This window comes from Vulpes vulpes, chromosome 14, assembly GCF_048418805.1.
Source record: "Vulpes vulpes isolate BD-2025 chromosome 14, VulVul3, whole genome shotgun sequence".
In the NCBI taxonomy this organism is placed as follows: domain Eukaryota; kingdom Metazoa; phylum Chordata; class Mammalia; order Carnivora; family Canidae; genus Vulpes; species Vulpes vulpes.
In genome coordinates this window covers 76,006,678-76,295,035 of record NC_132793.1, presented here as the reverse complement: position 1 = coordinate 76,295,035, position 288,358 = coordinate 76,006,678, and the positions used below count along the sequence as shown (strand labels likewise).

Sequence of the window (288,358 nt, the reverse complement as noted above, 5' to 3'; positions counted from 1 at the left end):
CATTTTTTTTGATGGCTGAGTAATATTCCATTGTATATATGCACCACAACTTCTTTATCCATTAATCAGTCAGTGAACATTTGGGCACTTCCTTTCTCTTGGCTGTTGTTGAAAATGCTGATATAAACATTGGCATGCATATGTTCCTTGCAATCAATATTTTTGGATCCTTTATATAAATAACTAGTAGTGTAATTGCTTGGTTATAGGGTAGTTCTATTTTTAACCTTTTTTTTTTTTTAAGATTTATTTATTTATTTATTCTTGAGAGACACACAGAGAAAAGCAGAGACATAGAGGGAGAAACAGGCTCCCTGCAGGGAGACTGATGCAGGACTGGATCCTGGATCCCAGGATCACTTCCTGAGCTGAAGGCAGACATTCAACCGCTGAGCCACTCAAGCGTCGTCCCTATTTTCAACTTTTTGAGGAAGCCCCATACTGTTTTCCACAGTTGGCTGCACCAGTTTGCATTCCCACCAGCAGTGCAAGAGCGTTCCACTTTCTCCATATCCTCTCCAACATTTGTTGTTTCCTGTGTTGTTTAATTTTAGCCATTCTGCCTGGTGTGAGGTAATCAATCCCTTATTGTAATTTTGATTTGTATTACTCTGATGATGAGTGATGTCGAGTATCTTTTCATGTATCTGTCAGTCATCTGGATGTGTTCTTTGGAGAAATGTCTATTCATGTCTTCTTCCCGTTTCTTGACTGGATTATTATTATTATTATTATTTTTGGTGTTTTATGAGTTCTTTATAGATTTTGGACACTAACTCTTTATATAAGGTATGTCATTTGCAAATATCTTCTCCCATTCTGAAGGTTGCCTTTTAGTTTTGTTGACTGTTTACTTTGCTGTACAGAAGCTTTTTATGTGGATGACCTTCTTCCCTGGTACAGAAGCTTTTTATCTTGGTAAGTCCTAATAGTTCATTTTTGCTTTTGTTTCTCTTGCCTCTAGAGATGTATCTGATAAGAAGTTGTCAAAGAGATTCCTGCATGTGTGAATGTTGGCTGAGAAAGTCAGTCAGAGAAATACAAATACTATATAATTTCACTCATATGTAGAATTAGGATTTTGATGGTTCATGTCTCACATTTAGGTCTTTCATCTATTTGGAATTTATTTTTGTGTATGGTGTAAGAAAGTGGTCCAGATTCATTATTTGGTTTGTAGCTGTCCAGTTTTCCCAACATCATTTGCTGAAGAGATTGTGTTCCACTGGATCTTGTTTTGTGCTTTGTCAACTAGTTGATCATATAGTTGTAGGTCCATTTTTCTATTCTGTTCCATTCATCTATGTGTCTATTTTTCTGGCAATGCTGTAGTGTCTTGATCACTACAGCTTTGTTCTATAACTCGGAGTCCAGAATTCTGATGACTTTCAGTTTTGCTTTTCTTTTTTAAGATTGCTTTGGCTATTAGGGGTCATTTGTGGTGGTTCCATACGAATTTTGGGTTTATTTGTTTTAGCTCTGTGGAAAATGCTGGTGGTATTTTAATAGGGATTGCGTTAAATGTGTAGATTTCTCTGGGTAGCATAGGCATTTTAAAAGTAGTTCTTCCAATCTATAAGTTTGGGATGTTTTCCGATTTTTTGTGTCTTCAATTTCCTTCAGAAGTACTCCATAGTTTTCGGAGTACAGACCTCTTATCTCTTTGGTTAGATTTATTCTTAGGTATTTTAGGGTTTTTGGTGTAGTTGTACATGGGACTGATTCCTTGATTTCTCTTTTTGCTGCTTCATTATTGGTATGTAGAAATGCCACAGATTTCTGTAAGTTGGTTTTGTCTCTTGCAACTTTACTGAATTTGTGTTTCACTTATAGCAATCTTTTTGGTAGCATCCTTTGGGTTTTCTACATAGAGTGTCATGTCTTTTGTTAATAGTGAAAATTTGACTTTTTCCTTGCTGATTTGGATGCATTTTCTTTCCTTTTGTCTGATTGCTGAGGCTAGGACTTCCAGTACTATGTTAAATAATAGTGGTAAGAGCGGATATCCTTGTCTTCTTCCTGACCATAGAGGAAAAGCTGTCTTTCCCCACTGAGCATGATATTTTGCTGTGGGTCTTTTGTGTGTGGCCTTTATGATGTTGAGGCATATTCCATCTATCCCTACTTTGTTGAGAGTTTTTATTAGGAAAGGATGCTATATTTTGTCAAATGTTTTTTCTGCATCTATTGACAGAATCATATAGTTATTACTCTTTCTTTTATTATTGCAATGTATCACATTGATTGATTTGCAAATATCAAACCACCCTTGCAGCCCAGTAATAAATCCCACTTGATTGTGATAAATGATAAATTGTTGGATTCAATTTGTTGAGAATTTTTGCATTCATGTTCATCAATGATATTGGCAAATAATTTTTATTAGTGGGGTTGTTGTCTGGTTTTAGAATCAAGGTAGTGCTGGCCTTGTAGAATGAGTTTGGAAGTTTTCTTTCCATTTGTATTACTGGGAAGAATTTGAGAAAAATAGGTATCAACTCTTCTTTAAATATTTGGTAGAATTCCCCTGGGAAACTCTCTGGTCCTGGACTTTTGTTTTTTGGAGATTTTGATTACTGATTCAATTTTTTAAAAAGATTTTACTCATTTATTCATGAGGGACACACACACACACAGAGAGAGGGAGATCTCGAGAGAGAGAGAGAGAGGCAGAGACACAGAGACACAGACACAGGTAGAGGGAGGAGTAGGCTCCATGCAGGGAGCCTGATGTGGGACTCCATCCTGGGTCTCCAGGATCTGGCCCTGGGCTGAAGACGGTGCTAAACTGCTGAGCCACCCGGGCTGCCCTGATTCAATTTTTTTTTTTTTTTTTTTTTTTGCTGGTTATCGGTCTGTTTAATTTTTGTATTTCTTCCTGGCTCAGTTTATATGCTTCTAGGAATTTATCCATTTCTTCTAGTTCACCCAAGTTGTTGGCATATTATTTTTCATAATATTTTCTTGTAAATTTCTGTGGTGGTGTTTGTGACCTCTCTCATTTGTGGTTTTATATTTTTTAAGATTTTATTTATTTTAGAGAAAGAGATTGGGAGCACAAGCAGGGGTAGATGCAGAGGGAGAAGGAGAGAGAGAGAATCTCAAGTAGACTCTACTCTGAGTATGGACACAGGGCTTGATTCCATGACCCTGAGTTCATGAACTGAGCCGAAATTAAGTGACTGAGCCACCCAGGCACCCCATTGAGATTTTATTTATTTGGGTCGTTTTTTCTTTTTGATAAGTCTGCCTAGGGGTTTATCACTTTTATTAATTCTTCCTAAGAATCAGCTCCTGGTTACATTGATCTGTTTGTTTCTATATCATTTATTTCTGCTCTAATCTTTATTTCCCTTCTGCTGGCTTTAGGCTTCATCTGTTGTTCTTTTTCTAGCTCTTGTAGGGGTATTATGCTATATATTTGAGATTTTTCTTGCTTCTTGAGCTAGACCTGTATCGCTATATAATTCCCTCTTATGACTGCTTTTGCTGCATCTCAAAGGTTTTGGACTATCATGATTTCATTTTCATTTGTTGACATGTATTTTTTTTTCTTCAATTTCCTGGCTAACCCATTCATTCTTTAGTAGGATGTTCTTTAACTTCCATTTATTGGTGGTCTTTCCAAATCTTTTTCTTGCGGTTGGCTTCAAATTTCATAGCATTGTGGTTGGAAAATATGCATGGTATGATCTCATTCTTTCTGTACTTGTTGAAGCCTGATTTGTGACCCAGTGTGTGATCTCTTCTGGAAGATGTCCCATGTGTATTTTGAATCGGTATACTGCTTTAGGATGAAGTGTTCCGAATATATCTGTTAGGATCATCTGGTCCAGTGTATCATTCAATGCCATTGGTTTTCTGCTTAGATTATCTGTTCATTGGGTAAGTGGGATGTTAAAAAAAATCCCGTTATTATTCTATTATCAATGAGTTCCTTCATATTTGTTCATTGTTTTATGTATTTGAGTGTTCTCAAATTATGGATATAAATATTTATAATTATTAGATCTTGTTGGATAGACCCCTTTATTATGATATGGTACCCTTCTTCATCTCTTGTTACAGTCTTTGTTTTAAAACCTAGTTTGTGTGATAGAAGGATGGCTACTCCAGCTTTCTTTTGACATCATTAGCATGATAAATGTTTCTCCCTCAACTCAGTTTCAATGTGCAGGTGTCTTTAGGTCTAAAATGAGTCTCTTGTGGACAGCATATAATTGGGCCTTGTTTTTTATCCATTCTGATACTCTATGTCTTTTGGACCATTTAGTCCATTTACATTCCGAGTGATTATTGATATTAATTTAGTACCATTGTGTTTCTTGTTAAGTTGTTTCTGGAGATTTTCTCTGTTCCTTTCTAGTCTGTTGTTTTTGGTCTTTGTCTCCCACTCAAAGAGTCCCTTTTAATTTTTCTCACAGGACTGGTTTAGTGGTCACAAACTCCTTTAGTTTTTGTTTGTCTGGGTAACACTTTATCTCTCTTATTCTGAATGACAGCCTTGCTGGATAGAGTATTTTGGCTGCATATTTTTCCCATGTAGCATGTCAAATATATCATGCCACTCTATTCTAGCCTGCCAAGTTTCTGTGGAGAGATCTGCTGCTAACCTTAATCTGTCTTCCCTTGCAAGTTAGAGATTTCTTTTCTCTTGCTGCTTTTAGGATTTTTTTCTTCCTTATTTCTCTATTTTGCAAATTTAACCCATTTGTCGTGGTGTTGACCTGCTTATGTTGAACTTGATGGGAGTTCTCTCTACCTCCTGGATTTGGATGCCTGTTTCCTTTCCCCGATTAGGGAAATTTTCGGGTATAATTTCTTCAAACCTTCTGCCTGATGGAAGAAGATATTTGCAAATGTCTTATCAGATAAAGGGTTAGTATCCAAAACTATAAAGAACTTATCAAATTCAACACCCAAAGAACAAATAATCCAATCAAGATATGGACAGAAGACATGAGTGGATATTTCTCCAGAGAAGACATACAAATGGCCAATAGACACATGAAAAAATGTTCCACATCACTTGGCATCAGGGAAATACAAATCAAAACCACCAGTCAAAATGGCTAAAATTAACAAGTCAGGAAAGGACAGATGTTGGCAAGGATGCAGTGAAAGGGGAACCCTCTTGCACTGTTGGTGGGAATGCAAGCTGGTGCAGCCACTCTGGAAAACAGTATGGAGATTACTCAAAAAGTTGAAAATAGAACTACCCTATGATCCAGCAATTGCACTACTGGGTATTTACCCCAAAGACACAAATGTAGTGATCCAAAGGGGCAACTGCAACCCAATGTTTATAGTGGCAATGTCCAGAATAGCCAAACTATGGAAAGAGCCCAGGTGTCCATCGACAGATGAATGGATAAAGAAGATGTGGGGTGTATATCTATATATCTATATATAGATATACATACATATACATATATGTATACATATATGATAGAATACTACTGAGCCATCAAAAAATAAAATCTTCCATTTGCAATGACATGGATGGAACTAGAGGGTATCATGCTAAGTAAAATAAATCAGAATAAGACAATTATATGATCTTACTCATATGTGGAATTTAAGAGAACAGAGGATCATAGGTGAAGAGAGGAAAAAAATAAGATGAAATCAGAGAGAGATATAAACCATAAACGACTCTTAGTCATGGAAAACAAACTGAGGGTTGCTGGAGGGGAGGGGAGTTGGGGGATGGGGTAACTGGGTGATGGACATTAAGGAGGACACCTGATGTAGTGAGTACTGGGTATCATATAAGACTACTGACCTCTATCTCTGAAACCAATAATACATTAAATGTTAATTAATTGAATTTACTTATTTATTTTTTAAAGATTTTATTTATTTATTCATGAGAGACAGAGAGGCAGAGACCTAGGCAGAGGGAGAAGCAGGCTTCTTGTGGGGAGCCAGATGTGGGACTCAATCCCAGGACTCTGGGATCTTGCCCTGAGCCAAAGGCAGATGCTCAACCCCTGAACCACCCAGGTGTCCCTAATTAATTGAATTTCAATTAAAAAAGCCCTTCTGCCACGTTTTTCCTCTCTTTTTCTGGGAATCCTATGATATGAATGCTACTGTGCTTTATGGAGTCACTGAGTTGCCTAAGTCTGCACTTGTGATCCAATATTTTTCTTTCCTTCTTTTTAGCTTCATTATTTTACATTATATATCACTTATTCATTTTCCTGCTTCTTCCATCCTCTGCATCCTTCCATCCATTACACTCACTTGGTATCTTGGTTATAGTGTTTTTTAGTTAAGCCTGACTAGTTTTTAGGCCTTTTGTCTCTGCAGTAAGGGACTCCCTGGTGTCTTCTATGCTTTTCTCAAGCCCAGCTAGTATCCTTATGATTGTTGCTTTAAATTCTGGATCAAGGGGTTCCTCAGTGGCTCAGTCATTTAAGCGTCTGACTTTCGCTCAGGTCGTGATCTCGGAGTCCTGGATCAAGCCTCATATTGGGCTCTGCGCTCAGCATGTGTGTGTATGTGTGTGTGTGTGTTTGTGTGTGTCTGTGTGGTCTGTTTTCCCCCTCCCCTCCCCCCCTCCGAGCTCGCTTGCTCTCTCTCTCAAATAAAATCTTTTAAAAAAATTCTGGATTAAGCTTTTTACTTACGTCTGTTTTGTTAGATCCCTGGCTGTGACCTTTTCTTGTTTTTTTTTTCAGGATGAATTCTTCTGTCTTGGCATTTTGTCTAGGTTTCTGTCTTCTGTGTGTTAGGAAAGCCTGTTATATATCCTGTTACTGAGAGTATCAGCTTTATAAAGAAGAGGTCGTATACTGTGCAGGACCTGGCATTTCAGGGAAGTGTCTGGTGTATGGTGTGTGCACTCTGCTGCTGTGTTTTGCCTGCTGTTTCCTTCTGGTCAGTCCTCTGCAGAGTATCTTCTTGCCTGAAGTGGGGAGTGTTTGGATGTTGGCCAGAATGTGGCAAGTTTTAACTAGTTGTGCTCTGGTCTGCCTGTTAAGAGAGACCTGATGTTACTTCCACTCAAGCTGAAGCTTTGCAGAATTCTATGGTCTGTAGATGTGGTGTGTTATGTGTTTTGAGGAGTGGGATTGGGGGTAGGCTGTGCTAGCCCCTGGTGGAGAGGCCCACTGTGTTGGTTCACAGGCACATATACCCGAAAAAAGCAGCACGGGAGCAGAGCTTGATATAAGTGGTTTATGCCACTCTTGGCACTCATTGTGCTCATTGAAGTTAGTTTATGGTAGGGGGAGAGTAATGGCACCTGCCAGCTTGTTGGCAGACAACTGCCAGCCTGTTGGCCAGAGAGACATGCCACTTCTTTTACACGAACTCCAAGAAGTGTGTGTGTGTGGGATCATCTCTCCCCGTGTCTCCTAGGGTATCCTCAGATTATACTGTCTGCCCTGGCCTATCTGCCTTCCTTCTTTCAGCAGGAGCACTGAAACACCTGCTGGGCTCCACACCCGCCATGCTGTGGACCTCTAAAATTCTAGTGTTTATTCCCTGTGGTTGTAAAAACTCACAAAAATCAGTCCCTCTCGTTTTCCCAGTCAGTGGCTTTGGGGAAATGTCTTCCTTGTGTGATCCCCTGTGTGCTCCTCTCTCTGTCTTTCTCCTCTCTCTCACCTTTCTCCATGACCTGGCTGCCTTCCCTCTGCGAAACCATGATCCTCTTCTCCCCCAAATCATGTCTCTCTATCTCTACCTTCCATGATGTGGCCTCTTATGTCTCTCTATTTGTGTAGTTTGTTCTGATCTCAGAATGGTTTCTGATTTGTTACATGGCTGAGTTCAAGGACCAGGTGAGCTCAGGATCCACGTAACTACTCTGCTGTTTTAGAATGACCAGATTATCAGTTCATTATAAAGGCTACAATTCAGGAATGGCCCAACGGAGGAGATGCCTAGGGCAAGGTGTGAGGAGCCAGTGTCCGGACATGCCTGCCTTGTAATGCCTCCACAGGTTCAAGCAGGGGCGCTTCAAACCCCATCTCATAGCATAGGCAGAATGAAGGAAATGATCAAAAATTATTTGATTCTATTGCTTTTTAAGTTCTTCAGCATTTTTTCCCCTTTGCTTTTATGTTAGGAGTGCTTTTGCCAGCATCTTCATTTGAACTGTCATGAAAATAATTTCTGAGAATGATCTTCTTAGATAATGGAACTGTAATGGCTTACTTGATTTTATTAGCTGTTGTAAAATTATTTGCTGGATTCATTTTTTTTGAGCCCCTGCTTGATTCTAGTGGTTGTGATAGACTCAGTGAAAGAGTTTATGGAATTTGAATAGTTTTTATTGTGCATCAAAAAACTTGGAGTAACTGAAAATATGTAGTGATCTGAAAAATAGAATATTATGTAGATGTTTTTGAGAATCCCCTCGAATTGTTATAATGTGGCTTTACAGCTAGGGAGGAAAAATTAGTTTCCACATTGTCAATGTGTATTAATTATCTTATGCCCCTGTTCTGTTCAGTTACTCATTTATTCAGTAGATATTGAAGAAATATATATCCTTAAGGTTACTAATCTCACATGTAGACAGAAATACAGTAAGATAAAAATAAAATAAAACCATCAGAAATTAGTAATATAATAGGGCTCTTATAAGTCAGGGTAAGAGTATGAATAAGTGCCAGAATGAGTGCAGTTTATTCAAACGAGAGAAGAATTAGTAAGTGATAAGAAAACCTTCATACTTCTTGATATGCTGTAGCATATTAATATGTTTATTGATTGGACTGGAAAATTCATTTTGGAAATAACATTTTATGTAGTGTTTAAAAATAGAATCAAACTTTCATAGCTTTGGAAAGGAAAATCTTATAATGGATTTATTCAGATCTCATTCTTTTTTTTTTCTTTAAAGATTTATTTATTTATGATAGACATAGAGAGGCAGAGACACAGGAGGAAAGAGAAGCAGACTCCATGCTGGGAACCCGACGTGGGACTCAATCCTGGGACTCGATCCTAGGACTCCAGGATCGCGCCCTAGGCCAAAGGCAGGCGCCAAACCGCTGAGCCACCCAGGGATCCCCTCAGATCTCATTCTATGAATGAAAAAAAGCCCAGAGATAGGATGATTGCCAAATGTGAAATATCTTAATTTCTTCTTGATTAAAAACTATTTAATTTTCATTGCTGACTTGCTCATTATCTTATATACAGGTGTTGGTGGTACAGAATTGGTACTAGAATTTAAATCTTATTCCTGGTCTGTTGCTGATGACACTCTGTTTGCTTGTTGATTGCATTTCTGACACCAAATTCTTGTTTTGTTTTGAGACTTTAGACTTGAGGTCCTCAGACAGGTTTCTGCTCAAGAGTTTAAAAAAAAAACCCTGCATTTGATCCTGGCTTTGTCAGTAATAGCTGTAAGATTTTGGAATGTTACTTAGCTTCTCCATACATCTGTTTACTATTCTGTAAAATAGGATTATAGGACCTTCTCCATAGGGTTGTTAATTGGATTAGATGAACATATACTTAGCTTGTAATAAGTACTCAATGCATGGTGGCTTTAATTAGATTATAAGCAGTATTAATAGTAATTTAAGAAATTGCATTTAATTACAGTTAACTATATTCTTAGCTTATTAATTTCGTGAAGTTCATTTTTTTTAATCGATGTAGAGTCGACATACAATGTTAACATTAGTTTCAGGTGTACAACATAGTGATTCCACAAGTCTGTGTGTTGTACTATGCTCATTGCAAGTGTAGCTATCATCTGTCACCATGCAACACTATTATAATATGATCGATTACATTCCCTATGCTGTTTTCCCCAAGACTTACTCATTGAATAAAAGTTCATGTAGTATGTGTTTGGCAGGTCATAGTTGAGAAATCAAGGCCAAACAAGTGGTTTGCCCTATGTCACCCTGCTAGACCTGACCCAGCTTGTCTGAATTCTAGTGCTTTGACACTACAAAGGCTTCCTCCTTAATAAACTAACTATTCTTTTATTTTGGGCCTCAAAAATCCTACTCTTTTAGAATAATCTCTAAAAATGGGCTACAATTCACCATTCTTATTTATGATATTTAAGTTACATTAATACCAGTGGTATCCTAAGAGTTTAGTTGGAGTTAGAGATTGAAAACCTCATCATTAAAAAATTACCTATAATTCAAGGATGTTATCTATTTTGTTTTCTTCTAGTTAGTTGATGTCACTCCTCCCTTATCCATTTAGCATTTGTGCCTGGAGATTGGATAGCACTAGGAAAGAAACTTGAGGATTTCTTCTGTGATAGTCTAACATTGCAAACTTTCCTTCAGCATTTGTCTGGGACATAGTAGTAGTAACTGGTGGTCTTTGGTGTTTTATGGTCATGTCAACTGTGTAAGTTCATACTCTGTTTTCCCCAAGTTGATATTTTTAAAAAGCATGTATTGAGCTGCTGATTATATTTCATCAAATTAAGATTTGTTATTTTAATTTATCATAGTCTCAGTTCCCTGTTGCTGTGTAACAAACAGTCCCAAAAGTTAGTAGCTTAAAACAACAGTTATTTGCTCACTATTCTGTTATTTGATCTGGCCTAAGTTGGGTAGTTTGTTTTTGGATGCTATTGCCTGGAATCACTTCTGTCTCTTCAGTTTTCTGGCAGCTTGACTGGACTGGATGGTTTAAGATGTCCTCAACTCAAGTATCTGGCAATTATCTGGGGCTGTCATAGAGCAGCAACAATTGCCTCTCTTCCACGTGGGCTTTCTTCTAGGAATAACTTGGGCTTTTTACATAGTCACAGTAGTGTTCCAAGAGGTCAAGAGGGGAAGTTAATGGCTTCTTGAGTCATTTCTTTTTGGCTGCATTCTTAGTCAAAACACAAAGCCAGACCTAACTCAAAAAGGAGTGGGAAGGGGAATCCCTGGGTGTGGATCAAGTCCCACATCAGGCTCCCTGCATGGAGCCTGCTTCTCCCTCTGCCTGTGTCTCTCATGAATAAATAAATAAAATCTTAAAAAAAAAAAAAAAAAAGGAGTGGGAAGGATTAGAGTCTATCACTTGTTAGGAGGAGCTATGTTTCTCTTGATGCAGATCTACAAGCTTAAAAGATACACCCAGCATAAGATGGTGAGACAAGTACAATATAACCCCAATAGACATTTCTATTCAAATAGGGGAGGAAAGGGAGAGGAGTAGCAGTTGCTGGTCTGTATCAAGTCTGAAATCCAGTCAGGCCCATTTGTCAGGGTCCCTAATTGGGGCAATGGGTGTTCCTTGAGTAGGCCCAGCTGCTACCTGGAAGTCTTTCCCAAATCTATTACTTTCTTTTGGTTTTGGTTCTTCCCTCTGAGAAGTCCTTTTTTTCTGTAAGCAATGTTTGCAGCGGAGTAACATTTTCAGCCGGCTTCCTAGCCACTGAAAGTTGGGAGCCCAGAAACCTCTTTTCATGTTGAAATATTCTCTGTTCCTTTTAGTCCAGGCTAGTCCAATTCTCTTAAATTTTTTTTTTTTTTGTTGTTGTTGTTAATTTTACCAGAGTTCAAACTATCCCTTAAAATGCATCTGTAATTCACTTTGAGACCATGTGTTTTACCTAAGATAGAGTTCCAGGGTGCTCCGGATCAGTACTATTAAGATATGTAGGGGATCCCTGGGTGGCTCAGCAGTTTAGCACCTGCCTTTGGCCCAGGGTGTGATCCTGGAGTCCCAGGATCGAGTCCCACATCAGGCTCCCTGCATAGAGCCTGCTTCTCCCTCTGTCTGTGTCTCTGCCTCTCACTCTCTCTCTCTCTCTCTCTCTCATGAATAAATAAATCTTAAAAAAAAAAAAAGATATGTAGAAAACTTTTTGTCTAGCTTGAGCATCTCCTGTGGCTACCTTTGAAAGCTCTCAGTCAAGTACAGTGGGAGGCTGTTAGTGTGGTGGAGTACCTCTTACAGATGCTACATGACAGAACTAGTATTTGGTTTTATTTTGGTATCATGACTTTAACAATAATCATAATTGAGATGATGGTGAAAAATTTGAAAGTAAACTATTCTTTTGCTGATATTGCTGCCAAAAAATCTTTTTTTTTAAAAAAAATAATATTTAGTAGTGCTGAATGCAGATCCAGGAAATTTCTGGGATATTTAATATGAATCACTAGAGTGATATAGTTCTTGAAAAATATATATTGGATTAATGAAATTAGTGGCGATTTCCTAAAGAAGAATCTATAATATTCTGTTCTTGTCCAACCCACTGGTACTGTCTTCAGTTCCAAGTGTGTATTTAAAGAGTGGTTTGAACAAAACAAGATGTGCCCAAAGAAGTCAGAATGGCTGTGGGTCTGGAATCAAGCCTTAGAAAGAATGATTTAAGTTCTTCAATGGGTTAATAATCTACAGGAGGCTAAGGAGAAGTGAGATATTCACATAGTTGAAGGCTTCTTGCTGGAGTGAATAAACCTGTTTTTGTTTCAGAAAAAAAAAAAAAAGGCTAATTGACAGTTTACATGAAAATAGATTTTGTCCTAACACAAAGACTTTTTATTTTTTTATTTTTTATTTTAGATTTTATTTACTTATTCATGAGAGACAGAGACAGGGGGGTGGGGGCAAACACAGGCAAAGGGAGAAGCAGGCTCCATGCAGGGACCCTGATGCAGGACTCCATCCTGTGACTTCAGGATTACACCCTGGGCCGACGGCAGGCTCTAAACCGCTGAACCAAAATAAATAAATAAATAAACCGCTGAGCCACCCAGGGATTGTGGAGGCCGAGAAAAATCAAGGCCATTCCACCTCAAGTTTAGCATTAGCACAAGTGCAGCCATCTTAGGCCCCTGTGAATAAGAGCTGAACTTTATAGGAAAAACTGCAGAATGTCCTCAATGTCCTCAGCAGGTAATCCCATATCCGAAAGACAACAGAGCCCACACCTGTGATAGAAAGTCCCATATTAGAATGAGAACAGAGCTCAATGCCCTTGAAAGCCCCATATCAAAATGTAAACAGAACTTGAGAAATTCCTCCATCCCTTCTGAAAATCCCCTAGACCAGCCTGTAAAAAACTCAGCTGTAACCCACTTCCGGGTCCAAGTGCCTGTTCCGCTGTGTCGGGTATACTTGGACCCGAGCTCGAGCTTGTAAATAAACCCTCATGTGTTTGCATTGGTGTCGGCTCCTTGGTGGTTTCTTGGATTTGCAATCTTGGACACAACAGAATCCCCCACAAAGTCTTTTTATTTATTTTTTATTTTTTAAAGATTTTATTTATTCACGAGAGACCCAGAGAGAGAGAGAGAGGCAGAGACACAGGCAGAGGGAGAAGCAGGCTCCATGCACAGAGCCTGATGGGGGACTCAATCCCGGGTCTCCAGGATCACGCCCTGGGCTGAAGGCAGCACTAAATTTTTTTTTTTTTAATGATTACATTTAAAAAATTTTATTTATTTATTTATGATAGTCACAGAGAGAGAGAGGCAGAGACATAGGCAGAGGGAGAAGCAGGCTCCATGCACCGGGAGCCCGACATGGGATTCGATCCCGGGTCTCCAGGATCGTGCCCTGGGCCAAAGGCAGGTGCCAAACCGCTGCACCACCCAGGGATCCCCTGCCCAAGACTTTGTAAAAAAATATTTTATTTACTTGAGAGAGAGAAAAAGGGAGAAGGGGGAGGGGCAGAGGGGGAGGGAGAAGCCAACTCCCCCCAACCCTAACACCCCCCCTCTCCCGCCCCCCAGCAGGACCTTAGCAGAAGACAGATGCTTAGCTGAGCCACCCAGGTGCACCTAACCTAAAGATTTTTAAAGATCTGTTAGGAGAGCCTGACAATGCCTCCTTTTTTTTTTTTTTTTTTGGTATGGAGTTCCCCAGCAGTTGAAGGACTTAAAGCAGAATTAGAGTGATATCCCAGAGATGCTAAGATAGAGACTTTTGTCCCAGGTTTTTTTTTTCTTTTTTCCTACTTTTAAACTGTGTAATTGTTGCTTTTTTCTTTTTCTTTTTTACCTGTATGACCATTTTGTGAGTGCATAAATTCTATCCTGTTGTAATCTATTAGGTATTGGGATTGCATCTGATCATATAAGCTAGAGAGGAGGCTTTGTATTTTGGGAGCCTGCTATGCTGAGCCTCAAAGTCTGCTGAGGGTGTCCTGAGTGGTTGCTTATGTGATAGATGATCATCGCCTCTTTTGTGTGACCCTAACCATGCTGTCCCCATTTGACTCTTATCAAAGTTACCTAGTCCAAGGAAAGCCATTCTCTGAGATGAGCAGGAGCAGATAAGATTGTTTGGTGCAAAATTTTGCTCCAGTAGTAACAGTGATAGTTAAGTGAGCTATCTTTCTCAGGACCATAAACTGAAAGCACAGAGAAAAAGTCCTGTAGTTACAGTGGGAATACCATGGAAAGACAAGGGGAAAGAGCCAAATTATCTAATCACAAAGCCCTGGAGTAGTAATTATTTGACCAGAGCTTCTGAGGGTCATTTTCTGTAATGCCTGTTTCTTAACAGAGCTGCTCTTGAACTACAAGGTATGTTGTCACATTTTGAAGAATGCTAGTTTTTGAAACCTGGCATCCTTCTTTCTGTATGTATCTTTAAAATATTTTCCCTTCCCCCAGCATTTGAGGTGACTTGAGTCTTTCGTTCAGCTGGAATTGCCAAAAGGTAATTGCAAAGTTACATTTTCTTGACAAAACCATGATAGAATTAAACCTGTATTTAGATCAATTATAGATCTAAATGAAAGAATACAAGTCTGCATGATATAATTAAACCTGTGCTTAGTTTTTTGTGATAGGGTAATGAAAATCCAAACACAAGGAGATGTTTTTAAATCACAACAGGGAAATTTTCCAGCTTTCAGTAGGTGAGGAAACTAAAAGATGATGTGTAGAGATTGATTGGATTTGACTTTGTACCAAGCCCACTATCACTTTTACTCCGTTTCATTTGTTCCTCCTGAAACAGCCTTACTGCCCTATAGCTTTTGCCTTCACATTGTAGACAAGTGTTGGAGCCCTGTGTTTCCTTCCTTTGTGTAAGAACTGCCACAAGAACTCTTTGTAAACCTGCATGAAGAGAGCAATGCAGTAATCTCCCTGGCATTTGGCTTTGAGTGCTTTTAAGAATTAGTATTGCCCAGTTCATTATTTGATGGGTATTTGGGTAGTTGCCACTTTTGACTATTATAAATAATGCTGCTGTAAACATTGGAGTACAAGTTTTTGTTTGACACTTGTTTTAAATTCTCTTGTGTATATACCTAGGGGCAGAATTGCTGGGTCATTATGGTAACTATGTTGAATTATTTGAAGAACTGCCAGACTGTTTTCCAAAGCTGGTGCACCATTTTATATTTGAACCAGCAGCATATGAGGGTTCTGCTTTATCTACATTCTCATCAATACTTATTACCTATTTATGATTCTGGGCATCCTAATATGAAATATTGTGGTTTTGATTTTCATTCCTCTGATGGCTGTATGGTGTTGAGCATATTTTTATGTGCTTATTGGTCATTTGTATAGCTTCCTTGGAGAAGATATGTTCATATATAAATTCAGATATATATATATATTCAGATATACATATATACATATACATACATACATATATTCAGATCCTTTGCCTATTTTTAAATTGGGTTGTCTTTTTTAATTGAACTGTAAGATTTTTATATATTTTGGATATAAGTCTTTTATCCAAGTACAGTTGATTCTTGAAGAACATGTTTGAACTACATAGGTTCACTTATCTTCAATAAATACAGTATATTACTGTAAATGTGTTTGCTCGTCCGTATGATTTTCATAATATTTTCTTTTTTCTAGCTTTATTGTCAGAATATAGTTTATAACACATATAACATGCACAATGTGTATTAGTTGACTGTTACCAAGTATGGCTTCTATACTGGTGGGCTATTAGTTTTTGGGGTGTCAAAAGTTCTATGCTGATTTTCTATTGCCCCTGGGGGGGGGGGGTGTCTGTCCTCCCTTAACCCCTGCATTGCTCAAGTGTCAAGTGTATCTGATTTATAGATACTTTCTCATATTTTGTCAATTACCTTCTTTCTTGTTAATGTCCACCCAAGCACAAAAGTTACAAATTTTGATTAAGTCCAAATTTTCTTTATTTTGTGGTTTGTGTTTTGATATTGTCTAAGAATCCTTTGCAAATCTGAGGTAATGAAGATTTACCCTTATGTTTTTTTCTATGGGTTTTACAGTTTTAGCTCTTAAATTTAGGTTTGTGATGCATTTTGAGTTAATTCTTATATATTGTGTGAAGTAAGGTTGAACTTCATTGTTTTTAATGTATCATCCAGTTCTAATACCATTTGCTGAACAGATTATTCTTTTCCCATGGAATGATCTTGGCACCCTCTTCAAAATTTTTTGTATTCTTTTTTTTAATCTTTTGTTTTTGCAAAAGAAATACTTTTATCTAAAAAAAGCCTTGGGACACCTGGGTGGCTCAAGTGGTTGAGTATCACCTTTGGCTTAGGTCGTGATCCTGGAGTTCCTGATCCTGGAGTTCCAGGATCGAGTTCCTCATCAGGGAGCCTGCTTCTCCTCCGCCTGCCTATGTCTCTGCCTCTCTCTGTGTCTCTCATGAATAAATAAATAAAATCTTTAATAAGTAAATAAATAAGCCTTCATATTTCATGGAAAATGGCTCCCAAGTACCTGAGTGTCCCTAAAGTATATTAACTTGCCTGCCTTCCAAAGTTGCCAGAGCTGGTGTTACATTTGCTTGTAAATCTGTGCTTGCATCAATATATTTTTATCAAAGTTTAATAATGAGTTTTATACTTTTTAGAATGCAATTATGAACACATTATCAATATTACCAACTTGATACTTTTCCTTTTCTTACATTTATTTTACAGAATATAGATGAATTATTGAATATATTTTTGCAGATAAGCAAAAATATTTGAAGTTCTTTAATAAAGCAGGGAATGTATGTGATATAATGCATTTTGAGTATTGGTGAGATTAAATTAGGAAGAAAGGATTTGTGATGGTTATACAATGATAATTTTAACTGATAATAGAAGAAAAAATCAGACATTTGAATGCAAGTGAATTAGTTTATTTAATTATTAAAAGTTTTTGCTTCACAATTAGTCAAAAGAATGCATACTGTAGAAACAATATATACAAAATAAATATTGGAAGTTTCTACTTTCTCAGAGATACAAGCAGTGGTGGAATTGTATGCGTGCTATTGGTAGCCATTTTACCTATCTCTTCTTTTTTTTAAAGATATATTTATTTATTTTAGAGCAAGAGGGAGCTCGAATGGGGGAGGGGCAGAGGGAGAGAATGTTCAAGCAAACTTCACGCTAAGTGGGGCTCCTTCCATGACCTATGAGATCATGACCTGAGCCAAACCAGTAGTCAGACCCTTAAACTATGGAGCCACCCATGTGCCCATTCTTATGGCTGTCTTCTAATGGTGTTTAGAATCCTTGTGTGATGATTTGGAATACATATGGAAAGTGGTGAGAAATGAAAGTAGGAGGTGATAGGAAAAGAGCACCAGGACTATTGGCCAGAGATGGCCAGGGGCTTGTTTCCTAGTCTAATTTTACCACCATTTAACAATTTTCCTAAAGCTATTGAGGCTTGTCTTAGGTTGATTTAGTCAGTCTTGTGGTTTTATTTATGGTGTAGCATGCTTAATTTTTGGCATCTCAAATAGTCATAAATTTTAGTGAATTGCTTATAAGTCAGTGGTGTATTGTAAAAATGCAAATTAATGTATTCCCCAAGGTTAAAAGACATGTACTGTATACTTTTTCTATATGATTAAAAAATTTTTCTTATGGAGATGTTTGTATTTGAGTCTCAAGGGAACTTAATTACCATTTAGCATTAAGTTCATAAGAAAATGTTCTGTGAAGTATGTATATTACAGACAGGCATTTCTGTGTTCTTAGCCTGATATTAGGGGGATTAGAGGAAGGGGTAAATGAAGTTTGCAGAGGTTTATCCTCACTTGTAATGGGGAGTAGGTAAAAGGGTGTCTCTGGAACCAGGCTGTCTAGGTTTCCTTCTCTACTTCTTTACTTGAGTGACCTTAGGCAAGTTACTGAATTTTTCTGCCTTCATTATTTGTTGTTTTCTTACATTTCTTATAGGAATATTTTTTGAATCAAGGTAAAGATGGGAAGCTCTTAAAATAACAGAGAACTAATGGTGCGAGATTATCTTTGGTTAGAGCATGTGATCATTCTCCTTTTATTTTATCCCTAAATTGCCTCTATTTTATCAGACTGTAATTTTTACTATTAATTTTTTTGGTTTTAACAGAAATAGTAACAAAAAGAAAACATACAAATTGCTGGTTGTCTTACAAAGCTTGGGTATTTTAGAAGCTGTTATAGATCAGAATGAGAGTAATAAGGATAGGTCATTGTATTTTTATGATGTAAGTTTTGTTTAAATGTTGGAAGGATGTACATTTGGTCATTTAAATGTTGATGGTTTTTGGAAAGGACCTCTGGTTTTTAAAAATTATTATTACATTATAGCCTAATAGTTTAGAAAGTTTATGATTACTTTTCAAAGTCATGGAAAGCTAGGAGGAGATGAATCCCTGTTGTCACAATTGGAATTCTGAACATTTTCCCCCTGATGGGTATATATTGTTGTACAGAATGCCTGGCTTTGGTGGTGCTTTTGATTTTAAGTACTGGCCTGGGGATTTTAACTACCAAGTTAGCAAGAGTAGTCCATTTAGCCAGATTTTGTTTCATAAGAAAATGTTGTATTAAGTATATATACATTTATTCTCAGATGTAAAAACTACATTTAAAAGTTCACTGTTAAAAAAAAATAAAAAAAATAAAAGTTCACTGTTCATGACAAAAAAAAGACTTTTTAAAATTTGTTCATAGGTCTTTGTCATGTTTAATAGTAAATTGTTCTGGTAATTTCAGTATTAATATATTTTTTTAAAGATTTATTTATTTATTCATGAGAGATACAGAGAGAGAGAGAGAGAAAGAAAGAGGCAGAGACACAGGCAGAGGGAGAAGCAGGCTCCTTGCTGGGAGCCTGACATGGGACTTGATTCCAGGTCTCCAGGATCATGCCCTGGGCTGAAGGCGGTAGTAAACCTCTGAGCCACCTAGGCTGCCCCTCAGTATTAATATGTTAAAGGAGAAAGATAAAAAAGTAATTAATCTTGGTGAAGAACTACTTTGTATGATAAAACAACCTTTTCTATACAAAAATTTCCTAACAGTTCACTAAAAATGAGTGGTATTTACGTGGGAAGACTTGCTGTTATCTGATTCCTAGGATATCATTTCAGCGGTTTGTTTATTCAATAGTGGTCAAAAGTGATTGAACTTGCAGGTCATTGACAGACATATGACCAATTATTTTCCTGTTCTTCATGATTACTCTTTTTCTTCTTATGTCTTTAGATTTCATTGTGTTAGTACTGGGGCATGTAGTTGTATTCGCTATCCAGTTTCTCAAATCCCAAAAAGAAATTTTGGTGATTGAGTATATAGGAAGTTTTGGTGTCATCATGATCTTTGATAGCTAATACCCTGCCCCCTGTGTCCTTACTTCTTGCCTAATGAGTATGTCTCTTTAATGACTAAGGCGGTATTTAGATTTTGAAGACTTAGAGATGTATAGCTGGTTGGCAACATATATTCCAAGAAATACTACATCAGATTTTCTTTTTTAAAAACAGCTTTGAGGGGATCCCTGGGTGGCTTAGCAGTTTAGTGCCTGCCTTTGGCCCGGGGCGTGATCCTGGAGACCTGGGATTGAGTCCTACATCTGGCTCCTGCATGGAGCCTGCTTCTCCCTCTGCCTGTGTCTCTGCCTCTCTCTCTGTCTCTCTGTTTCTCATGAATAAATAAATAAAATCTTTAAAAAAGCTTTGAGATATAATAAACAGACTGCACAGTTCACCCATTTAAAGTGTACAACTTAGTGGTTTTTAGTATATTTGCAGTTGTGTATTCATCACTATCAACTTTAGAAACATTTCATCACTCCCAAAAGAAACCCTGTTAGCAGCAGTCATTCCCCATTTTCCCCAGTTCCTCCAGCTCTAGGCAGCCCCTAATACACTTTCTGGGCATTTCATGTAAATGGAGTCATGCAGTATGTAGTCTTTGATGGTTGGCAGCTTTCCAGAGCATAATGTATTCAAGGTTTATGAATGTTGTAGCATGTATCAGGACTTCATTTCTTTTTATTGCCAAATAACAATTTTATGGTATGGATATACATTTTATTTGTCGGTTGATATAAATTTGGGTATTTTCACTTTTTGACTGTTAGGAATAGTGTTACTATGAATATTTGCATACAAATTATTGTGTGGGACATGCCTTCATTCCCTTGGATATATACCTAGGAATTGGACTGTTAAGTAATTTGGTAACTTCCAAAATGACTACCATTTTACATTCTCACCAGCAGATTAGTTTGTTCATATGCTTGCTAACGGTTGTCTCTGTCTTCTTATTTGTAGCCATTCTAGTAGGTGTGAAGTGGTTTCTCATTAAATCTGCTTGGGTGTGATTGCTTTAGTTTTAATTTACTAAGAACTGATTTGGGTTCACAAAAATTAGTCTGTGAGTTGCTTTTAGGTTTTAGTAAGGCTGTCATGACTTATAATGAAAATGAAAACCGGTTTTAAAAAAAATATTTAATTTATTGACGAGAAACACGGGGGGAGAGAGAGAGAGAGGCAGAGACAAAGCAGAGGGAGAAGCATGCTTCCCCCAGGGAGCCTAGAGTGGGACTCTGATCCAGGACGGTGGGATTATTCCCTGAGCCAAAGGCAGACGCTCAACCACTGAGCCACCCAGGTGTCCCTGAAAACCAGTGTTTAAAAGTCACGATTTACTGAATAATTTCTAGTGTTAAGCACTTCTTTCAATCTATTATAAAAGGTTTGCTAAATACATGTTGTTTTAGAGTCTTGCTGAGATTTTTAATGGCTTCTCATAGTTCCTTTGGTTTTTTAAAAATAATTGGGGCATTTAGAAATGAGTAATTCTCCAGGTAAGTGAAATTCTCAGTATTTATTAAATTCCTGTGATTATAGTAGCTCTAAGAGGTATAAAAGTAGAGGAAAAATTTAACTCTCTGACGGTAGGGCCTCTCATAGCCTCTAGCCAGCGACTTTTTCTTTTTTAATCAAGTTGCCTAGTCTAGTGTGTAATATTGATTGGATTAAGTAGAGCTACTGAAGAGTATTTTAATTAAGTTTTGTGGAGCAATGCCTTGTTTAATTCAGCCTTTTTCTTTTGAGGAGATATTGTTTTAAACATAAATTTGGTTTCTTTATTATATTTTCTTATAAGAACTCAGTCTTAGGGATCAGATTTGAATTTGCATCCTACCACGTAACTTACTCTATATGACTTTGGGCAAATTACTTTAAACATGTGGGAGGTAATCTCAGCAGTGAAAGAAAGGGTAAAGAATTTAAGTCATATGGTTGTTGTGAGGATTACAAGACATAATTAAATAGTATTGTGCTAAAATAGATGAATTCTCTTTCTCTTCTTGAATCTGTCTTTGCTTTAGCTTTCAGTTTCTCACAGGCATGCTTCATAGAACTAAACATGCCTTTTCTAGTAAATGTTTTTATTTTTATTTTTATTTAAAAATTTTTTTTATTGGAGTTCAATTTGCCAACATTTAGCGTAACACCCGGTGCTCATCCTGCCAAGTGTCCCCCTCAGTAGTAAATGTTTTTAATACTCAAGTTATTGTCTTCTAGTATCTCATGTAAAAAGGTATGAGGTAAGTGAAAAAGTATAGTAAATGTCTGCTACTGTGTTATATGAAGACAATGGGTTGAGAAGCTTCTGATTGGATCTCTTGTCATCTTTTGCAATTTTGAAAAACTAGAGGAAATTCAGCTTTAAGTCTTAATTTGTTGTTTTCCCTTTGGCTAATACAATTGAATTTGTCCAAATGAGTGAAAGTGAAATTATAAGCCAGTCTTGAATAAATTGCACTGCTGCAAACAGAACTATCTGGTGAGGTGTCTGGATGGCTCAGTACGTTAAGCATCTGACTCCTGATTCTGGCTCAGGTTATGATCTTAGGGTCTTGAAAGAGCATCCTACATCATGCTCCCCACTCAGCAGGGAGTCTGTTTCTCTCCCACTGCCCCTCCCTGCACTGGCACACATTCTAGTGCTCTAGGAAAAAAACTGTCCAGTGGAAGTATAATTTGTGTCATGGGTGTAATTTAAAATTACTTAGTAGCTATATGGAAAGAACCCAGGTAAACTAATTTTAATAATATGTTTTATCTTACCCGATATATACAAAATATCTTTTCAGCATATAATCATCAAATAAGTCATTAATGAGATATTGTACATTGTTTTGTGCTAAATCTTTAAAATCAGAAACATGGTGTGTTTTATACTTCCAACATATTTAATTTGGACTAGTTACATTTCAAGAGCCATGTATACTAGCAATCAGTAAATGTTCATATGTAAAAAATCTTTCTTTTACAGCAGGTTTTATTTAAATATAATAGCAGTAAACTGTCTTTCCATAGTTTTAATGAACGTGAAATAGCAAAGAACACTGATTCCACCTATTCCTGTTTTATTACTTTTAAAATTTATTTTATTATTTTTTAAAGATTTTATTTATCTATTTATTCATGAGAAAGAGAGAGGCAGAGACACAGGCAGAAGGAGAAGCAGGCTCCATGCAGGGAGCCCGACGTGGGACCCGATCCCGGGACTCTAGGATCACATCCTGGGCCAAAGGCAAGCGCTAAACCGCTGAGCCACCCAGGTGTCCCAAGGGGTATTTAAATTCTTTTAAAAATTTTTATTTTTTTGGGGGTGGTATTTCCCTTGTTAGAAATGCACATTCTCAGATACAAGGTACATTTATTTATTTATTTATTTTTACAAGGTACATTTAGAGTGGAGTTCAGTAACCTGGGTTTTCATAAGCCCTTCAGGTGATTCCAGTGTCTGAGTTTGAGAACCACTTGCATAGAAGTAACCAAGTTAGCACCTGAAACAGTTTCATTTTGTTGTGTTGAGAAGAAAGTACAGTATTTTCCTGCCAAAGCTTTGGAATCATTAATAAACAATTAGCTCAACTAATGTCTTTTTTTCTTTCTATTTTTTTTTTTTTCCCTAGGTAGGGAAGAGAAAGGCAGGGAGAGGGGTACAGGGAGAGAGAATCTTAAGCAGGCTCCAAGCCGAGTTAGAAGTCTGACCTGTGGCTTAATTTCACAATCCTGAGATCATGACCTGAACTGAAATCAAGAGTCAGACGCCCACTGAACCACCTAAGCACTGCGACCAATGTCTTTTCTTGATAAAGTTGTGCTTGTGGTAAATTCTATTTTTAGTATATCTGATGGAAAGAATATATATAGGCAATGGAAAGTTGTTGCTTTATATTTTGTTTCAAACACACACAAATTGTCCTTCAGGAAGTTTCTTGACCTTTTTCAAGGCCATAGATTCTTTGTCTGAAAAATAGAATAATACCATCCATCAGGGAGGATTATAGCAAGGATTGGAAGTTATCTAAGTGCTAGATGGTTAATAGGCTTTAAAAGATTATTCGTTTTGGGGCACCTGGGGAACTCGGTTGAGTGTCCAACTCTTGGTTTGGAGTAATAATGAAATAAATCTTAAAAAGATTATTAAATCTTAAACTTTGTTTTCTTTCAGTTTAGAGACTACAATTTCCTCAATACTATTTGCTTATTAAAACTGATTTGAAATGTTAATTATGTAATAATTCAGAAATAGCAATTCTTTATCTTCCTAAATCATTGTTGGCAAATCCTGTACATATAGTTCACTGCTTTGTCACCTAATACTTCGTTAAGGAGAAATTCCAGAACAGCTAGAAGTGAACTCAGTTAACTTGATACAATGATTTTGTTAAACTGCCAGTTAACTCTCAGGCTGTATTAAACCCTTTTAGAATCTAGAAGGAAACCAAGTACATTTCTGTTATTGTAGTTAAAAGTGGAAAATTGGAAGAATGATTTCATTCTGTATCTCTTTGGAGCTATTATACCTTATGTAGAACTTTAAAAAAGTTTAATGTGAATTTAAGGACACTTGATAATTTGCTATGAATATTATATATTAATACAGTGAGAATTGGGACTCATTGGACTCGTACATCACTAGCATTGAAAGAAGACATTGATGGCATGAATGTTGGCTAAACATGATCCATCTTTCTCATTCTACATTTTACTTCCCTTTGTAAAAAACTATATAATATTTTCATGGTTCCAAAGTAAAAGTTAAAACAAGGTATGTTCAGCAGTCCATCTTCCACCCCTGTGTTCTCTTATCACTATTCTCTTCATCTCCCCATAGGTAATCATTCTTACTAGCTTTTGGATTTTTTTTTAAGTTACTTCATTTTTTATTAAAATTTTTTTTTTTTTTAATTTTACTTAAGTGGGCAGCCCGGGTGGCTCAGTGGTTTGGCGCTGCCTTCAGCCCAGGGCATGATCCTGGAGACCCGGGATCAAGTCCCACATCGGGCTCCCTGCGTGAAGCCTGTTTCTCCCTCTGCCTGTGTCTCTGCCTCTCTCTCTGTCTCTGTCTCTCATGAATAAATAAATAAAATCTAAAAAAAAAAAAAAAGAAATTTTACTTAAGTAACCTCTACACCCAACACTGGACTCCAGCTTAGAGCCCTGAGATCAAGAGTTGCATGTTCTTCAGACTGGAGCCATCCAGGCACGCCTGGAGTTGTTTTTTTTTTTTATCTTGTTAAACATTTATGTAAGCACATGTTAATTTTTTTCTTTGAATAAGAGGTAACATTTATATTTTGCAGAGTTTTCACTCATTCCCTAGTAGTGTACAGATTTTCTTATAGTATTTTACAACTGCATAATACCCAGCTGTATAGTACTTTATCATGTACATATACCATAGTTTATTCAACTATATTCTATTGATAGACATTTAGGTTTTTTCCAGTCTTCAATTATAAATAGTATTTTGTCAGTACATCATAGGAATAAATTCCTAGAAGTGAGATGTGGGTCAAAGTATAAATGTAGATATGATTTTCCTAGCTATTACCAACTGTCCCTCCATAGAGGTTGTAACAATTTCTCTTCCCATTAGTAATGTTTGAGAACTCTTATTTCCTTACACCTTTGTCACTAGACTATGTTAGACTTGAAGATTTTTGCTAATCCGTTAGGTGGGAAATGGTTGTGTCAGGGTAGTTTTAATTAGTATTTCCCTTATGAGTGAGATCAACATTTTCTCACATAAATTTTTGAATAGCTTCATATTTATGTACTTTTTTTTCAGGAAGTATTTCTTGGTTATTTCTGGTGCTACTATTCTGATGAATTACTTTTTAGGTTTTTTTTTTTTTTCTCTTTGGGAGTGGTAATAATCACTCAAGTAGTATTACCAGGCATGTATGATTAAATAAAAACCACCTGTTTATGTATTTTTTTGTATTTAGAGATGTAACATCCTAATTCGGAAAAGGAACTTGTACGAAGATCATTATGATTCAGTGAAATAAATGCTAAGCTCTGTGGAAGCACTAAGCCTGGGATGTAATGTTTTGGGTATCAAATTTTAATAGCATATGAAGTATTCCTCAGATTGAGTCTTTACGGAAGAGAAGATTGCTAGGCTATCTTGAAGAGTCTCTTTAAAACCAATTTCTTCTTTAAGTTAAATATCTCTGCACCCAACATGGGGCTGAGATCAAGAGTTGCATGTTCCATTGACTGAGCCAGTCACTTCTATGTTAAGATAACTACAGCAGTGCCAACTTGAAAACTTGAATTAAAATATTCATGTTTCTATTGATTTTGTCCTCGAGGCACACATTCCTGCTACTCATTTTTTTTTAAAGATTTTTATTTATATATTTGAGAGAGAGAGCTCCCACTGAGCAGGGAGCTTGATGCAGGGCTCAATCATAGGACCCTGGAATCATGACCTGAGCCAAAGGGCGATGCTTAATGGATTGAGCCACCCAGGTGCCCTTGCTCCTCTCATTTTTGAATAAATTTAGGAAGAGAACCCTGGGAAATAGAAAGGTTTCATTCCCTCCTTTCCTTTTCATTGTTGAGCAAAATTTTTTGCTAAAATTTTTATTTTTTGTCTGTGCTATGCTTTTAATTTAACCTTATCTTTTGCTTTTTGTCAAGTTCAAGGCTCTTATGTAATAGCTTGTTTGACCTGGTAGAGAGTGAAGATCTGGCAAGGGGAAGGTCCTTGTGAGAGAGTTGAATCTGGAAAGGTAGGCAGGGACTAAACTAGATGGTCAGAGTATTTTATCTGACTTTGAGGAATTTGTATTTTGTTTTGGTGGAGAGCCTCTAAAAAATCTGAAATGGATGAGGAACAGAGTGAAGGTATTGGAGAAGGGAAATGAGAAGGTTTTCTTTTCATTTTTGAGAAGTAACTTTGATTAATGTGTCGAGGAAGATGAATTAGAGAAGGTACAGTGTAGGTGAGAGAGCATTGCTTTTCCAACCAGCAGCAGCATCACATGGGAAGTTTTTAGAATTACAGATTCTGTTGCCCCATCCTAGAACCCTGGGGGTGGGTGCAGTAATCTGTATTTTGATTCTAATGCATACCAAAGTTTGGGACTAGGAATATAAAAGTTAACAAGGCTATATTACAGTTTGCAATGCTTTTTTATGTTAATTATGTAGTTGGTTTTTGTTGAGATGTTTATTATGTTTGTGTCTTACATTCATTCACAAGAGAAGTAGATGAACTCTCTGGGATTTTGGGACTTATTTATTTCAAAGCCTAATATGAAGAGATTTGAAAAACTGGGCTACGGTGGTAATATACTTGGAAAAGGGGAAACAGTTCAGGACTAAGTAAACAGTCAAATGAAACTATTGGAGTAGCATACAAGGAAGTGGTGCTTAATCTTGGGTGCTCTAGATGTTGTCTGTACGTGACATGACATTGATTTTTTTTTTAAATTTTTTTTATTTTTATTTATTTATGATAGTCACAGAGAGAGAGAGAGAGAGGCAGAGACACAGGCAGAGGGAGAAGCAGGCTCCATGTACTGGGAGCCCGACGTGGGATTCGATCCCGGGTCTCCAGGATCGTGCCCTGGGCCAAAGGCAGGCGCTAAACTGCTGCGCCACCCAGGGATCCCTATGACATTGATTTGTAATGTGGTACTTGTATCTGCAGTAGGGAAACTGATGGAGGATATTGTAAAAAAAAAAAAAAAAAAAAAAAGAGAGAGAGAGAGAGAGAGAGAGAGAAACAGCAACTTATTGTGGAACCAAAGGAAAGAATGGGTGGGTTTGCCCAAGATTTGCTAAGGTGCTCTTGTGCAGTAGGTTCTACATAGCTGTTTTCATTTTTTAAATAATAGCAGCTGATTTGCATCTAACCTAGTTTTTTCGTTGAGGATGTGAGAGCTGTGGGTATAAATGTCAACTTTGTTGGAATGGGACTGAGTAAATCTGTTAATCTTTATTTTTCTCTGTTAGCTTCACTGGGTGACTAACAGTGCAGATAGAGCAGATGCTTTGTAAATATCAAAACTGTTCTTTAAAGGATAAGTAATCTTTTTTTCCTCTGAATTTTATTCCAGGACCCATCAGTTACACAAGTGACAAGAAATGTTCCACCAGGACTTGATGAATATAATCCATTCTCGGATTCTAGAACAGTAAGATTTTCTTAATTAGACTACTTTTAAATGTTAAAATTGAAGTTAAATAGGAATTATATTTCAGTTATGATTTCTTTTTTATTTTTTTTACTATTTATTTATTTATGTATTTATTTATTTACTTATATTAGAGTTCAGTTTGCCAACATATAGTGTAACACCCAGTGCTCATCCTGCCAAGTGCCCCCCTCAGTCCTTGTCACCCAGCCAACCCAACCCTCTGCCCGCCTCCCTTTCCACTACCCCTTGTTCGTTTCCCAGAGTTAGGTGTCTCTCATGTTTTGTCATCCTCACTGATATTTTCACTCATTTTATCTCCTTTCCCCTTTATTACCTTTCACTATTTTTTATATTCCCCAAATGAATGAGACCATATAATGTTTATCCTTCTCTGATTGACTTATTTCACTCAGCATGATATCCTCCAGTTCCATCTATGTCGAAGCAAATGGTGGGTATTTATCATTTCTAAAGGCTGAGTAATATTCCATTGTATACATAGACCACATCTTCTTTATCCATTCATCTTTCAGTGGACACCGAGGGTCCTTCCAGGTTTGGCTATTGTGGACATTGCTGCTATGAACATCGGGGTGCAGGTGTCCTGCCGTTTCACTGCATCTGTATTTTTGGGGTAAATCCCCAGCAGTGCAATTGCTGGGTCATAGGACAGTTCAATTTTTAACTCTTTGAGGAACCTTCACACAGTTTTCCAGAGTGGCTGTACCAGTTCACATTCCCACCAACAGTGCAAGAGGGTTCCCCTTTCTCCACATCCTCTCCAACAGTTGTGGTTTCCTGTCTTGTTAATTTTCACCCTTCTCACTGGTGTGACGTGGGATCTCACTGTGGTTTTGATTTGTATTTCCCTGATGGCCAGTGATGCGGAGCATTTTCTCATGTGCTTGTTGGCCATGTCTGTGTCTTCCTCTGTGAGATTTCTGTTCATGTCTTCTGCCCATTTCATGATTGGATTGTTTGTTTCTTTGCTGTGGAGTTTAATAAGTTCTTTATAGATCTTGGATACTAGCCCTTTGTCTGATAGGTCATTTGCAAGTATCTTCTCCCATTCTGTAGGTTGTCTTTTAGGTTTGTTGACTGTTTCTTTTGCTGTGCAGAAGCTTTTGATCTTGATGAAGTCCCAATAATTCATTTTTGCTTTTGTTTCCCTTGCCTTCCTGGATGTATCTTACAAGAAGTTGCTGTGGCCAAGGTCAAAAAGGGTGTTGCCTGTGTTCTTCTCTAGGATTTTTTTTTTTTTTTTTTTTATGATAGTCACATAGAGAGAGAGAGAGAGGCAGAGACACAGGCAGAAGGAGAAGCAGGTTCCATGCACCGGGAGCCCGACGTGGGATTCGATCCCCGGTCTCCAGGATCGCGCCCTGGGCCAAAGGCAGGCGCCAAACCGCTGTGCCACCCAGGGATCCCCTTCTCTAGGATTTTGATGGATTCTTGTCTCACATTTAGATCTTTAATCCATTTTGAGTTTATCTTTGTGTGTGGTGTAAGAGAATGGTCTAGTTTCATTCTTCTGCATGTGGCGGTCCAATTTTCCCAGCACCATTTATTGAAGAGACTGACCTTTTTCCAGTGGATAGTCTTTCCTGCTTTGTCGAATATTAGTTGACCATAGAGTTGAGGGTCCATTTCTGGGTTCTCTATTCTGTTCCATTGATCTATGTGTCTGTTTTTGTGCCAGTACCACATTGTCTTGATGACCACGGCTTTGTAGTACAACCTGAAATCTGGCATTGTGCTGCCCCCAGCTATGGTTTTCTTTATTAATACTCCCCTGGCTGTTCGGGGTCTTATCTGGTTCCACACAAATCTTAAGATGATTTGTTCCAACTCTCTGAAGAAAGTCCATGGTATTTTGACAGGGATTGCATTAAATGTGTAAGTTGCCCTAGGTAGCATTGACATTTTCTCAATATTAATTCTTCCACTTCATGAGTATGGAATATTTTTCCATCTCTTTGTGTCTTCCTCCATTTCTTCCAGAAGTGTTCTGTAGTTTTTAGGGTATAGATCCTTTATCTCTTTGGTTAGGTTTATTCCTAGGTATCTTATGCTCTTGGGTGCAATTGTAAATGGGATTGACTCCTTAATTTCTCTTTCTTCAGTCTCATTGTTAGTGTATAGAAATGCCATTGACTTCTGGGCATTGATTTTGTATCCTGCCACACTGCCAAATAGCTGTCTGAGTTCTAGCCATCCTGGGGTGGAATCTTTTGGGTTTTCTAGGTACAGTATCATGTCATCTGTGAAGAGGGGGAGTTTGACTTCTTTGCCAAATGGAATGCCTTTTATTTCTTTTTGTTGCCTGATTGCTGAGGCTAGGACTTCTAGTATTATGTTGAATAGCACTGGTGAGAGTGGACATCCCTGTTGTGTTCCTGATCTTAGGGGAGAGGCTCTCACTGTTTCCCCATTGAGAATGATATTGGCTGTGGGCTTTTCGTAGATGGCTTTTAAGATGCTGAGGAATGTTCCCTCTATCCGTACACTCTGAAGAGTTTTGATCAGGAATGGATGCTGTATTTTGTCAAATGCTTTCTCTGCATCTATTGAGAGGATCATATGGTTCTTGTTTTTTCTCTTGTTGATATGATCAATCACATTGGTTGCTTTATGAGTGTTGAACCAGCTTTGCATCCCGGGGATAAATCCCACTCGGTCATGGTGAATAATCTTCTTAATGTACTGTTGGATCCTATTGGCTAGTATCTTGTTGAGAATTTTTGCATCTGTGTCCATCAGGGATATTGGTCTATAATTCTCCTTTTTGGTGGGGTCTTTGTCTGGTTTTGGAATTAAGGTGATGCTGGCCTCATAGAACGAGTTTGGAATTATTCCATCTCTTTCTATCTTTCCGAACAGCTTTAGTAGAATAGGTATGTTTTCTTCTTTAAACGTTTGATAGACTTCCCCAGGGAAGCCATCTGGCCCTGGACTTTTGTGTCTTGGGAGATTTTTGATGACTGCTTCAGTGTCCTCCCTGGTTATCGTCCTGTTCAAGTTTTCTATTTCTTCCTGTTCCAGTTTTGGTAGTTTGTGGTTTTCCAGAAATGCGTCCATTTCTTCTAGATTGCCTAATTTATTGGCATATAGCTGCTCATAATAATTTTTTGAAATCGTTTGTATTTCCTTGGTATTGGTGTCATCTCTTTTTCATTCATGATTTTATTAATTCGAGTCTTTTCTCTCTTCTTTTTAATAAGGCTGGTTAATGGTTTATCTATCTTATCCTTTCAAAGAACCAACTCCTGGTTTTGTTGATCTGTTCCACAGTTCTTCTGGTCTCTTTTTTATTGAGTTTTGCTCGAATCTTTATTAACTCTCTTCTTCTGCTGGGTGTAGGTTTTATTTGCTGTTCTTTCTCCAGCTCCTTTAGATGCAAGGTTAGGTTTTGTATTTGAGTTCTTTCCAGTTTTTTGATGGATGCTTGTATTGCGATGTATTTCCCCCTCAGGACTGCTTTTGCTGTATCCCAAAGATTTTGAATGGTTGTATCTTAGTTCTCATTAGTTTCCATGAATCTTTTTAATTCTTCTCTAATTTCTGATTTCTTTTTCATTTTTTCTGATTTGTTTTTTTTTCTGATTTCTTTTTTAGTTTATTGGTTAAACTTGTATAAAATAAGCTGTTAGTGTTTTATTTATAATTTGGAAAGTTAAATTTTTTTAAACAGAAAGGATTATCAGTAATAATTGCATATTACCATAATGGTCCTAGTGAAATACTACAGATTTTCTTTTATGTTCTACCTTGCTACTAATTCCTCTAATAAGTATGTCTTAGTACAGTTCTTTGAACAGGAGATGGAAGTGCTTTTCGCTATAAGTGTTGTCTTCATGGTAGTGGAGGGGTGATGGTTTCTTACAAAACAAAACATTCTACTCTCTGGAATTTTGCTTGGCTTAGGGAATATATTCTCCTCAAAATTTAGTCTTTTTTTTTTCATAGATTTTTAAAAAAATTTAAATTCAATTTGCCAACATACAGTACATCATTAGTTTCAGATATGGTTTTCAATAATTCATCAGTTGTGTGTAATACCCAGTGCTCATCATATCACGTGCCCTCCTTAATGCCCATTATCCATTTATCCCATCCTCCCAACCACATCTCCTCAAAATTTAGTCTTGATTTATGTAGGGGTATGAAGAAAAATAAAGCCTTAAGAAACAGGGATTGTCTACCCTGGATGCATATTAGAAGCACCTGCAGAACTTTATTACATATTTCATTAGGGCTCTGCTCTTTTACAATTAGGGCACTTACGGTTTTTGTTGTAGTTCTCTTGGTGATTTTATTCTGAGCCAATTTTGAGAACTATTGAGGTAGGTTCTGTTGAGGATTCTTCCCCCAAATTTCTCTGGCAAATAATTGTTTTTCTTGTGTTTTGAGTCTTATAGTGTAATTTAGAGTAATTCTTACACTCAAGAGGTGTCTTAGTTAAATTAAACACTGTTGGTCTTTGGAATATAAGTCATTCTGGTGAAGATATTGAAGTTCTTCAGTTGTATGCTTGGATTTACAGATCAGTGTAATGATCATTACTCAGTCATCTCTTCCTGGTGTGTTTTTTCTATAAACTCGAAAAATAATTCTCAAAGATATTGTAGGTTTTAGCTTAGAAATTTATTCAAGATGTTTTATATTAACATTTTGGGGTTAGAAAGAGCTGTGTACAAAATTAAAGCATTAAAATAAGAATTAACTTTTACACTTCACTTTTTTCAAAGCCCTTATTGAACAGACTTTGCTTACGTGTAGCAACTATAAACCAGCCTGGGATTATTACTGAGGTGTTCATTGAACAAGTAAATTTCAGATTGAACCATTGAAGATGGCCATAAGTTGATAGTTTTATTTTGACATGTAAAATGGCAATTTCATATGATTCAGTCTTAAAATAAACTAGTGCTAGGAATGTATGTATAAGAGTGCATTTGTTGTTGAAAGGGAGAAGAAGAGCTGGTATATTTTATTCTGCTATATGTAGTTCTTTTAATATGATTTTGGGTGGGGATAGAGATGGGAACAAGTCTCCTTAATATTTGGTGGTGAGGAATGAAGAGATGTTTTCATATAACTTTTTGAAGATTTTACTAGCAAGAAGTATGGTAAACCTTTTAAAAGTAGTTTTAGATGATTCTTATCAGTAGTATTAGACTCTTTACCAAGTTGTCTACTTTGTGTCATGTGCTTTACGTGTCATTACTGAATTCTTACAAAATTCAGAATGGATTTATAAAAAATTGTTTTCTTTTTTAAAAAAGATTTTATTTATTTATTCATGAGAGACAGAGAGAGAGGCAGAGACACAGGCAGAGGGAGATGCAGGCTCCATGCAGGGAGCCTGATGTGGGACTGGATCCTTGGACTCCAGGATCATGCCCTGGGTTGAAGGTGGTGCTAAACCACTGAGACACCCAGGGATCCTCCAAATTTCTGTTTTGTTAATAAAGAATCTGAGACACAGGTTTTCCAGGAAGTGACAGAATTGTTTTAACTAACTCATCTGTTATCTGTAAAGCTTTTGCCTTTTCCATTTTGCTAGTTCTTCTTTAGAGATAGGTGCTTAAGAATAGAAGGTACAGTCCTGGTATATGAAAAATTTCTCACCTAATTGGAAGTTAAAACAGTTATATAAAGAAGATAGATCCAGGAAAAATAAAATGTAAATGTGTAAATTATAGTTTGAAACAGAGTTTTTGCAGTCAAGAATAGATTTTCTGAAAGAGAATAGTCTTATGTAGGTATGTAGGCAATATGGACAAGCCAATTTAAAATGAAACACTTAGGGGGGCCTGGATGGTTCAGTCGGTTAGGCATCTGTCTTCAGCTCAGGTCATGATCATGAGGTCCTGGGATCGAACTCCACATTGGGTTCCCTGCTCAACAGGGAGCCTACTTTTCCTTCTCCCTCTGATGCTCCCACTGCTTGTGCTCTCTCAGTCTGTCAAATAAATAAATAAAATCTTAAAAAAAACCCCAAAACATTTAGATTTGATAGAGTGTCAGAACCAGGGAAAATGCAAATTATTGTAACGTGCATTTTCCACTGTACTTTTTTTACGTAATCGAAATCATAGTTGAAATAATCCAAAAAATAAAAATTCCTTTGTTTTCTCTATGGTATCAGAAACTTTTTTTTTTTTTAATAGTTGTGATTGTTTTCCAAAACAGATTAGGTGCATTTGGATAAATGTTTTAAGTGATATGTTAGAACTCATCTATGTAATGTTTTAGTTGATTGGTGATATTCATACTCATACTTATTTTGGAAATACATTAGTGAAAAAAAAAGAAAAAAAGAAATACATTAATGAAAATGAAGCTTCTGAATTGTTATATAAGGGTATGATGAAATATTTAAGGTCAAGTGAGAAGATCCATCAGCAGAATGAGTGTATAAACTGAGATTTAGAAAAAGTTACTGTTTTTTGTTTCCTACTTAGGTTTCCTTTTATATTTAGTATTATGTTTGAAAGAAAACTAAGGTAATTTAAAAAATGAAGGCAGCAATGAAATTTTTTTTTAATTTTAATTTATTTTTATTTTTTTATTTTTTTTATTTTTATGATAGGCACACAGTGAGAGAGGCAGAGACATAGGCAGAGGGAGAAGCAGGCCCCATGCACCGGGAGCCCGACATGGGATTCGATCCCGGGTCTCCAGGATTGCACCCTGGGCCAAAGGCAGGCGCTAAACTGCTGCGCCACCCAGGGATCCCTGCAATGAAATATTTTAATAATAATTTACATATTCACTTTATATTACAAATATAGAGAAAGGAGTTGTACCAAGACACGTTATAATATAGACTAGGCCAGTGTGTTGACAGTGTAATGAAAGGCTGTTGAGCACTTGAAATGTGGTTAGTCTGAAATGAAAATGCTATAAAAATGGAAGGTAGTCTTGACTTCCAAAATAATTTTTGGTGTGAACTCAAAATTCATTTTCCTGCCGAAAATTGTTAGGCTTGGTGGGTAGGTTCCCTGGCCTACTTTCTCAAATTTAATGAATAAAATACTAGAAAAATTGACTCATCCTTGAGAACTGGTATGTATTGACCAGTTCTCTAATTATTTGCCACATCCTGACACTTTTATCTCCAGGAAATGTGACGTGTCTGTCCTTTTCCTTCCTACTAAACTCTCCTAATTTAAGTACTCAGGTGAAATAGTACTTACCTGTCTCCAGTTTCTCTCCTCTCAGCTTAAATTCCACATTCATTCATTATAGTCATTCCCTTGCCTTCCCTTCTCTCCCTTACTTTGACATAATCTCTAGGCTATAACCCAAGTGCTGGTTATACACAATTTTGTTTACTTCTACTCTCTGCCCCTGCCCCAGCAGCTAAATATGGCTGGAGAAAGCATGTCAGGCCATCTCACTTTCAGTTACTGGCTGGCTCAGTAGAATACTAGAATACTGAATATTCTAGTCATATAATTGTCCACTTTCTTCTTCCTCTCTCCTCTTCTGTAAAGTCTCTTCCCCTGTGCTCACTCTCAGATGATGACCTTGCTTATTTCACTGAGAAAATGGAAGCAGTCAGTAGAGAATGTCCACAGACTCCCATCACTGTATCTACCTATCACTGTTTATACCCATAGTCTCTGCTATCCTGTCATTTGTAGATGAGCTACCTTTTTGTACTTCTGTCTAATGTCATTTCCTCTATTTCTGCACTATATTCTTTGCACTCTCACCCAAGAACTTTGCTTAATTGCCACTTCCTACATCATTAGTTTTTTCCTTCTACTGGATCTTTCATATCTTCATAAAAATATGTGTTTTCTCCCATCTTAGACAAAAAAAAATCTCAAAAATTTATTTACTTTAACAGCTTTATTGAGATAAAATTAATATGTCCATTTAAGGTGTATAATCCACTGTTTTCTGGTGTAGTCAACCATTATCATATTCTAATTTTAGAATGTTTTTGTTTCACCCCTAAAAAGTCAGACCTTTCAGCAGTCACTTCACATATCCCTTCCCTTTCTAGCTGTAGGCAACTACTAATTTACTTTCTGGTTCTCTAGATTGGTCTTTCTGGACATTTCATATAAATAGAACTATGGAATATGTGGTCTTCTGTGACTAATTTCTTTCACTGTGCATAGTATTTTCAAGGTTCGACTGTGGGACTCAATCCCAGGACTCCAGGATCACGCCCTGGGCCAAAGGCAGGTGCTAAACTGCTGAGCCAGCCAGGCTGCCCAGGATTTTGTTTTTAACACTCCACCAAAATGTACTTGTCAGGGTAGCCATTGACTTCTACATTGCTAATTCAGTGGTAAATTTTCAGTCTTAACCTTAATCAGCAGCACTGGTAGTTGATCATTATCTCATTCTTAAATATTTTCTTCATTTGGCTCTTAGAGCAAAGCAGTTTTTCCTTCTCAGTCTCCTTTTTTAGTTTGTCTCTTCCCCCTGCATATTCACCCGCAGTATTGAAGGGCACCTGGAATTAAGCTTTGCTTCTCCACTCCATCTATGCTCACTTAATGGTGATTTCATCCAGTTTTATAGTTTTAACTACTATCTATAGCTTTAAATACATGTGGGTGACTCCCAAATTTACATCTGCAGCACAGACCTCTCTAATGAACACCAGGTTTGTATTTTCAACTGCCTACTAGATATATCTAACTGAGTGTCTTAGAAATTGCAAATTCAGCATCATGAAAACTGAACTGAATCCCTTGCTTATCAACCTACACATTTTCAGTCTTTCTCTTCTCTGTCTTACTAGTTGCTTAGGTCAAAACCTTGGTAGAATTTTGCTATTTGCATTTCCTTGTATATTACATCATTCTTTCAGGAAATCCTGTTGGCTCTCCCTTAAAAATACATCAAAATCTGATTCTTTTTCTCCATAGCCACCACTTGGCTTGATATGTGATCATCCCTTGCCTGGATTACTGCAGTGGTGGTTTCCTAGCTAATCTCTCTCCTTCCACCTTTGCCTCATTTTGGTGCTTTTCAACTCCGTATCATGAGATCCCTTAAAGTTGACTATTTCAGTCTCCTGTTAACTCTTCAGTAGCTTTTATTTTTTATTTTTTTATTTTTTATTTTTTATTTTTTAATTTTTATTTATTTATGATAGTCACAGAGAGAGAGAGAGGCAGAGACACAGGCGGAGGGAGAAGCAGGCTCCATGCACCGGGAGCCTGATATGGGATTCGATCCCGGGTCTCCAGGATCGCGCCCTGGGCCAAAGGCAGGTGCCATACCGCTGCGCCACCCAGGGATCCCTTATTTTTTATTTTTTAAAAAATATTTTATTTATTTATTCATGAGAGACACACAGAGAGAGGGGCAGAGACACAGGCAGAGAGAGAAGCAGGCTCCATGCAGAGAGCCAGATGTGGGACTCGATTCCTGGACTCCAGGATCACACCCTGGGCCGAAGGCAGGCGCTAAACCGCTGAGCCACCTGGGCTGCCCTCTTCAGTAACTTTTAATTTTCTTCCTAGTAAAATCAAGACTCCTTAAAAGAATCTGGTTCCTAACACCTTTCTGTTCTTTATCTCTTTACACTCTTTCCCTCATGTATTCCTATATCCAGAACACTGGTATTGGTCAAATACGTCAGGCATTCTTCTCACTTTGCACTGGCTTATTCATTCCTTCTAAGATGGTCTTCCCCCAGATACCTGCAAGATTGACTTCTTCACTTGCATAAAGTATTTATTTACTCAAATAGTGACTTCCCTGACCACCTTTGTAAAATTAAATCCACTCAACCTTTATTCACAATACCTTTACCTGTTTTTTTGTTATTGTTGTTCCATCAAATGTATTGCTTTTTGAGATACTCTAAAATGTATTTATTATGTATATTGTTTATCTTCCATTGCTAGAATGTAAACTCCATGAGAATAAGATGTCTACTTGTTTTGTTCATTAACGTATCTCAAATGTCTATTAACTGTTGGACATTGTAGTTGATCAATAAATGTTTGATTCATGTATGTATGAATATGTATGATCATGCCTCTTCCATTCATTTATCTTTTTATTTATTTATTTATTTATTTATTTATTTATTTATTTATTTATTTTTCATTTGCCTTTCTTTACTTGGAAACTCCCATTCATGTATATTTCTTCTTTCATCCTATTCGGCACCTCTTCCCCCCAAGTATTCCAATCTTTAAAAGCCTTGTTTTAACATGGTTATCTATTCTGATAAAATTATTGCTATTTGGCTTGATTCTGACATTAATATGTGTAATTTCCACCACCCTTCATAACAAGAGGATCTATGTTAAGCATAGCCACAGTCAGTTCCTGTCTGCTCAGAGACTGAAAAAGTCAATGAAAGTTGCAAAAGTTTTAGGTTTCTTTTGGCAGTCTCTTGAACTTTGTTGCCTTAGAGAGGTGTTCTCAATTTTCAAGGTTTCTAAAACTCCCTCTGGGTAGCTTCTTTTAAAATGTAAACCTTTTCTCCTCATCCCCTTGAGTTTTTGAATCTGTGTGTTCATAGTGGGGACCAGAGTCTGCGTTTTTTAAAAGATTGATATATTATTTATTGCTTGAGAGAGAGAGTGTGAGCAAGCAAGCTGGGGGATGGGGGAAGGGGCAGGGGAGGGAGAGAGAAAATCTCAAGCGGACTCCATTCTGAGCGTGGATCCCTGGCGCGGGACCCTGAGATCATGATCTGAGCTGAAATCAGGAGTCAATTCTTTGTTTTTTTTTTTTTTTTTTTTTTTTAGGAGTCAATTCTTAATCAACAAATCTAGGCGCCCCAGATTTTGCATATTCAATAAGTATCAGGGGTTTATAGATGCAGGGTATCTATAAACACATTAAGAACCATTGCTTTAGACCCTGAGTAAACTTACACTTTATTGGTTCACTGATGGAAGAGAACAGGAAAAACAAGGAGAAATTTTCTTGAATAGGTGTGTTTAGAATACAGAAGAAAATCAGGAAGGAGAACATATATTTGCGCATCAGAAAGATAACTCATGGACCAGAGCCTTGAAGAGATCTTCTGCGTTATTTATTTAATAGTGAAACATCTTTAGAATTTTCAGTGCAGAGAGCTCATTAGGTGATAGAAAAATCTCTATATTACTGTGTTACCATGATTGTTATAATGTTCTTAATTTTATTGAGCCAGAGTGTATTTTGAAATGAAAAATGTTGAACATTTTTTCATGTGTCTGTTGTCCATTTGTATGTCGTCTTTGGAGAAATATCTGTTTGCATCTTCTGCCCATTTCTTGACTGTTTTTTGTTTGTTTTTTGGTGTTGAGTTTGGTGAGTTCTAGATTTTGGATTCTAGCTCTTTATCTGATAAGACATTTGCAAATATCTTCTATTCTCTAGCTTTTTAGTTTTGTTGACTGTTTCCTTTGTTGTACAAAACATTTTTATACTGATGGAATCCCAGTTAAAATGCCAAGTTTTAAAAATTGAGGTTTTTTAAAGTTTTAATTCCAGGATAGTTAATATAGGGTGTTATATTAGTTTCAGATGTGCAATATAATGATTCAGCAGTTCCACACGTTGTTTGGCTCATCGTGGTAAGTGTACCCATCACCTATTGTGAGTATTGTTGTTTTTTTTTTTTTTAATTTTATTTATTTATTCATGAGAGACAGAGAGAGAGAGAGAGAGAGGCAGAGACACAGGCAGAGGGAGAAGTAGGCTCCGTGCAGGGAGCCTGACGTGCAGGGAGCCTGACGTGGGACTGGATCCTGGGTCTCTAGGACCACACCCTGGGCTGAAAGCTGCCCTAAACCGCTGAGCCACCCAGGCTGCCCTATTTTATTGTTTTTGATTCTTCCGTGAATGGTATGACTTTCTTATTCCAGTGTTTCATCATGAATGTAAAGGAATGCAACTGATTTATTTGTGTTGATTTTGTATCCTGTCACTTTATAGAAATCATTGATTCTAACAGTTTTTGACAGACTTTTAGGATTTTATGTAAGATCAATAAAAAATGATAATTATATTTCCTTTCCAATTTTTAAAAAGATTTTATTTATTTATTCATGATAGACACAGAGAGAGAGAGAGACAGAGAGGCAGAGACACAGGCAGAGGGAGAAGCAGGCTCCATGCAGGAAGCCCAATGTGGGACTCCATCTGAGGACCCCGGGATCAGGCCCGGGCTGAAGGTGGCGCTAAACCGCTGAGCCACCTAGGGATCCCCTCTTCCTTTCCAATTTAGATGCCTTTGCAGGAATGGAAGTCTTGAGTGGATAGTTACATTAGTTTTCTTTTTACTGCATGTGCAAAGGTGAAAAGTTGAAGTAGAATTAGAAGCCATTATCAATATAGGTCTTTAAAGATTGTGGCCAGAGCTTTACTTGTTTTGAGGTGGCTAAAATACTGAATCCCAGAACAGGATCTAGCTAACATGTACAGATTTGAAGAAATTATTAGCATAATAGCTATTAGATTAATATAACTGCTCTCAGATATTTGTGTCTCTTCAATCTTTCTCATCATTGCTATTCTACATCTCACATATATCAAGTTATTAGCTCTAATCAAGTCTTCATCTTTATCTTATGAATTGTCTTTAATGCTTCATTTGTTATTTAAAGCAGTAAAGAATTTAAAATAAGTTTTCACCTTGGGTGAATTTTTGGATAATTTCTTATGTGATTTTTCTGCCAGACTAACTTTGCTAGTCGTTTTATATGGTCATTGTTCCGTTGTCTCTACATATTAAACCAAGAGAGTGAGACATAAGGGCCATTATTTTTTTTAAACTGGCTATTTGTGATATTTTAAAAAAACTGGCTATTTGTGAGTCATAGAATATAAATACTTCTATGGCTGTTGCACATAATACTAAATTAAGCTCTAAGATTATTATATAAACTTATTTATACACTCATTATCAATGTATAAGAATACTCATTTTACCACATCTTTTCCAAAACATGATAATTTTATGGTAGTAATGATCAAAAAAATAATTAGATGAAGCTTACATTTTTTGATTACTAATGAGGGGTTAACATTTTTAATATGTTTATTTTTTTATGTATTTTGTAAGCTGCTTGTTAAGGGCTTTTTAAAATGTAGTCTTTCTCAGTAACTTATATACATACAGATCTTACATGCATAAAATGGATATTCATCCATTTTTAAAATTGATTTGTATGCAATGAAATGTTTTAACCAGTTGACCATTACATGTGTTGCTTATTAGATCTTGCCTTTTAATCTTGGTTATGAAATATTCTATATCATCCAACTTCTAAATATTTACTAGATATATTGCCTTTTCATTATGATTTCTTTCCCCTCATCCCTTTAAAATATTTAGGATACCTTTGCTCCAACCCAAGATCAAAAAGTCATCTATATTATATGTACTATGCTATGTTCTGTTTTTATAGTTTAACAAAAAAATATCCACTTGAGATTTATTGTGGTGTGGTACAGAAAACTGATTTTTCCCCAAAAACCATTTATTTAAATAATTGTTTTGGCAACATTTTGATAATCTTTGCTGTTCTCATTGCTTTTGAAATGCTGTCTTGGTTATATGCTTTAATTTTTATATATGCTGTCATTGTATTTATACTGGAATTCCAAATTTTGATATTTTGGACTTGATGTTTTTCAACCTCATTGTTGTGAAATATGTCACTCTTTTTTTCATTTGTTGATTACCAAGTGAGTTTGAACTATTAATATTTTTATTGACCATTCCTGTTTTCTTCTTTGTATTGTCTGTCCCGATCTTATGCTCATTTTTCTATTAATAGTTAATAGTTCTGTGGATTTGTAGCAATTCTTTATGTATTTTGGGTAGCATTATATATACATTATAACCAATTTTCTCTAGTCTGTGATTTGGCTTTTCACTTGTTAAGTTTGAATATACAGGTTTTCCCCACTTTGAAAAGTAGAGCATACCTATGAAACTGTTTGTAAACCAAAATGGCATAAAGTGCTTTCCGAAATTTCATGTTACAGTACTTTTACAAAAGACCTACATTAGTACCTGTTTTCACTAACCTAAAGAAATCTGATTTTCTTCAATTTTATGAAAAAAGCTGTTACTTTATAAGTGATATAAAGGGAACTTACAGAAAGCGGCGGATACTGTAGTTGAACTTGTCCATCTTGTTTGTGTGTTTTTCTAATCTTAATTTAACAGGTACTTAATGAGGATCTGCTGTGTTCCAAGCATTGTTTTAGGCACTTGAGATACATCATAGACAAAATACACAGAGATTTCTAGAGCTCACTTACATTCAAAAGCTCTTATGTACCCTAATTTCATAAAAATATTCACCTATATTTTTTCCTAAACGTGTAAGTTTTGCTTTTTCACTTTTAGATCATCCAGCTGGAGTTTATTTTTGTATGATATGAAATAGGAAATTTAGTTTAACTATTATTTCTGGGTAGCCAGTTTTCCTGGCATCATTTATTGACTACTACGTTATTCCTCCACTGACTTAGAGTGTCCCCTCTGTTGGATATCAAGTTTCTGCATTTGTGTGGGTTTATTTCTGTGTCCCTTCTCTTTATTGGTGGATTTCTGTATCTTTGCCATCTGTACCACCTTCTTAATTACTATCTCCTTATAATAAGCTTTGATATCATAGATCTGCCCTCTTCTTTCTCAAAAATTTTTGGCCTATTTTTAGTCCTTGGCTTTTTCATAGGAATTTAAGAATTAGTTGTATTCTCAGTTATTTCTTCTCTTGTGCCTGGCTTCCTTTTTAGGACTGCTACTTGCTGCGTCAGGATAGTATCCCAGTACATTGTTGGCAGTCTTCTGGCGTTGATATTCTGAACTTTGAGCTTCCCTTTGCAGCTGCTTGCTTGTGTGCTTTCTTTCTCTTTTCCTCCTCCTATGGCCATTTAAAAGAGTACTTTAAAAATAATTTTTTTAATTAAAAAAAAAGTATATTATGAGGGGGGAGGCAAATAATAGAGAAGTATATAAAGCAAAATGTACAAATTCCCCTGATCCCAGTTTGCTGAGAGCTTCCATCTGTTTTTCTGGGTGTGTACAAGTGTGTATTTATAAAAGCAAAAAAAAAAAAAACCCAGTTATATGCATTCTATAGTTCACTTTATTTCATTTATTATTTAAAAGGCAGTCTTCTGTATCTCTAACTCATTCCTTTTGATGACTGCATGGTATATTTATACAGTAAGTTGGCCAATTCCCCTTTGATGGTCTTGTAAATATCTATTTGCTCTTTTATCTTGCAGCTGCTTTCAAATACTACTGGTCCTCATTGGCAAAGTGGAGGTTGTGCAGTTTATTTTCTATCTCCCTAAAGCCCCCTTTCTTAGTCTTTCAAAGGGCATTGATTGAGTTCTGTCAAAAGCACTCCTATTTACTTTTTTGGGATACCATTTTTAAAAAAAATCATGATCAGTGTACTCTTTAATCCCCATCCCCTATTTCACTTATCCTTCTACCTACCTCCTCTGTGATAACCATCAGTTTGTTCTCTATAGTAAAGAGTCTATTTCTTGGTTGACCTTTCTTTTTTTTTTTTTTTTTTAAGATTTTATTTATTTATTCATGACAGAGAGAGAGAGAGAGAGAGAGAGAGAGAGAGAGAAAGAGGCAGAAGGAGAAGCAGGCTCCATTCAGGGAGCCCGACGTGGGACTCCATCCTGGGTCTCCAGGATCACACCCCAGGCTGAAGGCGGCGCTTAAACCGCTGGGCCACCGGGGCTGCCCTCATTTGTTTCTTAAATTCCACATACAACTAAGATCATAATGTATTTGTCTTTTTCTGACTTCTTTCACTCAGCATTATATTCTCTTGATCAATCTATGTTGTTGCAAATGGCAAGATTTCATTCTTTTTCATGGTTGAATAGTATTGCAGTCTATGTATATGTGTATACATCTTTATCTCTTCATCTATGGATGGACACTTGGGTTGCTTCCATAGTTTGGCTATTGAAAATAATGTTGCGGTAAACATAGAGGTGCATGTATCCCTTTGAACTAGTGCTTAGGTATTTTTGGTAAATAACCCAGGAGTGTTAATTCCTGGATTGTAGAGTGGTTATATTTTTAATTTTTTGAGGAACTGCCATACAGTTTTCCACAGTGGAAATTAGCACAAATTTGCATTCCCACCAACAGTGCAAGAGGGTTTCTTTTTCTTCACATTGTTGCCAACATTGTTTCTTGTGTTTTTGAGTTTAGCCATTCTGATCTGTGTGAGGTGGTTTCTTTGTAGTTTTGATTTGCATTTCCCTGGTGAGTGATTTTGAGCACTGTTTCATGTATCTCTTGTCCATTTGGATGTCTTCTTTAGAGAAGTATCTGTTAATGACTTCACCCATTTTAATTGGATTACTTGTTTTTTTGGCGTTGAGATGTATAAATTCTTTATGTATTTGAGGTCATTGCAGATATCTTCTCCCATTGTATAGATTGCCTTTTACATTTGTTGATTGTTTCCCCTTTATTCCCTTTCACTATTTTTTATATTCCACAAATGAATGAGACCATATAATGGTTGTCCTTCTCTGATTGACTTATTTCACTCAGCATAATACCCTCCAGGGGAAAGGAGAGAAAATGAGTGAAAATATCAGTGAGGGTGACAAAACATGGGAGACACCTAACTCTGGGAAATGAACAAGGGGAAGGGGAGGTGGGTGGGGGGTTGAGGTGACTGGGTGACAGGCATTGAGTGGGGGCACTTGGCGGGATGAGCACTAGGTGTTATGCTATATGTTGGCAAATTGAACTCCAATAAAAATTTTTTTTGATTGTTTCCTTCACTGTGCAGAAGTTTATTTTGATGCAGGTATTTTATTTTTGCTTTTATTTCCTTTGCCTCAGGAGACATATCTAGAAAAATATTGTTAGCTGATGTTAGAATAATTACTACCTGTGCTATTTTCTAGGATTTTTACTGTTTCAGGTCTCATATTTAGATCTTTAATCTATCTTAAGTTTAGTTTGTGTATGGTGAAAGAAAGTGATCCAGTTTCAGTCTTTTGCATGTGGCACTCCAGGTTTCCCAACACTATTTATTGGAGAAATTGTCTTCTTCCCATTGTATATATTCATTCCCCTTTGTTAGAGATTAATCAGCCATATAATTGTGGGTTTATTTCTGGATTTTCTGTTCTTTTTATTGATGTATTATATCTGTTTTTATGCCAGTGGATCCTGTTTTAATTACTACCACTTAATAGTATAACTTGAAATCTGGGATTGTAATAACTCCAGTTTTGTTTTTCAAGATTGCTTTGGCTATTTGAGGTCATTGTAGTTCCATACAAGTTTTAGGATTGTTTGTTTTGTGAAAAATGCTATTGGTATTTTGATAGAGATTGCATGAAATGTGTAGATTGCTTTGGGTAGGATAGACATTTTAGCAATAATTGTTCTCCTAATCCATGAGCATGGAATGTCTTTCCATTTCTTTGTGTGCCATCTTCACTTACTTTTATTAGTGTTTTATAGTTTTCAGAGTATAACTCTTTCACCTTTTTGTTTAGGTGAAAAACCTTTGTTTACCTTTCCTAGGTATCTTAGTATCTTTGGTGTATTGTAAATGGGATTGTCTTCTTAATCTTTTTTTCTGCTGCTTCATTATTAGTATATAGAAATGCAACCGGGGCACTGGGTGGCTCAGTTAGTTGAGTGACTGACTCTTGATTTCAGCTCATGTCATGATCTTAGGGTTGTGAGATAATCCCCCGGAGCCCATTTAGGATTCTCTCTCTCCCTTTCCCTCTGCCCTTTCTCCCACTCTCCCTCTCTTAAAAAAAAGGAGTAACGCAACAGATTTCTGTACATTGATACTTGTATCCTGCAACTTTACTGAGTTCGTTTATCAGTTTAAGTAAGTTTTTGGTGGAGTCTTTAGGGTTTTCTATATAGGGTATCATGTCCTCTGCAAATAGTGAAAGTTTTACTGCTTCCTTACCAATTTGGATACCTTTTATTTCCCTTTTTTCCCCTAAAGGTTTTACTTATTTTGAGAAAGAGAGCGCAAGAACACGAACATGGACATGGCCTCATGCATCCGCATGAGACACAGGGTAAGGGAGAGGAATCAGAAGCTGACTCTACACTGAGAACGGAGTGTGACTTGGGGCCTGATCTCACAACCTTGGTTGGTTCATGACCTGAACCAAAATAAGAGTCAGACACTCAACTAACTGAGCCACCCAGGTCCCCCAGCCTTTTATTTCTTTTTATTGTAGGATTGCTGTGGCTAGGACTTCTCATACTATGTTGAATGAAAGTGGTAAGAGTGGACATCCTTTTCTTGTTCCTAACCTGAGGAAGATCTCTCAGTTTTTCCCCATTAGCTGTGGGTTTTTAGTAGAAGGCCTTTATTATGTTGAGGTGTGTTCTTTCTAGATTTACCTTGTTGAGGGTTTTTATCCATGAATAAATATTGTACTTTCTGAAATGCTTTTTTCTGCATCTATTGCAATGATCATATAGTTTCTATCATTTTCTTATTGATGTGATGTATCACACTGATGGATTTGTAATTATTGAACCATGCTTGCATACTGGGAGTAAATCCCACTTGATTATGGTATATTATTTTTTAAAATACATTGTTGGATTTAATTTGTTAATATTTTGTTAAGGATTTTTCCATCTATATTCATCAAAGATACTGGCCTGTAGTTCTCTTTATCTGGTTTTGGCATTGGGGATACCACTCTCATAAAATGAATTTGGAGGTCTTCCTTCCTCTTGTATTTTTTGGGAAAGTTTGAGAAGAATAGGTCTTAACCCATCCTTAAATGTTTGGTAGAATTTTCCTGTGAAGTTGTCTGGTCCTGGACTTAGGTTTTTGGGAGTTTTTTGACTCCTGATTCAATTTCTTTGCTGGAGGTTGGTCTCTTCAAATTTTCTGTTTCTTCCTGCTTTAATTTTGGCATGTTATATATTTCCAGGAATTTATCCATTTTTTTTAAGATGTCCAGTTTTTTGGCATATAGGTTTTCATAATATACTGTTAAAATTGTTTGTATTTCCTTGGTGTTGGTTGTCATTTCTCATCTTTCATTAGTGATTTTGTTTATTTGGGCAGCTCCTCCCCTTTTTTGTAACGAGTCTTTATCAGTTTTGTTGATCTTGTCACAGAACCAGCTCCTAGGGATGCCTGGGTCACTCAGTGGTTAAGCATCTGCCTTGGCTCAGGGCGTGATCCTGGAGTCCCAGGATTGAGTCCCACATCCGGGGCTCCCTGCATGGAGCCTGCTTCTCCCTTTGCCTATGTCTCTGCCTCTCTCTCTCTCTGTATCTCATGGATGCAAGTAGGGTGTTAAAGCTCCCTACTATTGCCATTATTGTATTACTATCAATTAGTTCCTTTGTATTTGTTGTTAACCATTTTATGTATTTGGGTGCTTCTGTGTTGGATGCATAAATACTTAAAATTGTTGTATCTTATTGTTGGATTGTCCTCTTTATTATTACATAGTGTCCTTCTTTGTCTCTTGTGTTCTTTGTTTTGTCCATATAAATATTGTTTACCCTGGCTTTCCTTGGCATCTATTTGCATGATAAATGTTTTTCTGTTCCCTCATTTTCAATCTGCAGGTGCCTTTTGGTCTGAAATGAGTCTCTTGTAGGCAGCATATAGATGGGCCTTATTTGTATATTCACCCTGTCATCCTGTGTCTTTTGATTGGAGCATTTAGTCAGTTTACATTCAAAGTAATTATTGATAGATATGTAATCATTGCCATTTTGTTATTTGTTTTGTGGTTGTTTCTATAGATTTTCTCTGATTCTTGCTGTCTTTCAGGTTCATTGGCTTTCTTTGATGATATGCTTAGATCCCTTTCTCTTTAGTATTTTTATATTTATTACTGAGTTTTGATTTGTGGTTACCATTATCTTTGTATGTAACATCTTCTCCATATAGCAGTCTATATTAAGTTGATGGTTGCTTAAGTTTAAACCCATTCTTTACTCCTCTTCCTCCCACCTTTTAGGTATATAATGTCATATTTCATATCCTTTTATTTTACTAATCTCTTGAATGATTTTTACAGAAATACTTATTTTTACTGCTTTTGTGTTTTTTACTTTTCGTACTTTCACTTACGATCTTTTGTTTCCACTCAAAGAGTCCTCTTTAAAATTTCTTATAGGGCTGGTTTAGTGGTCTGAGGAGCTCTTTGTCTCTCTTTCTATTCTGAATGATAGCCTTACAAGGATAGAGCATTCTGGCTGCAGATTTTTCCCTTTTAGCAGTTTGAATGTATCATGCCACTCCCTTCTGGCCTGCAAAGTTGTTGCTGAAAAATTCGCTTGTAGCCCTATGTGATTTTCCTTGTATGTAATGGTCTTCTTTTCTCTTGCTGATTTAAACATTTTTTTCTTTATCTCTACCTTTTGCCATTTTAATTGCTATGTGTCTTGGTGTGGACCTCCTTGGGTTGAAGTTTTTGGGGTATCTCTGCTTCCTGGATCTGGATATCTGTTACCTTCTCCACATTAGGGAAGTTTTCAGTTACTATTTCTTAGTATAAATTTTCTGCCTCTCTCCTTCTGAGATCCCTGTAATGTGGATGTTGTTATGCTTGATGGAATTGCTGAATTCTCTATTCTCAATTTGCATACTTTCTTCCCTTGTTCAACTTGGTTACTTTTTATTACTCTATCTCCCAGATCATTAATTCATTCTTTGGCTTCATCTAGCCTGCTATTTATTCTTATCAGGTGTATTTTTAATTTCACTCATTGTATTATTGACTTCTAGTTCTTTTTAAATCTCTATGTTAAGGGTCTTACTGAAGTCCTCCACTCTTTTCTCCAGTCCAGTGAATATCTTTATGATCACTATTTTAAATTTTCTATCAGATATCTTATTCATTTTTCTTTGGTCTATTGCTGTGGTTTGGTGTTTTTCTTTGATTTGGAGGATGTTACTCTGTCTTACTTTGACTCTCTGTGTCTGTTTCTGTGTGTTAGAAGTCAGCTACTTATCTTACTCTTAATAATAGCCTTTGAAGAAGAGGTATTATAGTGCCCTGCAGTGCAGTGTCGTTGTTCCCCAGGGTGGTGGTTTAGGGCATGTGTATTGCATGTGCTCTGTTGAGTTTCAGCATCTTTTTCCTTTAGTCCATTTATTTGCTGTTGCTTTCTTTACCTATTGTTTAGTAGCAAGGTGTGCAGTGGTCTACTTGTGAAATGATATCTGCCCCTGCTGGAACTGAGTCCTGCAAAATAAACAGGTCAGGAGATGTGGTTTTGGCTGGGTTTGCACTGGTCTTCTCAGGGAGAGACACCATAGCACCAGGATTTGGGGATTTGGGGGGGGGTGGGGGTGGGGAGCATAACTGGGAAGGGCTGATCTGCCAAAACACATGTGGCTGGGCTTGGTGTAAGCAAGTTAAGTAGCATGTATCCACACAGCTCTTGTTTCCTTAGGTGACTGTTACTTATGCTAGGGGCAGGGGAGGAAAATGTCACCTTTTCAGCTCCTTTGTTCCTGGAGAGATCCTTCCATGATCCCTGTCTCCTCAGGCCATGCTCTGAGATGTGCAAATTATTCTCCTTCTTACCTGCCCATGGCATTTTTCAAACTGCTGGTTCTGTACACTGCATCTGCATAGGCTATTTTTCATGGTGTCTTATTAAGATGAGGGACTCTTGTTTCCTAACATCTTTTGGGCTCTTCCAGAGCTGAGCATGCTGGTTTTTAAAATTCTGGGTTTAGTCTGCTGATTTTAAGAACTCATGAAATTTAAAAGGCAGATATTACAGAGATTCATCCTTCCTGTTAGCAGGCTCCCCAGTGTGAAAGTCTGTTTTCCGCTCTTTTCTGTGCCCCTGGCTCCTTCTTCACCAAGGCTGACTGTGGTCCTTTTTGCTATCAGACTGCATCTTCACCCTTCATACCTTCTTTGATATGGCCTCTTCCTTGCCTTAGCTGTGGAGGTTTTCTTTTTTTTTTTTTTAAGATTTTATTTATTCATGAGAGACACACAGTTACTCAGAGAGAGGGGCAGAGACACAGGCAGAGGGAGAAGCAGGCTCCTCGCAAGGAGCCCGATGCAGGACTTGATCCCAGGACCCTGGGATCACAACCTGAGCCAAAGGCAGACACTCAACTACTGAGCCACCCAGGCATCCCTAGTTGTGGAGTTTGTTGTGCCAGTCCTTGGACTGTTTCTGGATTATTTCTGTTGATGTGGAAATCTAGTTGTATCTGTGGGAGTTGCTGAGCTTAGGTTCCTCCTACTCTGCTATCTTTCTAGCCAGGCATGTACCTTTCTTTAGTGGAAAGAGTTAACCTTAATGTAAATTCTTCAGTTTGGTGTTGTGTTGTACTAAAAAGAAATACCTAAAGATTTTGTTTTGTGTTTTTATGCTCAGCATCCAGCATCCGGGAGGAGAGTTGAAGAATGAATTTGGGAAAATAGAGATAGAGATGGAGAACTGAAGCAGCACTATACCACAAACTAGAGGAGGAAGAGAGGAATTCTTGGCATTTTGCTTTTTGTTGGGGTTAGGCCTTTTTAAAGAAGTTAAAATTGGATCTCTGTGTTACATAATTTGTCCTTTTCTTAATCTTCCTAGCCTCCACCAGGCACTGTGAAAATGCCTAACGTCCCCAGTACACAACCAGCAATAATGAAACCAACGGAGGAACATCCAGCTTATACACAGATTGCAAAGGTTAGTTCATGTTATGTGGGTAGATTTGTATTGGAAATTACAATATAAATAGCATCTTCAAAGAATTCTTTATAAGTTGGCTTGATTTCTTTTCTTTATTTAATTTTTAACTTACTTTTTGAGTTTGGGTTAGCTAGTTTATCAACCCTATAATACAGTTCTCTTTTCAGCTTATAATATTTGCTTCACTGTATTATTAGCAGCTGTTGAATTTTTATATCCTCCTGATGTACAGTTGTTTAGGGAAATCTTTGTTAAACTGGTTTCACTCTTTAATGCATAGTGCTATTATAAAACCAATGATAGGATAATAGAAACTATTAGAAAAGAGTTGTAATGGCTAAGGAAAGGACAGTGGTAAGGAGTAACAGATGGCAAAAATATGAGAATAAAGGAGATGAAGAAGATATCTCGTATTACATAAAGGCAGATGGAGTTACAGACCAGAATTTTTTTTTTCTTCTTTTTTTTTTTTTAAGATTTTATTTATTTATTCATGAGAAACACAGAGAAAGAGGCAGAGACACAGGCAGAGGGAGAAGCAGGCTTCTCAGAGGGAGCCTCATTTGGGACTTGATCCCAGGATCCCAGGATCATGCCCTGAGCCAAAGGCAGACACCCAACTCCTGAGCCACCCAGGCATCCCCAGAATTTCTTAATCATATCCTCCTTTCATCTTCTTGTCTTCTAAAATAGAAGATACTATATATTCTTGCATTGGAAACCTTAGGTACTGTTCAAGCCAATTCTTAAGAGGCAATTCAGTGGTCATTTCTCCATTTGTCTGTTTTGCCGCAGTTGTTCCCTCTGTTCTTCATTCTCATTTATGCACAGAGATCACTTTAATTTTATTTTCCCAATTAGGACTCTGATTACTCTTACTGATAGAATTTTGTCCTGTTCTAATATGCCCAATAGTCTCACTGACAGTTTTCATAACAAAAAAGCCAAAATCAGGGATCCCTGGGTGGCGCAGCGGTTTGGCGCCTGCCTTTGGCCTCGGGCACGATCCTGGAGACCCGGGATCGAATCCCACGTCAGGCTCCTGGTGCATGGAGCCTGCTTCTCTCTCTGCCTATGTCTCTGCCTCTCTCTCTCTCTCTCTCTGTATGACTATCATAAATAAATAATAAAACAATTTAAAAAAAAAGCCAAAATCAGTCAAATATCTCCATATTATCTTCTGAAACTGTAATCTTAAGTGAATTCCTGTATTTTGGAAGAGCATTTGAATTAAGTTTTGGACACTGTATGCCTCTTGATCTTGGGATTGTGAATTCGAGCCCCATAATGGGTGTAGAGATGACTAAAAAATGAATTAACTTAAAAAAAGGTAGATAGTATAGTAGTGTTACAGGATTTTCTACCTCTGACAACCTATTCATGCATTGATATTTTGTTTGTTTGTTTAAGGAACATGCCTTGGCCCAAGCTGAACTTCTTAAGCGCCAAGAAGAGCTAGAAAGAAAAGCAGCAGAATTAGATCGTCGAGAACGAGAAATGCAAAATCTCAGTCAACATGGTAGTATCCAAAGAAATTTGAAATAAAAATAACTTTGAAACACTTTAAATTATGCCTATGCTAGCTCAAAGTCATTTTGGTTTATGGATAAGGCCATGCCCTTTTTTCCTGTTCTAGCAAAATCAGACAGCAGATTTCCAACTTGTTACTCTAGCTCTCTGATCTTGGCTGATTTGCATAGTTTTTTGATTAAAACAATGTTAGCTTTATCAACACAGGAAGTAAATGTGCATATGATAATTTTAGATTTTGGCCCGAAGTCTTTGATCCTGCACTTGGGCCCTCTTTGAATCTATTGAAGCTTTACGAGTACAATGGGAGGGTGCCCTAAATTTGACTCTTACCTTTTGTTTATTCAGCCCAGTTTCTAATTATCTGCCCCTGTCCTCAAAACTATAACATACCTGCCAAATCATGTTAAAGAAAATGTGTGGCGTGACTCTGGGAAGCCTTGGGTTTCTCAGTGATGCCAAAGAAAGAAGTACTGAATTGATCATTTGCTATGAAATCTGTGCGGACTGTGACTACTAAAGGGCACTTCAAGGGAGTATCTTAGAGAAAGGTAGCAGTGTCTGGCCTAGAAGGGATAAAGAGCTAGACAAGTCATTGTTACTATGTCTAAGATAGTGATGGAATGACGGGGCTTAGTCAACAATATACTGAACTATTTCTTCCATATCTTAGACTGTGTAAGCCTAAGTCAGAGAATGAAAAATACCATATGATTTCACTCATATGTGGAATTAAATAAAACTACTGATCATAGGGGGCAAAAAGCGACACAAATCCAGAAACACTGTGGAAAACTATAGAGAATAAACTCTATGATTACCAGAGGGGAGGTGGGTGGGAATAGTGGTTAAGGAGAACCCTTGCTGTGATGAGTATCAGGTGTTGTATGAAAGTGTTGAACCATTATAATGTATACCTAAAAATAATATTACACTGTGTGTTAATTAATAAATTTAAAAACTAAAAATAAAATTTATATATTCAAAGATTATTAAAAAAAAAAAAGCATGTAAGCCTAGGGCCTTCTGAGGACACATTTATCCTTGGCCATTTTGTTGCTTGTGACACTAGAGACAACATCTTAAAAGTAGAAATTAAAGGTTTATTTGAGATCAGTGTTTCTGAAATACCTGTAATAAAACCTGTCCTATGTCCTTAGTATTGACTAATATAAGTTATCTCTATGGGAGATATTTTAGTAAAGATAGTAACACAGTAGGAAATTCAGAGTTAAACTTTGTAATATGTTATACATGTAAGAACTTACTCATTTAATTATTAGTACAGTTCTCTGAAGGGTGGTATAGTTGCTATTCTCTTGTTATTTCTACTCTTAAATTTATGAAGAAACATAAGATTTTACAGATGTCTTCAGATTTTATAGTCTTCAAGAGTTTAAGGTACTCAAAGCCCCCTAGCCAATAAATGGCTAGGCACTTCTGTTTTCAGATCCTACTTCTAACATTACTATTCTTTCCTCCTCTCAAATATTATGAGACTTGTAAGAAAAATGAATATAAAATTTGGAAAGAATTATAAATAGCAGAGACATGTTGGAAAGAATCAGACATAGGTCATTCTTGTTTTCCACTGTAAAATTTTCTTAGTCTATATAAAGTATATAAAATCGAATTTTCAAAAATTGTGGCAAAAATTTCTAAAATGAGAAGTGGCCTTTTTTTTGTTGTGTTTACCTTCTGTTTTTAATGTTTTGACTTCTTGCTTTAATTTTAGTGTTTTTATTGTTCCCATCACTTCCCAATCTCTATTTTCAGTTTCATTTCTTTATGTAGACACATTTTCCCTCCTCACAGTTTGAATTTGTTTTTCCTTAAGATTTTGAAGGTGTTATAATTCCTTAGCTTTCTTCTCCTGACTGTTTCATGTTTTCTCCTAGTTTTATGGCTTTCTTAATGTATATTTTGAATATTATTTTTGTCAGATTTTGAGATTTCCAAATTTGAGTCTTTGGTATTAGTTAATTGTGTTGTTTCTTCATGGAGTTAACAGTAGAAAACTCAGAAGATTTATACGCTGGTCTTCCTTCTTCACATTGACTAGGAATTATATTCAAAGACCTAAGATGCTGAGGAGGAAGTTGTAGATATTTAAGAACTGCATGGCATTCACATGACAGCCAGATGCTTAGGACTTGGAGAAATAGATTTGTTTTTAGGGTAGAGTCACAGGGTATGTCTTTGTGCTTTTTTTTTTGTGTCTGTATATCAGCTGTACATATATTAATGTTTTCTTTTTTTTTTTTTATATTAATGTTTTCTAAAGATGCTCTGGGGAAATTTTTTTTTTAAGATTTTATTTGTAAGTAATCTATACCCAACACGGAGTTTGAACCCACAACTCTAGATCAAGAGTCTCATGCTCTATTGACTGAACCAGCCTGGTGCCCCTACTTTGGGAAAATTTTTAAAAATGCAAAGCTTGGCTTTCAAAGCTATACATATATAGGAATGTAGAGATACAGTATTTGATTTATAAAACATCTATTTAAAGAACAAATAATGTTCTTTGTTATGAAACAAAGAATAAGAATAGCACATATTGGTCCTAATATAATTTTTTTAAAATTTGCAGGCAGAAAAAATAATTGGCCACCTCTTCCTGGCAATTTTCCTGTGGGACCTTGTTTTTACCAGGATTTTTCTGTAGACATTCCTGTAGAATTCCAGAAGACAGTAAAGATTATGTACTACTTGTGGATGTGTGAGTATAAAATGTGTATATTCAACAGAGTTTTTTTATTGTTAAAAACCCTCCTTTTTGGAATTCAGATATCAAGGATAGTATCACAAATGGTCTTTTTGTATAGCTCTTAATTTTCGGAGTGGAACATATTTAGGTACTGCAAAAGTATATTGAATATGACAATCTAAGCTGAGGAAAACATAGGAGAACTGGCATTCTTTTGAGGAAAGGACTTCTCTGTCACATATAATGTATTTTTTGAGGAAAAAGGAATAGTTGTAAAATACTATCTAGGTTATATTTGTTTTGAAAAAATTGCACTATTTTTATACATATGAAGGCTGTTTAAAAAATTCTATTAAAGCATTATGACTTTTTAAAGGGGCTACAAAATATTATCATTTTTCTCAGAGCTTTGAGCATAATTTACTTTTCATTTTCAAGTGGTTGATAAGTACTTTTATTATTGGAAGTACCTAGTTAATGTAGGATATTTTACTAAATAGAACATTAGGACACACATTTAGGCTGTGGTACTTGCCTTGTTTTGTATATAATTACAACTCATGTAATACTAAAATAAAATGTCAAGCTGTTAAGAGTTTATTCTACATACACAGAATTCCCACTTATTCTCTGTTTTACTTTTATTCCAAACAGTAGTCTCAGCACCATTTAATGTTAGTATGTTAGTTAGAGGGTGTAGCTGTCATGACTTCTCACCTGCATAACTGCTGGGCTAATGGATAATTTGTAATATACATTCTTGATGGAGAAATTTATGCATGTTACTATAAAGTTAGGGAGCTGTTTTTTCCCCCTCCTAAATAAATGAGACAATTTTCCTCAAAATCTTTTAGGAGCATTCTTCGTATATATAAAGTTATTTTACAATGTGAGTAGCAATTCCTTATGGATAAGTACATTAACTCTTAGTTTCTCTTTGAGATTTTGTTGTTGACCTAGTATCTTGCTAAATCACCAGTGAAAGTAGTATTATATACTTTTAATATTAAAGGTTTTGATTTTGTATGTGTACATGTAAACAACCTATATATTTTATTTAATCAGCATATATGCATATATGTAATAATTATTTTTTAATGGGAAGAAATTGGTCTGGAATTTTAAGTATATGTTCTTTGATTCAGTGGAAAAACATATTTTGGGTGGGGGAGATAGGAGTTGTAAGAAAATTCTATAAGGAATTTAGTATATAGAGATTGAATGGAAAAGATGGTTAATTTTAACTGAATGGCTACTTGTGCTAATTGTTTCAAAATAGGTCTGTTTTGTTTTATAAATATATAACTTTCTGAGGTGTTTAGAATACAGTTTTTCTTAATTCGGTTGAATTGACAGATCTCTTAATTATATATAAAGAGATCTCAATATTTTAAAAAACAGTACCTGGGGTAAGGTAAGATCTAGTACCAGCTCAGTGATATTTGTAAATTTCATAAAATGGAGATTGTTTTAATAAGTTATTTTCAAGAAGTGTCAACCTCTTAATGATTTCAGAGTTGACAAGTGCTTTCATACTGTAATAATAATTATAATGAAAGAGAACATTTATTGAGGCTTTATTTGTACCAGATATAGTACTAATCACTTTATATACATGATATTATTAACTCCTAACTACCCTGTGAAGTAGGTACTATAATACTTAGTTTTATAGATAAGGAAGCCAAAGCATAGAGAATTGGAGTAATTTGTTCAAGAATACACAACAATTAGGGTTGGAATGGATAGCTTGACTCCAGAACCCAGAGTCTAGATTTCCATGTTATATACGACCTACAAAATACCAAAATGAAGACGTAATTTACATTTTAAACCCAAATAAGATGAAGATATACTTTCAAAGATACCTTACTTGAAATAATTTACTTGATAAAGGAACTGAAGCAATTAGAACTATTACTGTGAAATGAATCTTAACCTCTTTGAGTATATTCTTGAATTTAAAAAAAGAAAAGAAAAGCCATTTAAAGATCAGTTAGTAAAGAAGATAATTATACTGTTTAAAATCTGCATATGAAAAAAAATAAAATCTGCATATGTTAGGTGTCTGTGTTGGAATGCAAAGCTTATCAAGAAGAATATTGTAGGGATAGTTGCAAATTTAGGTTTAGTGATAACAGATTTGAGTGCTTTAATAAAGCAATTGAAATTTTATATGAAGTTGAGTCATTCAACTTACAAATCATGTAAACAAAATGCCCTAAAAATATCTTTAGTGTTGTATGGATAGCTGGAATCCACCAAATGGATTGTAATGGAATTGAAATCAGCAACACAGAACCACAGATTTCACTTGCCTTGCTTTTCTGTATATTTCTTGATCTGTGTATAAGTAGACTGTTTAGTAAGTAGGCCTGAACGTTTTATTTTTTTCTACAAATAAATGACTTATAGTCATGGTTTTTCATTACTATGAAAACATTTAGAAAGAAATTTTAATATATTACACAAAATTAAATTGATATTTTTATCAATAGTTGAAAGAATTTTTAATGAACTTTAAATATACATACCCATATATTCTTTCTTAGGCAAATTAGAAGATAGACCTTTAAAAATTCTCTTAAGGTTGAAATTTGAATCATAATGTTGTGAATATGTAAAACTTTTTTAGGCAATTGGATGCTATTTAGTGTTTAATAATAATACTCTGTTTCACGGTCTTTTGAAATCGTTTTTAAGCCATTGACAGAATTCCTTCTTTTGAGGCAAAAGATCATAAGTAAATTTCTTAGGAAGCTAGTCTTCACTGAGAGTTTGAAATCCTAGTGGTAATAAAGTTAATAAGGAAGAGTCAGTCTTCTTTGTGTAACAGAATGGAATGGAGATTTCAACATGGAATAGCTCCTGTATTTTTATAGCTAAAAAATTGAAATGTAGAGGTTTATTAGTTCAGTGGTTTATCTCTATAACCCAAGTGTTTTCATTTTATTCTTCCTCTGGTGCCCTTTTTCTTATTCTAGAGTTTGTATATTTATTTAGTTTGTAAAGCAAATTTAGAGACATCCTTTAATGTATGTTTTGATCTTGTTTTGTTAATTACTGGTTTTATTTAATAAGTTGAAAAGATTATAAAGTTTTTAATGTAAGTTGGGATTTTTGTGTTTGGATTTACTAAGTTTTGTATTTATTTTTAATTTAGTAGTTGGTATTTTTTGTTGTACTAATAATTTATATTGAATATGATTTAAATCTTTGAAAAAATGTATTTTAATTCAGCCTGTGAATACATTATTAAAAAATCCTTTAAAAAAGTTATTAATTAAAATGGGCAAATGTAGTTCTTTTTTTTTTTTTTTTCAAATGTAGTTCTTTAGGATTAAAGTATCGTTAGATGATACTCAGATTTTTTGTTTTAGGCCTTTCTGGGTATATAATTATTAACAACATATAAAGAGTCATATAAAGAGTTTTCCATTAACTGTGTTGATTAAAAGAAAGGTCTGCCACAGCAGCTGAAATGCATTATTTCCTTTCTTTAAAAGTAAGTTTAATCCTCCACCAAAACACCGTTTTTATTGCAGCATTTAAAAAAAATGTTAACCTTAAGAAGATGAAATCCTTAGAGACTGACTATATATAGTCCCTCAAGTTGCTACTGTTAGTATTTTCAGTTCAGTGATTCTAGTTAATTTTATTGCTTAAAAATGTTATAATGAGATTAAACAGGACATTTCTGCAGTTTTCTCCTCCTTGTATAGTCTACTCTGGGGGGTTTGTAGGTCTAGTCTGCAGAAAGGTAACTCAGAATGTGGGATCTTTTCCCTCCAAGACCTGGTTGTTTTTCCTGGCAGGATCTTGGATCAGGAGACACATTAGGTGTTTTCTTCCCCAGGAAGAATCTCCTAAGGCACCGCTTCTCTGGTAGTTGCCCATTAGGAGAGGGCCAAAAGAATTTTTGCCAAACAGGGCGTGTATTAGGACTCTTTCCTGTATATACTATTTTCAAATCAAACGTGTAAGAAACAGCAATGTTTTGAAAGATACTAACTGGAAATGTGGTAGAGTACTTTGGTTCTTAGGAAGAATTTTTTCATTTACAAATTTTGTTGAATGAATTCATAAATTGAATATAAATGTTTCTTTTCTATTTTGTTCTTTGATTCCACAGTCCACGCTGTAACACTGTTTCTAAATATCTTCGGATGCTTGGCTTGGTTTTGTGTTGATCCTACAAGAGGGGTTGATTTTGGATTGAGTATCCTGTGGTTCTTGCTTTTTACTCCTTGTTCATTTGTCTGTTGGTACAGACCACTTTACGGAGCTTTCAGGTAAAATGTGTGTACTTTAAAATATACTCTTTAAACCTGTGAAGTAAATAATTGGTAATTAACCTTAAAGGGAAAATTGACACATTTTCACAAAATTTTTTATTTTGTATTACATACATTCCAATAAATATGCAACATGTCTATGTAGTGATTAGGTTTTGTAAGTCACAAAATCTCATTCTTTTCTCTCACTTGAGAAGATCAAACATAAAAATAAATGAAGGAGAAATGAGGATAGTCTTATATCTTAATATTTGTAGAATATTCCATGTGATACACTTGACATTAGGGAAAATTTTGCTCCTCATTCCCTTTCAAAAAAAAATCACAAGTGGTGATTTCAGTATAATTCTTTTTAATTTAATTTAATTTAATTTTATTTATTCATGAGAGAGAGAGAGAGAGAGAGAGAAAGAGAGAGGCAGAGACGCAGGCAGAGGGAGAAGCAGGCTCCATGCAGGGAGTCCGACGTGGGACTCGATCCCGGGTCTTCAGGATCAGGCCCTGGGCTGAAGGCGGTGCTAAACCGCTGAGCCACCTGGGCTGTCCGATTTCAGTATAATTCTTAAATGAATCTCGATGAGGTCAGTATACTTGTGATATTTAAAGTAGGTCACTTTAACCTAGCAAGGGTAAATTTCACCTAGCAGGCTAATTATTTTCTCTGTAAATTCATTTTTGCTTTTCAAAAGTTCTCACATTTGAGAACTATTAAGATTATAAGATTAATATTTTGCATGATATATTTTAATCAGTGGTTAGGATTAATATTTCCTAAGTGCATGTTCTGTGAGGTATTAATAGATGTTGCAGAAAAAGGGACTCATTAGCTTAGGTTTGTTTGGGAAAAGCTGGATAATAAAGTTAAATTTCTTCACTTCAAGATTTCTTAGATACTTTTACTAGCCTAGTGTAATTTGTGATTTGACCATGACACCATTATTTTTTTTGTGGAACACCTTGTTGGACTTTGCTTTTAAGAAATAAATTTTGGGAAGTGCCGATTTAGATAATAGTTCTCTATGAGTCCATATATTCAATTATTTATCAATTTATTTTTAGTAAACTCATTTGTTAGTAATGAAACTTTTTAAGCTCTTCTGAGTGAGAGGCAGCAGCATTACTAGGAAATAGGTATGTATTGTGCAAGTGTTATATTGGGGAAATTAGAGGGACACATTTTGTTGTTTCCATTTCAACATAGAATTTATTTGATTAACCAGAGTGTGTTTTTCTGCATTGTGGAATTAGAAACCCAGATATGTAAACAGATGGGGGAAAAAAAACCCAGAAGGAAAAGGGAAAATATGAAGGAATTTGGAGAGAAAAGAAGTCACACAACAGAAAACTAAATTCATTAGAATTGGAATTAAGAGAAGAAAATGGATGGAAGAAAAGGAGGACAGAATCTTTGGCTAGATTAGAGTATGGAGGTTATTTATCAAGGAATGGGGAGAGGTGCCCCCTCTGGATGTGGGTTCGAGAGGAATAAAAAGGACCTTTTACTCTTTCCATAATCTAGGAAGAGAGTTAATGCTGCTCTTTTCCTTGTTATCCTAAGCCTGGCTCACAATGTTTTTTAATTTTTTAACATCTGGCTTTAGCTTCGGCCTGCCTACTTCCATTGTATTACTGATATATTTATAATGATGCTGGTGAGCAGGAATGGGGTTGTCTTTGAGACTTTAAAAGTGACATGAGGGGGCGCCTGGGTGACTTAAGCATCTGCCTTCAGCTGAGGTCATGATCTTGAGATCCTGGGCTATCTTCACCAGGGAATCTGCTTCTCTCTCTGCATCTTACCCTCCCCCTCCTCTTGCATGCTTGTGCTCTCTCCAAATAAATAAAATCTTAAAAAAAAAAAGTGATACAAGGCTAATGACTTTGGATTTTAAACCTTCAATGGCTAATGTAGCTAAAACAAACCACTAGCAGCCAGATTTCTGCCTTTTATTACTTGAAGTCGCTTTTATTTCCTTTCTTTGCCAGTTGAAATAAAATTTTTTTGTGGAACATTTTCTTACTTCTGTCATTATTAATCTGTAGGCTAAGTTTTTAGCTGCATCTCAGTCCTTTAGAGTTTATCCGAAATACGTTAATTATCTGGGTTTCTATGTTCAGAGCAGAACTGAGAGGAATAATATTTAACGGGGAAAGTTGAAATTAAAGTATTTTACATCATTACTATACCTTCTCAGTATGTAACTTTGGCATTTCTTTTATCCACATTGCCAAGTGGTTCTGAGCCACAGTCTTTCCTGTAGTCTCTAGTAGTTTATTAAACCTATATTGATGGTGGCTTTTCCCTTAAATATGAAAATCTCAAACACAGATACATTGGATGTGATTTTTGATATTAAATATAGGACTTTAAATAGACTAATTCATATAAATGCTTTAGTTTAGATCAGTTTTGGTAGGATTTACTGCCTTTGAGAAAGGACAGAGTCAGGATATGGAAGTGTTTTATATTTTATTTCAAGACCAATGATTAAGAAATGAAAACAAGCATCTGAACATAGTAGCTAAAACCTTTTAGGCCAGGTTCACAGGTTTCTTGAGAGAAGTTATTATTGAAAGTATTTAGTTTTTATTAATCAGACTCTGGAGTGAAGCTAATATGCTTTTTAAAATTTTTCAGTTTTTTTTTTTTTTTTAAGATTTAGTTACTTATTTTAGAGTGAGCACAAGCAGAGGGAAAGGCAGAGAAAGGGAGAGAAGGAGCCCCTGGGGCACTGAGGTGTTTTGAAGTTTTACTCTTTTCTGGCTAATGGTCTATTTGCCTCTTCTGCCATAAGATAATTTAATTATTTACTGAATTTTATTTCTCCAGATTTCCCCCTAGATTTGAAGAAAAGACTAGTAAGTAGTAAGGGGTGGCTCAGTCTATTAAGCGTCCAACTTTTGATTTTGGCTCAGATCATGATCTCAGAGTCCTGAGATCCTGAGATGGAGTTCCACGTTGAGCTCACAGCTCATGTCCTAGGCATGAAGCCTGCTTAAGTTTTTTCTCTCCTCCCTCTGCATCCTCCCTCCTTAAAAAAAAGAAAAAAAAAAATGTGTGTGTGTGTGTGTGTGTGTGTGTGTGTGTGTGTGAATGTATATACATATATATAGATAGTAAGCGGTAAGAAAAACATGGCAAGGATTGATGATAGAATGAATTAGTCATTGTAAACATAGAAGTTACAGGGGAGGTACTAGGTTTGAGAAGTTCATCAGATTTTTCTTTTTTAGTTGTGCAGTGAACTTATTTTTTTTTCTTGTAGATGGTGGTAATTCCAAGTCTAGAATAGCTGTTAGCTTTGTGGTGGAGTGCTAAAAATAAATAAAAATATCAGAAGTCTTCATTTCTAGAGTACAATGGAAATTGTTATATCTTAGTCATTTGGAGTTGCATTTTTAATTGCCATATATGGTTTATCTCTTTTGCCTCCCTGTTGACTCACAGACTAAAAGTAAATAAATTCAGTATCTCAAGAAATTCCTTTTTATTTATTTATTTCTATATTTTTAAAAGATTTTATTTACTTATTCATGAGAGACACACAGAGTGAGAGAGGCAGAGGGAGAAACAGGCTCCATGCAGGGAGCCCGATGGGACTCGATCCTGGGCCTCCAGGATCAGGCCCCGGGCGGAAGGCAGGCACTAAACCACTGAGCCACCCAGGGTTCCCAAGAAATTCCTTTTTAAAGGTTAACAGTTAACTTTGTTATCAAGAATTTGTTGTAATTTAGAGCACTGGTGGCTTAGTTGATTAAGCGTCTGCTTTTGATTCAGGTCATGATCTCAGCGTCCTGGGATTGAATTCCACATTGGGCTTCCTGCTCAGCAGGGAGTCTGCTTCTCCCTCTCCCTTTGTCTCTCCTCCCTGTTCCTAATCACTCTGTCTCTCAAATGAATAAAAATATTTAATTAAAAAAAACACACAAAAGAATTTGTTGTAATTTGCTAAATAATATGATGGCTGTGTGAACTTTTTCTATATTAACTAATCTGAGAACAAAAATATAATTGTTTTAACTGAATTCTTAAATGCCTTTAGATCGAATTAAACTATTTGATAATACTTTTGAAGCTCAATGGAAAACTTAAATCTACATTTGAGTGATTATATCCAATAATCATATATAGCACATCATAATGATAAACATAATTTTAAATGTGTTAAAGGTAGACTATTTAGCAATAATCAATTTTTAATTAGTTATTATCCATGAGAAGTTGGTTTTCCAGTGTCATCTGGGTTTCTGTTTCAGTATTTTATTTTTTCTATTTTATTTATTTATTTATTTATTTTTATTATTTTTTTTATTTATTTTTTCTATTTTAAATTTTTTTTAAAGATTTTATTTATTCATGAGATACAGAGAGAGAGAGAGACAGAGACAGAGAGAGAGAGGCAGAGACACAGGCAGAGGGAGAAGCAGGCTCCATGCAGGGAGCCCGACATGGGACTCGATCCCGGGTCTCCAGGATCACACCCTGGGCTAAAGGCGGCGCCAAACCGCTGAGCCACCCGGGCTGCCCTGTTTCAGTATTTTATTTGCATGTTTCGTATTGAATTCACTGAAACCTTTCAGGGAGATAGTAATATTAAGATAAATAACTTATATTTTCCAGCTGCTTTACAATTGTGAAGTATCCCTAAGATTAAATGAATCACTCATTGAACGATGACCATATACTAAGCTGGAGATATAAAGAAGACATGGTACTTGCATGTATAATATAAATGATTTGAAAGTAGGCATCTCTGAGCCTTAGGCTAGTAAAATTTATATACAAAAATTGGGTGATATTTGGATACCCCCAAAATATTTGAATTCCAAAAGAATTTAATATTGGTGATCTATCTTGTGGTGTGTCTCAAGATATAAGATCAATTATCTTTAAATTAGTCTTTTTATGAGGATTTAAGTTTTTATTTTTTATTTTATTAATTATTTATTCATGAGAGATAGAGGCAGAGACATGGTGCAGAACTTGATCCCGGGATCATGACCTGAGCCCCCCAGGTGCTCCCAAGATTTAAGTTTTTTTTTTTTTAATTTTTGTTATTTATTTATGATAGTCACAGAGAGAGAGAGAGAGAGAGGCAGAGACATAGGCAGAGGGAGAAGCAGGCTCCATGCACCGGGAGCCCGATGTGGGATTCGATCCCGGGTCTCCAGGATCGTGCCCTGGGCCAAAGGCAGGCGCCAAACCGCTGCGCCACCCAGGGATCCCCAAGATTTAAGTTTTTAATAAATATTTTTCTCTGAGGTCAGGGGATAAAACTCTGCTTGTATTGGCACCATTGAAATACCAGAATATTCAGGAAAAAGATGGTTTTCAAACCATGTAAAATATAGTTCTACATGATTTATCTTAGTTTTCCACCAAGAAACTGGTTTGCTGTTATACTTTTAGGACTTTATCCTTCATATGGTTACCCCTCCACCTGAATCTGAAGGACAGTGTAGAGAAGTGTCGGGTATATGTGCTTGTATTTTTTTTATTTTTATTTTTTTTGGTATATGTGCTTTTAAAAGTTAAGTTTATTAGCTATCAAAATTAAATCTGGAATTGTTGTTTTGTCCTTTATATATTTTTAAAATATATAAATGTAACTTTGTTCTTAATTTTATGCTTCTGCAAATGACTAAGAATTATGTAAATACTTTAAGATGTTAGGTCATTATTGAGGCAGTGTTTTGTTGAAAAAGCTTGTTTTGTTAAAAAAAATTATTAATTGGAAATAATTTTTCTTTGCTGAAAAAGAGTAAGAATCCTGGCTTCTCTGCTTAAAAGTGTTAAGCTCCTAGGAAAATGTAGTATAAAACTTTAGTGCCTCAGTTTATTGAATGTAAATAGGGGATAATATTTTCAGAGTTGATAAAAGGATTGGAGTTAGTATATGCAAAATACTAGGTTTTATAAGTTGTCAACAAATGGTAGCTGAATTAATGTTTTATTTTCATGTTAAGTTTTGTCATTTCCTTTTGATCCATAAAACTGTTATTTGTTATAAATTATCTTTTTTGCTGCTTTTAGTTTATTGTTCTCTTTGTTCTCAGTCTGAGCTACAGGAAGTCATAATTTATGCTAAGGTGTATGTAGGTCTTTGTGTTGAGAGAGAAAAATAAACTTAAAAAAGTCTAGTATGAAAATCTAGTTTTTTAATTGGAGTTTTTGTGTATATTTAATGTAATTACTGATTTTATATGGATTTATATCTGCCTTCTATTTATAGTACTGCTTACTATATAAAACATCTGTTATATACATTTTTCTTTCTTTGCCTTTTAGATTATTTCTATTTTTTATTATATATATTTTCTCTTTTTTAGGATTTATTAGTGTGTACTTGAGCGAGAATGGGATTGGGTGGAGGGAGGGAGGGGGGGAAGAGAGAGAAAGAGAGAAAGAATGAATTACATTCTTATCTTTAATGTGGGACTTGATTCCACAACCCTGAGATCATGACCTGAGCTGAAATAAGAGTTGGTCACCTAACCAACTAAACAGCCCAAGTGCCCCTGTGGTTCATTTGTTTTTAAATGGGTCTGTTGGCATTGAATTCTCAAATTTTTTTTTGTTTCAAAATATTTCACCTTCATTTTTTAGCTTTATTGAGGTATCATTGGCAAAATTATAATACATTTGAAATGTATAATGTGATGATTTAATAATCATACACATTGTGAGAGAATTCCCACATTTGGGTTAACACCTCCATCTCCTCCATTTGTTTGATGGTTTCTTTTGCTATGTCAAAGCTTTTTATTTGAGGTAGTCCCACTTGTTGATTTTTTTGCTTTTGTTACTTTTGTTTTTAGCATCCTATCTCATTAGTGCCAAGAACAGTGTCAGGGAGGTTACTACCTATGTTTTCTAATATGAGTTTTATGGTTTCAAGTGTTTCATTCAAGTCTTAAATCCATTTTGAGTTAATTTTTGTGTATGGTATAAGATAGTGGTTTAATTTCATTCTTCTGCATGTGGCTGTCAAGTTTTCCCAAAACCATTTATTGAAGAGACTCTTTTCCATTGTATGTATTTGCCTCCTTTGTGTAGTACATTAATTGGCTATGGGTTTGTTTCTGGGCTCTTTATTCCATTAATCTGTGTGTTTGTATGCTATTACCATACTGTTTTGATTACTGTAGTTTTATAAGAATAGTTTGAAATCAGATATGACACCTGTGATACCTTAAAAGGTCTTTTGTGGTTCTATTCAAATTTTAGGATTGTTTTATTTTTGTGGAAAATGCCATTTGAATTTTGATAGGGATTTTATTGAATCTTAAGATTGCTGTAGAGCAAATTAATATTTGACAGCATTAATTTTTCCAATCTACAGGCATGATGTATCTTTCCATTTATTTGTATTTTCAGTTTTATGTGTCTTCAGTTTCTTTAATCATTGTCTTAGAGTTTTCATTGTAAGGGTCTTTCACTTCCTAAGTTAAATTTATTCCTAGATATTTTATTCTTTTTTATGCAGTTGTAAATAAGATCACTTTCTTTCTCTCTTTTTTTAAGATTTTATTTTTTTATTTGACAGAGCACAAGCAGAGGGAGTAGCAGAGAGAGGGAGAAGCAGACTCTCTACTGAGCAGAGAGCCTGACATGGGGCTTGATCTCAGGACCTTGGGATCATAAACTGAGCCAAAGGCAGACACTTAACTGACTGAGCCATCCAGGCGCCCCAGATTGTTATCTTAATTTCTCCCCTTGATAGTTTGTTGTTAATGTAGAGAAACAAGAGATTTTTGTGTATTGATTTTGTATTCTGTAACTTTACTGAATTTATTATTTCTTTTTTTAAAAAATATTTTTTTTATTTATTCATGAGAGACACAGAGAGAAAGAGAGAGGCAGAGACACAGGCAGAGGGAGAAGCAGGCTCCATGCAGGGAGCCTGACATGGGACTTGATCCTGGGTCTCTAGGATCACGCCCTTGGCTAAAGGTGGCGCTAAACACTGAGCCACCCCGGGCTGCCCGAATTTATTATTTCTAACAGTTTTTCAGTGGAGTGTGTAGGGTTTTCTACATATAAAATTATGTGATCTGCAAACAGTGATGGTTTTATTTCTTCCTTCTGTTGTGGATGCTTCGGACTAGGACTTCCAATTCTATGTTGAATAAAAGTGACGACACTGGGGATCCCTTCTTGTTCTTTGTCTTAGAGGGAAAGTTTTCAGCTTTTCACCACTGAATATGTTAACTGTGGGCTTGTCATATGTGACCTTTATTATGTTGAGGTATATTCCTTCTATATCCACCTTGTTGAGAGTTCTTTTTTTAAAGGTTTATTTATTTTTAGGGAGAGAGAGGCAGAGCAATAGGGGCAGAGTGTCCCAAGCAGACTCTAAACAGACTGTGAAGTGGGGCTGATCTCACAACCATGAGATCATGACCTGAGCTGAAACCAAGAGTCAGGTGCTTAACCAGGCACCCCTTTGTTGAGAGTTGTTAATCATAAATGTATGTTGAATTTAGTGAAATGCTATTAAGATAATCATATGATTTTTGTCTTTCATTTTGTTAAAGTGATATATCACTTTGATATGTGGATGTTGAACCATCTTTGCATCCTTGGAATAAATCCCACTTGATTGTGGTGTATGATTATTTTCATGTATAGTTGAATTTGGTTTACTACTTTTTGTTAAGAATTTTTGTCCCTCTGTATCCCAATATCAGGGATATTGTCTATAGTTTTCTTGTAGTATACTTTTATGATTTTGGTATCAGGGTAATTCTGGCCTCATAAAATGCATTTGAAAGTGTTTCTTCTCTTTTTTTGGAAGAGTTTGGTATTTTTTGGAAGGATTGATATCAATTGATTCTTCTTTAAATGTTTGTTAGAATTCACTAGTAGAGCCATGTTGTTCTAGATTTATGTTTATTGGTAGGTTTTTGATTACTGATTCAATCTCCTTATGAGTAATAGGTCTGTTCAGATTTTCTGTATATTCATGATTCAGATTTGGTAGTTGGTATGTTTCTAGGAATTTATTTGTGTTAATTTGTTGGAGTATAAACTCATGTATTGATTCTTAATTTTGTTTTTCTCAATTTTATCATGCATACGTGAACCTTTTAAATATTCCCTAGTGAAATTCTATTCATATGTTTAGGTGCACACTTTGTATCTAGATCACTCTGTGGTTCTGTTTGTAGTGGTTTTTAAGTATATTTATAGAATAGTATAACCATCACCATAATCAGTTTAAAACTTTTTTCATCACCCTAAAAATTTTCCTGAATTTCATTTGCAATCAATCCCCATTCCTACTCCTTAGCTCCAGGTAACCACTGATATGTTGTCTGTCTCTAACATTTCTATTTTCTGGACATTTCATGGAAATGGAATCAGAATATGTAGTCTACTTAGAATAATGGTTTTAAGGTTCATTTTACTTACAAAATGTATAAGGAATTTATTTTTAATTGCCGAATAGTATTCTATTGTATGGCTGTGCCACATTCATTTATCCATTCACCAGTTAGTGGACATTTGTCTTCTTTTCAGTATTTGGCTTTATAAATGATGTTATAAACATTTGTGATGAGTCTTTGTGTGGACTTGTTTTCATTTTTCTTGGGCTGATTCTTAAAGATAGTATTATTGAGTTGTAGCTTTTCCTTAACATGGTTAAGTTTTTAAGACACTATGAAACGTTTTTTTCTTTCTTTTCTTTTTGTTTTTTTGTTTTGATTTTAGAGAGAGCACACGCGTGCACAGGAGGGTGGGGCAGAGGGAGAGGGAGAGAGAGAGAATCTCAAGGAGACTGCGCTGAGCATGGGGCCTGAGATCACAACCTGAGGTGAAACCATGAGTTGGATGTTTAACCAACTGTGCCACCCATATGCCCAAACAATTCTTATTATGTCTTTTTTACTATAGTCATTCTGGTGCATATGTAGTAGTAGTTTATTGTGGTTTTAATTTTGTTTTCCTAGTTATTAATGTTGTTGACCACCTTTTTATCCACTTATTAACTATATATGTGCTGTTTTTGTTGAAATGTCTGTTCAGGTTTATTGCCCTTACTATTAGGTTTCAAAAGTTTCTATTTTGTTAATACTGTTGTAAGAGTTATATATATTATGGATACAAGTCCTTGATACAATTTGCAGATACCTTCTCCTAGTCTGTGGCTTCTTAGTGGTATCTTAGGAAGTACAAAACATTCCATCTTAATATAGTTTTAAAAAACATTTTTATTTATTTGAGAGAGAGAGAGAGAGAGAGAGAGAAAGAGAGACCAACCATGAGTAGAGGGAGAGGCATACTCCCTGCTGAGGAGGAAGCTGGATCCCAGGACCTGGAGATCATGACTTGAACCAAAGGGAGATGCTTTAACTGACTGAGTCACCCAGGCACCCTCATTTTAATGTAGTTTATCACTTTTTTCTGTCTTTTTCTGTTAATGTCTTACCTACAGACTCTTCGCATAATCCAAGATTATAAAGATTTTCTCTTGTATTTTCTTGTAGAGGTTTATAGTTTAAGCTGTTATCTATCTTGAGTTCATTTCTCTGTGTGTGTGTGTGTGTGTGTCTGTGTGTCTGTGTGGTGGAATAAGGGTCTAAATTCATCTTTTTGTGTGTGGATCCTCATCAGAGAAAAGGGTAGAAGAGAGAGTCTTCTTTTTTTTCGAGTCTTAGCACATCTGGAAATGCTTATTTATTACCACATATTCAGCTTATAGTTTGGTTGAATGTAGGCTGGAAATTATAGCCCTCAGAATTTTGAAGCATCATTCCTTTGGCTTTTAGCATCATTTTTCTATAGAGAAATCCAATACCATTTTGATTGTTAATCTTTTCATGTGGCTCATTTTCTTTTTTCCTTTTCTTGGAATTATCAAAGATTTTCTCTTTATCCTTGGTGTGCTGAAACTTAATGAAAATGGGTCTTGGTGTAGATATTTTTTTTTCATTTATTACACTAGTCACTGTCTGAACTCCTTTACTTTGGAGACTTAGATACTTAAATTCTGGGAAAATTTATTGTATTATTTCATTGATTATTTTTTCCTTTGTTTTCTTTGTGTTCTTTTAAATAATATGCTTTGTTAATCAGATTTGGGAACTCTTGAGGAAATGTAATGTTCATATCTTTTTTCTTTGTATTTTCCATCATTTTGTTTTATTCTACTTTCTAGAAAATTTCCTCAACTCATTTTGTAAGAAGGATGACCTTAATCTTTGTAAGAAGATAACCTTAATCTTCTGAAAACTAGAAGACAGTTGTGTAGTACTGTTAATTTGAAGCATCTATCATTTCTAACCTGGAATCATACACTCAAACTATCAAATTGTCAGATAAGACAGACAACAGAATTTCACAAAGTATACCTTTCCTGTATCATTTCTCAGGATTCTACTAGAATAAATGATCCCTGCCAAGATGAGAGGATAAACCATGAACTTCTGGTACAGGAGAGGCCCAGTTTATTCTCAGGATAATGTTGACAAGAGGTCTCAAGATGATAAGTTGGTAGCTGTCCCAGAGCTTTATTAATTCAGATTTGAGATGATTAGAAGATTTTAAGAGAAACATTTTCAAGAAGATAGGATTGATAGAATTCTTAATGAATTTGAATGTGTAAGAGCATATTTTCACAAATTAAGGGAAGATTAGTCATCAATTACTGATATACATGATATATATATATATTAGTATTTGATATATATATCATATGTATATATGAGAGTTGCTAACTCTAGGGAAATCTAGATGGTTATGTGGAGTAGAAATTTCTATTTCTTGTCTCAGCTGTGAATGACATTTACATAGTGATAAAAATTCAACACTACTCATCTGACCAAAATTATAGCTATAGGGCTAGAGTTAGGGAAGAAGGATTTAAAGGAAAGCAAAATCCTTATTTCTGGAATAGTAAATTGCTCTTTAATGTTCAAATGAAAAATCAAGAAGTAGTAATACAAGCATATTGTTCAAGGTTTTGGAGATAAGTATCTAAATCAGTTAAGAATTAAACATGGTTGCATCTCAAGAATGGCAATGGATGGTGGAAGAATTGTGGGGGTGTTGGAATATAACTTGTTTTTTGAAACAACCATGTGGAACTATTTGACTCTTTAAACTATTATAAAAAAAAGTAAAACTTTAAGAAATATGCACTATGAAGTGAATTGGAAGATCTTTGAGTGTGAGTAGGACCTTTGAGTAGCCTTTGTAAAGTAGGATACAGCTGGGCCATTCATTCCATTCATGTGGTGCTGGGTTGGTAGGTGATTTTCTTTTTTCCCCTTCCAGTGATTTATTTTCCTCAGAAACAAATGTTTCAGAGTGATGTTTTTTACTCTTTTAATCTGGCTACTATTGTTACCAGGGTTGTGTGTAAAAGAGACTCTGAGTATTCTCTTCTCATTCAGACTATGAATGTTTACTTGTTGGGATGGATTGCCTATTTCTAACCTGCTTCCAAGTATACTTGTTAAAAGTAAGCTGTCTCTGGGAATTAGGGTTTTTGTTTTATTTTTTTGTCTTGTTTTTCTTTTCTAACATGCTTTCTTTTCTAACATCCATCCCCATGGATACATGGGGATATTACACCTTTTCTGTTGAATTATTTTGCTCATTGTAATTAGAAACTAAATATAATTGAACTATAACACTATTTTAACATCTTGAAAAACATTTTAATAGAGAATGAACCAAAAAGTTTAATATTTTCTCTAAAAAAGATAACTTTATAGTTGATATTAAGTTTAAAAACATATTCAAAGCTCAGGAATTGATATTAGTTATATGCTGTTTAAAGTCTTTCAGTTGAGTTTAATGTAAGTTGAAATGCTGCCTCTTGTAATTAACTTATTCTTTTTCATCCTCTCTATGTAACCAGAAAAAGAGAATTTTTCTTTTTTTTCTACTTATAGAGTATTTATTTTTTAAAATTCTTATTTAAATATCAGTTAACATACAGTGTAATATTAGTTTCAGGTGTACAATATAGTGATTCAACACTTCTACACAATACCTAGTGTTCATCCCAAGTATACTCCTCAATCCCCATCACCTATTTCACCCATCCCCCACCCACCTACCTCCCCTCTGGTAACCATCAGTTTGTTCTCTGTAGTTAAGAGTGTTTCTTGGTTTCTCTCTCTCTCTGTCTCTTTTACCCATTGTTCTTTGTTTCTTAAATTCCACATATTAGTGAAATCATATGGTTTTTGTCTTTCTTTGACTGACTTATTTCACTTACCAATAAACTCTTTAGTTCCATCCATGTCATTGCAAATGGCAATATTTCATTCTTTTTTATGGCTGCAATTCCATTAACTGATGAATGGGTAAGGAAGATGTGATACACACGCGTGCGCGCGCGCGCGCACACACACACACACACACCATCTTTACCCATTTATCAGTAAATGGACACTTGGGCTGTTTCCATAATTTGGCTATTGTAGATCATGCTTCTGTAAACGTTGGGGTGCATATATCCCCTCATTTTGGTATTCATGGAGTAAATACCTAGTAGTGTAATTGCTGGATCATAGTGTAGTTCTATTTTTAACTTTCTGAGGAATCTCTATACTGTTTTCCTGAGTGGCTGCACCAATTTGCGTTCCAACCAAGAGTGCAAGAGCGGTCGGTCCCCTTTCTCCACATCCTTGCAGCCATGTGTTGTTGCTTGTGTTGTTGATTTTAGCCATTCTGACAGATGTGAGGTGATACCTAATTGTAGCTTTGACTTGGATTTCCCTGATAAGTGATGTTGAGCATCTTTTTCATGTGTCTTTGGTCATTTGTATGTCTTCTTTGGAGAATGTCTCTTCATGTCTTCTGCCCATTTTTAAATTGGATTATTCATTTTTGGAGTATTGGGTTTTATAAGTTCTCTATGTATTTTGGATACTCTTTATTAGTTATGTCACTTGCAAATATCTTCTCCCATTCTGTAGGTTGCCTTTTAGTTTTGTTGATTGCTTCTTTCACTGTGCAGAAGGTTTTCTTTCTTTCTTTCTTTCTTTCTTTCTTTCTTTCTTTCTTTCTTTCTCTTTTTTTCTTTCTTTTTTTCTTTCTTTCTTTCTTTCTTTCTTTCTTTCTTTCTTTCTTTTCTTTTCTTTTCTTTTCTTTTCTTTCTTGTGGATATATGTGTTCCACTAAAGCTTTAAAAACAGATGGACATTGAGCTTGGCCCCTGAGTCATAGTTTGCTGATGCCTGGACAATGGGAATAAAAGCCTTTCTCTCTATAAGACCAGTTGAACTGGAATCCTCTGTTTAGAGACACTCAGAAGAATTCTATTGCTGAAAGTAAAGCTATCCTTGAGGGAGAAGGCAGGAATTTGTGGATATCGATGTGCAGAAGATGATGGCTAGAGGGGAGGTCAAGCTTAGGGGGAAGTGTTAGGGCCGCCCTCCAACTTCAGAAGGTTATGCTAGTCTTCAAATAGAAGTAGAGAGCAAACTTGGCTGCCTGACAGTAGCAGTACTGACAAGACAATTGGGAGACATGAACAGTGGGAATGCATAAAAATAGTGGTGGAATCACAGAAGGTGGCAGTGAACAAAGATGGGCTAAAGAGTAGTAAAACAGGATAAAAACAGGACAGGAGCAACAGTTCAATGGCTAAGATAAAAAGATCAGGTAGGAAGAACCCCAGAGACCTATCCTGTCCCATGGAAACAGAAATAGCTGAATTACTTTTTGGGCCAACTTTCAAGCCATAGCAATTTGTAGAGCAAAAGGAGTTGCACAGAAGCTTTTTATTCTGATGAAGTTCCAATAGTTTATTTTTGCTTATGTTTCCCTTCCCTCAGGAGACTTATCTAGAAGGAAATTGCTGTGCCTGATATCGAAGAGGTTACTGCCTGTGTTCTCTGCTAGAATTTTTATGGTTTTAAATCTAATCTCTAGGTCTTAAATTCATTGTGAATTTATTTTTGTGTATGGTGTAAGAAAATGTCCAGTTTCATTCTTTTGCATATTGCTGTCCAGTTTTTTCAATACCATTTGTTGAAGAGATGGTTTTTTCCCCATTGGATATTGTTTTCTGCTTTGTTGAATATTAATTGATCATATAGTTGTGGGTTCATTTCTGGGTTTTCTAGTCTATTGATATTGTCTATTGTCTATTTTTATGCCAATACCATACTGTTTTGATCACTACAGCTTTGTAATATAACTTGAAGTCTGGAATCTTGTTGCCTCCGGCTTTGCTTTTCTTTTTAAAGGTTACTTTGGCTATTCTGGGTCTTTTTTGAAAATTTTTCTTTTTTGGCACCAAAGTAAAGTTTGGCATTAAACTTATCTGATGGAAAGATAATATTCTTTCTGTATCTGCAAGGAGAATCTACTATTTATCATATTTTCTTACGTGTGTATGTGAACATGGTGCTTTAGAGTCTACAAGTAATGTCTAGTACTTGATATTGTTTAATATTTACAAGCTTTTGAATGGGTTGTTGCAAAGATTCTTCACCTAGGCCTTCAGACTAAATAGGACTCATGTATTCCTTTTTTATGCAGCTTTCATAGTAGTTTTTCTAAGTGTCGTGTAAAGACCGTTGGGTCTCTTTCAGGGAGCTTAAGGGTTATCCCTTTCTAACTATATGTATGAAGTTCATTTCCTTAATTTTCAACCAAAATAGCATGTCATGTAACAGATTGAGTGCAGAAGCTACTATGACAACTCATATAGAATATAGCAGTGCTAAGGATTTTAAAACTCTGAAGTGAACACCCCTTTTTGTGTGCACTTGCAAGAATGTGTATTCTACAGATGGGAAGAATGTTGTGTAAATATCAGTGTGGTCATATTGATTGATAGCGTTGTTCTGGTCTTCTATAACCATAATAATTTTTTGTCTGTTAGTTTCTGAGAGTGATAGGTTGAAATTAATTGTGGATTTTTCTGTTTCTTCTTTTAGTTCTATTAGTTTTTGTTTCATGTAGTTTGATACCATCTTGTTAGGTAAAAATATTTATGGTAAGTTTTCTTTGTGCTTTGACTTCTTTATCATTATGTAATGTCCCTCTTTATCCCTGTTAAGAATGCTTTCTCTGTAATCTATTTTATCTGATATTACAACCACCCTAGCTTTCTTTTGATTCATGTTTGCATGTTATATATTTTTTTGTTATTTTATTTTTCTTACAATGTGTTTACATTTAAAGTATCTCTTTTTGGTAGATAACATAGTTGGCTTTGATTTTGCAACCAAGTTGACAGTCTCTCTCTTTTAATTAGTATGCTTGTGTCATTTACATTAATTGATCTGGTTGGATTAAAATCTTTCTTTTTATGAGCTGTCTTCTATTTGTTCCAGCTGTTTGTTGTTTCTGTTTCATTTTTGCCTTCCTCTGCATTAATTATTTTAAAAAGATTTTGTGTTTTCTTTTTTTCATCGTTTCTACCTCTTACATCTTTTTTTTAGTGATGCCTGAGTTCTTATAATATACATCTTTAATTAATCTGAATATGTGCTAAAATATATAATTTATGTGTACTATAAGGACCTCCCAACAGGATACTCTCATTTTCTTATTCGTCCTTTGTACTATTTTTGTTAAATAGTTTATTTTTACATATACTAGGGACATATAGTACATTGCTGTTGTTTTTGCTACAGAGAATTATTTCTCTGTTAGAAGAATTAAAAATGAGGAAAAAAAATTTTGTATTTGCCTTCATTAATGCCATTTTTTTGCTTTTCATTTTTAAAAATTTAGATCTCCATTTCTGTCTCATATCACAGTTATTTTGCCAAAAGAATTCTCTTTAATATTTCTTTTAGTACAGGACTGCTGGTAACCAATTCTCTAGTTATTGTCTGAAAAAAAATCTTTATTTTCCATTCATTTTATTAAAGGCATAGAATTCTTCATAGTTTTGTTTGTTCAGTACTTTAACCACATTTTGTGTTCTGGCTTGTAAATGTTCTACTGTACTTCTTAGTCTTTTTTTTTTTTTTTTTTTAATGTGTCTTATGCTGTATATAATGCCTATTTTTCTCTTACTGCATTTAAGAGTTCTTTAATTCTGGGCATTTTGAATGTGATAGTGTGTGCTGTGCATATGTGTATGTGGTGGTATGTGTTTTGGTTGGTATCCTTACTGTTCTCTAATGTTCTTGGATCTGTGGTTTGGAGTCTCTTGTTAACTTTGGAAAATTCTCAGTTATTATTTTTCAGATAATTGTTTTTTTTTTTCTTCTCTTTCCAGAATTCTTACTACACATGATTTGGACTGTTTGATACTGCCCTACATCTTTTAGGTGCTCTGTTGTTTTTTTTCTCCACTCCTTTTTATCTCTGCATTTCATTTTGTATAATTTCTACAAGTACACCTTCAGCTGTTTGAGTGTGTTGATGAGCTTGTCAAAGGTATTCTTTATGTCTGCTTTCACGTTTCTCTTTTTGCCATATCTATTTGGTTATTTTTTATAGCTTATGTATATGCTGAGATTCTTCTTTTGTTCACTCCTGTTTCTACCTTTTTGATTTTTTGACTTCAGTCCTGAACATATTCATCATAGTTATTTTAAATTCTTTATAGTGCTAACATCTAACTATATCTGAGTTTGTTTCTTTTGATTGCTTTGTCTCATGTCAGTATGTTGGATTTTTTCTTGTTTCTTTTTATGTCTTATAATTTTCTTAGTCAAAGCTGGATATGTTTCAGGGTGCCTGGCTGGCTCAGTCAGACAGAGCTTGTATCTCCTGATTCAGGTCATGAGTTTGAGCCCCATGGATGTAACAATTACTTAAAAAGAGAGAAAAGAAAATTAAAAACTGAATAAGTTTCAAAGACAATAGATAAATAGGGTTTATATATGGAAACGGGCATGTCTTTTCTGTTGGTTGGCTTTTAGTATATATGTATGGGGGGACATTTCAGGCAATTCAGTCAAGAATTGGTTGAAGTTTGGGAATTTTTTTTGTTGGTATGGTTGTCCTTAGATACCTCACAGACTTCGAATTCCTTTGTTACCTTATATCTGGAGTGAGGCTTGGTTTTCCAGAGTCATTTTTTAAACATCTGCTCTTTCACTTTGTCTGAGAAGGTTTTTATTCTACACACTCTTTTTTTCCCCAATGGAGTAAACTATTTCTGGTTGCTAGTCTAGTGGTAGAAGGGTAGGGGTCTAGTTGAAGACCCAGGGATATTCTCTGTTGTTCTGATTCAGCCTCTGTGTTAGACAGGCTTTATCTCTGGGGTGGGGTGGGGCGGTTCAGTTTTACCAATGATGCTTCCCCTCTCTACTCTGTAAGATGTCTGTAATAGTTTGGACTCTGGCATATCCCTCTTTTTCCTTCAGTGTTAGAGGATTTTTTTCCCATGCCCTTTCCTTACGTGCTCTAACTCTACCTGACCTGAGGAAGATGACATTTACTCTCTTTCTTCTTCCTCCACTTAAGTGTTTTGTTTTGAGAAAAGGTAGAGGAATTTACAGGTACTGTTGTTCCTTTCTTTCAGACTTGTACCTGAAGTGAGTCTTGCCTCCAGGCTTTCTTCTGAGCACCTAGGGAAAGTATGGAGCAAGGCTATATAAGTGGATGTGAATTCTTCTGTGTTTTTGGCTCCTAGAGGTTCATTACGTAGGCCAATTTTCACCCTTCAGTAATACATTATAAGCTTTTGCTGAGTTCTTTCCTGATTTTATGTTATTTACTGTCTGCTTCATGTATATAACTGCTGGATTCTTGTCTCTCCTTGAGTTAGATTTCTAACTGGTTGGTTGCCTTTTAATAAGTTGTGGTACAACTATGATTTTGCATGTTATCCAGCTTTGGTTTTATTCTATGGTTGAGAACCATGCTCTTTTCAGTTTTCTATATCCTATATCCTTCTCCATTACATTTTGGTTTTTTGTTTTGTTTTTAAAGATTTTATTTATTTGACAGAGATAGAGCCAGAGAGCGCAAGCAGGGGGAGCGGCAGGCAGAGGGAGAGGGAGAAGCAGGCTCCTCGCTGAGCAGGGAGCCCCACGTGGAATCATGACCTGAGCTGAAGGCAGCTACTTAACCAACTGAGCCACTCAGGTGCCCCTACATTTTGGTTTTGAGAGATATAGGAAAGTTTCTTCTTAGACAGGAAACTTAAGTCTTAGGTGTTTAAATTATTCTTTTAAAAATGTGTTTAAGAAGTTGTTACAGCACTTTAGTTTTTCTTTTCACTGTGTTTTTCTTTTAACATTTTATTGTTACTTCTTTCAATAAGCTAAGTATGTTAAAGGCAAATCTGTTGTGAAGATGTCCTTTTGTGCTGTTTGGCATAATTTGTATGTCACAGTAAATCAGTACAGTTGACCCTTGAACAACCTTGAACTGCTTTGACACTGTGCAGTTTGAAAATCTGTGTATAACTTTTGACTTTGCAAAACTTAGCTACTAATAGCCTACTGTTGACTAGAAACCATACTGATAACATAAACAAATTAACACTTATTTTGCATGTTATGTATGTTATGTAAGCTAGAAAAAAGAAAATGTTATTAAGAAACTTATAAGGAAAATACATTTACAGTACTGTACTGTATTTATTGATATCGTGAGTTTACATTGTCTCTTTTAAGGTGAATCATCTGTCAGTATTTACATCAATATTGATTCACATGATACAAAAACACTCTATAGATGTTTTATATATTACTAATACTAAGTAATCAAAAATGAAAAGGTAATGAAAAGGAAATTCTTATATATTTATAGGTATAATGGTTCATGCATTGATACTGAGGAAGTAGCAGTATGGTTGCTTTATGGTAGCCTAGTCTATGCACTAATGAATGAATCATAAAATCTTTATGAAATACAGTATTATAGTCATAATGCTGTATTAGCATATAATGCTGTATTAAAAAAACACTTATCTGTGGTGGTCAACTGATAAGCAGTTAATTCAGTTATAAGAAAGGCATAATATACAGTGATACAATAATTCTTTGAAAACAAAGTTATAAAACAGTAAAAAAAAAACCCTAACATATTATTAATCTTGTATTAAATATCACTCACCTTAAGCCTGGATAAGAATAGGTTGTCTACTTCCATACAAGTCTTGCCTATGATGTTCTGTATGATTACTATTCCGGCAGTGACGATGATGACACAAAAGTGTCTCACACAGTTTTTGCCATACAGCTACTAGATTTCCACACAAAGACACACACACAACAGATAAGTTTATTAATTGTATGGCATGATTGTTTATAATCATTTGTTAAATGGAGATGCGTCACCATAAAGGTCTTCATCCTCCTTGTCTTCATATTGAGTAAACTGAGGAGGAAGATGATGAGGAGGGTGTCTTGCTATCTCAGGGGTGGTGGAAGTGAAAGGGGAGACCAGAGAGGCAGGCACAGTTAGTGTAACTTTACAGAACTATATTATCATCTCTCTTTTTTTTTTTCTCAAAAATATTTCTATTATGGTACCAGTCTTTCTTCCAGCATTTGCATTAGTTTTAGTGCCAGTATCATAGAAGGGTCTATGTCATGTCATAAAAGAAGTCAAAACCAATCTTAAATAATTGGAACCCTTCTGTCAGGTTTTCCAACATCTATATTTTTTTACCATTTTTTCTGTGTTATCTTCCTTATTATCTGGTATTGGTTTGGAAGTACTCATCTCCATCAGGTTATCTTCTGTTAATTCCTCTGGCGTAATGTCTATCAGCTCTGGAATTCCTCCATGATCCATATCTTGAAATCCTTTCCTTCCCTCCCTGCCTTTTTTTTTGTCCCCATTTCCACAGTCTCTTTAATGATTTCTTTGATTGGCACTGTCGTAAGTCCTGTGAAGTTATGCACAACATCTGGACACAGTCATCTTCTTTTTTTTTTTTTAAGGATTTTGTTTATTTATTCATGAGAGACACAGAGAGAGAGGCAGAGACACAGGCAGAGGGAGAAGCAGGCTCTCCGCAGGGAGCCTGATGTGGGACTCGACCCTAGGACCTGGGATCATGCCCTGAGCCAAAGGCAGATGCTCACCCGCTGAGCCACCCAGGCATCCCTGAACACAGTCTTCTCTAGCAGAAATTTATTGTTTCAGGCTTGATAGCTCTCTTGGCTTTTTCTATACAACAGTGGCACTTTCAAATGGTATAAACCTTATAGACTTCCATGATGTTCTGTCTGTTGGGGTTCTCTTCCATTGCATCAACAATGCTTTTATGATTTTTTAAAAAGATTTTGTTTATTATTTGAGAGAGAGAGCACAAGCAGGGGGAGGGGAAGAAGGAGAGGGAGAAACAGACTGCCTGCTGAGCAGGGAGCCTGATGTGGGACTTGATCCCAGGACACTGGGATCATGACCTGAGCCGAAGGCAGATGCTTAACTGACTGAGCCACCCAGGTGCCCCAAAAAATGCTTTTATAGAATACTATGTGTAATGAGCCTTTACTTTAAAATTTCATCACTCCCTGATTTAGAGGCTGAGTTAGAGACGTTATATTTGGGGGCAAGTAGACCACTTTGACACCTTTGGTATTCAGGTCATGGAATTCTGGGTGGCCAGGGGCATTGTCTAGTGTCAGAGGAACTTTAAAAAGCAGTCCCTTACTGGCAAGATACTTACTTATTTCAGGGACAAAGCATCAATAAAACCAGTTCACAAGAAGAGTTCTCATTGTCTAGGCCTCCTTGTTGTATAGCCAAAGGATTGGCAATTGGTGTTTACCTTTTCCCTTTAAGGCTTCGAGGTTAAAAGTTTTATAGATAAGGGAAGTCTTAATTATAAGCCTGACTGCATTTGCACAAAACAAATGGAGTTAACCTGTCCCTTCCTGCCTTAAATCCTGGTGCTCGCTTCTTTCCTTACTAATAAATGTCTTTTATGGCATTTTTTTTTCCTCTCTTGAATAGAGCACTTTCATCTGCCTTAAACACCTGTTCTGACAAATATCTTTTCCTCTCAATGATTTTAAAAGCATCTGGGATCTCATCTGCTGTCTGTTGGTTGGCAGAAGCTGCTTCTCCTATTTTCTTGACATTTTTTAAGCCAAACCTTTTTCTAAAATTATCAAACCATCCTCTGCTTTAGCTTTAGATCCTTCACCTTCCTTTTGCTTTGAGTTGTCATGTAATAGCCTCACTTCTTGATCATATTAGAGTAGATAGGTAGGCCTTTATTGTAGCATTCTTGCACCCACATAAAAGTTGCATTTTCAGTACAGGATAATAAGGTATTTAGCAAAAAATGTAAGGTCTTCATACCTGCTAGTGTAGCTGCAGTGATGGATTCATGATTTTCCTTTTCATGGAATGGTCCTTACCCTGGATTCATTTATCTTGAAATGGTGGGCAACCACAGCTACAGACCTCAACTTGTGCTACATATCAAGCAATTCAAGTTCTTGAAATGTCATGACTTTTTCTCTGTTCTAGGAAGCACTTCCAGGATTACTAAAGGCAGTTTGTATGAATCCTCTGGTGTTATTCAAGGTTTATTATATCGTACTAAACACAAAGAAAAATATGCAGGAATTACGAGAGATCACTTTTTATTGCAATATGCAACTTAGTAGAGAGATGAACTGTTTACCCAGAGATACTAATGTCACATGGTATTTTAAGTGGATAGTGGAAATACTTGAGCTCACCACAATAGCAACAGGAGGTGGGTATGCAACTATTACAGTAGTACAGTTTGTACTACAGGTAATTATATGCAATTATCATTTAATGCCACATCTTTACATTTGTATATGTGTCTCTTGACTATCAATGATGTCATGCACAGTCTAGGTGTTTGTATGCACAAGTTTTAAAAACTTATTATAATAGATTTATCATTTACTACGGTAAAATACACAAAATAGCTTAGTATCTACATATAGTTGTGTTCATGACATAACTTTTTCTTTTTTTGATATTTCTAGGCTATGTGGTTTGTCTGTTTTCAAATGATGCAAATCTCCAAAAAAAAATTCCAGTACATTTATTGAAAGAAATCCATGTATATGTGGGCCTACACAATTTAAACCTGTGTTGTTCAAGGGTCAAGTGTACTTCCAAGTGTGCCTTTCTTATATACCAACTGAGATGCAGAAGGTGGTGTTAGCTGTAGAGTTTTAAAATCCCTATCACTGTGGCACCTGGGTGGCTCAGTTGGTAGGATGTCTGCCTTCAGCTCAGGTCATGCTCCTGTGGTCCTGGGATTAAGCCCCACGTCGGTCTCCCTGTTTGGCAGGGACCTTGCTTCTCCCTCTTCCTGCCCCCTGCTCCTGCTCTCTCTTACTCTTTCTCTCAAATATGTAAAATCTTTTTTAAAAAAATCCTATGCACTTTACAATAGTTGAGGTTTTCAGTAAATATGGAAGTAATTTAAGGTTGATGAGACAGATGTTTTTAAAATATCTTTTGATCAGTTCTCCATTCTTCTTTAAGCTGGTTATTTTGCATATACCTGATATTAAAAGAAAACACAAATGAGGTGAGTAGCATTGTTCCTTGAATGGCAAAAATAGGAAAGAAACATTTATATATGGTATAATTAAGAGTAGTTTAGGTATAGAACAGAATGATATATGTGCATATATTAATGTATATATAAATATATGTAATATATTTGTAACAAACATTTATATTAAAATAAGTGAAGCCCCTCTAGTAAGAAATTCAAGGTGAATTGATATTGGTAATAAAGTTTTTAATTTATTTAATAAAAAAAGTTATTTGTTTTGGTTAATACTCCATGAGATGTATTATTTTTCTCTATGGAATTTTACTATAAGTAAGAAGCAGTACATACTAACTTGTGATATTAAATTAAAATAGTTGATTTAGAATTTAAATGTATGTGAACACTTAAGGAAATAGTTGGGGTAAAAGGATTTTTCAAAATAGATTAAATAGTTAGGAAACTTGTAGTGTAGAAATAATAGGCCTTATAAAGTAAGGTATTAAGTTGTTTAAATGTTTGACTCCTGGGTGATTTTAGCTGTTTATGCTTTCTAAATTGAATGGCAATTCAGTTGTGAGATCTTAGTTGCTAGGAAAATTTTTGCTTAATCAAGTAAAAGTTTTAATAAATATCAATCCTTATTTTCTGATTAGCTACAAAATAGTATTTTGTCAGTTGTATTCTCCCTGGCTCTCCTTAAAAGGGAATGTTTTAAAGAATATAAATTACTACAAATGAAAAGAAAATGTATAATCTCCCCTTATGTAGAAAACACTACATTGAGTATTTGAAATTAATTTAATTTGGAGAGCAGTATCCTGTTGATAGATAATTGGCTTTCTTGGGCAAAATGGAATTGAAATAATAGCCTAGGGATAGATTTATCCCATGGTTAAAAATATTAGCTTCACAGATACACAGACAAGTCTCAGCATTTCTATTACCCGCTCTACATTTGGATCATTTTATACATCAGTAAAATGGAGTCAGTATTATTGCCTACCTCACAGTGGATGTTGTAAACATAAAATGGATAGTGCATATGTTTGCCATGGTCACTGATACATAATATTCAATAAGTTAGCTATTATTACAAAATATAGGGTCTGTTAAATGTAGAGGATATAGACCTTGAACCCAGGTCTTGGTTTAAAATTTCATTCCATGTGAACCTTTTATTTGCCTCTGCTCTTGGCAGAGCACAGACAGGAGGAAGACAAAACCTAGAGGTCTAGGGATTCTTACGTCCCAGTCCTATGCTTTTTCATTTAGACTAATCTAGTGAGTGGTTTCTTAATGGTTTTTATGGCCCAGACTGCATTATGAATCTAAAATTTTTGAGTCCCCTTTTTAAGAAAAACGCACATATGCAAAATTTTATATACAATTTGGGTGGATTTATGCTGTTTCCTTTTAAAGCTTATCCGTGGAACACCTGTTCTTGGAGAAAGAATTGATTTCAGCACAAAATTATTAGAAGGAAAATGAGGTTGGTTTAGATAGTGTTGCATACCAAAATAACTTAAGGCAAGTAGCTGTACTTTGTAGGTTTCTATTTATTCTAATGCCTTTATATCAGTAAGAATTTCATGTATTACTTTGTTATCTTGGTAGTAATGAAATTACCCAAAATGCTGAAGATCTTGTCAGAGGCCAAATGTCACTTGTGTAACCAGAATATTCTGTGAACAAATCTTTTAGTGTATTATTTTACTAGTGCTGTAGAGGTATCAACAAGTAACATTAATTGGTTACTTACTATGTGCTTGTATATTATCTGCTAAGCCCTTCACATCTTGTTCATCCATATAAAAGTAGATTCCATGTTACTCCCATTTTGTAAATAGAAAAGCTCAGATTTAGACTTAGATTTTGTTTGAAGTTACACAACTTTCAGTGAGAGATTTTGGATTCAAACCTAAGTCTATCTCTAAAGCTACATGCTCTTAACTACTATGTCAAGTTAACGAATATAAAACATTTAGTATTTTAGTTAAGTTATACTGTGCTCCCTTATCATGGGAACTCCCTTATACATTTTACAAATGTATGATTTTTGTTAGCTCTTTGGAAATGATGAAATACCTTTCTTCTCTGCTTCCCCAAACGGTAGTTGTAATTAATATCTCGGATACTGATAGGTAATGTGAAATAAACTTTTAAGATCATATAAATCTATTTTCTTAGAATTTATTCTGGAAATTCGGGGGAGAACATTTTTGTTTAAAGGTGTGTAGTAACAGGGCACCTTGGTGGATCAGTCGGTTAAGCATCTGACTCCTGATTTTGATTCAGGTCATGATCTCAGTGTTACAAGATTGAGCCCCATATGGGGCTCCACTGTGTGTGCAGCCCAAGATTCTCTCTCTCTGGATCCCCCGGGCCTGCAGTCATTTGAGTGTCTGGCTCTTGGTTTCAGCTCAGGTCATGATCTCACGGGTTGTGGGATTGAGCCCAATGGTTGGGCTCTATACTTTGTGGAAGTCTGCTTGGGATTCTCTCTTCCCTCTTTCTTCCCCTCTCCTGCTCATGTGCTCTCTCTTTCTCTCTCAAAGAAATCTTAGAAAAGGTGTGTTGTAAGTTGCTAGTATATTATTTGAAGACATTAAGCCAAAACAAACTGGCTTGAGGTTCAGTTTTCCAGTAGACTTTGATCTGGAAGAGCTAGCATGGCAAGTAGTAGAAAACTTTTATTATTTATTGATTGATTCTGATGAAAAAATAGATGATATAGGTAGGTTTATTATGAATATATATTCACAATACCATAAATACTTGATTATAAACTGAGTCATGTTACAATTTATTTTTTTTTATTTTTATTTTTTTTTTCATGTTACAATTTAAAACTGCTTAGCTTAAATCATTGAGGGTGTTTTTTTTCCCCAAGTATATTTGTACTTTTCCTTCTTTGGCTTAAAATGGCCATATACAAGCAGGGTTATTTATACAGTTTATTTCCTAATCTTTTGCAATATACAAGATCTACCCCTTTTGGTTCTGGATGCCAATAGAAGTCCTACACCCCTGATAATGTCTTTTTCTCCTGGACTTCTTTGGATTTTAGCTCTGGTACAGCCTTTCATCTGGGTGACCTGTCACTTTGAGAGCTCTCTAGCCTTACCTGGCTTTACCCTCAAGCATCTCAAATGAACTTGATATTCATGTGATGATTGTATTGGTCAAGTTTATTAATTAATGCTTTGCAGAGTCTTCCTCTCTTTGGTATATGGGAAGTTATTTATACTTTAATATACTTTTTAACTCTATGATTAGCTCAATTTTTTTCATATAAATTTAATTTTTAGGCTTTTGGCAGGGATTATAACTATCTTAAAACTGTTAAAACTGTTTTCACAGGATAGTCAGATTCACGTGTTTTTATGTCAATTTGATATAAAGAGCTATATTTTCAGTGACTGCTTCTTAAGTTAAAAATGAGGCAATGTGGGGCACCTGGATGGCTCAGTGGTTTGAGTGTCTGCCTCTTTATTTCGGCTCAGGGTTTTGGGATTGAGATCAAGTGCTTAAGCAAACAGATTCTAAAAGGCTAATAAGTTGGAACAGTTTTAGCAACAGAATAATGATAGTGTTTAATTTTAACCTAAAGAATAAAATAAATATCCATGAGTCCATACTGATAGAAACAAGTGATTAATAAACAGAGCTGAAAGGACAAATCTTTCTTATAGCATTTTAAATAATAATTGTGAATTCTACTCTTGCTAAGGAGTAGAGCCTAATTGTCCTCTATTTTAGTGTGGGGTAGACTTAGTGACTCATCTTAAAAGCTGAGTATGTGTTTGCCAAGCAGAAAAGAGGATGGTATTGGGCATTTTATACATAGTATAAAGAAAAGCATTGAGATAGCAAGACATGTTCTTCCAGTTTCTATTATGAAGCGATTTTTTAAAATTAATTTTTATTGGTGTTCAATTTACCAACATACAGAAAAACACCCAGTGCTCATCCTGTCAAGTGTCCACCTCAGTGCCCGTCACCCATTCCCCTCCAACACCCGCCCTCCTCCCCTTCCACCACCCCTAGTTCGTTTCCCCGAGTTAGGAGTCTTTATGTTCTGTCTCCCTTCCTGATATTTCCCAACATTTCTTTTCCCTTCCTTTATATTCCCTTTCACTATTATTTATATTCCCCAAATGAATGAGAACATACACCCTTTGTCCTTCTCCGATTGACTTATTTCACTCAGCATAATACCCTCCAGTTCCATCCACGTTGAAGCAAATGGTGGGTATTTGTCGTATGAAGCGATTTTTATATGCTGGGTTATATTATTTGAACTTCATTCGATTTTCAGTGGGTCAAACATTAGAAGATGTAAGCACCACCTAGGAAGCATTCCTGTAAAGACAATTTTATAGTATGACATGAAGGTATATCTTGAGATAAGAGATGAGAAGCAATGGGGATTAGAGAAGAAACAGAAGTAGAAGTGAGTAATATTATAGAAGTCAAGGTCAAAGAGTGATTAAGAAAGATCTTTAGTGGGATGCTTGGGTGGCTCAGTGGTTGAGCTTCTGCCTTTGGCTCAGGGCGTGATTCTGGAGTCCCAGGATCGAGTCCCACATCGGGCTCCCTGCATGGAGCGTGCTTCTCCGTCTGCCTATGTCTCTGCCTCTCTTTCAGTGTCTCTCATGAATAAATAAAATATTAAAAAAAAAAGATATTTAGTGAGATGACATTAAAAAAATAGAGACTTGAGAAATTTGATTTGGAAATTCATAGATTGCCCATGACTTTGAAGTACCTCTGGAGAAATAGGTGAAGAAACGCCAAGTTACAATGGTTTGAGAAGTGAATAGGAAGAAGGGAAGTGGGGAAAATCAAGACTTCTTATTGATGGGAAGGAGGAAGATCGAGTAGGTGGAAATTTAGCAGGGGAGACAGGATTAAAAGGAGGGCTAGTTGAAGATGAGAATTACGTGTTTATACACGGGGAAGATCCTAGTGGAAGAACTGAAGACAAATTAGGGGAGAAGATAAGTAACTACTGAAGTAGAGTGCTCCAGAGGAACTAGACTGATGGATTGAAGATTTTTATGCAAGTGTTAATTTTGAAATAAGTGATACTGCGTCCTCACAGATAAACAGTAAGTTAGTTTGGTGGTAGGTATAAACTTGGAAAGTCATTGTATGGAGAAGAAAGTTGAGGTTTATTTCTTTGGCTTCTGTTTTCATCTCTGGTTGAAGGAAATAGTTTTATTCTGAGACTGAAAAAGTTGAATGCTGAGCCTTAAAAATGTGTTTTGGGGTTAGAATGGTCACTGTGATGAAAAGAAAATGGAGTAAATTTGGGATGGTTAAAAATCTTGCTAAACAAATCAAATCCAACATATGTCATTATCAAGTAGGTAGAACTTTTCTAAGAATTCAGGGTTGGTTTAACACCTAAAAATTAGCATATTTTACCATATTATAAATAGAAAAACCATATGATTATCTTAATGTAGAAGAAGCATTTGATAAAATACAACACTCAGTCACTCATGATGAAAACACTCACTAAACTTAGAAAGAAGAATTTTAGCAGGGCCACTGGTGGTGCAGTTGGTTTAGTAACTGGCTCTTGGTTTTGGCTAACATCGTGATCTCAAGGTTATGGGATTGAGCCCTGTGTTGGGCTCCACTCTAAGCATAGAGTGTGCTTGAGACTCTCGCTCCCTCTCTTCTGCCCCTCCCAGCTGTGTGCTCTTACTCTTTCTCTAAAATAAATAAATCTTTTTTAAAAAAGAACTTTATCGACTTGATAAAGAATATCTATGAAAAACTGTAACAGCTAACACCATACTTAATGGTGAAAGACTAAATCTTTCTACCTAAGGTTAAGAATAAGATAAAGATGTTCATTCTTTACACTTCCATAAAACATTGTAGTGGAAGTTCTGTCCAATATAAACAGGCAAGAAAAACAAAGAAAAGGCATCCAGATTAGAAAGGAAGAAGTAAAACTGTCTTTTTGTGCAGATTACTTGATCATCTATTTAGAAAATAGAAATGGAGAAATATACCTTGTTAATAGCTGAGAAGACTTGATATTATAGTGATGTGATCTCAAAATATATCTTTAAATGCAATGCAATTTCGATAAAAGTCCCAGCAGATTGTTTTATAGAAGCAAACAAGGTGATTCTAAAAGGCATATAGAAATGTGAAAGCCTAGAATAACCAAAACAACTTTGAAAAAGGGAAGAAATTTGGAGAGCTAATTTCTCCTGGAGATTGGGAGAAAATCCTGCCAAACATGTATTTGATGAACAACTGATATATTCAAACTCACAAAACCTAACAATAAGAGGAAAAAACATGTAAAACCTTGGAAAAGGATTTTAACAGTTCACCATAGAAGATAAACTGATGGCAAAAGGCAATGAAAAAGTGCTCAACCAAACTCAAACCAATTGAGATAGCATTTATATACCTACTAGAATGGCTAAGATGTAAAGAATTGATCATACCAAGTGTTGGTGAGATGTGGAGGAATTGCAATACTTCTACAGTGTCACTGTGACTTTAAAATGAAATAACCCCTTTGGAAAACAGTTTGGCAGTTTCTTAGAAATGAAGGATATACCTATTATGTGATCTAGCCATTCTACTTTTAGGTAGTTAACCAAGAGAAGAGGAAATTTATATTCATGTGAAGACTTATACATGAAAGTTAATATTAATAACACCTTTATTTGTAATAGTGAAAAAACAAGAAATAACCTAAAAAGTTATCTGTAGGTCAATGAATTGACAGACTGTGGTATATATGTACAGTGGAATACTAGTCAGTGAAAAGGAATGGTCTTGATATGTGCAACAACCTGAGTTAATCTCAAAATAATTGTGTTGAAAGAAAGACAAAGTATATACTTTATTGTTCATAAATAAATTATCTCATTTATTTAAAATTCTAAAATATGAAAACTATAGTGACAAAGCAGTGGGTGGGATGAAGAGGGAGGGATTATTGAGGTGCACAAGGAGACTTTTGGGAAATGCTTACTATTTTGATTGAAGTAGATGGATGGGTATGCATATATGTCAGAGTTATCAAAATGTATATGTAAAATACTTGCAGCTTACTGTATGTTAATTAAACTCAATGAAACTATTGAGTAATTTAAAAGAAAACAAAAGCCTTTTTGCCAAGATGTTTGTGATATCATTGAAAATTGAAAGGACAAAATATGAGTTTGGAGTAGTGTCATCATTGAGTATTTGGAAAAAGGGTTCACATATATTATGTTGATACCCTTAAGTAGTTGCCAGTCTTATTTTTTAAAATATTTTTATTTCTCAGTATTTGAATATCAACATGGGAATATAAAGATATTGAGAAAAATGACACTTCCTCTTGTTTCTCTCCCTTCCTTTTTTTTTTTTTCCTTTTCCAAAGGAGTGACAGTTCATTCAGATTCTTTGTATTCTTCTTCGTCTATATTTGTCAGTTTGCTGTTCATGTACTCCAAGCTGCAGGATTTCATAATTGGGGCAACTGGTAAGTCATTTACTTTAATTACTCTAGTTTTAATATGTTTATCTAGTAACTCTGTATTATTTTTGGCTTCCTAAAAATAGTTAACATAGAAAAGGCAGATTAACAAAAGTAAACAAAAATAAAAATAGTAAAAACTGTAGCTTAAAAAAATGTCAAAGGCATAACCTCTGGGCACATCATTCTACTGAAAATTATGTTGCCATTTTTAAAAACAGCATACTATAGCTAGTTTACATTAAATGTGTGTATACCAGACACTAAGAGGAAGAGTGAAAAGGAGACTTGAGGAGTCATCAAATAGCTGGACTAACGATTGTGGAAGGGAGAGAAAAGAACTTCTAGGATTTTAAGGAAAAGGCTATTATGTTTAAAGTGCTATTTTAGCTATACAAACATATATTTCCATACACACACAAATACACACACATGCACATGGGTACTTGTCTTTAAAAAATGGGATCACTGCAATGCTCCCTCTGTGGGAGACCCTCAGAAACAAATTATTTAGACTTTGGCTAGGAGATAATAGCAGATTGGTATCTTTCTTCATATGCTTTGGAGCAAACATTCCTTGAATGAAACAGTAGGTGGAAGAGTACACATCTCTAAAATTATCTCTCCCTCTCTTCTATTATAACTGAGTTGCATTCAGTTGAATTCTTATAAGCAAAAGCATGCACAAGGCCACTTTGTTCCACTGTATACATGAAATAAGTAGGTAACTAGACTATATTGAGGATTTAAATTTAGTATGCTACTTCTGAATCAGAGTGGAGACTGGCAATCAGACGTTTGGTAGCTTTGTGATCCCCTAATGGTCACGTATACATGCAGAGAATTTATATGGATACTTTAAATCAGTTCTACAAAAAAAAAAAAAAAAAAAAAAAAAAAAAGCATACATTATCATTTCAAATAGTGTGTTTAGTCTTTGGCAAATGAGGGAAAAGGAATATTTTAAATGTTCAAAAAACATACTGCTTATGTTAACAGCACAAGTTTTTTCTTGTTAAATTGAAATTTGTTTTCAGCACAAATTTAGAAAAATGTGTTAAAATTGAGCATAACATTGTGTAGTGGCTACATAGCACAGGAGGCTACTAGAGAGGTGGCATACAGAATGACCTGTTTTAAGATACCCCAACCTCTTTTAAAAATTAAAAATTTTTGTTTATGTTTAAAAGTTGCCCTTTTATAGCACATTCACATTCACTTCTGTCCTGCTGTCATTTCTTTCTTAACCCCAGCAGTCACTAATCTGTTCATCATTTCTATTTTCTATTATTTTGTCATTTCAAGAATATTATAAGTGGAATCATAGGGTATGTAACTTTTGTCTTTTTGTGCTCAGCATAGTTCTCTGGAGATTCATCTAGGTCATTGTATCAGTAGTTAATTCATTTTTATTCCAGAATAAAATTGTGGATATACCACAGTTTGTTTAAACATTCACCAGTTGAAGGACTCTGGACTGTTTCTGGTTTTAGGCTATTATAAAATAAAGTCTCTGTAAACCTTAATGAACAAGTTTTGTGTGAACATCCATTTTCACTTCTTTGTGATAAATACCCAAGAGTATAATTGTTGGTTCATCCGAAGTTGCATGTTTAATGATTTTTAAGAACCTAACAGACTTTTTCTGAATGGCTGTATCATTTTACATTCCTACCAACAATGAGTGACTCAGTCTCCACTCGTGACCAGCATTTAGTGTTGTCACTTTTTAAAATTTATCTATTCTGATAGATGTATAGTGATATCTCACTGAGATTTTAAGTTGTATTTCTCCAGTGACTCATGATGTTGAACATCTTTTTATGTGATTATTTGCCTCTTTATATCATCTTGAAGAAACATCTTTTCATGCTTTTTGCCCATTTTCTAAATGAATTTTTTTTCTAACTCTTGAGCTTTGAAAGTTCTTCATATATTCTGGATGCTAATTGTTGGTTGGATATGAAGTTTGCAAATATTTTCTTCCATAATTAAGTAGAATTTAAGTGAATGTAAAGTAATAATGAGCTCATATATTTAAAAACAAAAGTAAAATCTGGTGGTACATACTTAAGGCTTGGTGCTTAGTGTTGGATTTGAATTTAGACTGTCATTTTTTAGATGTGTGACTCTGAGCAAGTTAGTGAATATCTCTGACTCAGAGGATGATGTGCAAAATAGGGATTTAAAATATCATCTCTCTTATGGAACTGTGAGAATTAAATGAGTTAAAGAAGTGAATATTACCTGGCTTTTAAGTGCTGAATGTGTATTGGTTGCTTTGTTATTTTTGAAAAGGCATGCATTCACTTATTTGTCTAATTATACCTTTTTAAAAAATTACTTCTTAGTGGTTGGATTTCATCCCTTACTGGTCTCAACCAAAGTATTCCCGTTGGAATCATGATGATAATCATAGCGGCACTTTTTACAGCATCAGCAGTCATCTCGCTAGTTATGTTTAAAAAGGTAAGTGAATTTTACATCTGTAAATTTATATAATTTTCTGTTTACTTTCCATTTTCCCATTTTGCTCTTGATTCATTATAACCTCCGGCTGTTTTGTTGTTCTTAGGCAAGTATGCTCTCTGAGGATTAAGCTTTTTACAATTAGAAGTTAAGCATAAAGAAAATTTCATCACATTTTTAACTTCTGTAAAAAGGGAATATTTTAAAATCCTGTTAGTTCAGATCTTCTTTGATGAAGAGTCTACCTCATTTAAAATATTTTGGAATTTAAGAAAATATGTATTTGGGACATCTGAGTGGCTCAGTGGTTGAGCCTCTGCCTTCAACTCAGGGTGTGATCCTGGGGTCCAGGAATTGAGTACTGTCATCAGGTTCCCCACAGAGAGCCTGCTTCTTCCTCTGCCTGTGTCTCTGCCTCTCTCTCTGTGTCTTTCATGAATAAATGAAATATTTTAAAAAATATGTTCTTAAATGTTTTTAAAAAATTTCTTTTTTTTAATATAAAGTATATTATCCTGATTAATACATAGAAGTAAAATTGTGTGGAATGTGTGTTTTGCATGTATTTAAAATTGAAAAGCATGAATTACAAGTATAAAGTAAGCTGGTGACAGGTTTGGGCTGGATTATAACATGAATTAATTTTTAGTGACTGCCCAATTATCTTATCTATACTTCTCTCTATAAAATTCCCATGGCTATTTTTATAGCCTTAAAAAAATTATTACATAGAGTGAGAGAGAAATCAGTGGTTTTATTTGTTTATATAAAGTTTTATTGTATCTTGGATACGTATTTTTGATATTCCACATGTGTTCAAACATGTAGATTCTACATGATATAGAAACCCTGGGAATAACCTCTCTGCTTTAAGATGATAAAGATTTTTTGGTGGGTCTCATTTTAAAGAAGATAATTCCTTAGAACAGTTTTCTCTTTGTTTTTTACTGTCTGGTAATTTGAGAATATGTACAAAGAATACTTAGAATAATTTTTTTTTTTACTTAGAATAATTATGCCTTATATTTAAGAACACTTTGCACTCCTGAAATATTTTACTTACACTTTTGTCTTTTATTCTTCTCAAAACTGTGAAGCCTAGGCTGTGTTCTTTCTGCCCATATTTTGCTATTCATTTTCTCTCTTTTAAAAGCTTTTATTTCTTTTCTGAACTACACACACGTACTATCAAAACTCAGCCTCCGAAAGTTACTAAATTCTGTAGCCTTTTGCAATTACCTTTTTTTCTTGAACTCTGCAGTCTTCGATATTACAATTGGCTCCTTTTCCTCAGACTTTGTAATTGTCTTCTGATTCTCCTGCCTTTGAGGCTGTTCTTTCTCCCTCATTTCTTTGTCCAGCTCCTAAGTATAGGTCTTCTAAATGCAATCAACTCTCTGCTTTTTGTGCCATATAATCTTTTTCTTTGGAGATGTTAGTATCTTCCATTTTTTGAGGGTTCCTTCTCTTCTCTGTTGTGGGTAACCTAGAATGTTGGAGTTGGAAGACATAATGCTTTGTATAAAAATCAACTTGCTGGCTTACCTAAGCACCTAAGGTGAGTGTTTAGATCTCCAGTTGATTGGTATCATCATCTCGCAGTAATGCATTAGCGACTCATCAGTTTCTTCTCAAAACTAGCTCTTCTTCCAGAAGTTCTGATTCATAGTCAAGAAACATTAATTAAGACCACATAATACATGATTTCATTTATATGAAGTGTCCAAAACAGGCAAATCTATAGAGATAGAAAGTAGATTGGCGGTTGCCTTCGCCGAGAGGTAGGGCAGAGAAGGATTGCTAATGGTCATAAAATTTCTTTTTGGGGTGACGAAAATTTCTAAAATTAGATTTATACATGATATACTCACAACACTATGAATAAATATTAAACCCCCCTTAATTCTACACTTTAAAAGAGTAAATTGTATATTATGCAAATTTTTATCTCAGGGAAGCTGTTTTTTAAAAAGGAACATTTATTAAGTCCCTACTATAAATTTGGTAATGCTAAGTATTTTCTCATGATTCCGTTTAAATTTATGTCAGCACTTTGACTGCTTTTGATACTTTTTTTTTTTTAAGATTTTATTTATTTATGAGAGACACAGAGAAAAGCAGAGACATAGGCAAAGGGAGAGGCAGGCTCCATGCAGGGAGCCTGATGTGGGACTCGATCCCAGGACTCCAGGATCATGCCCTGGGCTGAAGGCAGATGCTCAACCGCTGATCCACCCAGGCGTCCCAGTTTTGATACTTTTTAAGTCACTTTCCTAGATACTTTTTTGAATCTTTTTCATCTTTTCTTCTTTTTGATTCCCGGCCTTAACTAGCCCAGAAATTTTTTTCAGGTCACTCAGACTCCCAACTTCCTTCAGTTTTATATGTAGTTACTATCTTAATCTAAAAAATAAAAAAAACAAAAAACCAAACCCAACACTGAAGATTTTTGAAGTGGACTGGGTTGGGAATGGGATTTTAGTAGTTGTACGAAATAGGGCTAGTGTTGACCTTTTACTGCTTCTGGATCCAGACTTTTTCCTCTAGTCAAACTGTATTTCTCAGTTTCTTTATATGTATTACATACATTCCTTTGTTCCAGTTTATGTTCATCCTGTGCTTCTTGACTCCTAGGTTGTTTCATCTTTTATGTCAATTGAAGACCTGCTAGTGTTCTTTCAAGATCTAGCTCAAGTCTTCATGTCTCTTTCACAGAATCTTTCTCATTACCCATGTGTTAGGTCATTCTTTTTTTTTTTTTCTTGGGGAATTTATTGTAGGTATTACTCACTGCAGCATTGGGACACAGGCCACTTTATATACCTTACATTCTGGGTACTCAACTTGTTAAAGTTCCTCTGGGTGAACATGACTTTTAGCATTGGAATTAGAAGAGCAAGAACTTTGGAACCATACACTCAGATTGAAATTCTGGCTCCTTGACTTAGAGCTTTGTGAGCTGAGGCAGGCTTTTGTAACCACTCAGGTTCAGTGTCATCACCTATCCTCTAAGCCCCATTAGAGCAGAGACCTAGTCTGCTTTTTTTCGGGTTGTGTTTCTTACATCTGGAACAGTGACTGACAGTGTAGTCACTGTATGTGATAGGCACTCAAAGTATTTGTTGAATGTAGGAAGAAATGGGACTGGTAACTACTTCCATAGTGTTGAGAAGAGGATTAAGTGAAACAGGGAACATGAGTTGCACAGCACAGGGCTTTCTCAATTAAAATTAACTTTTTTTTTTTTTTTTCCTGATCTTCTTGACCCCTTTATCAGTTTATATTGCAGGGTCTGACTTAGTGTCTACTTTTGTTTAGTAAATGCCTGTATCAATCAATGTTGTACCAGGGAAACAGAACAAAGAGATTTATTGACAGGAATTGGCTTATGTGGTTGTGGGGGCTTGCTAGGTTAGTCTGAAATCCATAGGGTAGACAGTCAGGGAAGGTTGGAAAATCTCAACCAGAAGCTGAAGTTCTAGTTGCAGGTGGGAGTTTTCTTCTTCCTCAGAGAAACCTTAGTTCTATTCTTAAGTCTTTCAACTGATCGGATCAGGCCTACCTAGATAACTCAGAACACTTTGATTTTCTTAAAGTCAACTGATTAGTAATCACATGCACAAAATACCATCTCAGCACACCTAGATTAGTGTTTGATTGATAACCGAAGACCATAGCTAGCCAAAGAAACCTGACTGTGACAACATTTCTTTGGACATTGCTTTAATTATTCCCTAAGTTCAGAATACAGTAGAGGGTTTTGTGATATGTTGCAGATTCCATTCATTTGTTAACCATTTATGATGATGAGTTATGTGTCAAGTACTGCACTATGAGTTCAAAGAGCTCACTTTTGGTGTGACGGAGAAACAAGTGATTAGGTACCACAATTTACTGACTTAGTGGCTATTTATAGGGACAAGTATAGAGATCATAGAGGAGGGACACTTAAGTTTTGGAGATCTTGTTAGTAGTGAGGTTTTTAAAAGTATTATCTTAACTCCAGTTCATCATGGTATCTTAGCTATCTAAGTAAAGGAATTGGGAGAAGGGAGAGGGTAAGTAGATACCATGTAGCAGGGGTGCCTTTTTTATATTTAGTTGCAGAAATTAACTATATTCAGGGATTTAAAAGTAGCTCAGTATAGACGGGAAATAAACCTGGTACGTGAATTGGGGGGGGGAATGTGGGGTGTTGTTTGTGGAGGACAGGGAAAGAGGAGGCTGCACACATAAGATATATTCTGCAGGATCTTGTAAGCTGGGAAAACTTGTTAAGAAGTTTGGATCTTCTCCAGAGTGGTGGTGAGCCATAGAAGAAGTTTCAAGAGGAAAGTAATGGAATTGATCAATTCGAGTTTTAGAAAGACTATTTTCTCTCTCTCTCTCTCTCTCTTTTTCTTTGTATATATTTTTATTGGGAGTTCCATTTGTCAACATATAGCATAACACCCAGTGCTCATCTCATCAGTTGCTCCTCTCAGTGCCCGTCACCCAGTCACCCCATCCCCCCGCCTGCCTCGCTTTCCACTACCCCTTGTTTGTTTCCCAGAGTTAGGAGTCTCTCATGTTCTGTCTCCCTCTCTGATATTTCCCACTCATTTTCTCTCCTTTCCCCTTTAATCCCTTTCACTATTTTTTATATTCCCCAAATGAATGAGACCATACAATGTTTGTCCTTCTCCGATTGACTTAACTTCACTCAGCATAATACCCTCCAGGTCCATCCACGTCGAAGCAAATAGTTCGAAGCAAATAGTGGGTGGGTATTTATTGTTTCTGATGGCTGAGTAATATTCCATTGTATACATAGACCACATCTACTTTATCCATTCATCTGTCAGTGGACACCGAGGCTCCTTCCACAGTTTGGCTATTGTGGACATTGCTGCTATAAACATTGGGGTGCGGGTGTCCTGGCATTTCACCGCATCTATATCTTTGGGGTAAATCTCCAGCAGTGCAATTGCTGGGTCGTAGGACAGTTCTATTTTTAACTCCTTGAGGAACCTCCACACAGTTTTCCAGAGTGACTGCACCAGTTCACATTCCCACCAACAGTGCAAGAGGGTTCCCTTTTCTCCACATCCTCTCCAACAGTTGTTTCCTGCCTTGTTAATTTTCACCCTTCTCACTGGTGTGAGGTGGGATCTCATTGTGGTTTTGATTTGTATTTCCCTGATGGCAAGTGATGCGGAGCATTTTCTCATGTGCTTGTTGGCCATGTCTGTGTCTTCCTCTGTGAGATTTCTGTTCATGTCTTCTGCCCATTTCATGATTGGATTGTTTGTTTCTTTGCTGTTGAGTTTAATAAGTTCTTTATAGATCTTGGATACTAGCCCTTTATCTGATAGGTCATTTGCAAGTATCTTCTCCCTTTCTGTAGGTTGTCTTTTAGGTTTGTTGACTGTTTCTTTTGCTGTGCAGAAGCTTTTGATCTTGATGAAGTCCCAGTAATTCATTTTTGCTTTTGTTTCCCTTGCCTTCCTAGATGTATCTTGCAAGAAGTTGCTGTGGCCAAGGTCAAAAAGGGTGTTGCCTGTATTCTCCTCTAGGATTTTGATGGATTCTTGTCTCACATTTAGAGCTTTCATCCATTTTGAGTTTATCTTTGTGTGTGGTGTAAGAGAATGTAAGAGAATGGTCTAGTTCTTCTGCACGTGGCTGTCCAATTTTCCCAGCACCATTTATTGAAAAGACTGACCTTTTTCCAGTGGATAGTCTTTCCTGCTTTGTCGAATATTAGTTGACCATAGAGTTGAGGGTCCATTTCTGGGTTCTCTATTCTGTTCCATTGATCGGTGTGTCTGTTTTTGTGCCAGTACCACACTGTCTTGATGATCACAGCTTTGTAGTACAACTTGAAATCTGGCATTGTGATGCTCCCAGCTCTGGTTTTCTTTATTAATATTCCCCTGGCTATTTGGGGTCTTTTCTGATTCCACACAAATCTTAAGATGATTTGTTCCAACTCTCTGAAGAAAGTCCATGGTATTTCAATAGGGATTGCTTTAAATGTGTAAATTTCCCTGGATAGCATTGACATTTTCACAATATTAATTCTTCCAATCCATGAGCATGGAATATTTTTCCATCTCTTTGTGTCTTCCTCAATTTCTAGAAAGACTATTCTCAAATAGATTGGGCATTTGTGGGGCAGGATATATGGTACTGGAAGAAAAGAAGCCTGGAAGACAAGGTAGGAAGTTGGTGAGTCATGGTGGTGGCCAGAACTAATGAAGTAGCAGTGTGAAGTAACTATAGTCAAGGGAAAATGAGCAGTTAGTGATTGATTGGACCTGGGCCTGTAAGTGTAGGTTGAGGGAAGACTCAAGGAAGACACGAAGGCTTTTTCGATGGTGGGTCATTCAGGAAGAGAGTACAAGAAGAAGGAAAGATATATGGGCATCAGGGCACCTGTCTGATTCAATTGTTAGGGCATGTGACAATAACAGGGTCGTGAGTTCAAGTTCCACATTAGGTGGAAGCCTATATAAATACATAAATATTTTATATATTTAGGAGATATATGGGCATCAATTTCTTTTTTTTTTTAAGATTTTATTTATTCATGAGACACACACACAGAGAGAGAGAGAGAGAGAGAGAGAGAGAGAGGGGCAGAGACACAGGCAGAGGAAGAAGCAGGCTTTATGCAGGGAGCCTGATGCGGGACTCAATTCCAGGTCTCCAGGATCAGGCCCTGGGTGGAAGGCGGCGCTAAACCGCTGAGCCACCCGGGCTGCCCATCAATTTATTTTCAACATTGAATCCAGGAGGTTTAAAATAACATTGGGGCACCAAAGTATAAACACACGGTAAGCTTTGGATGTTTAAGTTGGGGGCAAAGGAAAGAGCTTTAGGTGGGATTTCTAGACTTGGAAAGTAATGACTTCTTGATGTAAATGAAGCCTAGATAGTGGCTAAGGTAGTGAGACCAGGTTAGAACACACTGCACATCTGCTGAGGAAAGAATGTGGAGGGAATTTTAACCAGTGGCGATGGTGGAGTATGTGGCACAGACGATTAATACAGTCTGAGTGTGGAGAAAGTGTTTATTCTGCAGCTGCTATGTGCAGCACTCCAAAGTCTTTGACCTGTAGCTTTGCCCCCAATACTTAATTCTTTAAGATCCAGCCCATTAAAGGAAAATTTTTAGTTGTGCTGATTGTATGCCAGGGCATTCAAAAGAAATACGATTGTTTCCCAAATAAATACATTAATATGGGAATTGTGCTGCATACTCCACTTTGGTTGACATTATTATCATTATTATTTATTATTATTCTTATTTTGCCCCATAATTGAAGAAGTAACCAGTTAACTACTTTTATATGTGTTCACTGTTGATCAATGCAACACAAGTCCCTGAGCTTCTCAGAATCTCATATTCTAGTGAAATAGGAATTTAGATGAGATGATTTTCTGTATAATTTTATGAAGTACAATTCATGGGGATAATATAGGCTCAAATATAATTTTGGCTCACATTTCATACTTGTAGTGTAAAGGATTTCTCTTACTGTGGATAGAAATTGAGATCCAGTAAAAATGTCTAATTTTTAATTTTCTTTTCTACGCTTGCTTAAAACTGGCTTTCCTCTGTGTGTATGTAGCCATAGTTGCTAACCACTAGGGGTCAGGCTCTTCATAAACAGTTAATGCCCTCCAAAAGTTCCCAATGCACATTTCTTGCCTCTAGAATATTGTCACATGTTTTCAGACTATTCTGTCTCCAGCCCAGCTAAACATGCTCGGTGGTATATATTTATTTAAATTATAATGAATACAATTTTTAAGAATTCTTTTGGCATTCTGAAGCCTTGCATAATTGAGTAAGTAATCATTGCTATATAAAGTGCCCAGTAAATGCTATGGTGTATCTCTGTTTCCTCCTAGTGTCACTTTATAAATGAAATTTGGAAAATTGAAATCTAAGAATATCTATTTCTTCACAGATAAGGGAACAGTTCAGCTCTTGCCTTTCACAGATAGATTTCTTAAGCTTTCACTTAGGTTGTTTCTAAAAGTTTTTTTTTTTTTAAGGTCTTCTTTTTATAGTAAACAAATATAATTGAGTAAATTTTGGACTGAGGGGGAAGTATTTTCAATGGATCATACCAGAGGAATCCAAAAATTTCTTTCTTTTAGTTGGTACTGGTATAGGAGTCAGAATAACTTAGTATGGAAGAGATAGATGATATACAATTTGTATTCCTTTTCAGGACTTTCGTTTTTTAAAGATTTTATTCATTTACTCATGACAGAGAGAGAGAGAGAGGCAGGCAGAGACACAGGCAGAGGGAGAAGCGAGCTCCATGCAGGGAGCCCGACGACTATCCCAGGTCTCCAGGGTCAGGCCCTGGGCCGAAGGTGGCGCTAAACTACTGAGTCACCGGGGCTGCCCTAGGACTTACTTTTGAATGATTATTTTTCCCATTAAATTTAAAAACTGTTCATAGACATTTGTGTTCACAGTAATAAAGTAATTAATAACGTAGTTTTTTAAGCATTGCAAGAGAATTTTAGAAGAAAACTTATTTCAGGGGCACCTGGGTGCATCAGTCAGTTAAGCATCTGCTTTCAGCTCTTGTGATCCCAGCTGAGTTGACTTCCTCCTCTGCCCCTGCCCCTACTTGTGCTTTCTCTCTTCACTGTCCCTGTCTCTCTCAATCCCTCTCTCAAATAGATAAATACAGTCTTAAAAAAAAGAAAAAAAAACTGATTTCACTTTTAAAAAAAACAAGTTTCCTTAAATGATTGAAATTTTTTGAAAATGACAGTATATCCATTCTGGAAATACTTTTGTGTGAGAGTACAGAACTTGGGTGTATGAACCAGAATAATGACAAGTCTCATTGATTAGTTAAATTGGTGTTTTGTAGTAAATGCTTTGTGAACGTATCCTCTTATATTTAAGTAATAGTGTTCTTTAGATTGAAAGTGATACTTTCACTTTTTTTGAAAATGCTCTTTCTTTCTTTCTTTCTTTCTTTCTTTCTTTCTTTCTTTCTTTCTTTCTTTCTTTCTTTCTGCTTTATTTGGATCTGGGACAGGATGCTAGTAACTTTTTTTTTTTATAGTCACAAATAGTATGCTTACTTTGTCTCTCGATCTCTTTCTCTGAATCATCCAGCACTACAATTTTCCTGATTATGAATCAATTTCATATGATTCACATTGCCTGCATTAAATGTGGGTCCACATGCTTGTTTTCTTCATTCAGAGGACACACAGTAGGCACAGTAATATTTTTGAGACCCTAGAAAAATTGGCACTCTGAGCAAGTATTTTATACCGTCCTCAAGTGGTATTCTTAGTATGTTCATTTTTTTCTGCCTGCCCCCTACTTTTATTTTGTTATTCTTTTCTGTAAGTACTAAGCTACTTAATACATCCCAAATCAAGATTAATATGTCTAAATTATTGTAAATCATCTTTACTTAGGCATGTTCAAATTTGTTAGCTCTGGTAGTATTTATAATGCCGTACACATTTTTATCTAATCTTTATATGTTCATTTTTGACAACTTATGTTGAGTGATAATCATATGTAATTTATCCATTTTAAGCACGCAGTTCATTGTTTTTGATATTACATTATTTTTTCAAATTGTGGCAAAATATATATAAAATTTGCCATTTTAATCATTTTTAAGTATACAATTCAGTGGCATTAATTATATTCACACTGTTATGTAACTGTAACCATTATTTCCCAAACTTTATCATGTCAAGCAGCACTCTGCAGTCATATAGCAATAGCTCTCCATTTCCCCCTACACCCTGGGTGCTTGGCAAGCTCTAATCTACTTTCTGCCCCCAATGAATTTGCCTATTATAGATATTCCATATAAGTGGAATTTTTGGATATTTTCCTTTTGTGTCTGGATTATTTCACTTAGCATAAAGTTTTTAGGGTTCATCTATGTTGTATGAATCAGAATTTCACTCTTTTTTATAGCTAAATATTCTGCACGTATATATTATATTGCTTTTATTAATCTGTGGATGGTACTTGGGTTGTTTCTACCTTTTGGCTATTGTAAATAATGCTACGCTGAGTATTGGTATACAAGAGCCTGTGCTAGTCCCTTTGCTTTGAATTCTTTTGGGTATATACTTAAGACGAATTGCTTGGTAGTCAAATGGTAATTCTATGTTTAGTTTTTTGAGAAACTACCAAACTTTTCTACAGTGGCCATACTGTTTTGCATCCCAATCAGCAATATAGCAATATTCCATAGTATATGGAAACATATACTATATTTTCCATAGTATATTTCATACCATCCTAGTAGGTGTAAAATATACTATGATCACTTTTAATTTTTAGTTTTTTTCCAAAACTGAAATTACTTCAATATGGTACATATGATTACATAAAAATTCAGTTTTCACAAATAAATTATACTATCTTCTAAACTTACTCATTACAGTTATTTATATCTAATCATCTGTATAAAATCATATATATATTAATATATACTTAAATCATAGAGAGAGCACTCAACATTGAAACTTACAATCAATGAAATAAATATAAATAAGGAGTTAATAAATAAGCATAGTCATATTTTTAAACAGTATGTTGAGGACATTAAAAATTTTTGTTCTAAATACTTTTTACTTTTTATTAACTGAATTATAGTTGACATACAGTATTATATTAGTTTCAGGTGTACAAATAGTGATTTGACATTTGTAAACATTAGGGGGCTCCTGGGTGGCTCAGTTGGTTAAATATTGAACTCTTGATTTTGGCTTAGGTCATGATTTTCAGGGTTGTGAGGTTGAGCCCCCCACACTGGGCTCCGAACTGGATGTGATGCCTACTTAAGATTTCTTCCATGGAGATCCCTGGGTGGCTCAGCAGTTAAGCTCCTGCCTTTGGCCCAGGGCATGATCCTGGAGTCCCCCGTGAGATTGAGTCCTGCATCGGGGTCTCTGCATGGAGCCTGCTTTTCCCTCTGCCTGTGTCTCTGCCTCTCTCTCTCTCCATGTCTCTCATGAATAAATAAATAAAGTCTTTTTTAAAAAAAGGTAAATAAACATTATGAAGTACTTTCCATGATAAGTATCGTTACCCTCTGTCAGCATACAAAGTTACACATACTTATTTTGTGACTGGAAATTTGTACCCTTAATCCCCTTCATGTATTTTGCCCATCCTTTCACTTCTGTACCACCTCTCCCAGGACCCCGGCAACCATCAATTTGTTCTCTGTATTTATGAGTCTCTGTTTTTTTGTTGTTGTTTGCTCATGTATTTTGTTTTTTAGATTCTGCATGTAAGTGAAATCATATGGCATTTGTCTTTCTCTGACTTAATTCACTTAGCATAATACCTTCTGGGTTCATCCATGTTGTTGAAAATGGCAAGATTGCAATCTTCTCTTGGCTGAGTAATACTACATTGTGTGTGTATATATATATATATATATATATATATCTCACATCTTTATTCATTTATCAGCAGATACTTAGATTTCTTTTATATCTTGGCTATTGTAAATAATATGCAACAAACATAGGCATGCATATATATCTTTTCAAATTTTGGGGTAAACAACCAGAAGTGGAATGACTGTCGTATCATACGGTACTTCTATTTTTAGTTTTTTGAGGAATCTCCATACTGTTTTCCGTAGTTGTTATACCAGTTTACATGCCTACCAACAGCGCAGGAAGGTTCCCTTTTCCCCACATTTTTGCCAACGCTTGTTATGTCTTGTCTTTTTGAGGATAGCCATTTTGACTGGTGTGAAGTGGTATCTCATTGTGGTTTTGATTTGCATTTCCCTGATGATTAGTGATATTGAACATTTTTTCACATAGCTGTTGGCTATTTGTATGTTGTTTTTGGGAAAATGTCTATTCAAGTTCTTCCCATTTTTTAATTGTTATTTGTTTTTTTTTTTTAATTTTTATTTATTTATGATAGTCACACAGAGAGAGAGAGAGAGAGAGAGAGAGAGAGAGGCAGAGACATAGGCAGAGGGAGAAGCAGGCTCCATGCACTGGGAGCCCGACGTGGGATTCGATCCCGGGTCTCCAGGATCGCGCCCTGGGCCAAAGGCAGGCACCAAACCGCCGCGCCACCCAGGGATCCCTGTTATTTGGTTTTTTAAGTTGTATTGATTCTTTATATATTTTGGATATTAGGCTCTTATCATTTGTATCACTTGCACATATCTTCTCCCATTCAGTATGTATTACCTTTTCATTTAGTTGATGGTTTCCTTCATTGGCAAAAAGCTTTTTAGTTTGATGTAGTCCCAGTTGTTTATTTTTGCTTTGCTTTTGTTACACTTGTATGAGGAGATATATCCAAAAAAATATAGCTAAGATTAATGTCCAAGAGTTTACTGCCTATGTTTTCTTTTAGGAGTTTTATGGCTTCACGTCTTACATTATGTGTTTAATCTATTTTGAATTTATTTTTATGTATGGTCTAAGAAAGTGGTCCAGTTTCATTCTTATGCATATAGCTGCCCAGTTTTCCCAGTACCATTTATTGAAGAGAAGGTCTTTCCCTCACTGTATATTCTTAACCTCCTTTGTCACCGATTAATTAAGCGTATAAGAATGGGTTTATTTCTAGGCTCTGTATGATGTTCCATTCTGTGTGTCTCTCTTTGTGCCAGTATTGTACTGTTTTGATTACCATAGCTTTGTAGTAGAGCTTGAATCTGGAATTGTGATACTCGGCTTTGTTGTTCTTTGTCAAGATTGCTTTGGCTATTTGGGGTCTTTTGTGGTTCTGTATAAATTTTAGGATTATTCTAGTTTTCTGAAAAATTCTGAGATTGCATTAAATCTGTAAATTACTTTGGAAAGTTTGAGCATTTTAACAATATTCTTTGACTCCATGAGCATGATATATCTTTCCATTAGTTTGTATCATAATCAGTTCATTTCATCAGTGTTTTATAGTTTTCATTATATGGGTCTTTTACTTCCTTGGTTAAGTTTATTCCTAGGTATTTCTTCTTCTTTTTTTTTGATGTATTTGTAAATGGGATTACTTTCATAATTCTCTTTCTTCTAGTTTATTGTTAGTGTATAGATTTCTGTATATTAATTTTCTGTCTTGCAACTTTACCGAATTCAGTTTTTTTTGACGGAATCTTTAGGAATATTATCATGTTATCTGTGAATAGTGACAGAGTTAACTTCTTCCTTACCGATGTGGATGCCTTTTGTTTTTCCTTGTCTGATTTTTGTGACTAAGACTTTCAGTACCATGTTGAATAAAAAAGGCAGGAGTGGACATTCTTGTCTTGTTCCTCATCTTAGAGGAAAAGCTTTCACTTTTTCATCACTGAGTATGTTAGCTGAGGGTTTGTCATATATGGACTTTATCATGTTGAAGTATGCTTTCTCTTTACCCACTTTGTTGAGAGTTTTTATCATGAATGATGCTGAATTTTGTGAAGTGACTTTTCTACCTCTATTGAGATGATGATGTGATTCTTATTCATTTTGCTAATCTGGTGTATCATGTTGATTGATTTGAAGACCTTGAACCATCTTTCATCTCTAGAATAAATCTCACTTGATCATGGTGAATAATCCTTTTAATGTATTGTTGAATTTGGTTTGCTAATTATTTTGAGGATTGTTGCATATGTGTTCATCAGGGATATTGGCCTGGAATTTCTTTCTTTTCTTTTCTTTTCTTTTCTTTTCTTTTCTTTTCTTTTCTTTCTTTTCTTTTCTTTTCTTTCTTTTTTCTTTTCTTTTCTTTCTATCTTCTTTTCTTTCCTTCCTTCCTTCCTTCCTTCTTTCCTTCCTTTCTTCTTTCTTTCCTCCTTCCTTCCTTCCTTCCTTCCTTCCTTCCTTCCTTCTTTCCTATCCTTCTTTCTTTTCTTTTCTTTTCTTTTCTTTTCTTTTCTTTTCTTTTCTTTTCTTTTCTTTTCTTTCTTTTTTTTCTTTTTCTTTTTCTTTTTCTTTTTCTTTTTCTTTTTCTCTTTCTTTCTTTCTTTCTTTCTTTCTTTCTTTCTTTCTTCTTTCTTTGCAGTGTCTTTGTTTGGGATACTAAATGAGTAATGCTGGCCCCATAGAATGAATGTGGAAGCATTTCTTCTCAATATTTTGGACTAGTTTGAGAAGAATAGGTATTAATTAGCTCTTCTTTAAATGTTTGGTAAAACTCACCAGTGAAGCCACCCAGTCCTCAACTTTTGTTCGTTGGGAGTTTTTTGTATTAATGATTCAGTTTCCTTACTAGTAATTAGTTTGTTCAGATTTTCTATTTATTCCTGATTTAGTCTTGGAAGGTTTGTATGTTTTTAAGAATTTATCCATTTCATCTGGGTTGTCCAGGTTGTTGATATATAATTTTTCATAGTAGTCTCTTGTAATCTTTTGTATTTCTATAGTGTTGGATATAATTTGTTCTTTTTTATTTCGGATTTTGAGTCCTCTTTTTTTTTGCTTGATGTATCTGTAAAGATTTATCTATCAATTTTGTTTATCTTTTAAAAGAACTGGTTTTTAGTTTCATTAATTTTTTTTTCTGTTTTTGTCTCTATTTTGTCTATTTCCATTATGATCTTTATTATGTCTTTGCTTCTACTTACAGTGGGTGTTGTTTGGTTAGTTTTTAGTACCTTTAGGTGTAAGGTTAGATTGTTTGAGATTATTCTAGTTTCCTGGAGGTTGCTTGTATTGCTTTAAACTTTTTTCTGAGGTCGTCTTTTGCTTTGTCTCAAGATTTTGAACTGTCGGGTTTCCATTTTCATTTGTCTAAATGTATTTTTTTCCCCCTCTCTGATGCCTTTGTTGACACATTGGTTGTTTGGTAACCTCTTGTTTAGCCTCTTTGTATTTGTGTTTTTGTCTAGTTTTTTCCTTGTAATTGATTTTAGTTTAATACCATTGTGGTCAGGAAAGATACTCGATATAATTTTAGTCTTCTTAAATTTATGGAGTTTTATGGCTTAGTATGTGATCTGTCCTGGACAGTGTTCCATGTGTAGTATTTTATTTTATTTTATTTTATTTTATTTTATTTTATTTTATTTTATTTTAATTTTATTTTATTATTTTATTTTATTATTTTATTTTATTTATTTATTTATTTTATTTTATTATTTTATTTTCCATGTGTAGTTTAAAAGAATGTGTGTTCTGCTGTTTTTGATGTGGTGTTCTGTGTATATCTATTAAGTCCATTTAGCCTAATGTGTCCTTCAAAGCCACTCCTTCCTTGATTGATTGATTTTCTGCCTGAATGATCCTATCTGTTGATGTCAGTTTAAAGTTCCCTGGTTATGTTCACTTTTGAAACAACCTGTAAAGTAATTATAAACTAAGCAATTTACTTTGTTACACAGATACAGTCTGCTAGAGCATTTGGGCCATTTGTTTAATCCCTGCAGCCCGGGTGGCTCAGTGGTTTAGTACCTGCCTTCAGCCTAGGGCATGATCCTGGAGACCTGGGATAGAGTCCCACGTTGGGCTCACTGAATAAAAATATATGTATATATGGAATGGATCCCAAGCAGGGATAAAAAAAAAACTTTTTTTTAAATTTTACTTATTTATTCATGAGAGACACCGAGAGGAAGAAAGGCAGAGATGCAGGCAGAGGGAGAAGCAGGCTCCATGCAGGGAGCCCGACGTCTCCAGGATCACGCCCTGGGCTGAAGGCAGGCGCTAAACCCGCTGAGCCACCCAGGGATCCCAGGGATCCAAAAAAAAAAAAAGAAAAAAATCCCTAATAGATAAACAATTAATTATATAGTGGCTTCTACGACAAGTCACTATGCCCTATTGTTGTTGTTTTAAAGTAAGCTCTACACCCAGTGTGGAGCTTGAACTCATGATCCCAAGATTAAAAGTTGCATGCTCGGGCAGCCCGGGTGGCTCAGCGGTTTAGTGCCACCTTTAGCCCAGGGCCTGACCTGGAGACCCAGGATCGAGTCCTGTGTCGAGCTCCCTGCATGGAGCCTGCTTCTCCCTCTGCCTGTGTCTCTGCCTCTCTATCTGTGTCTCTCATGAATAAATAAATAAAATTAAATTTAAAAAGAGTTAAATATATATATATAAAAAAAGAGTTGCATGCTCTGGGACAGAACAAGACAGGTACCTTAGCAAGTTACTATGTCTATCTAATGGGATATAACAATGAGTGGAAATGTATACCTACAAACCCTACAAATGAAAAAAAGCATGGTATATATCCATAAAAGATGTACAAGGTATTGGAGGTGCTCACAATAGGGAGAGCCACAACTTGGTCAGGCAGAAAGAGGACAGCAGTATATGAGATAGGCCTTGAAAGATGAGTGGGATTTCAATAGTGTGAAACTTGAGTATTAGTCAGGAGGTTACAGAAGAGGTATCTGACCCAGGTCTATAGACAGTTCACAGATGGCTTATAGGAAATGTTTAATTGAAAATGTTAGGCTAAGAGATCCATAAGTTTTTTTTTAAAAAACTCAAAAATCGAAATTTCAAAAATTCATCTTTGTTTTTTTCCCCAGTTTTAAAAAAGTTAAAATAATTTTGGTATAACAGGCATCTTATATTAATAAAAGCATCATTTCTTGAAATTGTATTCTTTAAGCTTTAATGGAAATATATGTTTGGGATTATTTTGTTTAAGTACTGTACCATGGTTCTTTACTTTCCATAGTATATAGTATATAGTTTTTGTGTCATATAACAGCACAGTATACACTGATATATTTTTGAAGATACATTAAGAAAGCAAGATTCCCTCTGGAGCTGTATCTTGGCTGTGACACTTCTACAGTTTTTTAAAAATTAATTTTAATTTTTATTACATTTTACATATTAAATATTTACATAATTCTCATTTGATCCTTAAAAAACTCTGAGAGACAGGGCAACAAATACTTGTTGTAAAGGGGAAGTAAACTTGAGGTTTTTGTTTTTTTTTTTTTTAAGATTTGTTTATTTGAGAGAGAAACAGTGAAAGAGAGAACATGAGAGTGGGGAGGATCAGAGGGAGAAGCAGACTCCTTGGTGAGTGAGGAAACCTGGGGTTTAATCCTGGGACTCTGTGATCATGACCCAAGCCAAAGGCAGATGCCCAACTGACTGAGCCACCCAGGTGTTCTAAACTTGAGGTTTCGAGTGGTGACCAGCTGGGTAGAAAGTAGTGGAGTAAGTAGATACCAAATCTAGTGTTCTTTCTGTGTTGCTCCTAGAACAAAATATTTAGGTTAATGCAGTATTTATAACTGGAAGAGATAGCAAGTATTTAAGCTGTCTACTTTTTAAAAATTGTAATATTTTATCATAAAGCTTTGTCCTTGATTTCATAAGGAATATGAGCTATCAGTAGATACCAATCAAACACAGCAGGGAAATGATGGGCTTTTCAAGATAGTGATACTTAAAATTAGCCTGTCATGTTGGAGCACTGATCAAAGAATCATTCTTTTCACATGGATCTAATGGGTTTCATACAGTATTTGAGCATTATGCACTGAATACATATGTAATCTTTTCCCTCTAGGTGGCTCTCTGAGTCTATATAGATTTGTACTATTGAGTACTGTGTACACACCTACCTTTATTTTGCCTTCCTGCTTTGTGAGACTATGCATTACATTTTAATGTTCAGTTAACCAACATGTGAAAAAGTCATTTTCTCATCATTGTCTCAAAGTATTAAAAGAATTAAATTATGATAGGGCTCTAGTACTAGAAGAATAGAACTTTAGGGTTTACCTAAAGTGTACTTGTTAGCACTCACTTCCTCTCCCTGACCCTTTTACACTTTGTTCCACTATAAAATGGCATTTACTTTCACCACTGTGTTAGAAGAACTCAGGGCTGTTGGAGTATTTTTATCTTCACCCTGGGCAACTCTTCATTCTTTAATGTGGCTTTCTTCCCTAGGCATCTGTGAAAAGTCTCTGGCTTTTTCCGTTTCTCTTTTAATTATTCCTTGTTGTTGTGGGTATCTCTTAAATACTGGTATCTTAACAGTCTTTGGTACTTGACTCTTTTTTTTTCCTCCATGGAAAAAATTTCATTTATGTTAGAGTTGCAGCTACCATTGCTGTGCCATTGCTTTTCAAGTCCGTTTCTTGCCCATTCCTCCGTTGAGCTCCAGACTAAATCTTCAGCTGCCTGCTGTAGCAGGTCTAGAGCAGGTATCCAGTAGACATTTGTGGAATATATGAATATTTAGAACTTAGCATCTCATTTCCCCTCTAAACCAACCTATCTTTTCTATTCTGTCTTCTTGAAACAACTTCCCAGTATCCAAGCTTGACTTAAAAAATCTTTGACACATTCTACTTTTCCTTACTCCATATTTATTCCACAAGTAATCAGTCCTTACCTATAGAGGATTGGGAAGAAGACTGACTTGGGTGCACTGTCCCAATCTTCCAGATCTTCTTTGATTGCATTCAAGGCCGGCTTTATTTAGACCTCATCAAAATGTAGTATAAATTCCCTTTCTATCTCTTCCTCCCTCCCCCTAAGTTTGTAAGCATGTAATAAATAAACATCTAATTTGTTTTATTACTTCTTTTCTCAAATGTGTATTAAATTGGCTGATGTTATGTATTGGTGCACTTCATAGTTTATGCATCTTGAAACTTAGGCTAATAGAGTTATTTTTGAACCTTGCTCTTGCAAACAAATCCCAAAGATTTAAGTGATAAATCAGTGTGGGTGGACAGTTCCCAAAACTTTTCCTTTGTAAATCCTTTAGGACTTGACCATACACAAAAAGTAAAATGGTATATGGAGTGAGAGAGGATAGCAACAGCATCTCTAAGAATATAAATAGTATTTGGTACATTAAATGATAAAATGATAGCATTTGATTATAATAAGGTTAGTGGTTTATATGTAGCCAACATAGAAATAGATAAGGTATTATTCTCTCCGAATTGTCTAAGGTAGTCAATTAATATATCAAAGTCTGAATGTCTCTTCTTATATTTAAACCATTCTCTGTAATAAATAAGTAGGAACAGCAGAAAACATAGCCTTTTGCTTTTGGTTAAGAAGTTTTTACAGTTGGTTTAGCATAAACATAAGTATCTCCTGTGCTTTGGAGATAAAATGGAAGTGTCTTTGTTAGGAAAATATTTAAATACAAAATTGTGTACTGATGTCATGGCTGATGTTCTTGACCTTAGGAATCATGGCTACAGTCTATTTTATCTCTGCGTAAAATTGAGATTAATTGAAGAGTTGCTGAAAATGAATGTATAGATTACCACTTACTTTGTCCCACTTTTTTGTGCCTCCATAGGTACACGGACTATACCGCACAACAGGTGCTAGTTTTGAGAAAGCCCAACAAGAATTTGCAACAGGAGTGATGTCCAACAAAACTGTCCAGACTGCAGCTGCAAATGCAGCTTCAAGTGCAGCAACTAGTGCAGCCCAGAATGCTTTCAAGGGTAACCAGATTTAGAGAACCCTCCAACAATACACTGGTATCTTCTGACTGTACTTTTTCTCCAGTTACTGTATTCTATAAATATTTTTATGTTCAAAACACAGTACACATGGCATGTATATTTCCTGTTCACTTGTGCATGGGCTAAAACCAGAAAAACTTCCTTGTCTTATTATTTACCTAGCAGTTTAATATTTTGGCGCCCCCTGCAGAAAAAAATATCACATGCTAAATAAATATTCTCCATATTTTTTGGGGGATGAATGTTCAGCAAATTATTTCAGTGGTGACACACTGAAATTAATATGATACTTATGATTAAAAATGCATTTAGTACTAGCTGCAGTCTTTCTTTCAAGAATCTTAGACTTAAAGGATTACATATTGGAGCATTAAGATGATACTTCATTCTGTTTTCCACATTTATATTGGAAGAAATAGGCCATCAGGGACTTAGGGGTGTTAAAATTGGCTTGCTTTTTAGCAGTTTTAGTCACCAGTGAAGAGCCTGTGTGCATTTTGTAGTAGATCATGTAAATTTATCCTTTTATTTTTGTTCCTCTTTTTCTTTTTAGAGTAGTTGATATTTTGATATCAATCTCTGATCTTGCATGGGCACCACATTTCTTAAAAGAATTAGTATTTTGGCTTCTGCACTGCTTATGGTTTTAAGATTAGGGAGTTGCTGGTAGAATCAAAGAAGTGGTTTTCTGCAATAGTTTCTTTTACATAAAAATTTATTGGGATGCAATTTGAGAACATAATATGCAGTGCATTATCCAAAAAAGGGTAGATAATCAATGGAATAGAATGTAGTGATGATAATACTGTTGTGTTTTTTTTTTTTAATTTTCAGTATTCGTATCATAGTAGAATATTACTGTATGGAAACTTTGGTATATTCTTGTGGCTACTCATTTTAACTGAATTGAGATTGTGTTTGGCAGCTCTTTTTTGGGGAGTGTGTGTGTAATTTTTAACAGAGGCATTAAAGTCTAGACTAACTCCTTGTCCAAAAAGAACATACAGTATTTCAGGGATTTTTCTTTTAGCCTCTCAGCTGTAGTGGGATTAAAAATAAAAAGACGCTGTTGTTTCACATATACTTGAATCCCTAATGCACTTCAGTCTTTCAATTTTTGAGACAGACTGAATACATTAAAATTTTTCAGCAATAGAAAAAATATTTAACCTGCACCCAGCAAGAAAATACAAATACAGTTAAATGCATTAATTATAAATATAACCACATTAAAATTGTTACTATGCAGCATAGGATTTCATTCTTAAGGTATACTTGGTTTGAAACTTTAAATCATTTTTAATAGTGATTAAATGACCCACAGACATTTGTAAAGTCATTATATACTATGTTTTGGAAGTTGTTAGCTAATTTACGATTGCAGAATAATCAGTGATTTCTTCAAGTTGACTTTAAGTAAGGATAGTCTATTGGATTATATTATTTGAGACTGCAGATCCTTTCTAAAAAGAATCAAATGGGCACATAAATGGTTAAGTCACTTTCATTCTTTTCCCCAAATCTGGAGATAAATGAATTTCATATTGGGGGTGGGATGATGAGTTCTCACTATGAGGGAAGCTTTGGTTCATCTAGATAGTGTTTACATTTGATTTAGTTGGGATTTATTAAAGTAATATACTTGGAAGATATTTCCTTTATTCTGATTAAAATAGGATTTAGAATATGAATTTAAAGCTGTTTTTATGAATATTTCTGATCAGTGATAATCTCCCTACTTTCTCAAACAAATAAGCCAGTTCGTTTTTCAGATTCTATAATCTTACAGAAAATCTGTTTTATCACATTGTGCTTTATGAGTGTGTATTTAACAGACATTCAAAACATTAACCACAAAATACAATACTTATGTTCATCATTAATTTATATTTCAAGTCCATTTCTTTTTTTCTTTCAACTACAAATGAATATAGAGACTTGAAAAATACTGAGATACTTTCCTTCAAGAATAGGAGGGCTTCTCTCTGTCTTGCAGAAATCCCCAAAGGTGGCTTTGTTAAATAGCAAATAATTAAAACCAACAGTACCTTTTTGTGTGTGGGTGGGGAAGATGTTTTAAAATCCAGTTTCTTGGGTTAATACAAGCTTATGAGAGAATTGTTTTTTAAAAACATAAATGTGCATTAAAATGATGGCAATACTAACAGTTTGATAAGGCATAGGGATTTTAAATTCTTAATATTCACTGTTCTTCTAACAATAGTAAATGGTCACATTTTCCAGCAAGAGATTGACATTTGTTAATTTTTTATATTTAATACTAACATGACCCAGTATCACAGTCATGAAATGGTCTTCATTGTTGTAAGCATTCGTGTCCTTTTTCAGTTTGCAATATATTAAGTTGTGGCTGTTTTATTTCAAACTAAAATTTGAACACTGGAAAATGATTGCTCAGTGATTTGTTATTTGGGACTTGGATTATTTATCTAGGGATGTTTGTATATTTTGTCAATGAATAATACTGCGCTGCCATCATAGTGAGCGTCATGGTTCTATATAAATGCTCTCCATCTGTCCCTCTAATGTTGCATGTTTTCAGTGGTTTGGAAGTTTTGTATATTTATTGTATTAACACAGAGTGTCATAAAATAAAATGCTGTTTACTGGATGTTAGTTTGTCTAATTTTAAAAACCTATATTAGCATTTCAGAGTTAGAGATTATGCTGTGGGTTTAATGTATATAGAAATTTCACCTTTGATTTTTAAAGAGTCTGTATAGCTCTATCATGTGCTGAATAAATAAATAATATAAAAGACTTCATTTAAAACTGAGCAGCATAAAATGACATTTTTTTTTTTTTATTAGACCTTTTAGGTGGTGGAACATGAGCTTCCCTCATATATTTTGATCACTTTAAGGTGAAAATATACATACTATCTAGAAGTTTGGGAGGTTCAAACTGGAAACCCTGTTTTGTGGCTCAGGTTTTTCCTTGGGGGTTAAAACGGATGCTCTGTACTAGGATTGTATTGATTAGCTTAGACTTGTGTTCTATTTCTTAACCTAGCTACGTGTCATTGTGTTTTGTGTACCGATGAGAGTACCTATTTGTGTATTGTTGGATTTTTCACTTGGTTATCTAAAGAGGATGTAAAAATCTTAAATGTTCATGGTGAATCTTATTTTAAGAAATACTGTTAAGTTAAATAGGAACAGCATTTAAAATTTTCTGGGTGTTATCTAAAGAGTAAGTAGATTTTAATTGGATATATCTTCTGTAAATCATGTTGAGCTAATATATGATTTACATTTCCAGGGAATCTGTTAAATTGAGTTTGTTAGTTTCTGTAATTTATTTGTACTAGCATAATATTTTTATACTTACTGCTATATCTTTTTCTGAAAATGCTGACATATTAGCATTTAATTTTATGCCTTTATTGGTAAAAATCTATGTTTAGACTGTTCATATGAGAGTTTGTTACAGTTTTGCACATTTTTTCCCCTGTTACAATTACCGTGGCCGTCAGACACCATTTCACTGTATTTCCTTCCATTTTTCCTTTAAGAAAAATGTGTAGAGAGATTTTTTGATTCTATGTGATTGAGACCTTTAGAAGTGAAATAAAAGTAGCTAATGTGAAAATAATTGATGGTTAAGAATTAAAAAAATGCCTTACTTTGATAGATTTTCAAGTACCATAATATACATTTATTTAGAGTAGAATAATATATTGTAAAACATTAAAGTTGTTTTAAATACTTGTTTATTAAACTAAAAAGTTAAATCTCAATGGTTCAATATTTTAGAAAGTGAAGTATTTCCACTAGAATTTTCGGGTACACTTTATAAAACTGCATGCTATTTGTATTGATGATTGTTTGCAAACCTTACTTTAGGGCCTTTTCACAGTACATAGAGAGCTAGAAAGAAATCTATAGAAATTTTCTAAGCCAGACGTTGCCACCAATCTATATTAGGTAATTAGATATCTTTAATTTAAAGATTCTGGGAAAATAGGGAAAGACTCTTCTCTAGTGTTCTTACCCTTCGTGTTGGTTTCATATTTATAGTTTAACTTTGTGGTTTTGGTAAGACAAAGCCTTCAATGTGTAAAATTTTCTTTAGCACTCTTTATGTTTTCAAATGGCAAGGGAGATGGGAGCCACCATGGAGCAGTGCAGTGAGTGTTAAATTTTATGTTTATCTAAATCTTGGTTTGTTTTTCAGCTTACTTTTCTTTAATTTATTTTGTTTTCTTTAATTTTTATTTTTTTATTCAGTGATCACTACAACTCATGTGGGGCTTGAATTTAGGAACCTGAGATTAAGAGTTGCATGCTCTGCAGACTGAGCCAGCCAGGCACCCCATCAGCTATCTTTCTGGGCTTTGTATGGCTAATTGGTGTAGTTAAAACCTTCCTGCCACTGAAACCAATTTTATCTTTTCTCCAATAGGACATCCTCTTCAACCTAGTAAGGTTTCATACACTTGTATAAGATTACCATGAAATTATTTTCTCTACAGTTACAATTTGTAGAATCATAGTATGGAAATTTTATTTTTTAATTCTTTAGTTGTTGATAGCCCTTACATGTAATCCTAGAATTCCTCCAGAACTCATTTAATATTTTGTAGGCCAGTGATTCTCAGGATAAATTCTAGTTGTGAGTAGTTGTTACAGGTGGCAGTTTATAGTATTCTTCAGCTATTTCTTCATCCCCAAATCACTGTGTTTTATCTGGTCATCATAGTATTTCCTGTAGTATGATACTCCGCACAAAAACTCAGCCCACTGGTCATACACATTCCTCAAACTAATTGTTACTAGTTTGCAAGTCACATATACCTGTTAGAGGACGATTGGAAAATAATCAATGAGAAAAAAATAATATGTAATTCTATCATTTAGGGATATCACTGCTAATGTTTTACTGTATTTTACCATCCTTTTTCTATGCATAATTTTTTAGAAATAAGGGATATAAACAGTGTGGATATTTTTGTATATTTTTTTATTGGAGTTCGATTTGTCAACATATAGCATAACACCCAGTGCTCATCCCGCCAAGTAACCCCCTCAGTGCCTGTCACTGAGTCACCCCATTCCCCCGCCCACCTCCCCTTTCACTACCCCTTGTTCATTTCCCAGAGTTAGGTGTCTCTCATGTGCTGTCTCCCTCTCTGATATTTCCCACTCATTTTCACTCCTTTCCCCTTTAATCCCTTTCACTATTTTTTATATTCCCCAAATGAATGAGACCATACAATGTTTGTCCTTCTCCGATTGACTTACTTCACTCAGCATAATACCCTCCAGGTCCATCCACGTCGAAGCAAATGGTGGGTATTTGTTGTTTCTGATGGCTGAGGAATATTCCATTGTATACATAGACCACATCTACTTTATCCATTCATCTGTCGATGGACACCGAGGCTCCTTCCACAGTTTGGCTATTGTGGACATTGCTGCTATAAACATCGGGGTGCAGGTGTCCTGCCATTTCACTGCATCTATATCTTTGGGGTAAATCTCCAGCAGTGCAATTGCTGGGTCGTAGGACAGTTCTATTTTTAACTCCTTGAGGAACCTCCACACAGTATTCCAGAGTGACTGCACCAGTTCACATTCCCACCAACAGTGCAAGAGGGTTCCCCTTTCTCCACATCCTCTCCAACAGTAGTGGTTTCCTGCCTTGTTAATTTTCACCCTTCTCATTGGTGTGAAGTGGGTTCTCATTGTGGTTTTGATTTGTATTTCCCTGATGGCAAGTGATGCAGAGCATTTTCTCATGTGCTTGTTGGCCATGTCTGTGTCTTCCTCTGTGAGATTTCTGTTCATGTCTTCTGCCCATTTCATGATTGGATTGTTTGTTTCTTTGCTGCGGAGTTTAATAAGTTCTTTATAGATCTTGGATACTACCCTTTATCTGATAGGTCATTTGCACGTATCTTCTCCCATTCTGTAGGTTGTCTTTTAGGTTTGTTGACTGTTTCTTTTGCTGTGCAGAAGCTTTTGATCTTGATGAAGTCCCAATAATTCATTTTTGCTTTTGTTTCCCTTGCCTTCCTAGATGTATCTTGCAAGAAGTTGCTGTGGCCAAGGTCAAAAAGGGTGTTGCCTGTGTTCTCCTCTAGGATTTTGATGGATTCTTGTCTCACATTTATTTATTTATTTTTTAAATTAATTTTTATTGGTGTTCAATTTACCAACATACAGAAAAACACCCAGTGCTCATCCCGTCAAGTGTCCGCCTCAGTGCCCGTCACCCATTCCCCTCCAACACCCGCCCTCCTCCCCTTCCACCACCCCTAGTTCATTTCCCAGAGTTAGGAGTCTTTATGTTCAGTCTCCCTTCCTGATATTTCCCAACATTTCTTTTCCCTTCCCTTATATTCCCTTTCACTATTATTTATATTCCCCAAATGAATGAGAACATACACTGTTTGTCCTTCTCCGATTGACTTATTTCACTCAGCATAATACCCTCCAGTTCCATCCACGTTGAAGCAAATGGTGGGTATTTGTCGTTTCTAATTGCTGAGTAATATTCCATTGTATACATAAACCACATCTTCTTTATCCATTCATCTTCCGAAGGACACTGAGGCTCCTTCCACAGTTTGGCTATTGTGGCCATTGCTGCTAGAAACATCGGGGTGGAGGTGTCCTGACGTTTCATTGCATCTGAATCTTTGGGGTAAATCCCCAACAGTGCAATTGCTGGGTCGTAGGGCAGGTCTATTTTTAACTCTTTGAGGAACCTCCACACAGTTTTCCAGAGTGGCTGCACCAGTTCATATTCCCACCAACAGTGTAAGAGGGTTCCCTTTTCTCCGCATCCTCTCCAACATTTGTTGTTTCCTGCCTTGTTAATTTTCCCCATTCTCACTGGTGTGAGGTGGTATCTCATTGTGGTTTTGATTTGTATTTCCCTGATGGCAAGTGATGCAGAGCATTTTCTCATGTGCATGTTGGCCATGTCCATGTCTTCCTCTGTGAGATTTCTCTTCATGTCTTTTGCCCATTTCATGATTGGATTGTTTGTTTCTTTGGTGTTGAGTTTAATAAGTTCTTTATAGATTTTGGAAACTAGCCCTTTATCTGATATGTCATTTGCAAATATCTTCTCCCATTCTGTAGGTTGTCTTTTAGTTTTGTTGACTGTATCCTTTGCTGTGCAAAAGCTTCTTATCTTGATGAAGTCCCAATAGTTCATTTTTGCTTTTGTTTCTTTTGCCTTTGTGGATGTATCTTGCAAGAAGTTACTGTGGCCGAGTTCAAAAAGGGTGTTGCCTGTGTTCTTTTCTATGATTTTGATGGACTCTTGTCTCACATTTAGATCTCTCATCCATTTTGAGTTTATCTTTGTGTATGGTGAAAGAGAGTGGTCCAGTTTCATTCTTCTGCACGTGGATGTCCAATTTTCCCAACACCATTTATTGAAGAGACTGTCTTTCTTCCAATGGATAGTCTTTCCTCCTTTATCGAATATTAGATGACCATACATTTCAGGGTCCACTTCTGGGTTCTCTATTCTGTTCCATTGATCTATGTGTCTGTTTTTGTGCCAGTACCACACTGTCTTGATGATCATGGCTTTGTAGTACAACTTGAAATCTGGCATTGTGATGCCCCCAGCTCTGGTTTTCTTTATGAATATTCCCCTGGCTATTCGGGGTCTTTTCTGATTCCACACAAATCTTAAGATGATTTGTTCCAACTCTCTGAAGAAAGTCCATGGAATTTTGATAGGGATTGCATTAAATGTGTAAATTTCCCTGGGTAGCATTGACATTTTCACAATATTAATTCTTCTAATCCATGAGCATGGAATATTTTTCCATCTCTTTGTGTCTTCCTCAATTTCTTTCAGAAGTGTTCTTTTTTTTTTTTTTGCTTAAAGATTCTATTTATTCATTCATGAGAGACACAGAGAGGCAGAGAACACAACACAGGCAGAGGGAGAAGCAGGATCCATGCAGGGAGCCCGACGCAGGACTTGATCCCGGGACCCCAGGATCATGCCCTGGGTTGAAGGCAGGTGCTCAACCGCCGAGCCACCCAGGCGTCCCAATGTTCTATAGTTTTTAGGGTATAGATCCTTTATCTCTTTGGTTAGGTTTATTCCTAGGTATCTTATGCTTTTGGGTGCAATTGTAAATGGGATTGACTCCTTAATTTCTCCTTCTTCAGTCTCATTGTTAGTGTATACAAATGCCACTGATTTCTGAGCATTGATTTTGTATCCTGCCATACTGCCGAATTGCTGTATGAGTTCTAGCAATCTTGGGGTGGAGTCTTTTGGGTTTACTAGGTACAGTATCATGTCATCTGCGAAGAGGGAGAGATTGACTTCTTTGCCAATTGGAATGCCTTTTATTTCTTTTTGTTGCCTGATTGCTGAGGCTAGGACTTCTAGTATTATGCTGAATAGCACTGGTGAGAGTGGACATCCCTGTCCTGTTCCTGATCTTAGGGGAGAGGCTCTCACTGTTTCCCCATTGAGAATGATATTAGCTGTGGGCTTTTCGTAGATGGCTTTTAAGATGCCGAGGAATGTTCCCTCTATCCCTACACTCTGAAGAGTTTTGATCAGGAATGGATGCTACATTTTGTCAAAAGCTTTCTCTGCATCTATTGAGAGGATCATATCGTTCTTGTTTTTTCTCTTGTTGATATGATCTATCACATTGATTATTTTTTGAGTGTTGAACCAGCCTTACATCCCAGGGATAAATCCCACATGGTCATGGTGAATAATCTTAATGTACTGTTGGATCCTGTTGGTTAGTATCTTGTTGAGAATTTTTGCATCTGTGTCCATCAGGGATATTGGTCTATAGTTCTCCTTTTTGGTGGGGTCCTTGTCTGGTTTTGGAATTAAGGTGATGCTGGCCTCATAGAACGAGTTTGGAAGTATTCCCTCCCTTTCTATCTTTCAGAACAGCTTTAGTAGAATAGGTATTATTTCTTCTTTAAACATTCGGTAGAATTCCCCTGGGAAGCCATCTGGCCCTGGACTTTTGTGTCTTGGGAGATTTTTGATGACCGCTTCAATTTCCTCCCTGGTTATCGGCCTGTTCATGTTTTCTATTTCTCCCTGTTCCAGTTTTGGTAGTTTGTTGTTTTTCCACAAATGCATCCATTTCTTCTAGATTGCCTAATTTATTGGCATATAGCTGCTCATAATATATTTTTAAAATTGTTTGTATTTCCTTGGTATTGGTTGTGATCTGTCCTCTCTCATTCATGATTTTATTAATTAGAGTCTTTTCTCTTTTGTTTTTAATAAGGCTGGCTACCGGTTTATCTGTCTTATGAATTCTTTCAAAGAACCAACTCCTGGTTTTATTGATCTGTTCTGTAGTTCTTTTGGTGTCTATTTCATTGAGTTCTCAAATCTTTATTAACTCTCTTCTTCTGCTTGGTGTAAGCTTTATTTGCTGTTCTTTCTCCATTCCATTAAGTACAAGGTTAGCTTGTGTATTTGAGTTTTTTCCAGTTTCTTGAGGGAGGCTTGTATTGCGATGTATTTCCCTCTCAGGACAGCTTTTGCTGTATCCCAAAGATTTTGAATGGTTGTATCTTCATTTTTCATTCGTTTCCCTGAATCTTTTTAATTCTTCTCTAATTTCCTGGTTGACCCTTTCATCTTTTAGCAGGGTGCTCTTTAACCTCCATGTGTTTGAGTTTCTTCCAAATTTCTTCTTGTGATTGAGTTCAAGTTTCAAAGCATTATGTTCTGAAAATATGCAGGGGAGAATCCCAGTCTTTTGGTAGTCGTTGAGACCTGATTTGTGACCCAATATGTGGTCTATTCTGGAGAAAGTTCATGTGCACTTGAGAAGAATGTGTATTCAGTTGCGTTGGATGTAAAGTTCTGTAGATATCTGTGAAATCCATCTGGTCCAGTGTATCATTTAAAGGTCTTGTTTCTTTGGAGATGTGCTCAGAAGGTCTGTCATTTGCAGAAAGTGCCGTGTTGAAGTTTATTGGTGTAAGTGTATTATTATCTAAGTATGTTTACTTTGGTTATTAATTGATTGATATACTTGGCAGCTCCCACATTAGGGGCATAAATATTCATGATTGTTAGGTCATGTTGTTGGATAGATCCTTTAAGTATGATACAGTGTCCCTCTTTGTCTCTTACTGCAGTCTTTGGGATAAACTTCAATTTATCTGATACGAGGATTGCTACCCCTGCTTTCTTTTGAGGACCATTTGCATGGTAGATGGTTCTCCAACCTTCCATTTTCAGGCTGCAGGTGTCCTTAGGTCTAAAATGAATCTCTTGTAGACAGCAAATAGACGGGTCTTGCTTTTTTTTTTTTTTAAAGATGTTATTTATTTATTCATGAGAGACACAGAGGGAGAGAGGCAGAGACACAGGCAGAGGGAGAAGCGGGCTCCATGCAGGGAGCACGACGTGGGACTCAATCCCAGGTCCCCAGGATCAGGCCCCGGGCTGAAGGTGGCACTAAACCGCTGATCCACCCAGGCTGCCCTGGGTCTTGCCTTTTTATCCAGTCTGAAACCCTGCGTCTTTTGATGGGATCATTTAGCCCATTCATGTTCAGAGTAACTATATGAATTTAGTGTCATCATAATACCTCTTGAGTCCCTGTTTTTGTGGATTATTTCTTTGGACTTCCTTCTTTTACAGGGTCCCCCTTAATATGTCTTGTAGAGCTGGTTTGGTGGTCACATATTCTTTCAGTTTCTGCCTATCTGGGAAGCTCTTTATCTCTCCTTCTATCCTGAATGAGAGCCTTCCTGGATAGAGTATTCTTGGCTGCATGTTCTTCTCATTTAGGACCCAGAATATATCCTGCCAGCCCTTTCTGGCCTGCCAGGTCTCTGTGGAGAGGGCTGCTGTTAATCTAATATTTCTCCCCATAGTAGTTAGGGATCTCTTGTCTCTTGCTGCTTTAAGGATTTTCTCTTTATCTTTGGAATTTGCAAGTTTCAGTATAAATGTCGAGGTGTTGAATGGTTTTTATTGATTTTAGGGGGGGACCTCTCTATCTCCTGGATCTGAATACCAGTTTCCCTCCCAAATTAGGGAAGTTCTCAGCTATGATTTGTTCAAATATGCTTTATGGTCCTCTGTCCCTCTCGGCACCCTCTGGAACTCCAATTATATATAGATTTTTCCTTCTGAGGCTGTCATTTATTTCCCTTAACCTTTCCTCGTGGTGTTTTAATTGTTTTTTTCTCTTTTTGCCTCAGCTTCCTTCTTTGCCATCAACTTGTCTTCTAGGTCACTCATTCTTTCTTTACCTTATTAACCCTTGTTGTTAGGACCTCCATTTTGGATTGCATCTCATTTAATTGATTTTTAATTTCAGCCTGATTAGATCTAAATTCTGCAGTCATGAAGTCTCTTGAATCCTTTACGCTTTTTTCCAGAGCCACCAGTAGCTTTATAATTGTGCTTCTGCATTGGCTTTCTGATATTGAATTGTAATCCATATTCTGTAACTCTGTGGCAGAGAGTACTGTTTCTGCTTCTTTCTTTGTGGTGAATTCTTCCTTTTAGTCATTTTGCTCAGTGCGCACAGTAGCTGTATGAGCGGGCTGAGTCCAGAATATCAACCACGACCTTCTGATGAGGTCAGAGACCAGAAATTGAAAACAAAGATCAGAACGAAATGATACAAAAGGGCCACTAAAATGAAAAACAAAATTTAAAACATAGTAGTAAAAAATAAAAGGCCAGGAATCCTAAAGAAGAAGAGAAAAAAAAAAGAAAAAAGTGTGTGTGGGGGGGGACTGGGAGATGGTGGTGGTGAGGAAGTTGTAGTGGAGGGAGAATGTAGTATACCTGAGGGGTCCTAGATGGTTATCCTCTTGTTTCTCAGTATATTAAGTTCTGTATGTTAGAAGATGCTCAGTCCCAAATTTATATAAACCAGCAATACTTGTAGAGAGCCCCAGCAGTGACCACCAAAACATAAACGAGATAAAAGAGGGGGGCTGAATGGGAATGAGGAATCTCACTGAATGAGCACAGCATACCACTTGGTTCAGAGTGCATGCTGTTCATGTTTAGAAGGTATTAACGTCTGCCATTTTAGAACAAAATGAGGCAGAGAAAACAAAAAAACAACAAAAAATCATATCTTGTATATCTCCCAAAATTAAGTTGAATATGTTGAAGGGAATCTAAAAGTGGAAAATCTATCTAGGACCTGTAATTGTAGAAATATGAAAGTCAAAATGGAAGAATCTTAAAAATGAAGAGGTGGTGAAATATTGTAGTTAAGGTGGGAAAAAGAAAAAATTGGAAATTTACAGTCTGATAGAAAAACAAGTTTACTGGAAAAAGGAAGAAAAAAAAAAGGCACCCTCTGGTTCTATATACCGTAAGACCCTCAAGTCCCCTGGAGCTCTCCAGCGCTGCTCGGTCCAGAACTTGCCCTTTCCTGCCCTTCCAGCTGGTCTCTGGGGGAGGGGCTGCTGTGCTGATGCTCAGGTGTGTGCACCTGGGGGAGCTGCCCCCCACCCTTGCCAGGTGCACGGCTCAGTGGGAGCTGTTGACCCCGTGAGGCCTCTGTTCCCTGGAGGCCCAGCTCCATCCCAGGCACAGGGTGACACCAGGAGGGACAACCCCACTGGCGGCGGCCAGCCCTCTAGCTCTGGAGTCAGGTCCCGCAGGAACTCCCGCAGCTCCGGGTCCGCAGGGGCCTGGGTGCTCCGGGGCGTGGGGCCTGACCTGCAGAGCTCGGGGTGCCGGCGGGGGCGCATTTGCACTGCCCTGGGTCCTCCCGGCCTCCGCCCGACCCGGGGGAGCGCAGGATCCCAGCTGTGTCCCCTGGCACCCTGGGCTCCGGGGCCTGCACCCCTGGAATTGCTCCCGGGGTCCCCCTGGCCGGCCGGCTTCTCCCCGAGGACCCGCCGGCGCCCCCACACATGACCGTGCTTGCCCGGGCGCCCCTCCTCTAACGGTGACCCCCGGGTACCCCCCCCTGCCGAGAGCTTTTCCCTCCGGGAGGAATCCGGGGCGGGGCCGCCCCCACTGGGTTCGTTTTTCTTTCCGCCTTCCTAGCGGGTTAAAGGCGCAGACCCTTCTCGCTGCAGGTCCAGCTGTTCTCTCTTTAGATCTCAGGTCGAATCCGTAGGTTTTCAGGCTGATTTGAAAGTTATCTAGGTAAGTTGGTGGGACAGGGGACTGGGGACCCTATGCTCCGCCATCTGGCTCCCCCCCCTCAACAGTGTGGATTTTTAAATCCTGTTTTCCCTCATTTAGCATTATCTCGTAATGGCCTGATAGTTTAGCTTCTAAATTTGATTTTTAATTATGAAATTAACATATCCCTCAACATAAATTATAGAAAATATTTATAAGCAAAAGAAGATAAAGTTCCTCAAAATTTTATACCAATAAATAACTGTTGTTAAAATTTGGCTTACATGTTTCTATTAATTTTCTAGGAAGACAACTTTTATCCTAAAATTAAAAAAATATGTTTCCACATTCTTGAATAGGTCCTGTGGGGGTATTTATCTAGCATTCACAAGTCTCATTTCTTTGGGCTCCTTAAGACCACGCTAGGACAAAGGTGCCATCTAGCCATAGCCGACTTACACTTGGCTCATCAAATGACAAAAGTGCACAAGGATGAAGCACATAAAGAATATCCTAGTAACTTTCTATTTCCTGTATGAAGCCCAGCAGCTCACTCATATTTCATCCCATTATTCCAATAATACTCTTAGTATAGTTTCTTTTTTTAAAAAATATTTTATTTATTTATTCATGAGAGACACAGAGAGAGAGAGGCGGAGATACAGGCAGAGGAGAAGCAGGCTCCCCTCCCCTCGGGAGAAGAGCCTGATGCGGGACTCGATCCCCGGATCTGGAGATCTCGCCCTAAGCTGAGGGCAGATGCTCAACGGCTGAGCCCCCCAGGCTTCCCTCTTCCTGTTATCTTGAGTTGGTTTCCTGTTACTTTTAAAAGAAGGATTTTAAAGGAGAATTTAAGTGGCTTGTAATCTTTTTTCAACTATAATATGACTATATGTTTTCATATTCTGAATATATTTTTAGAACATGTAATACCTGTATAGGGACCTTTATATGCATGTGTCATGTTTTTTTTAAAATTTTTTAAAATTTATGATAGAGAGAGAGAGAGAGAGGCAGAGACATAGGCAGAGGGAGAAGCAAGGCTCCATGCACCGGGAGCCCAACGTGGGATTTGATTCCGGGTCTCCAGGATCGTGCCCTGGGCCAAAGGCAGGCGCTAAACTGCTGCACCACCCAGGGATCCCCCCATGTTATTTTTTAATTTAATTTTTATTGAAGTTTAATTGACAACATTAAAATACTTTCAAGTATACAACATAATGATTCAGCATTTGTAAAAATAATCGCTAATTACCGTCCATCACCATACATAGTTAACAAAACTTATGAGGACTTTTAAGATTTACTCTCTCAGCAGCTTTAAAATATGCAGTATAGTATTAACTGTAGTCACCATGCAGTACATTACATCCCCAAGACTGATTTCTAGTAATACTGGACGTTTGTACCTTTTGAGTCCCTCTACCCATTTCACCCACCCCCAATCCCACCTCCCACCTCTGGCAACCACCATTCTGTTTTATCTATGAGCTTAGGTTTTATTGTTCATTTTGTTTTGAAAAAAAATTTTTTATTTTAGGTTCTGCATATAAATGAGATCATACAGTATTTGTCTTTCTCTGACTTATTTCGCTTAGCATAATGCCCTCCAGCTCCATCACGTTGCAATGGCAAGATTCCATTTGGCCAGGGGCTGAATAATATCCCAGCATTTCAAATGCACATATTGGAGATATTTTCTCCCATTCAGTAAGTTGTCTTTTCGTTTTGTTGATGATTTCCTTTGCTGTGCACAGGCTTTTTAGTTTGATGTAGTCTCATTTATTTATTTTTTGCTTTTGTTGCCTTTGCTTTTTTTTTATAATAATTTTTTTTAATTTTTATTTATTTATGATAGTCACAGAGAGAGAGAGAGAGAGAGAGAGGCAGAGACACAGGCAGAGGGAGAAGCAGGCTCCATGCACCGGGAGCCTGATGTGGGATTCGATCCCGGGTCTCCAGGATCGCGCCCTGGGCCAAAGGCAGGCGCCAAACCGCTGCGCCACCCAGGGATCCCTGTTGCCTTTGCTTTTAAAGTCAGATTCATACATTGCGAAGGTCAATGTGAAGGAGCTGACCACCTATGTTTCCTTCTAGGAGTTTATGGTTTCAGGTCTTACATTCCATTCTCTGATCCATTAATTTTTGTGTATGGTAGGAAATAGTGGTTTGTATTCATTCTTTTGCATGTGACTGTCCAGTTTTCCCAGCATGGTTTATTGAAGACACTGTTCTTTCTGGGCTCTCTGTTGTGTTCTGTTGATCTGTCTGCTTTTATGCTAATATCATACAGTTTTGATTACTATAGCCTTGTAATATAATTTGAAATTGGGGAGTGTGATGCTTCCAATTTTGTTCTTGAGTTTTCTTTGGTTATTCAGTCTTTTGTGGTTCCATACAGACTTTCATATTATTTCATTTCTTTGAAAAATTTCATTTGAATTTTGGTGGGGATTGGATTGAATCTGTAGATGGCTTTGAGTAATATGGACATTTTTGCATTATTCTTCTAATCCATGAGCAGAGAATATCTTTCCATCTGTGCCATCTCTTATTTCTTTTGTTTCTTATTTTATTCTTTTTGATGCAATTGTAAATGGGATTGTTTTCATAATTTCTTTTTGTGATAGATTGTTGTGTTTAGAAATACAACAGATCCTTTGTATGTTAACTTTGTATCCTGCAATTTTACTGAGTTCATATATTCTAGCTTTTTTTTTTTTTTTGGTGATGTCTTCAGGGTTTTCTATGTATAAAATCATGTAATCCACATATAGTGACAGTATTATTTCTTCCTTTCCAATTTGGATAGCTTTCGGTCTTTTTCTTACCTTCTTGCTTTGGCTAAGACTTCCAATACCGTTTTGAATAAAAATGGTGAGAGTGGCATCCTTGTCTTGTTCCTGAACTTTGAGAAAAAGTTTTCAGCTTTTCACTATTGTGTATGATGTTTGCTGTGGGCTTGTCACGTATCACCCTGTCATAGTATCATTTTTATTATAGAGGGTATGTTGCTTCTATACTTTGTTGAGAGTTTTTATCATAAATGTATGTTGAATTTTGTGAAATGCTTTTTCTGTTATCTCTTAAGATGACCATATGATTTTTATCATTCATTTTATTATGGGGTATATGAAATTGATTTGTGGTTGCTGAACCATCCTTGCATCCCTGGAATAAATCCCACTTGATCATGGTGTATGATTCTTTTAATGTATAGTTAAATTTGGTTTCTTAATATTTTTTTATGACTTCTGCATTTATGTTTATCAGGGACATTGTCCTGTAATTTTCTTTCCTTGTGATGTCCTTATTTGATATTTGTTAGGGTAATGCTGGCCTCATAAAATGAGTTTGGAATCATTCTTTACTTTTTAGGTTTTTTTTGAAGAGTTTGAGAATGATTGATACTAATTCTTAGAATGTTAGGTAGCATTCACCCATAAAGCCATGTGGTGGTCCTAGACTGATTTGTTGGAGGTCTCAGTCACTGATTAAATCTCCTTATTAATAATCAGTCTATTCAGATCTTCCATTTTTTTCATGATTCATTCTTGGCAGGTTGTATGTCATTAGGAATTTATCCATTTCTTCTAGAGTGTCCATTTTATTTGCATATAATTGTTTATAATAGTCTCTTAACATCCTTTGCATTTCTGAGGTTTCTTTGTAAAGTCTTCTGATTTTGTGTGAGCCCTCATTTTTTCTTTAGAAGTCTAGCTAAAGGTTTGTCATTTTATGTTTGTATTGGTGTGTTGCATTCGCATTTTTGTTTAACTTAATATATTTTTGATTTCTCCTTTGATTTCCTTATCGGCACATTGGTTGGTTGTCCACAGTTGCATGTGAATTTTCAGTTTTATTCTTATAATTGGTTTTTAGTTTTATATCCTTGTAGTTGGAAAAGATGCTTGATATGAATTGAATTGTTCTCTTAAATTTATTAAGAATTGTTTTTGTGACCTTAACATATGATCTATCCTGGAGGATGGTTCATGTGCACTTGAGAAGAACATGTTTGCTGCTGCTTTGGGAATGCTCTGTATATATCCAGTAAGTTCATCTGGTTTAATGTATTGTTTAAAACCAGTGTTTACTTAATGATTTTCTGTCTGGATGATCTATTCATTGATGTTCTACTATTGTTATATTGCATTGTATTGTTTTGTCTTTCTTTCCCTTTAGGTCTGTTAATATCTTCTTTATAAATTTAGATGCTCTTGTGTTGGGTGCATAATTTTATTTGTAAATATTATGTCATCTTGTTGGATTGACCCATTTATCATGATATAATGCCTTTCTATGTCTTTTTTTACTGTCTTTATTTTAAAGTCTATTCTGTTTCATATAAGTATTACTACTTCAGTTTTCTTTTGGTTTATTTTTACATAGAAGATATTTTTATACCCTCACTTTCAATCTGTGTCTATCCTTACATTGAAGTGAATCTCTTATAGACAGCATAAATTTGGGTCTTGTTTTTTTATCTGACACTCAGCCACTCTGAAGTCTTTTGATTAAAAAGATAAAAAGAATAATCTTTTTGCTTAAAAGATTTCAGACCGTTTACATTTAAAGTAATTATTGACAGTTATATACTTATTGCCATTTTGTTTATCGTTTTCAGTTTATATTTTTCTAAGCCCTATTGTTATTGCTATTGTTGTTGTTTTCTGATTTTTCTGGTTTCTGTATTAATAATTTAATATATTGTTCCTAAGTTTGGGGGCCAAATTACTGGATCAAAACATAAGTTTTTGGTTTTTTTTTTTTTTTTTTTTTAAGTAAACTCTACCTTCACTATGGGGCTTTAACTTATAAGATCAAGAGTCATATGTTCTACTGACAGAGCTAGCCAGGTGCCCAAAACCTAAGCATCTTTTTAAAGACCTTTGATGTGCACTGCTAAATTGCTCCAGAAAATTTTATCAGTCTGGTCTGAAATAGCCTCTTTACCCACACTCTGCCAACATTGCATGTTCCTTTTGTAAAGCCTTTGCCACCAGTAGATTTTGACAAATAATAAGGTTTGTTTTCTTAGATTCTGGTTTCCCATAGATGATGGGCTGAGTCAACACTAACCTGTTTATCTTTTTGGTTTTGCTAAATAGGAGTGACCATGTATACTGCATCCTCAGAGAAACCTTCCACTTTTGAAAGAACTAAGTTAAAGAGGATTAGGATAGAAAAAGAAATGGCGGCCTCAGGTAGCCAATCCACTGAGCCTCTCGGTAAAATTAGATTGGCTTTAGCAACAAGTTATGTTATTCTCACAATTTTTTAGAACAGCTTAAGTTTTAAGTTTAAACGACAGTCTAGTTGGACAGAACACTCTCTTAATTTTTTTCTAGTAACTTTCAACCTTATTGATGACGTTATACCAGAGTACACTGCCTGCTTTAATACATAGTCCTCACACCAAACCTATGATGTAGTCCTTAGTCCTCACACCAAACCTATGATGTAGCTTCTATTATTGGCCCCATTTTTATAAAACAAGTAGAAAATTACCCCAGTCATTCAGTGAATGGTGTTGAAGGGGCAGCGAGACCCACGTCCCCTGACTACTGTGTATGAAGCTGCCTCTACTCTGTGGTACTCGTCGTACCACTTCTCTCCAACTCTGTTCCCTTTCTGTCTTTCCACATTTATATCCATAATTCATATCCATCCTTTAGGGACAGTGGACCCTATGAAAAAGAAATCAGTAGCCAAGAAAAAAATTACAGTGTGTATTTGAAGTCTTCACACCAAGGCCTAGCTCTGCAACGTGTGGGTAAGTTCCTACTGTACCGTTACCAAATGGTCATTGGCATTTGTGTGTGTTTGGAGAAACTTCAGTTGAAGTCAAATCCTTATTAGGTTAAGTACAAAGAAATTAGGCTTTCTAGCTAAAAAATAGCTGCTTACTCTGGATGAAAGATTATTTATAATAAAACAATAACTATCAAAATCATCATTTGTTTAACCACAGTCATAGATCCAGATGAATTTTTAGTGGCACTTTTCAGGATTGAGTTGAGACAGAGTGTCATCATATAAGGTAAGATAAACTATCAGGCTTTCCCTGAAACAAAGAAGAGAGTAGTCTTCATCCTATGGTGTGGTCTTTCTGGAGTTGTACTTAGATTTACTGGAAGACCTAACTACTCAGAGACATTGGTGTTCTCCGAGGGTCTGTATTGGCCTTTTCACCATGTACATTTTAGGTAGAAGGAAGCTTAGGTGTTTGAGAATATAGACTTGGGTGTCAAACCTGCCTTTGAAGATTGGCTTTGCCACTTCCTAGTTTTTTAACCTGGCGCAAATTATTTCAGTTTAGTTAAGTTACTACTTACTTGTAACATGAGGATCATTTTTCTCTTCATCAGGTTTTGATGAATAAATGAATGCTTCACACAGTATGTGCACATAGAAAGTACACAGTAATTAAGAACTCTTGCTGCCTGTCGTATTAATGACTTCTAAATCTCTTTGTCTTACCTGGTCTTCTCTGCACAGTATATTCCTGGCTGTACACAGGACTTCTGACAGCCTAAGTTGAACCTTTCCATCTTTATACTGTTTCTGATCCTCTTGGATTTCTTTTTTTTTTTTTTTAATTTTTAATTTATGATAGAGAGAGAGAGAGAGGCAGAGACATAGGCAGAGGGAGAAGCAGGCTCCATGCACCGGGAGCCCGACGTGGGATTCGATCCCGGGTCTCCAGGATCGCGCCCTGGGCCAAAGGCAGGCGCTAAACTGCTGCGCCACCCAGGGATCCCTCCTCTTGGATTTGTGATGTTGGTGATACCATCACTTTCCACCCAGTGCCCAAGCTAAATACTCAGGAGTCATTCTGGACTTTTTCCTCTCCTTTTCTCCTCTCCTACCCCCAAGCCCCCAGCTTCTAGTCACCAAACTGTCCATTGTTTTTCCAGAGCATCTCTAATTCATCTCATAGTCTTCACCATCACCTGATTTAATTCAGGCTTTTTTCTCTTGAGAATAGGTCATAGTGGTTTCTTCCACAGGCACTTGGTTGATTGCTTGCCTGTAGGTGTTTGATTTTTCAGGATATTTGACTATAAAAAACAGAAGAACTGCTAATCTACATGTTACTTGATTGACTTTTCCTTCCCATGTGGTTTTACTGCTTCCTCTTATTTATTTATGCTTTTATCTACATCCTGTGTGCCTCAGCAAAATGAGCAGTTCGTGGCTTAAACACTTATCTTGCAGAAGTCTCCATGGTGAGGAAGGAGCTGCAAGGACAAAGATAGTAGTAGGCTAGATGGCCTCAGCCAAATGATTAAGGAGCTGATAGGGGCTCTGAAATAAAGACAATTGTTGGTTCTTGCTGCTTTGAAGAGTATGCTAAAAGTTGGCTTATTTTTTAGTGTTTAAGAGTTGAAAAGGTAGTGAATTAATGGAAACCACTGAAATAACCTGCTTAAAATAGATGTCCAATTTTTAGATAGTTAAGACTGTTTTTAAGTGGTTTTATGTTAAGGAAAGACTTTAAGGGAGCTAGGAGTAAATTGAATGCAGTGTTCAGGAAGATCAATCATGGGAAGTTGATCGAGCAGCAGAACTGTCAAGTAAAAACTAAGGATGAAATGGGAAGAGCATGTGAGGGTTTTCCAACCTCTGCCGACATGTAAAGCCAAGGTCCTTTCTCTTCTGGATTAAAGATGTAATAGCTGAAAAAGCAAGTGAAAATTTCCAATTTTGCTTGGACTACTTAGATCATATTTTTTTTTTTTTGAAATTTTTTTCTTTTGGGATTTGTACAATTTTGTCAGCTTTTAATTTTTGTTTCTATTAGAAACCTAGCAAGTGTCAGGTATCTTTAGAACCCAAAGCATAAATACAGTTTCTGCTGTCACAGGCCCTTGAAAGAGCCATTTTTGTTTATTCTATCAGGTAAGTGCTTGTTTATGAGAAGTGTTAGTGTCCTCTTTGAATTTTTAAAGTAGAATTCTGCTTCTTGGGGCACCCGGGTGGTTCAGTGGTTGAGCGCCTGCCTTCCCCCCAGGGTGTGATCCTGAGGACCCGGGATCGAGTCCCACGTCGGGCTCCCTGCCTGGAGCCTGCTTCTCCCTCTGCCTGTGTCTCTGTCTCTCATGAATAAATAAAATCTTTTAAAAAAAGGCTTCTTGATGAGGTTTTCTGTGGGCAGGATTACCTTTAGGAAAGGTGGATGTGCAACTGTTCCATAATTGGCTTTTTAGTATTTTTGTTGAAAGAGACTGTGCCCTTCAACTGATTTTTTTCCTTGTCATTATTATACCTATTTCTTTGTAAAGTCTTTTTAATACTTGTATAATATCTGAGTTCCCCCTTCTTCATTTATGTTGATGCTTCTTCAAGGAGGAAATATGTACGTAATCTTGAAGTTAAAGCTAACCTAAGTTAGCAAAGTATATGTTACTAATGACTGGAATAGTAAAATACTTGTACATTTTTTCCCCTATCATTAATATTACATATAAGTTAGTGTTTAACATAAAAGTTGACTGTTAGGGGCTTATCTTGAGAAAATTATGTAATTCTCTTGAAACCAACAGACTTGAAAAAATCAGAATGAGTTTCCAAAATCTGGTTTAATTCCGATCTGGGGAGGAGAGGGCATTGTGAGAAATACATACGCACAGAAACCTAATCAATGCTAGACAAACAACGTATTAGTTTACAGTATAATAGGATAACCATAAATTTGAAGGCTCAAATTGAGTCCATTAGCGGTAAATACAGTTTTCTATTTGGCTCAAGTGGCTACTGAATATCAAGTGATGCTGAGTTCCTCCAAAGCACCTAATGACCCCGCAGCCTTGGAAGGAGTTTCACCACAGTCTCAGAAGAAATCCCAGTCCATGCCTTTAATTCTCTTGGCCCTTGGGAGTCATCACTGCCCAAATACAAATGCAGGCCAGGGATTTCTAGTGGCCACATGTTATTGCACAGAGAGGTCTGTTCTAAGCCAGACTCTTAGGCTAAGAAGGTGTGAGATCAGCCCTTAAATAGTGGTCTAGCATTAATGTGGTCTATCAAAGCATGTTAGAGAAATAGCTCCTTAGTGATTATGTACCAGCTACTCTAGTTATCAAACTAACAGAAAAGGCAATGTGGCAGCTTCACATTTCACATGAAAGACTAGCATTAACTGGGCCTGGTGCTGGCTTCATTTTCACATAAATCTAGTGATTATTTTAATTTAGACCCAGGAATAAATGATTTCATACCAGTCTTTTCTTCACATCGGTTTGTGTAGCATTTAAATTCTTATGGGTTAATGGCTAGGCCATGAAGGCAAAAATGTTTACCTCTCCTTTGCCAAAACAGAAACAATCCCTGTTCTGACTCCTGTCCAGTTTCCAAAAAAAAACAAAACATACATACACCTTTGTTATTGCACATCTTTCACACAGACTTGTGTATGTATAATATACATATATATATATTTTAAATATGCTACACTTAAAAAAAAGACTATGGTACTTTACATGTTTAACAAAGATCATTACACCACAGATGTTTGAAAACTATACAAAAACCCTTATACAACTAATGTAACATTGTTGAATTAGCACACAGGTTTAAAAACATCCACAGAATCCAAGCAAGTATTGATGCCTTCTTGGAGTTCATTGAGAAGCCCAGCCCATCACAAAATTTTAAGCACAAATGCAGGCAATAATAAATAAGACTTTTCTGGTAGTAGTAATGGTCCAGGTATATTATGTATTAGATTTTCGGACTGAGGCGATTAGGTGATTGATATTAGGAAAATGTGGGTCAACAATCAGTCCAATTGTTTGACATATTTCTAATACATTCCTCGTATTCAGTGGCTTTTAAACAGCTGTACAGTTTTGGTGTAGACTAGCAGGATTTTAAGGTTTCATCTTTCCCAATCAAAGCCTGGCTAATGGGCTAAAGGTTTAAAAGGCCCACATTACTTATTCTGTCTCTGCTAGAGAAATTCCATCTCCGCTCTGCTTATTAAGTCAGTGCTTAAGTAGTTTTTAGTGGTTTGGGGTTATGTGTGTGTGCACGTGCTTTGTCTTCTGTAGCATTCAGACTAATGGAATAAAAACACTGTCAAGTGAACTCTGGCAAGAGAAGTGACATTTTCACTTGTGACTACTGTTTATCAGGGTGTTCTAGAGATATGCCATCACCTTAGCCAATGAGCAGTCAGGTAGTTAAGATGATGGACATGCTCACAAGATCCTCAGGGCTTGGGACTTTAACTTGTCTGTAAAATGGGGAGTTAGAGAAGCAATTTCCTAACACTTATTTTATACTCCATTTTGTACAGAAAAAAAACAGTGAATCTGGGGATGAATGGAATCCCCCCCCCCGACCCCTTACTTTTTTTGAATGAAAAATTACTGCCAAAGTTTAAAAAGCAGTTACTGTGGGCATTGGGACTTTGTTAGAGCATAAAAATAGGGATAGGAGCCCTGTCCATCGGCTACCATAACCTATTCCTGTGTGGTGTTAGAGATAGGATTGATGTTTCCCGAGCCCCTATAGTAGGCTGCTGTGGGGATACCTATTTACCCTTTCTCTGTTCCCAAAAAAAGTTGTAGGACTTACATCTTGCTTATTCTGAACTTTGGTCTAAGAATGGTGAAGTGATTGAGGCCTGGTTCTGCACCACCACCCCTCTTGCCCTTGGCTCTTAATCTGTGTGATAAAATGGTTTGTGGTACAGGCCAAGGAAATAAACCTTGACTTGTTCCATTCCATCTACATATAAAGCAATTATTTGTTTTGCACCAAGGCATAGTTTTAGATTCAGCCTGAAGGTGATTCATGTGGGGCAGTGTCGTAAAATCTAAATCAGGTGTCTCTGCCTAGTGGCACTTAGCGTACGATATCTCAGCCAAAGAAGGTGCAAAGTAATTACTTTGTTAAGCTTTCAAAACAAGGCAAGCCCTCAAGTGAACAGATTTATAAACCCAAATAGACCTATACTTTTAATTCTTCAGTAAATCTCATAGGTCCACTCCATTTGCTTAAACTGTGAAGGAGTGTTGGTGTTGCGCAGGTCTGAAGCTTGGGGTAATACCCAGCTGGGCTCCTGCTACCAAGATCGTTCCAAAGTAAATGTGAGGTGGTGGCTAGTACCATTTTTTGGAATCCATTTTTTTTGGCAATTTATAGAAACTAGATTATAAGCTCCTGAATCCTAACAGTGGTGTTCCACTCTTTTTGTAAACAGGCATAGACCGGTGCTATGAGCTTGGTCTAGCTCTCATTTTTGCATTAAATTTCTAGTCTGCTTTTCTGGGCATGGAGGCCTGTTGCAACTCACCCGCTGCAGTAATTTTAATGTTCTTTCCATCTGCTTTCAGGAACAATACTAGTAACTGGGGAAACTTAACTCCCATGACTAGCTCCCTTTTTTCTGTTGCTGCTGGGGTTGGGAGATACAGCTGACTACCCCATGGTTACCAAACAGCAGGCAAGGATCTCCCCACAAGTGCTGAGATTCTGGCAAGTTCTCCCACTGAACATCTGAACGAGCCACCCGTGGCTTGGAGACCTCCGTTCCTGGAACGAGGAAACAGGGCGGGGTTTCCTTTGGCAGCCGAAGCTCGATCCTAACCCCAGGAGAGAAAAACCGGGGATCTCCATTGGAAGAGGAGACTGAGCCGGTATTGGTGCGGGCCTGACTGCTGGACAGTGGAACGGAAGTCTGCACTAGCAGGATTTTCTTTTATTCTCCTGATCATAGAGGTCCTTATTCTTTCCTTACTTGGATTTCTAAAATCTTGGAGGGACAATTCAACTGATCCAACCCTACCCTGGAATTCAGCCTAGGATAAGTCCCACAACAGGATTCCACACTGATCTGGTGGGCTAAGCAAGAAGAGGCAGTGTCCTATTACAGCCTCGAGCACATATCCTACCCCCAGGAAGTATGCAGTCTTCATTTTAGCCTCTGAGACAACCTGGAAGCACTAACAGGAGACGAAAACACCAACCCCGAAACATCATTCTGAGGCAGTGATGCCTACTGGCACGCAGCCTTACGGCAGAGACACATCTCAAAACAGCCTGCAAGTCAAGCTCACAGTTTCCTGCTAGGAGAGGAACGGCTGCCTTAATGGTTTAGATCATTATCCTTCATGGTCCCTGGGAGAAGATGGGGTCAGACTTGTCAACTACGTGTCAGGGGGCATGCAGTAGTTTCCCATTCCATCTCTGACAGCTGGCACTGTGGCCCAGGTGCAGTCACTCGGCTGGACGTGGCCGCTCATCGGTCCTGTGAAGGCCTGGGGCTGTGGAATGTAGGCTTTGGTAGATAAAGGCCAGTTCTTCACTTGACTCACTCGAAGAAACCAGAGGGGTGCTCTTTCAGAAGGTTACACAGGATGAAAATGGCATTTGTGTCTCTTCTGAACTAAAGGAGGCAGATAAGGTTTTTCCCCTCTTCGATTTCTTCCTGTACTTTGTCACTGGAGGTGGCAATTTCTGCTTGTGCAGAGAAGACTGCACAGATGAAGGTGAGTACTGTGCCTCCGATGGCAGTGTAGAAGGCCCAGCCCAAGGAGCAGTCTCCGGGTTTGTAGGCCGATGCGTAGGGCCCACAGTAGCCTACGGCCTTCTGGCAGCCCCAGCCAGCAGGGTAGAGTATCAAACCCAGGATGAGGAACAAGCCTGCAGGGCAGAAGAGAAATAGGTGAAACCCCCAGCTTCCAGTGGAAGGTGAGCAACTCTCCAGCGAGGCTGCAGCTGTCACCCAGTGGCCTGCCCAGGGCCGCGGCACCCGTTCCGCAGAGGCAGGTCTCAGGGACTGGCTTCATGCAGCTCATCTGACCTCATCGAGAAACGCCACCGCTTTCTTAGAAACCTCTGTAGCCTCTTTTGTGTATGTTAGAATGTGGACCCATTAATAATTTCTCTCCTAGAAAAGCAAATTAAACTGTTTCTTCCCACAAAACTCTTGATAGTCAGCATTTTCCTTTCAGTCTAAGGCGGAGGCTGGCAAACGGCGGCCCCCACAAGTGAAATGTGGACCCACTTCTCTAAATATTTATTAGAAAAAAAAAAAAAGAATGTACCCTATGCCCATTTGTTTATGGACTTGGTTGATGGCTTTTCCTGTGCTGGAACAGCAGCAAGATGGCTTTATTCTATGTGGCAGGAGAAAAATGGTATTCTCTGAAAGAGGACACCGATATGAAACAAGATAACATATTTCATACCCCCCAAAAGCTGTTTCTTTAGATACCTTCCAGTAGCAATTCTATCCTCATAATTTAATCATGGTTCTGAATTCTCTTTTCCTACCTTTACTGAAGTTCTCTGGGTTTACCATACCAAAGCTCTGAAGTCATTTACAACAACTTTCCCACAAAAAAGAATTGGACTAAATTTGTGGTAGTATTAGGTTTGAAGAATGATCAAGGACAGTGTTTGAATCCAAAGATCACAACTTTCATAGCCGTCTTCATCCTGTGATGGCATCTTCTCGCCCAGCCTGGCAGTTCAGATCTGATTTTGGATCTCATTTTCCCTACTTCCCAAAGTAATCCCATTGTTCTACTTTGGGGCTTAGGGGACTTTTTTTGCAAGAGTGGAATATAGGGAACTGGTTTATGTGTTTACTGTCTGAAGAAGGGTGCTTCAAAACAAGAAGTCTCTTTCACCCTGCAACCCTTTGTTTCTGTATAGGTCACAGTACTGGGAGGAAGGTGGGAAAAAGCACTCCAGGGTTAGAAGTGTTAAGTGAAACACACAGCCGACTGAGCCATTCCAGAGAGGTGCAGTTAGAAACAACTGAGAGCGTGGAGCTAACTCCCCCAAGGAGAAGACTGCCGGTGGAGAATGCATCGGTAACTCTGGAATAGGCAAGGTTTCAGCACAGACTGGCTAAGTCAAGAGGTGGGTAGGTTAGTAGCTAGAAGAGCTCTGGGCTAAGGGTGTAATAGAGGTTTGAATCCAAGCTCTTGCCATTTATGAGCTGGGTGATTTTAGAAAAGTCTTTTTTTTTTTTTTTTTTAAGAAAAGTCTTTAAACTTGTCTGGGTAGGATTCCTCACCTATAAAACACTAATCCTTAACTCAAAGTGGTTGCGAATATTAAAGTGCAAAAAAACAAAAAAACAAACAACTTTATATGGCCGTAACAGTAACAGCTGTAACAAAACTGGAACATAGACTAGCAGCTGATAATAGGTACAAGGCTTTAGCAGACCTCTCCCGTATATAAACACTAACAGTTTAAAGTTTACCACTTAGGAGTAAGCAAGTCAGGTACATTTTGAGGGTCTATTTTGAAAGGTGTAATAATTTGGGGAGAGAGGAAAATCCCGGTATAATTTAATACCCTGGAAGAATAAACTATTCTCCATATCTCACTCAGCCGGGACCCCAGGATCACGCCCTGGGCTGAAGGCGGCGCTGAACCGCTGAGCCACCCGGGCTGCCCTCTTTTGGATTTCTAAGGCCTATAATAAAGTCTGATTAATCCCCATCTCCTTCCCTAGGAAACCTCACCCAAGGGTAGACTACACTTGGGTAGTCTCCTCCCTCAGGTCCTCAGTTTCCCTGGAAACACTGAGGTACCATCACTGGGACTCGAATGAGGATTCAGAAGCACTCTCTGTCGCACGGCCTCTACGGTCAAGCCCTAGTGCCTATCCGAGGCAGGGGAGCAGTTGCTGCTTGTCCCTTTAAAAGACTAGCATGTTCGTATTTAAATTGCACCTCCAATTAAATATTAATTGCACACATCTGTATTATGTGGCTTAAACAGGCCCAATAAGTAAAACTAAGGTGTTTTACTGTGATCGGGACCAAAGACAGCATGGAGAGCACTCCTGCCCTATGCGGGGATCCAGCTGGTAGGACATACGCAGTATCTTAATCTGGCTGCCGCAGATTCTTCTGGGAAGTAGGCAGTTTTAAAATAGTCATCTTAATGTCGTCAGATCCCTTTGCGCAGCACAGTCCCAAACACTGACTCTGGCACCGGTGCCAGGGCCCCCGGCTGCTCCCCTTTCTCGTAGTTCAGCTAAGGCTCCTGAAGTGCTTCAGCCCATCTTAAAATCCCGTCACAAGCTGCCCCGCTTGTGAAGAAGGACCGCAGGGACACTAGCATACAAGGGTCTCCTGCTGAGGAGTTTGTCCAGAGCCTCAGCTTGAATGTTTATAAGCCCACGGGCAGTCCAGGGGAGGGCAGTCTGCAAGCCCCGGACAGGGGTGTGTGCCCAGGCCACAGCCTCGCCCAATTCCCCGAGGCTCACAGGGTCAGAGGGAGCAGAGCGCCACTGTCCACCTGGCCCTGGCCGGTCACCGCTCCTCCCACAGCTGTAATTAGTCCAGTGAGTGCCATGAATAATGAGACCAAGAAAACAGCAGGCCTTCAGGTAAGCAAAAACCCCCACCATTTTTCCTCTCTCTAGTATTTGGACAAAGGCTTTCTACCAGAGGAATTCCAGCAAATTTAACAAGTCAGGTTGTCTCCTCCAGTGACTGCCACACTTAGTCCTTCCCTTAAGATGTCCTGATTCTACTGCTCTTGGACCCATGTACCTTATGAGCAGCCTGGGCATGTGGTTGCCGGGCCCTAAGAAGCATTCCTTAGTCATAAAACATTACCCTAACAGGTTACTTTTGCTTCTTAGTAAAAATGAGGAAAAAACCCATTAAGGTTCCCCAACTCGGGGTAAAATCCAGCTTTCTCTTTATCTCCTTGGCCTTGCTCTGGCTCCCTATTACCTGTTCAAACTCACCTCTGCCTTTCTCACCCTCATGTTCTCCTCTCCAGCCTCACTAGCCAGAGGGCATTTCGTTGGACATTCATACCAGCCATCCACAGGCCCCTGACATCCCAGGCCCATCCCAGGCACTGCCTCTTATGGGCAGTGCTTTCCTTCCAGATAGTGTTTAGGCCACATTCAAATGCCACCTTGTTGGTGTGGTCTTCCATTCCACTCTATTCAAATTTCTAACCACCTACTTCCCCCCTTTCCTTGCTTTATTTCTCCTTACGTTAATTACTAACATAGAGTATATTTGAGTCATATGAAACTTTCAATATTTGGCCTTTTTTTTTATTTGGCCATTTTTGGCCTACCATTGGACATATCTTATAGTTCAATCTACTATTTTACGTATTTTAATTATTCTCCATCTCCATCCCAGACTTGAAACTCCACCAGGGCAGGGATGGAGTTTAGCCTTCTAAAGCCAGTCCTCAGAAGAGTGCCTGGAACATAGTTACGCCCATAATAAAATATCTCTAAACCACAGTGTGCCACAACCTGCCACCCACGCCATGAAAACTAATAACCTGACAGATGCCAATCAATGAGAACAAATGTGTCAGCAGGAAAGAAGAAAGAGACTCTTAGCTGGCTGGTTTATCCTGTCCCAGGCCTGTGAATTCCCGTGTTTAGAAGCAAACTTCTACCCCGAATTCCAAACAGGATTAATGACCCCAACTAATGAGACAAAAATTAAAGTCTTAGATAGGCATGTCAGACAACCGGCAGAAAAATACAGTAAGACACACCAAGTCCGCTGCAAACTCAGCATGGTTATTCTGGTCCTCCACTTGGAGTATGCCCAAGGACTCTCAGCGTGGCGGGGGCTACAGCCAGAGACCAAATAGAAGGTGAACTGTGCTCCAGATTGAATTTCACATAAGAGCCAGCCAGAAAAAGGTCTGATCTTCCTGTGCAGCTATTTAAAAAGTAGTTTCTGAAGTTAGGTCAGCCTGTAGTGGTCTCTGGGTCTTTCTACCACCTTGCCCTCATGCAGTATTGTTTTGGGAGGTATATTATGTGTTTTGTGGACGGTGATAGAGAAAGTAAGTGATGAGGCCAGTGGGCTTTTGCTCTTTTTTTGCCTGGCATCTCTTCCCATGTGCCTGGGTGAGCAATGGTTGGCCCAGCTGGGAGGAAGAAAAGCAGGGGGGATGATACTGGCCAGAAAATAGCCACCACTGAAGGAAACGGTAAGTGACTCAGAGTTGTCATAACCTCTCCATGACTGATTGCTAGGGTGATCCCCCAGAAGGTGCCCTATGCTCATCACGGGATTACTGGGGACGACTCAACCTTATGTGGGAAAGAAAAAACTGAAAAGAAACTGATGGTTAGTTCCTTGGACTACCCAAGATGCCCACAGGCTGCAGACAGCCCTGAACACCAGCCTCAGGTGCCAGCTATCACCGTACAGGGCCCGCTGTGTCTCTCTGCTGCTTGTAATACCTTCCCTCACCTGGCTGGAGCAAGGAATGACCAGCCCTCAGTGTGCAAAGTGCTTTTCTAAGGCCAGGCACTGACACTGTCAACCTGTGGAGAAGCTCCCAGGGAGGGACGCAACAGTTAGCCTCCAGTAGACGGGAATCGAGAAGCTCATTCTAGGGACGCCCGGGGGGCTCACCGGTTGGGTTCCCGCCTTCAGCCCAGGGCGTGGTCCTGGGGTCCCAGGATCGAGTCCCGCATCCGGCTCCCTGCATGGAGCCTGCTTCTCTGTCTGTGTGTCTGCCTCTCTCATTCTATGTCTCTCATAAAAAAATAAATAAAATTTGGGTCAATTTGTGAGGAGTGTCCACTGAGTATATACTATGTGCTTGGCCTGGTGCACTGGGCTAGAGGAAGGGGTCGATGTGGGATTTCATAGGCTTTAAGCACTTGTAAGCCAGTAATACTCGAGGAATCTGACCACACTACCCACACCACCATTCCTTGAGCCAGGGCTCTTATTGGTGCTGATGCCTCGGGGGTCCTCTACCTGGACATATCCCCCCTCACCCAGGTGTCCTTCCAAGTGCAACACGGTCACCATTTCCTGCCAGGACGGTATTCTCTGTGTGCTTCCCCTGCCCTGTCCCTCTCCAGCTCTTCATCACACTGTTAATTCTGTGGACTTATTCAGCAACTATTTCCTGCATTACCTACTCAGCGCCAGTCCCTACGCTCAGCTCAGCCCTAAGGATACCGCAGTGCCTGGCAGGACTCTGAGCCCCTGGAGGGCACAGACCTTTATTTCTCTTGGTATACATCACAGTTTTGGCTTAGCATTCATTTACCATAAACCTGATGGGTATGTCACAGTTAACTTTGGATAACAAAGGTCAAGAGTTCAACTTGTTTCTTTGAAATAGCCATTGACTCATTTAGGAACAGCAGGAGGGCCCTTGTTTATCCCCCTCAGGTAGGTCTACCTTGAGACTCAGAGCTCAGGTCACTAAAGCATAATGCCAGGACGCTGCCCCTGCCACCACAGCCCCTACACCTCATTCCCTTGCTTGGGGCAGCCATCTCTCCAACGGAAGTAAGGCCAATCAGACAAGAGTGTGACTGCCTTCCCCATCCCCAGCCCCCTGCTCCGACCCAGCTCAGGGGGCACTGCAGGCTTATGGGAGCGGTAACTTCCATCAGAAAGTCGAAAAACATAGTGGAGCGCAGGATCAGAGGGGAACTAAGGCAGGACGGTCCTCCTCACAGGTATTGTGGATCCTCCACCCCCTCTCCGCGGGAGGCCAACTGGCTTTTCCTGCTCGGTGTCTGAACACGGGAGTGCCCACGGCTCCGCAGCTTTACTCCTGGAGGCGGATAGCTCCTGCGCTCTGGCCTCCAGCCCCGCGGCCAAGGGCCTGCCTGACCCCCGGATGCCTGACAGGGAACTTGAAATTACATCCAAAGCTCACTCTGAGCCGCCACTCCCTCCTTCACAGCCTGCTCTTTGCCCCCGGGGACTTCATATCAGCAAGTGGGAGTTCAATGGTTCAATTCTTACACCCGCTCAGGCCAAAAACCTTCGAATAATTTTTGACTCCTCTTAGAGGGCGCATTCCTCTGCCCGCAGGGCCTTCTGCTCTTAACTCTTCCTGGGCCGCAGGGCGCTTTCTCCCGATGACCCACATGGCTAACTCCTCTATGCCCGTCAAGTCTTTGAATCTGTCTCCCCGAAGCCAGCCCTGACTACCTGATGTCCTCTTATCACCCGGCTTACCTAACCCCTCTCAGCCTGGCTGCACTTTTTGTTTCTTCCACAGTACCCACCACCTTTTAATATACTGAATGACTTATTTAGGATACTGTCTCCACCATCTTCAGTGTAAACTCCATGACAAAGAACTTTGTCAGTTTATTCTTTATGTATCCCAGTTGCTTAGAACCACATGACATGTAATAGGTGCTCAGTAAATATTTGATGAATGGGAAGACAGGGTGCTGTGATGCAGATGTTACATTTTAAAGGAAACCGATATAATGTACTTGCCAAGTTTTTTAAATGGTTGGAGGAAAAGCTTCATTCAATAACGTGAATCTTAGGGGTTGGCAATTTCGGTAACAGCACAGCTGCCGTACTTCCTAATGAAACTCACGCAAGGGCCAAACCATGGGACTTGACTGCAAGCACTAAAAACCTCCTTTCTAGCTCTAGAAAATGACGCTCTTTGGGAGAACACAAAGATAAAGTACTGAGTCAATTAAATGTAATGAATTTTCATTTAATCTGGAGACCAGCTTTAGGTTAGCCTCAAAACTCTGAAATTGTTTCCCACTATTGCTGGCTGCAGTGAGCACAGCTGAAAAGACAGACTGTGGCTGACCTGTGGACCTTTCCAGGACCCCAGCTGAGAGCGGAGCAGTACAGGGATAAACCTGGAGAAGTTCGGGATAATAGTAAGTGGTAGAGAGCAGAGGGATACAAAGGTAAATGAAGAGAGGGGTGGGCCGTGGCAGAGGAAGGGTGGTGTCCAGAAGCACCATGAGCCTTGAGAATGGAAAGACCCCTTCCCATCAGCAGCCCAGCAGACACTGAAGGCAGTGTCACAGATCAGCGTCTGGTCTGTGTGGTCTGCGTTCCAGGAGAGGAGTACCGTGTTATTTACCTCTAAGTCTGTTTCATGTGGTACAACATGGTGTACAGAGTGGCTCACCACAAACGTAGGGATACAGCTGGAAGTCGTTTTGGCAGTCCTTTTTTTTTTTTTTTTAAAGATTTTATTTATTTATTCATGAGAGACACACAGAGAGAGAGGCAGAGACACAGGCAGAGGGAGAAGCAGGCTCCATGCAGGGAGCCCGACGTGGGACTCGATCCCAGGACTCCAGGATCACGCCCTGGGCCAAAGGCAGGCGCCAAACCGCTGCGCCACCCAGGGATCCCTTGGCAGTCCTTAATAGCTAATTGTAGGTCATCAACTGTTGCTAGGTGTGCACACTTCTCTTTCACAATCCCGCTGGGCACACATATCATGCTTTGAGGAAGCACACCGTATCAGACTACACCCAGTTCCCACCCACTGAATCTGTCATCGCGCTGCTTTTCCCAATCATCATGGTATGAACCTACACACTCTTCATGTTCAGGAACTTTGTGAGACATTCTGTAGTGATCATTCTCGGTCACAACACAAGGCTAGACCTGGTTCTCTCTGTTTTAAGAAAGGATAAAATGTAATTTTTATTTAAAATTTTTGCCTATGAAATTCTAAGTGGCAAGTACAGGGTTAACCGAGTATCTGGAAAACTAAATAGAACAGTGATAGTAAAAAGTGGAAGTCTTAACTGTGCTGGAACACACATTTGTCCCATAAAAGAACAGCAACTGCTTGGGCACCATGGACTCCCATTCAACTATAAACTTGTTAACAGCAGTAGGGGGTGTATTCCTTATTCCTTGGCTTCTATGTCTCCATCTTTCTCCCAAATCTACACTCAGTGCCTAAGCCATAGTCCTTTATCCATGCTGTGTTGTTGACCAACTTCCCCCATTATTTCTGAATCTTGTTTTCTTTCTAGTCTTCACGTCTTTACAAGAACCTTTTGGAAAGGTCTTCTACGGCACAAATGCTAGATTCCAAGTAAAGATGACATGGAGCTAAAGCTATAAACACCTTTGCTCAATTTAATGCATTTACAACTAATACTTTAAGGCTGGAAGTTTATACAGATGACTAGAACCTTTTAGTGGGCATAGTAACTTGTAACTATGGCAACCATTGATGCTTACTGGGCACTACAATGTGCCAGGCACTGGTGAAGCACTTTAAATTTAGTTCATTCAGTCCTCTTAACAAACTTATGAGGTTGGTACTATTAATATTATCACCAGACAGATGAGGAAACCGCAGCATGTAGGGATTCAGTAGGGTTCCACAGCTACCGAGCGGCGACCTGGGACAGGCAGTGGGCTCCAGACTCCACTGCTGCTGCTTTACTGCAAACCAGAGACTCGCTTCTAAGACAAAAGCATTTGACCCGCTGAAGAAGAGAGATTGGGATGTACTCAAAGCTGGCTTACTTCTACCTACAAGGGGTTAGAGAGTGGATGATGTGGGACAGTTATCAAGTGAGGAAAGCACCCCAATGCTATGAGGGGGCAGGAGGGAGGGAAAGGCTGCACCAAAATAAAGGGTCACCTGTTGTTTGTTCAGGCTGATTTGCTAACACCATAGCAAGCCAACGGCAAATAAAGATGTTCCATCCACAGCTTCTCTTCCATTACAATCTGAGTGTCACCAGCCTCTTTACCACAATATAGATGCCACTGTGGAATGGCTGCCCCTGGCTAAAGAAACTTCGAGAAGAAAACCTAGTGAACAGGTCAGAACCATTTCAAGTTTGCCTCCTCTGGCCAATGCGAACAACCGTGTGAGGAGAAAACTGCAAATGAAACATAAAACCTATTGGACCAGAGTGAAACAAGTCTAAGCCAGATAATCCACATACATTTTCATCTTTGAGATTCTGTATGATTGGGAACCATATAAAGCTGCACCTCCACCTAAAACAACGCCAGCCACAAGACAGCATATCCGGTGTTCTTCCCGGGACAGCTGATGAGACAACACGCGGCACCACGGGGACGCTCAGCACCCCGATTACATCCTTGTCCAGCAGGTCAGGCCACCATGCAACCATCTCACCCCCTTCAAATAGCTTTTAATTCACAGAACACAGCTGATGACCTTCGCCTCCCCTGACCTCCCCCTGCATCCCTCCCTGGCTCCACAGGTTTAAGTTATTGGTGTGTTGGTGGGAGACCTGCCTGTCTCCGGGTCCGCACACTGAGGATACGGCCTCCACCTCAGGCACGACGTAGGGCGACAGACACCTGGATGGTGGCTCTCAGGGCCCTTCTCTCCACCCAAGGAGAGTCCTGGTCTCCTGCCTCCCGAGTTGCAACGCTACTGAGCAATGGCATCCAACCTGCTTGACTTCTCAGATGCCAGGCAGGCCACTAGCCTCAGTATCAAAATGTCAAGTTACCAGAGTATTCCACAGTATTTATAAACAGAAGGATAAAGCCAGGTATTAGTTATAACATGAATCAAGGATTTCTGCCTAAGAATTGCCAGTTTTGGTTAATCTATACCTTTGACATCACTTTGCCCTTTAAGGTTTTTCAATTTTTCAAAGCAAATTTATTCAAAAGCCCAAACAGAATTTAGTTCTGGTGCTTTCCAGTTCTGAAATGATTCTTATTAGTTCTTTGGGTAATGGCTCCATTAATTATTTGTGCCCTGTCTCAGAGGGCAGAGGTCATGTCAGGATTGAGGCTTAGCACTGGGAAACACTTTACTCTTTTCCACATGCCTAGAAATGTATCGCTGTGCTAGTACAGACCATCATATCACAGATCGCGTTTTTACCAATGAACGTGCATTTACTAACAGTTATGTACGGAGTAGGGCCCATTCTGAACAGCAGAGATAGAACTGTGAAAAAGACAATCTAATCCTTGCTTAGATTCTAGAACAGTGGTTCCCACAACTTCTAGACTTCACACAGTAGTACAATAGCCAGAAAAATTACTGGAAGGCCAATTATTTCTATTTTGCTGATATAAAGACACTGAAAATAACCATCACCTCCTTTCCTCATCATTTCAATAAAAGCATATTTTAACACAAAAGCGGTGAAGGATGTAATCTGAGAATTAGTTCCTTAAATTGAACATACCCGGCTCTGTGAAATCTTACTACATTGTCCTTATCTTTCTCATTTTTGATGTAGACTTCTGGAAACCTTAGAAGAATGGATCAGGGTTCATTCAAAGGCAGTAACCGCTGGGCAAGGGGCCCCTCTGAGGAGAGGGAACACGAGGGCAGAGGTTGCCTGTGTCAGGGTGGGGACACCTTTCTAAGAAGCAAGTAACAGGATGAAGAGTAAAGAGGCTCTTTGGAACTCCCTGTCTCTTGGGAATCTAAAATCTAAACTTGTTCTCACTGCACCTCATTTTAAAATTTCAAGAGCTTATGAACGAGTCAAACTGGGTCCAGTTTTGACATTTAATAACTCTGCTTTGATAGGCAGATCAGGAACTGGAGGTCAGAGGGTTCACTCGTCATGAAAACGGTTTTGGGTTGTACCACAGTGTCTTTGTAGAGCAGATTATATCTACATGTCACCTTTGTACATGATTAATAACAGGTTTCTAACCAATAAGATTTTTCTGAGGGGAAAAGTGAAGGATCAGGTGTCAAATTTTTTAAAAGTTTGTATTAATGCTCATACTATCTCCCCAGAAGAATCTAGTATGGTACTGATTTCCTACTAAAAACACTCCCAGGGAATTATAATTGGCAAGAAAAATACTTTTCCAGGGTCGGGGGTGGACAGATGACACAACAACATAAAGAGAATTCTTTGGAAGACAATCAGAGCATAGTTTTCATAAAAAGACTTTATAACCAAGGCCTCCAGAGGAAGTTTCTGTTAGAATTACTCAGAATTAATGACCATCAATTAAGAATTGTCTGCATGCCCTTAGAATATATGGAGAAACAATCTATAAGAAAGATGCAGTTTCTCCCTTGTTGAAGCTTTCTGAAGTCTTTCTCAGCAATGATTCATGTTATATGCAAATTACTTCCCTGGCAATTTCTAAAGCCTTAACTCTTTATAGTTAGAATGCATCCCAACATTCTAATTTAGCCAGATTATTCCTTCCTGTGAATTAGTGATAGAGTTTTCTTCTCAAGAGAAGCTATTTTTTAAACTGTTTACATGCAACTGGAAAAATTTATAAAATATTTTCTTGATAAATTATTCATCCAACATGCCAGATTAAGAAAGAGCTTCTGTTTGACTATAACCAAATTACACTGATCATTCAAAATAAACTTCCAAGATAAATAAGAATGTAGTGTATAGCAGAGTAAAAGACACATGAAAAGATTGTTTTTGAGCAATAAAATTTTTAGGACAGTAAGTAAATTTCCTGCCTGCTAAAGTCTTAACGTCCAGATTATGTTAAATAACTCCTCCAATGAAGCAGGTGTCTTTTCCACACAGGGCCCTGACACTGGCCTCAAAACTCTCAACACATAGCAGCTGGGCATTTTGGTTTGAAATTTTTAATACTGGTTTGGCATTCTCACTGTTTATTTTGTTTTATTTTAAAGATTTTATTTATTCATGAGAGACACACAGAGAGAGAGAGGCAGGGACACAGACAGAGGGAGAAGCAGGCTCCATGCAGGGAGCCTGATGTGGGACTCGATCCTGGGACTCCAGGATCACGCCGTGGGCTGAAGGCTGCGCTAAACCACTGAGCCACCCGGGCTGCCCTCTCACTGTTTATTTTAGATTTCATCAGTAGTAGAGGGTATTTTTTAAATGGGAGTGATTCTTGGGGGCGCCTGGATAGTTCAGTTGGTTAAGCATCTGTCTGACTCTGGATTTCAGCTCAGGTCATGATCCAAGAGTTCTAGTCAAGCCCCTCAACCCTCAATTATTGGCCATCGGGCTCCCTGCTCAGTGGGGAGTCTGCTTCTCCTCCCTCTGCCCCTCCCACCTCTTGTGCTCTCTCTCAAAGAAATAAAATCTTTAAAAAAAAAAAAAAGTTAAAAAAGAGTGAGTCCTGGACATTTAATAAAGTTACTGGGAAGACTGTATACAGTAACTGAACTTATAAATATGGCCAGCTGTGCTGGAGCACAGCTCTTCACAGGAGATGCACATTACTTTTCAAGTGGCGTCACAGCTTAGAATACTCTTGTTGCATTTAGCTCTTATAACAGTGCCTGAACTGCTCATGTAAGTATTCAGAACCATACTTAAGTGATTATTAGTTAATAGAATATGGACATCATCCATGGCTCCATGATAATTTACATCTATAATTTAGTGGTTACCATGGCAAACCGCTTTCCACATTTTATTTGTGTATCAGGTGCTCTGAATTTTAAGAGAATTTGCACTTTTCTTCTAGACCTTCCAACTGATTCTTTAAAAGTAGATCCCTCTCCCTGGACTTATATTAATGCCTGCTTGTTCCGCTTGCTTTTAGGGAGTAGTTTTTTATCTAATGATATGATTGAGTTCTCAGTTCCCTTTATATATAATGATTTATATATATAGTTTTGGTTCTCTAGGGTATAGTTTATGAAACAATGACTCTATTGTAATATGGCTGGGGAGCAGAAACTCAAGAAATTGGAGACCTGAGTCTATAGTCTTTGCATTTAGTAGGCATCCAATAAAAACTCCTTGAATTGAAATTTAGTTCTGACCTGCTGTACATTTCTGCATACTCAGTTTTTACTAGGGGATTATTTATTGGAGGTTGATGAATTAGTAGATCTGTCATCATCAGTGGTATTTTTTTTTTTAAGATTTTATTTATTTATTCATGAGACAGAGAGAGAGAGAGGGAGACATATAGAGGGAGAAGCTGGCTCCCTGCAGGAAACCCCATGCAGGACTCAATCCCAGGACCCAGGATCACAACCTGAGCCAAAGGCAGATGCTCAACCGCTGAGCCACCCAGGCGCCCCAAATCAGTGGTGTTCTTAAACTGATTGAGACATAGAACTGGTTGGACCTGACTTCTGGGGTGCATTCTCTGTCTGGAGAACCAGAAATGAAGAGCCTCCTTTGACAGCCAGAAGCTTCCAGCGCTTTGTTCTAAGAAGGAAAAGCAGGAGATGCTTACTCTATTTACTCATACTTTTTCTCTGAGGGTTGAAGTTGGGCAGAGTCCCACTACCTTCTTGGAGAAAGCCAGGTAAATGTTTCAGGTGTAAAACTCCGGGGCAAGTTCCCTGTGAGACTCAGGAATCTCTTCCCCTGTCCTTATGTTTTCGGAGCCCCTGTTCTTGTTTTTTCCTCTCCGATGGCCGGTCTCTCTGGCCCAGAAGTGAATGAGTAGAGAGCAAGGGAGAAGCCAAAATACACGCTGAGACCGGGCTGAGTCGTGGTCGTCCTCCTGATAGTTACTGTTCATCCTGTGAGAAACAGCAGTGGCAGTAGCACGACCTGGAGTGCGATCGCGGCCTATTTCATGGGCCTCTCCACGCTCGCACACACATTTTGATTTATGACAAAGCAACTATACGAGCAGCAAAGGTGAAACCCTCATCTGTCTTCTCTGTCCGATTCTTTTTACTCCTGTCCCTTTGCGCATACTGTCCCCCTCCATCCTGAACCACTGCCCCCTTCCCAGAAAGCTGAGCCCACACACGCCAGGCCGGGCCTGACAACAGCGGGGGCTCCCTCGGGCACACCCTCTGCCCCAGCCCCCTGAGGCAGGGCCCAGCCCCCCGGCTAGCTAATCCCGTCAGACTGGTGGCGCAGCTCCCGGGCAGTCCTGCTGGACCCTAAGGGTGCAGACAGAGGGCTCCAGGGACTAGAGCGTGAGGGCCACGCAGACGCCTACGAGGAAGCCCGAGAAATCAGCAGGCGGCCCCGCAGCCCGTGCTACCCCACCCTCGCAGCAAGCCCGGCGGCAAAGTCCAAGCCAGGACCAGGGAGCCAAACCCTGAGCTCACTTTAATGGCTTCTGTCCCAACCCTGAGTCACTGGGGATTCCATAGACTTCTAAGAGAGCCCTCCATGCATTTCTAAAAACAAACTGCTCGATGCCGTCATGGAAAACCTGGATCTCTGCGTTCTACGGTTTCATTATGGATTACATCCAGGTCACAACCTAAGGAAGACAGCTGGCAACCACGACCCTGCTGGCCCGTTACCCAGCTTTTGTAATGAATCCCAGGGGGCTACGGCCTGATGTGTGCTTCTGGCTCTGCCAAGATCTGGACAAGTCCTCACCTAGGGAAGGCCCATCAGCCTGTGATTTACTCTGTGAAGGGAGCCTGGAGAGCCACCTGCAGTCAAGGCTCAACTGCTAGAAGCGGCCTCCAGAAAGGAAAGGGATTAGAGACTGAGGGTCAGGGGGAAGAGCCGTGAGAGGAAGGAGTTCTCAGTTTTCCTGTCAATTCAATGCAATCTTCTGCTTTTTGAAAAAATGCCCCAAGGACACCGACACCCACAGTCACACCAGAGCCACACAGGAATGCTCTACCCTCTTTGGCCCCAACACAGGCGGCTAGAGGGGGCTGGGGAATGGCCCTAGACAACACAGTGATGTCTGATTTTCAGCAGAACAAGGTCAGTTCTCAAGACTGGAATAGAAACCACTACTTCTTAAAATGCAGCAATTCTAGGAAACATTAATAACAAAAAAAACTAAGACCTGCCCAGAAAGCAGAAAAAATTTAATAACCACATGGCTACCATTTATTATTTACTTTGTGCAAAGTACTGTGCTTAAGCCTTTCTTCTCATATATTATTACCTAATTTAATCCACAAAACAATGGTGAGGTATGTATTATACCTCATTATACCCATTTTATAAGTGAGAAAAGAGATTTAAAGAAGTGAGGTAAATTATTAGACATTTCACGTGAGGTCAGGAATGATCCAGAGACAGGTAAGGCTTGACCTCTAATTGCTGCCAATAGGCAAGTACTGAACTCTAGCATCTGTGCCTAAGTATTTAGGAAATGTCAGATGGGTGCTCACACCAGGAGGCTTTGCCTTGAAGGCAAATCCAATATCTTCATTAATTAGTAGACAATAGATAACTATTGTCTATTTTATTATTATTTTTAAGCAATCTACATTTTGAGAGTTCCACTGAGATAGCAAATTCTTTAACATCCACTTCTAAAATCAAAATACCCATATTTTAATAATTTATGTTATACTTTCTATAGACAATGAGGCTACACAAACCTAAGGGCTATTTATTCTTTAGAATCAGTTGTACTAGGAATATGCTTACCACATCTTGTAATTTTTCTTCCAGTTATATTTTACAAAAATGTCACTTTTGCCAAAATCAAAGTTTTAAGAACAAACACAGTCTGAGTGTATTTCCAAAGAATGCTTTTGTTGCACTGGCAACAGCTCCTTTCTCACCCTTTGTTCCAACGTCACGTAGATCCAGGGCTGAGAAGCGGGGTGCAGGGGGGAAAGGCTGGTGTTCAAAGCTGTACCAAGTTCTTGGCTGATGCTGGGGCTGCCCAGATGCTATTACATACTGGCCAACAGGACACAAAGCAGTCAGCTGTTTCAGACACTGCTGCACTTTCTCAGCCATAGATTCAAGGACCATGGCTACTGCTTACGTTGGCCTGAGCTACCCAGTAGAGACCTCCATCAGGACAGAAAGAGCCCACCAAGCATCCCTTGTAGAGGGAAGGGAACATGAGGCAGTCACTTGGCTAGTGCAGTCACCTTACCCATGATTTCTGCTCAAAAAGGATGCTGCTGGGCTGTGAGGAGAAAATAAACTACCACTTCTTGTATTTCAGTTCTTAGCCTTAGATCAGTGGGCCTTACCAAGGCAGTCCGACTATATAGGAATCTCTGCCACGTGCCAATTCAAAATTTTAGGTAATCTCAGACTTTCTGAGATGCTGTATGAATGCACAGGGAACATAAGTGATAGGGGCGGGAAGAAAGTTACCTTAGAAAATCTCAACTTTTAGAATGGACAGGTGACCAACAGACTAGCACCTTAAGTATGCTACCATTTCCTTCTTTTTAACCCTTTTTCCCGAGGCCTGATACTGAGAGAGAGAAAAGTCAGGAATAATTCACTGGAGTATATGAATAATTCCTACAACATGTACTGATCTTTGTGCCAAAATGAACACTCTTGACATTTATGTGAAACAGCAACCAAGAACACCAAAACATTTGTTGGACTGATCCTCATTCTTAGAGATTGAGTTCACTGGACTAACACCTTATTAAAAACTACATGAGGGCACCTGGGTGGCTCAGTCGGTTAAGCATCCAACTGGATTTTGGCTCAGGTCATGACCTCAGAGTTAGGGAATCAAACCCTGCATCAAGCTACATGCTGGTCATGGAGCCTGCTTGGCATTCTCTGTCTCCCTCTCCCTCTGTGCACCCCCTCCCACCAAAATGTGCCCGTAAACAGACTGTAAGACTAAAAGGGTATCTAGAAGTGGCTTGCTTCTGAATGACAGTAAAAGACAGCTTATGGCGCTAAGGCCCAAGATGCCCCCTTCATACTATAAACGGCCACTGATTTGCTAAAAGGCACTCAGGTTCTCAGGATGAAAACCGTTCTTAGGGATGACAGACCAGGAGTTTTGCCTGCATACCAGCACTTTGGTAAAAATCAGAGTAAAGGCATAAATCACCAAGGAGGAGGAAATACAACATAGTAAGGAAAAAATCACACAGAAATCCACCTCTCTGGTCAACCAGGGCTCTTCAACAGGATTAATAAATTGTGCATGTTGCCTTCTCTTGGTCTGTTTATTCTGGCTTTTCAAAAGCCTTGGGGGGGGGGGGGCGCCTGAGAGGCTCAGTTGGTTACACATCTGCCTTCTGCCCAAGTCATGATCCCTGGGTCCTGGGATCTAGCCCCGCATCTGGCTCCGGGCTCAGCAGGGAGCCTGCTTCTCCCTCTTCCCCTGCCTGCTGCTCCCCCTGCTTGTGCTCTGTCAAATAAATAAATGAAACCTTAAAAAAAAAAAAAGCCCTTTGTATTACTTCTCAGCACAAGTTTTAAGATACATACAGCACATATGCACATACCTCTGAGGCACCGTGTGTCTCAGGGCAATAAAGGAGGAGCACATCTCTGACTAGAGAAAGATGAACCTTATGTAACATATCTGGAAGGTAAAATGCCAACCTGAAGGGGATAAACTTCATTTTTCAGAAGTGAATCAAAAACGGAATAATGAGCTTCACAAAATTAAAAATCTAAGATAAAAAAACTCTAAGGTCAGGTCATATTTTCCAATCTCCCTATTTTTCAGTCAGGAATGCCAAGGTCCAGAGAGGTGGCACATTTATCTCCAGCAAAACTGGACATCAGAATCCTCGCCTCCCAGAGACAGAGTCCCAGGGCCTAAGCACTTCAGGGCACGGCTCCTTCTCTCCGAGATGAGGCCCCAGGAGCGCATCTGCCACGCAAACGGACCCGGACCGCGGGTGGGCCCTGTCATTTCTCTCAGCCCCTCATCTACCAGCCACCACGCACAAATATGTATGGGGGCTCCCCTAAGATCAGAGAAACAGAGCATTAGCTTATCAGCTGTTGGGAAAAGCACTGTTGTTTGATCTGCCTAGTGGAGGCCAGTCCTGCTGAGCTCGGGTCTGCTGGGACGCGACCCAGAGGTAATTCATTTGGGGTTTGGTTCTTTACAGCCTGGACACCCGGCTCACTGCTTATCTTGCCTGTTGGAGTCCCACGCACCAAGCTTTAGCTTTAGGGTCTGCTGAGGATGAGTCACCTGCACCTTCAGCTAGGGCTGTGCGTGGATGACCATTCTCCTGCTAGAGTTCGGAATAACACCTGGATTACGATTGTTTAAAAAGTGACTTTTTTTTTTCCCTTGAAAAATCAAAGTGAGTCTATCTTTTAGTTCCTCAACCATGTCTTCAGGCTGCAGCGTCTGCGTGTGTGTCCCTGTGCCGGCGGGAAGGAGATGACACCCCTCCAACCCCCCTCCAACCCGTATGGGAAAGGCTGAGTGCTGGCCGGGTGGGACGTTTGCTTGCGGCTCGCAGCCTCTGCTCTGGGGTCACCGTGAAGGGCTCCTCCGCTTTCTTCCACCGAGGCCTAACAAGCTCACTGGTGGGCAACTGCCTGAAAGCGGGACAGCTAGTCTGTATTTTCTGAGGTCAATGCATAGAACATTCCGTCAGGCTCCAGGAGACTGTTCAAGCCAGAACATTATTAAACACAGAGCAGCTGATACTGATTCCTTCCCAGCCGCTGCTTCCTCTCCGAGGCTGAGACCTCGTGTGGCTGGGGACGGCGCTGAGGCCGGAGCCCCGGAGCACGCCCCCCCCCAACCCCTTAGGCTCCCGTGAGGCTCCCCCACCCCACCCCGCTGCATGGCTCTTCCCCCACCCCCCGCAGACACACACAACAGCATGGCTCTTTCCACCCCCCCCCCACCCAACGGCATAGCTCTTCCCCCCCCCACACACACACCCAACTGCGTGGCTCGCCCCCCTCCCTCGAGGCTCCCCCCAGTGCGAGGCCGACCCGGCGCAGGGCGGCGGCGCTGCGGGGGCCCCCAGATCTCCTGGGGGGATGCGCCGACGGGACAGCACACTTTAACTCACCGGCAAAAGCAAAAAAGTAGTAGTTACTGTCACAAGGCCCCACGAGGTAGAAGCCGGGGAGAGGGCAGCGCAGGGGAACACGGGGGAAGGGTCGCAGGGCTGGGGCGCTGGGGGCAGCTCCCGCCGCGGGTGCGATGCCCGCCCCACCCCGACGGCCCGGGGGGAGCCCGCCCGCTCCCCGCGCCTACCTGCAATCCCTTGCAGCAGCCCGCAGACGTTGAAGATGCTTTTCTTCATGATGCTCTGCACGCACATGGTGAAGACGGACACCAAGGCCACCGTGCAGAGAATGAAGATGCCCACGGCCAGGAAGATAGCGGTGGCCTGCCAGAAGCCGCTGGCAATCTCGCCGAAGCTCTCGGCGTAGGGCCCGCACAGCGTCTCCCGCTGCACCTGCTGCACGCCCGGGTTGCGGATGCAGCGGGCGTAGATGCCCAGGGTCGGGTGGGGCGGCTCGGCCGGGCCTCCGCTCCGGGCGTCGGGCTCGCCGCCCCCGCCCCCGCCCCCGCCGCCGCCGCGGCTCTTGGCTTTTCCGATGAGCCAGTCGGCGCTCATGAAGGCGATGAGCTCGGCGAAGGCCACCACTATACTCAGGAGGGTCCAGAGCATCGAGCGACAGGTGACAATAACATGACACATATTGGTGCTCCAGGCGGGAAGGTCGGGGGTCCACGGGCCGAAGATTCCAGGCGAGCGCGTGCGGAGGGAGGCTCGGGCGGCTCAGGAACGAGGCGCTGCTCCGGGGCGCTCACGCCCGCGGCCCGGGGCTCCTGCTGGCCGGCGTCCGGCGGCGCGCGCCCGGGGCGTCATGCTGCCATGGCCCGGCTGCGGCCTCACCTGCGGGGCGGAGGGAGCAGGGCGGTCAGCAAGGCCAGGCCCGCCCCGGCCCGCCCCACCCCGCGCGGCGCCGCCACGCCTCGCCGCTGCCCCCGCCACGCCCCGGGCCCCGCCCCCCTCCCCGCAGCCCCGGCCCCCCCCGCCGCCCCCCGGTCTCCCCCCCGCCCCCCCCGCCCCCTGCCGCCCCGCTCCCGTCGTCTGGGCTCCCCTTCCCGGGCTCACACCGTCTGCGCTGGTTCCCTCTCCGCCCGCGCCCACCCCGCGCCCCTCATCCCTCACCGGGCCAGCCGCCGTCGGGCGAGAGCTCTGGGCGCACAGGCGCCGCCCCCACCCCTCGGCCCCTGCTCCGCCCGGCGTCGGGCGGGGCCAGCCCCGCAGCCCCGCAGCCCCGCAGCCCCGCGGCCCCGCGGCCCCGCAGCCCCCCAGCCCCAGCTCCGCAGCCCCAGCCCCGCAGCCCCGCAGCCCTCAGCCCCGCAGCCCCGCAGCCCCGCAGTCCCAGCCCCGCAGCCCGCAGCCCCGCAGCCCCGCAGTCCCAGCCCCGCAGCCCCGCAGCCCCCCAGCCCCAGCCCCGCAGCCCCAGCCCCGCGGCCCCGCAGCCCCGCAGCCCCGCAGCCCCCCAGCCCCAGCCCCGCAGCCCCAGCCCCGCGGCCCCGCAGCCCCGCAGCCCCGCAGTCCCGCAGCCCCCCAGCCCCAGCTCCGCAGCCCCAGCCCCGCAGCCCCCCAGCCCCAGCCCCGCAGCCCCGCAGCCCCCCAGCCCCAGCCCCGCAGCCCGCAGCCCCAGCTCCAGCCCCAGCGAGCGAGCGCGGAGACGGCCCGGGGCTGTGCACCCTGCGGCGCTGCCCGAGCCCCGTCCGTCCGTCCGTCTGTCCTCGCGCGCCGACTTCTGCGCCAGGATCCGCGCGGGCAGGGTTCGGAGAAGCCAGAAGACCCCGCCAAGCGCCCGACGTCCCCCCGCGGCCGCTGACGGGGCCCGCCCCGGCTCACGACGGCCCATCCTGGTCCCCGGCAGGTGGCTTCGGCCCTGGGGCTGTGCTCTCCCAGCTCAGGTCTGACCCCTGCTCCCCCGGGATCCCCCACCCCGGGGCAGGGAGAGCCGCGGGGTTCGCTTGTTGTCAGTGGTGAGATACGGGGAGTGGTGTGGGCTCCCCGGGGGCCAGGGAGCGCGGGCCTGCGGCGGGTGGGGGGAGCCCTGGAGAGCAAGGGGCCCAGGGCCGGGCTGGACCTGCTCCCGCCTCCAAGCCTCAGCGCCCCCAGGGGCCCCGCGGACACGGTCACGGTCAGGGGACACGCTGTTCTGGGAAACGGCCTGGCACCGTCCTGAGGACCAGCCCCTTGGACACCCGGGCAGGGGACAGCTCTGGTCCTCTCAGACTCGGAGTCCGTGCCCCGGTTCCCAACTCAGCTCCCCCGGCCACCCGCCACCCGTCGGCCCAGGTCTCAGCCCGGGCTCCCCTTCCCGGGCTGCTCCAGGAGCTACCAAGGAGGGTGCTGGCCCCCCGCTGCGCGGCAGAGTGAGCACTGGACACCCAGCTCCTGTCCCTCGGGCCTCTCCCTGCACAGCGAGGCCCTGGCCAGACAGCAGTTTAACTGCGGGAAGAGCTCAGCGGGGAATAGGACCCTGGCTGGGGAATAGGACCCTGGCTGGGGAATAGGACCCTGGCTGCTACCTGCAGGCAAACGTGAGGCTCAGGCTACTTAGAGACGCAAGAGGTCACCTGGCCTCCTGGGAGGGTCCTGCTCTCACTCCCTACTTCCTCACTGCCCACCCTGCTGTCGCACTCACGTGTGACCTAAACGGCAGAGGCCACAAGCAGAGCCTACTCCCACTCACTCGTTCCCCCCACTCTGCTACACCCCCCCACCAGAGAGAAACACTTCTTGAGAGAAGAGTTACCAGTACAAAGAAAGTTTTGCAGGAGACTGTCTAGAAGGAGCCATTCTGAAGGAGAAGGAGAAACCAGCGAGGGATGAGCCCCCGACGCCCTGGGCCACCGAGCAGCCGGTGCACAGCCCGTCAGGAGAGGCTGAGGCCTCTACCGAGTCCTTTAATTAGGTCAGAAGAGCAGCTCCCGCTGTGCAAGCCACTCTGGATCCCTGCTCCTGCTCTGTTCCGTGGGACACCTGCGTGGGAACGAACGACTGCTATGCGCTTGTCCTTCTGCAGAGCCTCGGGGCCCTGCGACAGCCTCTCGGGTCGCCACTCAGGAGAGAAGCGATGTGACGCTTTAGGAGAGCAGAGGGCGTCTGGCCATAGCCAGATGGTCCTCGGCAAACCTAGGGCAGGACCGTTGGGTGGGCCAAGTGCTTGTGTTCACAGTCCTCTGTCCATCCGTGCTAAAACAATCCCCCGTCCGCTGCACCGAATCCCCACATCCACGCCAGCACGGCTGGGATGAGGTCTTCACTCTCCTGTCTGAGCAGGGCGAGAGCGTGCCTTGGTCTCCCGGGCCGAGTTCGCCAATTGCCAGGAGCAGTGGAGTAGCCATGCTGCCCGAGGCTGCCTGGCGGGCTTCCCTGGGGACCAAGTAACGGCCTCGGATCGAGAGGACAAAGGAAAGTCTGGAAGTGCATCAGGGGCTTCCACGGTAGCCTGCGCTCTGGCCATGTCCCATGTGTGCAAGGGGAGAGCCCTGCTGGCACAACATCCACATCAAAGGGGAGACAGATCCTCGTTACAGATCTTGTTACCTGGGGGGGGTTCCCGCACACAGCTCCTCAACATGCCATCCGCTGCTATTCCCTGTGATCCCTGCTCCTCCAGAAGTCACTCAAAGAAGACCCGCCCCTGCTGACATTCCAGGTAAAGTCTTCTCTCCGCAGGCCACTACATACATTTCCATCCCGGGACGGCTGACTTCACAGAGCCCAGATGGTTGTGGATAACTGGACAGCCCTCTGACTTCAGGAAATGGTGCTCTGATTATCACGAAGTTCCGCAGAGTAAAGCAAGTAATAAGAGGTAATACTTAGCAAGTAAGAAGAAGAAAGAAGGAGAGGGAGAGGGAGAGAGAGAGAGCGAGAGTCGGACCGCAAGCCCCGGTGCCCTACAGTGCTACTGCAGGCAGAGGGCAGCGCGGGCAGCCGACCAACGGTCGACCCCCACAAAGCCCTCGTACAAGGGTAAAGGCAGTGAGCTGAGCTCAACTGGGTTTGTAACTTCCATCACAGGGTCCTATCTTTGGCAGCTTCCTGCTGTCAGTGAGCAGGGAAGAGGGGCAGGGGAGGCACAGCCACCCAGGGCCGGCTGGCCAGGAGGTGACCGTAAGAGAAACCAAGGGGCAGAGGCACAGTGAGCAGACCCCACGCCGACGTGCGTCACAGGAGACAAGGGTGCCGTCATTACCAGAGCAGCAAAGCCTGTAAAGGAGCCCACGACAGCGTTCTGAAGAACACTAGCTTGCTTCTTCACCTTGGTTCTCTTTTCTACTTTATTATGAAAAATTGGCAAACATGGGTATGAGTTGAAAAGAACAGACTATGAACATTGAGAGTCAACACTGGTACATGGCCTCACACATGCAGTCTTTTTTTTCTGAACCATTTGAAAACAAGTCACAGATGTGACTTGACATTTCAACTCTAAACACCGTGGCATACACCTCCTAAAAATAAAGACATTTTCCTACATAACCACAATAAAATTAACACACCCCAAAAAACTGACAATACTTTCCTTATATCCAAAGCCTAGTCCACACTCAAATTTCCCTATCCTGCCCCATTTTTTATAGTTGTTTTCTTAAAACCATGACTCAGTCAAGGCTCATGCATTGCATTTGGTTTTGTGTCTCGTTTCTTTTAAGTGAGCTCCAGACCCAACACAGGGCTTGAACTCAAGACCCTGAGAACAAGAGTCCTGTGCTTTACTGACCAAGCTACCAGGCGCCCCTTGGGCTGTCTTGTTTCTTTTAGTGAAAAATAATCCTTTCACCCCTAACCCTGTTTGCATTTTTTCCCCTGACACTGACTTCTTTTTTTGAAGATACCAGGCCAGGTGCCTTACAGGTTTGCCTGCTTCCTCATGAGGTCATTTAAAGTTTTTTCTATCCCTTGCTTTATAGAAATGAGGTTAAATCTAAAGGCTAGTTTAGAATCGGCTTAAATATTTTTGGTGAGACTCCTTTGCAGGTGATGCTGTGTTATTCCTGGGAGGAATAATACTGAGTACACCTCAGAATCAGAATAATTGTATACGTATATGGACATATATGTATGTATGTATATATATATATATATATATATATATATATATATAAAGAGAGACAGAAACCTGCCCAGGCCCTCTTGGGCCCTGGAGACCCAGAGTTTTGGTGGGGAGCACATCGAGGGCTGGCTGGGCGGGCTCTGGGGAGCTCCTTGGGCAAGTTGAGAAGCCCTGTCCTGAGAGATGCCATCCTGGAAGCTGGAAAAGTCCTTCACCGAAGGGATTTTACTTCTAAGAACTGTTTGCTGTATTTCTTCGAAATGGAATCACACTTTATATAGAACGCAGGGCAACAGAGCTCCGCGGGCCTGGGACCAAGGTCCCCCCGGCAGGAGGCCCTTGCTCAGGGATTCCCTTGCGCCAGCGGGGCCCAGGCTGGGGTGAGGGCAAGGCTGCTGCAGGCTCGGGTGCCCCCTTCCCATGACTTCAAAGGCCACCCCTTGAAGGCCCTGGGCCCTCTGTCACTCCCCACCTGCTCCCGGCCGCGTGTGCAGGGAGCCTGAGGTGCTGGCAGCGCCACGCTGTGTGGGCTGTGGGCTGCGGGCTCCCGGGCCTTGGCAAACGGACGCCAGGCTCCGCTCTGCCGCTGGCAGCCGCGAGTCTTGGGCAGGCCATTCACCCTCCACCTCGCCCACCTCCGTTTCCTCTCCTGCAAAAATTGGGGTAGCGACCTCTGGCTCCCAAGGCTGCCGCAAGGAGTCCGGGGGCAGCTGCGTAGGCCAATCACGTGCTCAACGTGCCTGAGCTGTTACTAATCGCTGGCATACCGATCACGTGATCATATGGTCAAATAATAAATTTCCTGTTGTGACCCATGTGACTCAAATGATCAATACACTTCCGAGCAGATTGCATGTTGCTCCCACGTCACCGGTGGTTTCTTTGGCAATATGGTCTCCCAGAATCTTCTGGGAGGATAAGAGGATTAGGCAAATAGAATTTATGTGCTTTTTGCCTTCCAAAAGTTGGAAAGACCCTCTAGGAGGCTGCTTCTTGAAGTGTGGCCCCTGGACCATCTCCCACCTCCTAGAGGGAGACGTAGGCCACCTGGTTTAAAAAAAAAAAAACCACCTCTGAATTTCTGGTCCCCACACACTGAATCAAACTTTCTGGAGCTGTTGCCAGAAACTTGGTTTTTAACAAGCCCTCAGGAGATTCTCTGTACAGTGAAGTCTAAGACAGGGTCTGGAGGAAGCGTCACACGCGGTGAGGTGGCCGCACTGGCAGAGACACAGAGAGAAGTGGAGACATAGCGGGGGGAGAAGCAGGCTCCGTGCAGGGAGCCCATGAGGGACTCGATCCCGGGACCCCGGGGTCTGCCCCTGCTATGCCTCTGCCTCTCTCTGTGCCTCTGCCTCTCTCTGTGTGTCTCTCATGAACAAATAAATAAAATCCCAAAACAACCACCCAAAACACCAGCTACCAAAGAGGTTTTGTGCCTCTCCTGTGCCCCGGCCCCCCTCGAGCTGACTGAGGAAATGCAGGTATCCTGACGTGGGGAGAAGAGGCCTACACGCACTGACCCGCGCCCCGTCCTTGCGTCCCCGCTGGCCTCCAGATTCCCGCCGATTCCTTCCCCCTTCTGGCCCCCACCTCCGCCGGCATTCTGCTGGGGAGCACTTGGGGAGCACTCGGCGGTCGGGTCCTCATGGAGTAGAGTAACGAGCTGCGGGCAGCCAGGGGGCCAAGGACGCTGCCCACCAGCCTGCAGGGCACAGGCCAGCCCCCCAAGGAGGCGATGTCAGCGGTGCTACGGGCAAGAACCCCTTTCTGGAGGCTTCCCACAGAGAGCAGTGTGACATGTGTAGGTACAATATGAAACGACTGTTAGCCTCTGCCTTCCACAAAGGCCTGACAGGCACGCCAAGCCCCGTAAGCTGGACATTCACGAATTGACCTCATCGGTACACTTTTAGCTGTTTTTCTGAATTTCTGTGTAAGGTCCGTGCTAGTCTGTGTGTCCCAAGATGGCAGGCTGACGGGGCGTGACTCCAGCTTGCCTCAGTGAACACGCGCAGGGACGGGGCCCTGGACCCTGCCCCTTGTGGGGCCCTGACGTTCATTTGGATCACACACAAAAATCAGCTATTGTGTTCAGTAATCTCTCTTCAGCAACTGGCAAGACGGGGCTCCCGGGTTACTATGGGCAGGAGGTCATTTGCTGTTAACCTCCTTTACTTCCCTGAAGGTCTTGGACTACCTCAGAAAACTGCAAGTTTGGCCATGTAGCCTTATTTCTCTCAACTTCTCCTCCCCTGGAGCTGGGCTGTCCACTCGGAACCTGCTCAGGTGGCCCTGGCCACTCCAAATGCCAGGAAATGTCAAGGAACTTCCCAGGGAGACCCAGCTCATGTGCAGGCATCCTGGTTACGACCCGAGCCCAGCCTGGCTCCCCCTACAAGATGCTTCCCCTCCTTGAGGGGAGACCTCTAAGCGGTCTCTGCTGCCTGCTGGCCCTTCCAGGGCAGCGAGGGCCCACCCTCCGAAAGTAACTGAACGAGCCTTTTGGAGCACCCAGTGAACTCTTGCTCGTCATCAAGTGTGTCCATTAATTCCCTGCTCCTCACACCTCTTTCTTATGCCCACTCTCACTCCTCTTACATGGGATCCATCCGCTTGCCAAGCACCACTTCTAGAGGCGTCATTCTTATACTTCCTCCCTGAGACATCAGCCCCCCGAGGGAGCACGTCTACTTGTCTGGTCCTATTTTCTAAATGATTCATTCCTTATGAGATTTCTGAAGTCCATTTAACTGGTTTCATTTTTTTTTTTTCCTTGTGCAAACCTCATCATCTAAAAATCTTTAGAAAGCATGTCCTTCTTTATGGGTCTTATGCTCTGTCAAACACGAGGGCCTGAAGAATCAATCTCCCAGGAAGACTCTGAAGAGTGACCTGGAGCGCATCCTACAAGCCAGGGGCCGTATGCCTATGCCCTCAATATACTGTGGGATCCTAACGTTTTTGGTTTGTTTCCATGGAATTAGAGCTTGAACTTCAAAGTTCAAGTAAAAGTTAAAAAAAAAAAACTTTTAATGTCACTGTTGTATGTAATTTTAAACTAAAGGTGTTTTTCAAGTTCATAATTAATTCTGTGATACCAAGCAAAATGTAAGTCTTGAAGTGAGCCTCGTTAGTTTTTTCAGGATCAATAAGACAATAGAGTGTTTTAATGGAGAAGAGTAACAAAGGATGGAAACCAAATAACTTAGAAGAACTTATGCATAAAAATCAAGATATATAACTTCCTTCTTCATGGACGCCCAATGAACACGAGAGACTCCAAATGCCCTCTGTCTAAGTGCCTCAACTCTGAGAATAAATAACCCTTAGGGAACAGGCTTCTGGCTTGTCTTAGTGGACAGCTGGGCAGCCTCTCCCAGCACTGGCGAGCACAGACACTCATTCTTACAGCAACTGCAGGCTTTCTAGTCCCTTCCATACACAGGCAGAAAGAATCACTGCTGCTCACAAGATACAATGCCATCAGTCAGGTTCCCTTCCAACAGCTTAAGAAAAACCAAACATGATAAACGGAGAGGATTATGCCATCTGTTATTTCTGAGTCTCTCACACAAACCCAGAAAACCCAAGAATCAACTAGAACAAGAGTCCCATTCTGACTGGAAGCTTCTGCGGAAGCTTTTGGGGAAGACTCTATTATTCTTTCAATTCTATCCTTTGTCTCTCCGTGGATGATGGCCATATTTTTCCACCCTACCCACATCCAGCCTGACCAGGGCGCTGGCTTCAGCCAGTCCATGTTGAGAAGTGACACATGTCACATCCAAGCAGCAGAGTTCCTGAGGGGGAGCCTCCTTCTCCAGCTCCCTTACTTCTCCCATCAGATCAAAGACACCTCGGAGAGAGGCGTCCCCGTCAGCCCGGGGCCCCGAGAGCATGAAGCAGGGGCCCCTGCTCCTTGATAAACACACAGCGTGGGCCCAATGCCAGCGCTGCCGCCGCCAGCGTGGGATCCCAGCGTGGGATCTGCGGGCAGTGCTCCTGCTGGAATCGGCGCACCGGCCGGTCCCGACTCTCCTGGCGTCAGGTTCAATCCCACGTCACCATCCTCCAGCACGCACACGGCAAAGAACCTTCTCTAATTAAACAATAATACAGGAGAAACATTAGCTCCTGGCAGCGACCTCAGGAGGACTCACGGTACAACGCGGTGGTGAGCTGCTCCGATGCAGGTTTTGCTCTCACTACATTTATTTTATGGTTAATACTTGGAAGTACTAAGAAAGAATAAAAATGCCCTTTTGAATAAATGAGGACATTTATAAAGTGACTCAGAGGCCCAGCCTGAAGACTGCTTGGCGCAGCAGGCACCTCTCTGAGGACTCCTACCAAAGAGCCCTGACTCACCTGCAGCTGCCTCAGCTTCCCCTTCCCTGCTTCTACTTCTTCCTCCCGGGGAGCGTGTGCGGCTCCAGCCGCCGTCCGCAGCTGCCAGCTGGGGCCACCGCCAGCAAGCCCGCCCCTTCGCACAGGCCAGCTGGCGCCGCGACCAAGGGAGGCCGGCCGCGCTCGCAGGGCCGCCAGGGCAGGGGCCGCGGGACCCGGGGTGCAGGGCGCCCACAGGCCGGTCTGACCCGGCGTCAGGGCGGCTCCTCCCGAGTAGCCGGAACCTGCAGGGTCGCGGGAGGGTGTCGGCTGACCCAGGGGACAAGAGACCCCGAGGGAGTGGTGGGCGGGCTGCCACCCGAGCCCCCCACCGTGGAGCAGGGGTGCTGGCTGCCCAGGACGCAGGGCAGGGGGCACGCAGAGGGGCCGGAGAGGCTCCAGGTGGCCAGTGAGTCACGGGCAGACGGAGAGCCAGGGCCACACTTGGGATTTTGCAGGTAATCTGAGAATCAGGGTACTCCTTCTAGGAATCCGGTCATTTTGGAGGCAGCACGAGGGTGCAAACTGGTGGCCCCCATCAGGAAGACTTCCAACAACTCCTGAGAATATCTGTCATTTAAATACGAAGTTTGTAAAATATAGGTACTGCCTCTTTTGAACCAAGTCCTTTAAAAAAAAAAAAACAGATATGGTATCATTTCATAAACTCACTAAGAAGTGCCAGACAACAACGTTAATTTGGAAATAGGCACTGTTAAAGAACAGCAAAGAAGGTTCTTTCCTTACACCCCCCCCCCCCCCAGCCCTGAAAATCTCACCCACCTGTGCTACTGACACAAGGAAACGGAGGGTTCAGTTCAAGCAGGCCTCGGTGCGGAGGGCCACCCGCTGCTAAGGAGGCGATGGGTGGGAGCTGGAGGCCACAGACACCTTGTCCGAGAGCCACCGGGACGGGCAGCCGCCGGCCCCAGACGGGGCACCCCCTGCGGGCCGAAAGCCCACCAGCAACTTCCCGGAGGGTGCAGGGCCAGAGCTGCTCACCACTGTGGCAACCTGCACCCAGAACCCCCGAGCGAGCCCATCGCAAAGCCACCCCCGCTCTGGGCGGCCTGCAGAGCTCTCAGCAGAGCCATGTGGTTTCCAATCAGCCACTAAAGGGTATTACCAGCGAACTGGGCTCAAATATGCAGACGACCCACGTCCTTGAAACCAAGAGGATAACTTTGGATTTACCCAGAGACCAAGACGATGCTGGTCATTGCTCACCTTTTTCTTTTCAAACCTTTTATATTCTCACTGAAGTCGTTTTTGCTTGTAACCAATACTGCTAAGCAGTGAGCATCATTTTTAAAAGTCTCTGAATGAGCTAAAGAAAAAAGCCAAAGTCTCCTGTAGGCTACGCTCCTATTTCTAAGAGCCCCACTGAAACGTTCAAACTCGTTTTTTTAATATGTCACTCACGTCGATCCTGGTTTTTTGTATCTGAAGATACAACCTGCAGCCTAACGTCCGAATCTCCCCATCTGTGTGCACAATTCCTGAAGGCCAGGCAGCTCCGAGCAGGAAGTGACGTGGGCCTAAAGCTTTATGCACCGAACACACACGCAGTAAAGAATAAAACGTACAAGGTGGGTGTTCACAAACAAGGCTCTTTATAACTCTATCAAAAATCTCCCCTCTCTAGAGCCTTCCTTCTCTTATATATTTAAGACCCACGAAATACTGTGTGGTCAACGAATGTACACATACACACGTTTACAATGTCAGATACTTTTATTTTTTTTGTTGTTAGAGACTTTTAAAACTCCAAAAAACCAGCAAGCCAGATTTGTACACTGCATCCACACCCAGTTCATTAACCACTGTCCATGTCAGTGATTTCATAGCCAGAGATCAAGCTACCCAGCATTTTTCAACTTTCCCTAATGAGAATGCCAAATTCAAAACCATAAGCAGGCTTAAACATTCTTCACTTATTAACTAGAGGAATTCCCCAGATATTTAGACTTCAAAATGTTTTGAAAACAGATGGGCTTAAGAATAGCTCCCAAAGGGATGCACACTCTTCGAGGAAAAGTATGTTCGCTACACAGCTGCCAGCAGCCTCAGGTACTTGCAGAGGGAGCGCAGTCCCGAAATGCAGGCAACAGCCTTGGCCTACATTACTGAGCTGGCCTAATGACTGAGGAATGTACCAGGCGGAGGAGGCCCCCGGAGCTTTCCTCACTGCAGTCTAGATCGAGTCAGGGCACACTCAGAGTTCAGGATGGTCAGAGCAAACCCTCTCTTTTGGAAGTCTGAACCTCTACGCTTGATGGGATGACCCAGTATTTTCTTTCTGGAAACAGGGATTTAATGTTACAGTTTCTAACAATAGGGAGGCACAGTGACCATAGACAAAGTTCAATTGGATATCTCAGGAAAGAGACTCTGTGTCAGAAGACCAGGCTGCTTAAAAACAAAAGCAAAAGTGCTAGAAAGACTGTAGCAGAAATGGCTTTAGGTTCATTTCTCTAAGAAGAGATGCCACAACCCTCTGTTCCCCCAGGTTCTCCCCTGGAAGGCTGACAGACCAGGTGGGCACAGAGAAGGCCTGTTCTGGTTCACCACACGTCCAGCGCTGGGGACACCAGGTGCCACGGTGGGCGCTGCCGCCGTCCTCCCTGGCACAGGTCGGCCAGAGGGTATGACTCACTGAGACCCCACAAGGCTCAGTAAGAGAAAGCGACTCGGGAGAGAGCCTGGGCAGTCAGCAGAGGGAAAAAAATAGACTGTGTTTGGTTAGGTAATAAAATGGAGCATCCCCGAGAGGCTGACACATATTCCTCTGAAGTCATGAGAACTAACAGACGTTATCACAGCAAACCATTCGTCATAGCCCCGATCACCGCAGGCCTCATGAGAAAACCCTCATGTGGCAGAGAAAGTCCTTTTCTCTGCACCCCAACCGCCAAGCTCTCCCATGAGCAGGGTGGCTAATAATTCCAGGTTCCGGCATAAAATATGGGCTGGACAGTGTCTTGGGGAGCGTCTCTTAGGCCTACACACAGGATGAGGGTGGGATCAACAGCCACTCTCCCAGGACACCTGAGTGGCTCAGTTGGTTAGGCGGCTGCCTTCAGCTCAGGTCACGATCCCAGGGTCCTGGGACGGAGCCCCATAAGGGCTCTCTGCCGCTCCCCCTGCCTCTGTTCTCTCTCTCCCTCTGTTAAATAAATAAATTCTTTTTTTTTTTTTTTTTAAAGAGTCACTCTCTCAGAGTTCCTACAACACCTGCTGCTCTCCCCTTCCTGAACAATGAGATTCCCTAGAGAGGCAGCATCAGGGAATGATTCATCTGGAGCCAGACTGCCTCAGTTCCTGCATCTGTAAAATGGAGCACCAACAGAGCCTACTATATGGGCTTGTTGTGAGGATCAATTACGTGAGAATAAATAACAAGCTCAGAACAGTGCTTGGCACATGGTCAGTGCTCCAGGCACATGGCCGACCCTCCCTGGAATGGATCCAGCCTCCCCACCTCCTGACTTGCACCATAATGGCCACGGTTGGGCTCGTGCCTGAGATCGTTCCTCATTCCTTCTGCCATTTAGATCTTCCTATTCTAAGGTCCCCCTGGCATGCTGTAATTTGCCTCACCTTCAAACATCAGTCTTGTCCATGTAAAAGGCGTCACTGAGCAGGATGGATACAGCGTGGAGCTAGATCTACTTTCAACGCAGTCACCCTGACTGTACCATCAACTAGCTCTGTGTCTTTGGGCAATGAGGTTCACTTCTCTGAAGCAGGAGAAATCAAAGTATCTACCTCACAGGGTGTTACAAGGATGACAAAACCCACGCAGGTAAAGTAAGGTATAGAGTAACGAGCCGCAGCACTCATCAGGTGGTAGGAACCATTACTCTTATCATCTCGGTCAAAATTTATTTTTCTGCTCTCAAAAGGCTGTCTCCACAAGGCCACAAAAATCATCTTCTAGTATCAGTAACTCTCTACAGACTTAAGTCTGTCCAACGGCAAAGTAATGAGTGGGGAAAAAAAAGCACTGACCAGAAGCAAGGAAAACATGGGAGCTGATCTAGGCTTTCGCCTAATGGCAGGTGACCACACAGCTCGCTAGACTATTCTGGCTTCAACAGCCCAGGCACAAAGTGACAGGGACAGGTTCGCAGATCACCACTAGTTCTGGTTTCAAAAGGCAGTCATTTCAAGCACAAGACCACCTCTTACCACCTTCTCCCAGCCCAGGGCTCCCCTGGAGCAGAGGACTCCTCAAGTCCTGCTCTTCTGGAGTAGGAGGCCTGGGGGGGGAATGCAGAGGAGAGACCCTGCAGGAAGGCCAAACGCGGTGGCTTAATGTGGCAGAGGAGGGGCGCGTGGGTGGCTCAGATGGTTAAATGTATGACTCAATTTCAGCTCAGGTCATGATCTCAGTGTTATGAGATCAAGCCTGGGGCAGGCTCCGCCCTCAGCAGGGAGTCTGCTTGGGATTCTCTCTCTCCCCCTGCCTTGACTTGCGCTCCCTTGTGTGTGCGCACGTTCCCCCTCCCCCCTTTCTCTCTCTCTCACACACACACACACAAAGTGGCAGAAGAGAAGGTCACACCTGATGACACTGAGCAGACCAGGGGCTGGGGGACATGCCCTTGGGCAGAGGGCGTGGACTGGACTGGCTCCCTCTTCTCATGGTCTCCTTGTTTTCTGCCTGGGGTGAGAGGACCCAGCTCCGACCTTTCATTTCCAGCTCCAGAGCGTCTGTCATTCTTGGAAACACAGCAGAGCAGTTCCCGCTCCCGTCTTTGGGCTAGCAGCTACAAATGAGGCCCCTGCCTGTCCTTACCTTCAGAGACGATCCTTGTGATCGGAGCCCCCTTACTCAGTTCTGCAAACTCACGGTCATAAAAAGGGTCCTTTGTTTCTTAGATACTTTGCTACCCGTCCTAGACAAGTGAAGCGCTTGGTTATGAAGAATCCATAGCCATTTGCCAGAGGACATGATAGCGTACAAAGTTTTAATTGTTTTTAAAGTATTTATATGTTGGTTTCTTACATATTTTAGGCAGGGTACCCGTGGATTCACAAATGCTCCTTAGTACGAAGTCTCCATACCGGAGACTGGCCAGCAATAGGAGACACTCCTTTTTTTTTTTTTTTTTAATTAACTTTTATTGGTGTTCAATTTACCAACATACAGAAAAACACCCAGTGCTCATCCCGTCAAGTGTCCACCTCAGTGCCCGTCACCCATTCCCCTCCAACACCTGCCCTCCTCCCCTTCCACCACCCCTAGTTCGTTTCCCCGAGTTAGGAGTCTTTATGTTCGGAGACACTCCTTTTTAAGGAGTTTAGTTTCAGGCAGGAGTCAAGAGTCGTATCCCTTTCATTTCAAAGCATAAACCATATGAAACTGTCCTATAAAATTAATGTTTGCTGCTGTTTATTCTCTGTTCTTTGGTGAATTATTGAAGTCAGGCAGTGTAATTCTCTCCACAGTTATAAATGGCCCCAGAAGGCTGATTTGCATCCATCCAGGGGCACTTATATCTGATAAGTACTCTTATTAATGATCTAATAAAATGTCTTGTTTTGTTATGATCAACCAAGTGATTCAAATGATGTTTAAAAATTCAGCACTCCACCCCAACAGCCTGGTGATGAAGCTGCTGAGCTGATATTAATTTAAAGTGATTTTCAATTTTCCTTGGCATTATCAGTGAGATCATGGATGGATTAAAAAAATTTTTTTTTTTCTAGATTTTGGTCCCAGTGCTGTCAAAGGCAATTATTTTACCCAGGTGTAGTAAAATTGATCTGATTAGAAATGATAATCACAGATAGCAAAGGCCAGGGGTAAGAGGTGCTGGTAAGACAAATTATTTGGCGGTCAACTACACACATCCTAAGTTGGCAGGCAGGCTGTAGGCCTGGGCTGTGAAAATAAAGCTATGTCAACACCACCACCACTCAAGAGAAGAACGCGTCCAGTTTCACCCCTCCTAACTTCCTGACCTTCGTCCCAAAGTGCCCTTTAGCAGAGGTGGCCATTCACAGGAGCAAGGCCTAAGTCCTCTGTGTTATGGGTGAGGGCGGCTACGGGTGGGTGCTAATAGGCTGACAAACGAGTTGTGCACACGCACAGAAACACCTCTCACCCCTGCTGAGAAACCTGGGACCCAGATGCCTAACAGGACAGAGGTACTGGGATTTCTGAGGGAGAGGTGAAACTGCACCTATGCTGCAAAAATAGCTCTTCTTTTTCCCAGAGTATCTGGTTTCTTGATTTTTCCTCCCCCTTCTTCGAAAACAAAGCTCATTAAACCTCTGCTAAAACTAATGTGCTTACCAAGGAGTCGCAGGGTGCCGGCCCCCCAACTGGAGAAGTCCTGTTCATATGCATTTACCGACCCTTATCTGTCCCTGGGGTTCGCAACCCAGCGCTTGAGCTCCGAAGAGGCAGGACGAGACAGTTCCCATTAGATACCAGCACCTCGTTCGAGATCAGGCCGTCCGGGGTGGAGGGGACACGCGGACGTCACTGCTGTCCACCGGGATCAAGACACACACAGGACAGCCGCGGGCCACCGAGGGCTGGGACCAGCTGGGGATGGGGGCAGTCCACATGGGGAGAACTACAGTAAGGTTTTATGGGAACACGAGGATGGGGAAGTAAAGCTAAGAGAAACCTGCAGCTGGGGGTGAGGGTGAAGGTGAAGGTGAGGGCTCTCCTGCTTCTGTCGCAAAACCCCAGATGGTGCAGAAGATGCATGGCAGACAAAGGCTGAGGGCTACACGGTGCTGACACTGGAGCAACAGGCCTGGCGCAGAAGCCTCCTGTTTTGGGGGTGGGGTATGTGAGTGGAAATGGTGGCTGAGTGGGAGAATGAGATTTAATCCTGGCATATCTGTGAGCTATTTAATAATGAGGAATTTTAAACAAGAGAATTAAAATTAACCTATGCTCTTTTTTTTTTTAAGATTTTATTTATTTATTCATGAGAGACACAAAGAGAGAGAGGCAGAGACACAGGCAGAGGGAGAAGCAGGCTCCATGCAGGGAGCCCGACATGGGACTCGATCCCGGGTCTCCAGGATCACACCCTGGGCTCAAGGCAGACGTTCAACTGCTGAGCCACCCTTAACCTACGTTCTAACAGCTCCCACATCCCCATTCAGTTTCACTTTTTCACTGACAGGATTATTTGTGAACTTTTCATAATGATTTCAAGGAATAAGGATGAACTCTCAGTGAGTTTAGCTTTCTCATGCAAATTCCATCCAGAAAGAAACTGCTGGAACACATGGGGTTTGGGCAGTTTTGAAAGACAAGCATGCTCTGTTTCCCATCAAGCCCATATGAGGAGGCCAGAGGGGGCGGGATACCTGCAGGCCTGCTTTGCCCTTCTGTGCTTCTGCTCCAGAGCTCAGCATCCTCTGCTCCTGAAACACTGGTGCGAGTGGAACTCTTCATTCCAAGAAGCAGCTTGCACTTGACAAAGTAAGTGCATATTTATATTTGGCTCAGGGGAAAAAAATAAATGACCACATTAGGGGAAGAGTTTGTAAATATAAAGTGTGATCCCAAAAAGGAATTTGCAAGCCTTTTTGCAAGCTGTCCCTTCCTGCTAAGTTCTCTAATAGCTCATGACCAACGTGGGACATTTTCAGGAGAGGAAGGAAGGGGGCTTCAAGGGATGTGACTGAGAAAACTGTGAGCTTTTCATCTAATGGAAGACACACAATTTAATTCAAGAGAAGAGTACCCCAATTTCCTCCTCCTCAGAAAGAGAGGTGTAGCAGTTTGGTTGGTAGTGGCCATTCCTCAGAAACCATGCCGCCAAATCCAGGAACCCAGGGGTGAAATGATCCCATTTCTGAGAGTGAAAGGTCCCAGTCACGTACCATCAACTTCATCCCTTCACATGCCAACAACTGCAGGTGTGCTCACGTGCCTGTACGTGAGCCAGGGCTGGGACACCCAAGTGCTAAGCCCTCCTCCTCAAAGCAGTCTGGGGCTAGTGGGGTGACAGGTAGGTCAGCAGGCAGGCGCAGCACCCAGCTGTCAGTGAGGAGGGTGCACTCTGCTAACCTGGAGGCAGACAAGGCCACGGGGCACAAGTGCTAGCACATTCAGTGTCCCGCGAAGCAAAGGGGGTGCAGGCAGGAACATAATGGAAAAGACAGCAGGAGCCATCTAGGGAGGGGCTGGGTATGTTCGGGATTTTGAACTTTGTCCTATACGTCACGAGGAGGGGCCCCTGTATAATCTCAGCATCAATGTGACAAAATCGGGTTTCCATTTTAGAAGATCACCGCCAGGATACCTGCAAGGGTTAAGGCAGGTAACAAGAAGGAACACGCCTGCCTGAGTCAGCGTGTCCGCATGTGCACCTTGCACGCAGAGCTGCCGGGAACTGGGGGTCACCCCAGATCCCACCCCCTGCCAAGAGGCCTGTGGGGGGGGGGCAGTGCCACCAGCGAGGGCTGCCCGCGATGCGGAGAGGGAGAGGGGCAGGGTGGAGGGGCCGAGGAAGGCTCGGCCTGAGCCCGGGGCCGCTGGGGACAGGAGCCTGCCATCCTGCCGGTTCTGTCCAACCACCTGCAGGCTTCTGTCTCTGCACTGAAACGACGGAGGCAGGGACTTGCGGGGCAGCCCCGGGCATGTGGCACGCCGTCTGGGGCACGAAGGGTCTGCGATCGCTGCGGCCGGCGGCAGGTGCCAGGAGGACACTGAGCGCTGCCCGTGCAGGGAACCCCAGGGCCGCTGGAGAGCCACGGGGGCCGGGTAGCAGCCAAGGGGGAGCGAGGACACCGTGTCCCGGCGGTACGGTGGGCGGGGCGTGGTGACAGGTGCGGCCGTGCTCAGCAAAGCCCGCAGGTGTGGGGGCCGGCGACCCGGGAGGGGACGGGCAGGAGCTGAGCGGGGCTCCCAGGCCTGCATCTTAGCCACATCCTCAATCTGCCAGCCCCGGGCAGCTAATTAAAAGACAAAAAAAAAAAAAAGTCCCAAGGAGTGCTTTATCTGAGGAGTCAGCACAGTGAACAGGCAGTTGGTACAAGGTCGCCAGGAGGAAGGCTGGGAACAATACGGCGCTGGGGGCACAGGGACAGAAACGAGTGGCCGCGGCCCAAATGTGCCCGTGCTCGCTGCCGGCAGCTCAGACAAACAGGAAGACCTGAAGACCTTAAGCTTCTCCAACCGGGACGCCCGCGTCACCTGGTGCGCACAGGCACTGAGTGCATGGCCTAGCGCAGAAACAGGCTCGGGGACTAAGGCCGCGGGGTGCGGCCCTGGGAAGCCCGAGGAGCTGTGCCCCCTCACCGCACCGACCTGCTGAGCTCGACCAGACAGCCTGGAGCACCAGGCCCGGGGGAGGATCCATGGGAAAGCAGGGCCCTGACCACCACGCGGGGTGCCCTGCGTGGGCCGCGGCACAACAGCGGTGTCACTATGGTTAGAAACCCTTTCGTTTCACAAGTTAGGAACTCCACGAAACACTTTTTCCTCGTAAACAGTTATATATATACTTTTCCGAGTAACTGTGCAAACAAGGAATATTTCTTGAAGTAACGGAAGTTTCAGAGTATCTCACGTGGAAGGTACCCCTTAACTGTGCAACGTAAATGCTCTGCTGTAACTAAAGCGGAGTCTCAAGCTCAGCTCCTTCACATTTGGGGCTGGATAATGCTTTGTTTAGACGGCTTGACCTGTGCTCACTTTGGCAGCACATATACTAAAACTGCAAGTTGTAGGGTGTTGAGCACACCTCTAGCCTCTTCCCGCTACATGCCTGTAGCACTCTCCCAGTTGTGACAGTAAAAAGTGTCTTTCGATACTGCCAAATGCCCCTGAGGGGCAACTGGCTCACAAGGTACCTGCCTGTGCTTAAGGTGTAAGATCTAGACTGAGGTGAGGTTCAAGGCCTTGGCACATACCAGCAGAATAAAGTTGGGCAAGTAATTGCCTCCGTATGCCTCAATTTCCCCAGCTATCAAATGGGGATAATATTACCCACTTCATAGGGTTGATGTGAAGATTAAATGAGAAAATATACATAAAATGCTTTGCACAGAGCCCAGCACATAGTACGCATTCAGTAAATGACAGCAAAGACAGTGGTTAAAGAAGACAGTTGTATTCCCGTGACTTTGGAGGACAGACTCGAGCATGTCACTCGTTTGTTCTAAGGTAAGAACAAAGTGTCCAGAGAGCTCGTGTCTAAACAGTCTGGACAAGGGCACTTATGGCAAGTATGTTAGAAACACAACCACGTATTAATACTAACCTTGATAGAAGTCAAGTTACACTAATCCCTTTTGGGATGAAAGTGGGCTAAGAATAAAGAGAAAAGAAATGAAATGGAAAAATCGCTCTCCATCAAACACAGATTGCCTGATACAAAGTAGAAAAGGTAAAACTTCATACCTTTTAAAAACTACTTGGGCCACAAATTAAAATAGACATCAATCTGAGGAGTGGGTATCATGGTAAGAATGAGCACCTAAACAGTTAAAGACGGTGGGCACTTGGGAGACCACGAGGATGTCATAAGTCGATGAAGCCAGGAGGGCAAACATCAAGGAGGGAGGAAGGTGTGTGCACCAGAGACCCTCTGGCCAAGAGCAGTCTCACTGCTTATTCCTGTCAACACAGTGGAGCCTGCCGCAGAGGGTGGCACAGCCCCCCAGGGGCTCCCCAGGGTCCACTGGCTTTTAGGGGAGCAATGAGGAGCTGCAGACAAGGATCTGTCCTCCTAGATGTCCCCTGGCTTTCAGCACGGCCAGCAGGACTTTATAGTGCCGAGTGGGGAACCTTCCTGGATTGAGAGAAGCCGCCCTTAGCTGCTGGCATCCAGCACCTCCATGGCCTCTACACACACACACACACACACACACACACAGGTGTGCACACATATGTACGCACGCACCATAGAATGCCTCTCCTGCTCACAGCCTGGCTTTGGATGGAAGACTCAAATGCAAGCACAGAGCCAAGCAGCATCCAAGCTTTCCTAAGTTTGGCAACACTGACTTGATCCAGTAGCTGGAGTCCCAAAAGCTGTTTCAAACAGTCATCTGACTCACAGGGGAGGCAACACAAAATTGGAGATAGTGACTAACTAACCATTCAAAAACACAACCGAGCCTTTCTTTGCGAGACAAAGCCTGCAAATATGTAGTGAAAGACCCCCTTCACTGTCTGTTTTCTGACCTGGCTTTCGCATGTATCTCCGTGACACACAGTTGTCCATTATGTCATTCAAATGCACCACATTTTTCCTTTCCTCATTAAAGTACACTGAATAACCCAGAATAGTACTAGTCTTGTGCCCAGCGCGTAGGGCCCCGCACAGCAACATTCAACAGGGCGCCCACACATCCATCGTCTAAGCCTTGGTCTTGTCCACCAGAAACCCAGTGGAGGCGAGGATGTTTCACCCTGATGTACTGTTCTGCTGTTGTCAGTTGAATGCACTCAAACAACCAAATGAGGAAAACAAGACAACCCTCCATTTTTTCCTGAAGGGAGGTCACGCAGCGCCCTCCACTTGACCCCTACATTGAATCAGACATCACATGGCATTTCCATCCCAGGGTAATTTGTGTAAGATTAAAACTTCTACGGCACAACTTAAAAAGCAAAATATTTGATGTAAGTAAAGTACGCAACACATAGTAGAGGCCAGAAATCTGAAAAAACGGGCAACAAATATATGGCTAACTTAAAATTTCGAGAAACTCCCGAAAGCCAAATGCTAAACTCACTTTGTCAGAATGAATTTGGGAAACGGTTAGCCCTGCCTGAAGGAGAACTGGACTTCCCCAGCCAACATTTTGTCAAGTCACCATTTCCAGACTTTGTTCCTGTCAGCGTTCCATCTGAGTAAGTACGTGTTTCTCTCCCGCCTTGGCTGGGCGCGCTACCATGGGGCCAGACACCTTGGAGACACAAAAACAAACGGATCCGGTTACTAGGTTTTCAACTCAGTTCTGTCTGGAAATCAGGAAGCAAGATCAAGCTTCCTGAGAGCTCTCAAGGCTGATGAGATTCTTTTTTCAAAAGTTCCAATGAGAACTCATCCAGAGCTCAGAAGAGCAAAAGGCTGAGACATGGCCATGTGGCTAGCCTCCTGGGGGCACAGCCCGCCGCATGGCCTGGGACAATTTTTAATTCAAAAGGATCAGAAATTTGGATCGGTGTCCTGTCTCGTTATTTCCACCTGACCCTTCTGTGTTTTGCAAATTTTACATACACCATTTCTGCCTGAAAATGGATCTGGATGGTCGATTTCATTGTGCCGCTTCTAGTGGGTTAAGGAATGGAGGATTTTAGATTTTACTTCATGCATGGGGAAAGAAAGGGAAAAAAATGTGAAATTCTCAAATTTCCTTATTACAATAGTTTTTCCCATCAAAAGAAGAATTGAAAAATGTCATTCAACTGGAAAAAATCAGCTATCTGCACCCCACCCCCGCTTTACTTATTCACCTACACAACCTTTACTGAGCTGCCCGGCTAGGAGTGTGGAGTCAGCAACGCTTCCAGTTCTGAGTCCTGAAGAGAGCAGGCAAGGGACAGCAGCTGGGGTGATGAAGGGTAACATCCAATATGCACCGATCTCAACTTTTCCTTTCTCTTGCTTCTCAGTTCTGATAACCCTCCTTCTCCATTTTCTGAATCTGACAGCAGCCCGGACTTCTCATGGATTACAAGTGATCTCTGAACCACAACCGTCTTTCTAAAAATGGATCTCTCTCTAGGGTGACTGAGCTCCCAGAAACAAAATCCTGAAATGTTTGAACCATTGCACTTTGTGTGGGCCTTCGGCTACAGAACTGTGTCTGCTGCGGGCTTCTGAGTTAAAACACACCTGCCAGACAGACTGCCTGAACCCAACTCTGTGTGCACACCCCCGACTTCATGCTCTCAGACCGTCCCTTACGGTGCTTTTCAGCTCGTTGCTATGTTTGTGCGTGTGCTACAGAGTATGCTTCTGCAGCAACAAGTAATGGCGACGGCACCTTTTATAGGCCTTCTAGAGTGGCAGGTGTGAGGCTATGCACCATGCGTGCCCAGCTGCTGAGCTCCCTTGAAGCTTCCAGACAGGCTTCACAGATGGGGACACTAAGCTCTAGGCCATTTGAGCAAATCAATAAATATATGGCATTCCTTCCAACATCCAAGACAGAGCATCCATATTCAAAAGATGCTAATAGATACCGACAACCAAGTACTTCTATTTTAACCAGTGTACGGTTAACATAATCTGAAAAACTACTTCAGAAATTTGTCAATTGGACACAGCCAACCAAATGTTAACTAGCAGAGCTCTGCCAAAGGCAAGCACCTTCACAGCTTAAAATTAAATGTTTAGCCACACTAAAAAAGAAAAGAAAAAAGCTTACTCATACCAATACTTGGAACCCTAAAGGACTGAAAAATACTTATTCTGGGAACCTCATTTTACTGCCACAGCATTCCTGTGGAAGCTTGGAAAGAACTGATAAACTGTAACGCTTTCCCCCAAAACGTGAAGCTTTCAGATGCCTCTGAGAAGGGCTCTGCACTGTGCGGGCAGCAGGGCTTCACGTGGGATGGAGCAGAAAGCGTCACACAAGGAAGACAGGTGAAAGGATTTGTGAAACAAACCACAGAATTGTCAAAGTACTATGTATTCTCAAGAAGGGAAATCATCTGACAGACTGAATCATGAATTTGTGCAATGCAGTCCACAAAAGCAGCAGCGTATGAATCATAGCCACAAAATGTTTTGGAACGCCCTTGTAAAAACCCGCTTGTAAATGTAGCAGCTCTTCCAAAAGCACTTCTCCTTTTGTTTTAGGTATTGACTCATTTAACGATTTATAGAAAATAATGTATAAAATCCACCTGAGGCAAAATTTCTGGAAACTAGAAGAAAAAAAGGAAGAGAAGTACACTGAACCGCAGTACAGCAGATTGTGGATGCCTTCTTGCCTACACCAGAACCATTCCCCAAAAGACAAGATTACCACGTTATTGCTTCTGATGATACGAGTCAAGCCATAAGATCCAATAAGCACTTTATTTTTAGTGTAATGACTCAAGGGCACTTCAACTCATAGCTACGCACCCTCAGTAGGAACTTTTCTAAAGTTACAAATAATTTTGTCATGAAATTTTAAATGGCTTCTCTGATACGCCAGGTGATTGTTAAAACTTACCCCAAATTCTAAACTCTCTGATCAAATTACATCATTAGGTCTTAAAAACCACAAATTAATTGGTTTTGGTTTCACAAACACATGTGGCCTAGTCTACTCTTTCTCTAATAGTCCTTTGTGGGGAAGGCCACAACCGTGAAGGTCCACAGGAAACCAAGCTGAAAGATAAAGAGTCATTCTGAGAGAGATGTCTACACATGGAACAGGGAGCTGGAGAGATGCATCCTGATATCACGTCTTCATTAATTCTTCTCCTGATAAGGACTCGCGTTTAGTGAGCTCACGTGCCCTGAGTTCTAGAGCAACTGGTAAGATGTTGTGTCAGTGGTTCTTCTGAGAAGCTCTATCTCTGGGGTTGTTGACTCTAACTACTGGGCCAGACATTATTAACCACTTTTATAGCATGAACCCCAAGCTGGCCCCAACACACACGGAGTCATCCTTGGTTACCAACCACACCCAACCCTCCTGAGGAGTTCACATGCAGAAACGGAGATGCCACCTCAAGGTGACTCCCACAGGGCTGGGATTGTTTTGGAGCAAGTCTTGTGTGGTAGCAGTAATGCCCCCACAGCCCTGCCTGCCAGTGCTTTCCCCTCAACCACAAGTTGACTCATTTCACATCAGACGATGGGTAGGAACTTAAGTAGGCACGAGGTAATTTCTCCGAGGCAGAGACTGCCAGGTTCCTACCCAATGCCCATTCTCTTCTTCTTCACTATGAGAAACCTGTGATCAGAACGGGGGTGAGGAGATTAAGAGCAGCTACATTTACGAGGCAGATTTTTACTCATCCTAAGCACAACATTTAAGGAGATGCCAAAACATGATCAATCATGCTAAATGATATTTTAATATGCAATCATGTAAAAAAAAAATCAATTAACTTCACAATCTACAATGGACCAAAATAAAATTTTAACTAAAGACAGATCAGCATTACCAATTTCTCCTTTTACCCCAGGTTCCAAAATGGCACTGTAACATTGTATGAAGACATCATTTATCTTAATTACTGGATTTTTTGGTGTACCCTTAAATTTTGCACAAAGAGGAGTGCCTTACTTGTCTTACCATACAGCTGGCCCTGAAAGAAATCCTACCTTACAGGGAGGGAGTGGTGATGTGCCAAGCTTAAAAAAAAAAGTCTACATTTCCTTTACAGATCGGGTGGACAATGAGATTTAAACGCACAAGACGAGGAGAGGTTTTCTGGGAAAGCTACTACAAGGGACCTGGCCCGGTCACACACCGACACACAAAGTAACTGCGTGAGGGGGTGGCAGTGTTGATTAACTCAGGGGTAGGAATCATCACATTGTAACCTTAAATTTATCACAATTTTTGTTTTGTCAGTTGTACCTCAGTGAAGCACAAAAGAAAAACAAAACACCCTGATAAAAACCAAGGATCTGCCTCAGCGCCGCCAGCCTTTCCCGTCGGGGAAAGTGACCAGAAAGACACCGATGAGGACTTGAAGGATGAAGGGTCTCAAGCTAGTGATTGCGGAGCAAGAAGACAGAAGACACCTGCCACCGCCAGGTGGTCCCCAGTTCCCGGGGCTCCCCCTCAGGGGACCCAGCAGCTGGCCCATGCACCCGGAATCCCCAGGCCAGGGCAGCTGAGCGCAGGGCCCGAGCTGTCGCCTCACGGAAAGGTCCTGGCGTCACCTGGGCCCCTCAGATTTCGCTCTCCGCCCTAGGAACTCAAACGCGGGGTCCCCCCGAATAATTCTGGGGTCACTCTCCTGAGATGACACTCATGCCGCCGGCTTCCCCGGGACCTAGAGGCGAGGATCGGGGGGAGCCAGGAGCCCCCTGCGGCGCCGTCCCCCACCATCCCCCGCTGCTCCAGGCCCGCCACTGTCCTCCTAGTCCCCGGGCCCGGGCGGCCGCGCTGCCACTGCTGTGTCCCCCCCATGGCCCTGCCAGCGCTGGCCATGCGCAGCACAGCCTGAGTCGCATCTTCAAACAAACGAAGCTTTGTTCCATCAGGTACAGCAGTAATTCAAGCCACAGGAACCTAGTGTTGCCTGGGGACATTCCTCAGAAGACGGGTGACAAATGCCTAGGAGAAGAAACTGAGGAATCGGCGCTGCCTGTAGCTGGGCCGTGGGCACTGCAGGAGCGGCCGGGGGGCCTGGGGGGGGGGGCCGGGAGGACATGGGGGGCCTGAGGGGCCTGGGGGGGCCTGAGGGGGTCTAGGGACGGGGAGCCGGGCAGGCGGGGAGGCCGTGGGGGGAGCCTGGGGGGCCCGGATGGGCCGGGGGCCCAGGAGGGCCTGGGCGGCCTGAGGGGGCCAGGGGCCAGGGGGGCAGGGGGGAGCAGGGGGGGCCGGGCGGGCCGGGGGCAGGCGAGGAACGAAGGAACTAGGGTAGGCCCCCTGCTCTGCGGCTGGGACGATGCACTGGGACGGTGTCCGCGCCACCGAGGGCTCCGGTCTGAGGGCAGAGCCCCCTGCCCCCCCTGCAGCGAGGAAGAGCACAGAAGGGCCCTTTCCCCCTTTCCGTCTGGCGGCCGCGGGGGCCGTGAAGCAATAAGCCACGTGCCAAAACCTCCGTCGGCAGGATCGGCTCGGAAAAGAGGAAGAGAGATGGGCCAAGCATTTATCAACACCTCAAATTGTTTCTTTTCATTCCCAGAACTAAAGCGGTTTTACTCCGTTCGCAGACCTGGGCCCCGGCACCGCCTGCAGGCCTGCAGGCACTCACTACTGGGACCGCCAGCCGTGGCTCCCCGGGGAAGGGGGCGCCCAGCCCCGGCTTCAGCCATGGGCCCCCGGCAGGGTGGCTCGCCCCGCAGCTCCTCGGGCAACTGAGGAGAGAAGCACCCAGAGGGCCCCTAGGAAGGAGCGGCCGTGCAGCTGCGGCCACACGGGCACTGACACCAGATGCTGGCGTGGGGGCAGACAGAAGGGACGGGCAGTGCTGCTGGCCACCAGGCCCCTGAGAAGTTACACGTGGAGGGACCTCGGACCTGCAGTCCCTCCTGGAGGGAAAACACGAGAAGCCCCTGGGAGCCAAAGGCTAAAAGGTCAAGCCTGGGTGGCTTCCGGGGCCTGGACCCAGCAGTGTGCTGAGGGCCCCAGAGAAGAACAGGAGGTCAGTGGGATCCTGGGAGGCACACTGGCACGCAGAAGGGAGCACTGGATCGGGAGTCCAGGAGCATGCTCCTCTAACCAGCTGTGCGGCCTTGGGTGAGTGGCTTTGCTCTCCGGGGTCTCGGCCAGTTCCTGCCCAAAGGAGGCCGCTGGAAAGCCAACTGCCGAGGGACCATCACGGCTCCAGTGTCCGTGACTCAGTGATTCCCTGTCCTCAAGCCTCACCCATCCCTGGCGCTGACTCACTCACGGTGTGACTGCTGGGTTTTCTTTTCCCAACTGTCCCTCAGAGTCAAAGCAAAACAGGAACATAAAGGCAGAACTCCAGATGTGGAGTCAATCGTCCCTACTTCCCCTGTTACTGAGCTGGCTGCAGGTCGTGGGGGAGCAGGGGCCTAAGCTTTGGCCCCCACAGCCCTCGGGGCCCTGGGCTTCCTCTGCCAAGCCAGGCCTTTGCTGCCCCCAACAACCCCCACTGGCTCTGGCGCAACTTCCTGCTCCTGCCAACCCGTGACGGGGAGGGGGGGCTGTGACAAGGCCCAGGGATTTCACTTAGAGAAACTGCCAAAATCACACAGCGCCTCAACTTAAGCTTTTCAAATCTTAGAATATTATTTTTTGCCCTGTATTGTAAGTCCATGGCAAAACTTAAAAGCTTTAATAACATTTTTGTTTCAAGCTGAACAAGTTTGCTGGAATGTAAGAAGAAAATCCATCAACTTCTTAGGAGGAACCAGGAAGAAACCCTATTTTCCAGGGTCCCAGGACTGCTCCCCATTACATTTTAGCTCTCTGTTTCCCACAAAAGGAAAGGAGGCTTCACCTGAACCTTAGCACACACCACAGGTGAGACATAAGGAGTGGTTTTGCCAACGAATCAGAGACAGCTCGGACCTGGAACACTACACTTAGCATCCGATGCATGGGGCCCCCACGCCTCCCCAGGACTCTGACCCTGGTGATTCACTGTGCGAGGAAACAGATAAAGATAATCCTCAGGAAACCCCCTCTGGTGCAGAGACACCCCCCCCACCTCGGTCTCAGCTCCTGCTCGCCTCATTGCCCCAGTTCCCCACAAAGGGGAGGGGGGAACCGAGAAGTATCAAGATCTAGGGCCCCTTCCCCACCAGAGCCAACAGCCAGGGGAGAAAAGCTATCCACAGGGGCTCCCCCCAGCCAGCCCCTTGTCTGGGGCCCCAGCTCTGCCTGTAAATCCCATCCCCACCCACTCACTGATGCCTTCCCAGCCCTGCAGCCCCCTGCAGAGGAAGCGAGGGAGGTCTAGGGCTTGCTCCCCTGCCAAGCCTGGTGTGGAACTCCCATACACTAACCGCAGGCACATCATGCCTGCTGGCCCTGGACTCTGTTCCCGTGGTCCCTCCTCCCCACGGCCCGGCTATGGGCCCCTCCACAGGCCTGACTCACTACTCCACTGCCACATGACAACAGGCTCTGGATGCTGACACACTGGGGAACGCTTTCTAGAATACAATCAAAATCACAAGCGGGAACCTACTGCCCTCAGAGTTTTAATAATCAGACTGGCTATTCATACCCCTGGAAGAGGCGCAGGCATTGCCCCTGAGGAAGTGGGAGTCCATCAAAAGACCCACACAAAGGGAGTTCAGCGGGCTTCCTTCTATGAGGATCCCTCAGTCATGGCTTCTGCAGCCACATTTCACTATGGTTCCTCAGGGGCCCGCACCAAGGATCAGACCAATGCCATAGATGGAAACTAGCCCGACAACCAAATGTGATCACGCAGTGAGTGGGGGTGGCCCGCAACAGCACGGGGGACAAGCTCCCGCGGGGGAGAGTCAAGTGGAACCGGGCTAGGGCTCTGCCAACTGTTGTTGCCTCTGCTCTTCGTCAGCCAGATGCCCCAGCAAGATGACCTCCCCACCAAGGAAGTCTTCAGGGAGATGGGAGCACAAGTTTCTCCTCATCTCTAGAAGAAACTCCAACAGCTCAGAGAGCCAGCTCAACATTTTCTCCCCAGTCTCAACCAGGGCCTGTCACACTCATTATCCTACAGATGGAAACAGAATCCTGGCCTCTCAAGGATTCTTATTCCCCCATCACGTTGCAAGCTACCTATATGGTCATAAAGGCTTTAAAATTATCAGAACAACTTTCACCTCACAGCTTTAGTGTCCGGACTATTCTTTCGCCCTTACAATTTTGGTAAAGTCTGCTCTGTTACTTTAGAAGAGTCTCCATATACGTCAATAAGCACAGGCTTGTGCTTTACTGGATTAGTCATTACATCTACAGTGGTCAGGGTTTGCCCAAATATATGCACATCTTACCAGTAAAATAGTACAATGCAACCCTCGTAATCTTGTTGTTCCGGTCAAGTGTCCGGAACACCACCACCAGGCTCAGGGAACAGCGTCAATATAATTGGGAGCAGCTGTCAGAGCCTCGGTCTTTTATTTAGCTTAGGCCAAATACAAAATGATTAAAAAGGGAGTGGAGGTAATTCTCCTGTCGGAGCACCTTGACCCTTCCTCAGAGGCCTGAAGATCACAGCGGACTCTAATCCTCTGCCACTTAAAGCATGTCCCGTGGAACAGAAGCATTGGCATCGCCCTGGAACTTGCGAGAAAGGCAGAGCCCCAGACCCCAGCCAGACCTCCTGAATCTGATTCTGTATTTAACATTCACAGGCACAGTAAAGTGTACGAAGCACTGCTCCCAGGCCTTTCTCCTCCCACCTCCACACTTCCCCACCCATCCTCTACTGGAACATACACTTTGGCCTCAGATCTGAGAACAGCCCATGCTCTCTGGAGGGCTCCGAAGCTCTCCAAGGGGCCGAGTTGCCATGGCAACCCCACTCTGCAGGCATTCCACCCACCTGGCTGCACCCTGCCCAGCTGGCCTCCTCTGTCCACTTGCCTGGGATGGTTAGAAATGTGTGAGGCATGTCGTCCCCCCAAAATGGTTTATTCATGAGGAAAAAGATCTATTTTTAAGTGTCAACTGCCGGCCCATCCTGGCTCACCCAGTCCCTCTCCTCCCACTTGTCCAATTAGAAAGATCATATTGTTTCCTGGCATACAGTTCCAAGGGCATCGAGCACAGGCAGGGGACCTGGAGAGGGCTCCAAGAACAGCTCTTAGTGAATGGAAACAAGATGATTTCTGCTTAAAGCAATTTCCTCAGCACCCACCCTTTCCTCCCACCATGGACCCCATGCTGAAGGGACGCCAAGGCCACGTGGAAGTAACAGAACACCAACACATGCAAGACACATTTTTTTACCCTTAGAATACAGCAGAGAAAAGGAGAGCCAACCAGTTAACTCTCCTTTTATCCCACCCAAGTTGAAACCTTAATAGTCTAATCCCAATTTCCCAGATGATAGACAGATGAATCCAAGTTTTTCATATATGGAGGAGCAAAGGAAGGATGTGATACCAAAATTTTCTGAGCTGGGTCTGTTCTCAAATTCTGGCTTTTTAGGGGGATCTGGAAGTGACCACCTGGTGTACCACAGGGGTGGCAAGGATGTCGGGCCATTTGCCTTTTCTTTGCTCACAGTAGATGGCACTAATTCATCACATCATGCTGCTTGCCACTGAGCCTAGAAACTGCCTTAGAATCCTTCTCAACAGAGCCCCTATTCCGAATCTCCAAACCCACCCCAGAAGCCCTCAGACAGGATACATTTTAGCAGGACCCCAGGTAAATCACTGGTACACGGCCGTTTGAGAAGCGCTGGTGGGAGCTGTCCCTGGTGTGGGCCCACAAGGTGGTCTATTGTCCTGGGATTTCCAACCTCTATGCTCCCATTTCTATTCCAACTTTTCTAGAGGCTTCGAAAACTAGAGGCTTATAAACAACAGCTGACCCATTAACATTTTTAAAAACTAGTACCATTTAAAGATTGCAAGACGGGATCCCTGGGTGGCGCAGTGGTTTGGCGCTTGCCTTTGGCCCAGGGCGCGATCCTGGAGACCCGGGATCGAATCCCACATCAGGCTCCCGGTGCATGGAGCCTGCTTCTCCCTCTGCCTATGTCTCTGCCTCTCTCTCTCTCTCTCTCTCTGTTACTATCATAAATAAATAAAAATTAAAAAAAATAAATAAATAAAGATTGCAAGACTGGGACGCCTAGATGGCTCAGTGGTTAACATCTGCCTTTGGCCCAGGACATGATCCTGGAGTCCAGGGATCGAGTCCCACATTGGGCTCCCTGCATGGAGCCTGCTTCTCTCTCTGCCTGTGTTTCTGCCTCTCTTTCTCTCTCTCTCTCATGAATACATAAATAAATAAAATCTTTTAAAAAGTAAAATAAAAAAATAAAGATTGCAAGACAATGTAAAAATCCATATTTCTGGCTTTTCTTTGGGAGGAAAAAGAAAAACCCATACACCTGGCAATACTGGGCCTGTGTTCCCACATGACAGAGACAACTAGAGCTAAGAAGGCTCACGGGGCACCTGGGTGGTGTAGTCAGTTAGGCATCAGACTCTTGATTTCAGCCCAGGTTGTGATCGTGGGTGGTGAGGTCAAGCTCCCCATCAGACTCTGTGCTGACCACGGAGTTTGCCTCTCTCTGCCTCTCCCTTGCCTCTCTTACTCGCTCTCTTTCTTTCTCTCTAAAATACATAAATAAATCTTAAAAAAAAAAAGTAGCTGTTCTTTTTAAAAACGACATAAATTCTTCAGTTTGCCCCAGTCTGCATGACTTGTCCCTGCTCTACAGTATGGCGGCCCACCGCACTCCTTCCTGCTGCCTGCCTGCACGTGTGACCGAACCACCATGGAGACTATCATGGCTCCCAGGTCAGCAGGAACAGCTGCCCATGACACCAATCTTCACATTCGACCCTGTCTACCAGTCCTGAGGGGGAGCAGCCACGTCTGCGTTGGCACCCTTTCCCCTCCCCACATGAGGTCCACGCGAAGGAGCACTGCAGTGTGAGCCGCCTCCTCTCAGAGCTCCCATCCTGTTTGAGACCCAAAGGCTGCCCGTGGTCTGCAACCACACACTACAAATCCTTTCTGTCGTCTCGTGGCTAGCACCAAGCACGCACCAGGAAACACGACCCTCAGCAGCATGAGCCATAAGTCTGCAGCCTGGTTCAAATTCCTGGCTGTGCGGCTCAGGAGCAGCGTGAGGACCCCAGGCAAGCTGCTAACCCTTCTGAGCCTGTTGCCTCCTCTGTGAAATGAGGGGAAGCACTTAACTCAGTATTCTCCTGAGTTACTGAGGGAAATGAAGGACGGTGCGAAGTGCTCAGCACAGCGCCTAGCACGTCTATGCACTCAATAAAGATGGTTTGTGCTACCCTTAAACACAGCTGGTGCTCAACCAATATTTGTTGACTGACTGACTTTCCCATCACTTTCGACTATCCCACTCCCCAGAGGAACGGAGAGCTTTCAGACCCTCTGCACTGTCCTCTAGGGTAGGAATGAGGCGTTGCAGTCTCCGGGGGTCTCTGGACAAGCTGGCCGCATCAGCGGCCGAGGGTGGGGGCCAGCAGGATAGAGATGTGCAACCGCGAGGCCAAGCAGGGCATCTTTCTTACCCCGACTCACTTCTACACAAACCAGCCGACTTAAAAAAAAAAAAAAAAAGTCATTAGTGTTTCCATATGCCTCCCTTTGAAGTTAATAAGATATATTTTTTAATTCCTTCCAACCCACATACAACTCTCACTTTTCTGATCTCATAACACACTTGGTTAGGACCACACATTTTAGCATTTAATGCTCTCTCAATATTTCCTATAGATTGTAGGACTCTCCAGAAAAACTCTAAGTGGACTCTAAGGTGATTAGCACAATGCGTGGCAAACAGAAGGAACTTTTTTTTTAAAGTATTCATACGTGCATACACATATACAACAATTTCTTTTTCAGGCAAAACAATAAATCTTTTTGCATTTATTTTGCACTAGCAAAGTGCTAAGCAATGTAACAAAATATATGCCATGCCCATCAATACCCATTTCCTTGTGTGCTAGGAGACATGTTTCGTGTTAACTAAACTATGAAATGGAACTTTTCCAGTTTTCTTTGGTAATGTTTGAATGCATAATAAATGTAAAGGGACTGAATTAGGTCACTGCCTTGTTTGTTTCCTTAAAAAGAGACTGGTGATGATCTCTGGGCTGCAGCATTTCATCTGCCAACGCTGCAAAAATGACAGAAGAAACATGCTATGTCTTTCTAAAAACAATGGTTTCCATGTTAGTTCCTCCTTCCAGAGCTAATGTCTCGGTCACTGATTTCAACAGGCCACAGACCTTGGTCTTGGCCATCCTTTTTAGAAACCGTGGTGGCCTCTCATTCACAGCTTGCGGCATGCAGAGGGCCTGGTGGCCACTAGCAGGGACTGGGTGGAAGAGAACCACACTGGTCATGTTCAGTCTCCCTAAGATGGGGAGAAAATAGAGGTGCTGGGACCATTGCTGGCACCTGTGTCCATGGCATTTATTCAAGCATCCTGGTGCTGCTGCTGCTCCACAACCAGCTTTGACTCCTGAGTGGCACATCAAAACAGCTACAAAGTTCACTGTCTTAATGGCAGCCCTGGACAACAGCTCCTCTTCCGTGGGGCAGACACCAGTCTCATTGAGGCGGCTCTCTGGGGTGGATCTGGAGTGATCTGCTTGTCTGAACAAACCTCACAGCCCTGCCAGGCAGCTGTCACCTTGCTATGGGGACACAGAAGTTGTCATCCCACCCTTGGCCCTTAGCAGTAAGGAAACCCCTGTGTTTTTGGTGAGGAAGGGTTGCTGACCTCTAACATCACCAGAAGGAATCATGAAAGTGTTCCGGGCAGGGCCTGAGGTCTCCAGGAGGGAAAAAGGCAGGAGTATTAGTAGTGAGAACAAAGGAGGAGAAAACCCCTTACCTGCCAGGGAGAGGAAGTATGTCCCTTAAAACACTACTTGACAGATGGATCACCTTGAGCAGCAGCCTCACCTCCCCAACCATCCCCGACCCCAACCTCAGGCCTAATTTGCATGGCACTTGCTCTCCAGACAGATGCTAAATCAGCTACTTTGAAACGAGTTGTCTAATGGGACCTCTCAGGTGGCAGGTAGTGAAGGTGAGGAAACTTTGGGAACTGGAGTGGGCAGGAACTTCCAAGTATCTGTTGATAACAAAACACGAACATACTGACCGAAGACCCAAAGGCCCTGTGAGTGCTTCTTCTGTAGTTTCTCATCTGAGAACCCCCAGTGCAGTGGCGAGATGTGGGAGCCCACTGAAGGACATTATAGGGCTCCTATTTCAAATGTAATTGCTGCCTGTAGAAACCACTTCACATTTACCATCGTAGGGAGAACACAGAGGCAGCAGCCCAAGGCTGTCACACGCCCCTGGACCCATGGCTGGGCCAGTCATGGAGCCCTTGGGAAAGGGCGGGGGTCCTCCTACATAAACTCTTGCACTAAGACCAGCCTGACAGCTGATTAATTAGTGAAACAGATTCTGGGGACCCAGTAACACTTAAATGGGGAGAAAACATCAAAAAACAAACCCACAGCAAACAATACTGTGCTGCAAAGCCCACACAAAAGAGAACTTTCCTTCAGACTTAGATCACAGGAAAATGGCAATAATCAAGGCAGCACCAGGTGCCTGGGTCCCTACACAGGTGAGGGCAGTCATTGGCTTGTGGCCACGTAGCCTATAAATGGTAGAAGCCTTAACCACTAAGGCTACGTTAAACTAAAAGAAAAGGGGGGGGGGGAGCATCCCCGTTGAAAAAATGCATTTCTGTAGTAAAAATAACATCAGGATGCTTGGAGTTTGACTTATGACAGGGGTCCTCTTTAGAAGGGAAGCCACCTGTAACTCCAGAATCCTTAAGCTACAGAAATGTAATAGCTCCGTGACCTTTAGATTTTTTTTTTTTAAAACCATTGTTAGTTAAGCTTTTGTCCAACTACCTCTGCGTCCTTGGGAAATAAATTCTTCCGCATTGTGTGATGGCTCTGATTTGCCATCAGGAAAAGAAAAGTGAACCATGTCTAAGGGAGCCCACATCACCCCAGAGCATGCTTTTTCCAGTAGGATCCCTTGGGAGGCTCAGGTTTTGGAGTGGCAAACACGGCCGCGGGCCCAGCAGGACAGTCCTCACGGCGCTGCCAAACCCCCTTGCCTGTGTCCCTTCGTGGAATCTACTGGCCAAGGGCGCTTGCAAAGGCTTCCTGGGACTTCCAGGGATCACCCTGCCGGGCTCCGCTGGGCTCCGGCTGTGCGTGCACCGAACACAGCTCGGCCTTCCCTGCTCCTCTCAGGGCTCCAGGCAGGCGGGCTGCCCGCAGGTGCCCACCTCAGCACTGTGGGCTCCGCATCCTCCACCTGCACATGGCCACCTGCCATCTGTCTTTCAAGGTCTAGCTCCAATGACGTCTCTTCCCTGGAGCCTTTCCTTTCAGACCATCCACTCCCACCAAAAGGGACCAGTCATTACCTGTACTCCTTTAAGAGCACAGCACTTTCCATAGCATGGGGCACCTGAGAAAACATCCTTCCTCCCTTACTGGAGAGCCCCACACACTCTGGAGCCCCGCATGCTCACTGGACTCACTGTCACATGGCCACAGGGCTGCACATCAGTGTCTGCTCAGTAAGTGCCTATGGGAACCACCCCAGAGCCCTGTTTCTGCCCTAGGGGGAGCGGCAAGTGTCCAAGACCTCGCTGGGGCAGGCACCGGGATGGCACTGGGATGGTAGTCTCCCATCCTTCCTTCACCACCCCTCTGAGAGGATCGAGAACAGCAGGATGGTCATGGGCACAGCCTTGTCCCTGAGACACAGTCCTCAGACCCCAGGCCTGGCCCCCCGGATGCAGGGGGAGAAAGAGCCTTTCCTCAGCCAGAGAGTCACCTTCAGATACATTCAGCTGGAGGCCTGAAAGAGACAGGGAGGTGTGCACGGTGCCAAGTAGGACCAAGTATGTGGGGGATCAGGGCGAGGCATGAAGCCTCTGCTGTAGGTGCACCAAAGCCAGAAAAGGTGACTGGGTGCAGGGCTGGTGGGGAGGGGAGGTTGGAGGGGGCGGGATGGGGAGAGTCTTTCAGAACCTTTGATTGTATTGTCTCTTGCAATTCCAGGCTGGGATGCTAAGGGCAGACCCACCTCCAGTGGGCCAGGCTGGCTGCAAGCACTCTGCCCTGGCTCTTGCAAGGGGCTGAGAAGGCTGCACAGCTGGCGGATCTGGGACCAGGCTGGGAAGGCCTGAGGGTGGCTCAGGAAATTCACTGAGCACCCACCAGTGCTGTGAGAGCCATGAGAGGGAGACGCTTGACTTGCCCACGGAGTCTGTTCTCAGCTCCGTGCAGCCCCTTGGGTGGCTCTCTTCTAGACGTTGTACAATTCCCTTTCTTGAAGCCCACAAGCTGTGAGGGCCTCATGCCCAGCCTGCTGCAGACAGCAAACTCCAGAGGGCAGGGACCATGTGTGTCTCCCCTAGGCAACATCACAACCGCCCAGAGCATCTGGTGCACATGGTGGAGGCCCGGTAGTGACCGGCTGAATGACTCCTCTGCGGTAAAACAGAGCTCGGACTCTTGCTTTGGAACCATCAGAGGTGGCACATTTTGAACACAAAGTACAGCGAGCAAATCCGCCTCTCCATTCCTGGACTTACGGAGTAGGGGACGGGGTAGGCATAGCAAACCTCCAGATCAAAGTCCAAAGCTGTTTTCTTATAGGGCTACCATTTCTCAGAGAAAAACTAGCCAGGAAAACAAACCTCTGTTATGATTTCTGTCAACAGGATGAGTACGCATGCTGTGTCTGAATCCTCAAGTCACTGATGCGCGCAGATGCCGTGAGGATCCGCAGCTCTGCTGATCACAGCAGTTTCAGAGTGGTTTGTTCTGGCGTGGCCAGGCCACCTTGGTGGGGAAGTCAGGCCAATGGCGGAGAAGGGTGCCAGAAAGTCCGGGGCCATTTTCTGGCCCGTGCACGCACACCTCCCCCCGCCACCCCCCCTCCCCCCGAACATAAACACAAAGACACAACCACCGGACTGCTTGAGCAGGCATTTGACTGCCTCTTAGTCTGCTTTTCAATAACTGGGTCAGAATCCGAGCTCTTCTTTCTTGTCTTCCCTTTTTTAAAAGAAAACATTCCCTAACCAAAATATGGAATTCATCTGCATTATAATCCCAAGTGGAGAGCAGACTCATTTCCTCCAGATCTGTGTCTCACGCACGCCCACTCACTCTTGTTTCTCATGGACAGTGAATGGAAATACTCCCCTGTAGAAATCTCTGCTGCCCTCTTGGAAACAGATGTTTTGGAAACCCTTGACAAGCTGCCTGTCACTGTGAAGCAGATCACACACTTTCACAGCCTGTTGGGTCTGACGCTCCTGCACGCCCAACTCCAACATGACTTGCAAGATCTCAGAGATCTGTTAGATGAGGTCAGAAAGAACTCTGTAGTCTAGCAGCTTTTCCTCCATGTCCCCTTTCACCAACACTCCCCATCAGGAGGCCACTTCTAAGGCCCTATTTCAGCAAAGTCTCTGTCATCTGCCACAGAATCAAGCATGCGATTTCTCGGGCACATCTCTGTCAAGATCGGGTATGGTCCAACCCTTCGATGAAAATGTTACTTTCAGGAAGTGAGCCAGGCACTTGGGAGAGAAAATGAACTTTTGTAAGCCACCAGGGTACTGTTCATAAATTTCTGCTAGGCAAGTGGGGCCCTTGTGGCCTCAAAGAGTTATTGCTCAACACTTCCTAAGCACCCACATAAGTTCATGTTTCTCCTCGAGGGCCTCACTTGCTCCAGGAGAGAAATGCACGACAAGCTTTCGTCTTGTTTAAAACTAGTTTGACGCATGGAGGCAGATCATTCGAGCCACCTGGATGTGCTGTGAAATAGTTTCTCAAACAGTTCCAGCTTTTTAAATGCACCTATAAAAACAAAACTAAATGCCTATTAAATTCACTCTTTACTGGACCTACTTTGCTCCAGATTCAACTGACCAGAGAGTTTAGCAGTACCTAACACACTTGCTCAGACAATCTGGTTATTGGCCAGAGTAAGGAATAGGTTCATGCACATTTGGAAGGCCATGAACTAGGTCAAGAGCAGACATTCAAAAAGAGACCTTGCCTTACTCGGCTTTTGCTAAGGCCCCGTATGGAGGATAAACTAGAGAAGCTAAGAAATCAGAGAAAAGCATCCAAATTTAAAAACTTAAAACTAGGGAGACATTATTCCCATCTGCCTTAGCAATGGGCATCAACAGTTCTGATTTCTTTCTTTTTTTCTTTTTTACAGATTATTTATTTATTCATGAGAGACACAGAGAGAGGTAGAGACATAGAGGGAGAAAAAGGCTCCTCGCAGGGAGCCCGATGAGGGACTCGATCCCCAGACTGGGATCACGCCCTGAGCTGAAGGCAGATGCTCAACTGCTGAGCCACCCAGGCCTCCCAACAGTTCTGATTTCTACTGCACCAATAAAACTTCACATGAGCCATTAAATCCAGGCACAGACACACTTCTAAGGCTATACATGCCTGCTTAGTATTAGTACACACTGTTAAGATTAGATTATTGGCTCCTTTCTCTACATTCTTTTCTCTGTCAATGAGGATTATTTACGTTTAACACCAAATTTCAATTTTATATGAAGTGAACATTGAGTGGAATGACCATAAAGTCATAATTATGATTACAAAACAGACATTTTCTCAAACTAGATATCCTTAGGTACTCCATTCACCAAGTTCATTAGGAGGAAAAAAATATACATACATAATACACCTACACAAATGCATGCACGTACACGCAAAGATAAAAAAAAGGAATTAACAGAGAAAGGCAATATAGTGAAATATTTAAGGACATAAACTCTAGCTCTAGGGACCCATGCTCAGCTCCATCACTTTAGCAGCTGGGTGACCTTGGGCAAATTAGTCTCTGAGCCTCAATTTCTCCATGTGTGAAATGGGGATAACAGAACCTACATTTCCTAACATGGATGATGCATCTTGAGGCACAATGTCCAGCAAATGGAAAGCTCCCAAAAAGTGGTTGCTTTTATCATGTAATTCTTACTAACCTCAACTCCAGGACTCACTGGGGCTTGCAAACTTGAGAATAACACAATCTGGCAGAGTCACCTGCACATATGACCAGAATTGGCCTCTTGTCCACCTTGCCACTTAGAAGTCACAGGCTACACGTTTTGTTTATACAAAGAGTTTCCTGATGACACAGAAATATCTATTTGTTTAGTTCTTTGCTTTTTGCTGCTTCCAAATGTCTGTGGATTGATCTATGTGGATCCCAGAAATGTAATTGTTAGTTGCTTGGCTAAAGAGGCTTCTCTCTGTGTTTGTTTTTACTAGAAGTCAGTTCTCTGAACCTGTGGTTTGCAGACTTTCTTTTTGAACATGGAACACTATTTATTAAACAGAACCTGACAAGCAACCCCTCGATGTGTATATGAAACAGACAGAAGCAAAGCCAGTACTGAGTATAAAATAAGGAGTTGACAAGGGCCACCTTGCTCCCATGACCACCATCACCTCCAGGTAGCCTCTAGAATGGCCCTAGGAACTGGAGCAACTGCAGCATGCTGTGGAAGATGCTTAGAAAAACAACGATCTAAACCACTATTCCAATTTGGATCTCATAGCCTATAAACACCACATGGCCTGAACTTGAGTCTCATTGGTGAGCTCCTGTTTTTCATCTCCTAGCTCCATCAGTAACAACAAAGGCAGAGACCCACAAAACCACCAGCCCTTGCTTACTAAACGTTCCTAACATGACTGTGGTCTGTGCAGATACACAGACTCTTACTCTCTTTGTTTTACTGACTGTACACTGAGCTACAGCAACTCCCCAGAAGAAATGCCGTAGGACCACAGTGTTCACATGACTGTGCCAACCAGCATGTACCATGTATGTTACCATTATTACTGGCTTCTGGGGGAGCCATGTTCTAATTACGCTTTGTCCCACCCTTTAGTCTGTGACGTATAAACCAAGGTCAATCCAATCTAGTAAAGGCTCAAAAGAATGTTGGAAACATTTTAAAAGAATATGCCCCTCTCATGGTGAAATATATACCCTTACAGTGCTCAGAAAGTACCACACCATTTCCACACATATGAAATGTTACAGGGATGAAAAAATTAGAGAGAAATTCAGAGTAGGGGAATCAGAATGCTGAAACAGCTGGAGAAAGTCATCACTTCAGAAAGTGCCAAGACCAGGAAGCAGGCCCCTCCTCCTCAGTTTAACTGCTGCTCAGCGGAAGCATGACATAGCTTTAACTGTGGGAAGTCAAGAGGTAGAGGGAGACTAGCTCAGGGTGGTCTGAGGGAGACCAGCCAGGGGTGATGAGGCTGGAGCCAACCAACAAAAGACCCCCACCAATAGTGAGGAAAATATTTCTTCCGCAGAACAAGCTGCTCCATCTCCCAAGGGAATGGCTGGAAGCCTCCCGGCCTGAGTCATTCGGAAACAGATTTTACAAACCGCTCCAGAGTATCCCGGGGGAATGATCAGGCCATGACAGAGGAAGAGGCTTCATGACCAAGTGGGTCTTTTCCAGCTCCAACTCCCATGATTCCCAGAACCTTCTGCTTCTTCCCAACTCACTGCGGCCGGTGTGGCCGTAGCATGACTGTCACGATCCTCCCACGTGAGCCTGTTAAGGCCTGGGCGTAACTCCTGATGTGGCCACTGTCTGAGGCCTGTCAGCTGTGATAGTGAGCCTGCGGTCCCGGCTTCTGTGTCAACAGGCCCACCTGGCCGCAGGACACCGAGAAGATGGTGGGTGTAATAGCCAAGGACAGACAGCTGCCGGGCCGGGGCACTCAGCAATCAGGCCTCAGCCAGGGGTGCTGCCCCCGGCCTCTTGCACTTCCACATCTCACTGGGGCTTCACCATCTGCTAATCAGATTTGCTCCTGGGAGCCGGTAGTAATTAAACCTGCTGTGTGGCTGGAACACTGGCAAGGCCTCCCCTCCCTGCAGCTGGCCAGCGAGCGGAGCAGATGGGCCGCATCCAAAGCCGTGTCTACTTGAATCTAATTATTAGGCTGAAAGAATGAGCCCTAAGTGACCCTGGTCACCTCAGAGATAGCTGTCAGGCCCTGGGAACACTTCGCCGACAGCAGTGTGGGGATCGCTACAACTTCTCCATCAGTCCCTTTCCCCTTCTTCCCGCGGCAGCATTAGCACCACCCGTGCTGGCTTGCTCACACTGGGACTGGGTGCTGTTTTCTGGTGCTGTTAATCATATGCCAAACACATTTTTTCTTGACATTTTTTCACATGACTCAGGTTTCTAGAAAATCCCTGTGCAGAAATTTCATTTTAAGCCAGAAAAACCTCATAGAAAGTATCTGATTAGATAAACAGCCATATTTTTTTGTCTCCAGTTTTTAACTGGGTGCTACTGTTAAGTCAGTGTCCCTGTTAACTACTGCTGTGTAACAAAGCTCCTCAAAATTTAGTGGCTTAGGGACACCTGGGTGGCTCAGCAGTTGATGTCTGCCCTCGGCTCAAGGCGTGATCCCGGGGTCCTGGGATCAAGTCCCACATGGGGCTCCCTGCAGGGAGCCTGCCTCTCCCTCTGCCTGTGTCTCTGCCTCTCTCTGTGTCTCATGAATAAATAAATAAAATCTTTTAAAAAAAATTTAGTGGCTTAAAAGAATGATTTATTATTTCTCATGATACCATGTGTCGTCTGGGCAGTTCCTCTGCTGGTTCTGCCCTAGCTCCTGGACTCACTGCTCTCAGCTGGGTCAGCTATGCTGGAAGGCCCACTATGGTTTCATTCACACATCTGGCAGTTAATGCTGTCGCTGATGGGGCCCTGCGGCTCTCCTCCATGGAGGAGGCTCTCATCCTCCTGTAGGCTGGACTGGCTTCCTTTCACCGAAGTCTCAAGGCAGAGTCCCAACAGGGCAAAAACAGAAGCTGCCAGGCCTCTCAAGGTCTAGGCTCTAGAACTCACACAATACTTGTGCTGCACCTATCACTCCAAGTGAGAGAAGGCCAGCCTGGTCTCCAGAGGTAGGGAAATAAGGCTAGAGTCCTGGATGAGAAGAGCAAAAAATGATTTGTGATGGCTTCAAACCTACCACACGTCAGCATCTCCCCAGTGTGTCGGAGTGACATGAGGTCTGGACAATGATCACAGGTGCTCTTCGACCAACGGGGTCCCAGAACACATGCTGAACTGAATCCTACATCCCAACCCTTGAAAAGCCGCTGTACACATTAAGGTCTCTGAAAAGTCCCACAATAAAAATAAATTCTGCTTAACAATGAACAAATAAGTTTATAGAAACCAAAAAAGACTACTTTGCTGTAACACTATTTTGGAAAGCTTGGTCACGAATCCTGAATTTGGGGAATAGGTCTAGTGTTGCATGCTTTCATTTTGATGATCTATGCAACATCCCAGAAATGTCACATATGTTTCCAGAACACCTTCTAATATGTGGAAGTGGCACCACTACTGCGAGTCCTGAGGTGGGGTTATAAAACTAAAAATCACCACAGTTGTCTCTCAGGTCACTAGACATGAATAAACTTTCACTCAGAAGCGTCTTGATTAGCCCTAGGAAACTTCCTTAAAAGTTATATACACAAAGGTTTGGAGGTTTTTTTCTTCAGATATAATATTTTTGAGCATTGACATTAGTATTGTTTCCTACAGAATGAACATGAACATTTACTCTGACTAAATAAATTGGAAATTCAGTGAAAATAGCACAGCCAATAGTAGAGCCAAAAGCTAGTCTTCCACCGAAGCTGATGAAGAACTCCTCTACTTCTTACTTGCCTATTAGTCACCAACCTATACCCTCCCATAAATCCATACCCTCCCTATAATTTTCTGCTCCATCAGAAAGGAAAAGCTCATCCATCTCAAAACCAGGTTTTCCATCGGCAGCTTTCAGTAGCAATGGTACAGGAAAAGTTGGTCTAGTACTCTGGTCATGAGACCACAACGGTCCAACAGTGAGTAAAGATCCAGTGGGCTGGGCCAGGTCAAATCACGACCATTGAGACACATGCACTCACAAGACCAGGAACAAAGGCAGTTTCCTCAAGAACCACCTCTCTGCACCTGGAGGATAGTGAACAGGAAAGGCACACTGCAACGCTGGAGGCTAAACACAAAACGGAAAAACATACCCTACTTACCTTCATATTTTCCTGTCTGTAGGAGAGTTACTGACAAGGGGTAGAGAGAAGAATCTATGCATCAGGCTGCTAGAGGTTTCTTGAGTTGATTATTCTTACATACATTCACTAAAGGACAGTGATCCACCCAAAGACACACAGCTGTCAGGGGTCAATTTACTAAATCGGACTCAAGATATCTCACTATTTCTTTCTTTAGCATCAAAAACTTGTAAGTCTGTCTTATGCTGTGAAATCATCAGGGAAACATCTCATGGAAGCCTGAATGCAGTTTCAAAGGGTGGGATAAAGTGAGTCTACAGACAAATGGGGGAATTCCATGGGAAAAAACACTCCATGTGTGATAAAAGAGGAAGCAGAAATTCCTAAGAGAGAAAGGATCGTGAGCACAATGGTCAGTCTAAGACATAAACAAGGTGACTGGCTGAAGGAGCTCTAAAGCACAGCCACCGGAGAACCTTTGTGAGGGTGGATGAACCACATGCGATCTTGAATTTAAGCAGCAAGAGGTCAGTCCAAGGATCTGGTGAGATGGTAATGGCCAACTTCCTCAGGGTTCCTGGAGATGTGTCTGGGAGTCAGCTGGAGCTCCTGCTCCTGATTTCCCCTGAGAAATGATCCCAGGATGTGGGCACCACATCGAGTGCTCTTTCCCTCTGCCAAGGTAGCTACTCTGTTAGAAACAAAGGACAAAAATGACAACTGAGAGATTCAGCTGGGAAATGGGAGAAAACCTGCAGCTGGCTTACTATTTGGTTCTCTTCCTCAAGCCACGTACTGAGGGATTCTAAGAGCAGGTGTGCCCCTGAGGCACGGCCAAAAGCACCACCACGCTAATGCCATGACACAACTAGAGCAGAGATGGGAGGAAATCTGGGAAAAACAAGCACAAACAATTCTACATTCTTTTATATATAGCTAGGTATTTCCAGAAATATAGGACACTTGGGCACGTCAGAGTGATAGAAAATACACGGCAAAGAGGGGACAAGTACTATACCTTACAGGTAATGCTGGCCACCTGCATGAAGCATGTCACTGTCCCCATCCACAAGGCAGCCCCCTACCATACGGATCACTGACCAGCTGCTAAACACAAAACATTAATTTCACTGCCAAAGGCTGCATCTGTGGACCTCTGAACCCCACGCAGGTTGTACAAGCTCCATTCACCATCCTAAGTTAGGTCTACGATGGCAGGATATTTGCTGGGAAAACTGGAGGGAACAGAAGTGGTCCGGCTGTAAATACCATCTGCCTACTGGCAGTACAGGAGAGACAGGGAAGGCAGTGGCCAGGCCCTGAGGACGTGGACAAGCTGGCTTCTCCTGCCCACCACCACTCACTGCTCCCTGACCACACTCGGCACTTCCAGTCCCCTTGCCTCCATCCGCACTCATCCCGACCGGGATGCCACGGTCTTCCTTCACGCCTTATGGAAGCTGAGTCATCTTTAAGGCCCAATGCAAATGTCACAGCTCCAGAATGCCCTCCCCAAATGTCAGAATTAATTGTTCTGTCTTCTGTCCCCAATACTATCAGCTTATCACAGAAGCAGTAACTTCTCTGCTTGTCTTCTCAAGGCTGGACTGGGAACTCATTGAGGACAGGGACACCGTCCTACTCTTCGCTGCTCCACCGTCACACAACAGGTCTGAATGGTGAGATACCAGACAGCTTCAAGGTTTTATCCACTCATCCCCTAAATGACACCAATAGAGCAGCCAATAGGATATTAGAGGATAATTTCCATTTCAAGATGTGTCCTCAAGACTGTTGTGTAACAGAGAGGAATCAGAAAATAACAGAAGGGTTCTTTCTGAGGTGCACTAAACAGCTTGGATTCCATCTTCTTTCCTTCCCCAGGAATTCCCCAAAGCAATGTAGATGGCTCTATTCAGACTTGGCTGGCCACAGATTTCCGTCAGATTTTTGTTTTCTTCCAGATCTGAGTGCATGGAAAAAACACTGTAATTTCCTTGTGGGCCTATTATAATTCTATAGGCTGATTAGCAATGAGGAAACCTCAGCCCTGTAAGAAGCCCTGACAATCCAGTTGTTCGGAAGCCTTACCAGCTTTTTACTGAGATACGATGTGTGATTTTAGGGTCAACATCTAGACAAACTCTCTGAGATCGTCCCTACATCCTCCCTTCTCCGTTTCAGGATTAGTGGTATCAAATTCTCAGTATTTTAAATTCTTTATATCTATCAGACTCTGATAAAATGAATACGCAACTAGCAATCTCTCTGCATGTGCTTTGTTTCTGAGGCCCTGAGATGTCTCCAAGTGAACTTGTCTATCGCAGTCAAAAATGTTAAAGCAGTGCGCTCAGCAGGCATCATCAGTGCCCCCATGCATACGTCTCATATCCCTTGGGTGCATGCTTACAGCAAGCACCCATGACCGGCACCCAAGCAGACAGCAGGCCTTACACGCTGGCCTCAAGAGCAGCCACCAATCAGTGACGGATGTGAGGTGGAGGTGACCTCTCTCCCAGCTTGCTGGGGCCTCCAATGGGCTGGTTCTGAAGGATGCCTCCTAAAATTCACCAGGGATTCAGGCCCAGGTGCCCACAGCAGGGACTTGCTCAAAATCATCTCTTTATTGCCTTTCATCTCCTGGCTAGCTCACATACCTATTCCCTTACCAATGTTCTCCAGGATTACCTCACAAACAACCTATGTGTGCTTGAATCCTAGTCACAGGATCGGGTCTAGGGGAAGCCAATTTAAGAAAAGTCCCAATACTGAAGCAACCTGATAACCAATATGGGAAGGCAGATGTACAGGGACACCTTATACTCAAGTATAGTGAATATTCACAGTAAATAAAACACTGTCATGGCATATTCATGCTGAAGAATCTTTCTGTGTCACAGTCATAATGAGCCGGACAGCCTCAGGAAGTGAACAGAGCTGTCTTAAATCTCTGGGAATTAGTGTGTTATATGTGTTCTAAAAACAGACTGGATCAGTGGCTGTTTCCAACTTCCATGGCATTAAATTTCCTTTTATACTTCCCAGCACCATATTTCCAATAAGCCCTGGAAAAACGTACCCCTGGGGAAGGATACTTTGCTATCTTAATAAAGTCTTTCAATCCTTAGGAGACAATTCACCATATTTCATTCTCAAAAATATTAATTTTACTCCCCCAAAGAATCTTATGAAAATATTTGTATTTCTTGCCTGAGTTCCCTGGGAGGTGAAGTTGAAAAGCTAGCTAATAAAGGATAGCTCCAATATTACAAAAAACAATACATATTGCAATATGGAAATAATTAAGATCCAAAGGAAAAAATGTCAAGCCCTCAAATCAAAAGCCCTTTAGCTAGAAAGTAATGTCTAGGGGTTCTTGTTTGACTAATATGTATTAGACATTATTCAAGGCATACTTCGTTTTAAAACAAACAAGTAGATACCAAATTCAAGTTTCTGCAAAAGGCAAATTCATGGATGAGGATTCACTTCATACAAAAAATTCACAAATATCCCATTAAAATACCATGTCCTGCAAAATACCAATTTTATTTTAGAGAAACCTGAGGGATCCCTGGGTGGCGCAGCGGTTTAGCGCCTGCCTTTGGCCCAGGGCGCGATCCTGGAGACCCGGGATCGAATCCCACGTCGGGCTCCCGGTACATGGAGCCTGCTTCTCCCTCTGCCTGTGTCTCTGCCTCTCTCTCTCTCTCTGTGACTATCATAAATAAATAAAAAATAAATTTAAAAAAAAAAAAAAAAAAAAAAAAAGAAACCTGATTTTTTTTTTTTTTTTAAGATGATATCTAGTTGGGAAAACACACATTCGTTCCTTCTAGGAGTGTGGCCTGGACCAGGGCAGGAAGAACAGGGATGTAGATGAAGCATTATGAAGGAGGGAGAACTCATAGGTCTTCATGGTACCCCTGGGATGTGGGCAGTGAGGTGAAGAGGGGTCTCAAGATGTTGCTCAGGTGTCTGGCTTGGTAGATGGACGGTAGTCCTTTTTGCTAGGAGACAGAATTGAGGCCACAGAGCCAGGGAGAGAGAAAGAATGAGTTCATTTTGCGGCACAATGCATTCTGAGTCCCAGTGGGACACCAGGGGAAGACCTGTAACAAGCCGGTGGCTATCTGGGCCTGTAGCCTAGAGAAGGGGTTCGGTCTGAGGAGGTCTGGCCCACAAGTGGCAGCTGAAGTCATGGGGTGAGTCAGATAATTTGGAGAATGCAAGGAAGAAAAGGAAAAAAGGGAGAAGAGGATTCCCTGGAAACAATGATAAGAAGAGGAAAGTCAGCTAAGTAGTCTGAGAAGAAACACCAGGGAGTAGCAAGTATGAATGACTTCATGGGGTCGGTGAACACTGAGCCAGGGTGTGTGTTTATTGTGAGTATTCTATCAATGTGAGCTATACCGTGTCTGCCCTGCACAGGCAGAGGGGAAGGAGAAGTACCTGGGCAGGAGGCAGGGTGATGACTGGGGTGCCCACAAGGTCTGGTGCTCACTGGATACAGCTGACTTTGCAGATGCTGACAGCCCTGACCAAGAAGTCACATTAGAACCTCCAAGTGTATTCTCTTTGGCACTTCCACACCTATTTTCATCTCAAATACAGGATAATTTTGTATACAATTAACTATTACTGAGAATACAATATGTGCAAAGTTATGCATCTCAATAACCTTTCTAGGAAAATGGGTCAAAATTATAAACATCACAACAGTCATAAATAAATGACAATTTCACCTGAAAGGACTTAATGAAATAAAAAGAAAATATGGGTGGCTATTCTGTTGATGAAAAACATTCAATTTCATTAAGTAATAAAAACAGCAAGAATTAAAATAAGGTGCCATTCTTACTTCCCAAACTGGCAAGGATTTGGGTCCTTAGGGATCCTTATGGTGTGCTAAAACAAGGACTCTCTTTTACTGCCAGTGAGAGCCCAACTTTCCTGGATATATTTTTAAAACTGAACAAACATCTATAAGAGGACAATCAATGTTTATATTCAATGATTTTTAAAAATGTCAAATGTCAAAAATAGAAGGTTAAGATGATTTACATATTTATCATAGATATAATTTTCAACCAGTGAAATACTTTAACAAGAAACATCTAATGATAGAGGGGATATGAATATAGTACCCTATAAAACAAAAAATTAACTGTAAAGTTGTATACAAAGTAAGCACTCAATTATATAAAGAAAAGTATGTACAAAAAGAGACATTTTTTGGAGTGTGGCCACTAGATTGGCCCTAAGGAGACTGGTTTTCTTTTCTCCTGCATGTGTATACTTTTCTGTTTGAACCTGGATTATTTTGATGATTGGTAGAAAACACACATAAACATCTTCTGGCAACTCTAGTCCAGCAATAATAGTATACAAGAGTTGTTGCTCAGCTTCACAAGCCTACCAGTGTCTAAGGCACTGGGGAAAATAGGTGTGAGCTTTGGGCAGCTAAAGAATGACCTATACTTTGAGGTGTACTGATCACATAAATATGCAAGCATACCAGCAACTAAAGAAAAATAGAATTCCTTTAGGTTTGCCCAAGTGACCTTCTCTACAACTACTCTTATACCAAAATGCCTGACAGTTTCCAGAAGGAGAGACTTACATGTACCTGCCATAGGGTGTAAGTGGCCAGTAAGCTGGCCCCCCTGAGCGTGACTAAGAATGAGAAGCCCATGAAAGCAGTTGACTAGCATGCCAGGCTGGCTGTGTCCTTCCAGTCCAAAACCAGCCCATGAATATTAGGAGAAAAATGGACTGAACTTCAACTGAATTAGGAACACAGTTAGAGAATGAAGCAGGAAAAAGAAATGTGTTGATGAGGCAACAAGACAGGAACCAGCTCTTGCAGATTAGTCACACTAGATTTCTAAAGTGAATTCTCAGTCATATTTGCCTTCATTACATGAAAGAGATGACCTAAGCTGTGAGTTAATGACAGGAAGAGCCCATTTCCTAACACAACTTGGCTGCGTATATAGAATAATTTGGATCAAAATCAGGTACATTTCTAAGTCCATCTGAGCTTGCCAATTAGCTCTTAAGAGTTTTTCACAGGCTGTTCTGGGCTGGTAACATAAGGTACAGAGATGGGGGGCCAATCCCATCCTTACAGCTTGCCTGGCACCCTAGCCCTCTGAGACGTGGTGAGCAGCTAGCTGGTGGCTCTGGGGAGGCTGGCATCTTGAAGGACAGACAGGACCACTGTATGACTAGTGGTTCCCGCTGGTACTAGAGCACAGAAAGGGAAAAGATTACAAAAACTTTATTTTGGCTTTTGAATGACTCCAGAAGGGATTGTAGATTAAATCAACATTTAATTCAAAAGAAGCCAGCTTTTGTTAGAAAGTCAGCATGAAATTTCAAAGAGCAGATTGGGTGTTTATGGGGGCAAGATCTCAGAACTTGAGAGCTATACTACACTGCCTTCTTTGGTGGTTATGGTTTGACATGAGAAATGATCAAGATAGATACAGCTCTGACTTAGCTACGTTAACAAGCTTCGTGTAAAAGCATACAATGTCATCTTACAGTGACTGCGAGGGAGACCTCTACACCATCCCAATGCATATTCATTCAGATGAGGTGTGTTCAGCACCTTCCTTTCAAGGAGCAATTTACAAAGTGGATCATGGAGGTGAAAAAGCTTTCTCTATGTAAGGATCGAGGCATTTCTTTGTGTAGGTGGAATGACAAGAGGAGTACCCAACTGGAACCAAATCTACCTGATGGAGGAGCTACACATAGCCTTTTTTACACAGACTTTAGCATTTGTTCATAACAAAACTGAAATGAGATCCAGAACATCCTTGTGGACTTGTTCCATCAGATGGAGGACCTGAATTCTCTGTGGAATAATTCATCAGAGAGGTCCAGAATTCACAGGAAGATGGATACTCTCATCACATCAGCACTGAGAAGAGCTCCTTGCCACGTGGGGGAGCATAAGAACCCCCAACTTCACCCATCCTCTCCCAAACAGATAACTTTTTCTACTTCTCAAAAGAACTGAGGCCAGTACATGAGAATTCTCTTAACACCCATTCCTCATACTTGAAGCTTACTATGGCAAAACTACTCCTATCCAGAGAGCTGTCCCAGCTCCCATCCAAAGCTAACCCGGGACTGTGCTTCATTCGGTTAGCTGCAGCCTTGCCCATCTGACCCTCCAAAGCCACCCTCTTCACCCACCTAGTTTCTTGCCAGCAACACTTTCTACCTGGTATCTTAGCCTCTGGTCAATCTGCTAGCCATGGTGCCTTCCAAATGTCTAAGCTTGCTCTTCTGCTGAAAAGAGCCTGTATGGCTTCCCAAATTATAAATGGGCCACACTCCTAAACTCTCTTATAAACTGGAAGTTAAACTTAAGCCTACATTCACTCCTCCAACTATCCAACATTTAGTGAGCATTTAGCATACGACAGATACTGTGCTGTGCTGCCCATCAGGTGCCCAAAGTAGAGTTCTCTTCAGAGGATGCCATAAAACTAGCTCTACAGTCTAACCACAGACATTTATCTTCCGTCCATTCAACTGATATTCACTGAGCACCTACTGTGCATCAGACATTGTAGTGGACACTGATGATATAATAAAAGACTCAGACCAGCCCTCAGAAGTTCAGTCTACCAAAGAAAGCAACTTTTCATTCTGTCCCTGCTGAGAAGAATCCTCAGCACTCTCCTGTCAAATGGCACAGGTCTAGCCAAAACTTATCAGAAAAAAGGCAAGCTGTCAACATGTAAGTAACAAAGCAGAAAAAGAACTGCTTTCACTTTAAGTCTTCAATATATACAATTACTTTGACTTGCTTTTTTAAAGTCTTGAAAACCACAATCTTATTTTTACTTTATTTTATCGTTTTCCTATCCAGATACTATATATTTAATTCAATTTACCCTCAGTAAAGGAGGAAGATTATTACACCCTCCCCTATTAACGGCTTCCAAACTACTGGTGGGAATGAATTCTATACTCTATTCCTGGAACTTAAAAACCTCAATGTCATAACAGTTAAACTCCATGCAAAGAAAAGCCACTTTTTGGTGGCTAAAGATTCTTTATGAAAATGTGGTAATGGCTTGCATTCAATACAGAAATATCAATTCCTGGAGAGAACAATATTGGAAAGTAAAATTTCTGATTCCTTTACTTCGTCTGGGAAACTACAAGGATGGCAATGTATTTGCCATGTTTATCAAAGGCATGTGGTGTCACAGATCAAGTACACACAATGGAAGAATGTTGATAAGGAAAGTGGCTGGTGTTTATTGGCACCAACTACCCAAGGACAGAATCAGAACTTAGGAAAACTCACCACCATCACCATCAGCCAGCCAGGACTCAAACCCAGACCAGCACGATTCCAAGTCAAATATTCTTCCCCCACCTCTGAGAATATACTTCAGTGTCACGTGGGGGCATGAATGAGAAACAAAAACACTGATGATCCTAACTGTATCATCTTCTCATGTTTTATACATACATTGGCGACAACTAAGAATCTAGCAAGCCATCATTCCTTTGAGAATATACCTCTGTATTACTGGTACCATAGTAAGAAGAGAGTACTAATTCACTATAGGTAGTTATCCAGTTCCCTTGGATGACAGTTCCTAAACTGATCTCCTGGGACATGTCAAAATGTGACCCTGGGGTCATGGTATCTGCATCAAATGTCAGAATTAACAATCATCAAGGAAACAGAATATTTAGCTGAAAAGTAGTGTTTGGATTCATATTCTGGTAGATAGTGGTGAGTGTTTCCCTTGGCCCATTTCAGAAGAAAGTGGAAGAGAAAGGTCTACGGCAAAGACATCAAAATTGAGCCTCAGGTCATATTACATAAGGCCCAGGCACATCAGCTATGTGCGTTGTTTTTTTTTTTTTTTTCAATTCTCAATATTTAAAAATATCCTCTAAAAAAATAAAATAAAAATAATAAAATAAAATAAAATAAAATAAAATAAAATAAAATAAAATAAAATAGAATAAAATAGATTTATTCCTCTAAACTACAGACTGTGAACAAACACTTTAAAAGGAGAAAAAACATCATTTTCATAATCTTCACGAAGATTGGAAAAAACTGTTTTACTTAATAAATTAGAAATTACCCTATTCTTGGGGGATTCCTGGGTGGCTCAGCAGTTTGGCGTCTGCCTTTGGCCCAGGGTGTGATCCTGGAGTCCCAGGATCAAGTCCCACATCGGGCTTCTTGCCTGGAGCCTGCTTCTCCCTCCGCCTGTGTCTCTGCCTCTCTCTCTCTCTCTCTCTCTGTGTGTCTCTCATGAATAAATAAATAAATAAAATCTTAAAAAAAAAGAAATTATTCTTTCAGGGATCTTCTAAAGCATCTCTGTCTAATGGAAATATTATGTGAGCCATGTATGGCATTTAAAAATTTTAGTAGAAAAAAAAATAAAAATAAATAAAAATAAAAAAAAATAAAAATTTTAGTAGAGGGGCACCTGAGTGGCTCAGTGGTTGAAAGTCTGCCTTAGGCTCAGGTCATGATCCTAGGGTACCTGGATCAAGTTCTGCATCAGGCTCCCCAGAGGAAGCCTGCTTCTCCCTCTGCCTATCTCTCTACCTCTCTCTCTGTGTCTCTCATGAATAAATAAATAAAATCTTTTAAAAAGTAAATAAGTAAATAAAATAAAAATAAAACTTTTAGTAGAAATATTTAAAAGGAGGAAATTAATTTTCTCTATATATCCCAAATATTATAATTTTAACATATAATCAATATATATAAAAAAGTATTAAAAGTATTTTACATCCTTTTTTCCTAACACTAAAACTTCAAACTCTGCTGTGTACTTTGCACTTAATGTACATCTCAATTCAGCTACTAAGTTTTCATCAGAAATACTTGACCTGATTAAACCATATAAAGTATACAGTTGAAAAAATAGATCTGCCTGCCCAAGTTGCCTCAAATATGCTTACAAGTTTTCCAATAACTGAAGTGACATTCAGTTCTAAATTTTCAATGAATCAAAATTAAATAAAATTAAAAATTCAGTGCCTCAGTCACACTAGCCATGATCCAAATGCTCAACAGCCATCTGGGGAGGGTGGCTACCACAATGGGCAGTGCAAGGCTAGAGTTCTCTTTTCACTCATTTGGTCAATTCTAGCAAGAATTCCCCCAGATGGGGAAAGATTCATTTATTCATGAATAGAAAACCAAAGAAGACCAACTCCCAATGCCTCACCCTTCTGATGAGGTAGTCCCACATTGCAGAATAAGGTCATTCTCCATTCATTCTGGAAAAAGATGATCCTTCCTGATCTAAATAATGTAACATCATATAAAAAGCTCAATAATCCAAAGTACAAACTCAAGATATTTTAAAACCATGGATATTTTTTCAAGTCAAATCCTCTGCGTCCCTTCTTGTGTCCTGCTGAATTTTTGAGCATATTTATTGAGATTCACTAGGTGCTAGTTCCATATGCCGCACTCTACACACAATACATCATTTAATCTCACAGCAATCCTGTGAGACAGGTGAGAGTCAGGGAGGGTGTTAATAACTTGTTCAAGGTCATACGCCTAATTATAAGGTCTAGAGCTGGGACTCAAGCCCAGAAAGTCTGACTAGATTTTTTTTTTAAACCTGCCCAATAGAAGCCCCCTAATACCTAATACCCTAATACCAACCACATACCCTAAACTCACACTTTTCAAAGATTTCTCCAGAGCAGGCAGGGCTGAACAGAGCGGGTACTACAGCTTGACACTCTATCAGTGAGGCATAGGAGGCACGTGGCACAGCACTTCCTCCATCCTAACCCAGGGCTCCTTCCAAGGGCCCTGATGTCAGGAGGACACACAGGAGGTACTTGTTGCTGCTATCTTTGCTTCACTGAATCCTCCAAAGCACTCTGGGAGGAAGGGGTATCCACACATAAGGAGAGAGGAGTTCCATCAGGCAAAGGAACATGCCTTAGGTCACACAGCCAACTGGCACCATACCTGGGATCCCAACCCAGGTAGTGTCCAGCAGAGATGGACTCTCAGCCTAGGACCACCTGATGACAAGGCTCTCCTTAGACTGCAATGACTCTTTGTTCAAGAGAAACCTATTCAACAAGTTGATATGCTGTGAGTTGTCAGATTTCTTCATAATTCACATACTGTTATTTCAGAAAAGCCACTCTTGTGTCTAAGTCAAGTTTTATTGCATTTCTATGGGATGAATTCATAATTAAAAAAAAAAAAAAGACCAACTGAATTTTATCTGGCTAAATCGTCAGAGAGGGGGATTTCAAGGATGAACATGACTTAGCTCCTGAAGACACTGGCAGAATGGAATTGGCTATTCCCTAGAGCTGGATTAAACAGGCCAGCCTGGCAGTGATCCAGGGTGACAACCCACAAAGGGGGACTAAATCATCACTGGAATACATGGGAAATATGGAGCCAGTTAACTCGGGTTCACATGCGACTCCTTACATAATGGACAAAATGGCAATTGGACCTGTTTCCGCTCAAATAGACAGTGCCTGGGATTAGAAATAAACACACTCCTCACCAGCACAGATCTGGCTCTGTTGAGAATATTTCTCCTCATAGAACTGTATGAGTGAAAACAGGCCTCACTACCAACCTCAACGTCCCCTGGCTGACAGGCATCTGAAAGTCTGGACCTGAGCGATGCACGGCAGAGTGTTACTATTAATCAAATTTTAAACAGGCTTATGAACACCTGCTTCAGAAAAATCACATGTAATAAATCCCTTATTTTCAACATACAGGAAAAGATATATGTTTTTTATTAATAGTCTTTAGTAATAGAAAATCAGCTTCACCTACTCCCAGTAAATAAATATGGAACAGTTATTTAAGGATTGTCAGTTTGATAAGGTGCCAATGATTAACCTTCACAAGACACCACCCAACCTGGGTCAGCCCTGGCTTTCCCATGAGAAGGAACTTTGCTCAAATAATTTTATAACTCACAAGTGTTTACAGTTCCCATTAAAAAAAAAAGAAGAAAAGAAAAAGAAAAGAACCCAAGTTGCTTAATCTAACCCAAGCAGTAGTAGCTGTTAGAACACTTTAATAACATATTAGAAATCAATAGTTTAATTCATGATATAAAGGCAATTTTTCCTTCCCCAGAATCTGTAATCTAAAAAGATCACCCTTCCACAAATGAGATGGTGTCTGTGAAAACATTCTGTGAACTCACTGCATACGGCAGAGCCTCCAGGAGAGAGTGCCAGTGGGTCCCAAATCCAACCCACATACCGGGCCCCCTTAGCCTGAGTCACACCCTCCAGCTCCTTACAAGGCTTCTAGAGAATTGAGTTGAATACTGTCTGCTTTTTTTAGAGTCAGAAATGGATCAAAGTCTTTCAAAACAATTATTTAATTGATCTCCTGAATGCACACCGTAGGAGATTACTCAACCCCTATTATTATTACTAACATTTTCCAAAAGTGACCTTTATAAATCAGAATCTATAGACTCCATCATACATCACCTATTAGTCAACTGTTTGCAACTTTTATTTAGGCAATTCCTCTACCTGAGCTGTCATCAAGTAATAAATCTGGGTAATTTGAATTGGTCATCTCTACTTCCCCTTTCACAGAAAAATGGTAACAAATGGTGAAACCCCACAGAGACTCAAAAGGAAAGACAATATAGAGTCAGCTATGCGCATTAAAAAGAGCTATAAAATTTGTTTACGAATGGTGACAGAGAACCTTTACAGGGTCTTTGACAACATTTGTGTGTGCTCATCCAAGAGGTATTTCTAACCAAAAAACCCCCAAAACAATAACAAAAACTAGTATTACCATTCAAGGTCCAAAAGTTTGAAACACTGCACCTCTTTCAAGAAGTAATTTGCTACCTACCTGGAAAGTGTATCCATAGAATTATTATAGTAAGGGTATCTGATTTCAAGTACTTACCTATTTTATCTGCAGGAATGCTGGGAAGTCTCAATGAACAATCTCAGAAAAATGCCACCTGGAGAAACCAATTGGAAAAAAACTCAGATTTTTTTTTTTTTAATGTGAAGAAGACTTAGCATATAATTTTTATGTCTCATTAATAGGTGATGTTTCAAATATTGGCCCCCAGGCAGCATGTAGTTAGTTCAACTTGCACTAGAACATAGCCACTTATTCTTGGGAACACTGATGTACTAACACAGGATTCAAACCAGTGATAAACCAGAAAAAAGAGGAGAGCAGTGGGGGAAGTGCAGCCCATCAACGTGCACCTTATTACATCCTTTCCTTTCCCCTCACAAAGAGACCAACTTGAAAACACAACACATGTCCTTGAGGGCACTTTATAAATAGTCTTAAAAGGCTCAAATAATCCTGAAACAAATTAAGAATGAAATATATAATTGTGAATGAGGAAACTACCCTGGCCTTACTCTATATCCTTTTTGGTTACTCTGTTAACTTTTTTTAAAGCTAAACTCACAAGGATATCCAAGATTGGAGAAAGGTCATTACAACTCTAACACAGTTAGCATAGGAATCAAGAGATAAGAATTTATTAAATGATTATTCAGAAATCAAGTATTTCTTTTGGTGTTCCCAAAGCCTTCTGGTAATCTTAGAAAATTATAAGCCTATTAATATGTTCACAAAATAAGAATCCCAAAATGACCATTCATGATTGCTTTAAATATAAATGGAACAAATTTCTAACACAAAATATAACAGTTACTATTTGGTGGAAACACATTATATATTAGCATAATGTGGCATCAGATTATAATCTTTCCAGATAGACAGCATGTCCATTGACAGTTGAAGAAACTAATGCTGAAAGAAGCAGAGAAACTTCCCTAGCATCACAGAGCCCCAGGGTTTCCAAATCTCAATCATGTCATCCTGCCACATGGCCCCTTGAAAACACCTTCTACTCTAGACGTGCTGATCTACTCATTACCTCTCCAGAGAGAAACCTGATGTTCCTTAACACAAAACTTCTGGAAAACAAATCAACTGGCAGATAAAATTAATTTGTGCTTTTTGTATGTTTAAAAGTAATTTCTTCATTTCAAAATGATCAGCCTAATCATGCTATTTAGAACTGTAATATAACATGGCATAGAAGTAAAAATGTAGGAATAAGGAGTTTAGAGTTCAAGAAATATTAAATATACAACTAAGAGTGAAGTGGCATTTTTAACTCCAGGTAAGAGAGATGAAACAAAATATCTGACAGCCTCAATTCTATTGATAAGCAGAAAAACAGGAAAAGTCTATGTGCTCATTTTCTAATCACAAACTCTCAAATACCCCATCATCAAATCTTGATAATAAAAGTCTGTAATATCAGGCCACAGATATCCATATTTATATCCAAATAAGTAGTTCAACAAAAGCAGCATCAGGGTTCATCTAAACTGGACCTGAGGCTCAAAGGCTCCTCTATCTAAAGACATCATTTTAGTTCAATAACAAACTTGAAGATACTGAACAACAGTCATTGGGTTTCACTTTATAAAAATTAAATACACAAAAGAATTCTGAATTCATAAGGATCTTTGTTATAATAGCTTAAGGGAGTTATGATTTTTTTAAAAAGGTTCTTTATAAGTTAATTACTAGTTAAATTCCAAGCATTTCCCACAATTTAATTTTACCCCTGTAGGGAAAGTCACAGGAAGTCATGATCAGTATTTTTATCTGAAAACTGCCTTTGTGAAGTAAACCAGTAGGATTATTATAAATGGGTCTGTTGTGGTGGAGCTCTTGATCAACATTTCATTACCTCTCAAAGCTGAATGGGTCACAAAAAACACTGAATTAGCATAGTTCAAAATCAAAGATAACATTTGAAAAATCTTTTGTCACATACCACGCAAAGTTCTGGACAGTTAAGAAAGATCTCCAACCTCTAACAGTAATAGAGAAGGCAGGGTCATATCCTGATTCCCACCTAAAGCTTTCCAAACTCATGCTGCCAGTAAAAGGCACTTCCTAGAATAAACAGATTTGGTCTGAAGCTCTGAATAAAAAAAAAGGCATTTGGGAGTAAATTCTCAGTATCATATTAACCTTTTCTGACAACAAAGTCCTACCTTGTGAAACCACCAAAATGATCAGAAAGATAAAACATGTCAATAGGTATTACAGTTATTTTTATTTATTAAAAATGTCATTTAAAAAATTCAGTAAACTAAAAATAAACTAAGTCATAGATGCCCTCAGAAGTTCACAAGAAAAAATCACCGTTATTAGGCATTAACTGTCAGGCACTGTTCTATGTACTTGATGGGAATTAACTCTCTTCTCACAAAAATGCTCAAGTAGGTACTAATATTATCCCACTTTAGAGATGAAGAAGCAGGCACAGAGAAGTCTCTCAACGTTCCATGGCTTTTAAGAAGTGAAGATTCAAGTCCATATGCATGATCACATTTAACCTGAAATTAACTATATTATAGAGGCAGGGCAAACAGATTTAGCCCTATTTTGAATTTGAGGGAAAATGAAATTCTGAAGAGTAGAGACAGACTTCCCCCCAAATCACACTGCCAGTTAGCAACATGGACAAGAAGAGAACCCAGGGCATCCAACTCTACCCCTAGTGCTGGGTTTTTTTATTTGCTTGTTTTTGTTTTAAGTTCTGTTAATCAACATGTGACTCGGTGAAGACAGTGTATCCTGCCTGTAACCTCTGAGAAGACACTTCAGAGTCCTCCCAGGGGCCGGGGTGACCACAAGAAGACCTAGCAGAGCGCACACACGAGTATCCTCATGCTGCCATTTCACCAGTTCCCTTTCCTCTCTGTGCAATTATGTTTTTCACTTACTGGTTAACAAACATAGGGGTGCTTATAAAAATCAGAAATAGATGGCTTTATTATTTATTATTCTCTTATCTTCATTTCTACAGATCAGTAGTCTCCTTGGCCATTTAAGTGAGTTATAACCTAATAAACGCAGGCATTTATTCAGCAAGTACCCTAAATGAAATTAAAACCACTGTGATCTTTGCACATTAAGGAGTTAAAAAGTTCAAACTTCCCATTCATCTCCATTCCGGTCGTATGCCCTCGATTCCACTTCCGGAGATGGGAGATCGGAGGAGAAACAATAGCTGCCTTGAGTCTTGAGTGCCTGAGCACAGCACCCACGTGATAGGCACCAGCTCTTATTTATTGAATTGAATTGCCAAAAACAGGAAGCTGAGTTGTAAGACCCCTTTCTCAGTTATAAATTTCTATGACTTGAAGTGTGCCGACTTGAATTGTTTCATGTTAACTCTGTAAAACTAGAACCAAGAAGTGTAACTTATTTTTGGAAGTTGTAAGGCTAAATTTCAGCTCAACTGAAAAAAGAATATCACGCTAAACAGAGTGGCCACGCAGAGGTCCAGTGTGCCTCTGGGGTGGGGGTGGGAGTGTAAGACACAGCAGCTTGTGGTCACAGAAGCCAAAGAGGGTAAACTCTCAATTATTGTCCTATAACAGAGAAAATTCATTCCACGAGCCCTGCAACACCCATCCTTGGTGAGAATGCTAGTTCCATGGCAGGGCACTGTAGAAGTTAAATGACACTTCACACCTCATTTTCTCATCTGACCCACACAATGCATAGAAGGCAGTTGGAGTGGTGGTGTGGGGCAGATATCATTTGGTATTCCTACTTTACAGACTAGGAATATGAACCACCTAAGCTGAATCACACAATTAGTAAAGGCTAGATCTTTGCAACAGCCAAGACCTGTGCTTTTCGACCATCACACTTATTCATCAAGAAGGAGGGCAAGGATGGGCCGCAAAGACTTGAAGCATGAAAATAAAACCGAAGGAAAATGAGCTGAAAGCAAAATAGGAAGAGCCCTAATTCTCTTATAAACCACTCTACCTCCACCTAAGAAGTATTCTGTGTTTTTAGTAGATAACTTTCTGGGTTTTGTTTACTTGGGTCAACTACAGGAGTAATTGTCCAAATCCTACTTTACTAAGCTCTACTGATATACCATATGCTTGTATAGGCTTCATATTTTAAGGGCAGTTTGTGGCAGCATAACAGACACAAAGAACAGTGTCCCGTTTCTGCATCCAAGGCATAAACTGTTGTTCAAGAGATTAGGCCGATTTTTTTTTTTTTTAAGTCAATGAAATACATAGGCTCTATTCTGACAACAGGTCCAAGAGAGCCACACACTTGGGTCTGACAACAGGAGTTGAACAGAAATGGTCAGCCGCTAAAAACTGCTGAACCTTCAGGATTTCTAAGGAAAGACATGAGAGTGTCAAATTTCACAAACCTGTCTACAAGCAGAGGGAGTGGCAGGTTGCCAAAGGCTGGGCTGTGTTAGCTCATGTGAACTGCTAGGAACCTGAGCCTCTGCACTGCCCGCCCTGCCACTCAGCCACACAGTGAATGACTCAGGTTCAAGTTTCTAGAGACCTTGCAGTCTATAAGCCAAATGTTGTTAACCACAAAAACTTCCTTTAGCTCTTAAGGAAGGAGAAACTACTTGATTCAAAAATCATATCAACATGAAGCTGTGAAAGGGTAAGTTTTCAAATATCTGAGACCAGCAGAATAACCTGCCAAGGTGCCAGCAACAAGTCAGATTCAATTATAGTGCCTTGTGACATACCAGGTTTGCGCGCCACGTTCATTCACATAATGGTTAGCCTTTCCCCAACATTTAGTTACAAACCCACTGGATCAGAAGCTCCTTGAGACTAATACTTCTAGCTTATGCCTTTACATATCTCCCACACATAGCACAGTCCATGGCACAGGGTAAACATTTCATAAATGTTTATTTAATAAATAAATGGATGAGTTCCGACATAGTCAGAAAAGGAAGGATAGGGAGAAGAGAGAAATATGGGGTTGATAGGATGGAGAAAATCATCACGCAAAGAATGACAGCTGGAATTCCACAAGGAGAAAGTAAAAAAGGCAAAGGATGAGTCGGCAGGCATGGGAGGAGCATGGGAATAGTGGTTACCCAGTCTATGCCGCGGGAGTCCTTAAGTGGGTGTGTTTCAAAATACCAGGGTCTGGACCAACCTCCCGATATCCTTGGAACACAAGTGGTGGAAGACAGTAACAGGGCCAAGTGTATATAATTAAAGAGCTCTTTTGGAAATTCTGCAAAATGCTCCTCTGGATGACAACTACTCTTAATATTCTTGGCCTCTTTTTTTTTAACCTTGAATACAGCTATGTGATCATTTTGCAAGACAGACACAGTTGTGAATACTGTTGAACACTAGTATTCAGCAAACCTCACCAAATACCTCAAGCATCTGTTCAAGAATAAGTCAATTAAGATGAACAGACACAGGTCGTTATGGGCAGACAGGTGAGCGCAGCATGCTCAGAGAGTGTGCTGAGGTTAATGGACAGCCATGCAGGTAGCTTGGACTGTAAGTGCTGACAAGCCCTTTCTCTGTTTGACATTTCTCAGCAGTCTGCATTCCAAATCTGGGCATAAACTTAGTAAAGACCAATGTTTCTGAAAAACAAATGCTAACATTAAACTAGAAATAAATGAAGGCTACATATTAAAAACCTTTCCAAAGAGTGTAATATGGATACACTCAGGTGAGAGCATAGAGCAAGTGGAGATGCTGCTCCCAGGCTGCCCATTAGCATCCCTTAAAGTCCAGGAATGAGCCCATCTGACCTGTGGGAAGACCCGAAAACCCTTGTATGGTGTCACCTTCACACAGGTAAAGCCCACTGAGGGGGCATGGCTGCTCCAATTTCAAGACAGTCTAACTCACCATTCTGGAAATGGATTTGCAATGTCCTAAAAATGAAGGAAAGAATTCCGAGTCTCTGCATCCAAGCAAGGCTGATTCTAGTGGTGAAAGACAGTTGGCTTTTGGAGGCCTGGCTCCCCTATCTAAAATATTTACCCCTTTCATTACTTTGTGTATGCTAAAAGTATCTATCTGTCCATTATTTTATCCTCCCCTAGTTAAAAGTGGTCTGTTGGGCACCTATTCCCCACCAGGCACCAGGAAGACCAAAACCAACAAGGCATTATTTGCTGCTCCCATGGGAAGATGATACTCTCCTGTAGCACTGGGCAGTTCTCAGCCCCGGTGCCTCCTGGGACTTCCATTGCATGAAGGCTCTAGTGGCATCACATACATTGCAACACACACCAGTCACTGCTGTCCCTTCCAGGTGGACTCACATCTTCAGCTTTGGTCTACATCACCAGTCTTTGAGCTTTTCCAAAACCTTGACATTAGTGAGCAAGTAACAGGATTTTGGTGAAGCAGAACCAGAAAAGAGGAGCTTCAGTTACCTCTTGGGGAGCTCAGAAGGTCTGTGTCATTTCAGGAGGAGTGAGGATGTCTTCTGAATACATTTTGGAGGAATAAAATCACTTCAACACAAATTGAATGAGGACAGTATGACTATGCTTTTACAGCGTGCCAGGGAAAACTTTCCCTGAAAGAAAAAAAAATCTGTCAATTGGAAAAAAAAAAATCATAACGTGGGGCACCTGGGTGGCTCAGTCAGTTAAGTGTCCAACTCTTGGTTTCAGCTCAGGTCATGATCTCAGGGTTGTGAAATCCAGCCCTGTGTCAGGCTCTGTGCTCAGTGCAGAGTCTGCCTAAGACTCTCTCTCTCTGCCCACCCAAGCTCAAATAAATCAATCTTAAAAAAAAAAAAAAAAAGTAAGTTGTTTGTCCACTAGAATATAAGCTCCATTAAGGCAAAATCTTTAATGTGCTTTAGTCTGTGCTGTATAGATCCCTAATACCTGAAGTGGTGCTTTAGACACAATGAGTTCTTAATGAATATTAGTTGGTGAATACATGGGTGGGCAGATGATAATGTCTTTTTTTTTACTTATTCATGAGAGAGAGAGAGAGGGAGAGAGAGGAGAGAGCAAGGGGGAGAGGGGGAGAGAGAGAGAGAGAGAGAGAGAGAGAGAGGCAGAGACATAGGAAGAGGGAGGAAGAAGCAGGCTCCATGCAGGGAGCCTGATGCAGGACTCAATCTCAGGACCCCAGGATCACGCCCTGAGCCAAAGGCAGAGGCTCAATCACTGAGCCACCCAGGAGTCCCAATAATGTCTTGACCAAAACCAGAAACCAAGGGAAAAAGGGAGATCAGGTGAGGGCATGGGGGGAATTTTGTACATGGAGGCTTTTAAGCTTGAAGAACCTGGTTGGGCAACCACATAGCGAGGATCCCAGTAGGCATGGTGGGAAACTGAGGAAAGGTTAGTGAGGGTCATATAGTTTGGGAAATTAGCACCATATGGGAGGTGTTTGAAGCCATAGGTAAGGGTGAGATGACTCCCAGAAAAGCAGTCAAGGAGTAAGGTAAGAGTTGGCTACCACACAGTAAAACAAGTAAATAAAAGATGGTATCCACCTTACAGGGATATACGTACTAACGGAATGAGCGTATGTGAAATACCTGACCTCTCTAGCTCTCTGAGGCTCAGCCATATTACACAGCAGGTGCTCAATAAATACTTAGCGAAGTTGCGGAGGCCTCTCAAGTGCCATCTTATTTCATAACATTTGGGCATAGCATGGGGGCCAGAATTGTATGTTTACACAAGGCTGTGTTTTCTTTTTGGAGGACTTTGACTTACTCCAGTCCCATCAAAGACTTAAGAGATTCTCCAGCATTACCTACAGCATGAAATAATGCTATCTTCCCTTTCATTACCTAGCAGGGGAAAGAAAACAGGCAGGAACACAGTAACCAGAAATGGGGTATAAAAGGCAAAATCTCATTCCCGTGAGGTCCATGGATATGAATGTCTACTGTGGTAGGAGCATCGTAGTTACAGATTTTAAAGCTAAATCCACAGGGAGAAAAACTTGCTGCCACAGACTAAAAAAGTAGCAACAAATGTGGCATTTGAGCTAAACTCAAAGGATGAGTTAAATGTAAAGGTCCAATTTCAAGAAAGAAAGAAAAAAAAATCACTGGGTGGCTTAGGTGGTTTGCTTTTAAGTTGGTGACTAACTATAGCTTAACTAAAAATAAGCATCCAAAGTCAAAGAGGGGAAAACAAACGTCACTATGAGTGCCCCACTTAGAAGGGTTAGTCAAGGAGGGAGAAGTCCAACACCAATCAACTACCGAAGCAACTGGGCTAAGCGCCTGTTGTAAGTGCTGCTGGGTCTCTGGGTAGAGGGACCCTGTGGTTTCCCTCGCCAGGGCGGAGGAGGGAGTGAGCAGGGTTCTTACCCGGCTACCACGAAAGTGTCTCAGCTTTTATCTTTTTCTTTTTTTCCTATATTAGAATGCCACTGAAAATTTTGTTTGAAGAAAGTGCTCGTTGTTAAAAACAAACATTTTGAAAGCCACTGACCCAGCAAAAATTAATTCTGGGGATAAAAATCAACATAAGTTTTACAATTATAATTTTTAGACCCCTTTCTAACAACTGGCTCAAGAGTATCTTAATGGTGATCACTGTGGGGGTTGGCGGATTATTTATTTAACAGTGATGAAGAGGTGCAAAGGTTTCATGGTTCTGCAGCATTTGAATTCTGTATAATAAAAAGGAATACTTTTCTAGGCAAAAAAGTGTATGAGATACTTTACGTCAGCCTACTTGTCTTTCCTATGTTTTTCAAAGGAAACAAATTAGAACTAAATTTAATTGCTTCCCTGGGCAAAGATGAAATCTTACTAAGGCTTCACACATGGTTGTGTTTATACTACGAAACAAGAGAAAATGCTCTATGTTTAATTAATAGTAAAAACCTATTGAACCTATAGAGCCATTCATTCTCTAGGGGAATTGTGTACATGGGAATATTTTTTTTCCAAACAACTTCCATAAGATTCCTGCCTATTCTTTTACAGATGCAAATCAAGTGTTTCAAACTTTAATTACAAAATGGTGTTTAAATGAAGAAATGAGAACAAGAGAGAATGAACAATAACCTTAGGGAATGAGAAGCAATCTCTCTTCTAAGTTCCCTCCTCCCAATTCTGGAAAAGGAGGACGATATGTTCATGCTGAAAACTATGGAGCACTATTTCATCGATCTCTATTCTAACTTAGCGTAGAAAGTTTTGTCTTCAGACAGGAGAGATGCACCCGGCAGGCACTGAGACCCTGGCTCAGAGGGACTATTTCAGATTCTCCTTTTAGCTGTTAAATACGCAAGCAGGGTGCCCTCCGTCCATGAAGATGAACACCAAGCCCTCCAAGCTCTCCACCAGCAGGACAAAGGCCCTACGAGATCCCAGGAGGAAGAGCCGAGTCTGGACACCCGTCTACACTCTAACCCTCCCTGGGACCTATGGCATCCATGTGAGAGGCAGCCGGTCGGGGTGAAAAGTACAGTCCGGCCACACAGTCCCACCCAGCGGACTGGCCCACAGAGCAAGGAACCCTGACCTTGCCCTCGCCAGCTCCTTCTCTGAGGAAACGTGTTCACTGGCTGCAGATTCTGAACTATGCCTCAGATGCATTCCCAAACTCACGCACACACGTACACAGACACCACAAGTGACAGGACATAACTTTCTCTAGTGAGGAAAATCTGGCTTATTTATGAAGAGCTAACCACTTGCCAACAAAGTCGACTGCAATCGATGGCAAACAGGGCCCCGTGACTTGTTTAACTCCCTTCTCCACAAGACTCTTCTGCGTTGGAGGATTCCAGATGCCTCGCTGAGATCCCTGGAAAACAGTGTCCTGAGACGGCTGTGCTGATGCCTCAGCTTTGGCCCCCAAGCTCTCATCTGCATTGGCTCAAGACCACCCGGCCTGGCACAGGACGCGGCTTCCTCGAGCCGGGCCTTCCACCCTCACCATGCCCTGGCTCGGGCACCACAACCCGCCCAGCATGAACTCGGACTGCAGGGGGCAGCACGGGGTGGGGGTGCTCCAGGCCCCACCACCGGCTCCCCAGAGCGCTCCAGAAACGTGAAGCGAAGGGGGAGCATTTGCTGGCGGCCTGGAGATGGTGTTCAAGGCAGGGCATTACAAACCAGGGTCCTGGGCTGCCCTGGCCCTGGGGCCCAGCTGTGCCCTGAAACCACGGGCGGGCACCTCCCCAGGAGGCTACGGTTTAGCTGTTCCATATAGTGGGGTTAAAAATAAGATTTTATTTGAAAGAAAGGATCTCACTGTAAATAAACAAACATCTTGAAAACCACCACATGGCAGAACTAACTTCAAATAAAAGGAAAGTTAAAAGAGAGAAACTACTCAAAACACGGGGTCTTACTTTAATGAATGTGTCCTTTCTTAAAAGGAGCGAGGAAAGAAAACAGTACTAAAACCAAATGTTACAGCTTGGAGTTCTCTCCTTTATTTTTGCCTGCCTGGGAAAACAAAACAAACAAAAAAAGACAAAGAGAAGAAAAACAAAGGGAAGATCATATATTTTAGTTTCTAGGTCCTTGGGAAAGTCTTAAATCCTATTGCACCGACTGCACAATTTCAAGAAACAGAGTCACAGAGGGCATTAATCTCCTAATTTAAATTCCTAAGATAAATCTTTGGTTAAAAAAAAAAAAAGAATGGAAGAAAAAAAATTTTTTTCATAAATTGCCTGTAGGAAAACAAAGCAAGGCTCCCAATTTCGCATTTTTGCCTTCCTGTCCGTTGAGCACCCTTAAAAGCTTTCAATTTCTCCATTTCTAAAAGAGCCAGTCCTTCCTATAGGTGTTCCTAAACCCGTGAAGTGTGTCTCTTTAAGGTCAGTAGGCAGGAGGGAAATTGGTTTGTCACTCTGTGGTAGGCTGGGGCTGGATACAATTTGCAGAAGGAGGGGAAAGCCCTGGGGACACTGGAATCCAACAAGTCACCAAGAATTATGTTCACTGTGGTTTGGCATTCCACGAAGAATCCTTTCTTTGACTTTTTAATTTTTGTCATTCTAGACTCATACTGGATCCAGATGATTTAAAAAATCTTGCTTCAGACGATCTTAACTTTTTACAGTTAATGGCTTCCAATGACATTGAACCAAACAACCTTCTTTGCATTTTATAGGCCATCTAAAGCCAGCAAACTAATCATGTAGTCATGCAATAGTCCTTTACAGGAAGTGTCCTCACCCTGAGTACGGTTCTTTGGGGAGTTTGTTAATATGCTCAGTCAAGTCAGCTCTGCTTAAGCCAAGTATCCTCTCTCAGTGCCATCCTCTGAAAAGATCGAATGTCAGTTTCTAAATCAACAATCCCTCTTACTTCCTCCCTCCCACTCATTCCTAAATTTCCACAAGCAACATTAGCATACAGTGCAAATGGGAGACACAGCCATTTCTAGGCACAGGGAGCTTAACACATTTTTAAGGAAGCTAAAAGAGAATGTAGCAAAGTACCAACTTTCCTTATGCTCTGCAGATATAGGAATATTAACTCAAGTTGTTTTATAAACTTGGAATGCTATTGGAAGCCATCTTGGTTAGACTCCAAGCAGACCTATTAAGTGACCTAATTTTTATGTTCTACTTTTGAAGATCTCCAGGACAGAAATTCTACAATCTCCATTGGTAGCTTGATTTGTGGTTTAATTTCCTTCAGAATCAAAGGGGGCTGTTTCTCTCAACTTTTTAAAAAAAGTTAAACAAGAGCTTAGATCTTGTTAAAGATGTCATTTGAACCTGAAACAGGTAAATGGAAGAGCAGAAAAGTGAACCACCAAGAACTAGGCCGTAATAGGCTAAGTAAAGCCCAGGCTGAAATGTCATCAGCTTACTGAAGATGGCCACACTGCCCTATCCTGCCCAGGAGAGTCTGCGTGCATCATGGTCGTCTGCGTTCACAACTCAGGTTCATGAGTTTAAGAAATAACTGCAGTACAGAGTCGTTGAATCATGTATTGTACACATGAAACTAATATAACACTGTATGTTAACTAACTGAAATTAAAATAAAAACTTAGAAAAGAAGAAAAGAAAAGAAAAGAAAAGAAAAGAAAGAAAAGAAAAGAAAAGAAAAGAAAAGAAAAGAAAAGAAAAGAAAAAAAGAAGGAAAGAAGAAGGAAAGAAAGAAATAAAGATGGACTCTACAGCTCCTGGATGGAAAGCAGCTCATGTGCAACAAAGAAGTATTTCCTAGTCACTGGGGAAAATCTTTCCCAGGCTTTCTACACTTTCCAAATGAGAAGAAATTGTGTTTTTTGGTTTCCTTTTCCTTTTGTGTTTTTCTAGGAGCCCCTAAGCAATATTATACTCAGGTTTTCTACATTTTTTTTTTTTTAAGGTGAACTTTCCACTGAACTACACTCCATGAAACAAGTCTTTTGGAAATTTTACCCTTGGCCTCCTGGAATTTTTCAATGAAATTCGAAAGAGATGTTTACCTGACCCCAAATGTTACCCGAGTGAAGACTCTGTTTTTAATTCCTTGAACTCTTCTCTTTCTCTTTTCTTGTCATGCCCTCTGGGAAAGAAAGACACATACGAATGTTGGCTTGACCTCAAATGGCAAACACCAAGATAATAGAGGTCTAATGGTTTCTCAAGAACTTGGACAACATCACAGAGATGAACTATGCCTCCTTCTCTGGCATGGTCCTTTACACATCACTTTCTTGGATCAATGTAAAGATAGAAATGCCAGCACACTGTCTCCAGGACAAAAACAAGATGCCAATCCCTGGAAGAATGAAAGGAGTATTATGGATTTCTCAAAAGCACTAAGAGAGCAGACAAAGAAACTATGACCTAAGTGGTAGGAAGAAGGAGGAGTTAGAACCATTTTCTGCCAATTAGAGAGTCCAAATGAGGCAGAGCGCAGGCTCCCTCTGGCAGGCAGCATCTCAGGAGTGTAGGAATCAGGCATCTACCATAAACAACAGGGTTTAGTTGATAATTTCCTTTTCTTGCAAGAAGGAAGGTTTATGGCATGGAGGCTTGGCAATTCCATTTCAAATGGTCACATTTACCCCTCTTTAGGAATGGCTTGGGCTGCCACACAGACAAACACAATCACGTTGAATGCATTTCAGGGCCTTCTTTCTCCTCTTTTCCAGGTACTTTCCTCCACCAAGAAATCAAAGGGTGAGATCAATGGCTTCACCTTACTGCCAATTTTCTCCGAGAAATATCTTCCAGGAATCACTTAGGTACAAGGCTTCTGACACCATGCTACTTGACTCTATCTCAAACTCTTGGTTCCCAGTAGCATACGTGCTCCTGACTACCTGTTCTGTAATACAGCAAACTACCACATGATCATCAACCATGCACATGAGCAATGGGGGCTCAGAGCCTCCAAGTTCAGCTCTCTGCTGCCTAGAAGCTATAATCCAGTAGCAGGAAAAGTGTGGATTCACACAAAGCTTTGTTTCCAGCAGATCCTTCTGAGAAGGTGTATTTGGTATAATCGTGAAGGTGAACTCAGACCCAATACAAAAGTGTAGTTTCTTTCCTCTACCTTTTTGAACTTGACTCTGCAAAAGAGATGAAAACTGCCCTCAAACAAAGGAAAAAGGCCTTCACATGGCCTATGAAGTACCCAGAGTTCAGTGATTTGGTAGTTGTTACAGTCTGGCCGTTTCCCCCACACAGAGTCAAACCAGTGAAATCAACTGGAGCCATGGTCGGAATCTTCTCAGATTTCAGGACCAAGCAAATATAAAGATGAATCTACACAAATGCCCACTGTAAGTAAGTAGTTCACACTTGACTATCTGGACTGATTTGTAGAAGTCTTGAAAAACTGCTCTTTGGTATCTCATTTAATAAAAAATTCATCTATATTTCATTTACAGTCCACCTTGGTATATCTAATCAAGGACTTTAACAGGGATCTCTAGGTGAAGGAAAAAAACATGCAAATCACTGAGTTTCCTCATCAATGAGAGTCAGAAACAAGATGTTTGAAGATGGTGATGGCTGAGGAATTCATATGATTAGCAGTAACAGGGAACAAGTAAGTAGGCAAATAAAGATTTCAACCTTTTTGTTTATTTCATCCAGCTCAACTCAGCCTGGCTACTGCTTTCTCCCCAGGCCACTTTGCATAAACAGGAGCCCTAGAATTAGAAACAAGGGAATTTATTTTGTTCCCATTCCATTCAAAGTTTCATTGACTAAGTTTAATATCAATGGCTTGTTTTTTTAAAGGACTGATAGTTCTAAAAATGGTTTTTCTTCTGGATGCCAAATGAAAGATCTTTAGTCTTAGTTCATGTGGAAACCATCTGGCCTAAATGATGATTCAAATCTCTTGGCAAACAGCTGATTATAAGGATCTTGTACATGGACATGGTATTCTAAGCCATCTTGGAGGGAAGGAGCTAAATGGTCTAGGATTCTTATAAAATTTAGATTAAAATTGATAAAATCAGAACAGAAGCATCCTATAGTCTTTGGGGTTCCCCTAAGTACTTGAGTAAGACAAGACAACAGGATGAAAAACTTACCAAGAAACATCAGGAGAAGAACAAGAACATCTGCTGGAATGTACTTTTCATTAACACTGAAAATGAGCGATGCGGTGTGATCCCAGCTTTTGGGTCCTTGTGTGGGCCTGTTTCTACCTATCTCTAGGAAATGAGAGGAGATGATACTTGCCAACTCCCAGTTAAGTGACGTACAGGTACATGAAGTCCCTCTTTGGCTCTGCCTGGGATATAAATACTCCGTATACCTTTAAAGGATGAATTAAAAGATTAGCACCAAGGGCTCCTCAGTGGCTCAGTGGGTTGGGCGTCTGCTTTCAGCTGAGGTCATGATCCTAGAGTCCCAGTATTGAGGGCTGCATCGGGCTCCCCACTCAGCGGGCAGTCTGCTTCTCCCTCTGCCCCTTACCCCACTCGTGCGCGCTCTCTCTCTCTCTCTCTCACTTACTGTCTCTCAAATAAATTAAAAAAAAAAAAAAAGATTAGCTCTGGACAGAGGCTATGAGTGCCATTGGTCTTAGGAAGGCACAGGTGTCAGCATGGACCACAGGCCAGGCTGTCTCTGCTGCTTGATGTGGCGGAAGAATCTGGGAAGTTCAAGCTGGGGTATGTGGAATAATAGGAAACACATGATGACAAAAGTTCACTAGCTGTTCTCCATGGAAACCAGCCCCCAGGAAGCTATTATGGGTGTGGAACACGGGAGGGTCAGAGTGGATGTTCAGCCGGGAAACAGCTCAGCCACACGTGGGTCCAGGCAAAGAGAACCTTCTGCAATCAAAACCTCAGGAGCACTACAAACCTTAGCAACAAAACTGGTCTTCCTCCTCTTCGTTACTGTGAATTGCCCGAGGCCTTGCTAGGTGCCACAGTGCTAATAAGCACTTGATAGCATTTATGTCCATGGAATGCTCACCACAAGTATATGAGACAGATGGGGACAGTGGGAGTTGGGATACCTTGCTCCAGGTCCTATGGCCAACAAGTAACACAGACCCCTCTCACATGACCTGCCAGTGGTCTAAAAGGCCATGCAACACCAGAGCTAAAGGGGGACGAAAATCAGGCCAATGCTTGTCCTTCTCTGAAGGACTGGAGACCAACTCTGGAGTTCAAATCCAGTTGGATTTACGTACCAGCTTCGCCATTTTGCGGTTGGGGGATGTAATGATCCCATGGGAGCCAACGCCTGCCCACTTTATTCTCCTTTTCCTGGGGCAAGTTACTGAGCCCTCTTGGAGCTTCTGTCCTCCTGTCTACCATGAGGTCGTCATATTCTCTCCTCTCCAGGCAGCTGTGAGACAATTTGACGATGAGGAGGCAGTACACAGAGACTGACCATTCTTATTCCATTTGATTTCCAAGCTGTCTCCCTGGCAAACGGCACTCTACCGCTTGGTTTCCCAGAAGTGTGGTGGGGACTGCAGTGTCTCTGCCTCTCTCTCTGGGTCTCTCAAAAATAAATTTAAAAATCTTTTAAAAAATTATTTATTTATTCATGAGAGACCCAGAGAGAGAGGCAGATACACTGGCAGAGGGAGAAACAGGCTCCTCGTTGGGAACCCAATGCGGGACTTGATCCCAAGACTCTGGGATCACACCCTGAGCCAAAGGCAGATGCTCAATCACTGAGCCACCCAAGTGCCCTCCTCTCTTTATTAATACAATATAAACTATGTTTTCTGGCAATTATGTGAAAAACTCTGGAAAAGGGCATTTCAATATAACAAGAACTAGAATGTTATTTTTATATATATCAAGACTTGGAATTTTCTTTTTCATTATTTTCACTGCCTAATACAGGTCTCGTGGATTTTTTAACTCAGTAAGCTTATTTCTTTATTGGAAGTGGAGAGAAATCTAGTAGCTTTTGTTTCAAAAGGAACAACTGTTAGATTACTATCACTCCTCCTATCATTCTAATCTTGTCCTTCATCACCAATAATAAAAGCATTTCTTACAGTCATTAAAGCTTTTGCCATATGAACTGTGAAAAAGATAATGAAACAAGGCAAACCTAAATACTCTGAACTTTGCTAATGTTAAATTATCTGTTGCACGGCCAGTTAAAGTTGGTCATAGAGACTCACATTTTCCACAATCTATCTGCCGGCATGGCTGATGCTTGTTGGCAATGAAGCCAATCAGAGCCATCTTACTAAATGGGACAAACGAAGACTACGTTTGACACTACAAGCTAACTGCTTTAAGGGCCTGTGGGTCAACAATAAATGATACAATAGGAAAAGACCACCAGAAAATGCTGACACCTCCAATCTCTGCTTTTGTCTCCCACACCTCTTGGACACAGGGACTTGGGTCTGAATCCTAAATATCTTATACCCACATGTAAGCCATTATGAGTAGCTGTTCTTGCAATTTAATTCCACATCTGCTCTTCTGCAGCCTTTAGAAATCTTGTAAATTTCTCTGACAACTGTTTGCAAAGGCCATAATCACAGGCATCTGTAACTGGATCCCCAGCTACAAGGCAAAACACCACATAATTCCAACAGGCTTTTGGTCCAACCTTATTTGGTTTCTTGTCTCTCTTGCTTTCTTTAAAATTGTGCTGAGCCTTCAATTTGCAGAGAGAGCTGATTAGCACTGGAAGGAGGCGGCCCAGGTCCACCCAGACGTGGGCACATCCTCGACGTCTCCCCTTTGGGTGCTCAGGCACCTTTACAAAGAGCCCCGGTGACTGTGGTAGGAGGCAGTGTGAGCCAACGGGGAGAGTCCCTGTGCCACTTATGTTCCTCCCTGGTGGTTTCACACTCCCAGGACAAGGCCTGAGGATGCACACTGGCTCCAACGTAGATGCATTAGGACTTCTCCAACTCCTGCACTTGGGGTGCTCTGAAGCTGTGCGGCTCTGGGGCTGGGGTTGCTCTTCCTTTAGTTGGCCACTGGCATGATGTGTGGTCTTGAGCAACATAATTAATCTCCTTGTGTCTGTTGGAAATTTTAAAAATTTCATAGCATCCACTTGTTAAGAGGATTCCTATACTATTCTTTCATTCTGTTAACACTCACACAAGTCAGGTGGGAAAAGTTCTTGCACCAGTTTGGTCACATATTGATTCAATAACCCTGGGCAAGTCACCTCCCCTCTAGGAAACCTCCATTTTGTTTTGTTTTTTTAATCCCATTTTCTAGCCATCTCCTGTTTTTTATGAGGAACTAATGTAACAAGGTAAACAAGAAGTGTTCCTCAGAGGATGAAGCGTAAAAACCTAGGCATTATTATCAATGCCATCCTCATGATCCTCTTCAAAAATTCCATTCTGATAGTTATGAGCCCTGGAACCAGACAAGCAGGGTTAATACAAGTTATTTATCTACTCTAGCCTCAATTTCCTCACTGTTAATGTGGGGTTGAAATAATAGCACCTAACCCCGAATTCCTGTGAGGAAATGTAAAGAAAGCATTCAGAACAGTGCCAGGAACAACAACAAAAAAAATGGTGCCTAATATTAGCCACTCTCAGTATCCTGAGATAATTTAATTAACCCTGCTTTCTTATTTCACCAAACATCTCTCCAAATAAACTATCTTTTTCAAGGCATTCAACTTCAGTGTGCCAAGGCGAGGGGAGGAATTAATCATTACTGCTACATATACTACCTCATATCCAACCAACTCATGAAGCCTGTTTTATTATTTCCTCTTTATGTGAAGTTCAGGAAGGTAGAGCAGCTACTAGACGGCAGCCAGCATTCAGGGACAGGCCTGAACAACGCAGGGTATGCTCCCATTAGATAGGAAGTGGGGGAGTAAAAACAGTTTCCCCCCAAGTTAGAAAGTCACCTAATTTATATAAACAGTGTGGTTCAGAGTCGATGGTTAAGAATCAGCTTTTGATCTGGACTTCCGAGTCAATGCTCCGCCCAGAGGTACCTACTCCTGTCTTCCCTCCCCTGCTCCTCCTTAACCTGCACCCCTGTGAGCAGTGGGGGGAGAGGGGACCCCGGCCTCATGTCCCAGCCCCGTAGACCTGGGCACAGCCCTGGTCACCCGGCGGCAGGCCTGCTAGGGGGTGTTGGCCTCCTCCAACAGATCACGGGTTGGGGGGCCAAGGCCCAGCGCATCTGGTTCGCCCCATATACCCAAGCCTCTGCCGATGCCCAGCTGCAGGGACCACCCCGCTGGCTGAATGAGTACGTCCATGCTCTCCAGCCAGGTGTTCCCTGCTGTTCTGAGGACTGGTTTATTTGACAATCTCAAGAGCTTAAAAGGTCCCGGAATTACACCTTGTCACTACAGAATATGATCTGTATGGCACACAAGACCACACCTTACAAAGAATATTTCATAAGCCTATGTAATTAGAAAGAAAGACATCTAACTAAAACATGCTTATATTGTTAAGAAACTTAGCTCGTCGTGTCTGCGATGAAGCACTCTGACACCAAATACAAAGGCACGGACTTTCACACACATGCCTACGCATAACTAGTGCCTTATTACATTTTGTTGGAGGGTCATCCAGAAAAACCCAGTCAATAATAACCAAAAAAATGGGCAACAGCTATAAAGGTTACCTTTGGAACATTATATTTCCTTTTGAAAAGTATCAGGCAAGACAAAAGGATATAAACTTAAAGGCATTAACTGATTATAGAAGTAAAACAAACTCCAAGTTCTTTATACTACACCTACAGCCACAGAGTCCATTTACCTTGCCTCCTGGTTTTTTTAGTAACTACACTAAATCCAAGTTTTTTCCTTCTCACGCTATGTACTCTTCCAGTTTTTTTTTTAATTTTTATTTTTTTCTCTTCCAGTTTATAAGTGGGTTGGATAACTGTTTTAAATCCTCTATGATGTTTACTCCTGGATTTAATAAAGATTGATATGCTTTTATTACAAAGAGTATTTTGCATGGAGTAAGTTTATACTTCATTTAACACTCATATAAAACCTAGAAGTAGTTACATCCATGCTGGAACATTTAATCTTACCAAAATTATGTGGAACATAAGGTCATAATACCTCCAGAGTAACTGTATACGGAATGGATAATGCAGATTATGCCTTATGTAACCACAGTCAGTACTAGGGTGATTTCCTATTCTCTCATATCTTTGATTCTACTTAGGGATCTTTGACTCTTCATCCTCAGTGTTTATGATATTTCTGGGAGGATCAAACTGTTTGCTAGTAAAAATTAACCAAGCTTTTCCTTGGTGCTAACTTAGTGACACATTTAATGTGCTATTTTGTGGAAGGGGGAAATTGGATTTGCTATTTTTCATAAAATAACTCAATCCATACGTAGTCCCTGTTCTTACAAAGAGACACACTACAGTAGTAAAACATCCAGGATTTAGTGTGTATGTATAAATTTATAGAAGAGAATTAAGATGAGGACATAACCTTAAATGACCAGTTTATCTGTTCCCATGACCAAGCAACAAATGAAATGCAAAGAACAAGGGGAAGTAGTTGACCTACAGAGCCCTAACATTTTTCCCTCTGCAGCTTTTGAAACAGTTTACAGTTTCTTTATCTTTATTAGGACATTTTCCCTCATCAAATTAATGAGTCACTAAACAAAAGGCTTACTAAAATGTTTACATTTGGGAATAAACTATCTTTTAAGGCTTTAGTAGAAAAGACAAGTCATACTTTGCCGCTGCTTTGCAATAAAATCATCTAGGAAAAGGCAGGAAGAATAGTTTGGGATAGAATCATAGGATGACCATGTAAAATTCAAAGTGCTTCCTGAGACCTAATCAAAGAAAATGTTTGCAATCCTTTTTGCCCCAGAATCCTTAACATCATCATTCACACCTTCCTATCTTATGGAGCTCTCTCTTTCTTTTCTCTTCTTTTCTTCTCTCTCTTTCTTTCTGATTCTATTTTTCAGTTATCTCTATACCCAATGTGGGGCTCAAACTCATAACTCCCAAGATTGAGAATAGCATGCTCTATGAACTGACCCAGCCAGGTGCCCCTGAGCTTTCTTTCTGACAACTATTAAACAAGACATTCTTCTGGAATAATGTGCATTGTTAAAAACCAAATATCATGCAAGGTTAAGTGAGGGGAAGAGAAGTCAGTGGCAACCTTGTGCTGTGAGGACTTAAAGGAATGAGAAGCTTATTAGTTGAGGTAACAAAAATATAACATGGATAATAAATAATAATGGGCAACACATACATTCATCAAATTTTCCTATGGTTCTATCTGGACACATGCAACTGGCTGAACACATGGTTGATGGGTATGATGAGAGCCAGCACAAGGCAGCTGTGGAAGATGTGCTGTACACTACATCTGGGAAGTTTCTGAAAAGAAATGGTTCCTTTCAAATCCTTTCCATTTGGTGGTCTTTTCACAGTGGTCAAGACACATAGTCTGGAATTAGCAATAGTATAATATTCTTATTAATAAGCAACACATACCTACAGTCAGAGATCAAAGGGAAGTCACCAAACTCCACCCAGGGAACTCTGGGGAGGCCAGAAGTCCTCCGAGGTGGCAAGGCATTCGGTGCCAGCAGCTCAGGAAGGGCCCAGCACGCCTCCCCCAGGAGCCAGAGGACCGTGGCCCCGTCCTGGAGAAGGAGCCTCTGCACTCTGGTGCCCGTTCCTCCATCTAAAAGACACAGGTAGTTCCACAAAATAAAAGCTCACCTGCCTTTGTCTCCTGTGCGGCTTACATTCCACAGGGTAAACTGTGTGGAGGCAGTCGAGCCTCTGCTGTGTGGAGGCAGTCGAGCCCTTTCTCCCTCTTCTCTAAGTTTCACCATTACGTACCAAAATGACTCTCTGAACATCCTTTGCTGTCTCTGCTTCTCATTTCCTCTACATTAAGGTCTGCCTGCCTGCTCCCTCCTCAAGTTAATGAAAACTTGAGCACACAATCAGATAGTCAGCTGAATTACTCCTGGAGATCCAGGTGGTTGTTCTTCCTCTATTTCAAAATATTTCGAAGCTCTCCAGAGGTTCCTTTACACAAACAGAATCAACTCTACTCCTGATCCCTCATGGCAACAGACCCATAGACACAATAACCCAAGTGGAGGCAACCCAAGTCCCCATTAACAGATGAGTGGATCGACAATATGTGGCGTGTAACATACAATAGAATAATGTGCAGCCTTAAAAAGGATGGAAATTCTGACACATGTTACAATGTGGATGAGCCCTGAAGACATTACACTAAGTAAAACAAGCCAGCCCTAAAGGGACCAACACTGTACAATTCCTCTTGCAAGAGGCTCCTAGGGCAGTAATGCTCAGAGACAAAGCAGAAGGGTGGCTGCCAGGAACTGGGGGGAAAGGAAGAGAGAATTCCTATTTATTGGGTACAGAATTTTACTTCTGCGAGATTAAAAAAAAAAAAAAGCTCTGGAAATGGGTGGCGGCGATGGCTGCACAAAATGTAAATGTACTTCACGGCACTGAACTCTATCGTTAAAAATGTAAAAACTGGTAAATTCTGTTATGTGCATTTCACACAATGAAACAAAAACCAACAGGCAGTTTCTGCATCAGTCTTTGGCAACGTGTGTGCAGTCTCCTCCACTGAAGCTCTCTGGGTGGGAGCAGTCATTCACAGCACTCTGGGGAGAGCACCCACACCGTCCGCGGGGTCGGGGCTGGGGGCGCAGCGCTGCCCGAGGGGAGTCCTCTCCCAGGAAGCTCAGCTTCTGCATCAGGAATGTCTGACTCACTTCCCTTCATCGTGGGAAACAGAAGGGAGACATTTCATGTCCCGAATGGGATGGGTAATAAGCCCTCCAGGTTCCCTAAATTAAGGAAGGGGGGGAAGCATGAAGGAAGTCAAGAGCACAAGATGCTGAGACCTCTGGCACTGTCTTTCTACCTTGGGGTTTACTGCCTCCTCCAGGCACTTCTCCCTCCACGTTCACACTCTTGTAATGTATCTTTTTCATGATAAAAGGCTTTTTTTTAAAAACCACTCTACAAGGTCCTCATGGGCCCATCTTTGCCTCCAGGAGGTCATAATTTATAATACACCCTTGTGACCACACCAGCTGAAACAGATGGACAACAGGCTGGGACACTAAATCAATGTTTGAATGGGCAACGATGTATTCATAGCACATGTGGCAGAGGTGGGGGGACACACACATTTTGAGAACAGGCAACCAGACCAGAGACCAAGTATGTGTAGAAGAACCTGGGAGCTACAGCCACAGCCTAGAGGGTAGAGATTGGACCATGGCTCCCAGACAGCCTCACTCCCAAAGTGGCATATCATGACCTTCCCCCAGTCCTGCCCTACTCCCAAGCACTCCCACAAGTAGACCCAGGGCAAGAAAGAGAGGAAAATGGAGAGGACATCTCATGCCTATCAGTCTTCACAATAATATACAGAAATAGCAAATACTTGCATACTGCTCATCACAAGCCATTCCTCTAACACCTTACAGATACCTATTTCAACCTCACAACCACAAGAACTGTCTTATCCACTGATGGAAAAAACAAGACATAAAAAGGGTAAGGAACTCCCCCAAGATTTCAGAGCTACTAAGTGTGGGAGTGAGGCAGCTGTCCTTGCTCTTAACCATTAGGCTATCCTGCTTCTCTGAAAGAAGGGCTATTTACATATCACTAGACAGGGAAAGAGGCTGAAGGACCTTCAGCACTATGTAGCATGGTAGTTCGACCCTAATGTTTTTAGAGGGGAAGGCAGTAGAGCTTTGTGTAGAGACATCCTCCAAGTCAGGATGATGCAAGTAAGAGGTCAGCTTTTACAGCCAGCTCTTACTTCCTAGCTGTGTGGCTGTGTTAATAAACCTGAGGATTGGCTATCCACTGCATCTGTAATCTATGCTGTCAAGTATCCCTATGAGGATTAAACCAAGTTCCTGGCATGTACTCAATAGACAGAAGCTATTATAGACCCAGCCAAAGGCTCTCAAAATAAGCATCTGACAGGGTGCCTGCCTGGTTCAGCTGGTGGAGCATGGGACTCTTGATCTCAAGGTTGTGAGCCCTAACTTGGGTATAGAGATTACTCAAAAATCAGGTGTTTAAAAAAAAAAAAAAAGCATCTGACAGTCACCATCTAACAAATTAATCAAAATTCTACAATAAAGTAATAATGACTATAACACTAAACTGGCATGTAATAGTCGGTTCATAGCCACAGCCCTATAAATCATGAACAGTCTCTGTACCACAGAGTTTGGGGAGGGATTTCCCAATTTTTCCTAAGTGTTCCCCCGGGATAGTTAAGAACCAAGACACAAGAAAAAGAAAACGCACAAATTTAAGTTAGCAGAATGTTTTCCTTACAAACACAGGGTAAAAATTAAAGATAAAAAAATGACATTTTATAATACTCTTTGATTCTAGAAAGCCAAACATTCCAAAATTAGTAAATCACATATAAAAAATGAACAGCCTTCAATGACCAAAGAAAGAACAGAAATTGCTCATCATCAAACTTCAGGGAAAAACCACCTGATGAGGTGAACCTTCTGAGCAGCCATGAGCACTGTGCTCTCTCCCTCAGAATGGGGCCTGGTGACCGGCACCTGGCTGGCCTGTCCTCAAGGTGCACAGCCGTCTCTCCACGACCAGGAGAGCCAATTTCATACCCAGCACGTTCTGAGCTCACATTCAAGAATGTGAAAATAATTGGCACTGCCTCTATAAAGGCACTAACAGATGTTTCCTGGGACTGCATCAAACCAGGATCTAAGGGACGCCTGGGTGGCTCAGCAGTTGAGCATCTGCCGTTAGCTCAGGGTGTGATCGGATCGAGTCCCACATCAGGCTCCCTGCATGGAGCCTGCTTCTCCCTCTGCCTGTGTCTCTGCCTCTCTCTGTGTGTCTCTCATGAATAAATAAATAAAGTCTTAAAAAAAAAAAAAAAGCAGGATCTAAGGTAAAACAACAAGTTAGACAAGCCATGGACAGACACCCCACCTCTGGTCAGGACACAGGGATTCTCCTTCCTGGAGACAGATGTATTTTTACAACAAGCTTTTCTATTTTCCTTACAGATTGCTTCAACTCTAACAACACAAACCAAACATCTGAAATAATGAGTCACCTATTGGCTTCAATCCGAAGTACCAGGTCAAATGCAGTTTAAGCCACGTCAGTGCTTAAAAGCAACCCTAGCATAGTGAGTGGACAGATTCCTGCCCCCCCACAATCTGCATGCCCTCCCTACCATGGTACATGATGTCTTGGTAACAAAAGGCATGATGAGCACCCCCTGCTATTTAGGAGACCATCAGGAGAGCCTAGGGTGTTCCTTCCTCCTGAAACTGCCCCTCTTCAGAGAGGGAGATTCCAGACAAGGAAAAGCCAGAAAAAAAAAATTCAAATTTATACCATTTTTTTCCTGACAAGTGCTCCTGGAAAGGACAGTATGAGAGAAAGGGGCAGTTAAATTAACAGAAATGGGATTAAGCAATATCACTCTTATTTGTGGATTTAAGTTAAATTTGTTCTGGACTGGATAATAAAGTTGTGACCTTTTCTGCATTAGTTTGAAAAAAATATATAGCTCTCAATTCTCCTGCTACTCTGAACTAAACTGAAGAAATAGATTATAGGAATTATAATAAATTACAAGCAACTCCATATGACACCCAAATTATACATTTTCCCCTCCTTTATGATATCATTATAATGTCCACAATTAAAGCCAGGCAGATACTACTTAAAATTAAATTGGAAAGATGCACAACTACAAAATTACTTCTCAAGAAAGATGGAATGAGAAAGGGTTCTCATTCTGAAAGGCTGGACTTCAGGAAACACAAGCCTGTTAAAATAACATAGCTCTACATCATCTCACATGAGATGAGCAGCCACCTGCAAGAAGACATCTCAGAGAGAATAAATGAATGAGTGAATAAATGTTGAATAAATGAGTGAAGCATGCAGGCATGAATGAATGCTGATTGTACCTCTGAGTAAAGTAGCTCTGGGATGGCAAAATTTCAAGAGTACTTCTCATGAGTCTCCCAATTCCGAGTTTTCCTTAAACATTAGTCGGTCTTACCTCTTCTAAAATATACCACAAGTGTGATAAAGAGAAGCGCAGTAAAAATGACCAATCTTCCTTGGCCCATCCTTATTATTCTTACCTAATCACTCCAATTCTGCGTAGGCATGAAGGTATCAGTTGTGACAACCTGCCAGAGATTGTCTACTCCAGCTATGTGCTGTCCAAAAGTCAGGCCCCCAGATCCCCAATCACTCAGAATCCAGCTAGGAATCAGGAAGGAGAAAGGGACTCTGACTCTGAGCAGGGAAATGCTTCCCAAAACTCAACAAGCCACATTCAGATGCCAATATGATATAATTTATAACAAACAGCCAAAAAAGACAAATTCCTCTATTCACAGTAGTGTTGATGGTTTCTTCTGCTCTTTCAAGTTTTTGCTCTTTTCCCATTAAACCATAAAATTAAGTGACTCTAAGTTGCCCATGTTCCAAAGTTAGTAAATTCATATGAAATCAAAATTCAAACATTTAAAAAGAAATCAATTTATTAAGTATTGATTAAATAAATTGCGAAGTAATATTTAACATATCCAATGTGTTCATTTTGTGAATAAAATGCCAAGCCCAGTTCTCAGCCCTTGTTCTGTATCAGCATCACCTGTGAGACTAGAAAAAGTCAGATGATCCAGTACCATGTTCCAGAGAGCAAGTAAGAGGATCCAGTACTATACCCCAGAAATCAAGTGTGATGATTTAGGACTGTCTCCCAGAGATTAAGTATGATGATCCACACTGCCCTCCAGACATCAGGTGGGCCTGGGGTGGAGTGGATACAGCCCCGGGCAGGGAGCCAGGCAATAAACTTTCTAAGCCTGGCTTTTCACTTCCTGTGTGACCTCGGGTACAACACACCTCTTCCACCTATTTCCTCAATTCTAAAATGGAAGCACTGCATCAACTAACAACGGAGTCTCTTCTAGTCTAATACATAGACATTTTAAAAGTTGTCTCCCAATCGTAGAGTTTTTCACACTTTGGAAACTTATGTCTCTTAGTACCAGATATAAGCAAGGAAAGGTGGTGACAAATGTACAAGTGTATCTCAGGGTACAAGAGTAGAATAACTCAGCAGGATAGAAGGTTCTGGGTGGGAAAGTGAGGAACTGGCAGGGTAGATCAGGGAAGACAAACACAGGAGGGAAGCTAAAGACATAGACAGGAGGACGAAACTCTAAGACCTCACCCTTTCTTCCTTTTCCTCTTTAAGGAATAAGACAAAAGAAAAGCTGAGAAGGAGAGAGAAGTAAAGTAAGGGACAGTAAGTTCAATGCATTCCACGAACATCTGTCAAATGTACATTATGCTGTATTAGAGGAGTAAGTAGGAATAAGAAGACTAAAGTGAAGGGCAACAAGGTCCCTGAACTCAAGGGATTTGTGACAATTCACTGGCTCTCAACCTACATATGCATTAGTATCACCAGGCCAGCCTGTTAAAAAATACAGATGTTTGGGTTGCACCTACTCATCACAAATGTAATAAATCAGAATTTCTAGGATACAGAGCCCAGAAATGTTTTGGTTGCTCACCAAAATTTGACAACCACAAACTAACAACGAAAGCCAATTTTTAGATAATGCAGTAAACGTGCAGGCCCCTTAAGGCAACTCTGACTTACTTAGAGCAAGCAAATACAGGTTAAGACCTGGGTTCCCACACCAAGTGCCAAGGTGCCCTGGAGAGCCACGGGGAACTCACAGGAAGATGGGGGCGGGGGGATTCCAATTTCTCAAAGAAAGCATAGTGAAGTTTTGAGCACTGAACAAATTTCCAGCTCAAGTTAACTCACAGATTGCATTACATGACATCATTCATATGTTTGTGAAAAGGTTTTGGGTTTTGTTTTGTTTTGCAATTCCTGTGATTAAAACCTAAATATCATTTGAAAATCAATATGGAGCAGAAAATGAGAGTGAGAGTGTCTAATCTAATTCCAAGGTTTGAGAAGCTGTGCAATGTCCAATAAGTAGACACATTATTAGTAAATAATGGTGGTCATTTAAGAACAAAATAAATTTTTCAGTTTAAGAGAAAAGCATAAGTTTTCGTACAATTTACAGGTCTTTTTCAAATGGCAACTCAGTTATTGGGACATATGTACTTATTAAATTGTTTATTTAATAAACAAAACCATTAGGCATTTCTTTTGAAAAAAAATTAGGAAGACAGCACCACGAAGAGAGAAAATCTGGAAACTTTTGAGTCAATTCAACTTTACAATGAATTTTTTTTCACCCCACAACTTAATTCACTTGATCAAAACAGATCTACCGTTGCATTTTGACAGAGAAAGCATTCTGGAGGAGCTCCAAAATAGTGCTTTTCCAAGTACTCTCAAATGAGAACAATAGATAATCATGAATGTCTATTCACTGACTAGCCAGTAAGTTCATGAATTACTTTCTTCCACATTATATTTCAAATAGCATTCCAAAGTAAAACATGGTAAGCATTATTACATTTGTGCAAAGCCTTCAAACATGAGACAGTCACGTTAATTTCACAAAATTGGACCATACCGGCCCCTTGGATAATCTCAGCACAGTTATGCCTAGTTTTTCAAGCAACAAATCACAGGAAATGCTGAGCTCACTGTAACTGTTGGTATAGTACTGATCTCCAGTCCCTGTGGGCACAGCAGTACTATTTGTTTTGTTATACTACACCGCTCTTTTGTCCTCCCAAAGTGTTACAGATACGGTTTTCTTTTTCCTTTAATTTTGAAGAAAGATCTTATTTATTTATTTGAGAGAGAGAGCGAGCATATGCATTCAAACACAAACACACACACAGATGCACAGGGAGCGAGGCAGAGAGGGAGGGAGAGAGAGAACCCCAAGGAGACTCCGTGCAGAGCGCCAGATGCGGAGCTTGATCCCACAACTCCAAGACCTCAACCCCCAGCAGAAACCAAGAGTCTGTTGCTCAAGCAACTTAGACACCCAGGTGCCCCACATTTTTAGTCTTTCGATTAATTTGAATCAGCTTTTGTGACTTCCGTGATTCCTACAGATATAAACTTCCCAAGATTGAAAAGCCAAGCTTAAACCCTCTTCCTAGCAGGTATAACTTCAGTAAGAAGAGATCCTATGTGCACACACAGCCTTGCCTGCTTGTTCAAGGATTCACTGAATAACAAACATCAAAGTTTACTGCCTAGCCTTGGGATCCTGTCTATTTGTGACCCAGCACAGATAATGGTTCCATTAAGAAGCCCTCAGGCTCCTTAACCCTCAAATTGGAAATTTTTCAAATTATCCCCAAATTACTAGCAGTTTTTGGAGTTGTGTTTAGAAAATGCCTATAGGGGCACCTGACTGGTTCAGTCAGTGAAGAGCGCAACTCTGGATCTCAGGGTTGTAGGTTCAAGCTCCATAGTGAGTGTACAAATGAAAGAAGGAAAGAAAGAAAGAAAGAAAGAAAGAAAGAAAGAAAGAAAGAAAGAAAGAAAGAAAGAAAGAAAGAAAGAAAGAAAGAGAGAAGAGAGAGAAAGAAAGAAAGAGGGAGGGAGGGAGGGAAAAAAAGAAATGCCTGAAAACACAGAATTTCTGAAGTGGCTGCTCTGAGTCAAATCTCTGACTGTAAGAAAGTTTTAAGTGACTAAGCAACTCTCAATAGTGTCTCTTAACAATTAATCTTTCTTTCAAATAAATAAGGAGCAAGCAGTACACTCTTCAGAAAGAACTGCTTCCCAGGAAACACATCAAATAATGGGAGCTTTTTCTTGTGTGAAAATTACACTGAAAGACTAAAGTTGATAGCACTGTACCTGCTAAATTCCTAAATCATTTTGAGAATCTCAAGTTGAGGTTTTTCACTCTAAGATGAGCCTTTCAGGTAAAAAATTCAGAGATGTTCTCGTCAAGTGAGCAGACTGGATATGAATCTAACAAAGCCCTGTTATTTCACGTTATACTCCCAGCATATGGCCACACCAGTGTCACATGAGGAGTTAATCAGTAAGCTCTGCAGTTTGGAGTTGGGGCTGGTGAGAAGGAAATGATGACCTGGGTCAAGAGATAATTTCTCTGCTTTGCGAGTCTCAAAAATCAAACCATAAAGCTTCCCGAAAGATAAATGACTACTGAATGCAAGCAGACAATATATTTACCCCCCAGAGAGATACTACTAACAAAATACTATGAAGTTGGTAACTGAAGTAAATGTCCTGGCTGAGAAAGTACTTTCCACGATGGAACATCAGCAGACAACCAGGATGAGGCTCCGTTCTGGCCTGTGTCTGAACTCGTGAGCTATTTAAGGAAAAAAAAGTTCACCCGAGGCTCCAAAAACACTAAAAAGTAAAAGGAAATCACATTTTCATTTGCCGAACACTTGACCAGCATTCACCAGACCTCGACATAAGAGTGACCCGGAGGCCAGAAGGGCCCTCAAGTCTGAAGGATCAAGTAACAACAGGCAGAGGCGCCTCAGAGGAAAAACTCTGAAAACACAAGGAAGTAGAAAACTCCCACCATTTGGTCTGGCGATGAAAGGCCAAACGAGGTGTCGTGGCAGATGATAAATATTTGGAACCTTGACTTCTTTGTGAGGGTAAGTAACAGAACAAATGCCCTTTCTTGAAGGAGTGATGGGGTCTGCCTTGAGATTTATGATGCTGAGGTGATTCTACTATGTTCAAAAACATAGAATTTAGGTCCCAGAGCAGCAGGTCCCAAGAGTGTAGAGTCATGGATCATTCCCTGAATTCTTCTGCTCAGAATAAGTGCCCACTAGCCATACACATTATCCTCAGGTTTTATGTAAATTAATACTCACGGTGAAGGGTCCCTGTGAGGTGGGCAGATTGCCCAACAGGGAGATGCTGGTTCTTTAAGGACAGATAAGGAAGCACTTTAGTAAGAGTGCCAGCCATCTCCATGCAGCAAACTCAGACCGCAAATCAACTCAACAGCACCAGAAGTAAAAAACAAAACAAACCCTCCAGCCCCTCACATGCTCCCCATGGGTAAACACGGAACAAAAGTCCTTGCATTGGCTGCATTCTCACCAGGCCACTTGCTCTCCTGCTGGAGGAAGAAGGGAAGCCAGAGGCCTAGGGAAGGGTGCAGGGCACTGCTTCTCTGACCTGTCAATCTCCTCCCTGAAAGTCATTTTCCTCAGAGCCTCACAGTTCACCCAGTAGATGCAGACCATCTCATCCTTAAACACGGCTGAACAACTGTAAATGTCATGGCAAAACCTCAATAGGAAAAACTCAGTGAGTGGGGAAGTTTAACTCCTTAAAACCAAAAAATTAAAGACTTTTAAATATATATATTGATGTAGAAAATATATACACACCCACACACATTTAGACTCTTCTCCTAATGAAATTCGGTACCAAATTGAAAAGAGGTTCTACTGGGTGTACCTGGGTGGCTCAGTTGATTAAGTGTCTGCCTCCAGCTTAGGTATGATCCCGGGGTCCTGGGATCCAGCCCCATGTCAGACTCCCTGCTCAGTGAGGAGTCTGCTTCTCCCTCTGCCCCTCCCTTCTCCCCTGCTTGTGTGCTCCCTCATGCTCTCTTTCAAATAAATCATTAAAATTTTTAAAAATTAAAAAAAAAAAGAGACTCCACTGAAATTTCCAGAAAAGGAAGGCCTATCCAATACATACTCTGGAGAGAGAATGACAAATCAGTGATCCCAAAATACACACACGGTTAAGAGGATGATGATGGCAATGAAGAAGGGAAATAAAAAATTAAGGCCCAAATGATGTTGAGGCTTCTTTGACTTTTTAAAATTAGATGCTGATAAGGTAGAAAGATTTCTATTAATTCCACAGGAGAGTAGAACATACAACAATTCCTACAATACGCAAATAAGTTAAAATTTTCATTCACCAGCTTCTCTAAAGGCATTTTATTCAAACTAAGGAAACATAGGATTGAAAGGAACACATCCTTCTCAAATTCTACTTTTATTACCCAAACAAAAAAGTATAGTACCAGAAAAAAAATAGTATGTTTGCTACACAGACATGGTTGATACTTTTTTTTTTTATTTTTTTTTTTAAGATTTATTTTTTTATTTGAGAGAGAGAGAGAGCAAGCATGAGCAAGAGGGCCAGAGAGAGGGAATCTTGAGCAGACTCCACACAGAGCCCAAGATGGGGCTCAATCCTACAACCCTGGGATCATGACCAGAGCTGAAATCAAGAGTTGGGTATTCAACCAACTGTGCCACCTAGACACCCTGAGACAGTGGATATTCTTATTAGATTTGGTCTCTTATTTGTTTGTTCTTCAGGAACAAATATCTGCTTTGGGGCCAGGGGTGGAGTCTAAGTCACAGTAACCCTTGACCATATTCATTCACATACAAACCTGACACTGAGCGCATTGCAAGAACTGACCCCCGGTAGAAGAATGCTGACCCAGAGTGTGGTCAACACACCCAAGAAGCATCCAAGAGCCCTAGGACTCTGGGGAACAACTTGCCAACGTTGCATAAACCCAACTCGGAGGCCTGCTACCCCAGGACCCCAGTCAGTGTAAATCACAGCAGCTCTCCCTCACTGAGCACCCAACATCAGTGAGGCCTGTGCCAAGGAACAGCTTCGCAACATGGCCTCGCATTTAAAGCTCACCACCACCCACAAGGCAGATGCCGTTCCACGCACAGTATGAAGCTGGAGGTTCGGAGGGGTAAAACAACAGATCTGAACTCACACCTGGCTAACTGCACAGGCTGGGCTCTTAGGCACTACACTGAATTAATTTATTGATCAGCTGACAGCACACAAAGTTTCACTGTAGCTCTCTGCAACCTGTTGGTCTCCTGCCAGTGAAAAGGTTTCAAATTTCAGAGACAATTCCTTTTTCTTGCAGTTACTTTCCCTTTCTTACAGCATCTCTTCAGATGTTATAAGTTCAAGTCATGATCTCAGGGTCAAGGGATTGAATCCTGCATTGGGCTCTGTGCTCCACAGGGAGTCTGCTTGAGACTCTCTCTCTCCCTCTGCCCCTTCCCCTGTTTGTACATTCTCTCTCTCTCTCTCTCTCTAATAAATACATAAATCTTAAAAAAAAAAAAAAAAAAAAAAGAGTACCTGTAGCAGGATTATTCATGCCAGCCTCAAACTGGAAAGAGCTTGAATGCCCTAATACGGGGCTAGGTGAGCACATTGATACATAAAATGATTAAATACTAAATGCACTATTCAAAATGAGAATGTGGTTAACACAGCTATATGGAATATAAAAATTACAATAACACTAAATATTGCAACTGCAATAGTATGTACCTACCACTGAAAACCATTAAACAGTCCCACTCAGATACAATTTTAGAACCTAATCAGAAAGTGATATGACAGGGGATGCCTGGGTGGCTCAGTCCCACATCGGGCCCCCTGCATGGAGCCTGCTTCTCCCTCTGCCTGTGTCTCTGCCAATCTCTCTCTGGGTCTCTCATGAATAAATAAATAAAATATTTTTTAAAAAAGGAAAGTGATATGAGAATTCAACTACAGTTTGTTATGGTGGTTTAAAGCTGCGGAAGAAACACATACTATAAAAGTCAAAACACAGACCAATAATAGGTTTCTATATAATCAAACAAACTTACATTCATGGCAACATCACATTCAGATCATGGAAAATAATTTTTTAAGATTTGTATTTTTAAGTAATCTGTACACCTAACATGAAGTCAAACCCACAACCCTGAGATCAGGAGTTGCACGCTCTACTGAATGAGCCAACCAGGCACCCCTAATTTCTTAATTTGTGTTATTAAAATACCTGTCTGTTCTATAGCTTCTTGAAGGCTGGCTTTAAAATAAAGTCAAAAGTATCCCTGGGGAAAAAGGTATGAGATTCTATATCAGTGCTGCTCAGGAAATAGTTCCTTTAATCCTTTTTGTTTATTCTAGTCTTTGCATTTAGGAACTCTCTAAACCCTTCTACTTAAATCATAGCACTAAATCTAGGATTAAAGATATAGTGAATTTTCTGATAGAATGTACTTGACTTCATGTCTGGCCCATGTGTTTACAACAGTTTTGTACTGGAGTAATTTGCTGAATGAACCTGTACAAAATAATGTGTCTGAAAATTCATCTTTTAAAATGTATTTTATCAGAATATGTGACAGGAGGTTTCTATTTACTTCTGGTAAGAAAAAGTTATCCAGTCCCATTGTAGACTTTGTATGTGTTAATGGGCTCTGAAGCCAGGTGAGAGAAGCCATGGCTTGGCTAGGGTTTACATTATGTTTTAAACATTATTAGGAAGAGAGTTTAATGAAAAGTATTTCAATCAACTGTTGATTAGCTTACAACATCAAGACATTCTACAGGACAACCAGGCAATCAATGCAACTTTGAAATCTGGCAGGTGTTAGAAACAGAAAAGCATTGATACATAGCCTAGCCTCTGAACAGGAGGACATGTGTCTGGGAAACAGATCAGGTCATGATCTCAGGGTCGAGGGATCAAGTTCCGCACTGGGCTCTGCGCTCCACAGGGAGTCTGCTTGAGGCTCTCTCTCTCTCTCCCCACTGCGCCTTCCCCAGAATGGCAACACAAGGTCATTAGCCAGTCTAGTCACGTGTTTCATGGACCACTTTTCCATGCCGTAGGCTGTCAGTCCTTCCTTCTACCATCCTTCAAAATACCAGGATTTTTAGGATCTTCTACATTATCATTACCACCACTATCTACCTATGCTAGATAGAACTCAGATTGGTCACCTTATGACACATGTGGTTTCTACAATAAGCAAAAATCACAGAAGGCACATAAAGGCAGTGCCTTTATGCTTCCATTTTAAGGTATCAATTTTAACTAAATCATCCTTACTGACCCACTTTCTCCTTTGATATGTCACAAATTTACCTGAGGCATCAATACACAAAAACCCATATATTAGTTGTCTGGGTATTAATCAGTTCCGTATCTCAGAATTCCCCAGGATTTAATATAATGCAAAAATTAATCATTTCTGCATAGTACTGTCAGTAGACAATATTACTTACCTTACATTTACCATCTGGTTTGAGGTCCTTCCACAGTTTTCACATTTGCTATTTAACCCTCACCACCCCAGAATACAATGAAATCTCTTTAGTCAGTCACATTTAAGAACACATTTTACAAAATCAACATCTCCGATATGAGATCTGATGAAACAATAACAAAATGAAGCAGGTGTCACCAACAAAAATTCTGTCCTAAAATGCATAACTTAACTCAACCAGTATTTACTGAATGCCTACCATTGAATAACATAACTTAATTTAACTCAACCAGTATTTACTGAATGCCACTGAATGCCAATCATGAATACACTACCCTACCCCCAGGCAGTGTACTCCTGAGTCAGGCTTCTTAGAGGGAACAAACCTCCACAAAATTAAAAAAAAAAAAAATTTTTTTAAACCCATGGTCCATGACATCCAAAAGTCTGGTGACTACTGATTTAAATGATTTTATGGCACCTTTACTCTCCCTGTGCCTAAGCAACCATCTGGTTTCAGATGAGCATCTCTAGAAGCGGCCACCAGGGACTGGGCCATGAATTACTGCTCAGAGCTATTTAATGTACAAGACAGAAATGTATTAAGTGGCAATGAAGTAGTAATTACTAAATGGTACCCCAGGGGCTCAAAGAATCAGTAATTAACTACCACTTACTACACTATGATTGTGAGTTATTAAATGGCACTAAAGGAACAGTTCATTAAATGGTACCTTAGTGTCCTGAAAGAGTATTTCCATATAACTCAGCACCAGCATGCTTACACACTGGGAAAGTCCCACTGTTTGTTGGAAAACAATGTGCCCTGTCACACAGTACCATCTCCAGCCCGGAACCCCAACTCGGTTGGATGGCTGAGCAAGCACTTCATTCAGTGACCCGTCCCAGAAGTCCCTGGCATTGATTTGGCCTGCAGCTTAAGAGCAGGGTGTGACAAAACCACTGCCCCACTGAATCTATCACAGTCCTGTCTCTTGTATCAATTCACACCCAAAGCCGTGGGGAATCTTCTTATATAGGTTTATATTTTGCCATTCTGATACCAACAAAGAACATTTAAAAGTAAATCATGATCCAATTATAAATAACATCTGCCATATTTACTGACAACCTCCTCTAAAATGTCTTTTTTGGGCATTCTCCTTAATTTCTTCCTCTGGTTCCCACCTCTCAGTCCCATTTTATTCTAAGTCAGCTCATCCCTAGCCATTCCTTCCCTCTAGTTAATGATCCCAGCCTTTTAAATCAAAATTCAACATGAAGAGTTTATCTCTCTAGAAGACTTTACCTGATGAGGAGACAATATATATTGAAAAACTCTTCCAAAGTACTTAAAGTCATCCCTTCAAAGTCCAAATGAGTTTACAAAGAAAACTAAGTTGGATTGCCTGGGTGGCTCAGCTGGTTAAGTATCCAACTCTTGCTTTCAGCTCAGGTTACAATCTCAGGGTCTTGAGATCAAGCCCCACATGGGGCTCTGCCCTGAGTGTGGAGCCTGCTTCAGATTCTCTCTCTCTCTCTTCCTCTGCCTCTCCCCTGCATGCCGGTGCACACATGCACTCTCTCTCTTTAAAAAATAAAAACAAGGGATGCCTGGGTGGCTCAGAGGTTGAGCATCTGCTTTCGGCCCAAGGCAGGATCCTGGAGTCCCAGGATCGAGTTCCACAGCGGGCTCCCTGCATGAAGCCTGCTTCTCCCTCTGCCTGTGTCCCTGCCTTTCTCTGTGTGTCTTTCATGAATAAATCAATTTTAAAAATATAAAAATAAAAACAAACAAACAAACAAAACTAAGTTGGTGCTTTTTTCCTCTATGCTAAAGTTGCCTAGATCTTGTTATTACAATAGTCTCAACAGACAAATCTACCTTCTGTAGATCTATATAATACCCAAAGAGAGCACATAATGAATGTTAACATTGAATCACTCTGGCCCGTAAAAGAATATACACTACAAAGTTTTTTAAGATGACAGATGATAGCCTTATCATTAGGTGAACTCAAGAAAGTGTGAAAGAAAGATATACAATTAACCAATGAACTGGTCAAAGTTTCAGGTGACACAGAGGATGGGCAGATGAGATCAAGGAGATAAAGTTCAAAGAGGAAGAACAACAGGTCATTAATCACATGGATCTGGGGAAACTTTCACAGACTGAAACAAATGGAGAAAGCATTTTAGAAGAAACCAGAGATGGTCATGAAAGCGGTGCTTCCATAACAGAAATGGTAAAATACTCCTAGAGATTATATCTTCAAATAAGAACTCAAGAATTATTTTTCAAGCCCTATCAAATGACAAAGTAGTATTTGCTACTTTTATTGTCAAAAGCTCTCTTTAGCAAAGTTTTAGGAGTAAAATGAAGGTACAGAGCATGGCAGACTGTCTACAATAAAGACTGAAAAGGGGCACTGGTTTTAACTGCATCAACCTCCAGTGTGATAATTAATTGCAATGAAAGTCAAAAGAAGACATAACTGTGTAAGAGCCTGGGACAGGCTGCCCCAAATGTACCACAATGGCACACTCAGTCTTTTGAATTGAAGCTACTTAGGAAACAGCTGGTTTAAGGGCACTCAGACCCTCCCCTGCCCCCTGAAAATAATTTCCCATATGAAAGGTACCCTCCCTGTACTAAGAAGTAAAAGGACATTCTTATCAACAGAGATGGGAACTTTAAAGCTGAGAAAGCTATAGAAACAAACTGTTATTTTTTTATTCATCTATTACCTCAGCCCAAATTCCACTTAGAGTACTTTATACTAATTAAAGCTCCCAAACATCTGTTTTCTTTATCCTGCCAATTCCCCGCCAATTTGCCGTCTCTTTGTCTAAAATGTTTAAGAACTGCGCTGCCTTTGGTCATTTGCTTGGGTCCCAATTTCACTATTAGACCTCTGTGCAAACATAATAAAACTTGAGGGTTTTTTCTCCTGTTAATCTGTCTCTTGTAAAATTTAATTCTCAGTCCAGCTAGAAGAACCGTAGGCCGGGGAAAATTTCTTCCTCCCATTTAACTGCATACTAGAATGATGCAAGGGAAAATATATACTGGATATACATTTTTGGTTCTTAACCAGTGAAGCTACATCCATCGTTAAACCTCCTCTTAATTAGTTATCCAAAGTCTATTTGCCAAGAAAAAAATAGTAGCTAAAGAGTTTGGGAAAAATACATTAAAAGAACAGCATTAAAGAAAGTCAGCAACAGGTTTCCCTTCAATATGGGACAATAAAAATGGTTCACATTTCTGTAGGTAGTCTGTCGGCCTGCATGAAAATTCAAAAGTTATTATATTGTGACTCGAAAGTTCTAACCCATTTATCCTGTGAGAAACTAGTACAAGGATGTTTAATGAAGCATTATTCATAACAGGGAAAATGTTTCATCTTTAAGAGACTGGTTAAATAAACCACAGCACATTCATACAATGGAATACATTTCAGTTATTAAAAAGGAGGGGCCTAAATTTATTGACATAGAAAGATTACCAGAATCTATTGTGAAGAAAAAAATAAAAGAAGGCCTCATAATATGGTATCATATGGCTAAGGTCCTAAGTGAGCACATGTGCATGATGATCATAAAAAATAAGGGCAATAATTATCTTCAGAAGGTAGGTACTCATCATGGTTTGCCCTGTACTTGTACTTTTATATGTTGTTAAACTTTCCACAATAAACTTTTCTCTAAACAACAGGAAAAAAAAAAGAAAGAAAGAAAATTAAGCTTTATATGGAAAGTGGAATCACTGGTACACTTTTTTTTTTATTTAAATTCAATTAGCCAACATATAGAACATCATTAGTTTCAGATGTAGAGTTCAGTAATTCATCAAACAAACACTCAGCGCTCACTACATCAGGTGCCCTCCTTAATGCCCATCACCCAGTTACCCCACCCCTTTCCCCCTCCCCTCCAGCAACCCTCAGTTTCTTTCCCAGTTAGGAGTGTCTGATGGTTTGTCTCCCTCTCATTTCTTCCCATTTGGTTTCTCCCTCCCTTCCCCTATGATTGTGCTGTTTCTTATATTCCTCATATGAGTGAAACCAAATGATAATTGTCTTTCTTTCATTAACCTATTTCACTCAGCATAATACCCTCCAGTTCCATCCACAGCGATGTAAATGGTAAGATTTCATCCTTTCTGATGGCTGAGTAACATTCCATTGCATCCAATATCTTCTTTATTCTTTCATCTGTCGATGGACATCTGGGCTCTTTCCATAGTTTGACTATTGAGGACATTGGGGTGCAGGTGTCCCAGCGTTTCACTACATCAGTATCTTTGGGGGTAAATACCCAGTAGTGCAAGCGTAGGGTAGCTCTATTTTTAGTTTCTTAAGGAAACTCCCCCAGCAAATATCATTCTCAATGGGGAAAGACTGAGAGCTTTTCCCCTAAGGTCAGGAAGACAACAGGGATGTCTACTCTCATCACTGTTGTTCACCATAGTCCTGGAAGTCCTAGCCTCAGCAATCAGACAACAAAAAGAAATGAAAGGCATTCAAATTGGCAAAGAAGTCAAACTCTCACTTTTTGCAGATGACATGATACTCTATGTGGAAAACCCAAAAGACTCCACCCTAAAACTGCCAGAGCTCATATAGGAATTCAGCAACATGGCAGGATATAAAATCAACACACAGAAATCAGTTGCATCTCTATATCCTAACAGTGAGACAGAAGAAAGAGAAATTATGGAATCGATCTCATTTACAATTGAACCAAAAACTATAAGATACTTAGGAATAAACCTAACCAAAGGGGTTAAGGATCTATTCCCTAAAAACTACAGAACACTTCTGTAAGAAATTGAGGAAGACACAAAGAGGTGGAAAAATATTGCATGCTCGTGGATCGGAAGAATTAATATTGTGAAAATGTCTATTTAGTTAAAATGACTAACCAGAGTAGTCTACACTTTCAAATGCAATCCCAATCAAATACCATCAGCATTTTTCAAAGAACTGGAACAAATAATTCTAAAATTTGTATGGAACCAAAAAAGACCCCAAATAGCCAGAGGAATGCTGAAAAAGAAAACCAAAGCTGGTGGCATCACAATGCTGGGCTTCAAGCAGTATCACAAAGCTGTGATCATCAAGACAGTATGGTACTGGCACAAAAACAGACACATAGATCAATGATGCATCTGTTTTTCTAAAAAGAATCTTTTTCTAGGGAGAATAATGGTCATCTTTTAATATAGGATGAAAATTCACTGTCATACATCAGAAGCTCCTGAAAAGTAATAGCCTGATCTTCAGGCTGGTGAAGCACCTGCCTCAGTCAATAGTTCCCAGTGTAGCTGGAGTCGGCTAGTCCAACTCACGGACCCTCCAGTGGAAGATCCTGAAGCCATGGAACCAGCTGCCTCCTCATTCGCACATGCTCACTTTCCTGCTCTGGGACTTGGTGAGAGGCAAGGTAGGATAGTAGGTTCAGGAAATGTCAGCTGGGCCCTCTGTTCTCAGCCTGTGGCCCTGAGTGGGGAATCACTAAATGCAACTTCTTCATAAAGGAGCAGGAGAAGCCAAACTGTGGAAGGAGCCTCGGTGTCCATCGAAAGATGAATGGATAAAGAATATGTGGTTTATGTATACAATGGAATATTACTCAGCAATTAGAAACGACAAATACCCACCATTTGCTTCAACGTGGATGGAACTGGAGGGTATTATGCTGAGTGAAATAAGTCAATCGGAGAAGGACAAACAGTGTATGTTCTCATTCATTTGGGGAATATGAATAATAGTGAAAGGGAATATAAAGGAAGGGAAAAGAAATGTTGGGAAATATCAGGAAGGGAGACAGAACATAAAGACTCCTAACTCGGGGAAACGAACTAGGGGTGGTGGAAGGGGAGGAGGGCGGGTGTTGGAGGGGAATGGGTGACGGGCACTGAGGTGGACACTTGACGGGATGAGCACTGGGTGTTTTTCTGTATGTTGGTAAATTGAACACCAATAAAAATTAATTAAAAAAAAAAAAAAAAAGGAGCAGGAGAATAGAGATCAGACGCCTCGGGCCTGCTCCACTGCTGCACAGATGCCACCAGTGGGCACTAGGAAAGCCAGTCTGCTTAGGATCAGTAAGCATGCCCACCACACAGTGGCCAGATTCCACCGAGGAGCAAAGGGTCTAAACTAGCAGTTAATAGGTCCGTAAGAGGCCCACTGTGGATCAAAAACTTCAGCTTGCATCGGAGACGGTATGGGGAGGAGAGTCCAGAGCAGGGCAAGATCCATGTGGCCTGAGATAAAGAAAGGACTGGAACTCAGAGTGGAACTCAGCCTGGGCTTGAATTCTGTTCCTTGTCAGTCTCTGCAATCCAGACATGGTAAGAATCGCTGATCCTGGCCCACGGGGCTTCTGGGCCCCCTTCTCAATAACTGACATATCAGAGCCTGAGGAGGTGATGAGGGGCTCGGCCTCAAGTCCCAGGAAGCCACGCCAGAAGCCTGAGGTAAGAGCACTGCAGGAGGGGAAACGGCCACCCGTTGAGCCCTGGCTACAGCAGGAGGCTGGGTGGCGGAGGACAGGGAGACAAGTCTCGGGGCTGCGGCAGGATGAGCACAGGGGTACTTAGAGCAGGGGCTGGCAAAGCTGGCAGGTATGCGTCGTGACAAGGAATTTGGATTTTATCCTGGTGCAGCAGGAGAAGAGTGCAAGATTTTAAGTGGGGCATGAATATAGTTGAATTTGTAGCTTAATTTACATTTTTAACAATCCTGACAGCTGCTGTGTGTATGTAATGAATCATGTGGGAGGTCAAACTTTTCAAGTGTTACTGAAAATCTATTGTGAAAATTCAGAATGTATTGAGGCCACAAAGCAGTCTTTTTCTGAACCATTTTCCCCACAGGTGGTACAGACAAGGTCCTAGAACTTCTAGCACACTCCCACACTCTTTAAAAACCCACAGTACACTGTAAGATGGCCCTTTCTGGCAATGTATTTCTGACACAATTTTAATTTTGGGGTGTTTCTCCTCCAAAAGCAAAACAAAAGAAAACAGTAAGAAAAATACACAGTTGATCCTTGAACAAATTAGGAGTTAGGTGTTCTGACCCCTGCACAGTAAAAAATCACATGTAATTTTGATTCCCCAAAACTTGACTACTAATAAAGAGCCTACCCTTGACCAGAAGTCTTGCCGATAACACAATTAACATATATTTTGTTATATGTATTACATACTATATTCTTATAATAAAGTAAGCTGTAATAATGTTATTAAGAAAACCACATGGTAAAGAATATATGTTTACAATACTGTGTTGACTCAAAATCCACATATTAAGTGGACCCAGACATTCAAACCCAGGTTGTCCAAGAGTCAACTGTACTCTTATAGCAAAGGGCTATACTTTCACTAGATATTTTGTTACCAATTAATGCAAAGTTAGCTGTTTATTGACAATTCATAGCACTTTCTACTATCTCCTTACTATTCAAACTCTGATACTATGAAAACATTTCCTTTCAGATTAAAAAGATTTGTTTCACTAGTTCAATAATGATAGAGAAATAGAAGTATCACCCCAGTCTTTTACAAAGATTTCCCCTTCAAAAGTAAAAATAAGAAAATAGCTACTAAAGCAAATGGTTAGTATAGAATATGATTACATCTTTTAGAACTGGAATGCCCTTATATAATCACTCTTTCAAAACTTATGAAAATATGTCTATTTATCTAGAGCCTTCCATTAAGCAGTTAAAGTGCTTTACAAATATCATCCTCATAATAACCCCATAAAGAGAGGAGAGTTTGCTATAAAAGTTCATTGGGCGTGAAAACTTGGCTCAGTTATTCAACAGCTTGATCCAAAAGCAATTATTAAAATTAATTTTTAACAGCAACAAAAATAATTTGGCTGAAAGAGTAAACTAATAAGCAGTCAACTAGTTACCCATGGAACATTTCCTCTACACAAAGGCTGCCATTCGTTACCCCAACACACCAAATTACTTCTATGAAACCAGCTCCTATAAATTGCAATAGCCCAGAGGACTGGTGTCAAGGGCTGTCTTGAAAGCATTGGACTCCATTTTATAGTAGCACCTGGTCCTACATTTGTAGTGCCCTTATGTCTGGCACCAAATGAGCTGGGGAGATAGTGATTTCCTAATGAATTATGGCTGAGTAAAAGAGCCATCCTTCATGGTGCATGTGGGATAGTCCACTAATTGCTGAAGGACATACAGATTCACTCCAGCCTCCCCTCCCTGGTGAGCTCCACTATTTGCACATCTGGCAATCCTGAGGTCAACCTGGCAGATTAAAACATCAAAGGGATGGGGTGGCTCTGTGGAGCAAGCAGTTGTGCACGGATGTACTTGCTGGTGCAAAATGCCAACTACCATAAGCCCTTTCCCAGGTTCTGAGGAGCAGAGGCCATAGGAAGGAGGCCAAGTCCATGGAATCTACCACTTGGAGGTCAATGCCTCCTTTGCCAGCTTTCTATCTCCATTGTCAGCTATTTCTCTCTTTAGCCATGGTCATATTTCCCAGATGAGAAATGAATGTGGCATAAAGGCAGCTGGTTCTATATGATAATGAGAGGCTTAAAATATGCACTTAGTTTTCCTGGTTCTTAAATCCAGGATTATCTGATATATCCCTAGAAGTGACTAGAAATGACCAGGCAAGGAAACCTTCCCAATCTCTTCATTGCATGGCATGGTGAAAAAAGGATTCATGGTCCTCCTTTGCCACCCACTAGTTGTGTTATTTGCACAAGTGACTTGTATCCACTGAACCTCTGTTGCCTCATCTGTTAAATGGGTATAATACTCCACAGGGAGGTTGTGAAGATTACATATGCTAATGAATGTGCAATGCCTGGCATGAAACAGATGCAAATTATTGTCCACCTTCTTCTGTTTTCAGTGATTTCCATCCTTTTGTACCTGTTATTCTCAACTGCAAATTTTTTAATCCATTCAAAATGGACTATCCATATCTATTTCATACTAATAGGCCAGGGTAGTGATTTAAAATTGGCTTTGGATCAAGCAAAGCTGTGGTCAAAAACCCAGTTGTACTACTTATTGGCTGTCTGAGATTGGGAAAGTTTACGGAAGCCATGACTCAGTTTCATCAGGTGTCAATGGATTACTAGGAACATAACTGCAAGGGGGTAAACCACTGTCTTTCTCAGCCCTAGTCGGTATTGTCCCTGGGGCCTAGGGCACCCTAAACAAATGCCATTTCCTAACAACACTTTCTTTGCTTGGTCATGAGACACCAGACAGTAGCCCACAAGACCTTAGAAATAATGCCTCTTGGCTGATGTTGATTTGGGTGCCCATGCTGTTTGAAACATTAGTGGGTGACAGGATTTACCTCTAAAGTTTAAAAGCTTTAGGTAAAATATGCCTGAACAGTTCTGGAATCTGGTCTGGTCACCCTCAATGCCCCTGGGAAGACTAGCCTGATGTTCCTGGGCACTTGCAAGAAGACTCAGGACTGTTTCCAGCTGGCCCCTTAATGAAGCAGAGTCCAACAGAGAAACGCTACTAAAACAACTAGACCCGCCTTATCTGGCCACACCTCCCCTGGGTCTCAGGAGGGGGGCGGTGGGGAGATGGTAAGAAAGCTCCTTCTTACCCATACTCTGAGTACTGAGCCTCAGGGTAAAGCTCATTCATTTTTCACAGAGAAAGAATCTACTTTCGAAGTCCACCTCTAAAATTAGAAAAGCAGTCCTAAATCAGACCATTACAAGTGCTTCTCACAGTGTCTGGCACACAAACCTATTGTTTTCTATCGCAAGACTCTACCCATTTATTAGAAGTCTTTTGAGAAATACTCTATAATTATGTTGTATATTTGAACTTAAAATTGTGGTGAAATTGGCTCCACAAATATAAAAATGAGCATCAATATAGTTCATGTTTAGAAAAAGAAAAAAATAGACTAAAAGATTCAGGCATAGGGAGTCAGTCTTGGGACCCATGAGAATGATACTTTATTCAGGAGAAGCCATCCCTGCACATGGGTTGCTAATTCTGACTTTCTTGAAGCACATCCTGGCTAACCCTGTTCTAACCCGTTTGATCATCACAAAAACGACAATCCCGATTCACAGATGAGGGGACTGAAGAAAAGAGACTCTAAGTAAATTTCCAAAGATCACCCAACTGGTAAATTGTCAGAGCTGGTTTCAAACTCTGGCATCTGGCTCTAAAACTTGGCCTTTTAACACTCTACTCTTAGTCACAACTTCTAAATCAAATTTCAAGACCCTTTTTCCATCATAATTTGCAGAAGAGCCTTTGCCTTACATCTACAATGTGGGCAGCATTAACATTTCAGGAGAGATTCCTATGCAGACAGTTAGGATCCCTGGTTCCTACTCCCTATTCCTGCCTTAGAACAGACTAATCTCCCTCCTAGATCCAAATGCCCCTGGTAATATGGAAGAGAAAGGGGGAGAGGACAGGAGACAACCTTGCCCCATTAAGAACCATTATAGTAAACAGAAAACAAAATTGAAAGGACATCAAGAAAACTTAAACAAGAAATACCTGTTAGAAAGCAAAGGAAGATAAAGAAATGAGAGACAAAGGGAAGGTACACACCAGATTTCCTCCCCTTTCCTGCACTGTTCAATAGGTAATTAGACTAAAACAATCCAAACTTCTGAGAAGTCATCAGGACCCAGCAGCTAATAGAAGACTGGTTTCTGAAAACAAATCCATATATGGTAGGCATTCTTAATCTGTTCTTTCATAAACTCTAAGCCCAAGATTTCAAATTAACCTATGACCTGCCAGACAATCTTCAGTCCACAAATCTGACTTCTTGATGGGAGCATGGTGGAAAGTTCTCAACTGTGTTCAGCCTCATCTAAGAGAACTCAGGCGGTCCCAGAATAAAAACTTGAATTTGGATTCAAAGCCTGGTTGCTACAATTAATAAGAACCTATATTCTGACAAAGGAACAAGCATTTGGCTTCAAAAATACAGACAGCCAAAAAAAAAAAAAAAAAAAAAAAAAAATACAGACAGCCAAGAAGGTCAAGCTGATGAACACAACAAGAAGTAGAACACCCACACTCCTTCCTCAGGCTGCCCTCACTTCTCCATCATTAGATGGGGTGCCACTCTGAGAGACCATCCAAAGGTAACTCCCCTAGCTGACTACAGAGAGAGGGTTACCTCTGCAAACCCGGGCTTAGGATGTAGGATTTGAAGTGCCCGGTGATGCTTATGCTCCTAAGGCCTGGAACACCTGCCATAAAGTTATACCATCTCATCCATCACCTGTTCACCACTCCTCCTTCTTGTCTTCCTCCTTCATTCTGCCCTCTACTCTCTTTCCCCTCCTTCCATTCCCTTGGCAAATCCAAACATCTTTCCCCAGGCTTCCTTTGTAATTACCCTAACAATGGGCTTCTTCTGAGGACAATTTTACACAGAAATCATAAAGCCAGAAAAGGATTTTGGCAAGAATTCCAAAGCAATCACATCCAGATTTCAGAAAACCATGCCAGAAGATACTCAGCTCCCCTAATCCCTGGTCTATGTACTGACATGTGCCAAAGAGAACAGGAGAGGATGCTAAAAGGGATGAGGATAAGGGTGACCGTAACAAGTCCCCCTAAGGAAGTCTCATTTACACTAGCAATCATTCACAGCCTTGGCAAAGACAGCCCTCCTTGCAGTATTTCAGCCAACAACATAGCAGCCTGCCTCTTCTCGCTGACACCAGCATTAACAATGACATCCCTGGAGGTCCACACTGCTAACAACCTGGGCTTGTTTGCATTTTGACACCAATCTGCAAAAAGGCAGCTTCCTCAGCTCACCTGCCCTGATTCAGGAGAAGCCATCCCTGCACAGGGGCTGCTAATTCTGACTTTCTTGAAGCACATCCTGGCTTCTGGGAGAGCTCCCCCTGCAAAATGTGAAGCATCAACTCTCCTCTGATGATGGTCATTACATTATTTTCAGGCTTTCTTAAAAGTGCCAGGCACTCCACATTTACAAGGATACTATTAGCTCTCTTGCAAGAAAGAGAGGAGTTCAAATCATTGCATACCTTTCCTCCCTAACCAGCTAAACACAAGGAATGCTTCGGTCTGTTATAAACCCAAAGTGCCATTTTTGCAACCTACACTTTAACACTGCTCATCTCTAGGAAAGACACCTCTTAGAGTGCCCACAAGTCCAGGACGGGATTTAGGACAAACTGATCTAATCTTCTAAGAACTGAAAAGCTCTCTCAAAGTGTAGACTTTTTTGGACCTTAGGATGTCAGAAAAACAATCTGGAAATAAGGCACCAAATGAAGGCATAGGCTCTGACCCTACTAACCTCCAGGTTAAACCAGAGTAGCTTCACATTTGTTGAAAGGCTATTACTAAGTGGTATTTCTTAAAATTAAGACATTCGTTATTAGTTTAATAGACTATGCCAGAAAGACATGAAAGCCAGTCAGCCAGCAGAGTGAGACAAAACATGGTCATGACTACCCTGGAAAAGTTCTTTAGGAAGAGCAACAAGCCATATCTCAAGAAGCTTCTAGAATAAGTTTTTCAGTAAACAACAACTTTTTATAGTGTCTCACGTTTTGTGGGTCAGGAATTTGGAGGAGCAGTCGGGTGATGCTTCTGTCCTAGAGGCGGCGCACGGTGGGCAGTGGGCGGTGGGCTAGTCCACAGCATCAAGGTGGCTTCATTCACATTTCAGTGAGGATGCATGGACGGCTGGCTTCAGGGGAGACTGGCCACTGCATCACCGGCCACAAGGGCGATAGGGCAGACCTTTTCAACGGCAGCTCAGGGCTGGAAAAGCAGTGTTACTGCAAACAAGCGAGAAACTGCACGGCCCTCCATGACCCAGCCTCAGAAGCCACACCATGACACTTGCTCTGACTTCACTGGTCAGAGTGGTGATAGGCCACCCAGATTCAAGGAGGTGGAACTTATTTTAAAATCCAGAAGCTCCCCAGCCATATTGTCTAAAACATAATTCAAAGACTCTGAGGTAAAGTTAATTTGCACTTGAACCTGGATGTAAACACTCAGAATTGCTTGATTCAGGGGTTGGGCCAGACAAAAAAGAACCAGAGTGATTGCTTTTCAAAAACCTGGTCAAAAACAGCAGGGAAACAGCCTGATGGCATTATCCAGTCTCGATAAAGACACCTGAGGTTGAGAAATTGGCCATATGCCCTACTATTACCAGGAAATTCTGAACTGACAAGGTAGATTTGGGTAACTGGACCAATCACTCTTCTTTATACAGCTCTGGCCGTCAGAAACTTCCAAGAGAGATTTCACTGAGGCTGCCTTCCCTTGAGACATGAATCCCTAATGCTTTATACTCATCGCCTCTGAGTCATCCCTTGCACGGTATACTCCCTATTTTCTCTAACTCGCTCAATCATACTCACAGAGGCAAGATGATGTGTGACAGGACCTTGACCTGAGATCACCTGAGGGAACAACTGGCTGAAGGCACCCTCTAGCACTCTCGGTGTTCTCAGCCAAGGTCACTGGGCCCTCCCCACCGCCTCCTCCCCGCCAGCACATCTGTCCAAGTCTCAGGGTGGCAGTTCTACTGACATCGAGTCAGTAGAGGCTAGGGACGCTGCTCAACACCCTACAATGCACCACACGGCCCCATGACAAAGAACTATTCCCCACAAAATGTCAAAAGCACCAAGACTGGGCAGCTGTGCTGCAAGGCACGCACTCTAACGGAGGGGACTGTGAGACAGACCCGCCTAGAGGCCTCATTACCCCTCCTTCAGGGTCTCCGGAACTGTGCACGTACAGTTGATTTTCTAGGAGTTAAATGCGCACGTGTGGTGGCTCCACTGGAGTACCTCGATTTTATTTCATTTTTAAAGGCTTTTATTTATTTATTTGAGAGAGTGAGAGTTAAGAAAGAGTGAGAGTAAGAAAGAGAAGAGAGCATGAGTGGGGCTGGGGGTGGGAGGGAGAAACAGACTCCCGGCCTCGGAGCAGGGAGCGCCACATGGGACTTGATCCCAGGACCCTGGGGATCATGACCTGAGCCGAAGGCAGATGCTTGAGCCACCTGGGCACCCTGAACACCTCAATTTTAAAAAGTGTTGTTCTCCCGAGTCTGAAAATCCTAATTCTCAGGAAACTATTCTTTAACTTAATTTTTAAAAGTCACTTTTAATTTAGATGGCCCAGTCACTCAGGTAATACCGAAGACAAACAAGAAACAAATGTTAGGGATTCAGTACTCGGTGGCCCCCATATGCTCTGCTCTTTTGTTTCTTAATAAGCAGAAATGTTTACGCACGGGTGTCAGCAAGCCCGTTAAGGACTAACAGCCCCCCTTTCCGTGCTGGCACCTGTGCAGTGTGGGGTGGGGGCGTCCTTTACATCTGTCATCTCACAGCAGGACAATGGCAGCAGTGACGCAGATGCGGCCCAACTGGCCAAACACGCCGTGGCCCTGCTCCCTGCCCCTCCACACAGACACCTGCCTGCACTCCTGAGGCATCGCTCTCCTCCCACTGTCGTGCTCTCCCACATGCCCTGCTCTGTTTGTGGCACAGCTTTATCCTTACAAATCAAAAGCTGTCAACTTAGCAGACAGAAAACTCCATTTATAAACTCTTATGTTCACCTTCGGGGAACTCCTGATGGTCATTTTTATTGGGTCTCTTCCACCACAAATTTGTAAAGCTACTTCCTATTTCAAACATTAATTGCTATTTTCCTCTTAACTCAAGGTTTCAATGACACCAGTACATGGCACATAAAACCACAATTCCCTCAGTGAAATAAATTACATCGCTGGGCTGGTGCAAACTGCAGCAGCAGACTATTAGCAGGCCAGGCCCGTTAATGGTGTGTGATGTGTTGCCATTCTCCCAAGACAAACATAAACACTTGCCACACAATTTTGGCTTTGCATCTCCTTTCCCACTAACATTTTACCCCAGGAGGTCGAATCTTAGCTGTCCCAGAGTAGGTGGCCACTGAGCACGGCCCTCCCTTGGTAGGCATTTCTCCCAACCAACCCAGACTCTCAAACCAATCTGCCACAGGGCTAATTTAATTTCTAAATGGCTATTAATTTGACCTCATGTCAAATACTCACTCTAGAACTCCTTTGATCCTAAAGGCAGAGGAAGTCCTGGGAGATGCCCATGTACAGAAACCGTCTGCCCCAGACAAAGAGTAAACACAGGCCCCAAGTGCCAGGAAACTTTGTCCACAGCAGGCTGTGACACGGAAGCAGCGGCCCCCGTGTTGAGGAGGCAGGACAGGCCTCAAAACAACATCAGTTATAAACATGCCCTGAGCACCTCTGCAGAGCACGGCAACAATTCTGAAGAAAGGTCCAGAAACTACTGGATTACTCAGGTAGACTTGCTCCCATTGTAGAAGCAATGATGCTTGCCACCTACTCGGAATGCCTTACCTCAGTCGTCTCAGTTCATTCTCATAAGAGTTCCAGAGGGGGGTATGACTATCCTCTTTCTACAGAGAAGGAAGCTGAGCCCTACCTAGAAAGACTGGTAACTTGCCTAAGGTTGTAGAGCCTGTGTGTGGAGAGCAGAGACTGGAACCCAAGCCCTCCTGACACAAGGCTAGGTCTTCCCCACCACAAACTCCCTCCCCCCCCAACACACAGACTCAGTCCAGCCCCGGCCTTGGCCAGGGCCCCAGCAGTAAAATGGGGCTAGAAAGGGCTGTCTCCCAAATATTCTCGTCTCCCAAAAACCTGATACATAGCTCTCTAATGTTCAGTAACTGGTACAATACTTAAACAGACTGCATAATCAGCTAACAAAATCCAATGCTGTGTATTTAATCATTAACATTTTTAGGCTATGGAAAATGCACGCTCCTTAGTTTCCGGGTGAGCTGGGCTGCTTGTCGGGTACAACCAGGCTCCAGTTATAAGGACTAGAAGACAAGGACCAAGACATCCTTGCGACCCGGCCAGACTGGAGGAAAAACTCAGTCCTCTCATGAAGACCTTAGGGTTCAGGCATTAGAAACAGAGGTTGATTAAACTAGGGTGGAGATCAGGGATTGAATCCTGGTTCCTGGGAAAGAGCACAGCAGGGAAAGTGATCAACTAGAAAAAACATGGAAGGAATAAGTGGAAGAAAAGATGAACACGTTAAAGACTTTTCTGAATTTTAAAGTTCTCTGAATTATAAAAACAAGAGCAAGATATCAGCAAAATAACCACAGACTTTGATTCTTACACTCCTACTCTCTATAAAACTATACTTATATGATTTATACCTGATTTGGGAGTAAATAATGGGTGTGTAAAGTACAATAAGTGCAATAAGAAAATCATGAATATGAACTCCTCTTTTAACTGATTAACATTAAACTTGTAAGCTAGTTAGAATGCTATGAATCCACAATTCCATCACATTTGAACATTTAATTTTGTCAATGTGAACGCTACTATATAAACCTCTATTAACTTTTTTTCTGCCTCTTGGCTACAGACCCTATAGACTGCTTTAAAAAAAGATAAAGAGAACTACTGAAATTAAACTATGCCACCTGCAATAAAATAAAGAAAGAAATAAAAAGTGTGCCTTCATGAATAGGCAATGCTGCACCACTTTTCCACTAAAAGGTCTGTTTTCTAAATTACCCTTCATAAATGTGCAGAGCTCACAGCTGGGGAGTCAGGCATTCCCACCTCACATTTGCTTGTACATATTAGAATCCTGAAGAGACTAATCAGGTATTCCCCACATGTAAATGATTTCAGGAAACTAGATATTCCAAATAAGCTGCTTTTGTTGACTTATATATATAGTATTAAAAACTGAATTTGTTTCTAATTTGCATGGTTTTGCACACAGAATATTTTCAGTTCAATTTAAACATTTGCCATTCACTTCCAAAGCACTATGCTTTGGAAGTGCACATGCACATCAGGACAGGGACACAAATAACTCCACTGGTGACGAAGAACAGCCCCCATGAAAAGTTCAAACACCAGACTGTGAGGACACTACCGCAAAATCACTTCCCAAAGCCTCATTTTCACCAAAAACCAAAGTAATGATTAATGCCACTGTGCAAGATTAAGCTTGCTCTTATTTTATTCAAGCTTTAACAATCTAGCCAATGGAATCATTCTTCCTCCTGCTATGGAGACCTGGTCAGACCCACCTCTGGTCTGCAGCATGCCTGCCGGCCCTAGATCAATAAGCCCTGTGTTCTTTAATACAGAACAGGAGCCACTAACCCAGCTGATTCTTTCTGTAGTCATCAATCAGGGTTAGACTACAGCTTGTCTCATAACCCACCAGAAGATGGAATGTCTGCCGCATACTTCCTAGAGAGATGCAAGGACACATTGTACGAGATCATTGTCAGCAGAAGTCAGATAAACCAGTGAAAGGGCCATCAGGGAGGAAGAACTTCCAGAAAGAATAGTGTTCTCATTCCCTGACGTGACACAGAAAATTCCACATGAAAGTGGTTAGTTGCCAAGGGTTCCAGAAGAGGCATCCTTGCCCCTGGACATCAAGTCCATATGATGAAGCCCAAAGGTCAATTTAAATTTAAAGGTCAATTTATACCTCCATCGAGGATGGGGTGATGGGTAGATGGACCAGGTTCACTGGGTGGACGAAACCCACCAAGCACCAAACAATAACATGTCCTCACTCAGTATTTGTGAATTTAAACAAAAGTCATTGCCTTACAAATTCTCTTTGGCAACTTTCAGGATTTTTTTTTAAGCAAGTAAACCCTACCCCCAACACGAGGGCTCCAATTCATAACTCCGAGATCAATGCTTTACCAACTGAGCCAGCCAGGCACCCCCTCTTTGGCAACTTTTAATCTTGAATTAACCAACCTCCTGTAGCTGAACTTTAAAATTCCGTGTAATGGTAAATCTTGTTTTGTAACTGGGAAGTTCACCAGGGGAGAAGCGAACAGCACCGCCTTGCCTTATGGGCCTGACGCAGCAGCGTGGCTTCCTACCGCGGGCCCCTGGGGACAGCGCCCTCCTGAGACCTGGTCACTCGCTCAGGGCCAGTGACAGAGCCGGTGCGGCAATGAGCTGGGCAGTGGCAAAGACCTGGTCTGCTGGCTCATGGCCTCCGTCAGTACAGAGAATGGAGTCCTCCTCCGTCCCTGCAAGGCGCGGCCCGGCCCGAGCCCGTCCTGCCATCACGCCACGGGCCTTGTACACACGCACCTCAGGCACACTCAAAGGCCCGAGCCTCCCCCCGAAAACGAGGCCCGGGGCGGCAGGAGGGTGGGCTCCTGACTGCGGGTACCGTCAGGGGTGGGGGGCAACCCCAAGCCTGTGTGCTCCACAGTTGTCTGGATGCCTCCAGGGAGGCTGCGAGGAGGGCCGCCACCTCTCCACGGCCCAGGCTCTGCCCCTTGCACACAACAATGTCACTGTGCTTCCTCCCACCCATCCCCGGCCTCAGAAGGCCTGTCTTCCCCTAGACTTCACCACCAACTTTCTGTGATCCGGGTCATCCTGCCGCATCTCGATTTTCTAATCTACACGTAATTACAATCAGCTACATGAAAGCTACTTGGCACCTCTTCTCACACTTTCTTCAGACTATAAAGACACCTCAGAGAGCCCTGGACTAGGAGTCAGAAGTCCTATGTTCATCTGTATCATCAGTCACCTAACAAGTGCATATTAAGCCCCTGCTACATGCCAGGGACCAAAGTTACAAAGGTGAACGGGCAAGACAGACAAGGGCCCGTGACCTCAGGAGGTTTTGGTCAAGTCATTCGCCATCTTTAACTGAAATCAAAGGACTTGCACAAGGTCTTTTAAGTCCCTTCCAGCTCTCCTATTCTGTTCTCCCCGCTTTCGTGCCAAGAGGGGACTGAAGCATTCTGGAATGTTCTGCTTCCCTGAGCAGATGCTATTTTTACTCCACGTACATATAGCTCAGGCTGCAGACGTGTGACTTATCTCCATTCTGCCAAGCATAAACGACTCATTTTCATCCCAGAGTTTATTAGACAAGTGGAGCCCTCCTCCAGAAGGCCCACTGGCAGGCACAGCTCGGGCTCTCTGGCACAGAGACCCTCACAGCCCCACTCCTTCCACACAGAGGAAATCTGGTTCCTTCAGATCAAAACTACACAAAAACAGGAGCAGGGCTGCCAAGGCTTCCTCACATGTCGCCTGGGTTTGTTTATTTCTTCTTCATCAACTCACATCATTTCTGACACTGCACTTCAACTTCCTGGACACAGCCAGGGAGAAAAGCTTTTAAGATGCACTGAAGTACGGCCAACTTCTGATTAGCCACGGTAATGGAGGAAAGGATCAGCATGGCCAAGGCAAGAGGACTCCTGCCTCTAAGTCCCACAGGGCACAGATTCTTGAAAAGAATGGGGAGAAGTGTTAGGGAAACAAGTGAACCCCCCCCCCCAACTGCCCTCAGTTAACATTTCAGGAAACACTTGGCTGGAGTTTTGCTTTCTGGGAGTTCCCAAGAATACCACATCTACGAGAAAGGGAGAGGCCTCCAGTTTCCATTATCACTTTATAGGGGGAAATATCAGCTCCTGAATCAATGGGGGAATAGATTTTGATAAGAACTATACAAACTGAATCTATGACTAAATGTCCTTAACAGTGCTTAAGGTTTTTATTAGCACATCTTCAGAAAAGTTTTCTGTTTCTCAGACCTAAGTTCACAAATACTAAGCAGAAATGTATGCGGTAGAGGGGGAGAAGCTGGAGAGAAGGAAGCAATCAGCCGTGAGATAGTAGGAGAGTGAATGAAGATGCTCATGGGAAAAGCTGGGCCCCAGAAACCAAGCAGCAAGCAGCAGGGGTGTGGACACTTGAGGTCACTGTTCTTCCTGATCACACTCACGGGCATTCCAGAAGTTACTCAACACTTCATGACGATTTCAGACATACAAATAGCCCTCCCCATGCTCCCCTCTCCCATCCTTCCCAGCCCCCACCCCCCCTTGCCCTACCCACCCTGGTCCCTTTGCTCCCACTCCCCGGGCTCCCTTGGGGAATGGTGCCAACTGGTGGCTGGTGCAGAGAACTATTAATCACTACTTTTCTCCGGTTCCCTTGGAAGAATCTTCATCATTCTCTTCCTCTTTCCTCTGTTTCTTTCATAATGACCAGAGAGAACCTAATTTGAAAGTTAAAAGTCTGGAGGGAAGCCCGGCTCCCCTACTGCCCTCCTGGGAGACGTAGGATAAGACCCCGAGCCTCTCCCCACCTCACTCTCTTCTCTGTAAACCCAGGTAGGAGGATGTGCCTCCCGAGCAGGGCTTTGGGATGTGGCTGACATGAACACACACCGGGAACAGGACAGCGCCAAGCAAAGAGCGGCACAGCTCTCACCTTTCTGCCGATCCCCCCGGTAAGATGTGACACCTGAACGCTACTCCGCTGTCAGGCATGTGACGACCATCATGCCCCAAATAAATAAACTTGTCAACAGGTGACTGGCAAGCCTGCCCCAGAACTAAAGCATGTGATCCCGATTCTAAAGGCGCTCTCTTGCCTGGTGGTTCCTTTATTTTCAGGGTGAATGCCACGTTCTGAGCGATTGGCAGAGCTCCACCATGTTGGGACACATACCTGTTGGGATCTACTGCTGTGAAGTCCCTAACTCAGAGAGCCAGAGAACCTGTGCTCCCGGCCCTGGTGCCTGGAATGGTGACTGTGCCTCCCCAGGCCCTCCCCTGGTGCCCAGAAACACAGCCGCAGGCCTGCTGGGAGGGGAAAGGCCAGCGCCCACGAGGCTCCGCTGCATCCACAAATGCCATCCCACCATGATAAAGACCTCAAAGAGGATAATGAAATTATCTCCTCTGCCTTTTATTCCTCAGTAACAACCACAAAATTAGATGAAATGACCCCTTGTTCCTCTAATTTAAGGCCTATTTTATTACCTTCAACCCCAATTCTCTCTCCTTTAAACAGATCTAAGACCCCGAAGACCCAAAAGCCAATGGGATTAGTAATTGACAGCTCCTTCCTCCAGGCCTGTTCTCCAGAGGGCGCTTCTCCTTCCTCGAGGGTGGGGTCACAATCAGTTCAATCTTCATGCTTCAGAGACATCCCCTTTGAACAAGATCAGATGTTTCTCCACCCCTGCCTGGTGCTCCGCTCAAAGGAGCAACAGCCCCTTCTGGCTCAGAGCATTAATGTCAACTCAGCCAGAAAGGCAAAGGCAAAAAGAAGAGGTCAACACGGTTAATTGTCCACCAGGCTCAGATGCAGGCCCCCTCAAACTCGCACCTTGGGAGGGCTGATCACCCCCATAAAATATTAACTGCACTTTGAACCTAGGAACAAGGAGAGTGAGGACTATTTTCCCCAGCCTGCTGGGCTGCAATGGGAGCTCCAGCTATTTGTTTTCTTTTTCAGTTTGTGGCCATAAAGGGGAGAAGGACACTCTGCAGCAACTCCAGGCAGGCGGGAGGGAAAGGCAGGGAAGTGAGCCCCAGGCTTGGCTGTCAGGAAATAAAGGAGAGGAAAGATAAGCATCAATGGCGGTGGTATAAGGAGAGCCAAGCAGGGCTTCCTCCAGCTTTGAAGAAGGGACCCGAAAGAGTACGACTGCAGAAGCCCAGAAGGGACCTGAGAGGACAGGATTCCAGGAGCCTCAGAAACCACACCGTGTAAGAAAGGCTTTATAGAGAAAAGCAACCATTTAAAATTTAAAATGCAGAGTATTTACTCTTCATCATTAAAAGAGATGAAAGAGGAAATTCTTTTACCCTCTTTTACCTATTTGGGAAAGTTACTTTTATTGACTAGTTATCCAAAGGCTTCCTTCCAACTCAGGGCTGTAATTGTAAAAAGATGCTAAGAAACTGACAACAGCCATTTCTTAACTGAAAGAGGACGTGAGAATGATCAAAACAACAGTTGCTTCAAAAAGCAAAAGTCCAAGATATTCCATTTATAAGCAAGTCTACCTGGAAACAAGTACTTGTAAGTTACCTTTGACATCAACAACAAGCTCCTATAGTGAGTAAGACAAACCAGCCAACAAATCACAGCTGACAAGCGACCTGATCAAAGTACAAAGTGGCTCCTAAATGATGCATTGGCTGTGCCCTAAACATGGAAAAAAAGCAAACTCTTCCCAAAGATGTCAATTCCTGGGTGCAGCTTGGCAATGAAACTTGAAAGCCTATTTTGGAGACTTTACTTCTTCTTAAGAAGAAGAAAAGATAAAGGCTGAAGCCTGACCAAAAAAATCAAAGACACCTGAAGGGAGAGGCACCATTTACTGTGTGTATCTGCAAGTAGCTGAAGTCTGGGTTCCCTGGCATTTCAGCGATGCAGGATGTGGCCAGTCAGAGACCAGCACGCTAATGATACTGGAGTCACAGTTGCTGTGTCCGCTGGTTGCCTTTGCTCTGATGGTTCCCAAACGTCTACCCTGGATACAAGGGGCCCATGCTGGACAGTGTCTTTGGATCAAGGCCAACACTCCAAACAGCTATAGTAAACATACACGCACACGCACACAGGCCCTGATATACAAATTCTACTGCTGAGGCACCAGAAACCCATCTTTAGAAACAGTAAACATTTCATGAAAGAAGAACCTCCCTCCCCCAAAACACAAAGTTCAGAAACTCTAAGAAAATTCAGGAACTATATCACTTCTTGGGCTAATTAGAATGAAGTGGGGTAGTCAAGATTCAACTAGAGAAGGCTAGTGAAGTGTGTCTGAATGCATATGTCTGTGTGAGAGCCCCGTACAGAGGGGGACCAGCTCAGTACCTTGATGACTTGATCTACCTCATTCTCTTTCTAACTACAGTAGGCTCGTGTTGTAAAAGAGGAGTCACTCTGAGAATCAGGTGAGGCTCAGTGAGTTGCTAACTCTTACCAACTGGTGAGCACTCCCCAAGGATCTGGCGGTGGAAAGAGGAGACACACAGCCACCACCTGACATTCAGCTTCTGTAGTAATAGTGCAACACACAAGAGGCAAGAATACCTCAAATTCCCAAAGCTACTAAAAAACTAAAACTCACTCCAATTTTAACATCTGGGCTTTTAAGTTGTAATTAATTTCCTCAATTTATTTTTCAAGTGTAAGAGACAAACTGGCTTCTACGGAAACTGGAAATTCCTGGGCAAAGCTGAAGTCCTCACTCTTCCCCAGCCCTAGGAAATTTTAAGAACATGAATAGGGTCAGCTGAGAGTCAAATTTCTTGTACTGCTTTGTCTTTCACTAAATTCCTAACCAAAGCAGCTGGAAAGGCTGAACAATAAGTAGCATTAATGTAGCAGCAAGATGGGAAGGCAAAAGTAAAGACTCGAGACCATACTCTCCTCCTATGTGAAGACCCAGGTCTCACTCTGGTTTCAATATTCAGTGAACCACCACCCTGGAGGTTGCTACTCCCCACCCACAGGATGAAGCAAAATGGCATTGAGCCAGTTAGCACACACCTCAAGGAACCCATTGTACTGAGAAGTTTGGGGGAGACTGGGTTGCGCACTGATTTAAAAGCTTTTTGTTAGAATTAGCTAAACCTCAACTGTGTTTTAAAACGCATGCCCAAACCACTCAGAAATATTTTTATTTCCTCGGTTGTAAATTGGGAAAGTCTACTGCTTATTCCTTTACTGCCTATACATTTAGACACATGTTCAATCCCAGGGCTGACCAGGGCACCCGGGGTCTGGTTGACAATGGTCTCTCCCCGGGTGGCCAAGAGGGCTGGCCGCTCTTGGCTACAGGCTGTGGTTTAGTACACTAGTGCTCCATGACCCGCTTATTACTCCACACAATGACACGAAAATGTGTGACTTACCCTTTTCATCAGGGGGAGGAGTCTAAATTCCTATTGACTTAATATATTATGGTAAATTCTCAATTATGCATGGCAATATGAGCAAAAAGGCATAGAGCTGATCCAAAAAGACATTCTATGAATCACTTCACTGGTTTAGAAATACATTATGATTCTTTTTTGTGGCCAAGCCATAGCTGAGCTTACAAGAGTTTGGTTTTTTTCTTTTTCATTAGACATATTTATTCATTTGTTGAAAATCTCTTCCATGGCAGGAAACATGCTAGGTGGGAGATGGCAGCAAAGGAGCTCACAGCCTAGAGGAAAAAGTTGTGTGCTAACGCAGAAGTAAAGCTCACCTGGCAAGCGAGCGGCCGCATGAGCCGAAAAGCAGTGATGGGTTCTGCTGTAAAGCCGGGGGAAAGACTATGCTCCACAAAGCCTCTCACTGAAGCAGTCTGACAATAACAAATGAAAACTAAAATTCTGAAAAGAATTCCAAAGGACCAACTCACATGGATGGGAGAAGGGAGCCCGTCTCAAAGAAAAGTATTTGGTAGTGAGAAGGCCAGCAACAAACGACCAGGAGAAAGCCAGTCAGGTACACATCTTCACCCCATTAAGTCTCAACTTCATACCTTACAGGTAATGTCTCCCTACATATACAGATTTCCTTGATATGAATGAGAACTTTGGGTGGTCATGAGAGCGCATCATGATGGCTAGAGTTTTCCTACAACCCACCTGAGCATGAGCTGGTCCTTACCTGTATGAGCGCCCTTTCACAAGGAGCAAAAACCACAATCCAGCCGTAAATTCAAGAGTTTGCTTCCCAGCTTACCTGAAAAACAACAGGAAAGGGCCATTTTTGTTCATTTGGAACAAGCAGTCTTTTAATGTTTCCAGGGCAGACCTGCAGACCTTGCCCAGGGCTCTTCGGTCTCTAAGCAGAAAGCCTGGCTGGGGGAGGGTGGGTCACAGAGACTTGGGTTAAAACCCCAGTGTTGGAACTCAGTGACAGGGTAACTGAAAGCCAGGTACGCAGCCTACCTGTGCCTTGGTTTCCTCCCTTGCAGCACCCATCTCACAGAACAACCATGCCATGCCTAGAGTCATATGAATGAATATGTGATGGGTTCACCGCCCCTGGGAGCTTATAATCCAGAGAGACAGAGAAATAAACAGGCAATCATCAGGAGCCTGATGCAGCTGATAGGAGCTGAAGAGAGAAAAATACAAGGTGATGTGAAGCCTTTACAGAAGCCCTAGCTGGTCCCAGTGGGGTCAAAGGAAGCTCGCCAGAGCCGGTGATGGCTATGCTGAGGTCTGCCAAGCAGGAGTTGTCCAGACTAAGAGGACAAGCAAACAGCCTGCCAGGTAGAGGCACCCACAAAATGAGATGCCCTGGAAGCAAGAAGAATATAGTGAGTTCACCAAAGAAAGGGGTCAATGACCACTGGAGTATTTCGGGGGCCAAGAGGAAGACTGGCAAGACACGTAGCTGTAACAGGAGGGAATCACAAAAGGCCATGCAGCCATTCTAGGAGAATAAGGCCAAGGCGAGTCTATGAAGGGTCTTACACAGGAAAGTAACATGGTCCAGGAACACCACAGACAAGAAGGTGCCAGAGGGAGGCAATGAGAGTCCAACTCAGTTACTCCGAATGCCATAGTTGGTCTGTGTAGGGAGGACCGAGAGAGAGAGAGAGAGAGAGAGAGAGAGAGAGAGAGAGAGGGGGGGGGGGGGGGGGGGGCTCTAGGGCTAGGAGCCTTCTGGCACTCCAGGGAACCACTACTTCTGAATTACCATCTCCTCTGGCCTGGGGCAATTCCCCACAGGCAGACACCCCATGGGGAGTGTCCTGCCCCAACCCACCCTCCACCCTCGTGGACTTCCTAGTCCACGAGTGCCTGGTGTCACAGTAGTTCTCAGAGTGTGGTCCCCAGAACAGCAGCAGCAGCATCAATTGGGAATGTGTTAGAAATGCAAATTCTCAGCCCATCCCAGACCTAGCAACTCAATCTCTGAAGGTGGGGCCCAGCAGTGTGTGTTATTAAAAGCCCTCCAGGGGTGTCTGTGGGAGGTTTAGTCAATTAAGCTTCTGCCTTCTGCTCAGGTCATGATCCCAGGGTCCTGGGACTGAACCCCATGTTGGGCCCTCTGCTCAGTGGGAAGCCTGCTTTTCTCTCTCCTCCCTGCTCAAGCTCTCTCTCTCAAATAAATAAACAGTATCTCTAAGATAGATAGGAGCCCTCCAGGTGATTCATTTTTATTTTTTTTTAAGACTTTTTATTTATTTATTCATCAGAGGGGGGGGGGCAGAGACACAGGCAGAGGGAGAAACAGGCTACATGCTGAGAGCCCGAGCAGGATTCGATCCCGGGTCTCCAGGACCACACTCTGGGCTGAAGGCAGCAGTAGCGCCGAGGCACTAGGGCTGCCCCCTCCAGGTGATTCAGATGCTCCCTAAAGGCAGTAAGCACTAAATGGGTGCAGTATCAGGACAGGGGTTGGGGAGAGCATAGGGCTGGCCTGGCCTATTACTTACAATGTTCATTTTTGTTTACAAGAAAATACATAACTTTGTTGGTGCTTGGAACCTCTCCTATTTAATTTTTTTTTTTTTATTTAATTTTTAGGTATGTACCTAATATATTTCTTATTTTTACTTTCATGGTACATTGACTGTGTTTCTTAATTTGAGATTTCGAATTTTTTAACAAGCAGCCCAAAATAATCTGGTGCTTTTTTGGGGTGGGGGCAGTTGTTATTGTTTTTCTTGGTTTTTCTTTTTTATTTTCCTTCTTTCTTTTCTTGAAAAAATAATGAGTTGGAGTAATTGACCTCCATAAAATAACATGAGGTAGTACTCACAGCCAGGAAGTTCATCAATACACATATATGAAGTCTAACTACAGTTTAAAACAATGATTATAAATATAGCAGCTGGGCTGGAAAAAGAGCACAGAAGAAAACTAGAGAATCCCTTACTGTAGAAATAAAAGGACTAAACTTGTCAGGCCAACGTTAAAAATGCAATAAGTGAGATGCAGTCCCAAGGGGAAGCCTCAAAACAAGAAATTTTAAGGACCACAGAGGCAGACTTAGGGAATGCAGCCACTTACTAAAACAATAACATTCATATCATAAGGGACTCAGAAGATGAAGGAGAGAAAAGGTGGGACTTGCTCAGCCATTAGAAATGGCAAATACCCACTATTTGCTTCAACGTGGATGGAAATGATAGGTATTATGCTTAGTGAAGTAAGTCATTCAGAGAGGAACAAACATTGTATGTTCTCATTCATTTGGGGAATACAGACAATAGTGAAACGGAATATAAGGTAAGGGAGAAGAAATGTGTGGGAAATATCCAAAAGGGAGACAGAACATAAAGACTCCTAATCCTGGGATAGGAACTAGGAGTGAAGGAATGGGAGGAGGGCAGGGGTGTTGGTGAATGGGTGACCATCAATGAGGGGGTCACTGCAGACTGATGGGTAGAGAGGCCAGGGCCTACCGCTGCGGGAGGATTTCATTTCCCCAAGAAATGCCACATCCCCTTCTGCAGGCTACATTTGCTTTAGGGCAGGCAAAGGGAACTCCAGCGTCAGGAAAGTGGACACACACTTCTCTCACTTATTTACTCATTCATTCATTCATTTTTATTTTTTTAAAGGTTTCTATTTTTTTTTTAAAAGGTTTTTAAAGTAATCTGTGTACCCAACATGGGACTCAAACTCACAACCCCGAGATCAAGAGCTGCGTGCTCTTCCAACTGAGCCAGCCAGGCGCCTCTCATTCATTGATTTTTAAATACGGAATGCTTCCCAGATTTGTCTGCCGTCCTTGTGCAGGGGCCACGCTCATCTCTGTATCGTTCCACCTTTAGTATACATGCTGCCGAAGTGAGCACACACTTCTCCTTTCAGACAATGCTTCTCCTCCCACCTAGATATAGAATCTGACCACTCCAGAAAAGAAACAGGCCATCCAGAAAGCTCCATGTGGTTACATGCAAGGGTCAGGTTTCTTTCTGGAGTGTGGAGCACCCTCTGTGGTTACAGAGATACCAACGCCCAGGAGCCATCAAGTAATTCGAGGTTGAGAAAAGCTCGATTCAGCTCCCTCTCTCTCTGAATATCTATCTTCTCTAAGAAAGAAAAAAATTACTCTTCCTCTCAATGAAAGTCTATTTCTCTAAAGAGCAGACAAATTTTTATAGTCTTATGTTTCTATAGTGCTTGCTTTTCTTTCCAAAACATATCTCCAAAACATAGACACAGTATTCGGGTCAACAGAGATCACGGGGATACACTGCGTACCCCAACCTCACTCAGCTTCCGGAGTCGGCCCCTCTTGGGGCAAAGCCACAGCGAGAGTGGCTGAGCTGCAGGATGTCCAGCAGGTCAAGCAAACCGTGGAGTCCAGGGGCACAGCAATGCTGCAGAAATCCCCAGCCTCCATTACACCGCACCCGAAGGCCACACAGCCCAGCTCCCCAGCCTCCGCAGCTGCTCTGTGCAGGTGGTGCCCACGCCGTCTAACAGCCTCTCGTGGGCCCCACATGGCCGATCCACCCTGCACCCCTCACTGCCCACACCAGGTAACTACTGTTCGCCATCTCCCCTACCAGACTCTCAGCTCCCTGAGGGGCTCAGGAAGCTTGTGCTGAACAAATGACTGAATACCCAGACCGACAGACTCCCCTATAATAATAATTTCAGGCCTAGATTCTTCCCCTCATGTTCTCTAGCCCAAAGAGGTAAGGTGACTTGTCCAAGGTCACTGAACAAGTTCATGGTCACACCACAGGAGGCAGGATAGATGGTTCTCAGTGCTTTCCAACACTCACAGGCTATGTGTTCCCACCTTTCCTGGGCACCAGGAAACCAGCACCCCTTGAAGACAAAGCTATTTTATTTGTAATAGAGTGGGTTGGTTTGGTGTGTGTTTCATCTCAAGACTCTGCCCAAGAGCATGAAGGAACATTTTGTGAATCAGAGTTAGGGCCCTAAGCCCAATCTAAAGACACAGCAGGGGCTCTGGGGGCAGCAGGGGTAGGAAATGGCCACCAATGAGGGCGTGGGTCAGTCTTCATAAAACTTTCCAGAGTTCTGATGCCTGGGATGTACTTCTGTGTAACTTGTCTATCATTTCAGGCCTATTCAGCCAGCAGGGGCAAATATAATCTCCCAACTCATCATCATGCTATTCTGAAAACACACTGTAACACTCAAACAAGCTCTGGCTTTGGTAAAAGAGAGGATGTCAAAGTTCAGAGGTCAGCCTGGAACTATGAACTATTCTTTGCAGATAAGAGAGAGAAAGCATGAGACAACATACACTTTCTAGGTGGCACGGGGTCTCAGAGGAGTCAAGCCCTTCTCAGAATGGACTGGGAAGAAGCCCCTACGTAGTGGAAGGAGGGGCTCTCCTACTGGCCAAGTTCACCTGTTAATAAGCAGGCTGGGAAACTGAATAATTCCCAAGCTTTTCTCTGAAAATTAAACGGACTTTTAAAAAAGAACAAAACAATCCCAAGTATAATCACAATGTTTAATTTTAGTTCTCTTACATAAATTACCTGGCTTTTCATTACAACTGGTCAAGTATATGTGAACTAGCTTCATGAGATAGAAACATGCCACACACATGATCAAGGCTATCTGAGTCCCTATAACACAGCATGTGTGCACGCACGTGTGCATGCACACACACACAGTGAACAAGGACCTGTTCTTTCTGGTGCCCTCCCAGGTACCCTGGCTGCTGGTGCCTGCCCTACGCGCCTGCTGCCTCTAGCCATCCTCTGTGGCACTGCTCTCCTTGTCCAGCGCCCACACTTCACCCCATCAAAGTCAGAGTCCACTCTCTTCATCCACTGATCTGAGCTAATTGCTTTTGGGAAGCATCTGATGAAGTTATTCTTGTTAAGGTGTAAATAAGAAATGTATTACCTGTCCTACTGAATAAGAGGTTTAAAGAGAAGCATTTCACCCAAATTTCTCTAATGACAGAATTTACGGCACGACAGTTAAGTGAATTCCCCTCTATTTTTAATAGATCTGTTTATTACTCCCACTCAGCAGCTCAGGGCGGGGGAGGGGGGGTTGATGCTGTCATACATAATTCAAGACATACCAGGAATCTTCTTAATCTCAGTGACCGTCTTTAACACCATCCCTACGGGGATGTCCCTGACAGATGTTGCAGGTGTACCTGTCAGGAAATCACTAGTAATAAAGATTCAAATAACCACAGATCTCTGGCATGAGGGCTGCCTCTAATGTAGTTTTTGATGGGAATGTAAGAGTGCCAGAATCACCAGGGAAGAAGCCCTTTCTACACCCCTCCAGTCCCATCACACCATTTCCTACTTCATCTGCTTCATAAACTGATGTGGCCTCCAGGGTGGGGCTGAGATGTATCCTGGATTTGAAGAAAGGGAAGTTAATGTGGATAGGATGATATCCTTGGGAAGCCCAAGTCCTCAACCTGTCTGTTCATTTGGATCAGAACCAAACTGGCTGTGGAGGATGAGGGCCCCTTCCTTATCCATTTCTAGGCAGCTTTTACTCCAAAATGGGACACTCATCATCCCCAGCTGTCTGTCTAACCCAAAGTAGGAGAGGGTGTGGGAAAAGTCAGCTACAGGACATTCCTTAGACTTCTCCATAGAGGTCCAAAGCTTATAGCCTAGTATTTCCAAGAATGCCCGAAAGCACTTCATAGTCAGTGTCTATAAAACCTTCCTAAAAATAACAGCTTCATAGAACTGACGTCTTACACTGTTGAAAAAGGGACTCTCTGATTTGGTCCCATCTAAGATAAGGGACTCTCTGTAAGAATAAAAGCATGTGTCAAGATAAAAACGAAACTGATTCCACAGGGACAGAAGACAGCTCTTCACAACCAAGTACCCAAGAGACTAAGAAAGAACACGTAAGGGTGTCCCTCAGACATGGTCAACATCACAGGCTCAGACAGATAGGTTTCTAAATCAATGTTTCTCTACATTGGTGTTTCTAGAACCTGCCTGACCATAAAAACTACCTAGAAGCTTAGTTTAAAAAATACAGATCCCCAGGACCCACTCCAGTCTTACAAAGTCAAAAACCTCAGGGGAGAGATCTATGAACATACATACATACATACACTTATTTATAGTCAGCGAGCCCAGTAAGGTATCAAGTTTCATAAATGATACCCCCCCAAAATACATAACTTTTTTTATAACTTTGTAATTACGTTAACTGCAAAGTTACAAAGAATATGGGAAAATGCAGGTTCAATTAGAGAAAGAGCCTTCTTTAGTTAAAATTATAAAATATAGAGGCACCTGAGTGGCTCAGTAGGTTACGCGGCAAACTCTTGGGTTTCCGCTCAGGTTGTGATCTCATCCCACAGCAGGCTCCACATTCAGTGGGGAGTCTGCTTGAAGATTCTCTCCCTCCCTCCCTTTCCCAGTGTGTGTGTGCACACACATACACTTTTTCTATCTCTGTCTCTCTCTCTCTCCTACTCTCTCTCAGATAAATCTTTAAAAAATAAATACATATAATAAAATTATGGAATATAGTCAACATGTAATGAGGTAATCAACTTAACTAAAACTTACGAAAACAAAACCTACCCTTTAGGTCAATCATATCCCACCTCAGAGACCCTCAGAACACTCTTGCTCTAAGGACTAAAGGGAAACACTACAAAGCTATTCTGGGGGCCATTACCGGCCCTCAGTCTCATGCCAATAGAGACCAGCCCTAAGTAGCAGGCAACCAATTCAAAGTCAGACCCCAGAGGTGCCTCCTGGTTATCACACTTTACAAGTTCCAGCCTCCAGCTGACTAGTTCATAGTCTTATTTGTAGCCTAGCTGCATGTGAGGCCTGGCTACTCAGAGTGTCTGCAACAGAACCGCCAGCATCAGTGCGGCAGGAAGCCTGCTAGAAACATGGAATCCCTGGCCCCACCTGAGCCTGCTGAAGCAGAATCTGCATTGTAACAAGATTCAGGTAATTCTTGTGCACACTGAAGTTTGAGTGTGTTGATGTGAGATTTTACCCCCAGGTCATCAGCCTACCCACTTAAGCTGCAGACCCTCAAAGGCCTTCTTCCCTCAAGCTTTTCAGTCTTGGTTTGTCTTGGCGCCAAACACCATGCACAGGGTACAACAACTAGCTGATGATCCAAAGCCCAACTTTTTAGGGAGTTAGAGTCAATAAATACTGATAATCTCTTACATTCTCCTCTGGCTCTTACATTCCTTAGAAGGCTGAAATACGGACCCCATGACCATAAATCAATAGATAGGATCCAAAGTCAAACAATACCATGGAATGCTGGCTCTCTTGATTCCAACACATTGTTAATGAGGGCAAGGTCACGAGTATGATTAGCTTCCTCTGTACAGTGGCACAGACTCCAACCCTCTACCCTTTGGCCACCTACAAAGGCTGACACACCCCTGGTTACTAAGAAGACCCAGAAAAATGACAGGGGGAGGCTTAACAGAGCGGCACCAGCAAAAGAACTCCGAGAACTTCAATGACTGATGAGCAGAATGTATCAAGGAACACAACACACAGCCCAGAGGGTGGCTGACATGACCGATGACCACGTTAGAATTCAAAATTATCTGCAACGGGAAGTCCCACAGTCAAGACTGTAACAATCTCACACACACACCCGTAAGCAAGAGGAAATCTAACCTGATGGCACTTCTCATTTTAAAATGTTTTTAAAACACTCCAGTTGTATTGGCTAAAGTAGCTGCCAAGAACGCTAACATACTCTTAGGGTCCACAGGTCTAGTTTCGGGCCAGGGGAAGCAATGGCCCCTCCACAGCAAAGCTGTTCAGATGATCCCAAACAGTCCCCTGGCCACCTGGCCGCACAAGTGAATACACCACCTGTCCCACTTTTTCATCACCACCACCATTTGGGTTCTTATAATTAAGTGTGGCTCCTTTACCTGACTAACAGCCCTTTTAGGCTTCAGGTTAGAGTCTTAGCTTAGCTCCCTTTGATGCTGCCCTTTCTTTACTAAGAGAGAAAAAAAACTACAGACCTCAGCACAAACTGAAAAAACACATATACAGACAAGATGACCTAAGTACACTCATTTACCAACAGGATTCACATCAAAAAGACCCACAGTCACCTGCATAAGCCAGCACATAGTACAGCATAAACCCATGCAGAATTAGTAATTAGGTCAGCAAATTATGAGCTCCCAGTACAGAAGAACCTTGAAAGGGCTACTATAAAAATGAGCAAATGACAGAGGATAAGTATCTGTTTAGACATACTTCTCTCTGTACGATCATCTTCTAGGAATAGACAGCCATTTAAAAACTTGGATGGCATTTTAGACTGTTTTTAAAGTTGTGGCCCATGTTTTTCTTAAGTCTATACTGAATACACAAGTGGCAGTCATTTATTAAGACAAAAGGACTGCTTACAGGTAAGTCTGCAGTTCCCAGACTATCCAATCCATTATTTTTAATTTCAGGAAAATTTGGTGTCTACGGGCAATAGAAAGAAAAAGCTTAAAAATGTTAAGAGGTTAACCGCCCTGCATAAGTGTGTGCCATGCACTGCTTACCTAAACATTAAATGAAGCTACTGCCCACACGCTTACAACCATCCTTAAACAACTGGCTAGCTGCCTGAAAACTGGAAAACAACATGTGAAATTCGGCCCAACGGCAGCCTGCCCCAGGAGAAAGGAAGCTTGAACTCCAGGTGCCCTTGACAACACAGCTCAGTGTGGAAAGAAAGAAAATGCTGAACAATAGAATCAGTAGAGGAAAAAGCACCCCTCTGATTTTCCAGGCATGAGGAGAGATTGCTGCTAAAGGGATATTTCAAATCTCACTGCTGGTTTGGGTTCTAATGAACACGGATATAATTTTTAAAAAGAAAGAAAGCTAACATGTCAGTGTAGTACCTATTTAATTGAGTACTCACCAGATTTAATTCATGAGTTCCTATCTATCAGAAGGATATTTACCTGCTTATAGAAGCGAAACACTTTTCAAATCACATTAACAAGGTTTACGAAAACATAAAGAATATATGTATGGTAAGGAGTGGGTTCATCCCTATAGTTCAGAGGAAGCCACCCCACTCTGGCTGTGGGTCACAGCACCCAACCCTGGTTGTATCCCCCAGCCTCCCACTATGAGCAACTATATTTGTAATAAATAGGAATTGCAATTCTTTTTAAAGCAGAAACCTGCTTTATAATGGATGCACCACAGATTCAAGGAGAGGGGCAGTGTTGTGGCCAAAACGATGTGCACCCGCACGCACACAAACCCACCAACTATTTTGCTCTGATTTTACAAGTAACGTGCCATTTACAGAAAATCTGAAAAAGAGAAAAATAAATAAAATAAATAGTCACTTGTAATCACACTAGCCCAACATGAACAGTTGAAAGTTCGGTCTACATCCTTCCAGTCGGTTTATGGCTACCAGCTTTCCTTTCAGTGGCACCCCAGTTAAGCAGGCAAGGGTGAGGGGTGGTGTTCTTGCTGGTTACACAGAATGACAATAGTCAGTAATCCCCACTGGTCTAACCCTAAGTCCGCAGGAGTAGGGGGCCTAACAGTGCACAAATCAAATAGCAGGCCTGCAATTTAACAAGCATTCACTGGGCTCTATTTTGCACACTTTTAATTATTCCACAAATGAATGAAATTCAAATTAACAGCAGTAGCCCTCCAGGGCCATATGGTGACTTCAAAAAAGAAGGCAGATAAGCCTCTCCTTTGTGACATGAAAACAAAAGTTAATTCTCCTAGTTCAAGTTCTCAAGGCACCTACAGATTCGGAGCCTTCTTCCTGTCTTTTATTTTTTAATATTTTATTTATTTATTCATGAAAGTCACACAGAGAGAGGCAGAGACACAGGCAGAGGGAGAAGCAGGCTCCATGCAGGGAGCCCGATGCGGGACTCGATCCGGGGACCCGAGGACCACGCCGAAGGCGGCGCTAAACCGCTGAGCCATCCGGGCTGCCCCCTTCTTCCTGTCTTACAGATGGCCATCTCCTCACCATGTCCTCACACAGAAACCTCTGCAAGGGGAGAAAATTAGTGTTGGGAGAAAGGGTGTAAGGAGCCATTGGAAATAAAGACCTGGGGACCACAAGCATGTGTGCAGCTGCCTTCCAGCCATCCAGGGATCCCTCGACGTCTGTGCACCTGTAGGACATGAGACACTCAGCTCACCCTGACATACCCTCAGCTCCACATGCAGGGAGTGCTTTAAAAGGCCCCTATTGTTGTAACACCCTCGCCTCATACACTAGCCTAGGCTGCAAGGCCTCGGTGTATTACCCTTAAGTTGCCAGTAGCCAGGACACCTGGTGACACCTCATGGGCTATTCTCTACACACAGAGGACACAAGGAAATAACTGTTTTTATTGCTAATGTCACCTCAGGAGCTGTTAAAGACTGTGTATTACGGACCCGCTGAAACCATCAATATTCTTCACTCAAATACCATAACTAACTCGAGAATTCAGTACTTAATGTTTCAAAAACCATGGGAAGAGCTTAAAAGCTAGTTTGGCTGCACTGTCCTACTTTGGAACCTCAAAAATTAATCCAAGTAAACACCTCGGAAGTCTTCCTTAATTTTGACTAAAATATTTTTAAACAGTGTCCAAAACACCACTTAATCAACAAACATGGTATTAAATTCAAATCAGAACAAACCCACAGGAGGAAAAGTCAAAATACACTGAGGTTCTCCTTTCTTATCTGGCATGTCTCAGAGTCCAGGTTGGGTCCTTCTCTTGACCTAGCTGATGGTATTACGGTTTAGCTAAGAAAACATGCAGATAATGAACCTCTTTAACCATATTCAGTATTTAATGGATGCACACAAAAGTACTTTACTTTCTCAGCAAGTAGAGGTCATCTTACATTTTCTTAAATATAACACATGCCGTATGACTTAGTTCAAGTTGCTATAACAGAATACCATAGACTGGGTGACTTAACATTTATTTCTCACCGTTCTGGAGGCTGGGAGTCCAAGATCAAGGCTCTGTCAGCTGTGGTTCCTGGTGAGAATCCTCTCCCAGGTTTGCAGATGGCAGCCTTCTCTCTGTGGTGGAGGAGGAGCTCCTGTGCTCTGGTCTCTCCCATCTCCTCAGGACACTAATCCCATCATGGGGACTCCACCCTCATGACTTCATCCAAACCTAATCACCTCCCAGAGGCCACAGCTCCAAATACTACCACACTGGGGATTAGGGTTTCCACATGAATTTTGGGATTTGTGTGTGTGCTACGTGTTGGGGGGCGGGGGGGGGGGGGAGGTCATCAATTTCGCCAGTCATACACCCTAGCTATTAAGTATGTTCAGAGCCATTCTAAGTATATTCTTCTCAATGATTTCTGGTCAAAATAACAGAAACAGATCTCACCATGTCTGTAAAATAACACCAGGAAGAAAATGGTCATTTAAGGCCAAGGTCAGGGGCTTAATTATCCCCATTAGGGCTGTTGGAAGGATGAAAGAGAAAAATTCTGTTACAAGGACACAAATTACTCTCACCCTGAGCACTTTTAGTAAATCTCCAACAACCAGGCAACCACTTGTCACTACTATAAAAATCACTCCACCTTTCATCTCTAGCTTCGGACCTCTCTTCCTGCGTGTGTATACCCAGCTCTCTGCTGGGCATCTCTCCCCGGAAGGCTCACAATTCAGTCTGGGATTCAACTGAGCTCATGAGTCCCCACCATCTCCTCAAACCGACGTTCCCGGCAGCTGCTTACCTCAGCGAATGGCGCCATGACCAGACCAGTCACCCCAGACTCGGTCTCACTAAGTGCCCACATGCAAAGATGACCAAGGACGTGTGACCAATCTCTCCTGGCCTCTTGCCTTCTTCTCCAAGCCCCTCCTGGACTCCTGTCCTAGCCACCCAACTCACTTGTACCCATTCTGGTCTCCTTGTCACCCAGCCCACTTCACGGCCACCCAGTTCTTTCTAAAATACAACGAAGCAAGTCAATGCCCTGCTGCAAATTCTCCATTGTTCAGCCAGTTCTGGAGATGAAGTTCAGGTTCCTCAGCTCACACCCTCAGGGACATCCTACACAACCTCCCCTCCAGGCCACACCACTCTCAGAGCCCTGACTATCTTACACCTTGGCAAGCCTCCTGGACTCCAGTCATGCAATTCTTATCCCATCATGTATTATTGTTATGTTATTTTAAAAGTAATGAAAAAGAAAACCTAGAGGGAGCATGAGGAAGCAAGCATACACTCTTTTCTTTACTCTTTCACTTAGTCGTGCCTTACGCAGGGAGGGATTGGTGAGTGTTTCAAGTGCCACACCAGATTCTTCCCTGGACACATCTGGGTTTTATAAGCGGATGATCAAAACTGATCTTTAATTCCTTCTTTGCCTTTCTGAGGCTCAGAAATCTCATCTCAGAGACAAAAAAACTATTTGTTTTCATGGCATGTTGGCTGATGGTTCTACTCACCCACTGCTCAAACTGGACACAAACTTGTATAAAGCATGGGAAAAAGAGGCTCCTCTTTCTCCCGTATCCCCACAGAGAAGCCACAGGACTGGCTGTCCCCTGTCACTACCTGCAGCCAGGTCACTTCCCTCTGAGCAGGCTGGTTTGTGGAAGGGAAGCACAACCAGCACTCTGCTTTCCCAGTACTCTTCTAAATCAAAAAAAGAGCCCCCACCCCCCCCCGAAAAAAGAGCCTCGGAGTTTATGGAGGTGCTTTGCACACAGAGGTGGCTTCCCCAACTAAACTGTCTACCTCTGTGAGAGAAGGGGCCTACTCTTGGTTCTTGCTGTGTTACCAGAGGCTGGAACAGAGCCTAACCCATGGTACAAGCTTCATAGGTATTTGCTGAATGACAGGGTAGAAGAATGGATGAATGAGCAAATAGGGAGTCCTCCTAAATTGGAAGAGCAACATAGAGCATAATTCCCCTGCTCAAGAAATAGTGTGTTGCTAAGAATGCCTTTTGTTCACTTTGTATTAGATACAACCTTAATAAAAACTCTGGGCAGTGTATCATTAGCTCCAAAGCATACTTTAAAGTAGCTTTTTGGGGAAAAAATCTAGAGATTAGATATTTACTTACTGTTTGTATTTTGCCAAGAGCATAAGCATTGAGTAAAATGTTGCTTTTAGGATTTCCAAAGATGAGACACCTTGTGTCCACCACTAAAGTTTCGTTGTTGTTGTTGTTGTTGTTGTTGTTGTTGTTTTTCATCAAACAAAATTTGGATCTTTACTTTCATGGGACTGGAAACCTAAGAACTGCCATCACAGGGTCAGTGAGGCCTGGAATTGCAGGCCATACATGTGCTCTTGCCCTCAGAGCCACACAGAGCCTGTACTCCCTAGACCTGGAGTCCCAGAGAAGGCTGACCAGAATAGGCCAAAAAGATGCAGCTTGTAAGTTCTTGAAAGATCAAGTATTCCTGTCTGTGGGCTGCCAGAGGCAGGGGTACAGCCTCAACACACGGTCTGCCTAAGCAACCAGAGTTCGCTCTAAATCAGGTATCCATTCAGGCTCTTTGAATGGCATTGCTTTTTCTAGGGCATTTGAAATACTTGACAATCAACATTTAACATTTTCTGAGCACTTAGCACAAGGCACCACCCCAAACTCTATACAAAAGTAATCCTAGTTAATCTTAAAGTTAGTCTTTGACTTGAACTCTTAGTGCCACCAATTTAGAGACACAGAAACCAAGGCTGAGAGGACTTAAGTAACTTGTCCAAAGTTCAGACAGTAAGTGGCAGCACCAATTTGAGTCTTCAGTATTTTGGCCTCCTACTGGGTCAATTCTTTGCAATAAAGAATTTGAGAAGCTGCAAACAATGTTCATTAAAAAGGACTACATACTTTTCTATATGTTGTTTTTCTGTCTTCTACTATGGAATTTTCTTTTCTGGCCTATCCAGTTTCTACAGTGAATTCTCTTTAATTCATCAGTCCACACGTCTTCGTAGGCAAGTGCCATCAATTTTGAGGCCATCTATGTGGATGAGCAGTATACATTACTTTTTCCAGAAGGCATCACTTTGCTCTCATCCACAAAGATCCTTTTTGCCTCCTAAAGACAAATTACTGGTTCATGGACCATGTTTCAAATTATATTTGAGAATGTTCATTTGTAGAGTAATTATTCTGCCTAATTGGACTGCTCTAAAGACAAATGATTCTCCCTCCCTGCCCGCATCATCTCCCGCAACATACCATGTCTTCTTTCCTGGCATAAAAGGTTTGCTGCACCCTTTGCAAACCACAACCACACACACTACATGCCCTCTGTTGTGACCACTTAGAAAAAAATATTATACCACAACAGTGATATTACTTCAAATCCCTCAAATATTTCATTAGCATCAGATTTCTGAATAGATGAATCGCAAACCTATCACAGTCTGACAGCAAAAAGAAGTGAGAGTCTTGGGGTCGCCTGGGTGGCTCGGTGGTTCGGCCCAGGTCGTGACCCCGGGGGACCCCGAATCGAGTCCTGCATCGGGCTCCCTGCGTGGGGCCTGCTGCTCCCTCTGCCTGGGTCTCTGCCTCTCTCTCTCTCTCTCTCTCTGCGTCTCTCATGAATAAATAAGTAGAGAAAGAAAAGAAAGAAAGAAAAAGAAAGAAAGAAAGAAAGAAAGAAAGAAAGAAAGAAAGAAAGAAAGAAAGAAAGAAAGAAAGAAAAAGAAATGAGAATCTTGGACTTTATTTCTTTTCTGTATCTTTCATTTAATCTTCCCACTAGCCATGTGTTCCCTATCTCGTAAACTTGAAAAGAAGTCTTTTTTTTTTTTTTTTTTCCAAGACCAGGAGGAAACAATCAGAAACACCCAGGAAAGGTTAGCGCCAAAATCTCGGCACCGACCCTCGCGGAGCCCTGGCGGCGCTCCGCCGCGAGAGCCAAGGGCCTGGGGCCGCCGCCGCGAGGTAGCGGCGGGGGGTGGGGGGGGACCCGGCCGCGCTCACACCTCCTCGCTCCCGCTCCGCACACTCCCGTCCACGCCGGCTGCTCTGCGGTCCCAGACCCAAGTTCTACTTCCACGCGCGGGTCCCCGAGGCCGACCTGCGAGCTACGCCCACGACCGGAGAAAGAGGACGGGAAACGCAGGAAGCGGCCCGGGCCCGACCGCGCCTCGCCGTGTGCCGCGGGGCAGCTCGCGCCCGACCCGGGGCTGCCCTGGGCCCGGACAACGGTCGGAGGAGGACGGCCCCTTCGCTCTTCTGGCCCTAGGACCCGAGCCGCGGCCCGGGGCGCAGACCGGGGCGTGGGGACGCCGTGCCCCGACCCCGACCCCGGCCCCGGCCCCGGCCCCGACCCCGGCCCCGGACGCCCCCGAGCTGCGGCCCCGCCGCCCGGAGCCCGCCCGCTCCCGCTCCAGCATCCGACGCCCGGCGCGTCCCGGTCCTGGTCCCGGTCCCGGTCCCGGTCCCGGTCCGCCGCCCCCTCCTGGTCCCCTTCTCGGTCCCGGTCCCGGTCCCGGTCCGCCGCCCCCTCCTGGTCCCCTTCTCGGTCCCGGTCCCGGTCCCGGTCCGCCGCCCCCTCCTGGTCCCTTTCTCGGTCCCGGTCCCGGTCCCGGTCCGCCGCCCCCTCCCGGTCCCGGTCCCCCTCCCGGCCCCCCTCCCGGGCCCGGTCCGCCGCCCCCTCCCCGTCCCGGTCCCGGTCCCGGTCCTGGTCCCCCTCCCGGTCCCACTTCCCGGTCCCGGTCCGGGTCCGCCGCCCCCTCCCCCTCCCGGCCCCCCTCCCGGGCCCCCTCCCGGCCCCGGCCCCGGCCCCGGCCCCGGCCCCACCACCCCGACTCACCGGGCTCCGGGCTCGCCGCCCCCGGGGCTCCCGGTCCGCCTGGCCGCCGGCCGCTCGGGAAGGCGGGGAGGAGGGCGCGCGGGGAGGAGGCGAGGCGGGAGCGCCGCCCTCGGCGGCCGGCGGGCGGGGGGCGGAGGGGGGCGGAGGGGGGCGGGGGGGCGGGGCGGGGCCAGAGCCGGCCGCCGAGCCTCCCGCCCGGACCGGCCCCGCCGCCCGGTGGCCGCCCGCGTCCCGCTCCGGGGCCGGCGCTGGGGAGGGTCGGCCGGGCGGTCCCGCGGCGGGGGGCGGGGCGCCGGGGCGGGGCCTGCGGGGCCCGGGGCTGGCGGCGAAGGGGATCCCGGGGGGCGGGGCCCGGGGGCAGCTCCAAGGGGCCGCGCGGGAAGGCGCCGGGGCGGGGAGCCCCGGCCTCGCCCTCCTCCCCGCCTGCGGGCTCCGCGCATCCCGCCGGGGCCGGGCCGACCTCCTGCCCCCGAGGGGCCCACGCGCCCGGTCCCCTCCGCCAGCCCCCGGGCTGCCAGCAAGCGCCGGGACTCGACGGCCAGGGGCTCGGGCGACAGCCGTCCAAGGCCCCGGAGGAGCACCGCGGCCCCGCGGCCCCGCCTCGCGTCCCGGGTTCCTTTCTCCACCACCTGCCTGAGCGCAGACCCCGCGGCCCAGCTCCTGCCCCGCCGGTTCTCGGGGTAGGGTCCCCGGGGCCGCACGTGCTGGCCTGGCCCGCTGCCACCTCCCGAGCTTTGAGGGCCTCGCCGCGTCCCTAGCACCGCATCCCTTCCCGACCCGCCTGCCGGTCCCGGGTCTAGAACGCGGCCCAGGCAGGCCGCTTCCTGTTCCAGAAGCTCTCGGAAGCCCTTTACCACAGAGAATTCCGAATTTAAAACTCTTCTATTCAAAACCACCCCCTTGCCCACTCCTCAGAGCTTAGCTTGCCAGTGGGGACTCCTCCCCCCCTCCCAGAAGGTTCCACACTGTATCCACTTGGGAGCTGCCGATGCTCTTGCCAGAACTGGAATGCTCTCTTTTATCTCCCCCCACCCCACCCCACCCCACCCCACCCCAGCCAAATTCTACTTATCTTCGTTGAAAAGAGTTTGTAGTACATTTCTTCTATAAAAGGATGTATGTGTTCTTCCAATTTTTGTGAAATCATATGCTAGAAATAACAAGGCTTATGGGGGAAATGGGGTTAGCAACAAAGGATTCCAAATCAATTTTTTTAAGATTTACTTATTTATTTTAGAGCAAGTGAGCATGTGCACTACTGAGGGGAGGGGCAGAGGAGGAGAATCTCAAGCAGACTCCCCCCCTGATCTTGGAGCCAGACCTGGGGCTCAATTCCACCGCCCTGAGATCATGACCTCAGCCAAAACCAGCAGTCATGCCTTCCCCGGGCTGAGCCCCCCAGGCACCCCCAAACAACTCCAAATCCACATAACATTGCAACTGGAACA

General features: G+C 41.5%; 2 protein-coding genes and 1 non-coding gene across 13 annotated transcripts in view; 1 reads left to right on the top strand and 2 right to left on the bottom strand.

Annotated features, from left to right (window-relative positions):
- Positions 1–114,416, top strand: part of SCAMP1 (secretory carrier membrane protein 1) — a 117,889-nt gene extending 3,473 nt beyond the window's left edge. Inside the window, exons 2-9 of one of the 2 annotated variants that reach the window (XM_072736941.1) lie at positions 27,564–27,641; positions 50,203–50,301; positions 51,715–51,823; positions 54,428–54,556; positions 58,677–58,836; positions 89,632–89,733; positions 92,079–92,196; positions 111,452–114,416. In XM_072736941.1, the coding sequence (XP_072593042.1) occupies positions 27,564–27,641; positions 50,203–50,301; positions 51,715–51,823; positions 54,428–54,556; positions 58,677–58,836; positions 89,632–89,733; positions 92,079–92,196; positions 111,452–111,616 (960 nt within the window). In that variant the 3' untranslated portion in view covers positions 111,617–114,416. The remainder of the gene's footprint in view (positions 1–27,563; positions 27,642–50,202; positions 50,302–51,714; positions 51,824–54,427; positions 54,557–58,676; positions 58,837–89,631; positions 89,734–92,078; positions 92,197–111,451) is intronic. The other variant, XM_072736942.1, reaches the window with a different exon arrangement.
- Positions 114,417–133,293: 18,877 nt separating this feature from the next.
- On the bottom strand, positions 133,294–287,036 carry LHFPL2 (LHFPL tetraspan subfamily member 2). Of its 10 annotated transcripts, none has more exons than XM_072736943.1 (5): positions 286,911–287,036; positions 270,823–270,897; positions 211,901–211,958; positions 156,290–156,938; positions 133,294–137,381 (listed from the first exon to the last, which is right to left on the bottom strand). In XM_072736943.1, the coding sequence occupies exons 4-5, from the start codon at positions 156,738–156,740 to the stop codon at positions 137,125–137,127; spliced, it is 708 nt and encodes a 235-aa protein (XP_072593044.1). In that variant the 5' UTR covers positions 156,741–156,938; positions 211,901–211,958; positions 270,823–270,897; positions 286,911–287,036; the 3' UTR covers positions 133,294–137,124. The 10 variants fall into 10 exon arrangements, with proteins under 10 accessions (XP_072593044.1, XP_072593045.1, XP_072593049.1 ...); XM_072736944.1 differs by lacking the exon at positions 286,911–287,036 and adding an exon at positions 282,090–282,182; XM_072736948.1 differs by lacking the exon at positions 211,901–211,958.
- Positions 273,870–273,973, bottom strand: LOC112919772 (U6 spliceosomal RNA). The gene has a single exon (XR_003234966.1). It is a non-coding gene; the product is annotated as a U6 spliceosomal RNA (small nuclear RNA).
- Positions 287,037–288,358: the final 1,322 nt, after the last annotated feature.

What these genes read in the sequence shown, in the direction of transcription:
- LHFPL2 (XM_072736943.1), bottom strand. Translation starts at nt 156,740, where the DNA reads ATGTGTCATGTTATTGTCACCTGTCGCTCGATGCTCTGGACCCTCCTG. An exon ending in GCTGCTGCAAGGGATTGCAG is followed by an intron (nt 137,382 to 156,289) that starts GTAGGCGCGGGG and finishes TCTGCCCTGCAG; the next exon opens with GCTTGTTCCTCATCCTGGGT.